The following is a 287,808-nucleotide window of genomic DNA, read 5'->3' as shown; positions in this document are numbered from 1 at the left end:
ATTGACGATCAGGTCGAGTGCGAGAAATGTTTAGCATGGTACCATTTCAAATGTGCCGGAGTAAACGAATCTGTAAAAAATCGCAGTTTCGTTTGTGCTGAGTGCAACTCACAAGTTCCGGTCAGGTCATCGAGTTGTCACTCTGGAAAATCCAACACTTCGAGTTCAAGAGCGCTCCGAATGCAGATTCAGCTTCAACGAATGGAAGAGGAGAAATTGTTACTCGAAAAGTTACTTCGCGAGCGGACGGAGGAAGAAAGGATTATGCAGGAAAAGGAGAATGCGTTACAGGAGAATATTCTTCGGCAGGTAAAAGAAAGGAGAGCGAAGGAAATGCAGGAAAGGCAGAGCATCGAAGCGGAGCACATAGCGAAGCGGTTTGACATTATGCTCAGTCTCGTGGAGGAAGAACATGGGAGCGAAAGCTCAAAAAATTGTGTAACAAGCAGGAGCGGCGTACGCGGTGATACGTCTCCCGCTACATTTGCGAATTATCAAGCACCAATTATAACGCCACTTCCTGTTCCCAACGCTAATAATTTCGATCGTGATATAGCAGAATCATCTCCGCAACAGCTTACAGCCCGTCATGTAGTTTCAGACGCAGAAGTTTTTTGATGAGATTGCAACGCTGCCTCAAAGGAAGTACTAGAGAAGCGGTAAAAAGTTTCCGCCTTCATCCTTCAATGTTACCACATGTGTTGTCCACTCTTTATACTCTGTATGGGCAACCTGAGTTGATCGCAAACATGCTGTTCAAGAAGGTGAGGGCATATCCGGCACCAAAACCTGACAAACTTGAAAACTTAGTTCAGTTTAGTCTATTAGTGCAGAATTTATGTGGACATTTGCAAGCAGTAGGAATGAGTAATTACTTGAACAATCCTACTTTACTCCAAGAGCTGATTCAAAAACTACCAAACAATGTTCGTCTTGGTTGGGCATAACATCAACATCAATTTTCCTCACCAGACTTAACAACATTTGCGAATGTCATGTCGGCTATGGTGTCTGCCGTAAGCAATATAGTTCCAGTCACAGTGACGAAAATACAAAAAGAGTATAGAAGTGAAAAGCAAAAGGATAAGGGCTTCGTTAACAAGCATTCAGCCGAGACGGTGGAAATCGATGTGACTTCTTCAAATGAATCAACGGAAAGATATGTGAGGGATTGTGCAATATGCAAGAAAGCGGGACACAAGGCTAAGGATTGTTTCGTATTTAAGGGGTTAGATGGCAATGCTCGTTGGACAATTGTGAATGAAAATCATCTATGTCGCCGTTGTCTCAATTCACACGGAAGAAGGCCGTGTAAAAGTGATATTTGCGGGATTGATGGTTGTCAATATCGTCATCATAGGCTCCTACACTCGCCCAAATTGCAGACAGTTATTAAGCCAGTCGAATCTGCACAATCGTCGGGGGTTCTCTCATTGCATAGTGAGAATGGGAAATCAACTCTCTTCCGCTTAATTCCCGTAACTATTTATGGACAGCATGTTCATGTCGACACATTCGCTTTCATGGATGATGGATCTGAGTTAACGCTGATGGACGAACGTATCGCAGACCAGCTTGATACTAAAGGGCAGGTTAGCCCTCTCAGTATGCAGTGGACTAGCGACATTACTCGTACAGAATCAGATTCGAGGATCATGCAGATCAAAATATCCGGCCGTAAATCCAACAGGCAGTATCAACTGAAGGACGTTCGCACCGTAACTAATTTGAATCTTCCGTCGCGAACTCTTTCGTTCAGCGAATTGCAGAAGCGTTTTAATCATTTGTGTGGACTTCCGATTGAGAGTTATAGCAACGTGACACCTCAACTTCTAATCGGTCTCAACAATACTCATCTGAGTACTGCTCTGAAATTTAGAGAAGGCACAAGTGGTGAACCAGTGGCTACTAAATCAAGGCTCGGATGGTCGGTTCATGGGAATTTATCAAGTATTCAACGAGTTCAACGCGATCATCATCATGTTCAAGTCTGCAGACAATCGTCTTCGATAACGTCGAATGAAAAATTACACGAAATGGTGCAGAACTTTTTTAACGTTGAAAGTGTGGGAGTTTCTGTAGTTCCTCTTTTGGAATCAGCCAATGATGAACGAGCTCGAAGTATATTAAAGAATACCACTGTTCGAACATCCAGTGGACGTTATGAGACCGGACTTCTTTAGCGCTATGATTTCATCGAATTTCCAGAAAGCTGGCAAATGGCTGAACGTAGACTCCACTGTTTGGAGCGACGACTGAGTGCCAATCCTGAACTGTATGAAAATGTGAAAAAACAAATAAGAGATCAAAGGATATGCGCATAAAGCTACTGAAGAAGAGCTACGCACAGCCGACTTACGTCGCGTGTGGTACCTTCCCTTGGGCGGCGTTATGAACCCTGAAAAACCAGACAAAGTTCGTATCGTGTGGGATGCAGCAGCGAAGGTAGACAACGTTTCCTTTAATAGTATGATGCTCAAGGGACCTGACTTGCTTTCGTCCCCTATTGGTGTGATATTCCGGTATCGTCAACGACAGATCGCCGTAAACGGCGATATTAAAGAAATGTTTCACCAGATACGCATTCTAGAAAACGATAGTCAGTCGCAGCGGTTTTTATGGAGAAGCGATCAGTCACTTCCTATCGACATTTATATTATATTATGAACGTAGCTACGTTTGGATCGACCTGCTCGCCATGTAGTTCACAGTATGTGAAGAACCTCAACGCACAAGAATACGAGAAACAGTATCCACGAGCGTCTTATGCTATCCAGAGGAATCATTATGTGGACGACTACCTGGATAGCTTTGATAGCATTAGCGAAGCAGTAGAGGTTGCGAAGCAAGTGAAACTAGTTCATGCTAAAGCAGGGTTTGAAATGCGAAAATGGCTTTCGAACTCAACAGAAGTGACAGAAAAAGTTGGTGGAATAGTAACGGAATCCTGTAAATCTTTCACTAGTAATGAGAGTGAGCGTGTTTTAGGCCTGGTATGGTATCCAGAAGAGGATATATTCCGCTTTTCTCTGCTAGTTCGCGAAGACTTGGTTGAGATTATTGAAGGGAATGTCATTCCAACCAAACGTGAAACACTACGATTAGTTATTAGTCTTTTTCACCCCCTTGGTCTGATAACAATGATCACTGTGCATGGGAAGGTGATAATCCAAGACATATGGAGGTCTGGTATAGGATGGGATGAAAAATTATCTTCGGAACTATTTTGTCGCTGGAAATGTTGGACAAAAGTGTTATCGAATCTTGAAGAAATCAAAATTCCACGCTGCTATTTCCCTCACTACGATCAGCATAGCTATAGCACACTAGAGTTGCATACTTTCGTCGACGCAAGCGAGTCGGCATACGCATGTGTAGCGTATTTCCGAATAGTACAAAGAGGTGTAGTAAGATACGCATTAGTGTCGTCAAGAAGTAAAGTGGCTCCACTTAGTTCAACATCCATACCAAGACTAGAACTGCAAGCTGCTGTCATTGGAGTACGCTTAGCAAGATCTATTGCCAAGGAACACACGATTAACATAACACGTAGAATATGTTGGACAGATTCCGTCACAGTGTTGTCCTGGATCCACTCCGATCACCGCTGCTACAAGCAATATATAGCCTTCAGAATCAGCGAGATTTTGAGTGAGTCAAGCGTGACAGAATGGAAATGGGTTCCAACGCGGAAGAATGATGCGGATGAAGCAACTAAATGGAATAAAAATAACTTCTACAGCCCAAGCTCGCGATGGTTTACAGCTCCAGAGTTTCTTTATTAGGCGGAAGAAAACTGGCCTCGACAACAACCACTACAAACGCAGACTACCGAAGAAATAAAAGTAATCCACCATCACAGGGAAAGTAAGGGTAATTGTATGATCGCCTTTGAATGTTTTTCGAAGCACGAGCGGCTTGTGAGATCAGTAGCGTATGTTCATCGATTTGTAGAAATAAGTCGTAAAGTGAGGTCGTCAGAGAATAAACCGAATGGACTCACACGAGAGAATCTACGAGAAGCGGAAACTAGAATTTGGAAACTTGTTCAATAAGAATCCTATGCTGTTGAGATTGAAATATTAAAGAAATGTGTGAACGATCCACAAAAGCACATACGTCTGGGGAAGAAGAGTCCTCTCTACAAACTTTCTCCATTTATCGATGATTGCGGAGTCGTTCGTATGGACAGTTGTCTAATTAACGCTCTATGTGTGCCCAGCGAAACTAGAAATCCTATAATCTTGCCGAAAAATCACTACGTAACGAGCCTGTTAGTCCACTCGTATCATCGTCGATTGGGACACAGTTGCAATGAGATTGCGGTTAATGAGCTCCGACAAAAGTTCCTTATTTCTAGCCTTCGTACAGTGGTTCGAAAAGTAGCGAAAAATTGTGCATGGTGTCGCATCTACAAAACCCAGCCGGCTATCCCTCGTATGGCCCCGCTCCCTCTTATTCGTCTTGCACCGTATATACGTCTTTTCACGTTCGTCGGTTTGGACTATTGTGGACCGTTTGTAATACGGGTTGGTCTATCCACCGTTAAGCGATACGTTGCTCTCTTCACGTGCATGACAATAAGGGCAGTACACCTTGAAGTAGCGCATGCTCTCTCCACAGAATCCTGTAAACTCGCTATCAGGCGATTCATAGCCAGACGAGGATCACTGGGACATTCACGAATTCTGTAACTCAATGGCATTTCAATCCACCCGGATGGTGAGATCCGTGAAAACTGCGCTATCAGCTTCGGTTGCCAGAAGCCAGAAGACCAGATGATGAGTCGTTCCTAACAGTATTGACAGAGGCCGAGTCAATTGTAAATTCGCGACCGCTGACATATATTCCTTTAGCCGATTAAAACCAGGAACCACTAACACCCAACCATTTCCTACTGCTGAGTTCCATTGGCGTCGTTCAAACTACAAAGCTGTCTACAGAGGAAAGATCGACATTAAGAAATAACTGGAACTATGTGCAATATGTCTTGGATCAGTTTTGGAAGCGCTGGATAAATGAATACCTTCCAACCATAGCCGACCGGAACAAGTGGTTCGAAGAGGTCACGCCTATCAAAGTTGGTGACCTTGTAGTAGTCGTCGACGAAGCGATTCGAAACAGCTGGATACGGGGACGTGTGGCAAGAGTGTATACTGGAAAGGATGGACGGGTGCGCAGGGCTGTTATCAAGACAAAATCAGGTATACTCCAGATACCGGTGGCAAAAATTGTGGTACTCGATGTATCAACAAGTGGTATGGCTGAACCGCAGAATTCTTCAAGTGGCCAGCAATACGGGGTGGGGGATGTTACCGACAACCACCTTCGAGATGACAACCCGGCTGTAAACTTGTCACAAGGGTAATTTTTAGACACATTAGAACAGGTAGTACAGGGTGGCCATTTAAAGTGGAAGGATTTGTTTTTGCAATAGCAAAGTAAAGAAGTGGAATTTAAAAAAAAATTTTTTGAAATTCATTTATTTTGGTCCAAGGAGATTTGTTCTAACTACTTTTTGATTATGATATCTCGTAAATGACCGCCTCTGGCCTTGACCGCAGTGCGTTACATAAGGGCTTTTGAAAATTCGAAAAATTGCTGAAATGGTGACTACGAGGGTCGTTCAAAAAATAAGTTTCAGTGCTTCAGAAATCGCGGAAAAATAAAGTTAAAACAAGGTGATTTTCGTAGTCTACATTTTATTTTCAATTTTTCTACATAATCGCCGTAACGTTCGAGGCATTTTTCATAGCGTGGCACGAGTTTTTCTAAAGGGTGTGTCACATCAAATTGCATCACGGAAAAACGCTGTAGAAATTCTCCCAGTAGACCGATCCTTTTGAAAATTTTAGACAGTAAAATAAAAACTATTAAACAACTTTTGGCATTTTCTTTTTATTCATACTTCGAGCCCAAGCCCGTATGCTCGCACCTTCCTCTTTACCCCGTCCATAAGGTTCTGTACAACGTCAGGTTGTAGTTTTTTAATAACAGAAATCCATTTTCTCTTGAAGTCCGCCTCCGATTTGACAACTTTTGGGTTCTTCCGGAGGGCCTGCTTCATAATCGCCCAATATTTCTCTATTGGGCGAAGCTCCGGCGCGTTGGGCGGGTTCATTTCCTTTGGCACCAAGGTGACCCCGTTGGCTTCGTACCACTCCAACACGTCCTTTGAATAGTGGCACGAAGCGAGATCCGGCCAGAAGATGGTCGGGCCCTCGTGCTGCTTCAATAGTGGTAGTAAGCGCTTCTGTAGGCACTCCTTAAGGTAAACCTGCCCCTTTACCGTGCCGGTCATCACGAAGGGGGCGCTCCGCGTTCCGCAAGAGCAGATCGCTTGCCACACCATGTACTTTTTGGCAAAATTGGATAGTTTCTGCTTGCGAATCTCCTCCGGAACGCTGAATTTGTCCTCTGCGGAGAAGAACAACAGGCCCGGCAGCTGACGAAAGTCCGCTTTGACGTAGGTTTCGTCGTCCATTACCAGGCAATGCGGCTTCGTCAGCATTTCGGTGTACAGCTTCCGGGCTCGCGTCTTCCCCACCATGTTTTGCCTTTCGTCGCGGTTAGGAGCTTTCTGAACCTTGTATGTACGCAGGCCCACCCGCTGCTTGATCCGCTGGACGAATGAACTTGACAAATTCAGCTTATTGGCGACATCCCGGACCGAACATCTCGGATCACGTCTAAACTGCTTAGCTACGCGCTTGTGATCTTTTTCACTGACGGAGCATCCATTTTTGCCGTTCTTCACCTTCCGGTCGATGGTTAGGTTCTCGAAGTATCGTTTTAGTACTCTGCTGACCGTGGATTGGACGATTCCCAGCATCTTACCGATGTCCCGATGTGACAACTCCGGATTCTCGAAATGAGTGCGCAAGATTAATTCACGACGCTCTTTTTCGTTCGACGACATTTTTCCAAATTTACGAAAAATTGACAGTGAAGCATGGCCAACGTGATCTATACACTCTTATCTGATTATAAGCGAAAGCTGAAGATATAATTCCTAAAAATTAAACTTCTACAGCGTTTTTTCCGTGATGCAATTTGATGTGACACACCCTTTATTCCGAGCGCGAAGTGCGTAGCGTCCAACTTTTTGAAGTACGATGTACCGTTCTGAATCATATTTCGGACAGCTTCATATTCCGAACACTCTTTAAAAATAACTTGAAATGCTTAATTTCTTGATGTAATAACTAAAGGGTTACTTTGAACAATCAATCGTGATAATAATGTTATAGTTCTATCATCATGACATTGAGCATTCCAAGTTATTTATAAAGAGTGTTCTAAATATGAATCTGTCCGAAATATGATTCAGAACGGTAACTGCGTCACAAATTTCTTCAGTGTTATCGACAGGGTTGCCATAATAAAATCTGTGTTTTTGGTCTCAAAAAATCTTTTTATCTGTGTTTTGTTTATGTTTATAGTTTTTTTTGTTTATAGTTTATGCAACAATGTATCAGTTCACACTTTTTCTACACGAATTTTTATGTCTTGTGACCTTACTCACGAACCAAAACGGTGTTACTATGAATAATAGATAACGGTACTCAGTATGAACAAAAGTTGTTCGGGGAAAGGATTAATGGAAAACTCCATGTATTGCGGCACTGTAAGATGTAAAGAGCATTGTTTTGTATGTTCAAACAGAAAGATAAAAGGCGAAAGACGAAAAACTAATTATTTCGGTGATACATGCGACAGATATCACGCGAAAAAGAATTATAACAACTATTTTTTAATCATAAACACAAAAACATTATTTAGTAAATGTTTATCGGAAGTTTATAAAAATAAAGGGATCTTGTTAATCTTACAAAGTTATTCTGCAAAGTCCATCACTGCTTCTTCAAGTAAAAATAATTGCGACCAGTACTACATACATGTCGAAATTTAAGACCACCGCAAAGGATTAAATTTATAAGTTCATTTAGCTGACCCGGCTAACTTTGGCCTGCCCAAAGTTGATTTTTTGATATGAATACTTCTGAACATTCACGTTCTTTCAGAAAGCGAACGCTCGTGGCTTGAATTCTAGAAAGTTAATTGATCAATATTTCAATTGGCATTTGTCACTGCTAGACACGAATGAATTTTAAAGTCTAAAATTCTATAATAGAAAATAAATATCAATCTAAAATTTGCAATTAACTCTGTCAGATTACCAAGCTCGGGAGCAGTTTCAAATTGCTCAGTTTTTTTCCGATTTTATTCCTTTTTCCTTCAAAATTTTCGAAAAAAAAACAATTTTTCTCATCGTTACATTGATCTACGGAGGGATCTCAGCTCAAATCGGACAATCTTTACTCGAATTTGATAACCACATTTTGGCGATTCATTTTCATTTTCAACCTGAAAATCCATTAATATTTACAAAATGGCGAAACATAAATATCAATGTCGTCAAAATTAATTCCAATTGAATAAATTAACTCCAATCGGACAAACTTATCATTGTAGATCAAATGCGTAATAATTTTTTTTCGATTCCACTTTTCACTGCAGTAAAGGGTGTGTCACATCAAATTGCATCACGGAAAAAACGCTGTAGAAATTCGCCCAGTAGACCGATCCTTTTGAAAATTTTAGACAGTAAAATAAAAACTATTAAACAACTTTTGGCATTTTCTTTTTATTCATACTTCGAGCCCAAGCCCGTATGCTCGCACCTTCCTCTTTACCCCGTCCATAAGGTTCTGTACAACGTCAGGTTGTAGTTTTTTTTGAACAGAAATCCATTTTCTCTTGAAGTCCGCCTCCGATGACAACTTTTGGGTTCTTCCGGAGGGCCTGCTTCATAATCGCCCAATATTTCTCTATTGGGCGAAGCTCCGGCGCGTTGGGCGGGTTCATTTCCTTTGGCACGAAGGTGACCCCGTTGGCTTCGTACCACTCCAACACCTCCTTTGAATAGTGGCACGAAGCGAGATCCGGCCAGAAGATGGTCGGGCCCTCGTGCTGCTTCAATAGTGGTAGTAAGCGCTTCTGTAGGCACTCCTTAAGGTAAACCTGCCCGTTTACCGTGCCGGTCATCACGAAGGGGGCGCTCCGCTTTCCGCAAGAGCAGATCGCTTGCCACACCATGTACTTTTTGGCAAACTTGGATAGTTTCTGCTTGCGAATCTCCTCCGGAACGCTGAATTTGTCCTCTGCGGAGAAGAACAACAGGTCCGGCAGCTGACGAAAGTCCGCTTTGACGTAGGTTTCGTCGTCCATTACCAGGCAATGCGGCTTCGTCAGCATTTCGGTGTACAGCTTCCGGGCTCGCGTCTTCCCCACCATGTTTTGCCTTTCGTCGCGGTTAGGAGCCTTCTGAACCTTGTATGTACGCAGGCCCTCCCGCTGCTTGGTCCGCTGGACGAATGAATTTGACAAATTCAGCTTATTGGCGACATCCCGGACCGAACTTCTCGGATCACGTCTAAACTGCTTAACTACGCGCTTGTGATCTTTTTCACTGACGGAGCATCCATTTTTGCCGTTCTTCACCTTCCGGTCGATGGTTAGGTTCTCGAAGTATCGTTTTAGTACTCTGCTGACCGTGGATTGGACGATTCCCAGCATCTTACCGATGTCCCGATGTGACAACTCCGGATTCTCGAAATGAGTGCACAGGATTAATTCACGACGCTCTTTTTCGTTCGACGACATTTTTCCAAATTTACGAAAAATTGACAGTGAAGCATGGAAAAAACTGTAATCTGTATATACAGATTCTTGGTTTCAAAAAGACTGAAAAATCTGTATAAATACAGATTATTCTGTAGATATGGTAACCCTGGTTATCGGATTGTTGACCACCAAACGCCTGTTTCATTACCAGGAATCAGTGATAGTCACTAGGGGCGAGGTCTGGGGAATAAGGAGGATGCTCAAACACAGTCCATTTGAATTTTTTCAATTGCTCTTGAGTTACGCGAGCAGAATGGGACCGCGCATTATCGTGGATGAGGAACACTTCTTTCGTCAATGTACCTGGCCTTTTGTACTTAATCGCGGTTCTTAATCGGTCCAAAACTTCACAATAGTACGGTGATGAAACAGGCGTTCGGCGGTCAACGATTCGATAACACTGAAGAAATTCGTGATGCAGTTACATCGTACTTAAAAAGTTGGACGCTACTCACTTCGCGCTCGGAATAGCTATGAAAAATTCGGTGCGTGGTATTTCGCTTTTCTAATCCGAAAACTCCAATTTTACACAATCCTAATTAATATTCGCATTATTGAAAATGCTGCCATGAAAGAATACTCTGCACTTTTAACATCAGTACATTTAAACCACAAGTGTATCATATATCTTCATCAATTAGGCATGAATCGAGATAGAATGAGTTCATAGTGGGTCCAACTGACACGATGCAGCATCCCGAGTCACCTTGGCACCTTTCTTAAAGTTCCGCTTGACGATTGTCCAATATTTTCCGGTTTGGTAGAATTGGAGCAATTGGGGGATTGAGGTCTTTTTCCAGCCCTTCTGGTTATCTGAAACAAAAAAATCGAAAAGATTCGGAATTAGTGAAGAACCTCGGACAAGTTTTTTGACAAAATGGCGATCATTTGAAGAAAAAAAGCGGTTTAAAATTCTTTCTTACGTTTCCCCATTTTTTTAAGAAGTAAAATAAAAAAATATAATTTTTAGTGGTTCATGCGATAGAGAGATGCATGCAGATGCAATATTTTTCAGTTAGGTAGAATTGGGGCAATTGGGGGATTGAGGTCTTTTTCCAGCCCTTCTGGTTATCTGAAACAAAAAAAAATCGAACAGATTCGGAATCAGTGAAGATACCGCTATCGCATGAACCTCGGACAAGTTTTCTGACAAAAAGGCGACCATTTGAAGAAAAAAATGCGGTTTAAAACGTTCTTTCTTACGTTTCCCCATTTTTTTAAGAAGTAAAATTAAAAAATTATAATTTTTTGTGGTTCATGCGATAGAGAGATGCATGCAGATTGTATTCATATAAATTCGACATGAATCGGTTCAGTAGAACTTGAAATATCGTATATGTCAGTTTGAAAAAAAAAAATAGTTTCGAGAAAAACATGTTAGAAGCTCATTGTTAGGCCGTGCCAGGTTAGATACAGCATCACTAAAAAAGATCTAACTCGGTGAATAATAGAACTTTCGAGAAGTCCTTTATACGGAGTGCCTAAACTTCAGAAATATGAAGAAACAAAAGATTTTTTTTTATTTCTAGACTACAATGGTGCCTTAATAAACGTAAGAAGACGTTTCTGCAGGCACTTTTCCCTATAGATTTTCGAGTACATTGTCTTGTTCGTGACGAGAACCTTGGTTTTCTGTCCACAGCCACAAATCCCTTCACGTACCTGTCGTCATTTATCAGCAAGCATCTTTCGTATTTTGTCAAAACCTTATGCAATTTTCGGGTGCGTCATTTAGTCAGCAGATTTTGCTTAGCGTCCTGTTTGGTGGGTTGCGGGCACGAAAATTACGATAATCTTCTCGCACATAGATTTCCCGGATGTTACGTCGGTTAGAGTTACAGTGTTTTTTAACGATGTCGTGGTTCGAAAGTCCCGGGTTTGTCTTAATTGTTCTCAATATCTTCAACCTCAGCTTCCGACTGTAAGTTTCAATATGACGCGTCCTCTGATTTATCCGAATCACGATTTGTACGTTCACATAAATTTTTCAGCACATCATATACGGTCGATTCAGCCGACCAGTGATTTCACGATTTTAGTACCCGATCACGCCAGATTTTTCATGTGAGTGTCAACAAACAAACTTCTTCTCTAGCCTTCCACAGTTTTTTCAAAACATAACGGATCAACGGAAATTTTTACCGTCGAAAGATACAGGCTTTCCAAACAATTCGCTGTCCAAATCGATATATTTTTACGTTTTCTCGAAAATATTTTTAAGTTCTCCTGACGTGGTTAATGTTCTTCTAAACGTAGGTTTTTTCGTTAAAGATATTTTTGAAGGTGAAGTTACTCTAGGAACATTCGTGCCATCTAAAAAGAAGATGACGCGATTATACGTTTCATCAGTCTGAACTTGCTACATTAAAAAACAACATGCTTTACCCAAAAATCATGTCCGATAAGACGAAAATTATGACCAAAATTAACAGACCACCCTAGAATTATCAGAGAGAATGTAAACAAAAATGGAACATGTGCTCAGTGAGAGGGAAACATGTTTCACCCCATATTTTTGTGCCAAAATTGCTCTCCCAGCGCTTATGAGCAGCACCACCACATAGTATCGAGAAGTACGTTGTTGCAAGAAGGTGACCTAGGATTGTATGTGAAAAAATTATATGAAAGCGATAAAATATTCGGCTTATCCTATGAAATTTCAGTTAAATCAATTACTTGATGACTGTTCGCGATCTTTTTATGCCGTTGTTGTATGTGGAATAAGTGGTTGTGCCTTTCTTGTAATAGAAATAAGTGATTGAAAAATATCCTTGGAATAAGCTGTCAGATTTAGAGTTTTCCAACACGCGCATGTTCTGAGAGAAAGCGAGCATTACTTTTCTTGTTGTACATGATCATTAATCAGCCATATATGTATCTGTGCTTGATTCTTGGTGATAACAAATATCGTTTATCACTCCAAAAGTGTTGGTGCATCAGTGTAACCAGATTGTTACAGGTAAAACTATACGACTGGAGTGTTCATGTTTAAAGTTTGAACCTTAATAGGCTTCGATTAATTATATATCCTTTTTGTCGAAAACTACAAACAGCTGGGATACATTGTTAAACTGGATTGTAATACTAAAATAAACAGATATATAACTTTTGGTTTTTTACGCCATGAGGCTTTATATAGATTGTTGAGTTCAACTGTGATTTTCAAAATCCACGCAAATGTCGAAGGTACTGAAGAATTTGAAAAGGTTTTTCTATTTCGCATTTATTCCCCAGAGGTTCTGATATTCTGATTGTCTAATAAATAAAAAATGAATTTTCGTAAATCCATAATACTCATTAATAAATTTATACAATATTTGAATAATTTTGTGAGGAGTTTATGTCCCAATAATTTTCTTTGGTATTCGCCTATATATGTATATGCTAGAAAACTCATCAGCTTAAGCATCTTTTTCAGAAACTCATGAATTGTACATTAAACAGATAGAAAAACCTTACATTATTCCATTGTAACGATAGGACTTAGATTATGATATCATATGCGTATGAACAGGTCCCGTTTAGATTCTCTGGATTGTTATTGACTTATTGTCTAACTAATCCGAATTCATTTGCAAGATTGGTTTAGTATACCGCGTTATAAACCAATTTCGATTATCACCTCGATTTTGTATTCCGACGGATTTACATTCCGTTTGGAATTGAAATTTCGATCGAGTTAGTTCGAATTTGCCATCCCATACATTTTCAACCGTTTTGCTTGTATGATGTTTGAAAATAAAACAGTCGAACGAAAGATATTCGAATCTAAAAATAACTCGAACGAAACAAAGAATGGGATTTGCCAAGTCGATCGAAATACAGAATAGGGGCGTATATCTTTCAAGATATCGTCGTTTATTTTATACACCGCCCGAGAAACACAATAATTGTTATTTTCTGAACAATCTAATCGGTTTTAATGTTGTAATATGTGAGATACGAAAGTAAGTGATAAACTGTAGACATTATTACCCAAACTTCCAATACCTGACGTTACAGATAATATCTATCATGCAGTAAACAGTAATGACATTAAAATGAGCCTAGACGGAATCAAAAGTAAATCGTTGCAAGACAAACATTATAGAAAAAAATCGGAAGATGCTGGAACATCGAAAGAGGACGATCCTGTGAATGGTTTTATATCCAACTACGAACAAGAAGACGTTAACCCAAATACACATTTGATGAAACAAATAGAAACTGTGAGCGAGGTTTATAACAGCGATAAAGAAAATATCTCTGGGAATGAGAAAGGAAAATCTATTGTGGTAAATTACTCGTCCGGAGAAACACCCAAAAGTGTGATACAGCGGCAAAATGTTGACAATACATCATTCCATTCATGGGTATGGGATACACGAAATAAATATACTAAAATTTGTATTGTGATGAGCTGCATATTGTTGCTATTTATTGGATCAATTATTGGATGTATAATCTCGCCTCTTACAACCAGTACCCACTGCAAGATCTTAGATGGAAATGTTAATGATGCTGCATCGAATCGTAACATCTGCTTATCAGAAGAATGCGTGAGAACAGGTAACTTTTTGACTGGTAATTATTTACAAAAGAGTCTTCCTTACAGATTTTGATAAACTTGATTTTTTACATTTTACAAATTATTCTAATAAAGATTTGAAAAACCTTGGTTTTTTATAATAACTCATCAGCTCTTTTAATTTTTACTATTTTTGAAACAAATATATATTTCGAAAAGAAGAAAAACGAGAAAGAAAACAGAAGGTATCGTCCGAATTCAAATTTATAAATACAGTAGAACCCCGATTATTCGCGAAATAGTCTGGCTAAGTCAACGAGCATAACGAAAATCGCGTATAACGCAATGAAAGAGGAAAAATGAGGTACAAACACGAAAAAAGGTATTTCGGCATGAAAACTATGTTTTATCAATACAGAAATCACTAAACTATCCATCTATAAAGTCGTGAACACTAATGGTCAGATAATGTGAAAGCCATGACCAAAACAAAAAAGAGTCTGTCTCTCACTAGCAGATTCTGTGGAGCCCAATATATTTACTATGGAACACGCTTCCGCGGATCATCCGCTCACGGATAATTGGGGTTCTACTGTATGTCGATAATTATTGGTGTAAAAAAGAAACTATCAATGATAGAAATATATTTTTAACAAATCGTATTCTTACCGTTTTTAACGTAAAATACACATCGGCGATTGATCAAACGACAATACCATTTTAATCCGGCTCGTAGCACAGATATGTGTTCCATTGATGATACAAGGTGATATATAATAAAAACCCAAAACGATTTTAATTCCGAACGAATAAAAAAAATTCTTTTTGTTTCGTATTTTTATAAACTTTATTTGTTAAAAAACATTTAATGTTTGAAAGTTTATGTGAGATTCATAATCTGCGGAAAAAATGTTTTGTAAATAGTTACTTTTTATTTATCCATTAGTGTAGATTGTTTAATTGATTACTTTGGGGTTTCAGCATCATCCCTGTTAGCGGCGATGGACCGTACTGTTGATCCATGCATTGACTTTTTCCAATTTGCTTGTGGGACATGGAATAAAAAGCATGTAATTCCAGAGGATAGGAGTTCTATCAGCACTTTTGAGGTAGATTGAATATTAAAAAATCAAACATATAAATGATACTGTATAACAGTTAGTACCCATTTCTTATTGAGAAAATCTCAATTGGAATAAAATGGGTGATTGAAATGCTCTTATTCAGGTACTCGCTGACCAACAACAGGTGATATTAAAAGGTGTCTTGGAAGAATCTATAGATGCTAACGACAACCAAGCGACCGTTAAGGCAAAAATGTTTTACAAAAGCTGTATGGATCTGCGTAAGTAAGCGATGAATCAATCGAACATATTTTATATCAGAACTTCATTGTAGAACAAATTCGAACTATTGGTATAAACCCATTACGCAAGGTTCTTAAAAATCTCGGTGGTTGGCCTGTAATTGAGCAGAGTTGGAAACCTCCAAATATCAGTGTCGAACAACTTTTGGGAATACTTAGAGGAGTGTATAGTGAACCTGTACTCGTAGAACTTTATGTTGGTGCGGATGATAAGAATTCATCCAGAAATATTTTACAGGTCAGAACTGTTGTTTGTTTTTGCATTTACAGTATCATGATAATAAGATTTCCAGATTGATCAACTAGTGTTAGCACTACCGTCACGCGACTATTATTTGAAACAGAGCAGCGAAGGAGACCTCAAAGCGTATCATCATTACATGACCCAAATTGCGCTACTACTTGGCGGCGATCCTTCAAAGACAGCAACAGAACTTTTGGAAGTGATTAACTTTGAGGTGCGTTTAGCAAACGCATCTCTACCAGAAGCCGATAGACATGATACGAGCGCAATTTATAAAAAAATTACTTTACATCAACTGCAAACCGAAGTTCCACAAATTGATTGGAAGGAATATTTACAGGTACGGCTTTTATAGACAATTAACGGTGAAATAATATAACATGTTACTTTCAGACAACTTTAAATAGTGTGCAATTGGTAGAGAACGAAGCTATTGTTAGCTACGCAATGCCCTATCTAATAGAGATGGGTCGCATACTTAACGAGACCGATAGACGGGTTGTCCATAATTATGCAATCTGGCGATTAGTAATGTCGATAATGACACACATGATAGATGATTATCAAAAAGAAAGAGTCGAGTTTAGAAAAATTTTGTTGGGAATACAATCAGAACGCCACAGATGGTCCCAATGTGTCGAATGGACGAATAAGAAGCTGGGAATGGCAGTTGGGGCTTTATTTATACGAGACAATTTCAACCAAGAAAGCAAAGAAACTGCATTAGAAATGATCCACACAATAAGAGAAGCATTCAACGAACTTCTAGCCGATATTCATTGGATGGATGACGAAACACGAGCTGTTGCAAAGGAAAAAGCCGATGCTATGAATGAGAGGATTGGTTATCCTGAAATATTGACAAGTCCGAGTGAACTAGAAAAAGAATACATCAACGTAAGTCGAAATTTACACAAGATAATTTCTTTCGTACGTATGAACACTTATTGCTTCCGCAGTTAACCATATCAAAAGATAATTTTATCAACAATATCCTGAATATACTGAAGTGGGATGCTGAACGTAATTTACAGTTATTGAGGAAACCAGTTGACAAAGATAAGTGGGCAACAGAGCCTGCAGTGGTGAATGCGTTTTATAATCCCAACAAAAACGATATAGGTATGAGTATCTTAACCATTTTGAACAATTATGTTAACGATGAACCACAGTATTTCCAGCCGGTATATTACAACCATTATTCTACAGTCAGCATTTTCCCAAATCGCTAAATTATGGAGGAATTGGGGTAGTGATAGGTCATGAAATCACGCACGGATTCGATGATAAAGGACGTCAGTTTGATAAAGACGGCAACATGATGCAGTGGTGGAATAATGCCACAATAAGATCCTTTCGCGAAAGAGCACAATGTATAATTGATCAATATTCTCGATATAAAATCAATGAAGTTAATTTATACATGAATGGTAGAATGACTCAAGGTGAAAATATTGCTGATAATGGAGGACTGAAACAATCTTTTCGGGTAAATTCAACATCTGATCTAACTTGATATCAAACTAAAACAAAATTTTCAGGCATATCGGAAATGGGTTGACATACATGGTCCGGAGCTAGAACTTCCAGGGATGAACATGACACACGACCAATTATTTTTTTTAAACTATGCTCAAATATGGTGCGGTTCTATGCGTCCCGAAGATGCACTTACTAAAATAAGATCATCAGTACATTCACCTGGCATCATTCGGGTGATTGGACCACTTTCAAACTCCAAAGATTTCGCCGAGGCGTACAACTGTCCACTTGCATCTCCGATGAATCCACTAAATAAATGCAGCGTTTGGTGAACAGATTAAAAGCACATTTCAGAATAATCACATAATGTGTATATACGTGAATATTATTAAGCTTTTCAACGCTGAGTATTACTGTTCAAATTTTGTACGACGCTTGTATATACCAAGTCACAACTTTTCAAAATGGCATAAAAACTTTATATAATTTTCAGTTTCCATTGAAATATTTAGTTTTTTTTATATTTTTGTAAGTTAATGTGTACAAGAAACCTAACACAAAAAAAAACTGACTACGATTGATGAAGCCTCTTTGGCTTACAAGGGAATATCGATAATGACAAATTTTACTACAATTTTTACACCTGGTGAACAGAGAACAAGTGCATTACATCACGTTTCAAGAACATAGAAAGTATTAGGACTTTGTAAATTGGAAGATATACATATATAAATATATTTATTGTGAGGTATATTAGAGAAATGGATTCCGATGTTTAATTCAAAGCTTGTTATGAAGATTATCATATTTGATTGTTGAATGAAGTACATCCCATAGTTACTACAATTAAAGCATTTTTCTGTCACATTCAAAACACAAAAACCATACATTGAAAATCACCGAAGATGTACAAACGAAGTAATCATTATAGTATTTAACAAAAAAAGGAAATTTTGTGTTACAATATATATTGTTCTCTCCATTCATTCTACATTTTATACCAAAAAAAAAAAAGAATTTGTAATACGTGGGTATTTGGCAAATGTAAACATAATTGCAAAATATATAAATGTAATTTTATAAAGGAATATTGACAATGTTCATTTTCATGTATTCAAATACCAGCCAAGTGCCAAGTCTGTTAGATGCATACGCAAGTGAAAAAAGAAAATAAAAATGATAAAACCAACATGTTTCCAATGCGTTTAAAAATATCGACTTAGAAAGTTTCACCATTCCCTGCGTTATTGAAAAAATGTATATTGGGATCATTACATTTTGGAATGTTAGTCATGATACTTCTAATATCAAAATCTTTAACGTACAATAGATCACACTAGGAATGTCTGGCGGAGTCAAGAATACCAAATATTCCATCTTCTGTTTTCATCGCATAAAATAATTCATTTGAATTAATTGATTATAACAACATTGTTTCGATTTAATGAAACCCACATCAGTCGCGAAATTGTTTCGGCTGGTAGAGAATTAGAATGTGGTAACCCAACCATATTACGTTATCTTATACTCAACATATATATTCGAATGCAAAACTCTTTTAAAAAAAATAATATTCTGATGAATATTCCATGATACATTTATTATCGTTTATTTTCCTTTGCTTGTATCTATGAAATAGATTACATTATTCGTCTAATTATTTGTTATTATCCAATTGATTATGAAAAATGATCTTATTTTGAATTTTAGAATATATTTACATTTCGTGTGTTAATTTATATGATCGTATATCGTTATTTTGTACAGATAGTCTTTAGTTTACCACTCATTCATATAACCTATCTTATGTTTTCCTCATGGGAATCTTGTGCTTGCAATAATTTGGTACAAATTTAGGAATTATAAAACAATACAGTCACATATTCTTAACTTTTACGGTATATCAAATCTATTTGTTGTTCGTTTTAATTTACGGATTTACAAACAAGTTTTCCTCGAATCTTTGGAATTATTGTTCATAGCCTACTGCAAAAGTTAATAAAAAATAATTTTAGTATGCTGGGATATATGGGGTAAGTTTAGATTATAGGAGGGTCGTCTGAATCATTACCTAATACAACATCTTCGTATGCAGGCCGTCTAGCTCGACTTGAAAATAGCATTTGCCGAACCTTTTGCAGCAGTTGCAATTTCTTCGTCAAGACAATTGTCGCGAGAATTACTAATACGGCAAACACTGGTATTAAAATTCCCCCAAGAATGTGATGAGCATCTGGAGATTCCTTAAATACCATATTGAATGTGACCGATTTATTAGCTGTGGGTGTCGCAACCGATGTTTGTTGAATAATGCAGAAGTCTTTACGTTCATGTTCATTAAAAGCAGGATTCTGTTGAAAATGACTCAGACAAATGCACAATCCTTCATCACATGAGGAATTAGGCGGGCATTGATTTAGCATGTCTATCATACATTTGATGGCTACATAAAGAAAAGAAAGATTAATCTTCACAGCGATTTTATAGCAATAGTACTCACTGAAAGCATTATTCTGCACTAAACCCAGAACGAAAGACAGATAACTCGAACAGTAAATAAATACAAAACTATTATGTGGCGTCCAAAACATCTTTTCAAATATTGATATTTTTATACTATTTATCCACCAGTTGGTGTACTCGTTCCGACATCTTTGTCATCCCTACAGATATTGTATTACAATGATACACATTTTTAACAAAGCCTTATATTTTCTTTCTCCTGGTTGAGAATCATGTGCAATCTTCTACATAGAAATATTCTATACCACCGATTAAACATTTAGCGTAATCCAGAAATTGTTTACAAGAAAAGTTAAGTTTGGTTTTTTCTTTATTTCAGCTTAGCTGCTCTGTTATTAATTTACAACAACCCCACACATGTATAGAAAAAATATTCGTCACTTGGATGGACATGCTCAGTAAAAACAGCATTAGATTCAGGGATGCCAGATATTTAAAATCATCACACTACCCAACAAAATCACAAACTCAAAGCTTGACAAATGTTTTAATTCATGATGTTATAAAAAGCATTTTTCAAACGGTTCCCGGAATAAATCGCCACAGAAAACGACTGCAACAGAAACCACCGCTTATAAAATGTGTAGTAGGCTATAAATATTGTGGCGCGGTATTGTATTTCAAAACAAGAATTAACCGGGCAAACGTATCGCCCCAGGCAAACGTAACGCCCCGGGCAGACGTATACCGTCCGACGCTCGCTAGAGCTCGGTCGGACATTGCTAAAGGATCGTATCCTATGTTTCAAACTAACCGGGCAATCAGTGGATCCCAGGTTTGCGTGCGAGACACCGCCGCTTCCGACGGCGGGTCGGCGGTGGACTCGGATTGCGTCATCTTGGCGGCATGGGCCGCCTCGATTCCTTATCCTCGCCAAATGGGGACTTCGTCCCCATTACATTGTCCTCAGAATAAATTTCGAAAAACGAGAACAAGAGAATAAATTTATAATAGAAATGTGAGGCACATGATGTTTTTCCCGCGCCAAATATTTCTAGCCTACTACACTTTTTCTAAGCGGTTGTTTCTGTTGCAGTTGTTTACTGTGGCGATTTATTCCGGTCACCTTTTCAAACGTACCTAGATTTTATATTTTGCGCACGTTACAACGGAATAGAGTCCATAAACCATACACAAGCGTATTATATTTTGTTCACAAACAAAACACAGAAGACTTTCGAGAGCTGTCGTCGAAGAATTGTTTTATTGTTTTGTTACTACTATTCAATATTACTTAGTAGCATACTTTTATATTACAATATAAGGATATAAAAATAGTCACGATATTTTTTTTATTCTTTTACTCAACATATTTATTCAATTAGAATATTTTAGCATTCGTTGCGTGGACACAAATAGCAAATTCGTTTTTAAAACTGATTCAGTACCAAACTGACTCTGTAATAAAAAAAAACGTTTTCAGGTTCACGAATGAGGTGGTTTGTTGGTGTGCGTTATATAGTCTGATTTGTTTATATTTGCGACGACAAATGTACAGTGTCGACGTCTGGTGGCGTTATTAGTGCTTGGGAGGTAAATTATTCTCTATCAGATCAGAAGGGCCAAGTGCAGTGTAAAAATATAAAAGTTTGAATGAAAATTTTACTTCATATTGTTTGATTACCTAACACATGTAGTTCTGACACTTACTTAACCATTTGTCGATGCATTTCCTGTTTGTTCCACAAATAATTACTATTATAATATAAAATCATCATTAGACACAGTTTCATTCAATATGTTTCTGCAATATCGGAAAAAACTCTTATTTCATCACATAAAATAAATATTCAATATGTTAAACTAAATTTTCATTCATAATTTTGAGTTTATTCCACCTGAATATCCATCATTATTTTTGCCTCCCAATGGAAGCACACGTAGCTTAACGCCGTCTACTCGAATATACTCTTCAAAATCAGAATCCGAATTGGATTACGATTCCAATTTTTTTTTATTCCATTTATTTAATTATTAGGCTCATTAGCATTTTATCTGTAACAGAGCCGGGTTTTATCGTGTACATGTACATATGTTTATGTTTCTATAAATTGTAAATTACACAGTAGTAGTAGTAGCCATTTAGGCGTTAGGTTTTTTGTTCCATTCCATTATGGTAAATTACACTGTAGTAGCCATTTAGGCGTAAGGGTATTCTATCTGTTCTTCCATTGTTCAGCAGACCGGACAGCGGAGACAGTTGATATTGATCATTGTTGGGTTATTTATAGAACAGCAGCCCGATGTTTCTTGCAGAGCAGAGCAGTTGTATGGATGAATCGATCTTCGTTCCACCGTGGATCGATCTCCATCGCTGATGATGGTTGCGTGGACGTAATTATTCTATAACAATACAAAGATGGGGGGTCTCCGTAGCCACATTGGTTGCGCGTTCGCTTAGTAAGCGATCGATCGTGAGTTCAAAACTCAGGGCCCTCATTGACCATCTTTGTGTTGTTACAGAATAACTACGTCCACGCAACAATCATCAGCGATGGAGATCGATCCACGGTCGAAATAAGATCGATTCATCCATACAACTGCTCTGCTCTGCAAGACACATCGGGCTGCTGTTCTATACATAACTCAACAATGATCAATCAACTGTCTCCGCTGTCCGGTCTAACTGGATAATGGAAGAACAGAACGAAAACTCTTACGCCTATATGGCAACTGTGTAAATGTGTACCATATGCAATGGTATAGAAGGGAATACTCTAACGCCGAAAACATGGCAACTGTGTAATGTGCTAATTATAGATATGATAAACATGTGACATGTACACGATTGAAATTCGGCTCTGTTACAACTAAAATGCCAATGAGCCTAAAATAAACAAAAGGGATAAAAAAAAAAAATACAAAGATGGTCAATTGAGGGTCCTGAGTTTGAACTAACGATCGATCGCTTAGTAAGCGAACGCGTAACTAAATGGCTCTGAAGACCCCCGTACGATTCCAATAATACAAAAGCAAAAGCAGCAGGTTTTCCATTCTCATAGTCTTTATTTTTAGATTTTCCAAAACAATACTCGGAACTTAACATTCAGTATAGTTGTATTGGTGAACTCGAGTGCCAACCCGTGATACATCTCAGTGCGAAAATAACAGCTTTCGGGGCGAACTAGTGCGACACTGATTGCGAAACTGAGTGAATAAAAAATGTTTTGTAACTTTAATTTTTTTCAACTAAGTAAACGATGAATAGGGTGTTTTGCGCTAAAAATACTGCAAATCCTTCTCGTATCGGCCTCTACATAATCAATGATATAAGCCAATTTGTTATGATATCGATTTCATCGCAATTATCCATAGTATCAATAATACCGGTTATTATCAAACTTAAAATTTTCGAAGATTATCTATGACTTTGGTTAAATGTGTTGAAACCATCGTAAATATACAAAACTCCAACTTTCTTACCATATACTGACGACATTCAATGGCTGAAATGAATCTAAATTAAAATAAAGTAGTAGTAGCCATTTAGGCGTTAGGTTTTATTGTTCCATTCCATTATGGCAAATTACACTGTAGTAGCCATTTAGGCGTAAGGGTATTCTATCTGTTCTTCCATTGTTCAGCAGACCGGACAGCGGAGACAGTTGATATTGATCATTGTTGGGTTATTTATAGAACAGCAGCCCGATGTTTCTTGCAGAGCAGAGCAGTTGTATGGATGAATCGATCTTCGTTCCACCGTGGATCGATCTCCATCGCTGATGATGGTTGCGTGGACGTAATTATTCTATAACAATACAAAGATGGTCAATTGAGGGTCCTGAGTTTGAACTAACGATCGATCGCTTAGTAAGCGAACGGGTAACTAAATGGCTCTGAAGACCCCCGTACGATTCCAATAATACAAAAGCAAAAGCAGCAGGTTTTCCATTCTCATAGTCTTTATTTTTAGATTTTCCAAAACAATACTCGGAACTTAACATTCAGTATAGTTGTATTGGTGAACTCGAGTGCCAACCCGTGATACATCTCAGTGCGAAAATAACAGCTTTCGGGGCGAACTAGTGCGACACTGAGTGCGAAACTGAGTGAATAAAAAATGTTTTGACAGCAGTTAGTGCGGCACTGGGATTGAAACTGAACAAAAACGAATTCGCTAAAAGTAAACAAGGATACAGGTATTTTATTCAAGGATGTTAGGTCGATGTTTGTTATTTTAACGGAATTACAATTCTATTGACGAATTCACGTTGGATTTACAACCAGATGGCGCAGCGAGTAAAATGAGGATGTTTTGTTTTTTTGGTATGAAATTCGTTTAAATTTTCTAGAAAAATCAAAAGTAATCTTCAAATTTCCCAGTTTCATGTAATCTTTCCACGCTGAAAAGGTTAGAAAATCATCATTTTACAATGTGCTATGTGTATTACGAGGAATGGCTTGTTATAAGTATTGTAACTTTAATTTTTTTCAACTAAGTAAACGATGAATAGGGTGTTTTGCGCTAAAAATACTGCAAGTCCTTCTCGTATCGGCCTCTACATAATTAATGATATCAGCCAATTTGTTATGATATCGATTTCATCGCAATTATCCATAGTATCAATAATACCGGTTATTATCAAACTTAAAATTTTCGAAGATTATCTATGACTTTGGTTAAATGTGTTGAAACCATCGCAAATATACAAAACTCCAACTTTCTTACCATATACTGACGACATTCAATGGCTGAAATGAATCTAAATTAAAATAAAATGAATAATCACCACCAAATCTTGCTTTTCAGTGCATAAAATAAACAAACACCCTCACTTTTGTGACTACTCGCCTCAATAATACTCGAGAGAATGAAGTGTTCTATCGAACTTGCGGCAGACATTAGCAAGAGAGGGTATGAGATTCGTAACTTCTCATTTTTTCCCATTCTCACGCTCTAACCGTCAATCAAAGCATAGACCTAATGAAGTGTATTTCTCATACTCACCTCAATAAATTTTCCCTCTCCTTTTAAGGCTAACAGCGCTCTCACATCGCTTTTCATTCATGGAGAGCCCTATGATTCACCATGTACGCTCAATCTAAATTTCGTCAAAGACTAGAGACAGACGGAACACTTATAAAATATAGACCCAATTTGTTCGTTCAATTTAATCGTGTTTATTATTATTTTATTCATATAATTTTTATTTATTTATTTATCTCACTCTCATCTCCCACATTACTCCCTTCCTCTATACTACTGAAAAATATTATAAATGAATCTATCGCCATATCTAGAAGGCTTGCTGATCTCATTTTTTCGGCGTAGAGAATAAAAGTTCTCCTTCAAAACTGAGTTTTCTTCATTCTTCTCATTTTTAGTAAACATAATTGAATCGTCTCCTAAATTATCTGGTAGTAAACCTGGCATAACATCCTGTTCATGAAAGCTCGATTTTCGCCCTACATCAGATACTTCTTCATCTGTGATATCTGGAGCCCTTCTAACATCTTGAACGTTTCGAGTGTATTGAATCCCTCTATCACTCATAACTACAATTTTGGCCCCATCTCTGGCAACAACTCGAAATCTTTCTGTCGTGAACGTTGGATCCCACTTATTTTTCTTTTGTTGATAAACTAGCACTTTATCCCCCGGTTTTATATCGGATTCTTTAGCACCGTGAACCATATCTGAATATTTTTTACTTGCAAGTTTTGCTTCTGCGTCTCTTTCGCGTAAATCAAGGCGATCGATTTCGTTACCGTCCGAATGATCCCATAGACTTGGAAAAGTTCCTCGGAATTTCCACCCAACCAGCAACTCGAATGGTGTTACATTTAAACGGGAATGTGGTACCAACGTATTGTGATTATGCACATATTGCTTAAGAGCCCATCTCCAATTTGAACCATCTATTTTTGAAGAAGCTATTGCTTTCGTAATGCCTTGGTTTTGCCTTTCAACAGCACCGTTACTTTTCGGACTATATGGAATAGCTTTGCGTACTTTGATTCCTTTATTTTCCCAAAATGTTATGAATGCTTCACTCTGAAACGGTGGACCATTGTCACTCTGTAATATTAGAGGGCAACCCCAAGTTTGGAAAATTTCACTTAGTGCGGTGTTAGTATTCTTAGCGTCAATGCTTTTCATTTCTATTACTGTGAGAAAACGTGAATATATATCAACAACAACGAGAAACTCTCCCGTTCCAAATCCGGGAATAGATAAAAAATCTATCTGGAGGATTTCCCATGGACCTTTTGGTAACTCTCTACTAGATAATGGTAAAGGTGGGTTTCTACGTGCCAGCATCGCACAAGTTTCACAGCTTTTTACGAATCGAGTTACTTCTGCAGCCATTCCCGGCCACCAGAAAAATTCACGCATAATTTTTTTCATAGCGGCTTCGCCTACGTGACCCCCATGTGCTGAGGTCATTGCTTTCGTTCGAAGTGAAGAAGGCAAGATCGTCTTATTATCCTTGAAGATGAGATTTCCAAGAGAATGTAGGTCTTTCTTATGAGCTTCGAATTTACGCAACTCATTTGGCCACACGTCTGACGACAGAGCATCATGTAATTTCAGCAGTTCTGTATCATTTTCTGAATTGGTTTCAATTTCATCCCAAGTTATTGTCATATAACCAGCATCTAGTGCGTAAAGATAATGGTTTTCGTCGTCCTCTTCGAAAGGATTGTCCCCTTGTGAATCGATAATCATTCTAGATAATGCATCAGCGATGTTTTGTTTGCCAGGAATTCGTTCAATAACCATGTCGTAAGGCTGGAGGCGTAATGCCCACGCTTCGGCACGGGAAATCGCTCTTCTTCCAATGCGATGTTTAGAATTAAAAATGAATTCATTTGCCTCGGAATCCGTCCGAACGACGAAGGACCGGCTAAGAAGGTAATAAGAAAAGCGTTCCACGCCCCATACAACTGCTAAGGCTTTCTTATGGGTATGTGGATATCGCTGTTCTGCCAGCGTAAGTGCTTTTGAAGCACACGCTATGATTCTTGGGATTTCCTCTGTGTTAAACTGTACTAATACCGCACCTAAACCAACTGGACTGGCATCCACGAACATTTCTGTTTTATCAGTAATACTGTAATAACCCAGTTTTTGGATAGTTTTCAATGCCTCATCTTTTATGTATGTAAATTCTTCTTCTTCAGCTTTCGTCCAATAAAACCTTTCTGCGTTTGCCAAAGATCGTAATCGTTCTGTTTTGGCTGCGCGATGTATGAGGAATTTATCAATGAAAGTTAGCAGTCCAAGGAAGCTTTTCACTTCAGAGCAATTAACTGGTTTGCGAAAATTCTGTATGGCCTTCATTTTTTCATCTTCAATTTTCCATCCACTTGCTGTCAGCTGAAACCCCAAAAATTTAACTATTCTGCTTCCAAATGTACATTTTGTCTCGTTTAGTTTCACATTATGCTGCTGTAGTCCACTCAAAGCTAAAGCTAGGTTGGTATCATGTTCTTCTTTGGTTTTACCAAAAACCAAAATATCATCTAAATAGTTTCTTACTCCAGGACCGTTGCCAAGAATTTGACGTTGTAATATCTCTTGGTGCATTGCAAAGCCCAAAGGGGAGTCTAACACAACGGAACATTCCAAATTCCGTGAAAAAATTCGTTAAATGTCGGCTATTTTCATCCAACTCGATATGAAAAAATGCGTTCGATATATCAATTGTTGAAAACCAACACGATCCATCTAATTCGGCAAGAATTTTTTCCAATGTTGGCATACTAAATGGCGTTCTAAAAATGTAACGATTCGGCCCTCTCAGATCGATTACTAATCTTATATCTTCCTTGCCTTTTGGCACAACAAGCATTGAGGAGCAGAAAGATGAATCCACTTCTTCAGTTACTGGTTCTATAATTCCCGCTGACACTAACTGCTGTAACCTACACTCGACCAATGACTTCATTGCGCACGGGATATTTGTAAATATGTTTCTACACGGTGGTTTCGTTCTATCGTAATTGATCTTAACCGGAGGAATGTTGAACTTGGGGAACAACCCTTCTCGTTTAATTGTTGCGATTTCCCCTGCTTGAAGACGTGATTGTATATCTCTTGAGATCGATGATACATGAACGTTGAGTCCGAGTTGTAGAACACTATATCTGATAGATGTTTGTCTACTCAACAGCGATCTGGATTCTTTTACCACGAAGAATATCTCCAGTAATGAAGGCCTATCATCGGTAATATGCAATACAGCTTCGAATGTAGCTGATACGAATATTTGACCTACCATAAATGAAAATATTTTAGAAACAACAACAGTTAAACGTATCTTTTTTTTTTTCATTATTACCTTTTGAAGCGTACGCTCTCAATGGAAGATCACTTCTATACTGCAAATTATGTATTCCATCAACATATAAATGATCATTCAGCAAATTCTGAAAGTCATCCTCAGTGAATGTGTTGACTTGCACCCCATGCGCCCCAGAGTCAATAAGAAACATGCATTCCATACCGGCAACTTTTGCGGTGATAATTCCATCATTCTCGAAAGCATTTATCGTTGCAATTGTGGACTGGTATTCGCGAAATATTCGATCAGTTTTAGCCTGTTACGAACATATACCAAAATTAGAATCAAATTTGGAGCAAGGCAAACAATTTATGATAAAACAGACCGAATAAATCCGTTGCTTAATACAATGTTATTATATTTATTAAATTATTGATTTTCATATGAAATTCGAACAACAATATGAGAAACAAAAAAAATATTCTGATTTTTCAGCTAATTCACTCACAGATTCGTCAGTATCAGCATTGGTTTCGAGTTTTTCAACGATAGCAATCTTCTTTGGATCCTCTGCGTGTATTGGACCCCGATGATTAAACACGTTCTGAGAAGTGGCAACAGCGACACGACAGGCTCTCTGTATGTGTCCATCCGTGAAGCATCAAACTTGTTAAATTAATTCCGGCTGATGGTACGCCAATTTCCTGCCTGGTTCCTGCCATAAAAATTTCGTTGGTTTGCCCCAGATCCATATCGTTGTTCGCATCTAGATCTTCTCCCTGCATTATCCGACATTGCACGATCAGTTAAAACAGGAGCAACCACTGCTTGTTCTTGTTTCACAGATCTTTGATACACAAATTCTTCGTTCAAACGGATTGCTTCTAATTCACGTACTTTATCCACAAGATCAGTGAAAGTTGCTCCACGATTTAACATTTTTAAAGCAGCTGAACGTACATCTTTACATCTAGCATGTTGTGCTATTGTATTTACGATTTCTTCGAAATCCTTACCATCGTTGAATTCACATAAACGGGCAGTTGCCCCCACTCTTGTGATGTACTTTAGATCAGATTCGTTAAGTTTCTGTTTCATCAATGCCAGTTTACGTCGCTGGAGCATTACATCCGAGCCAGATCCGAAATATGATTTTAATCTATATAATGCGTTCGAGAATGGATTTGTCAAATGATCTGGGGCATCGGTACCAGACTTTGTGTTCCGAAAGATGTCCAACAAACGTTGACCCGCTTTAACTTTGAAGACAATAAACTGAGTAGCTTCATCGTCTATTCCAGCTAGCTTCATAATGTCGAGCAACAAATCTTTCCATGATTCGTAAGTATGTCGGTGAATCTCGTCATCATCTTCCGAAGGCTTGCATTCAGGGATATTTACCGATGAAATAGACAATTGGGTTATCGAAGCCATGAAACGCGTTTCTTCCGGATTTTGCGTGATGTATCTCGTGCTGGACGGTCCTGCATTCTCATCAAAATCATCGGTAATGTTCTCTTGTTGTCTGTCCTCTGCTGCTGACAGCTTTTTTTTTAAAGCAATCTTCCCTTTCTGCACGCGTTTGAGTTTCTGTAGCAAAGAAGCGTTAATTGCTTGTTGCTCAGCCAAATCATCCGATAGAGATTTAATCTGCTCTTTTACATCAGCAGACTTTTTCTGACGTTTATCGCTGCAACGATATAAAATAAATTGCATATTAAATTGTGTACTATCACAATTTGTTAAATCAATAAAATAACGTCCCACATCAGAAAAAAAACATGGCCGACATTGTTTCTTAGAATTTTGCATGGCCAACAGGTGATACCCATTCCACGACTTGCATGGCCGACGAATTCGTTCGCCCCACGATTTAATTCAAATCGCTACATTTTTTTTTGTCCCATGATTACATGGCCGACAATTCACTAATTTAATTGCATGGCCAATAGTTAATAACTATCCCACGACTTTCGCGGCCGTCGAATTTAGATTCGTCCCACGATTTAATTTCGAATAAATTTGTCCCACGATTTTAACATGGCCGACATTTTCTTCAACACAGTGCATGGCCGATAGGAAAAACCCATCCCACGGCTTCCGTGGTCGACGGAAAAGAATTTCTCGTCCCACGATTTGAAACATTCGCTACTTTCCATAAAAAATTGGAATTCTTTTCCCGTTCTAATTAATAGAACTCACACTTTTTTTTTTTTTACTCACCAAGAAAAAATGCCACCGACTGCGCCATTGTCGTGACTCCTCTTTTCCATCGCACTGGTTTCGCACTTTGTGACTACTCGCCTCAATAATACTCGAGAGAATGAAGTGTTCTATCGAACTTGCGGCAGACATTAGCAAGAGAGGGTATGAGATTCGTAACTTCTCATTTTTTCCCATTCTCACGCTCTAACCGTCAATCAAAGCATAGACCTAATGAAGTGTATTTCTCATACTCACCTCAATAAATTTTCCCTCTCCTTTTAAGGCTAACAGCGCTCTCACATCGCTTTTCATTCATGGAGAGCCCTATGATTCACCATGTACGCTCAATATAAATTTCGTCAAAGACTCGAAACAGACGGAACACTTATAAAATATAGACCCAATTTGTTCGTTCAATTTAATCGTGTTTATTATTATTTTATTCATATAATTTTTATTTATTTATTTATCTCACTGAGCTCTAATGTAGATGTCGCATGAGCTGATTCAGCTTTGCGTAAATTCGTCAATTGACGATCTAAAACAAAACGTAAACGATCGGTGTGACATCTGGATTTTGTTTTTGAACTAAGAATATGATGATAATGTAACCTAAAACCAGTGTTTGCCAAATGATCCACTCATTGAAAAAATCGCTTTCGTTCGTTGAAATATGATCTTTCAGGAAACATTTCCCCCAGCGGTACTCTTTTGTTGTTATGTGTTGCAAATCACGACACAAAAGAGAACGAGACAACTCTGCATCGGCTCGCACTTCATTGCACACCAGAATGCAAGCAAAGCTATCATATACGCTTTTGGTCAAAAGCTTATTTTCTTCTTTGCCTCTAACATATGCATATTGACCTCTCCATGCATCATGAAACAACAGGATCGTACGGACCACGCAAAGCGAAAGTTTCATATTCAGCTAATGTAGCAGATCCTGATTTGTAAGTCTCAGAGAGCGCAAACTATATGATTATTTAGCTCGATAGAGGCTAAGGGAGGGTAGTCAGATTATATTTTCCATTTTTAACGCCGCTATCCCTTGAAATATGTATATTCATATAGACCGCATAGTTTTACTAGCAACACCGCTCCAGTGAGAAGCAAAAACTCTCGCGTTTTATCTCTTTTCCCATTCGCTACTCTCCGCAAATGGTGACTGAATGATGACGTAATTTTTCTTGTATCATTTATTGCTTTGCACTTTTCTGTGCAGTGGGTTTCACTAAAGTAAAATGGGACGATATATGCGGTTCAACCTTGTATGCAGGCTTCGAAAATGGTATGCGATGTTTGATACAGATCGGATATGCAATCAACAGTCTTCGTTCCTCTCTTAGTTTAATCACTAAATGTTACACAAGTGATTACTGACATTCATACAAGTATCTGAATGATCCTCTCATATTTGGTTATATGTTCGTGAGAGTTTACTTGCATGACACATTGTGTATCATTCGATTTTGATCGAAATCCAAACACTGCCTAAAGCTCAAAAACAAATCACGTGTACTTTACTTCCGGACTTTCCCAGGTAGTTCTCAAATGCAGGAACCATACATTTTTCAACTTGTTTTGACGTAGGACTACGTCTAACCGGAAGATATAGGGGGTGAAATGGAAATCTAGGCACTGAACAAGTAAGAAAAAATGCAAGATTTGGAACGCTTATAACTCGAGCATTTCTCAATAGATCGCAAAGGTTGTAACCCGCGACGCCGGGAAAGCGTGCGAGTTCGTCGCTACCGGGGGTTTTGCGCAGATAAGCGGTCGGCTTAAGCGCCACTCCCGCGAGGGAGACCGACCGCCGTGTTGTTCCTGAATTGCCCGGCAATGAGACACCCACTGAGGGCGGGTTTGTCCTTTTTCCCTCACAAACCCGGTTGAACCCGCGACTTTTTCTGCGCTCTCTGGAGGACCAGCGACACCGTTTGTCCACGAGACACAAATGCAGACACAAGGGAGTCTGGGTCGATCCCAATGACTACCGCTTATACTGAAGTCTCCTCACTGGACCTACTAAAAATGTTCTCCCTCTCAACTTCAGAGCTCGCTTCGGAGCGTAGGAGTGAGAGTGGAAGTGCAAAAAAAAGGAGTCTCCACTCAGACTCGTGACCTACTCATCCAAGAAAATCATTCGGATCGACGGTACTTAGGCCACACCGCTAGCCAGTAAATAAACAAATTGTCTTACTACAGAAACATTAACTCAATTCAACGATTTTATTATTCTATACTACAACATGCTATGAACTCGTTACTACATCAAGCATCAACTAACCATCGAAAAAACATTGAATATTTATCCACACAAAATCCATTTATCTTTCTAAACTACTTAACCAGCCTCGAACTCATTACCCTAAGCTTGGTATAACAACGCCTCTACTGACTACTCCATCAGTTCAGATAAGAATGATTTTGCTCATATCGGTTGACCTTAAATAAGTGAACGGAGTGAGCTTTCCGATGAATGCATTCGGTGTGTGACTTTTTGTTAGTGGCTATATATAGTGTTTCGCTCAAAACTCTCTTATCCTACATGCGCATGTTAATAAGGACAAAGGTACTCACTACCATGGTTTTATGTGAGGTGATGCGGCGGCGGCTCCTTCTCAAAGCTGGGGGGGACGATGCGCAGCTGTAACTTCCGGTTCGCGTGCCGCTGCTGCAATTTGTCTGAGAACAGCGCTGTTTCCCAAACATGCGAGTTCGATGAGCCCAGGCTTGATTTTTGGGCAAATTCCAACATTGACTCCGTGGGTCAGAAGCGGCACTTCCTAATGACGTCACACGAGAAGCACACCCAAAAAGCCATTTGGATGCACGCTAGATTTTACAATGTAACAATACCATTCTTACCTCTAATTAAGTGTCGCTGGTGCACAGGAGGATAAATTTATATTCGCCTACTACGATTTCTTAACAACTAACGGAAAACAAAAAAAAAGAAAAACACAATTTGAACACTACTAACTAGCGATATGAAAAAGCACAGACTACCTTTCTGAATTTCTTCGCGGTTCAAAAAAACTAACACCACTCCGACCTCTTCTACGGTCCTCGTTGGAATGGACGAACATAATTTTTGGTCCTCAGATCAGCGCACTAATCAATAGGACCGGAACTGCGTAATTATTAACGAAGTTAATAATCACGCCAGTCATGTCTAATTCCCTTGCCCCTACATCGGTCTCATATTAAAACATTCTCGGGCGATCACCTTTAACCTCCCGAGCGCAGTTCAAATCGAGTCGCTTGTCGGATTTTTGAGGTTTCAAGAACAAGAAAACCCCCGCCGCAAGACTCTGCTGTTTGGAGGAAATATCCAAACGACAAAAAGTGAAAAAAAGGAAAGCATGAGTCTTTCGGGTGTATTGGTATGTGGGTGTCTTGGCTAAAACACAGCCGCCGAACCACATCCAGCACCCATTATGGCAAGTTGCTCAAATCTAAAAACAGGAAGTGGGTTATATCTATGGTATAACCGCAAGGGTGACGTAGGACTATCGTTGATTTAGAGATCATTTGTTTGAAGTTGAATCTAAATCCATCCTGAATGAATAAATAAATAAATATTTGGGTGACTTAAAAAACGAGAGTGTTACGTTGGAGACTCAAGGTTTTATGCATCCAATATTGGATACAAAAAACCTTGTTCTGAAGAATAATCTTCAGAAGCTTTCCTGCTAACTGCACTTGATTGACAAATCACAAAACCAAATGTATGTGGTCGCAGTATTATATGGATAGAAAACATTAAAATAAACTCGCTTGAATGTAATTTTCAATTCCAAGGGGAACTGGCAGATTATTTTTCAGCAACGATCATTTCTTTCCAGGTTTCCTCTCGATAACCAGCAAATGAAAAGAGTTGCGCGCGTGTATGTGTGTGGGTGTGGCGGCTGCTTCTATGTCTTCCCGAGGAACCGTATTTCGATGCTGATACTCTCTTGGTCACGAGAGTATCAGCATCGGCTTTTCTGCGCTCCCTCACAGTTAAAACAAACTGATTGCATTTCAGGTCAGGTCAGGCCAGGTAATGAATCCCTCGATCCCTCGCCGTTCAGCTCGTTCAGTAACGATGTTGGATATCATTTCAGTATGCTTTTCGTGCGTGATTGAATCGAGAGAAGGGGTGGTTTACGATGGCAATTTGGAAGGCAAACTAGAGGAGAATGAACTCTCTGAGTATGAAAATTTCGGCGACTGAGCAATAATCGATTGAAAATTATATAATTTTCGCGATACGAAACATTTTCCGTTTTTCATGTTATGCATCCAATATTGGATACGAAAATATCCTACTGATGGGAAAGAATAATCTTCAGAAGCTTTCCAGCTAATTACACTTGATTGAAAAATTACGAAATCAAATGTATTTGGTCGCTGTGTTCGCCATATAATTTGAAAACATTAAAATAAACTCTTTCGCATGGATGTATTCTTCAATTCCCAGGGAACTGGCAGATTATTTTTCAGCAACGATTAGATCTTTCCGGAATTTTCTCGATGCTGTATGGCATCCAAACGAAAATTCTCGTTTTAGTTTGGCCTGTAAAAAACTTTTCTAAACTCTAATCCATCAAATTTGGAGCCCTGAAAAGGGCCGTTGATTATATGCTAAGCTAATATAGCACCCTTTCCTTGGATTCGATGGGCCAGCTGAATGTCCTTGGGCATGATGTGACGCGTTTTGCGTGGATAGCACACAAATTTGTATCTTCGAATAAGCCTCCTGCAGCGTCATAACCGCGGAACTTTGGAAGCGCAAGTCTGTTTTGAAGTCCTGAGCAATTCCACGATCCAAAAGCTGCAAAGGTAGCTTGCGGATCAGCAATTCGGTCGACTTCCGATAGCGATGAATTTCACGCAAAGTTCCCGGTCGATAGCGATGTGGCTTCTTCACCTATCCTGCGGCTGGTGCGCTTATCCGAGCTGCTTTCGTGTGCCTTACCACTGAAAGACTAACTAGCTATCTGCTTGGTCCCAAACAAACGAGTCGTCACGGTGCGAGAGTAGAGTAAGAAATGAACGAAAGCAAAGGAAGCGTCATTTTATAAACCATAAAAGTATAGAATCTAAACCCCACCCTTCGTTGCTTACCCTGAGAGAGAAACGAATAACATCGAAGTAAGTATACAGTAATGTATTTGAATCCGGACACTTTGCGTTACATTTAATACCATACCGCAGCCACAACATTTTCTGCATGTTGAATTAATGCGATTGATTAGTAACTATCAAGAAACTATCAGTAACTATATTAGCAACTATTAATCGCATAAATTCAACATGAAAAAAATGTTATGGCTGTGGTATGATATTGAATGTAATGCAAAGTGTCCGGATTCAAAAGCATTACTGTAAAAAAGAGTTAACTCGACTGAATTTTTTTCGGTTCGGCCTGCAAAAACGAAATTAAGAGCCCCCGCCGACTGCAGACTGACTTGTCGACCGATAGTTCGGTCGGCTTCTTAATCAGTACGGAGAAAAAAAGTCTGTAGTGTACAGCATAATGCATAGACGTAAGTATGAGCTTCCCCATCTCACATTCCAATAAGATTAATGGGTTTCCAAGTGGGCGCGCTACATACGGATACGAATGATTTCAATAACCTGTTTTCGAAGCTATCATTAAGCTATTGAAACAATTTTTCGACTCAATAAATAGCAATCATATAACTCTTGGACATTTTATCTTTTGTATGAAATGATTATCATACTGTTCCGTTGATCCGAAGCAGAATGAATCACGCTTAAAGAAGGAATGGATTTTTTCTTGGAATTTAGTCAGCAGAAATAATGCCCTTTCCCAACAATTAAAAAAGACAAACGGTAAACAGTTTCATCAAAGTGATTTCTTCGATATGGGGATATATTCACTACATCATGTCATATATTTCATATTTTTCATTATGAAATCCATATCCATGGCACCTATCGGTATCGAATTATCATCAACACCACGATTTTCGCTAAATGCTCCTTTCAGTTCGGCCTGTAAAAAACTTTTCTAAACTCTAATCCATCAAATTTGGAGCCCTGAAAAGGGCCGTCATTCGGTGGTAAGGCACACGAAGTCAGCTCGGATAAGCGCACCAGTAGCAGGATAGGTGGAGAAGCCACATCGCTATCGACCGGGAACTTCGCATGAAATTCGTCGCTATCAGATATCGACCGAATTGCTGATCCGCAAGCTACCTTTGCAGCATTTGGTTCGTGGAATTGCTCAGGACTTCAAAACCGACTTGCGCTTCCAAAGTTCCGCGGTTATGACGCTGCAGGAGGCTTATTAGAAGATACCAATTTGTGTGCTATCCATGCAAAACGCGTCACATCATGCCCAAGGACATCCAGCTGGCCCATCGTATCCGAGGAGAGCGTGCTATATTAGCTTAGCATATAATCAACGGCCCTTTTCAGGGCTCCAAATTTGATGGATTAGAGTTTAGAAAAGTTTTTTACAGGCCGAACTGAAAGGAGCATTTAGCGAAAATCGTGGTTTCGATAATAATTCGTTACCGATAGGTGCCATGGATATGGATTTCTTAATGAAGAATATGAAATACATGACATGATGTAGTGAATATATCCGAAGAAATCACTTTGGTGAAACTGCATTATAAAATTATTTGTGTACGAATGCCGCAATCGATAGTCGACTCTAATTTGCGCTGGGTAATTTCCTCGGAGGACTCGATTCCTCCTTTGAGCATTAATAATCTCTTTCTGGCAAAACGATGTGGTATGAATCACATTATTTGAATGATAGAATGAAGAAGTTTTCTGCCAATTTCCTTCAACCTCCAAACGTATCTTTCTCCCGTTTGTCGTTTTCGCGTTCGCTAATCCTTTCTCACAACACCCATTTCTAGTTTGAGAAATTGTTGAGTAAACATTGTTTGCCAGTGCGCGTAGAGCGGGAATTCCTAAATATTCATTGCACCTCTAATAAATTGCCGAAAGACGTGGTCTTACGTTGATCGCACTTGATTGAAAAAATCCAAAACGAAATGTATTTGGTCGCAGCATTATATGAGTAGAAAGCAAATAATCGCTCGAAAATGACTTGATTTTCGCGATGTAAAACATTTTCTGTTTTTCATGTTATGCATCCAACATTGGATACGAAAATTTCCACTGATGGGGAAAAAAATATTCAGAAGCTTTCCTGTTAATTGCGATTGATTGAAAAATAACAAAACCAAATGTATTTGGTTGCAGTGTTATATGGATAGAAAACATTAAAATAAACTATTTCGCATGAATGTATTTTTCAATTCCCAGGGGAACTGGCAGATTATTTTTCAGCAACGATGATAGCAACGAGAATTCCGCGCGTGTATGTGTGTGTGTGTGTGTGGCGGCTGCTCCGATGTTTCAAGCGGAACCGTGGCATCACTCTCCTCCTGATGGATTCCCTTTTGGCCTTAGGTGCACAAACAGGCTCTTGGTGACACCGTTCATCAGCGCTTTCATGATAAACGAAATTAGCTTCACAACAACAGCGACAACATGCTCCAATCGCTGTTCAATCATAACTGAGTGGGTTTACGAGCGGCGCTCGCTTATATACCGATTTTTGATTTCAATAGCCTGTTTTGAAAGCAATTTTAAGACTATTGAAACAAGTTTTTGGATGAAAAAGTAACAAGTATATGACGCGTAGACATTTTGACGTAGGACTACGTCTAACCGGAAGATATAGGGGGTGAAATGGAAATCTAGGCACTGAACAAGTAGGAAAAAATGCAAGATATATCAATAGATCGCAAAGGTTTTTGCATCAATTGATAGGAAATATATCTACGCATCTATCATAACGAATAACATTTCATTTTTCATGAGATAAATAATTGAATAATTGTGAAATATCAAGCATTGTCAAAATGCCCTATGTGCCCATTTTTGATTGGTCCATTTTGTGCTCCTCAAATCGTACCGACCAAAACGGGCAACCAGAGCAGCAGCGGAATACAACGCAGCACGATTGGAAAGGAAAAAGAAAAAAAATGAACGAAACATTGGTCGCAGTCTCACACATGCGTAATTCTCCAGCCAGCCAGTCAGCTTAAAAATCCCCGCTCCGCTGCCGTAACGATCATTCTCATTCAAACCGTACACCACATCGGTTCGCATCACAACACATCAACAAACCAACCCAAGCAGCCATGTCTGGACATGGTAAAGGAGAAAAAGTGAAGGGAAAGGCAAAATCCCGCTCGAACCGTGTTGATCTGGAGTTCCCCGCAAGGGTAGCTAGGCCGAGCGCGTTAGTACCAGTGCACCAGTCCACCTAGCCGGCGTTATATAGTTTCGGCCGCCGAAGTGATCGAGTTAGCTGGCAAAACTGCTCGCGACGATAAGAAAACCCGCATTCGGAACAGAACACATTCGGTTCGGTGGACATCAAGACAACAGGCAGTTGCAGCGAGTGGCGAGTGGCAAACGCAATCGCAAAACGGCATCAGGTAGCAGAAGAAAAAAGTTTGTTCTTTATACAAACTGCTTTGGTGGCAAATCAAGAACAAGGCGGCATCGAGGGCGTTCGAAATGGGTTTTTTCAAAACCACGAGTACTAAGTTTTCTAAATTGGAACCATTCCATAAAACAAGGCGCTTTTCAGGGCCATTAAACCTTCCAAAAAAGAGTTTACGAAATACAGTTCAATGCTTTCTAAAACATTATCCAAAATAATAATAAAACACAAATTGATTTTTTCATAATTTGTTTGCCAGGATCTGATGAGTATGTGAATTTGGCAGTTGTTCTGAGCTTATTGATAGTTGGGGACTTTACTGATTATTCAATTTTCACCAATTCTTAAATTGTTTCCAGATTGAAAGTACAGTAATTTACAATTAGTTCGACATTTAGCTAATTGGACGGACATGGAATGCGACATATTTAGTTGGACATTTTTGTAAACATAGAGATCCAAATTATGACCCCACATTGAAAGTCGACACTGTAACAATGTCATCGCAAATGTTCAATTACAGGTTAAAATCGCCTTCAATGCAATACCTAGTGGTGCTTCGGCACGTCGCATTGAATGTAATTTACTGTACAACATGTCACAAAGCTGGATGGGAAGAAATTTTCCAACTGTGAAAGCTGTGGCGAGTGGCAACAAATCGCTAAACAGGAAGGTTTAGCCGAACAAGATGGGGATATCGAGTGATAACAAAACAATAAACTCTTTAGATTGAAGATAATTTTGTGATCCTGAAAAGGACCCTTTTTAGCCTGCATGTGAATCCAACGAGCGAACAAATCGTAATGAATGTATTTTTTTGCCATCGCTCCCTTTTAACGCTCATTCGTTCGTCTCGTTGGACTCGCCCCTCTGGCTGAGTCTGCCGATTTGTCTCTATCCTGTGAGTGTGTACCGCTAGAGTATAAAACACGCAGACCCCAAAAAAATATCTTATTTTCTTTCAAACCGTAAACCCGTGTGGTTGTACGGCATCGGCATCGTGGACGTAACAAAGGAGGACAAGTTAAGGGAAAGGCAAAGTCTCACTCGAACCGTGCAGGTCTCCAGTTCCCTGTTGGTCGCATTCACTGATTGCTCCGCAAGGGTAACTAGGCCGAACGGATTGGTGCCGGAGCACCAGTATACCTAACAGCGATTATAGAGTTTCGGCCGTCGGAGTGCTCGAGTTGGCTTGCAAAGCTGCTCACGACAATCAGAAAACCCGCATCAAGAACAGAGCTGCTTCGGTTCGGCGCTCATCAAGGCAACATTTAGTTTCAGTGAGTGGCAAAGTGTTTCTCCGGCACGTCGCATTAAATGTAATTTACTGAACAACATGTCACAAGCTGGATGAGAAGAAATTTACCAACTGTGAAAGCTGTGGCGAGTGGCAAACGCAATAGCTAAACAGGAAGGTTTAACCGAACAAGATGGGTATATCGAGTGATAACAAAAACACAACACCAAAGGTTCTTTTCAGAACCATCAATATATTCATAAAGAGTAAACAGTAAACTAATCCATTTTTCAGGTAGATAGGTAGGTATTCACGTAGGAGAAGAAAATAAAACAATATATTTAAAATATATAATTAAAAAAAGCTGTCCCCTTTGTATAGTCCTACGTCACTCCGGTTATGTCCCCGACATTACCCACCCGTCTTTTTTATCTTCCAAATGAAGTGTTTATTATACCATTTCGTTCAGTTGTTTAAGAGCTATTAACGCTCAAAATCTCGGTCTCCGGCGTAACGCTTTCGTTCTCGAAACTTTGGTTTTACACCCCGGTATAGAAATGAAAGACGTAGTCCTACGTCAAAAAGGAGAGGCGCTCGCTCAGCCATTCATCCAAACACATACAGAAGGAGGAGCTCAGATTAACAAAACCGAGTTTGTGTTGAATCTGAACTTCAAAACTAAGGAACGAGGGGCTTCCAAATACTCAAATCTGTACCGTGCTACAAGGTTTTTGCATCAATTGATATGAAATATATCTACGCATCTATCATAACGAATAACATTTCATTTTTCTTGAGATAAATAATTGAATAATTGTGAAATATCAAGCATTGTCCAAATGCACTATGTACCCATTTTTGATTGGTCCATTTTGTGCTCCTCAAATCGTACCGACCAAAACGGGCAACCAGAGCTGCAGCGAAATTGAATTATGCACGATTGGAAAGGAAAAAGAAAAAAATGAACGAAACATTGGTCGCAGTCTCACACATGCGTAATTCTCGAGCCAGCCAGTCAGCTTAAAATCCCCGCTCCGCTGCCGTAACGATCATTCTCATTCAAACCGTACACCACATCGGTTCGCATCACAACACATCAACAAACCAACCCAAGCAGCCACGTCTGGACATGGCAAAAGAGGAAAAGTGAAGGGAAAGGCAAAATCCCGCTCGAACCGTTTTGATCTGGAGTTCCCCGCAAGGGTAGCTAGGCCGAGCGCGTTAGTACCAGTGCATCAGTCCACCTAGTCGGCGTTATATAGTTTCGGCCGCCGAAGTGATCGAGTTAGCTGGCAAAGCTGCTCGCGATGATAAGAAAACCCGCATTCAGAACAGAATACATTCGGTTCGGTGGACATCAAGACAACAGGCAGTAGCAGCGAGTGGCGAGTGGCAAACACAATCGCAAAACGGCATCAGGTAGCAGAAGAAAAAAGTTTGTTCTTTATACAAACTGCTTTGGTGGCAAATCCAGAACAAGGCGGCATCGAGGGCGTTCGAAATGGTTTTTTTCAAAACCACGAGTACTAAGTTTTCTAAATTGGAACCATTCCATAAAACAAGGCGCTTTTCAGGGCCATTAAACCTTCCAAAAAAGAGTTTAGGAAATACAGTTCAATGCTTTCTAAAACATTATCCAAAATAATAATAAAACACAAATTGATTTTTTCATAATTTGTTTGCCAGGATCTGATATATGAATTTGGCAGTTGTTTTGAGCTTATTGATAGTTGGGGACTTTCCTGATTATTCAATTTTCACCAATTCTTAAATTGTTTCCAGATTGAAAGTACAGTAATTTACAATTAGTTCGACATTTAGCTAATTGGACGGACATGTAATGCGACTTATTTAGTTGGACATTTTTGTAAACATAGAGATCCAAATTATGACCCCACATTGAAAGTCGACACTGTACCACTGTCATCGCAAATGTTCAATTACAGGTTAAAATCGCCTCCAATGCGACACTGAGTGGCGCTTCGGCACGTCGCATTGAATGTAATTTACTGTACAACATGTCACAAAGTTGGATGGGAAGAAACTTTCCAACTGTGAAAGCTGTGGCGAGTGGCAACAAATCGCTAAACAGGAAGGTTTAGCCGAACAAAATGGGAATATAGAGTGATAACAAAACAATAAACTCTTTAGATTGAAGATAATTTTGTGATCCTGAAAAGGACCCTTTTTAGCCTGCATGTGAATCCAACGAGCGAACAAATCGTAATGAATGTATTTTTTTGCCATCGCTCCCTTTTAACGCTCATTCGTTCGTCTCGTTGGACTCGCCCCTTTGGCTGAGTCTGCCGATTTGTCTCTATCCTGTGAGTGTGTACCGCTAGAGTATAAAACACGCGGACCCCAAAAAAATGTCTTATTTTCTTTCAAACCGTAAACCCGTGTGGTTGTACGGCATCGGCATCGTGGACGTAACAAAGGAGGACAAGTTAAGGGAAAGGCAAAGTCTCACTCGAACCGTGCAGGTCTCCAGTTCCCTGTTGGTCGCATTCACTGATTGCTTCGCAAGGGTAACTAGGCCGAACGGATTGGTGCCGGAGCACCAATATACCTAACAGCGATTATAGAGTTTCGGCCGTCGGAGTGCTCGAGTTGGCTTGCAAAGCTGCTCATGACAATCAGAAAACCCGCATCAAGAACAGAGCAGCTTCGGTTCGGCGCTCATCAAGGCAACAATTAGTTTCAGTTGGTCGTTGTTAATTTAGAGTGGCAACACTTTGCCAATTAGAGTGGCAAAGTGTTCTCCGGCACGTCGCATTAAATGTAATTTACTGAACAACATGTCACAAGCTGGATGGGAAGAAATTTTCCAACTGTGAAAGCTGTGGCGAGTGGCAAACGCAATAGCTAAACAGGAAGGTTTAACCGAACAAGATAGGAATATCGAGTGATAACAAAAACACAACACCAAAAGTTCTTTTCAGAACCATCAACATATTCATAAAGAGTAAACAGTAAACTAATCCATTTTTCAGGTAGATAGGTAGTCACGTAGGAGAAGAAAATAAAACAATATATTTAAAAAACAGGAAGTGGGTTATATCTATGGTATAACCGCAAGGGTGACGTAGGACTATCGTTGATTTAGAGATCATTTGTTTGAAGTTGAATCTGAATTCATTCTGAATGAATGAATATTTGGAGAACTTCGAAAACGAGAGCGTTACGTTGGAGCCACAAGGTTTTATGCATCCAATATTGGATACGGAAATATCCTACTGATGGGGAAGAATAATCTTCAGAAGCTATCCTGTTAATTGCGATTGATTGAAAAATCACAAAACCAAATGTATTTGGTCACAGTGTTTCTTGGATAGAAAACATTAATATAAACTCTTTCACATGAATGTAATTTTAAATTCCCAGAGGAACTGGCAGATTATTTTCAGTAACGATTAGATATTTCCACATTTTCCTCGATACTGGAAGCCCACCAGTGGTTAATGCTAACTCGATAACCATCTGTTAATAGCACTTGATTGAAACATATTTGGTCACAGTGTTACATGGATAGAAAACATTCAATTAAACTCTTTCACATGAATATATTTTGAAAATTCCCAGAGGAACTGGCAGATTATTTTCAGTAACGATTAGTTATTTCCACATTTTCCTCGATACTGGAAGCCCACCAGTGGTTAATGCCAACTCGATAACCACCTGTTAATAGCACTTGATTGAAACATATTTGGTCACAGTGTAACATGGATAGAAAACATTCAATTAAACTCTTTCACATGAATATATTTTGAAAATTCCCAGAGGAACTGGCAGATTATTTTCCAGCAATGATTAGATCTTTCCGGAACTTTCCCGATGCTGAATGGCATCCTAACGGAAAGAGTTCTGCACGTGTATGTGTCGATCCTTTGCCGTCCACCTCCTCCAGCACGTTAGGCAACGATGTTGTCTTGTCGATGTCCTCACGAAAAATGAATGTGTCTCACCACCAGAATATCGCTTAAGTATGCTTTTTGTGTGTGATTGAATCGAGAGAAGGTGTGGTTTACGATGGCAATTTGGAAGGCAAACTAGAGGGGAATGAACTCTCTGAGCTCGGAACTTTCGGCGACTGAGCAATAATCGCTTGCGGGCGCATACAATATTGGATACGGAAATATCCTACTGATGGGGAAGAATAATCTTCTGAAGCTATCCTGTTAATTGCGATTGATTGAAAAACCACAAAACCAAATGTATTTGGTCACAGTGTTACATGGATAGAAAACATTCAATTAAACTCTTTCACATGAATATATTTTGAAAATTCCCAAAGGAACTGGCAGATTATTTTCAGTAACGATTAGATATTTCCACATTTTCCTCGATACTGGAAGCCCACCAGTGGTTAATGCCAACTCGATAACCACCTGTTAATAGCACTTGATTGAAACATATTTGGTCACAGTGTAACATGGATAGAAAACATTCAATTAAACTCTTTCACATGAATATATTTTGAAAATTCCCAGAGGAACTGGCAGATTATTTTCCAGCAATGATTAGATCTTTCCGGAACTTTCCTGATGCTGAATGGCATCCTAACGGAAAGAGTTCTGCGCGTGTATGTGTCGATCCTTCGCCGTCCACCTCCTCCAGCACGTTAGGCAACGATGTTGTCTTGTCGATGTCCTCACGAAAAATGAATGTGTCTCACCACCAGAATATCGCCTCAGTATGCTTCTTGTGTGTGATTGAATCGAGAGAAGGTGTGGTTTACGATGGCAATTTGGAAGGCAAACTAGAGGGGAATGAACTCTCTGAGCTCGGAACTTTCGGCGACTGAGCAATAATCGATTGCGGGCGCATACAATATTGGATACGGAAATATCCTACTGATGGGGAAGAATAATCTTCTGAAGCTATCCTGTTAATTGCGATTGATTGAAAAACCACAAAACCAAATGTATTTGGTCACAGTGTTACATGGATAGAAAACATTCAATTAAACTCTTTCACATGAATATATTTTGAAAATTCCCAAAGGAACTGGCAGATTATTTTCAGTAACGATTAGATATTTCCACATTTTCCTCGATACTGTGGTTAACCAGTTATACCAGGATACCAGTGGTTAATGCCAACTCGATAACCACCTGTTAATAGCACTTGATTGAAACATATTTGGTCACAGTGTAACATGGATAGAAAACATTCAATTAAACTCTTTCACATGAATATATTTTGAAAATTCCCAGAGGAACTGGCAGATTATTTTCCAGCAATGATTAGATCTTTCCGGAACTTTTCCGATGCTGTATGGCATCCTAACGGAAAGAGTTCTGCGCGTTTATGTGTCGATCCTTCGCCGTCCACCTCCTCCAGCACGTTAGGCAACGATGTTGTCTTGTCGATGTCCTCACGAAAAATGAATGTGTCTCACCACCAGAATATCGCCTCAGTATGCTTCTTGTGTGTGATTGAATCGAGAGAAGGTGTGGTTTACGATGGCAATTTGGAAGGCAAACTAGAGGGGAATGAACTCTCTGAGCTCGGAACTTTCGGCGACTGAGCAATAATCGATTGCGGGCGCATACAATATTGGATACGGAAATATCCTACTGATGGGGAAGAATAATCTTCTGAAGCTATCCTGTTAATTGCGATTGATTGAAAAACCACAAAACCAAATGTATTTGGTCACAGTGTTACATGGATAGAAAACATTCAATTAAACTCTTTCACATGAATATATTTTGAAAATTCCCAAAGGAACTGGCAGATTATTTTCAGTAACGATTAGTTATTTCCACATTTTCCTCGATACTGGAAGCCCACCAGTGGTTAATGCTAACTCGATAACCACCTGTTAATAGCACTTGATTGAAACATATTTGGTCACAGTGTAACATGGATAGAAAACATTCAATTAAACTCTTTCACATGAATATATTTTGAAAATTCCCAAAGGAACTGGCAGATTATATTCAGTAACGATTAGATATTTCCACATTTTCCTCGATACTGGAAGCCCACCAGTGGTTAATGCCAACTCGATAACCACCTGTTAATAGCACTTGATTGAAACATACTTGGTCACAGTGTAACATGGATAGAAAACTTCAATTAAACTCTTTCACATGAATATATTTTGAAAATTCCCAAAGGAACTGCCAGATTATGTTCCAGCAATGATTAGATCTTTCCGGAACTTTCTCGATGCTGAATGGCATCCTAACGGAAAGAGTTCTGCGCGTGTGTGTGTCGATCCTTCGCCGTCCACCTCCTCCAGCACGTTAGGCAACGATGTTGTCTTGTCGATGTCCTCACGAAAAATGAATGTGTCTCACCACCAGAATATCGCTTAAGTATGCTTTTTGTGTGTGATTGAATCGAGAGAAGGTGTGGTTTACGATGGCAATTTGGAAGGCAAACTAGAGGGGAATGAACTCTCTGAGCTTGGAACTTTCGGCGACTGAGCAATAATCGATTGCGGGCGCATACAATATTGGATACGGAAATATCCTACTGATGGGGAAGAATAATCTTCTGAAGCTATCCTGTTAATTGTGATTGATTGAAAAACCACAAAACCAAATGTATTTGGTCACAGTGTTACATGGATAGAAAACATTCAATTAAACTCTTTCACATGAATATATTTTGAAAATTCCCAAAGGAACTGGCAGATTATTTTCAGTAACGATTAGATATTTCCATATTTTCCTCGATACTGGAAGCCCACCAGTGGTTAATGCCAACTCGATAACCACCTGTTAATAGCACTTGATTGAAACATATTTGGTCACAGTGTTACATGGATAGAAAACATTCAATTAAACTCTTTCACATGAATATATTTTGAAAATTCCCAAAGGAACTGGCAAATTATTTTCAGTAACGATTAGATATTTCCACATTTTCCTCGATACTGGAAGCCCACCAGTGGTTAATGCCAACTCGATAACCACCTGTTAATAGCCGCGCGTGTATGTGTGTGTAGCGATGTCTTCCCAGGGAACCGTTTGTGGCATCACTCTCCTCCTGATAGATTCCCTTCTGGCCTAGGGTGCACAAACAGGCTCTTGGTGACACCGTTCATCCGCGCTTTCATGATAAATAAAGAGCTTCACCGCAACAGCGACAACATGCTCCAATCGCTGTTCAATTAGAACTGAGTGGATTTCCGAGCGCCGCTCGCTTATATACCGATTGGTGATTTCAATAGCCTGTTTTGAAAGCAATTTTAAGACTATTGAAACAAGTTTTTGGATCAAAAAGTAACAAGTATATAACGCGTAGACATTTTATCTTTCGAATGAAGTGTTTATCATACCATTTCGTTCAGTTGTTTAGGAGCTATTAACGCTCAAAATCTCGGTCTCCGGCGTAACGCTTTCGTTTTCGAAACTTTGATTTTACACCCCGGTATAGAAATGAAAGACGTAGTCCTACGTCAATATATATTTAACAAAAGCTGTCCCCTTTGTATAGTCCTACGTCACTCGGGTTATGTCCCCGACATTACCCACCCGTCTTTTTGGAGTGCTGTCGAATTTTCTTTTGACGTAGAACTACGTCTTTCATTAAGGGTGCCAAATCAGAAAACAGGTCACGTTTTTCTGAAATAAAGTTAAGGTTAATAACTATTTTTGTCGCGAACGGATTTTGGCGATTTACATACTAAACGAATCGGAAATTCCGTAAGATTTGTGCAATATGCTATACGTTAGAATCTCCTGGTTTGGGGATGGTTAAAACTTATGAAAACTTTAAGCGTTTCCATTTTACCATACATTTGTTCTGTCCATTTGTGTGCTTTCCCGAACAGAGCTATCAATAACAAGCAACTTATCAACGACCAACGGAGGGGAAATCGCAGGAGTTAAAGTCTTCGTGAACAAAGGAAAAGTAGAAGAATGAAGGGGAATACTTGCCTAGAGTATAAGGCTAGGCGCAAATTGAGAAGCGTATAGCGCTTGTAAGCGAACGCGAGTCTACCAACACGACTCATACGTGCCACGAACGTAGCGTGGTGGAGCGCATATTGAGTCGCAGTTTGGTGTAAATAACATGCCACTCGCATACAATGACTGATTAACACAGAGTTGCGCGATATATTTATTTACTAACACAATCACCCTACCAGTACAGCCATACAGTGTCAAACCCACGGCGCTATATGATTGTTCACCAACACAACTACCACAACCGGCATGACCAGCACGAGAAACTGTGGTTCAGCCACAGCGTCGCGCGAGTCGTGACTCACGAGCGCTCCACCATCTCGCGTCATCTGGCCAATTTGCGCCGTTCTATCTGTTTTCATTAGCCACAAAAACAAGCGCTATATCGCGCCAAGTTACTCGCGCTATATGCGTATCAATTTGCGCCTTGCCTAACAGTGGATCTCGCTGAGGCAAACTTTCATTCGGCATCGGACTGTTGAGCAATCCAGTTCAGTTTGCTTTCGCTGCGCTTCGATCTAAGATTGGGCCCCACCAGTGGTAATCCAACTTGGATATCGTCGTTTGGTTTTTCTGTTCGTTTTTCGCGTTATTCGCATCGTGTGTTTTTCTTTCCGTGTCATAAATTGGACGCTTCGTGTAGTGTGTGATGAGGAAGAGGAAGGTTGGCTCGAGCCCTGCAAAAAATGAACGCATTGCCAAAGGCAATAAAATTTCGAGGCAAGCGTCATCTAATGATGCACGCGATGTTGGTGCAGTGAAAAGCGCTCGCACTGAGCCGAGCCTTCGCGAGTGAGACACCGCATCGAACAACAGCGAAGTAGGCGATTTCGGCGCGTCGGTCGAAAATGTAAACGCCGTTACCCAGGTGGTGCAGGAGGTCGCTCTTGACAAACTCATCAGCGTATTCGCGTCGATGGATGTTACAGCAGAGAACAAGCTGTGTGGCGTAATTCACTCTTTTTCCAAGCTGTTAACATTGTTTGTTTTCCGTCATCATAAGGTGCCTTTGAGAATGCATCAATGCATTAGACTGACGTTATGGCGAAGCGGGCGGTAAGGTTGAGCGCCAAAAAATTATTTGGGGAATACCAAGCATCTTGAATGTCTTACTGGAATGTTATAAGTTATTTGAGTTCGCGTGTCAATCGCAAAACTGCCTTTAACTAGAATTGCATTTGCGCTAATATAGATCATAATGAAGCATTGCTACTATTTTCGAGGTTGTTATTAACAAAAAGAGTTTATTTTCGCTTGTTTAGATAAACTGTTATGTCATGAAAGTAAATGTCGTTCTAGAATTTTGTATGTGATTAGGTTTCGCTTGCCAGTAGCAAAATCTCCTCCACTAAGGGTGACAGCTGCGCTTCCCTCTACCATAAGAAAGTAATGCAACTTTTTTCGAGGCCAGTAATATTACCATAAGCGTTTTTTATAATAGCGCAAAATGATGAGATGTGTTTATATTCCTAGTAATTTCAAGCCACCAATGTATGGCGACTTATATAAAATAACAGTGTAGTTCTACGTCAAAAATGCGGTCGTATCTTGGACACAACCTCCTATAATTTTGACGTAGGACTACGTCTAACCGGAAGATATAGGGGGTGAAATGGAAATCCAGGCACTGAACAAGTAGGAAAAAATGCAAGATTTGGAACGCTTATAACTCGAGCATTTCTCAATAGATCGCAAAGGTTTTTGCATCAATTGATAGGAAATATATCTACGCATCTATCATAACGAATAACATTTCATTTTTCTTGAGATAAATAATTGAATAATTGTGAAATATCAAGCATTGTCAAAATGCACTATGTGCCCATTTTTGATTGGTCCATTTTGTGCTCCTCAAATCGTACCGACCAAAACGGGCAACCAGAACAGCAGCGAAATAGAATGAAGCACGATTGGAAAGGAAAAAGAAAAACAGGAAGTGGGTTATATCTATGGTATAACCGCAAGGGTGACGTAGGACTATCGTTGATTTAGAGATCATTTGTATGAAGTTGAATCTGAATTCATTCTGAATGAATGAATATTTGGAGAACTTCGAAAACGAGAGCATTACGATTGGAGGCACAAGGTTTTATGCATCCAATATTGGATACGGAAATATCCTACTGATGGGGAAGAATAATCTTCAGAAGCTATCCTGTTGATTGCGATTGATTGAAAAATCACAAAACCTAATGTATTTGGTCACAGTGTTACATGGATAGAAAACATTAAAATAAACTCTTTCACATGAATATATTTTGAAAATTCCCAAAGGAACTGGCAGATTATTTTCAGTAACGATTAGATATTTCCACATTTTCCTCGATACTGGAAGCCCACCAGTGGTTAATGCCAACTCGATAACCACCTGTTAATAGCACTGGATTGAAACATATTTGGTCACAGTGTAACATGGATAGAAAACATTAAATTAAACTCTTTCACATGAATATATTTTGAAAATTCCCAGAGGAACTGGCAGATTATTTTCAGTAACGATTAGATATTTCCACATTTTCCTCGATACTGGAAGCCCACCAGTGGTTAATGCCAACTCGATAACCACCTGTTAATAGCCGCGCGTGTATGTGTGTGTAGCGATGTCTTCCCAGGCAACCGTTTGTGGCATCACTCTCCTCCTGATAGATTCCCTTCTGGCCTAGGGTGCACAAACAGGCTCTTGGTGACGCCGTTCATCCGCGCTTTCATGATAAATAAAGAGCTTCACCGCAACAGCGACAACATGCTCCAATCGCTGTTCAATTAGAACTGAGTGGATTTCCGAGCGGCGCTCGCTTATATACCGATTGGTGATTTCAATAGCCTGTTTTGAAAGCAGTTTTAAGACTATTGAAACAAGTTTTTGGATCAAAAAGTAACAAGTATATAACGCGTAGACATTTTATCTTTCGAATGAAGTGTTTATCATACCATTTCGTTCAGTTGTTTAGGAGCTATTAACGCTCAAAATCTCGGTCTCCGGCGTAACGCTTTCGTTTTCGAAACTTTGATTTTACACCCCGGTATAGAAATGAAAGACGTAGTCCTACGTCAAAAAATGAACGAAACATTGGTCGCAGCCTCACACATGCGTAATTCTCGAGCCAGCCAGACAGCTTAAAAATCCCCGCTCCGCTGCCGTAACGATCATTCTCATTCAAACCGTACACCACATCGGTTCGCATCACAACACATCGACAAACCAACCCAAGCAGCCATGTCTGGACATGGTTAAGGAGGAAAAGTGAAGGGAAAGGCAAAATCCCGCTCGAACCGTGTTGATCTGGAGTTCCCCGCAAGGGTAGCGCTAGGCCGAGCGCGTTAGTACCAGTGCACCAGTCCACCTAGCCGGCGTTATATAGTTTCGGCCGCCGAAGTGATCGAGTTAGCTGGCAAAACTGCTCGCGACGATAAGAAAAACCGCATTCAGAACAGAACACATCAAGACAACACCAGGCAGTTGCAGCGAGTGGCGAGTGGCAAATGCAATCGCAAAACGGCATCAGGTAGCAGAAGAAAAAAGTTTGTTCTTTATACAAACTGCTTTGGTGGCAAATCCAGAACAAGGCGGCATCGAGGGCGTTCGAAATGGTTTTTTTCAAAACCACGAGTACTAAGTTTTCTAAATTGGAACCATTCCATAAAACACGGCGCTTATCAGGGCCATTAAACCTTTCAAAAAAGAGTTTACGAAATACAGTTCAATGCTTTCTAAAATAATATCCAAAATAATAATAAAACACAAATTGATTTTTTCATAATTTGTTTGCCAGGATCTGATGAGTATGTGAATTTGGCAGTTGTTCTGAGCTTATTGATAGTTGGGGACTTTCCTGATTATTCAATTTTCACCAATTCTTAAATTGTTTCCAGATTGAAAGTACAGTAATTTACAATTAGTTCGACATTTAGCTAATTGGACGGACATGTAATGCGACTTATTTAGTTGGACATTTTTGTAAACATAGAGATCCAAATTATGACCCCAAATTGAAAGTCGACACTGTACCACTGTCATCGTAAATATTCAATTACAGGTTGAAATCGCCTCCAATGCGACACTGAGTGGCGCTTTGGCACGTCGCATTGAATGTAATTTACTGTAAAATATGTCACAAGCTGGATGGGAAGAAATTTTCCAACTGTGAAAGCTGTGGCGAGTGGCAAATGCAATCGCTAAACAGAAAGGTTTAGCCGAACAAGATGGGGATATCGAGTGATAACAAAACAATAAACTCTTTAGATTGAAGATAATTATGTGATCCTGAAAAGGACCCTTTTTAGCCTGCATGTGAATCCAACGAGCGAACAAATCGTAATGAATGTATTTTTTTGCCATCGCTCCCTTTTAACGCTCATTCGTTCGTCTCGTTGGACTCGCCCCTCTGGCTGAGTCTGCCGATTTGTCTCTATCCTGTGAGTGTGTACCGCTAGAGTATAAAACGCGCGGACCCCAAAAAAATATCTTATTTTCTTTCAAACCGTAAACCCGTGAGGTTGTACGGCATCGGCATCGTGGACGTAACAAAGGAGGACAAGTTAAGGGAAAGGCAAAGTCTCACTCGAACCGTGCAGGTCTCCAGTTCCCTGTTGGTCGCATTCACTGATTGCTCCGCAAGGGCAACTAGGCCGAACGGATTGGTGCCGGAGTACCAGTATACCTAACAGCGATTATAGAGTTTCGGCCGTCGGAGTGCTCGAGTTGGCTTGCAAAGCTGCTCACGACAATCAGAAAACCCGCATCAAGAACAGAGCAACTTCGGTTCGGCGCTCATCAAGGCAACAATTAGTTTCAGTGAGTGGCAAAGTGTTTCTCCGGCACGTCGCATTAAATGTAATTTACTGAACCACTTGTCCCAAGCTGGATGGGAAGAAATTTTCCAACTGTGAAAGCTGTGGCGAGTGGCAAACGCAATAACTAAGCAGGAAGGTATAACCAAACAAGATGGGAAATCGAGTGATAACAAAAACACAACACCAAAGGTTCTTTTCAGAACCATCAACATATTCATAAAGAGTAAACAGTAAACTAATCCATTTTTCAGGTAGATAGGTAGGTATTCACGTATTCAAAATAAAACAATATATTTAAAATATATATTTAACAAAAGCTGTCCCCTTTGTATTGTCCTACGTCACTCCGGTTATGTCCCCGACATTACCCACCCGTCTTTTTTTGATTCAAACATTGTCAACATTTATACAGTTTTCACTAGTGAAAGAGGTAAGAAAATAACAAGTTATATATAATATTGCGCAGAATTAAATTTCTTCCAAACTCATCGCAATCAAACAATCTTTTATGATTATAACATTGTTGTTGCTTCCGCAACGAAATGAAACGACTTCCGGAAATTTAACGCGTATATTTGAGAACCGCTCGGGGAACGGTTAAAATTCTCCTAAAATTTACAAAGTTCTGTTTTTTATTCTAAATTATTCATTGAACATTGACTTACGTTTAGTGGGTTTACATGTACTCGCTACCTGGATCTGAATTTTATAAACACCCTTTTTTCTCGGAATCTGCTTTAGGTTTAGAATTCGATTTAAGCCATACTGTGCATTGCCTAAATATCGAAGCATAAGAGAATCGCCCCGAAGCTCACATGTGCAGCTTGCCTGCTGGACGGGCGATTAACGACTGAGTCCTGTGTTCGGCATTACCGACTCGATCGTGTTTCAACCGATGCTGAAGAAGCCGAAACGATGGCACATCGGGCCGTTCATACTGTACGTCATCTGTTGGCAGCGCTGTGGAGGATGTGTTGCAGAATGCATGATTCAGTACTGGCATAAACCAGTTGGATATTCTATTCGAGGGGTCCTGGACCCCCACACATACTACAAATTGCGCTAAATATAAAATAAAATGAAAATACCTGCTTTCGATTCGATATTCGATGGATAGTAATTTCACTATATAATATTTTTTCTTCAAACTTCCAACTATTGTTATATTCACTTAAGACTTCAAAAGACTACCTTTTTCCTCAAATGTCACGTTGTATTGTGAAGTTGGTTGCGATGCGTACCATCGTACATCGTAGTCAATTTCACAACACAACGCGCTGCTGCCTCAATGTTGCTAATAAGTAGGTGCGGCGGTCGACGAATGTTGTACGCAACAGTTGTAATTTATGGAAGGAACTACAAAACTTCCATAAACTCACATGACAAAATTTAAAACCATCATCACTTTCACAGCAGCACCGCCTAGGTATAGATTTGTACGATAGATCGATAATTCAAATGCATCAAATGTTTTCACATTCTTCGGCATAAGCTTCGAGTAACCGGTCGTGTGCTGTGAGCGTCTCCGTTGAAGCATTGTTTTCGGTTACCGTTGGTTGTTATTTTTTTTGTCGCCCGGGTGTGCTTTTTTCGCGCGTTTTCGAACTGTTCGAGATATCGTGGAACGCATTGTGAACTCGGAATTGGTGAGAAAGGCTGAATCGTCAAAGCCTGGCAAGGCCAGCCGGCTTTCAGTTATCGCCGATTTGTCGCCATCGCAATCGAAGTCGGACATCGGTGGTCAGTTGCACGCACACAATACCAGCGCGATTCGCTGCTAACTTACAGCAGTGTGAAGGAGAGCATCACTTCTTAGTGGTGTGTGATAGTGCCGAGCGCTCAAGCGCTCCGATTGAGAAGCAAGCAGCGGTTGCCAGTTCATCAGCACTGGGGTGCATTGTGAATATAAGTACCAATTACAGAATGGCAGAAGGAGGGGGAGGATCTCCAGATATGGAGATCTCTGATGATGACTCCCCTCTGGTTGAAAAAAGTTCTAATAAAGGAACAGCGAAGACACTTAAACGCGTTCCTACATCAGAGGATGTTTCGTCCGGGGACGAGTCTGCTAACTCTAGCAAGCCCCCCTCTAAAAAACCTGCAAATACCTCCTCTCCAACCCCCCTCGCTCCTACCCCAGCTCAGATTTCGCCTCCCCATCCTGTTGTCCCCGATCCCCTTCAATCCTCGTCATCTCCTTCTCCTCCTGTAGTCTTCTCTCCACGTGTCAAGGTCTATCCTGAAGATGCACCTGGAACTGGTCCGTGGGTTGTTTTCTTCAGGCCTAAGCCAAACGGAAAAGCACTTAATGTTATTCAGATCATGAAAGATCTGGCAAGATACTCCTCCGTGACAGAAATTTCGAAGGTTAGACCGACCAAACTGCGTGTTGTCGTAGCTGATCGGAAAGACGCAAACGGTATTGTCGTCGACCAGAGGTTTACCCTGGAATATCGTGTCTACGTGCCTTCCCATGACGTAGAAATCTCGGGGGTGATAACCGAAACGGGTCTGGCGTGCAAATCAATTATGGAAGGAGATGGCAGATTTAAAAAGCTGCCTTTGATTAAGGTTAAAATCTTAGAATGCCGACAACTTGGCAAAGTCTCCCAGGAAGAAAAAGAATCGAAATTTACGCCGTCCGACTCGTTTAGAGTCACTTTAGCTGGCTCCGCCCTCCCTGACTACGTTATGGTGGACAAATTGAGGCTACCGCTGCGACTCTTCGTGCCAAAGCCCATGACTTGCCTGAAATGCAAGTCAGTTGGTCACACAGCAGCTTACTGCGCCAACAAGGAGCGCTGTGCCACTTGCGGAGAGCAACATGTGGACAAATCCTGCAGTGCGATTGAGCAAAAGTGTCCATATTGCGGAGGAACTCCGCACGTGCTCTCGGCTTGTGAAACTTACAAGAGTCGCTGGGAGAAGCAGAAGCGCTCTTTAAAGGAACGCTCGAAGCGCACATTTGCGGAAATTTTAAAGGGCGCTTCTCCATTGGCCCAACAGCAACAACCTTTAACCGCAAACAATGTCTTCGCTTCGCTGCCAGTTGACGAAATGGAAGCGGATACAGCTAACGAGGGCACACCGTACATCTTCCAAGGGAATCCCCGGCGCAAAAATGTGACCACTCCCAAAGTTCAAGGACAAGCCCCTCCGGTTATACCCTCTGTTAGCATGCCTAAAAAATCGAGTGCAGCGGACAAGCAAAATCAGGTTCCTCCTGGCTTCCGTGGGAATAATTCACCTTCGAACGACCCAGTACTCGAAGGAACATCAAAAACCCCAACTGTCCCTATTTTACCGTCAAGTTCAACTTCCCAATCGGGATTTATAAAGTTGACTGACCTTGTGGCTCAAATCTTCACATGCTTTAATGTTTCCGACTCCATCAGAACCATTGTCATATCAATGCTTCCAGTATTAAAGACAATTTTGCAACAATTGATGCAAACATGGCCCCTCCTTGATGATTATCTCTCTTGATGTCTAATTCAAATAGAGAGGTCGGAGATATCACTGTTTTACAGTGGAATTGTCGTAGTCTTATCCCTAAATTGGATACATTCAAATTTTTAATTCATAAGTTCAATTGTGATGTTTTTGCTCTGTCCGACACTTGGCTTTCTTCGCGAGATGATCTCTCTTTCCACGATTTTAATATTATACGCTTGGACCGTGATGACAGATACGGAAGGGTGCTATTGGGGATCAATAAGTGCCACTCATTTTTTCGAATTGACCTTCCACCTATTGGAGGGATTGAAGCTGTTGCTTGTCATGCAAACATCAGAGGAAAAGACCTCTGTATTGTCAGCTTGTATTGGCCTCCGAGAGCTGCGGTTAGACGCAAGCAACTTATTGACATGTGCTCACTCCTTCCTGAGCCACGATTGATCTTGGGAGACTTCAACTCTCACGGAACTGCCTGGGGGGAACAGTACGACGACAATCGTTCACTGTTGATATATGATCTTTGTAACAGCTTCAATATGACCGTTTTGAACACTGGGGAAACAACACGTGTACCTAAACCTCCTGCTAACCCAAGTGCTCTTGACCTCTCGCTTTGCTCGAATTCACTATCGTTAGATTGCAAGTGGAATGTAATCCAGGACCCCAACGGTAGTGATCATTTGCCAATCAAAATTTCCATCACCATTGGGTCGAATTCTCCTGAATCTATAAACATGGCATATGACCTCACAAAACACATTGACTGGAAAAGATATGCGGACGCGATTGCTCTAGCCATCAATTCCAGAGATGGTTTACCTCCATTGGTGGAGTATAACTTCCTTTCTCGTTTGATCTATGACAGCGCGGTTCGCGCTCAAACGAAACCCATCCCAGGCTCCACTATTTGTCGAAGGCCTCCCAATCCATGGTGGGATAGCCAATGTTCCAAGCTTTATCAGGATAAATCGAACGCATTCAAAGCTTTTCGGAAACGTGGAACCATTGAAAATTTTCAATCGTATTTGGATCTTGAAAATCAATTTAAAAACTTGATCAAAGGGAAAAAACGTGCTTATTGGCGAAATTTCGTGGGAGGTTTGTCACGAGAAACGTCAATGAAAAAATTATGGAAAGTGGCTCGAGACATGAGAAATCGCTCTTCAACAAATGAAAGCGAAGAATATTCACATCGATGGATTTTGAATTTTGCACGGAAGGTTTGTCCTGATTCCGCTCCTGTGCAAAAAATTGTTCGAGATATACCACAAGATAGGTGCGATCTTGATTCCGAGTTTTCGATGGTAGAATTCTCTCTTGCTCTCCTTTCATGTAACAATTCTGCTCCGGGATCGGATAGAATTAAGTTCAACTTGCTGAAAAACCTCCCTGATGTGGCGAAACATCGCTTGTTGAATTTGTTCAATCGGTTTCTGGAGCATAATATTGTTCCAGATGATTGGAGACAAGTACGAGTTATAGCTATTCAAAAACCCGGAAAACCCGCGTCCGACTTCAATTCGTACCGCCCAATAGCAATGCTGTCTTTTATACGGAAATTGTTGGAGAAAATGATCTTGTTTCGCCTCGATCGATGGGTTGAAACGAATGGCCTACTCTCAGATACACAATATGGGTTCCGCAGGGGCAAGGGGACGAATGATTGTCTTGCGTTGCTTTCTTCAGAAATTCAAATGGCTTACGCCGGAAAAAACAAATGGCTTCAGTATTCTTGGACATAAAGGGGGCCTTTGATTCTGTTTCAATAGAGGTTTTGTCAGACAAATTACACTCTCGGGGTCTGCCGCCTCTATTGAATAATATGTTATATGACTTGCTTTGTGAGAAGCATTTGAACTTTTCTCACGGAGATTCGGCAGTAAGTCGGGTCTCTTACATGGGCCTCCCCCAGGGCTCATGTTTAAGCCCCCTTTTGTACAACTTCTATGTAAGCGACATCGACAATTGCCTTACACAAAATTGCAGCCTAAGACAACTTGCAGATGATGGAGTGGTCTCTGTCGTAGGATCAACAGAATCCGACCTACAAGAACCCTTACAAGATACTTTGAACAATTTTTCAACCTGGGCCATTGGGCTAGGGATCGAATTCTCCACGGAGAAAACAGAGATGGTGGTTTTTTCTAGGAAGCATAGACCAGCAAAACCGAAGTTTCAACTTTTGGGTAAACCGATCACTCATGCTATGTCATTCAAGTATCTTGGGGTTTGGTTCGACTCCAAATGTACTTGGGGGGCCCATATTAGGTATCTGAGTAAAAAATGTCAACAAAGAATAAACTTTCTCCGTACAATTACCGGCACCTGGTGGGGAGCCCATCCCGAAGATCTTATAATGTTGTATCGAACAACTATTCTCTCAGTGATGGAGTATGGCAGTTTTTGTTTTCAATCAGCTGCCAAAACACACTTAATTAAACTCGAGCGAATTCAGTATCTTTGTCTCCGTATTGCGTTGGGATGTATGCCCTCAACACATACCATGAGCCTCGAGGTTTTGGCAGGCGTACTCCCACTAAAAGATCGCTTCAATTTATTATCTCTTCGGTTCCTCATCCGGTGTAAGGTTATGAACCCATTGGTGATAGGAAATTTTGAGCAGCTGATCGAGCTAAATTCTCACTCTGGATTCATGAGCCCATATCATGAATTCATCTCCATGCAGGTTGATCCTTCTTCGTATATTCCCAACCGTGTTTGTTTTCCTGACTACATCAATTCCTCTGTACATTTTGATCTGTCCATGAAGCAAGATATCCATGAATATTCAGATTATCAACGATCGAGGATCGCTCCAACGATCTTCGATGCAAAGTATGGGAGTATCAATTGTGATAATATGTACTTTACTGATGGGTCCACTATAAACGAGTTCACAGGATTTGGAGTGTTCGACAAAATTTTCAGCACCTCCCATAGTCTTCAGTTTCCTTGCTCAGTGTATATTGCTGAATTGGCAGCGATACACTGGGCGCTGGACAGCGTCGCCTCACGACCTGTTGGACACTATTACATTGTAACGGATAGTTTTAGCTCCGTCGAAGCTATCCGTTCAGTGAGGCCGGAAAAGCACTCGCCGTACTTCCTTGAGAGAATACGAGAAAATATGAGTGCTTTATCCAGACGCTGTTATGTCATTACCTTTGTGTGGGTCCCTTCTCATTGCTCAATTCCGGGTAATGAGAGGGCTGACTCATTAGCAAAGGTAGGTGCGATTGAAGGCGATATTTATCAGCGTCAAATCGCCTTCAATGAATTTTACTCTTTAGTCCGTAAAAATACCATCGCTAACTGGCAACGCAAATGGAACGAAGGTGAATTGGGCCGGTGGCTCCACTCGATTATCCCTAAGGTTAGCCTCAAACCATGGTTCAAAAGTCTGGAATTGAGTCGGGACTTTATTCGCACCTTCTCCCGACTCATGTCCAATCACTGTTCGTTAGACGCGCTACTCTTTCGTTTCAATCTGGCCGGCAGCAATATCTGCGTTTGTGGCCGAGGTTACCACGACATCGAACACGTTGTTTGGTCGTGTGAGGTGTATCTTGTTGCCAGATCGAATTTAGAGAACTCCCTTCGGGCTAGAGGAAGGCAGCCCAATGTGCCGGTGAGAGATTTGTTGGCTCGGTTAGACCTTGATTACATGTCCCAAATATATGTTTTCCTTAAATCTATCGATGTTTGTGTGTGATTATCCTTATATCCTTATACCCTCCATTTCTTCCTTTATGAGTAATTGGTCCGCTTGCTATTAACAGGAGAATGAAATGTAAATTCACAATAGATGTACGAATAGATTTAAGAATTGAGTGTGTGTGATTACCAACATTGTAATAATTTCCTTATATCCCATCCTTTTTCTGAGAAAAAAAGACGGGTGGGTAATGTCGGGGACATAACCGGAGTGACGTAGGACTATACAAAGGGGACAGCTTTTTTTAATTATATATTTTAAATATATTGTTTTATTTTCTTCTCCTACGTGAATACCTACCTATCTACCTGAAAAATGGATTAGTTTACTGTTTACTCTTTATGAATATGTTGATGGTTCTGAAAAGAACCTTTGGTGTTGTGTTTTTGTTATCACTCGATATTCCCATCTTGTTCGGTTAAACCTTCCTGTTTAGCTATTGCGTTTGCCACTCGCCACAGCTTTCACAGTTGGAAAATTTCTTCCCATCCAGCTTGTGACATGTTGTTCAGTAAATTACATTTAATGCGACGTGCCGGAGAAACACTTTGCCACTCACTGAAACTAATTGTTGCCTTGATGAGCGCCGAACCGAAGTTGCTCTGTTCTTGATGCGGGTTTTCTGATTGTCGTGAGCAGCTTTGCAAGCCAACTCGAGCACTCCGACGGCCGAAACTCTATAATCACTGTTAGGTATACTGGTGCTCCGGCACCAATCCGTTCGGCCTAGTTGCCCTTGCGGAGCAATCAGTGAATGCGACCAACAGGGAACTGGAGACCTGCACGGTTCGAGTGAGACTTTGCCTTTCCCTTAACTTGTCCTCCTTTGTTACGTCCACGATGCCGATGCCGTACAACCACACGGGTTTACGGTTTGAAAGAAAATAAGATATTTTTTTGGGGTCCGCGTGTTTTATACTCTAGCGGTACACACTCACAGGATAGAGACAAATCGGCAGACTCAGCCAGAGGGGCGAGTCCAACGAGACGAACGAATGAGCGTTAAAAGGGAGCGATGGCAAAAAAATACATTCATTACGATTTGTTCGCTCGTTGGATTCACATGCAGGCTAAAAAGGGTCCTTTTCAGGATCACAAAATTATCTTCAATCTAAAGAGTTTATTGTTTTGTTATCACTCGATATCCCCATCTTGTTCGGCTAAACCTTTCTGTTTAGCGATTGCATTTGCCACTCGCCACAGCTTTCACAGTTGGAAAATTTCTTCCCTTCCAGCTTGTGACATATTTTACAGTAAATTACATTCAATGGCACGTCGCATTACCACCACTCAGTATTGGATTAGAGGTAATTTTAACCTGTAATTGAACATTCGAGATGACAGTGGTACAGTGTCGACTTTCAATGTGGGGTCATAATTTGGCCCCGAACTCTATGTTTACAAAAATGTCCAACTAAATATGTTGCATTACAGGTCCGTCCAATTAGCTAAATTTCGAGATAAGTGTAAATTACTGTACTTTCAATCTAGAAGCAATTTAAGAATTGGTGAAAATCAATAAGCTCAGAACAACTGCCAAATTCACATACTCATCAGATCCTGGCAAACAAATTATAAAAAAACCAATTGTGTTTTATTATTATTTTGGATAATGTTTTAGAAAGCATTGAACTGTATTTCCTAAACTCTTTTTTGGAAGGTTTAATGGCCCTGAAAAGCGCCTTGTTTTATGGAATGGTTCCAAATCTTGCATTTTTTCCTACTTGTTCAGTGCCTAGATTTCCATTTCACCCCCTATATCTTCCGGTTAGACGTAGTCCTACGACAATATGTCACCCTTCTAATCTCGAGTTCACCGCGAGTAATCGGTTTCCCACATTACTAACCATAGATTTAAGAAAATTGTTCATATATATAGTTTTAAAAATATATTTAAGATTTCGGCTCCTTTAAACTTATGCAACTGAGCCTGTAAAAATAAACGAATTTATAAAAAAAAAAAAAATGTTTTCACAAAATTAAATGTCCTCAGGGCTTCAAATAATGATTATTTGCATATCTGGCAGCCCCGATAAGAGTGATTTTCCGTACGTCTATCAAAGTACGTAGAATAGAAGGTAAGGGATATCTCCTGTGTATACACACGGAGAGCGCATGTGTTACACACACAACGAAGTTAGTAATAACAAATCCTCAATTAGTTCGAAGTACTGAAGTTTTTTCAATATTTCTCGATTTTAAAAGTTCCAAAAATCCTGAAAAGAGACAAAATCGCAAGTCGTGCCGACGGTAAACACGATAATATACCGCTTTTTCAGTGCAAGTTAGTTTTTATGTGGTTTTTTATCGAATTCATACTGAACAGGTTTTGTTTACTTCAGCGAAATGTTGAAGTACCACGTCCCGCGATGCCGGAACAGAATAATTTCGAATGAGATAAACTAATCGGAGACGTTTTCAGTTATCCCATGCATTCGCTCCATGGATCGGGAACGGGAACGACACTGCTTCGATATAACCTCTCAACACATTTGCTTATCGGCATTATTTTTATAGTACAGGTGCGATAATTCTACAGTTTTAAATTTTAAAATAATTAAGTAAACTGCTATTTCATCATTTCGAAACATTTTTGGAGACAGTTCTTGTATTATAATTTGAAAAATTAAAAAAATGTTTAAATTTATATAGATTCGATCGATGGTTTATTACTATTTCTTGCTTTTTTCCTTTGCCTACCACACTTGAACAAAGCAGGGAGTAGACTACCTTCTTATTCCACGTACTTTGTACGTCTATACTAAAAGTAAACTCGAAATTTTCACCTACCTGCAAACGCTCATAATATTCTAGACAGAAAACTCATATTTCAATAAAAGATCTACTCAACATCATATTAGCCATTTATACCGGTACATCAGTTTGAATTTTGGTGTGTGTGTGTGTGTATGTGTGTGTGTAGATTCAATCGGAGTAACAATATATTGGATTTCAGGGATGCCAAATGTGAATTAAAAAAAGACAGCTTTCTTACACTGAGAGAAATAATTAGTAAATATAACGAATTTTTGGGTATATGCTACCAATCTATAGTCAATTTCTACCGTACTAATAAATATGTATGTCAAGCTTACCATGATTCGTAAGCCCAATATCGGCTACATTTTCCTGGTGAAAATGTACATATTAGAATTCTATCAAAACTCCTACCTCCATATTGGCTAATACGCGTTTTCCCATCAATCTTCAGATATGAAAACATTTAATTTTACTTATGTTATCGAGTAAAATTGACTAACTTCTGGTAGGAACGTGGGACAGTTGGCAAAATGTACAAAAAAATGTACGTTCTACTAATGTTTGCATTACCAAAGGAATCTGATAATTTTTTGAATTGTATTGAAAGGAATTGGGTTTTGAGTTTCTACACTGTCAATCTTTTTTTCTAAACTAACGACGACATGTTGGCTTTTTTATGTCGTCTGAAGACATTTGAAAAAACCGTCTGGTATCTCTGGTTATATAGCAATAAAAACAATATTATTTACAATAACCTCAAACTCCCCTAATCATTTTCTAGTATGTATTTTGAAAATATACATCAATTCGTATTTGAGGCCAGGCTTGTATGCAGTCACCATCATTGATATAATTTCCATAACGTTCGCTGTCTTTTGTCACTTATGTTCTTTAATACGAGTTGCTTTGACATTCCTGGCAAACAATATCGTTTGACATACGACATTTGTATTTGAAATTCATTTGATACTTTGGAATTAGATACGTCGTTGTAGTAAAAGAGCACAAACGAATATGGAAACGAAAATGGAAAAGAAACGAAAACCGTTGCCGTTGTCCTTTCCGTTCAAAAATAGAGTTAAGAATTTGGCTCCTTTTAACCTATGTAACTTCTCCTTCAAAAACATTTTTTTTAAACACAACTTTATCATGGTCCTCAAGTTGAAAAAGAAAAAAAAATATCGAGAGAAAATGAAAACTCTCATTCTACCGTTTTTATTTTTCTCTAATACGTTTCACGTATGCAGTGATGGCATTTTCACTGAAATGATACTCCCGCGCGAAAGTTTCATGCCTAAACTGAGGATACAATCATCACTCACCAAAGAGAAACCATGCACTTTTCTCTTTCACCGGTGAATATATAAAGAGCTGGTGTGCGCTGGTTGGAAGAAATCTTGGTGCGAGTGAGTGTAAACATAGAATTAGGAATTTGTCTCCTTTTAACTCATGCAACTGATCCTTTGAAAACAAACATTTTTTCAAATAAACACAAGCTCCTCAAGGTCCTCAAGTTGATAAAAAAATGAAATCGTTCATTCTACCGTTTTTATTCTTCGCTAGTACGCTCCACGTATGTAGTGATGGCATTTTCACTGAAATGATACTCCCGCGCGAAAGTTTCATGCCTAAACTGAGGATACAATCATCACTCACCAAAGAGAAACCATGCACTTTTCTCTTTCACCGGTGAATATATAAAGAGCTGGTGTGCGCTGGTTGGAAGAAATCTTGGTGCGAGTGAGTGTAAACATAGAATTAGGAATTTGTCTCCTTTTAACTCATGCAACTGATCCTTTGAAAACAAACATTTTTTCAAATAAACACAAGCTCCTCAAGGTCCTCAAGTTGATAAAAAAATGAAATCGTTCATTCTACCGTTTTTATTCTTCGCTAGTACGCTCCACGTATGTAGTGATGGCATTTTCACTGAAATGATACTCCCGCGCGAAAGTTTCATGCCTAAACTGAGGATACAACCATCGATCAGCAAAGAGCAACCATGCGCTTTTCCCTTTCACCACCGGGAGGAATCTTGGTGCGAGTGAGTCACACTCTCTTAAGTGCGATTCACATACAACATCCACGTCAGGTTCACGTTCCGTCCCGTCACGTTGCGTCAATTATTCTTCCAAGCAGTTCTTATGCAAACATTCACATACACCGGCAACGGGAACTTTGACTTGCCGTTGCTGGTGTATGTGAATGCTTCAATAGGAATTCAATGGAATAATATTTGACGCAATGTGACGTGACGGAATGTAAAGGTGACGTGGATGTTGTATGTGAATCGCACTTTATACTCTCTTTACTGTTGGGAGTTAGAGTGTGCGAAAACTTTTGTCCAGCACAGAAGCGCGCTGATCCGCACTCTGCCCCGCCAAGGAGTACACTCAAGAGTAAACTGAAGAGTGCAATCTCATTCGACATACAGGGTTTTCCAACTTTAAATTCCGAAAGTAAATTGAAATAAAACACACTTAGAATTCGAATTTCGATGAAACTTTTATTTCAAATTAAAGTTTGGTTTATGCCATTATGTGTGAAATACAACATCATTCAAATGTCCACCAAGGGCTTCCTCGCACACCTTGATCCGGAACAGGTAATTTTCGTTTACTTTTCGGCACATATGAGGTGGTATCTCGGTCATAACTTCACGAATGTTGTCTTTCAAATGTTCAAGAGTTTGCGGAGAGTTGGTATAGACACGGTCTTTCGCATAGTCCCACAAAAAAAAATCTAGCGGGTTCAAATCGCATGATCTGGACGGCCAATTGGCATCACCAAAACGCGAAATTATGCGTCCCTCAAATTTCGTTCTCAATATAGCCATGTTCGGTCGTGTTGTGTGGCACGTGGCGCCGTCCTGCTGAAACCACATGTCATCCGTATCCATATCTTCAATTTGTGGCAAAAAAAAATCGGTTAACATGCAGCCATAGCGCTCACCATTCACAATTACCGTCTCGCCGTCCTCATTTTCAAAGAAATACGGCCCGATGACTCCACCAGACCATGATGCGCACCAAACAGTGACATTTGGCGGATGCAATGGCCTCTCAACAATCACGTGTGGATTTTCTGAGCCATATACGGAAATTTTGGGTGTTCACATAGCCACCGACCTCGAAATGTGCCTCATCGCTGAAGAAAATTTGATGCAAAAATTCAGCATTTAGCTGATGTTGTTCGTTCACCCAATCGACGTATGCCCGACGCATTCCATGGTCACCACGCTCTAATTTTTGTACCAGTTGGACTTTATATGGATGTAGGTGCAAGTCCAAACGCAAAATTCGCCATAATGATGTGTTTGACAAGCCCAATTGCTGAGCACGCCGTGGAATCGAAACATTCGGGTCATCCTCCACACTGGCAGCAACAGCAGCAATATTTTCGGCCGAACGCACATTACGATGATGCACAGGTTTCACAATATCCAGTTTGTTCGAATTTACGCACTACATTAGCGATTGTGTGCTCTGTAGGCCGTCCATGACGACCAAAATCCGTAATGCTCGCAAAACATTTGCCGGTTTTTCATCATTTTTATAGTATAATTTAACAAAATTAACACGTTGTGCGTTGCTAAAACGATCAATATTGTAAAATGGCAGACATTCAACTAACGATATGACGCTTTGGTTGACAGCTATGTCAAACGGTTGTCAGCGCAGGGCTGTATACTTTCGGAAGCCCGAAATGGAAAACCCTGTATAATCCACACGCATATTTCACCTCGGTTCACTTTCTTCAGCGAACCACAGCGCTAAGATAGCTGAATGCCACTTCTGTTCTTTTACTTGTGCGCATCCGCCACAGGTAAACGCTCATCAGAGCGGAGAGTATACTCTAAAGTTTGAAAGTGAATTTCTCCGGAAGAGTTTGTTCGCTCTCTTTCTGCACGACCAAGCGTTGAGTGAAAAAAAACTGATGTCATGTCATGATGGCATATTTCACTTCGGTTCACTTTCTTCAGCGAACCACAGCGCTAAGATAGCTGAATGCCACTCCTGTTCTTTTACTTGTGCGCATCCGCCACAGGTAAACGCTCATCAGAGTGGACCCAGCAAACATTAAGTCGTATGAATAGCTATAATTGGAGGCGATATACATACAACCAAGACACATTTGTATGATATATGATGCAGATAACTAGCATATACACAAAAAAGTGGAGGCGATATACGTATATGCCATATTTTGTACGCATATAAAGCCGTATATAACGATATGCGATGCTTTTTGGACTGATATGCGATTTGATACGACAACGTTACCACTCAATCCATCGATGACATGGAAAATCGTGTTTTTTGCATTTTATGCGATTTTAGATATATATGATCGATATTTTGATTGATATTTTATGCGATTGTGATTTGATACGAAATTATATGTGACTTATCATGTGCAAAGTTATACGATTTAATGTTTGCTGGGGAGAGTATACTCTAAAGTTTGAAAGTGAATTTCTCCTGAAGAGTTTGTTCGCTCTCTTTCTGCACGACCAAGCGTTGAGTGAAAAAAAACTGATGTCATCATTTTGTTACATTGGACGTTTTGACTGACCTGGTTTGTACATTAAACATATTACGCTGCATGATAAAAATTTGAAAATAACTACTAAACAATAATCCAAAAACATATAATTAGTGCGAAAGGCAGATTATTATAGTTGTCATTCATTGAATTGCTCTGCAAACGATAACACCCGAGAGAAACAAAAACTCAAAATGACAGCAGTACGACTTGTTATTGCAATACGTTCAATGATTGAAAACTAATAGTCTGCAACCATTAATTCGATTTATTTTCATTTGCTACAATGAACCTTTTTCAAAGTTACTCGAGAAATTGTTCAGTCTTCCTCACACGGCCCTAGGGCATCCATATACTAATACACTGCACTGTCACTGTCACTTGCGAGAACTGCCAAACTCTCAAGCTGGTGTAAATCAAGGCGCTTCTATATCTATATACTATATATAGGTGAAACAATCATATGAAATGCACTTTCAGCCATATTGGAATTGCTGTCGGTATTATTTACAAACGGCATCAGATCGCTGCCGGCGGCTGTCTACCAACTGCTACGACGCTTATTGGAACGATGCCTACTATGTTCCGCTTTCGCAAATTTTATGAAAAAGAAGGGGTGGTTTTGTAGAATTTCATTCTCATTCCACTACTCTCGCATGTGAAAATGCAAAAATGGCGTATCCTAGCAATAACAAAACAAACAACCCCCGTTCCACAAACCGGAATCCCCTTCTTAATGAAGTGATAATGTTGCTTCACCTGTTATACATTGATATAAGCGCCTTGGTGTAAATAAAGGCTCTTAACATACTACCAGGTGGGTCAAAATGTGAAAACCACTCTACAGCCATGAATTTACAGGATGACATTAACACATTTCTAGAATAAAAAATAATGAATGAAAGCTTACTTTTCTATTTCGAATATGTATTCTATGCAATACAGTATTACGTAATTTGAACTGGAATTGTGTCTGATGATGATTTTATATTATAATGTCAAGTTTTTGTAAATGTTGTGTGTTGTGAAATATATAGCCAAATGGTTAAGAGAGCGTCGTGTTTTAAGTAATCGAATAACTTAAGAATCTCCATTCAAATTTTAAGATTGCAAAACTGCCTTCTTTAAATTTTCCCGAATTTGACGATTGTTTCGAGTTAGGCTAGGCGCAGATTGAGACGTGTATGGCGCGAGTAACTTGGCGCGATATAGCGCCTGTCTTTGTGGCTAATGGAAACAGATGGAACGGCGCATATTGGTCAGATGACGCGAGATGGAGGAGCGCTCGTGAGACACGACTCGCTCGACGCTGTGGCTGAGCCACGGTTTCTCGTGCTGCTCGTGTTGGTTGTGTTGGTGAACAATCATTCAGCGCCGTGAGTCTGATACTGTATGGTTGTACAGGTCGGAAGGTTGTGTTAGTAAATAAATATATCCCACAACTCTGTGTGAATCAGACATTGTATGCCAGTGGCACGACATTTAAACCAAACTGCGACTCGATATGCGCTCCACCACGCACGTATAAGTCGTGTTGATAGTCTCGTGTTCGCTTACGAGCGCTATACGCTTCTCAATTTGCGCCTAGCCTTAAATATGATTCGCGAATGGGCGCACCTTGTTCCATAGATCTGCCTTGAGCTCACCGAGTAATTTGATAGTTTGGCAATGACAGCTAAATTTGCGACACATCTTGACTCGCGGATCATATCCTCTTGGCCGGGGCCTGTCCACACATGTCGAGATTCGAAACACCCTGTTTATTTACTATACAGCGGTTTTATTTACATTTGTCGACGACTGTCAAATTGGAGGTTACGGCTGTGCTTGGACATGATTATGAAATAAACTTTTTTTTACATTTTACCTTGTCTATCAATTGTTCGGTAGTGGTAACATATGGATCTTACGAAATTTAATTTTGTTCATAAAGAATAATTGTACATTAGATTATATAACTGTATAATATTTCAAGAGTATTCAATTGTTAACTAGGAAATATGCATTGAAGCAGGTGTATTAATATCGTTATTAACGTCGTTTATGATTTACCGGCAGCTTGAACAACCAAATTAAACTGGAACATATACAATTGATAAATGTAAAGAATTTAAAATGGGAAAGCTTTTATCGGTCGCGGCACGACAGATAAACCGTTTCAATGTCGAAAATCGCGCTCAAAAAGTGATCTCCCAAGATAAACCAAAGCCGGCGCCAATGTATAGCTCGAACCTGAAAGATTTGCAAAGGGTGTTAGATGGTAAGTGTTTTCACTGGACCGCATTATCATGTCGGATGATGTTGTAATGTGATCTATATAATAAGATATTTATAATTATTCACAGAACATCCTGAATTGTTAAATGAACAACGGAAGAAAAATGAACTACTGGAGCGAAATTTGAAACAAGTTTATGTCACATCAACAGATCCGGTAAATTGCTAGCTATCGATTGTTATAATTGTTGTTCTACACATTATATTGCAGGTGGATATGTCTCAGAAAGATGTAAGTAAGCCGTTACCAGCAAATCGAGTCGCTGCGGAGGAATTTGAATTCGGGCATATGGAGCCTACTGCTGTCACAAAAGGTCACTGCACACTGCGACAGGCAATAGATTTCATAGCCAAGTATAACAGTGATCCAATATTATGGACTGTAGATAAAATAGTAGAAGAATATCGTATGAAGGAATCAGTTGTTCGAGATATATTGGATCATTTCAAAACGTTTGAGTTACACCTTCCAAGTAACAATAGAGAACTAAAATATTTGAAATCTCCTACGAATGAAACAAGACAAATAAAGTAATTTGTTTAAATTATATTTGGTGGACAATCGTATAAATTGACGCATTTGTCTTCAGAAACTGAAATAATCTTCGAACTATCCTGGCTGTACTTCACTCCCCACACTTGATCTTGATGATCATTAAATGTGTGGAGACATTGGCGCTCAGCAACGTTCCACACTTTTACACTTTTATCACTTGATGATGAAACGAAACTTCTGCCATCACCCGAGAATGATACCGATAGTACCCACGATGAGTGTCCGGACAATGTTCCTACCACATCGGAATGCACTACGTCATACAATTTCATGTGACCGTCATCAGAAGCAGTCAATAGCATTTGAGAATCCGGTGAGAAACAAAGGCTTCTTACAGACATAGCGTGACCTTCCAGGGTTTGTGCCACTTTTCCAGCAGCCACATCGAATATATTAATGATGCCATCAATGGCACCACTTGCAATATATTTCCCATCAGGACTCTGAAATGTATATGGTTATTTTCTATCAATAAATCAACATAACATATACATACGTAAGCAATGCTCAATGTAAACTTTCCGTTTTGAGGATCCAGTACATGTTCAGGCTTTCCCGTTTCGACGCTATATAATGAAATTTTTCCTTCGTGAGATCCCGAGATAATGTATTTATCACAAGGAGAGAACGCGACGGTCCATAGGTCAACTGGTCCTAGCGATATTTGATTCAATAATTGACCTGTTTCGGCCTTCCAGATACATAGCCCCGAATCAAGCGAGCTACTCGCAATAACTGTAAAATGTAATTAATTTATAATTTTGTGGAAATGTTTAATTTTCAATTTAGAATTACATACCTTCTCCACTAGTGCTGACATCAACCGAAACAACCCCAAGCGAATGGCCCGTAAATGTATTTCTTAACTTCAATTTATTATTTGAAGTAACATCCCAAACCTTCACCCGATCATCCAATCCGCCGGTTACAACAAAATTTCTATAATCATCCGGTTTAGTTTTGTTGTCAAATGAATCACGAGAGTTGTCATCATCAGCTTTATCAGCATCTTCTTCTGAAGATAACTTTATCCGGCCCCAAGAGCACGACCAGATACTTTCTTCATGTGCTGATTCCTCTTTATGCAACAAGGAGTACTGAAATATGAACAAAATTAAAAAAAAAGCGAATTTACCGATGAAAACATACCATTTTTAATGTGCGGGAAAGACAAACCTATTCAATGATAGCGATATGTAGGATACTAGTTTGTCAAGTAGGGTCCTTTAAATAATTGATTACAGGTAAACATTCGCCTTAAGCCTGAGGTACCTCCAAAAGTTTTATTTTGTAAGGTGGTATGATAATGGCAAACGAGATTGGTTAAAAAGATGGGAAGATTATTGAACATCTGAGTTCGTGACGTATGTTGCATTGGAACTGTTCCGCTATAATCTATCTATCTATCTATCTATCTACCTATCTATCTATCTATATATATATATAAAAATGGAGTGATGTCTGTCTGTCTGTCTGATTCTTATAGACTCGGAAACTGAACCGATCGACATGAAAATTGGTATGTAGGGGTTTTTGGGGCCGGGGAAGGTTTTCGTGATATTTTGAGACCCTCCCACCTCTCTAAGGGGGGGCTGCCATACAAATGAAACACAAATTTCTGCATTACTCGGAAATTAACCAAGCAAACGAAACCAAAGTTGGCATATGAAAGTTTTAGGGTGCAATAAATGTTTCTATGATGGTTAGACAGTCCTTCTCCCACTCAAAGGGGGGGCTGCCATACAAATGAAACACAAATTTCTGCATTACTCGAGAATTAATCAAGCAAATGAAACCAAATTTGGCATGTGGAGGTTTTAGGATGCAATAAATGTTTCTATGGTGTTAAGATACTCCTTCCCCCTCTCTTAGAGGGGGCTGCCGTACAAATGAAACACAAATTTTTGCATTACCCGAGAATTAATGAAGCAAATTAAACCAAATTAGGCATATGGAAACTTTAGGGTGCACTGAATGTTTCTATGGTGGTTAGATACCCCTCCCCCCTCTCTTAGGGGTGGCTGCCATACAAATAAAACACAAATTTCTGCATTACTCGAGAATTAATCAAGTAAATGGGCGGGACGAAGTTTGCCGGGTTAGCTAGTATATATATATATATATATATATATATATATATATATATATATATATATATATATATATATAATAATATATATATATATATATATATATATATATATATATATATATATATATATATATATATATATATATATATATATATATATATATATACTAGCTAACCCGGCAAACTTCGTCCCGCCCATTTACTTGATTAATTCTCGAGTAATGCAGAAATTTGTGTTTCATTTGTATGACAGCCCCCCCTTAGAGAGGGGGGAGGGGTCTCAAAATATCACGAAAACCTTCCCCGGCCCCAAAAACCCCTACATACCAATTTTCATGTCGATCGGTTCAGTAGTTTCCGAGTCTATAAGAATCAGACAGACAGACAGACATCACTCCATTTTTAAATATATAGATATATAGATAGATAGATAGATAGATAGATAGATACTACATCACATCTACTGAGCGGAACGGCATGATTGCAGCGGTTGCTTCTTGTGTTTTTCTGTAAACTATCATTCCATCACTATCACCAGCAGAGAACGGATCGGGTATCAAATTGTGTGAATATGGATAGTTCTAATTAAAGAAAGACAGTGTTTTTCAGCGATTCAACAATTATTTCGTCAACATATATAAGTTATCCGAATAGGTGGACTGCCTATATGATAGCGATTGATTTTACTTGATTTTATTTCACGCGATGTTTTTGAAATTATGCGATGTATTCGAAATTATGCGATTTATCGTTATTTTCTTGAAATTACGTGATTACGATACGCGTTGAAAAGAGAAAGAGGAAAAATGAATTCTGCGAGAGCGAGTGTGGTTGGGACGGGCGCACGCCGGTGATGTTTTTACGCGATTCTCTCTAAATTACGCGATTTCGTGTAAAAAAAGAGTTCAGTGTACAGTAATTTAAATTTAATGCGACGTGCCGAGACACCACTCACTGTCGCATTGGAGGTGATTTTGACCTGTAATTGGACATTTTCGATACGAGTGGTACGGTGTCGTGGCGACTTTCAATGTGGGGCTATTATTTGGGACCTGAACTCGATGTTTACAAAAATGTCCAATAAGAGGTAAAAATGTCCAATTAAACGTGTTGCATTACAGGTCTGTCCAATTAGTAAAATATATAAAATGTAAATGACTGTATATATCTAATAAAATAGATAAACTCATCAACGATGTTCTTTTCAATTTTCTGTTCGCCATGAAAACAAATACAATAAAAGTAGTCGCTGCAATCGGTCGACGAAGTCTCTGTTGTGATCGCAGTAGACATTGCCTAAAATGTAACCAACGAAATGTACTTCTGTTATATATAACGTAGCAACGTAGTTTGTTGATTTGAATAAAATTTTCATTAGTCTTCTAACACCCAACCTGAACGGTCTAGTTTTATATTTTTATCCGCAAAAGGTTATGGGCCCAGGACAGGTCATAGCCGGAAGAAAGAAGATTTTTTTAAAGAAGTAATTAGTCAACCCAAGATGAGCCACGGAGGAGACGGCAATGGAAACGGTGCTGGAGTTCCTGCTGCTGGAGTACAAGCTGCTGGGAGCGGACGAATCAGCGGAGTTTCGTTATCGTTTATCGAGAGGCTCAAGGGACGAGAAAATTACACCACGTGGGCGTTCGCTATGAAGATGATGCTCATCCGCGAGGGATCATGGAACGCTGTGTCGCCGCCGGAAGGACAGCAAGTCGACGCGGAAACGAGTTTACGAGCGATGGCCACGATCTGTTTGAGTCTGGAGACGACCAACTACAGTCTGGTCCAGGACGCGAAGGAAGCCTGGGAGAAGCTGCATAATGCTTTCCAGGACAATGGTCTGACACGGAAAATCGGGTTGCTGAGAAAGCTAACGTCGATTCGGTTGGACGAATGCGGCAGCGTGGAGTCGTACGTCGATGAATTGATGTCCACGGCACACAAACTTGCGGGAATCGGATTCAAGGTCGACGACTCATGGCTGGCTGCGTTGTTGCTGATGGGGCTTCCGGACCATTACGAACCCATGATTATGGGGCTCGAGGCATCCGGCAGTGCGTTTACGTCGGAGGCGGTGAAAGCAAAAATTTTGCAAGATGTGAAGCTGCAGAACGGACTCAAAACCGCCGGTGGAGACGGAGCGTTGTATTCAAGTTCAAGACGGCGTGGAAGCAAAAATGGTGCGTCCAAGAAGGACGTCCACGAATCTCCTTTCGATTAGCAAGATTTGCCAGAAGGGAATGACGGTGGTCTTCGATGCCGAAAGGTGTGAAGTTCGCGAGAGCAATGGCAACGTGATCGCATCTGGTACACAGGTAGGCGGCTTGTATATGCTGAACCAGAAGCACGAGGAAGCTTTGCTGGCACCGAGTAACGGAATTTGGCACAGACGTCTTGGACACCTCAATCGTCGAAGTCTACGAAAGCTTGCGACGATGGCAGACGGCATCGACTTGGAAAATGACGTCATCCCAGAGTGCATCGCTTGTATCAAGGGTAAGCATGCACGTAATCCATTTCCTTCCAGTGAGTCGCGAGCCGAAAGGCTACTGGATTTAGTCCACTCGGACCTGGTTGGACCCATCGAAGTTCCTTCTCTCGGTGGCAGTCGTTACGTGATGACGTTCATCGACGATGCGAGCCGGAAGGTTTTCCTCTATTTCTTGGAACAGAAGAAAGAATCATTTGGAGCTTATGAAAGTTTCAATGCCATGAGTGAGCGCCAAACCGGAAGGAAACTCAAGGTTCTGAGAACGGATAACGGGACCGAATACGTAAATGCATCCTTCAGAAGCAGCATGGTGAACGATGGAGTGCGCCACGAGAAAACTTGTCCGTACACCCCTGAGCAAAACGGTGTAGCGGAAAGAATGAACCGGACACTCATCGAGAAGGCCAGAAGCATGCTGAGTGATTCGCGCCTGCCGAAGGAATTTTGGGCCGAGGCGGTTTCGACAGCAGCGTACCTCGTTAATAGAAGCCCGACGAGGTCCATCGAAACAACACCAGAAGAAGCTTGGACCGGTAAGAAACCCGATTTGCGACACTTGAGGGTTTTCGGATCGTTTGCGCTTGTCCACGTTCCGAAGGAAAGAAGAAAGAAGTTCCACGTGAAATCCCAAAAAGCAGTTTTCGTGGGATATGCTGACGGTACCAAGGGGTATCGATTGTACGATCCGGTCAAGCGTGACATCCGGATCAGCCGCGACGTCGTCATTGTTCAAGAGGGAGAACCGCAACAATTGGTCGAGATAAGCGAGAGTCGGAATGAACCGGACACTCATACAGGCACGGATCAATCAATCAAAGGTTGATCCGTGCCTGTATTTCCGGATCAGCGGTGAGAAAATGATTTTAGTCACTATTTACGTGGACGATTTCATGATCTTTACCAATGATGCCAAGCTGAAGTAAATGTTGAAATCGTTCCTTCACAACCGCTTCAGAATGAAGGATCTTGGTGAAGCTTCTTTCTACCTGGGACTGAGGATCACGCGTGACAGGAAGAACGGCAAACTGTGGGTAGATCAGGAGCACTACATCGACAGTATTTTGCAACGGTTCAACATGGTGAATTGTAACCCAGTTTCGACACCAGCAGAGGCGAGCGTCAAACTGGACAAGTCCATGTCTCCGGCGACACAGGAGAAGATGCGCGAAATGAAAGAGATTCCTTACCAGGAGGCAGTGGGGTGTCTCACCTATCTGGCGCAGGCAACGCGGCCGGACATCAGTTTCGCAGTTAACCAAGTCAGCCAATTCAACGCGAATCCCGGACGTAGCCACTGGAACGCTGTCAAGCGTATCATGAGGTACTTGCGAGGCACGCGCTCGCACCGTCTAACGTATTCGAAGCAGAATAGCACAGGCTTGGTTGGCTTCACAGATGCCGATTGGGGAGGAGAACCGGACTCCAGAAAATCCACCACCGGATACGTCTTTACGTTCATGGGAGGAGCTGTGTCGTGGAACGTCAAACGTCAACCAACAGTCGCATTGTCCTCGTGCGAAGCGGAATATATCGCGCTTTCCCGCACAGTCCAGGAAGCACTTTGGTGGCACCAGTTCCAGTTGCAGATTTTCGGCATGCATCAGATTCCCATCCGATGTGACAACCAATCAGCCATCTGTATCGCTCAGAACCAAGGGTACAATCCACGAACAAAGCATCTAGACATCAGGTATCATTTCGTCCGAGATGTCCTGGATCAAGGAGTAGTGGAGTTGGGATATGTGAACACGAAGCAGCAGCCCGCTGATGGGTTCACAAAGGCCCTGGCAATCCGGAAGCTGGAAGAAAATAAAAGGTTAATTGGATTCGTTGCTTAAGGAGGAGTGTTGTGATCGCAGTAGACATTGCCTAAAATGTAACCAACGAAATGTACTTCTGTTATATATAACGTAGCAACGTAGTTTGTTGATTTGAATAAAATTTTCATTAGTCTTCTAACACCCAACCTGAACGGTCTAGTTTTATATTTTTATCCGCAAAAGTCTCAGGTTGTTACAGTGCTGGCTCGTAATTTCTTGTGAAATACGAACGATAAGTCGTTAGAATCATTGCAAGGTGGCACTACATGGTGTTGGTCTTTGAAACTATATCAGACACAATATTGGCGGCCGAAACGAGATCTGGAGTCTTATACATACGATATGCGTTACGCATAGTGTTACGATACTACAGTAGCATAGTGTTACAATGCTACAGAAGACATTTTCGCCTCTAATTGGAAATTTTTGTAAACATCGATTTTGGAACCCAAATTATGGCCCCAGATTGAAAGTCGTCACCAGACGTCGACACTGTTGGAGTTTTTGCCAATAGAATTCGCGTGAAATGGAAGGGTTAAATCGGTAAAAACGTATAATAACTTTATTCACGTCTTTATTAAAGTGTTGTATAATATGGACTGACTGTTTGACGTTTTGCAATAATAGAACAAGATCTTCTAGACAGTTCTTTAGGGTTGCCAGCGCTGTAGCATCGAAAATACCCAGTGGTAAATAAATACTCCGCTGTACAGCCCAACACTCCTCCTCGATGATCAGCGCTGAGACGATTCTCTTTACTTAAGTCCCAGCATCTCGACGAACTTCCGGACCTTAACCGCTCCCAATGGTTTGGTCATTATATCTGCAACCATGTTCAACAGAATCTCTCCGGACGATGTCAGCTCTTGAGTGTAGTGATATTTCGTATCTATATGCTTAGAACGCCTGTTCTGTTTCTCCAGAGTAGCAAAATCCAAACAGCACTTGTTGTCTTCCCAGATGATTGTTGGATTAAGCTGTTCTTCGTCAAGCTCCGCTAAAAGCCTACGCAGCCAAATTGCTTCTTGTCCCGCTTCTGCAAGAGCTACATATTCGGCTTCCATTGTAGAGGTAGACACACATGTTTGTTTGCGACTCCCCCAGCTCACAGTTACTCCACCGAAACGAAATACAAAACCACTATTTGATTTTCGATCCGCTGTATCACTAGCCCAATCAGCGCCACAAAAACCTTCGAGCTCTCGATTTTTGATCTTGAAATACAATCGGTAATCAGCCGTTCGGCATAAGTATCTCATTGTTCTCTTTAACTCAACCCAGTTCGCCTGTACGGGATTCTTCACTCGTCGACTCAAAATAGAAACAGTTGCTGCTACATCCGGTCTACTATTTGTGGAAATGTACAGCAATGAGCCTATTAAACGGTGATACTCGACATTGTTCGGCAAACTCTCTGAATTTGCCCTATTCTTGTAATTTCCGGTGTCCGTTGGAATATTCAAACGCTTTGCATCCTCTAAGTCGCAACTCTTTGCTATCTTCTTGATAAATGTGCCTTGATTGATCGAATAAATCCCATCTGGTTCTCTGTTCACGCTGATCCCAAGAAAGTGACGTATTTCTCCCAAAGATGTGATTCGAAATTTCTTCCGGAGTTGCTCTTCGACCTTAGCAATCTCCTCCATCCACGTATATTAAGAGATACATCCACTCTCCTTCACCCAGATTCTTTATGAACAGGCAGGCATCTGAATTTGACTGTTTGAAACCAATACTAAGCAGGAAATCTTTAATATTTTGGTTCCAAACTCTCGCAGCTTGCTTAAGACCATATATACTTCGATTTAGCTTGCACACCCAGTCTTCCTTACCAATAACTGCGAAGCCGGGTGGCTGAACCATAAAGATGTCTTCCTACAATTTTCCGTAAAGATGAGCATACTTGACATCTACATGTCTAACCTCCCTCTTCCTGGTACCTGCGATTGCCAGAAGAACTTGAAATGTTTGTTGCATGGCAACCGGTGCAAAAACTTCTTCGAAATCTCGACCAAAACGTTCAGAGTAGCCTTGCGCTACAACTCTGGCCTTGTAACGGATGACCTGACCGTTCTCGTCTTCCTTTCTCTTAAAAAACCATCGGCTACCGATGGCTTGTTGTCCTGTCGGTAGCTTGACTAAAGTCCAGGTATCATTCACTGCCAGAGAGTTATATTCCTCCTTCATCGCCGTTAGCCATTTATTTTTATCTGCAGACGCCATCGCCTGCTCATATGTCGTCGGTTCATCATTGCAGTACACAGCCATACTCATTTCACCAATTACGTAATCATTCAAGCGCTCTGGAAGAACTCCCTGAGTACTTCGTTGAGACTTCCGGGGTCCAGAAGCCGTATCTTCATTATCATCGACTTCCATTGCGCTGGATTCAACAGCATAATCCGGTTCACTATTTGAATCGATCTACGACTCGATCGATTCAAATAGTCGATCGGAATCATTTTATTCTACATTCTCATCCGGAACAATCGCCTCATTCATACCATTAGCATCAACTTCAACATTAACTGCAATCCGGCTGTAATCTAAAACTTCTTTGATTTCTGCTCCCAGCTCTAAAAACTGTGCGTCTCTGCTTTCTGTAACTCGTCGAGTCTCCAAGTCAAGGAATCGATACGCTTTGCTTTCACTACAGTATCCGATAAATATCATCTTCTTAGCCTTATTATCCAGTTTTCCTCTTTTCTCGCTTAGAATGTGCACAAAAGCTTCGCATCCGAATATTTTCAGACCACGCATCACAGGTTTGCGTCCGAACCAACGCTCGAATGGTGTGCACCCAATAGCACGAGAAGGTAATCGATTCTGAAGAAAAGTTGCAGTCGTTACTGCCTCTCCCCAAAACTCCTTTGGTAGGTTGGCATCAATAAGCATGCACAAGGCCATTTCTTGAAGGTAACGGTTTCGTTTTTCTGCCACACCGTTCTGTTGTGGCGAATAGGGTGTAGTGTATTCTACCTTAATGCCCTCCGAAGCGAAAAAATAATGAAGCTCTCTATTTACATATTCATCTCCATTATCTGACCTAATCGTTTTCGGTTTACGGTCGAATTGATTCTTCGACAGATTCACGAACATCTTAATCCTTCCAGGCTCAAGGACTTTCCACTACCTTTGGAAATGCCTTTCTGTGCAATTTGTCTTAAGGCAGCACTCGCACACCAGTCGTATCCCACAGTCGACAACTTTCATTTGTGTACCTAGCTCTTTCTTATTAATCAAATTTACCACATCGTAGTCTCTGTGACCGAAACGTCGGTGCCACGTATGCTGGCAAAATTCGTTGTGTCGAGAAACACCAGCAACCATAGACTTCTCACTGCACTTCAACAAATACATTACACCATGAAGGTCTGCAACGGCCACCGTATGACCATTCGCATCTCGGACACGACATCCATGTGAATCAAACACAACGGAAAAACTTTTAGCGACGAGAGTACTCACAGACAATAGGCTTCCTTCTAACTCTGGAACAAATAAAACATTTTGTATGGTCACTTCTCGTTTCTTACCACCGCTGTCCGTACACAGCAGCTTTCCGTTGCCGACACCTGCAGCAACTGTCTTCTTCCCGTTGGCGAGAGTAACATCGACATGCACATCTTCCACCAGCTCAGTGAAAAACATTCGATTACTTGTCATGTGCTGCGACGCACCACTATCCACGAATCAACAACGCTTTAATTCGCTTGTCGAAAAACACTTCGTTTCATCGTCGGCTGCACTTCCGTCTGCGATTGCTCTAAACAGCATGGGTGCACCGGAATCCTGCACCTGATTCGCTTTTGGTCCTCCAGAACTCTTCTGTGGAGCTTGTTGCTTCGGTTTACCCTCCTCCTCCTTCTGAGAAGCGAGATACTTCCGGCAATTTTTACGGAAATGGCCTGGCTTTCCACAAAAGAAGCTAATTTTCTCCGCAACTTTCGATTTGATGGTAGTTTTCAGCGCTTTACAATCGTCGGAACAACTTCCTCGATCGCATCTTTTCTGGTATTCATCACGAAGTTTTGATTTCACCAATTCCATCATAATATCCTCGTCGGGACGGCTCTCGAGCGCAGCCACCAGTCCACTGTATGTTTCTGGTAAACTTCGCAAAACCATTGCGACTTTCATTTCCTGCTCGAGATCCAAACCAGCAGCTTGGAGTCGATCGAACCAAGGCGCTTATATCAATGTATAACAGGTGAAGCAACATCATCACTTCAATAAGAAGGGGATTACGGTTTGTGGAGCGGGGGTTGTTTGTTTTGTTATTGCTAGGATACGCTATTTTTGCCTTTTTACATGCAAGAGTGTGGAAATGAGAATGAAATACTACAAAATCACCCCTTCTATTTCACATAAATTCGCAAAAGCCGAACATAGTAGGCATCGTTCGAAAAAGCGTCGTAGCAGTTTGTAGAGAACCGCCGGCAGCGTTCTGATGCTGTTTATAAACAATACCGACAGCAATTCCAATATGGCTGAAAGTGCATTTCATATGATTGTTTCACCTGGTACATATAGAGGCGCCTTGGATCGAACAATTCTTCGATGTCCAGTAAGTGCACCTCCATATCACCACCTTCATGCAAATTTTTATTGCATAATTTCTTAAGTAACGATACCCGTGACGTCACTGTTGCTTTCTCATGATGTTTTCTCAGTGCATTCCACATCGCTTTTGCACTCGTTGCATCCTTCAGCAACCCTAGCTGGTTATCCTCGATAGCGAGACCGATGGTAGCTCTAGCCTTCCTATCGTCCCTTGTCCACTGCGCCAGTACATTCGCATCGACGACCTCCGGTTTAGCCTCATCAATGACATGCCACAGCTCCTCCCGAGTTAGTAGCATTTTCATCCGAAATCGCCAAACATTCCAATTGGAATTGGTGAGTCTCGCGAACGAAAAATTTGCAGTGTCCGCCATTTTCCTCCAGCTTAGAAATTTTCACCGCACATGGGAATTTCTCCTCCTGCAGCGGAATCGCGCAAAAACAATCGGAGCAAACTTTTTACTAGCGAGAACTTCGATTTACCGTTTCACTACCTGGGCCCATAACCTGTTGGAGGTTTTGCCAATAGAATTTGCGTGAAATGAAAGGGTTAAATCGGTAAAAACGTATAATAACTTTATTCGCGTCTTTATTAAAGTGTGGTATAATATGGACTGACTGTTTGACGTTTTGCAATAATAGAACAAGCTCTTCTATGGCGGGTTTACATTAGGGAGATCTATAGGTATAGATGGATTTATTCACGTGAAAATAGGTGTAAACGGGTGAGAATAAATATGATACACTTATTCGAGGTATATATAACTTGAATAAATTCAACATATGTAAACGCTGTTGAATTTCTCACTGGTGAGAAATCACTAAAGTGGGATGCAGTTCTACTTCAGGTGAATAAATTCACCGAAGATATGAATATATTCATTATAGAAGTTCACGCTAGTGTAAACGGTTGATGCAATTTTATAAATATCCACATATTTCTTCACATGAATACACTGGAGAAATAGTTTAGTAAAAGCAGCTACCAAATCTTTAGTAGCCAAAACATTGGTAAAATATACATATTTTTTGTAAATATTACCAAAATCGCGTAAAAGTGGTGTCAGGCGCAATGAACGTTCTTACCAAGGATTCGTATATGTTACTTCATACCATTAGTAACCTTGTTTGTTTTGTCATACCTAACATCTGTGAAGCGCGCACTTTGCAATTGCCATTTCTCTTTTGGAGACGAAGATATTCGGAGGTGAGCATTTTGTTGATGTTATGTTTCATTACATGTATACATATTTAATATTATTAACATATGTTTTTCCTTTGTTCATGGGGACACGAGAGAATAAAATACGGATGAAACGTGCTGTGCTACCGACACTCTGTTAATCAGCTATCTCCGTCCCTAAATAATGCAAATCAGAGCGATGCAGCAGGAAGAGGAACGGAAACTTTTGACGTAGGACTACGTCTTTCATTTCTATACCGGGGTGTAAAATCAAAGTTTCGAAAACGAAAGCGTTACACCGGAGACCGAGATTTATAATTCGCGAGATTGACACTCGCGAATTATAAATAACCTCATGGATCTCAACTTGTTGTCAGAAACCCTAGGCCACCTGACAATCTTCAAAAATAGTGATGTGGTAGTTTTGATCCCTTCATTCAGGCCCACTGTGCAACAGGAATACATCCTGTGAATGAGATTTGCAGGAGTGAACACGAATAATGAACATAGGTACAGGTAGAATAAATGATTAGCACATGAATTATAGCCTCGGGCAGAGCAGGTAAAACTAACTTAATTTTCTCACTGGATATAAAAAACGTTACATACAGAGGTTCTTAGTCAGAGCTCAAACTGCAAACATGTTTCCATATTATCTTGGGCTAGACGCAAATTGAGAGGCGTATAGCGCTCGTGAGCTAATACGAGACGGCCAACACGACTCATATGTGCCACGAACGTAGCGTGGCGGAGCGCATATTGAGTCGCAGTATGGTGTAAACAACGTGCCACTCGCATACATTATCTGATTCACACAGAGTTGCGCGATATATTTATTTACTAATACAACCACCCGACCGACACAACCATACAGTGCCAGACTCACGGCGCTATATGATCGTTCACCAACACAACCATCATAGCCGGCACGACAAGTACGAGAAACTGTGGTTCAGCCACAGCGTCACGCGAGTTGTATCTCACGAGCGCTGCGCCATCTCGCGTCTCCTCGTCAATTTGCGCCGTTCTATCTGTTTTCATTAGCCACAAAAACAGGGACTATATCGCGCCAAGTTACTCGAGCTATACGCGTCTCAATTTGCGCCTGGCCTTACAGTGTTTCGAGTTCTCAATTTTGGTCTATGATGATGATGATGATGTCTCGACCCTCTTCTTCATGACTTTTATGTCAAAAATATTGACAGTTGTTTGACAGAATAATGCACGCTAAGACTACTTTCAGATGATAGCGTTGTTTATGTGGAAATTTATACCAAGGCTATTCACAGTGGACATTCCGGGCAGAACGGAATGATTCGACGGTCACGTGTAAGAAAAAAAATTAAACTCAGGAGTAACAGAAAACTACGTGTATATTTATTTGCGTACTGCGGTGGAATGACGATAATTTACATCTCAACTGTTTGTATTTTATTAACGGCGTTTAACGACAATCGCTGTCTACTCGTTCTATTTCTTGCAGTGCTGCCGTTTAGAAGGGAAAAATATCGCCGAACTTCAACACTCCTCCTCGATATTATTATTATTTTTGTCTTTAGTCTGCAATGATCAATCCAACATCCTCCGAAAACTTCCGCAACTTGATGCTTCCAAGTGGCTTTGTCAACATAGCAGCTTTCATTTCTTCTGTGCTGCAATATTTGAGCGAAACAACACCTTTCTCTACTAAGTCCTTCGCGAAATGCATCCTAGTATCTATGTGTTTCGATCTACGCGACAAATGGTCAAGTTGAACAAAGTCAATACAACTTCTGTTGTCTTCGTAGATTGTGGTGGGATCCAATTGATGTTCTTGAAAATCTTCCAACAGGCGACGTAACCAAATTAATTCCTTGCACGACTCCGATAAAGCTACGTATTCCGCTTCCATGCTAGAAAGAACCACGCTCGTCTGTTTGCGGCTCACCCAACACACAGTAGCACCTCCCAGTTGGAACAGATATCCTGAAGTCGATTTTCTATGAGAAATATCACCACTCCAATCAGATTCACAGAAACCTTTTAGCGTAACGGAATCATTCCTGTCAATCATCAGCTTCAATTTATACTTGATTGTATGCAACAAATACCGCAAAATTCTTCTGAGCTCATTCCAGTCCACTTCGTTTGGCTCACTAGTCTGCCGGCTCAGAATAGTAACGCTTGCTATTACATCAGGACGAGTATTAAGTGCTATGTAAAGCAGTGCTCCGACAAGACTGCGGTAGCGATTGTTTTTTGGCAATTTTCTGCTTCCTTCTCGGTTCTTGTAATATCCTATATCGAGTGGATATTTTGAGCCTTTGGCATGCTGCAGTCCGAATTGAACTATCACCTTCCTAATGTAAACTTCTTGATCTAGACTGAAGATACCGTCTTTGTCTCTTGAAACTCTAATTCCCAGAAATTGTTCAATTTCTCCAAGCGATGTTAATTCGATGTTACTTTTAAGAGCTGCTCCCAATCTTTTTATTTCTACTATGTTAGTGCTGGCGACAACCATGTCATCAACGTAAATGACTGTACAGGCAAGAATCAGCTTTTGATTGCATAAACTTCATTACTTCATTAGTAATTCATGAATTGTGTCATTCCAAACACGAGCACTCTGCTTCAGTCCATATAAGCTTCTCTCAAGTTTACATACCTTCTTCTCGTTTCCTCGCTTGACGAAACCCTCAGGTTGCTGCATATAAATTTCTTCAACTAACTTTCCATGTAGATAAGCACATTTTACATCTAGGTGATGCACATGCATTTGCTTGTGTCCGGCTACTGACAATAAGACTCTTAAGGTTGCTTGGCTTGCTACTGGCGAAAACACCTCACTATAATCAATCCCGTACTGTTGAGTGTATCCTTGGGCGACTAGGCGTGCCTTAAAACGAGACACGTTACACTCAATGTCCTCTTTACGTCTATACACCCACTTGCAACCGATTGGCCTACGGCCAGGTGGTAGGTCTACTAATCTCCAGGTTTGATTCTTGATTAAGGATTCGAATTCTTCCTTCATAGCTTCCGTCCATAAGTCACGCTCAGGACCTGTAACTGCCTCACTGTAGCTTGTTGGTTCTGCTTCAACAGCCATCGCAATGTCCACTACATAATCGTTGAATCGTTGTGGTAAATTTCCTCGGGTAGCACGTTTTCCATCAGCATTTCTCAGTTCATCACTTCCTTCGACGTTATCTTCTTCACAGCTATGTAGTTCATCGTCAGATTCACGAAACTCCTCCTGAAGCGGCAGCTGAGCTTCATTGGGATTCATCCGAACTTCACCTTCTAAACTTGTCAATCCAGGCCAATCCAAGCCTCCTGCGGTTGATTCACTCAAGTTGTTCAATGGTGATTCATCTTTCTATTCGATAATCTGAACGTCACGACTGATTGTTATGCTGTCATTCGTCGGATCCAGGAAACGATAGGCTTTCCGATCCTCGCAATAGCCTACGAACACCAACTTTTGACCTTTTGCATCGAATTTCACGCGTTTCACTGCGGGAACATGAACATAAGCCGTTGCTCCAAATACGCGGATATGTTTAAAGTTGGGTATTTGCCCGAACCATTTCTCGTAAGGGGTGACATCTACAGATCGGGATGGAAGACGATTTTGCAAATAAGCTGCTGTCATAACTGCCTCGCCCCAATATTTCTTCTCCAGTTTAGCGTCCAGTAACATACACGACGCCATCTCCTGCAAGGTCCTATTCTTGCGTTCCGAGACACCATTCTGTTGAGGAGAGTATGGGGCCGTTACCTGCGATACAATACCCTCTGAATCATAGAACTCCTTCAATTCACGATTAAGGTATTCTCCGCCTCCATCAGACCGTATTACACAGGGTGCTCTACCAAATCTGGTCTTTACATGAGCGACATATCGTTTAATACAAACCGCAACGTCAGATTTTTGTCGTAGTAAGAAAACTACACAATAACGACTATAATCATCGGTTAATGTCAGAATATACCGGCAGCCTCCGGGAGTAACATTTGCCATAGGCCCACACACGTCAGAGTGTATCAAATCTAATACGTGGTTTGATCTGTGTACCGATACCTTAGGAAAAGACCTTCGTGTTATTTTGCCTTGTAGACATATCTCACATATCTGCCTAATTCCGCAATCCTGAACGACAATTCCTTCCGAAAGTTCCTTAGCACGTTCCAAAACAGCTGGGTCTCGATGCCCCATCCGCCTATGCCAGGTGTGCTGGCAGTCCTTCGAATGCCGCATCACTTTTCCGAGCTTCGCGTGCTCCACCGTACGCAATGCATATAGATTTCCACTAACTTCTCCCATCGCGACGATACATCCAGTATTACTTACTATTTGGCAATTCGTTGCACCAAATTTCACTTCGAACCCTTTCTGCGCTAGTTTACGAACCGAGATCAGTCCACTGTTTAAAGCGGGAATGTATAGTACATCATTGATGGTAATATCGTTCACCTTACCATCTCCATCTACACAACGAACCGTTCCTTCACCGATACCGCTCGCTTTAGTAATCGAACCGTCCGCCAACACGACTTCTGTTTTCACATTTTTGTCCAGCTTCACAAAAAATGTTCTTTCACTCGTCATGTGGCACGAACATCCACTGTCAATATACCACGAACCGTTTTTCAGATTATCATCGACCGTGAAACACACTGGGAGATCTTTTTCGGCAACTTGCTTGGAATCGCGCTTACTGTTCTTCGAATCACCCTCACTTTTCTTATTTTGTTGCTGCTGTTGCTGCTTCAGCAAACGACAGTTCGCCTTAAAATGACCCGGCTTCTGGCAATGAAAACAAACTTTGCTCTTCTTATCCTTGGCCTTCATCACTTTTTCTTTTGACGTAGGACTACGTCTAACCGGAAGATATAGGGGGTGAAATGGAAATCTAGGCACTGAACAAGTAGGAAAAAATGCAAGATTTGGAACGCTTATAACTCGAGCATTTCTCAATAGATCGCAAAGGTTTTTGCATCAATTGATAGGAAATATATCTACGCATCTATCATAACGAATAACATTTCATTTTTCTTGAGATAAATAATTGAATAATTGTGAAATATCAAGCATTGTCCAAATGCACTATGTGCCCATTTTTGATTGGTCCATTTTGTGCTCCTCAAATCGTACCGACCAAAACGGGCAACCAGAGCAGCAGCGAAATAGAATGAAGCACGATTGGAAAGGAAAAAGAAAACAATGAACGAAACATTGGTCGCAGTCTCACACATGCGTAATTCTCGAGCCAGCCAGTCAGCTTAAAAATCCCCGCTCCGCTGCCGTAACGATCATTCTTTGTGTGGACACCGACTGGACAACATCGTTGCTGGACGAGCTGGACGGCGAGGGATCGAGTGCCTTTCTCAAGGCAAGAGGGCAGAGGTGGTAGCGCTGGAGTAGAGTAATAGAGTAGAGTAGAGTTTTCAAAGGGCCTTTCTCAAGGCTAGAGACGAATGAACTGCAAAAGTTTAAAGTCTCTATAATTCAAGACCTTCCTTCCTTCCTTCCGTAACGATCATTCTCATTCAAACCGTACACCACATCGGTTCGCATCACAACACATCAACAAACCAACCCAAGCAGCCATGTCTGGACATGGTAAAGGAGGAAAAGTGAAGGGAAATGGAAAATCCCGCTCGAACCGTGTTGATTTGGAGTTCCCCGCAAGGGTAGCTAGGCCGAGCGCGTTAGTACCAGTGCACCTAGCCGGCGTTGTATAGCTTCGGCCGCCGAAGTGATCGAGTTAGCTGGCAAAGCTGCTCGCGACGATAAGAAAACCTGCATTCGGAACAGAACACATTCGGTTCGGTGGACATCAAGACAACAGGCAGTTGCAGCGAGTGGCGAGTGGCAAACGCAATCGCAAAACGGCTTCAGGTAGCAGAAGAAAAAAGTTTGTTCTTTATACAAACTGCTTTGATGGCAAATCCAGAACAAGGCGGCATCGAGGGCGTTCGAAATGGTTTTTCTCAAAACCACGAGTACTAAGTTTTCTAAATTGGAACCATTCCATAAAACAAGGCGCTTTTCAGGGCCATTAAACACTCCAAAAAAGAGTTTAGGAAATAAAGTTCAATGCTTTCTAAAACATTATCCAAAATAATAATAAAACACAAATTGATGTTTTCATAATTTGTTTGCCAGGATTTGATGAGTATGTGAATTTGGCAGTTGTTCTGAGCTTATTGATAGTTGGGGACTTTCCTGATTATTAAATTTTCACCAATTCTTAAATTGTTTCCAGATTGAAAGTACAGTAATCTACAATTAGTTCGACATTTAGCTAATTGGACGGACATGTAATGCGACTTAATTAGTTGGACATTTTTGTAAACATAGAGATCCAAATTATGACCCCACATTGAAAGTCGACACTGTACCACTGTCATCGCAAATGTTCAATTACAGGTTAAAATCCTCCAATGCGACACTGAGTGGCGCTTCGGCACGTCGCATTGAATGTAATTTACTGTACAACATGTCACAAAGCTGGATGGGAAGAAATTTTGCAACTGTGAAAGCTGTGGCAAGTGGCAAACGCAATAGCTAAACAGGAAGGTTTAACCGAACAAGATGGGAATATCGAGTGATAAGAAAAGCACAACACCAAAGGTTCTTTTCAGAACCATCAACATATTCATAAAGAGTAAACAGTAAACTAATCCATTAGGTAGATAGGTAGGTATTCACGTAGGAGAAGAAAATAAAACAATATATTTAAAATATATATTTAACAAAAGCTGTCCCCTTTGTATAGTCCTACGTCACTCCGGTTATGTCCCCGACATTACCCACCCGTCTTTTTCGCTCTGATCTTCGTTGGAACTCATCCAACAACTTTTGTTTCACAAAATCAATGGGTAAATCTTCGTCTGGACGACTTTCCAGAGCAGTAACCAATCCACTGTACGAGTCAGGTAAACTCCGATGTATCATCGCAATTTTAAGAGAATCTTCTAGCTGCTGCCCTGCACATGTAAGCCGGTCGAAAAGACCTTCCAGCTCTTGTAAATGCTTCTCTAAATCACTGCCCTCACTCATATTCAAACTGCAAATTCGCTTGAGGAGCGACACACGCGACGTCATCGTTGCCCGCTCATGATACGTTCTAAGTGCTTCCCACACCGTACGCGATTCCGCTACATTTTTCACGAGATTCAATTGGTTGTCTTCTATATACAACACAATTGTTGCCACACATTTTTGGTCTGCCTTCTTCCAGGCATCCGTCACAAATGCTGGCTTCGCATCCACCACTACGAACCACAAATCTTCACGCTTCAGGAACATTTCCATCCGTGTTTTCCATGTTTGGTAATTTTGGTTGTTTAACCGTGCAAACAAAAATTTCTCAGCCATTCTGATTCCTATCAAAATACTGTCACTCAGTTTTGTTCCCACACAACCACTTGTTTTGGTTAGTTCCGGCTTCGGTGCACCGACTGTAACGCAAACACAAGCCTCAACGGCAACCGCACACCAATACCAAACAACTTTTGCACCGACGCTGCAACTTTGCACTACAAAGGTGCCACGTGAAACCAAAAAATCGCTCGAAAAAACACTTTTATTGTCTCTTACACTTCACTGGGCCCATAACCTGTGGAAATTTATACCAAGGCTATTCACAGTGGACATTCCGGGCAGAACGGAATGATACGTCGGTCACGTGTAAGAAAAAAAAATAAACTCGGGATTAACAGAAAACTACGTGTATATTTATTTGCGTACTGCGGTGGAATGACGATAATTTACATCTCAACTGTTCGTATTTTATTAACGGCGTTTAACGACTATCGCAGTCTACTCGTTCTATTTCTTGCAGTGCTGCCGTTTAGAAGGGAAAAATATCGCCGAACTTCAACAGTTTACATAAGAGATCTGCTTGTAAAATTCTTTAGAACACTTATCTTTATGGGTAAGGAATCTAGCGTGTTAATTATCGCCGCAAAGAACCGAACTGATAATGTTTACTCAAAAGTCAATTACACCTCTAGCTTTTGACTAGACACTACCCAACTATTGAATCCCAAATACTTTTGGGTCTGTTTTGATTCAAAATGTACTTCGGATAATCCCATTTCGTATTTAAACACAGAAAATGCCAGAAGAGGGTCAACTAGCTTGGTTAGATTTGCGTCACATGGTCGGGGGCTTATCCGGGAGCTCTCATAACGCATTATAAAACAACTATTCTTTTTTTGGCAGACTTATCTCACTTCTTAACTAGGCGAACCTAGCCAGAATTTTCACCTGCCCCCGGGCTTCTGAATGCCAAAGGGGGACTAGGCTCTGCGGAATGCACGTATCTGCATGCTCGTGCTGTTTCAGTCCTGACCGAGAAATTGTCGGACAATCGCACAGGTGCTAAGGATGACCGACTTTTGGATGCCGGCCAATTCCTTCTCCATGTTCAACACCTTTAGCGCTTCCAGAAGTGTCTTCGGGACAATTCCAGTTCCAGAGAGAACGACTGGAACAATTCTTGGGACCTCCCTTAGCCCCCACAGTTCCTTGAGCTCCACGGCCAATGGTCGGTACTTGCAGATTTTGCGACCGTGGGTCTCCTCCAGATTCTGGTTCAGTGGAATAGCGACATCGATGATGGTGACTTTGCGGTTGCTCTTGTCGTAAACCATTATATCTGGGCGGTTGTGGTGGATCGAGAGGTCGGTCAGAACAGTGCGATCCCAGTACAGCTTGAAACGGTCATTTTCCAGGACAGGTGCAGGCAGGTACCGGTAGTTTGGTACGTTGTCTTCCAGTAGAGCACATTGGAGCGCCAGTTGTCGATGAACAATACGGGCCACGTTGTTGTGGCGCTCGGTGTAGGCTGCGTTGGCCAAAACGGGACAGCCTCCCATAATGTGCTCTATGTTTTCACCTGGTTGATGGCACATCCGGCAAATGTCATCAACGTCTTGATGCCAGACGTACCGCCTGCAGTTTCTCGTCGGCATTATCCTGTCCTGGATGGCTATCATGTCGGCTTCTACTACTGAAGAGAGTTCACCACGCGTTAGCCACAGATTAGATGCGGCCTTGTCGACGTGTGGCCGGTCCAGTTGATGGGGGTGGGCACCATGCACTGCCTTTTGCTTCCAAGCTGCAATCTTCTCCTCCACTGTCTGCAGATTGCAGTTGAGTTGGTACTTCGCTTGCGCCAAGTGCAGAGCGCTGTATCCTCTGTCGGCGGCGCAGACAGCCCGATATAGCGCGTTTTGGTTGGCGCGTTCTGCGAAGTACTCGCGCAGTTGTCGTACCTGGGCAACACACAGTGCAGATATGTCGACTATTCCAAGTCCCCCTTCTTTGCGTGGCAGTGAAACTCTCTCCAGTGCCGATTGAGGATGGTGCATTCCGGTCTCTTTGAATGCTTTCCTCATCCTCCTCTCAAGGTCCTCTAGGTCAGTTTTGCTCCATTTGACTACACCAAAACTGAAGGTCAGCAGGGGAACCGCGAATGTGTTGATCGCGCGTACCTTGTTCCCCGCGTTGAGGAAAGTCCTCAGGACACAGTTCACTCGACTCAAGAACTTGTCTCGCAGCTCCGTCTTGATGTCGGAGTGGCGAATCCCGGTGAGCTGTCGGAATCCAAGATATTTATAGGATTCGCCACGAACCATGTCTCTTATGAACTCGCCGTCATAGACCTCGTAACCTCCGGATTCGGTAAGCTGCCCTTTCAGCAGATGGACACAGCGGCACTTGTCGAGGCCGAACTCCATGCAGATGTCCCTGCTTATGTCTTCGACAACCCGGATAGCTACACCTAGACGCTGACGTGAATCAGCGTAGACCTTGAGATCATCCATGTAGAAGGTATGGGTCACTTCTTCGTGGGCGCCGTCGCCATACCTTATTTTATAGCCATGACCGTTTCTATTGTGCGTCCTACTGAGGGGGTTCAGTGCCAGACAAAACCAAAGCGGGCTGAAAGAGTCGCCTTGGAATATCCCCCTCTTTATCTGCAGCGTTCTAGACTGCAACACATTTTCCCCATCACTGAGGTGCAGAGACGTACTCCACTGCCTCATCGCATGCTGCAGGAACCTAACGACGACGGGATCAATTTTGTAGAGCTCCAATACCCGGACGAGAAACGAGTGAGGTATGGAGTCATAAGCCTTCCTGTAATCGATGTAGGCCATACTTAGGTTCCGCTGGTTATATACCGCCTGGCCGACTATGGCTGCGTCGATGATGGCCTGGTCTTTGCAGCCATGCGTATTTTTCCTGCATCCTTTCTGCTCTTCTGCGATGATGTGATGCTGTTCGCAGTGAGCAGAAACTTTGGCGGTAATTATGCTGCTCAGTATTTTGTACAGACTCGATAGGCACGTTATCGGTCTGTACTTTGATGGGTTCAAAGTGTTGCTGTCTTTCGGGAGGAGGAAGGTGACGCCACGGGTGGCGAATTCAGGAAGGTTGTGTGGGTCACGTAGCACCTTGTTGAAGCACTCAGCTATCTTTGGATGTGCGACGGTCAGCTTCTTGTGCCAAAAGTTCTGGACACCATCGGGGCCCGGTGCTGCCCAGTTCCTCAGGTACCGCGAGGCTTCGCGGACATCGTTCTCTCCGACGATGATAGCTGGCATCTCTGCAATTTCACCACAACTCTCCTCCTCCCGTCTTAACCACATTTGCCCTTCGCGATGTTGTACTGGGGTTTCCCAAATACCAGCCCAGAAGTTCGTCACATCGCTAATATCTGGCAAACCTTCGCGGTAGTCGGGCTTCTCGTCGCTAATGTGGTCGTAGAACGCTTTTTCGTTATCTCTGAACATCCGATTTTGTTCCTGGCGCTTTGCAGAGTCAGAGTAACGTTTCAGCCGTTTAGTTAGGACGCTCAATTGCTGTACCAGTGTGTCGAGTTTTTCCGTCAGCTGGTGAGCTCCCAGCTGGCGAAGTTCAGTAGGCCGCACGATCACAGCAACTTGGCGACATAATTTCACCGATCTGCTGCCTCTTTTGTACGCCATCAGTCTTCCAATTGCGGCGCGCTTGTTTAGGATCCGTTGCTCCAATCTCCTTCGCCATGGAGGCTCACGCCTTTCACGGAGATGTTGGAGCAGTCCGCCTCTTGGCCTAATACGGTATCCTAAACTTTTGGCGGTCGCCACAGCAGCACAGTAAACTTTCAGTTGCAGCTCCTCCATGTTCTCAGCATCAACCAAGTGCAGCGGAAGAACGTGCTCGTTCATGAGCTTTACTGCACTTGTCAGCCTGCGGGAATGCTGCAACTTCGGGATCCTGGGGCGCGACAAAGGGTCCGTGTCGCGGAATTGTGAGATCGCCTCGTCGTAATGGAAGACCAGATCGCGTAGTAGTTGTTGATCTGGCTGTGGATCTTCCGGCTCAGGGGGTTGTTGTACTGTGGCCTCCACTGGTGCTGATTCGCGTGCCCCACTCGCGAATGAATTGCTCAGCCGTACTGAACTTCGTCTCGACACATCGCTTGCTCTGTTGTTCCTGGAGCTTATTTTTCTCTGCACCTGCTGCTTGATCTCGTCGATTTGCGTTTGGGAGAGCATGTTGTTGCGTACTATCGCTCTACGCCTCGCGTTCATCGCGTTCTGATCAAGCCTCCCGACGAACTCTGGATACGCTTCCTCGAACATTGTTAGTATTCGAGGGCGACCGCTCATGTCCGTCTCCAAAGCAGTGCAGATGTAATAGGCGCGGATCACGAATTCATTCATTTCGTGTGTCCACATGATCCGGCGCCTAGTGGTACCCACAAGTGTGGACGACTGTCGTCTGGCAGTCGCAACACGTCTCGTAGGCGCAGCGTTTCTTGGGTGATGTCGATGGCTGCTGTTTCCGTGTGGTGGTAGCTCTTCGGGTTGAACCCGGCTGGTGGCCCGCTCTTGCACATCGCCTTCCAGCCGCTGGCCGCTCGCTCTTACGCCCGTTCCAGGACCAGCTCCAGTTCGGGGACCCTCCTCGGGTGATCGCATTCTAATTAATCTTCGTGATCGTAGCTCCATTTTATTGGGTGTATCTCCTTTGCCCGGGAGACAGCGGGTTGGCAAGGCCTCCATGACCCGGGAGGCCTTCCCCGGGAGAGATATAGCGCTCTGACTCGCTCGCACCCCCTCACTTAGCCACTTCCGACACCCGTTCTCGGAGCCAAGACCAGGTGTGTTTCCAGTTCACGCCCGATCTAAAAATGTCGTCATATGATCTTCGTGGAGGCGTGAGATAGGAACATTTGAGACCAACAGGCAGGCTCCTACCCTATGTTGATCCCCATTTGAGAACCATTTTTTTTTTTTTTCTTTTTTCTTTTTTTTCTGTATTATAGTGATTTTCAACACTTTTGGCTGGTTCGTCACTTTTTCTTCCTTTTTTGGAAGAATATCGGGAGTGGGAATTGAACTCGTGATCTTGAGCGTGAGAGGTATGGATGTTACCACTACGCCAGATCGCCTCCACTAACAACTATTCTGTTTATCCTAGACTCCTCCTGATTTCTTTTGGGAGTTAAAATCACATTCTAAAATTGGTACCAACTCAAGCGTATAGCTCTCGGCTGTATTCAGTCAAAATATGAGTCTAAAGATTCACCTTCTCAGCACTGATTATGGGAGCTTTCTCTTAATAATACAAGTGAAGGTGAACGAAAAGTGAGAAAGAACGATTACCTGGGTTCAACTGGGAGAATCGCGGTCATACAAAAGCAGCTTCAAAAGAGAAATCGATGCGATCAAACAGTTCGTTTAGATTGAATAAAGCTCCAAGAGCAATAAAGTAACGACTTTCTCAAAGTAAGTCGTACTTCATCCGCTTCAACCCTCCTATACTCGTGCACTGGTCTCACAAAACCAGAAATCAATGATTCGTAGATTTCTCAGAAAACATCAACACTACTACCAGTGTTGCCACACGTACAGATTCATCTGGAAAGGTACAGATTTTTTCGCTTTTTTTGGTATAGATTCTGTACGGTACAGGGTACAGATTTTCGTCAAAAAGTACAGATTGATACGGATTTTTTCCTCGTGTGAAATTTCTTACATTTGAACAGAGCAACATTAACCCTTTCACTTACAACATCGAGTCTCACTCGATATGAAATAATTGTTCCGAAACGTACAATATCGAGTCTCTCTCGTGGCGCACTTGCATATCACAACGCGCTAAGACGCTCAGCAGAGTAGTGAAATTATTCGATGTGTGACCCATCGAAGCGTTTACATTTGGTCCGCTCTTTTGAAAATTAAAACTTACGGGAAGGGGTTAAGATACATGACGACTTTCACACCGCAGTATCGCTTGGTGCAGCTGATCATAAAAGCATTTACTATGCAATAATTGATCTGTTTCATAAGGATAGAAGTCCTTACAAGGATCGTCTGAAAGGATTAGCGTTGAACGGCGCGACCGTGATGATGAGGATGTCGAATTCCGTAATCAGACTTCTTGCAGAATATTGACTTTAATGACAAAATCTCTGTTGCTTTTTTGGAGTATGTTTTGCTCCAGATCAACAGATTGATTCGTTTGTTCCAGGCTGAAAACTCTGAATTCTCAATGCTAAATGAAGAGCAGAAAGATTTATATCTAACCATTCTCACGAATATCTGCGAGGAATCTTACGCTGTTTCAACATCCAATGTTATTGAATTTGAAGATCATTTGAAAAGCGACAAGAATTTTTAGGTTGGAATGGCAGCAGAAGAAACTATACGAACAATGGACAGCAAAAGACAGATCATTTTTAAGGATGTTTGTTCCATTTTTGACGTAGAACTACGTCTTTCATTAAGGGTGCCAAATCAGAAAACAGGTCACGTTTTTATGAAATAAAGTTAACGTTAATAACTATTTTTGCCGCGAACGGATTTTAGCGATTTACATACTAAACGAATCGGAAATTCCCTAAGATTTGTTTAATATGCTATACATTAGAATCCCCTGGTTTGTGAATGGTTAAAATTCATGAAAACTTTAGGCGTTTCCATTTTTCCATACATTTGTTCTGTCCATTTAGGTGCTTTCCCGAACAGAGCTGTCTATAACGAGCAACTTATCGACGACCAACGAAGGGAAAATCGTAGGATTTGAAGTCGCCGTGAACAAAGGAAAAGTAGAAGAATGAAGGGGAATATTTGTCTTGAGTATAACCAGTGGATCTCGCTGAGGCAAACTTTTATTCGGCATCGGACTGTTGAGCAATCCAGTTCACTTTGCTTTCACTGCGCTTCGATCTAAGATTGGACCCCACCAGTGGTAATCCATATTGGATATCGTCGTTTACTTTTTCTGTTCGTTATTCGTATCGTGCGTTTTTCTTCCCGCTTCATAAATTAAACGTTTCGCGTGGTGTGTGATGAGCAAGAAGAAGAGGGAGGCAGGCTCTAGCCCTGCAAAAAACAGGAAGTGGGTTATATCTATGGTATAACCGCAAGGGTGACGTAGGACTATCGTTGATTTAGAGATCATTTGTATGAAGTTGAATCTGAATTCATTCTGAATGAATGAATATTTGGAGAACTTCGAAAAAGAGAGCGTTACGTTGGAGGCACAAGGTTTTATGCATCCAATATTGGATACGGAAATATCCTACTGATGGGGAAGAATAATCTTCAGAAGCTATCCTGTTGATTGCGATTGATTGAAAAATCACAAAACCTAATGTATTTGGTCACAGTGTTACATGGATAGAAAACATTCAAATAAACTCTTTCACATGAATGTATTTTTAAATTCCTAGAGGAACTGGCAAATTATTTTCCGGATCTTTCTCGATCCAAACGGAAAGAATTCCGTGCGTGTATGTGTGTGTGTGTAGCGGCTGCTTCGAGATCTTCCCGGGGAACCGTTTGTAGCATCACTCTCCTCCTGATGGATTCCCTTCTGGCCTAAGGTGCACAAACAGGCTCTTGGTGACACCGTTCATCCGAGCTTTCATGATAAATGAAGAGCTTCACCACAACAGCGACAACATGCTCCAATCGCTGTTCAATTAGAACTGAGTGGATTTCCGAGCGGCGCTCGCTTATATACCGATTGGTGATTTCAATAGCCTATTTTGAAAGCAAATTTAAGACTATTGAAACAAGTTTTTGGATCAGAAAGTAATAAGTATAGAACGCGTAGACATTTTATCTTTCGAATGAAGTGTTTATCATACCATTTCGTTCAGTTGTTTAGGAGCTATTAACACTCAAAATCTCGGTCTCCGGCGTAACGCTTTCGTTTTCGAAACTTTGATTTTACACCCCGGTATAGAAATGAAAGACGTAGTCCTACGTCAAAACGAACGCATTGCCAGGGGCAATGAAATTTCGAGGCAAGCGTCATCTAATGATGCACGCGATGTTGGTGTAGTGAAAAGCGCGCGCACTGAACCGAGCCTTCGCGAGTGTGACACCACATCGAACAACAGCAAAATAGGCGATTTCGGCGCGTCGGTCGAAAATGTAAACGGCTTCTTTGGTGCCTTTGAGAATGCATCAATGCATTAAACTGAAGTTATGGCGAAGCAGGCGTTAAGGTTATGTTCCAAAAAAATATTTGGGGAATACTAAGCATCTTGAATGTCTTACTGGAATGTTATAAGTTAATTAGGTTCGCGTGCCAGTCGCAAAACTGCCTTCAACTAGGATTGCATTTGCGCTAATATTGATCATAATGAAGCATTGCTACTGTTTTCGAATTTATTTCGCTTGTTGAGTCACCAAGAAAGTAAATGTCGTTCTGGAATTTTGTATGTGATTAGATTTTGCTTACCAGTAGCAAAAATTCCTCCACTAAGGGGGACAGCTGCGCTTCTCTCGAGCATGAGAAAGTTATGCAACTCATCAATCAATTATTCTCAACTGATTTTACAATGAAAAACCATTTCAATGATTATTCTACTAAGCAGTTGTTTCGAAAATTTCACAGCATTATAGAATAATATCCGAAGGTATAAACAAGCGACTTATATAAAATAACAGCGTAGTTCTACGTCAACAATGCGGTCGTATCTTGGATACAACCTCCTATAATTTTTTTCGTGAAACTGATCATGAAGAACAGAAAAAAGATTCCATTTTGATGATTTGACGCTCAAGACTGCGACAATGTTAAATCCCAGAAGCTTTTCCAAATTGACAAGCATTAACGTTGTGCTAGAGGCGTTCTACGATGGGAACATACAATATCTGGAGAATGAATTCCATACCTTAAAGGTTAAATTACTCCGTAAGGAAATCACGGTTTCAGAAGACGAGCATGTGCAGGATTGATGGACAAAAGTCGGATGCCTAAAAAGAATTGACAATTCGCTCGCATTTTCGGCGCTTCGATACCTTGTTTGTAACGTTCTCACTATGCCTCACTCCTCGGAAACTGTCGAGCGATTTTTTTTTGAATATAATCAGAACAAAAATATGCTTCGAAAACAACGAAACGATGAACGCTGTTTTGAGATCAAAACATTTGATTAACCATCGTGGCGGGAGTTGAAAATTTAAATAAATGATAGCATGCAGTCTAGATTTAGAAAAACTATGTATAAGCACGATGATGTGTGTATGTTGTATTTGTAGTAAATAAATGATTTTTTTTCATGCTAATAAAATAGATTTTTCTCTACAACGAATATTTTCGATGGTACAGATTTTTGGAAGAAAAAATACAGGTGAGAAAAAATGTTAACCCCTCTGGTACCGATGAAAATGTGGCAACACTGACTGCGAATTTGGGATTCTCTATAGTTTCCTCATTCGTCGTTCGTCATTGTTTAGCACCGTGACACCGACGAGAGTATAGGAATAACTTTTTTGGATTAGTGGTTTTTTTCAAATTTTAGAATATCGTTCAATTAAATGTATAATTTAATGTTAGTGATATAGAATATTTATTGAGTATAATGCACCACATTATTATAAAACCATTTTTATTTGATTTTAGTCAATTTTGTCACCGGAATGATCGTAAGATTCAAACGTGCAAAAGCAAAATACAAATGTTTCAAATATTTGAGGAAATTGTGACCTGAAATTGGACATTCGCGATGACAGTGGTACCGTGTCGACGTCTGGAGGCGACTTTCAATCTGGGGTCATAGTTTCGGTCCCAAACTCAACGTTTACAAAAATGTCCCATTAGAGGCGAAAATGTCCAATCGTTCAGGATTTACTTATTCCTTATCCCTTATTCTCTCGAATTATACCAAAAGTATCTACCGAGTTTGTTCCGTTCCGATCAAAATCTCATTGAATAATTTCTCCAAAAATACAGCTTTTTCGGATCTGTGAGTTTTCGATGGAGGCCGCACTTGCTGCAATCCACTAGCGATCTATCCATTATTTTGAATGAAATGATCGGTAGAGTGATCGCATTCAACTCTGTCAATTAGAGTGACTTCACGTCGACATGACCATATCTCAACTAATCTATACAGTTTTCAAAAAACGACACTACATTGGTGCGTGTATATTCATTTCAATAGATTTCCAGAAACCATCCTCGGCAGTATCGAGGGGTTTCGATAATGTCCTAAATGGAAGAAATGATGTGTAAAAAGGATCATGTAAAGATCTCCTTGAATATGGATATGAATGAGATACAGACATTGAACGCGAAATGACGGCTCAATGAACTGATAACACGCGACGCGTATGAAACGTGCGTGTCATATGGACGATTCCCATTCGCGCCATAGTAGAGATTAGTTGGATGGAAGGTGAACCATTTTCCAACCGTAATAGATAATGTTCTCTCTGATTGATGTAAATTATGTTGAAATTTTGTTAATACGGGTTTGGTAATATTTTTTTCACGGTGAATTATCATGATGGAGGCGTCTTCAAAAAAACGTCCATCGTTTGGAGATAGACAAGTTAAAATTCATACTGTCGTCATACTTACTAGAGACACAGTTTCACTGTACAACTAACGAAACATTGAAACTTTTTTTGAAAAAAAAATATCTATGATTTACCTTTCTTCTTTTTATTAACCTAACTTTTTGGGGATCTCCGTAGCCACATTGGTTGCGCGTTCACTTAGTAAGCGATCGATCGTGAGTTCAAAACTCAGGGCCCTCATTGACCATCTTTGTGTTGTTACAGAATAGCTACGTCCACGCAACAATCATCAGCGATGGAGATCGATCCACGGTCGAAATAAGATCGATTCATCCATACAACTGCTCTGCTCTGCCAGACACATCGGGCTACTGTTCTATAAATAACTCAACAATGATCAATCAACTGTCTCCGCTGTCCGGTGGTCCAACTGGATAATGGAAGAACAGAAAGAATACTCTTACGCCTAAATGGCTACTGTGTGAATGTACCATATGTAATGGTATAGAAGGAATACTGGCGAATGGCAACTGTGTAATGTGCTAATTATAGATATGGTTATGACATGTACACGATTAAAATTCGGCTCTGTTACAGCTAAAATACTAATGAGCCTTAAATAAATAAATGGGATAAAATAAAACTTAACTTTCATAGAGGAACTTCATCGTATCAACGTAGTTGTCTTGCAAAATTTCAACAAGTGATATTTCTATACCAAACAACGCGCCTTGAATGTATTCTGAGTGGCAAGTTTGGGAATACGGAAAAATTTCTTTGACGAGGAATCCTCCGACCAGAACATGAATTGAACTCGAAACCACCGGTATGATATGCGTGACTCAGCCACGGGAGCCACGATGGTTTACCTCTCCTGGTTAAAAAAGCAAATTCTATACCAAAATGAATGAATGCACATTTCGTTATACTAACACAACTACCGGTAGAGTTTCCCATTTCATTCACAGAGCTCCAGATAATCAGTTGTTTAGCGTTTGTCAGGATAGATGGGTGTTAATTCGGAGAATCGGAAAATTCTTCATATGAAATAATTTCTATATATTATCGGAGATGTTTCAATGAGACCTACAGTTTATACATTTGAAATGTCTATGCATGCACTATAGCATGCAAAAACCTGGATTACAAGTGATGTGAAAAATAGCAGTTCTTTTGATAATCTGTTGATGTATGCGACTGGTTTCACTAAATGGATACAATAAAAATGTGTTGTATATATATCAATTAATGCTATTCGTAGGAAGAAAAGTGACGAACAAGTGAAAAATTTACCGTAAACCAACGTGTTTAGTTTGAGTGTCGTGTATTGTGTATTTTTTCCTGTAGTTGAAGTATACCAGTACACATATTTATTGCATTGAATTCTAAAAGTTCTTGAATAGAGGAAAAGCATGAGAGACAAAATTGTTGATTCAAGTTAAATGAACCGGAAGCTGCTTTATTCCACATTCCGTGCTGCGCTTATATGAAGCTAATATTGTTTCGATCATTTGAACGCTGTTACTTACTACTAAATTGCATATTAGTCATCGATGGTCATCGTTAGAGCCTAGAAATATGTACATTCATGAGCACTTGATAAACGTGCTAGAAATTCATTTGACCGGTTAATTTGTATTAAATGTAATAATTTCCAGTGAATGTATCGGATCATTTTTCAAATTATCCAACGCTTGTGTCAAAAATAGATTTTGTGGATTGCACGAATGAAAAACCAGCCAGTGCTGTTTACAGTCATAATGAATATATTAGGGATTGGCGATTGATCTTAGGTTCCATTTGGAACAAGTGGCAAATACTAGGAATAAGCGAATCATAGGATAAACGTGGAACACCAGACATGTTTGAATCATCTCGAGTATATTTTTGAATGATTATTAATATAGATTTTATACTGTTGTTTGAAATTTGTAAAGAATTCTCCATTATATTCGGAACATAACGTACTGTGCACTGGGTATAAAAAAATGTTGCCCAGTGCACGACACACATACACTTGTGAGGAGAAGGTTTATATTAACCACGCTCCACAAGTTTGTTCCCGTTTTCTATTTGTTGGGCACGATGTTTTACATAAACGACATGTTTTCTGTCTCAGTTCATTAATCGTAGCGTTTCATCGTAGTTATCAAGTAGTTACTTCATTAATCCTTGTGTGATATTATCAGAATACACTTTCAGTGCAATAATATCCTATGGCTTCATGGAATCATAAACTTTTAAAAATCATTAGATACATAAAAAAATGTCGTATGGTTCACACAAAAAAATGAGAACCTGATAAAGATCGCTGAGAGCTAAATCAAACGTAAAAGTTTTAGGGACATGACCACAACCATAGCTAATTTGATCAAACATCAAAATTGATACCAACCTTAATTCATATGCTGCTTTTGTGATGTTGTGTTAGTTTATCAACATGAATTCTAGTGAAAACATACACGGAACACTGCATTGCATTAAACCGGAGTTTTCATATGTTTCTCTTTGTTCGAAGGAGCGCTTTTGAAAAGAGAGATAAAGTATTAAGTTCTACTTCTTGCCATACTTCTTATCTCAGCAAATGGTCGCGAGATTGAGAACAGGTTTGTCCAGTTTTTGCCTAAAAAGAAACGGAGGAAGAGATGAACAAGACAAAAGAGCACAAACTTTTTCTTTTCTACTTTGCTTTCTACACCTGGGAAATGTTTATAATGCATAGCGTTGAATTTACTAGCATCACCGGTACTGTTTATTCTGAATGATGACCAAAACAAATTATAAAAAGCAATCCCAAGAAAGATTCAGCATGGCCGTTGGCACATTTAGTCAAGAGAAATGATAGAAAATATCTCATGGTATCTATAAGCATAGAAAGTAATGGTGTTATTCAGTTTTTCAACAGTTTGTTTTTTTCCAATAATTATTATATGTTCTGTGTTCAAACAATATAATCATCATTCAATCTGATTGAAACGGAGATGTACGGGAAAATAACATGACGGAAATTCGAGTTACATCGAGGAACAAAAATTGCTTACGGTTTTAGAGGTGCTCGAAACATTGCAAGCGGAAAATGTTACTCAGAACGTTGTCGACTCAATCATTACAAAAGCATCATTTACGCATACAAGTGAACCAACAGCTTTGACGAACTGACAATTAAGAGTTGAAGAAGCAGCAGATATCATACAGCCAAGCAGGTGCCAACAAAATGCCTTCTCAGCCTTACGATTTAGTAAAGGATGATCAAGACATTCGAGCTGCTGTATATCCTGAACAGGCGTTTTACGACAATGGAATAACGTTTCAAGCTAGAGTAAGTTTCTTTATAATACCTAACTTTAATAATTAACGATATATTAAGAGGTTAAATGAAATGGTACTATTTCGTAGCTAGCAAAGGCCTCATCTTTTTTCAATTCTATTATGCATCGGAACACAGTGAATTAACAAGACAAAATACAACGCTCAAACAACATTTTCTAAGGTTTTAATTATAAGTGTAGGAACCTTCGTTCTTCAGGTTTTTTTTCTACTGCTGTGTTTTGCTATTTTTTGTAGATGATAGTAGTATTACTTGCATAATTTATAAGATACGTGTGTATTGATGCAAATAGAAAACGACAACGAAAATAGTACACATATTACATTCAATTCAAACATTTTGAAAAAAAATCTACGAGTATGTGCGGTCTACTCTCAGTTGTAGCTGTTTGAAACTAGTTAAAGTCACCAGTCTTTTTCATATTTGGTTGGGGAAAAAGTAATCCATTATTTTTGCGTGAATTACTTTAGCAATAGATTTTTACAATCTTCTCTTGACCTCAATTTTTTATCACTTAGGAAGTTTTGCAATGCGAGAAGAAGGTGGTAAGTGCTTGGTGCTAGGCAGGTATGGGCAAAATCGCATCGAAATTCGTTCAACAACACTCATTCACAGATAAAACTCACCCTTCTATTCTCCGTTTATGCCTTACTTTATTTGAGACAAAACATTCATTCCTCAAAACATTCCAAACAAAACATTCCTCTTCGCAAACTTCGTTCTCGATTAGAACGGAAAAATACTGTCTAGATTCCACTCATCTGTTCTCAGAATTTTTTGCATTCCCTCATTTGCCTCTCGGAATGACGTTAGATGGTGATAGAATCAAACTGGAAACTTTTACTTGAGCCAGCGAGTGTCACTGTAAAATCATTCGTTTTTCACTCAAATAGCAATCATTGAGCCGTTCATCACCGTTCTGAATCATATTTCGGACGCTTAAGGCATATGATGCAGAAAACAGATCTAAACTTTATGCACAGGTATTATTTGGTTGATATTTTTTATAAATTAGTTCAATATGCTTTTAAGCTTTCTACTTTGGTACCTATTTGATTGAAAACATAAAAAAAACATCGAATAAAATGCTTTTCAAATGGAGCGAATAACTATCAAACTTCGGACACTAAATCAAATTTCGGACAGATTGAATTCAAATTTCGGACACTTTATTTTTTGATTTTTTGGACGAAAATTACATTACACTTGATGATATTTTATAGTCAACTGCGAAACACTTACCAAGCAATCACAGTAAACTGTCAACAATGATGAGAACTGATGAAACACGGGAGAAATTTAAATATTTATGAACGGGTAAATTCTACGTGCTCACGCTAAGGAAACGTCAAACGACAAACGATAATGAGTAGTGTTGTAAGATTTCTGCCGATTATGTTATAATTTAAATGTAGTTCTCATATGAAATGATAGTGAAACCAAGGGTTTACTCTAAAGAAGCATTTGCGATATGAATTTTATAGTTATATCATCAGTGCATTAACCATTTCAAGATATTAAAACAAAGTGTCCGAAATATGATGTTGTCTGAAATATGATTCAGAACGGTAGTTGAAATAGAGTTGTTTCCTGTACACTATTGCAATGACATTTTTTTGTTTCTAGTATGAAACGATCTAAGCCAACGCAAAAGACCGTATTAACTCAAGTTATTGGTAAGCGGGAAGGTGGATTCAAGTGCACTTGAATGCTGACAAGGAAAAATAAAATCATAGCTACACGCAGATTCAATCTATTTTGACTCACTCGTTATTTTGTTTCGTGCGATTATTCCAAAGTAGTATTCATTCATTGAATGTTGTTTTCCACTCTTTGTTTTGTTAGGTTCACTATCAGTCCCGAATGAAGATGGTCGGGGAGTGTAAAATGATTCATCGTGAAATCTCACGCTGCATTGTTTTCGCAATGATTATTCCAAGCAGATACAAGAGTGATTTTTAATTAGGTGTGGAGAAATGAGCGAATGAACTTTTCCATACTTGGTGCCAGGTCCTGACTATATGGTGGATGCATTAAAACATCCCAATCAAGTTCCCGGAGTTGTGTGGCCTTGCGTTGTCTTGATCGAATATCATATTTCTTCTTTTGGTCAATTCTGGACGTTTCCGGGATAAAAAAGTTAAAATAAATTAACACATTGGGGACCGCTCACGAGTTTTCTCGTATTTCGCGTTCCATCTGTCACGAAATAACCCGTGTTTTCTACACTTGGAGGTTAAATCCTTGGGTTGCCAAGAATCTAACAGGGGTTATCGATGGCTCGCCTTCATTTCATCCACATCGAAGGAAACGATCTCATTCGTGAAATCCGACAGCGTTCTAGTTTGCCTCAAAACGTGCGGTCCTTAATGTGTTAAAATTTAAAAAATCACAGGTATTTTACTGTTACAGTATCGGCACCATCGGCTCGCATTTTCGCTTTTATAAAAGAAAAGGTGTAACCGAATTATCTCTTTGTTGAATTCCATTGTTAACACCATGTAACTAACAACTGAATGAAACAAACAAAAACACAGCGACATATTTTTTTTAATGTGAAATGTCATCTTTACAACGAGTCTAAACATGAAATTGTATGATCGAAATACGAAATATTAAATCACTCAAGCAGGACATGTCCTAATTTTGAGATCCTCTTAAGGCGTCCTGATTTTTTTTCATGGGCTAGAATTTGTCTTGATTTACAAGGGAAATTCAAATTTGTTGACGACTCATAATTTATGTGTGTATTGTGTGAGACTTCAATTTTGCAAGTGAGTAACCGCTGCATTCTCCTTCTGTTATGTTCTGTTTTGGTTTCACCGGTTTCACCATTACAAGGTGTTTTTAAATGTCTTAACGGAAATGTTATTTTACCAACGAATGATTATGAGGCTAAATGTTGAATATGTTATTCATACGTGTTGGTAGCTAATAGCGGTATGTACATTCTGTCGTTTTGTTGAAACAGAAGTTTGAATTCAACAATGAAGTGTTGCATGTAAATATGATTTGGAGAAGCATATACAAACACCGAAACATTGTAAGAATATGCCGTTTGCATCCATTTCCTATTCCATGCTTAACTACCCTATGATCAGAAAGTACGGGAATTTTTGAATAAAATAAAATAGAGTTAAATTTAGGCCATTTTTTTATCTCCTTCAAAATATGATCCATCTGAAGCAACACACATATGCCACCGCTTGACCCAGTCCTCCATGCATCCCTGGTAAGTGGTTCCCTCGTCGCATTCTCTTTGATCTCTTTGATCGACTGCATTCTCTTTCCACGAAATGGCAACTGCTGGAGCCACGAAGGTGACGTCCAAACTGAACCCCTATTCGCGTTGACGCCGGAATGGTGTCGACATCTGGATACGACATTAGTTTATATGAGACCAACTATTCCCTATGAGATTAGTCGGCCCTAAGACAGTTTTAAATTACTAAATTTTGTATGATTTTTTTTCTTTGCGTTATTTACTTATTAGAAGTTCGTTGTTCTGACCCTAATTTAAACTATTTTCTATGAATTTTCAGATATTTTCACCAAAACTTACCATTATAATATAAAATCATCTCTAGACTCAATTTTTATATGATATTTTTTCACTACTTGCAAGCGAAAGTAATTTTCATTTACATAGAGTACTAATTTGATTTTGGAAAAAAAAATTTCATTCATAATTTTCATTTTAAAAGTATGTTCATTTCTTCTGCAAACCGATATTGTCATGCCTACTCCCCCATTTCGTAATACGAAACTCAATGCCGTCAACGCGGATTGAACTGACAGAAGCCATATCGAAGTTCGAGTTCTGACATTTTCCCTTTGTTTTGTCCCAATGTCCTGGAAAAAAGGTAACGAAGGTGGTCGTTTTTCGAGCGACATAGCATGCGCTGCTATAACTATTTCTCAAATAGTGACGTCAGTCGTTGTGTTTATCTTTGATTGCCTACCACATCCATGTGAAAATGCTATTTTCAGGAAGTGTTTTATCAATTAAAAACGTACATTTTATTAGAGTTCCCGCTGAATATGAAGCTAATGTGACAGCATGCAGTGAATATTTGTCAAATCACGTCGAAAAAGACGGATAGAAGTGACATTTCCATGTGCCATTTTCACTCCCCCTCGTTCATAGAGACAAATGAATTATTTTAACGTTACGAAGTTGATGTTTTGAAGGCTCTCAGTGTCGGTGTGTGTATTGTGAGAAAATAATCGTCAGTTAATAAAAGTTTTACCGAAAATGTTACTGCTTTCGAGAACTAAGTATACAAGTGCTCTTTAGATCTTTTTACTACATAAGTAGTAGTACTTTGAACATTGTTTTGTTTCTTCAATATACGAGGTATGGCTATTAAAAAACGAGACTGGTTACGAAAAAGGTTTATATTTTAAAAATTACGGTACAACGTTATGTTCCCCTTCAACATCCCCCCCTTGGCCTCAACACGGATTTGATCTTGGGGAATGGTCGCATGGGGCTAGATCTGGCGAGTACGAGTCATGTTCGAGCACTGGAATACCCTTATCGGCTGAAAATTGCTCCACCGACAGCGCGTTTGGGCAGGTGCGTTGTTGTTCGTGTTTTTCGTCACAAATGAATTTCCGACGTGCACTACAAACCACGTTCGATTCCAACCACTGCTGCTCGCAAACTATTATAGTGACAAAAACGTGTTTTCGTACGTTTATAGCAGACATTTCAAGCTACCGAACGCACTATTCGTTTATTCCCCCCTCCAGGCGCGCAGTCTCGTTATTTAATAGCCATACCTCGTACATTCCATATTGAATGCAAATAATTACGACAGGATATTTTGCTTGAAAATACAGATATACTTCGCCTACTGCTCCACCTCGATATGTACCTCATTGGTTTTGTCTTGAATTGAGTTCCCCACTGACAGTTGGTCGGTGTTAAGTCAGACCGGACCATGTGACAATTTAAGGTTTCGAGAAAAACGAGCTTGAAGTTTAGGTACATAAGGGGTTTGCGTTGATCATTGAAAATAATTTCAATACGTTATTCCTGTTTTACGCGTGATTTCCCAAATCTGATAAATGTGGTATGTAGTTTACGAAATGCTTAATCTAATACAATCAATAACTCGAAATATTTAATTTTGCGACTTGGTCCACTCTGACCTAACACCGACCAGTTCTGTTTGAGTTCCTCCTAACGAACGGATCGTAAATCGTGTAAATCGTCAATATAATCAAAAGCTTCTCGAATCGTTTTCCAGACATTTTTTTCCAGATTTTGGCGGATTTTTTGATTCCATCCATACCGACATCGTGTAAAATATACAATCCGAAGCTACTCATATTCAAGAGATTTTCTTCTCCATTTTGACAGTCCAGTTGCAGCTCGCGTAAAATGACCAATTCACGTCTATGCCGTCCATCGACACCAGAAGAATATTGATCAAATATGTATTTTCCACGCTTTTCTTCAAAAGCTGCAAGTTGATCTGAACGTCATTTAACGATTTACCACCAATCCAACGCTTCTGAAAGACAAAAGGTATAAAAAAAATTAGTGGGTTATATCTATGATATAACCGCAAGGTTCACGTGGAACTACCTTAGCTTAGCAATCATTCGTTTGTATTGATTAAATTCTTGATTGAATGAAACAGTTTCCAAATTCAATTGAGTTCAATATATTTGCTCTGTGAGTGAAAAAAATGAACAAATGCCGTGTAAAGTCAATTCATTTATTGTGATTGATTGTTCTTCGTTACAAGTAAATTTAATGACGGACCTTTTACGTTTGGTATGATGACTAGAACAAAATATATGTACGGAAGAATTATCAAACGTTTGATGAACCAGCCTAAGGCTGAAAATATTTCCAATAAAGACAAAAAAAAATTATCAAACGATTATTTTATTTTACACTTCTCGAATCTCGAATTTGCTTGAAACTGGGAAGTTCATTCGCTTCTAGTGGCTGCACGATTTTCCCAGGTTCCTATGTTTAGAAGATCATGTTAGGACAGACATATTCCACTCTGCTCAAAGGCAAGCGAGGACAAAAGTACTCGCAGTTTGCATTTATTTGCAGAGCCGATTTCCCCAGAAACCTCGGTTTTGAAGTCTGTGTTAGGGAAACACATTTCAATCGGAACAAAAATACCCCCGATTTGTATGAATTCGCAATGCCGATTTCCCCACGCTTCATGGATTTGAAGTCTGTGTTAGGGAAACACATTCCAGTCGGAACAAAAATACCCCCGACTTGCATGAATTTGAAATACCGATTTCTCCAGGCACCTTGGTTTAGAAATCTCTATTAGGGAACACATTTCGGTGGGAACAAAAGCTCCCCCTACTTTCGTGTGTTCTTTTTCTTCTTTTTGGCTTTAAGAGGGTTTAAACTTTTCAGTTCACTCGCCTCTAGGCTCTTTCGTGTGCTTGCAATGCCGATTTCGCTGCTTGGTTTTAAAGTCTGTGTTAGGGAACATTTTTCGATGAGAACAAAAGTCCCCCTACTTTCATGTATTTGCAATGCCGATTTCCCCAAGGCTGCTTGGTTTTGATGGCTGTGTTAGGGAAACCGTAAATCGGGCCAATCAAAACGATGCAGTTAGGGCGTTTAGATAACGCCTAATATTTTACAGTTATTCAATTGTTTATCTAATGAAAAACAACATTTTGTTAGTTGCGATAGATGCGTAGAAATATTCCCTATCAAGTGATGCAAACATCTCTCCTATCCAGTACGAAATGTTCGAGCTATAAGCATTCGAAATCTTTCAGTTTTTCCTGCATGTTCTGTGTTTAGGTTTTCATTTTACCCTCCATATATTCCGGTTAGACGTAGTCCCACGTCAAAAAAGTTAAAGAATGTGCCCGGACAAAACCGCATACCTAAAACGTTGAGCCGCGAACGAGACTGTGCAATGAACCTTCCGTATGATCCTCGCAGGGACTGACCTATGGTGAACTTTTCTTTGAATCATTTTCTAGGTGGTTATTGTCGTTTCCAGTGCCGACGGTCTCAAAACGAAAAGTAAATGAGACTGAACCAGACGGAAAAATCCGTGTCAGTCTCCATGGACCGACACTGGACTCAACGTGTGAACGTAGGATTACGTCCAAGAGACGAATAAACTCTCATTACGTTGGGATATTTGTTGCATATCGATTTCGAATATCTTTGATGGTCAGAAACTACCTTGCGGTCCGCGCAAATGTATGGGAAATTAGAAGCTCTCATATCAACGATATTCTAGCATATAATCTTTTAAAAATTTCATGATTATCTGTGTTGCAATATATTGTTAGGAAATGTCCAAAGCTTAAAGATCTTATAAGCACTCTAAGTTGGACAATTTTCATGACGAGACCAATATTTAATTTTTCAACAATACAATAATGACCATATTGAAGATTGTGATTTTTGGAAACAAATGATTTTGAATCAAACACAAAATTCATTCTCAAAATTCGAGTTTTTATCCGTTTATCTCCAAATTTTCCGTGACCGGAATAAATCGCAGCAGTAAACAACTGAAACAGAAACAACCACTTAGAAAAAGTGTAGTAGGCTAGAAATATTGTGGCGTGGGGAAAACATCATGTGTATAAATGCCTCACATTTCTATTAGAAATTTATTCTCTCGTTTTCGTTTTTCGAAATTTATTCTGAGGTCAATGTAATGGGGACGAAGTCCCCATTTAGCGAGGATAAGGAATCGAGGCGGCCCAAGCCGCTAAGATCACGCGATCCGAGTCCACAGCCGAACCGCCGTCGGAAGCGGCGGTATCTCGCACGCAAACCTTGGATCCACTGATTGCCCGGTTAGCTTAACCGTTTGAATACTCCTCTTTTTGTATGTGAAAGGTGCGAGGAGTATGATAGCACTCTTCTTGTTCTATGTTATTATTTTTGACTTAGCACCTCTTAAGGTAGGATTTCGTCTTTCGGGGACATTTTTAAAGAGGACTTCACGCGCTTTGTGCAGCAAACCATAATTTTGAATGAAATTGTTTAAAAATTATTTTAAAAAAATAATTTATGTATAGATAAGGGAGTTTATGTTAGTAAATTTTATAAACCTCACTTTTTATGTGTTTTTTTTTTCATATTAATATTAGGCTGTCAAAAAAGTCCTGCGGTATTTCCGCGAGGTGTCGTTGTAAGCGCGTAGTTCTAGTTGTATTCATTGCATCGAGTCATACTATAGCTTGTTGGAAAGGTATTTTTGCGCGCTATAATATAGTCCTTGACAGTGTGTTGTTTGGTTAAGTCGTTCGTGAAAAAAAATAAAGATAAAATCCGACATATTTTACAGTACTACTATGACAAAGGCAAAAATGCATCTCAAGCTGCCAATAAAATTTGTGCAGTTTATGAACCCGATACAGTTTCCATTTCCACCGCACAACGATGGTTTCAACGTTTTCGTTCTGGTGTAGAGGTCGTCGAAGATGCGCCACGCTCCGAAAGGCCTGTCGTCGAAAATTGCGACAAAATCGCTGAATTAGCCGAGAAAGACCGGCATAGTAGCAGCCGTAGCATCGGTCAAGAGCTGGGGATAAGTCATCAAACCGTTATTAACCATTTGAAGAAGCTTGGATTCACAAAGAAGCTCGATGTATGGGTGCCACACACGTTGACGCAAAAAAACATCTTTGACCGTATCGACGCATGTGAATCGCTGCTGAATCGCAACAAAATCGACCCGTTTCTGAAGCGGATGGTGACTGGCGATGAAAAGTGGGTCACTTACGACAACGTGAAGCGCAAACGGTCGTGGTCGAAGCCCGCTGAAGCGGCTCAGACGGTGGCCAAGCCCTCATTAACTGCCAGGAAGGTTCTGCTGTGTGTTTGGTGGGATTGTCAAGAAATAATCTATTATGAGCTGCTTCCCTATGGCCAAACGCTCAATTCGGACCTGTACTGCCAACAACTGGACCGCTTGAAGGTAGCACTCATGAAGAAGAGGCCATCTTTGATAAACAGAGGCCGCGTTGTCTTCCATCAGGACAACGCCAGGCCACACACTTCTTTGGTGACGCGCCAGAAGCTCGGAGCTCGGATGGGAGCTCGGGAGCTCGGATGGGAGGTTCTTTTGCATCCGCCGTATAATCCTGACCTTGCACCAAGTAACTACCACCTTGTTACGAAACCACAGAGCAGTTTCGTCTGACAGTTGAGTGAATTCCGTACAACCCTGTTTTTCATCTCATATGTCAAGTGCAGCATAGCGGATAACTTCACTCCGAAAGTGACGAGCAACAACATAGTCGAAAAAACGTGCTAGTAGCTACAGCTAGGATATTTTCAAATTCAATTTTAGTACATTGCCATTTCTATTAACTCTTTAGTCAAATTAAAGTCTGCAAAAAGGTAAATATGGAACCTCCATCGATGAAATGTTGATCAAGTGAATTCAAGTTAGAATTTATTTCCGTTTAAGACCAGATTTATCGTAGCATACAGGTAGTCAGTAAGGTTTCAGGTAGAACATAAAAAAGTAACACGACGATGTAAGTGTACAGTAATCAGTATAAAAACGTCAAATCAGTACAAATATATTTTCAGCTTTGAAGCTGTGTAAAAGCTGCTGTCAAACGACTTTTCGTCTGCTTGAAAACCTATCCGAACAATCTTCAAAGATTGTCTGCGGTTCTAGTCGAACAAAAAATGAACGACAACACAGCGAAACACTGTACCAAGTGCGATCGACCGGATTCGGCGGACAATCTCGTCGGTTGTGATACCTGCGAGACGCGGGAGTGACGAATTCAATTGCAGATGCTAATCGCAGTTGGAAATGCGATCAATGCTGCATCGAGGATACCATGACCCAGTCTCGAGTGTCAACCGGTCGATCCGGATCCAGTAAATGCTCTTCACGGGTGGAGTTGAGCCTGCAAATGTTGGAGGAGCAGAAAGCCTTGCGGATGAAGAGGATAATGGAGGAGGAAAAGTTTCTAAAGCAGAAATACGAGCTACTTATTGCCGAAGCAGATAACGCGGAAGAAGAAAGCAGTAGAAATACTGAATTGAGTAGTCGAGCGAGTAGAGTAAAGGTTCAATCGTGGCTGAGTAAACACAAAACCGGCACAGTTCAACAAGTCGCAGCTGAGCCGTCCAGTAGCGTGTTGCCATCGATGGCTGAAACAGCTCACCAGTTTAGTTTTTCCAAATCATCTCTTCCCATTGCTGAATCGACAATGAATACTACGATTCTGGCCTCGGATAAGTTAGAACCGATGACGTTACCCTCGATTCAAACCAGTGGTCCATTTGGGATTGGGCGGCGGTGTGCCTGATTCCATTACTGTTCCACCTCCGTTTGTTGTCAATCAAATCAACTCAGTGACTGGTGGTATTTCTGCGTTGCGTATGTCCACTGCAAAACCGATGCAGGAGTCGCAGTATCCGATCTATAGCCAAGGATTAAGCAGGGTGCAGCAACTGATGACAAATCCTACTTCGTCAATTTCAGTTATGCCGGCAGAGAATCAAGTTCCATCTTGGACAAATCGGAACCCCATTTGTTCATCAATCCAGACTCAACCAATTAACAACTTTACCGGTCCAACGAACATCTATCCTTCGGTGTCATCTGGCGTTCAACAGTATAGTGGAAACATGAAGCTGCCGACAGGAATTCCTAGTTTTCCAACGATGCAACCAGTCAGTCAAGCGTTTCATCCGTCGGTGCCGTTGCGAGGTCTTGGTCCGTCAGGTGAGCAACTGGCTGCGAGGCAAGTAATGCCAAGGGAGCTTCCATGCTTTTCTGGAAATCCTCAAGAATGGCCGCTTTTCTATAGCTCATTCTGCAATTCAACGGAGGCATGCGGTTACTCTGATTCCGAAAATTTAGCTAGGTTACAGCGATGTTTAAAGGGAAATGCACTGGAAGCAGTCAAAAGCAGGTTGTTGATGCCGCAGTCGGTACCATCTGTGATAGATACGTTGCGGAGATTGTATGGTAGACCGGAAATACTGATTCATTCGCTCCTTCAAAGGCTGCGTATAGTTCCGTCTCCGAAAGTCGACAATCTCCATTCGTTGATCACATTTGGGCTGGCAGTGCAGAACGTAGTCGATCATATGTGCGTCGCAAATCTCAATGATCATTTGTGGAATCCAACACTGCTTCACGAGCTGGTGGAAAAACTCCCTTACCAGCTTAAAATGGATTGGTCCCGGTTCAAGAGAGGCAGCACAAATGTCAATCTGGCGACATTCAGTGCATTCATGTCCGAACTAGTAGAGATGGCTTCGGATGTGACGCTTCCCATAGATAGTCTAGGAACACAGTCTAAATCCAACAAAGCTGAACAAAAGTTGTATGTACACTCCGAGAAAATGCAGAGTGAGAAAGTTGTCCACGAGAAGAAACAGTCAATAAAACCGGCGAAAAAAACCTGCACGTATTGCGGCAACGAAAATCACGTAATCGTGAATTGTGTCCAGTTTGAGGCGCTGAATATGGATGAAAGATGGGAAGTTATCAGACAGAAAAATTTGTGTAGAAGTTGTCTCATACCGCATCGAAGATGGCCTTGCCGTTCCAACAAGGAATGTGGTGTCGACGGATGCAGAATTCACCATCACAAGTTTCTACATTCAGCGAAGAGTCCTTCGCAGAATAGTATGCTCAGTGCAGTCTACAAATAGTGCCGAGAGTGTCGTGCATCAAAATCTCCACTCTTCTGTCGCATACACTCTATTCCGATATTTACCTGTAACTATTCACGGCAATGGTCAGAAATTCAGCACCTTTGCTCTCTTAGATGACGGGTCAACATCTACCCTACTCGAATCTAATATTGCATCGGCGCTGGGTATTACTGGACCAACAGATGATCTTTGCTTGAACTGGACAGGTAATATATCGAGGGAAGAGAAGGGATCTCAACGAGTTACTGTGGTCATTTCCGGAGATAGAGAGAAGTATAGACTCAACAACGTGCGGACAGTGCAGCAGCCAAAGCCAAATGAGTCGATGAAACAATGTTTGGCTGTCGAGCAATCGAGCGTGACTGTCATGTCGAAAGCTGAAGAAGACGAGCGTGCGCGTGGTGCAGTCTTGTTAATGGTTACCATCGTATCACTAATTATGGAGACGTATGTGCTGTGTCATTAATGAACATCATAACATGAACAGTCAAAGTACCGTCGACCTAAAAATGTCATATGACATTTCGGTTTTTTTCCGTCTTATTCATTAGCTGTTCATCGTCCCGTAATTAAACAACAGTGTTCACGGGGAAAGCTAACCGCTTGAAACGTTCATTCAACACATTCGCACTTGATAGGGGATAGTTTGTCGGTTGCTTTGATCTAGACCAAGGCGCGTAGAAGTATATCCTAAGGTGGGCCAACTTGCTAAAACCACTCTTCAGCCATCTTGGAAGTCTACTGTGTTTTGTTTGTAAACAAAACACAATACGCTTGTGCCCAAGCTCGCTTGTGATCAGTCTGTCTCTTTCACGCTTTAAGGAAATAATTCCCCTTCTGCTTTCTTCCGTACTGTTTTCATATACCGCTCCCCTATCCCACTTAGTGACGAAACGGCCTCACCTAGTACCATAGATCCGTCTTGATCTAGATAATCCGTCTAAATGTCATCCATCGTGTATGGATGTGTGAGTGAGAAGGTGGATGTATGTGAGCAGCTACGCTTGAATGCAGAATAAAGAGAGAAGAAGAATGCATACCACTGCAGTTTTAATGTCACATGACATTAAAACTACAGTCAAAGTAGCCGGAATTAAAGAATGGTTATGAGCACGAATGGTAGAATGGAAATAGCATATTTTCATCGCTCTTCTGGGTACGCTCGACAGAAAGAGAGAATATATAAACGTTCAATTGATTGTTTGCGGCTGTGCGTTCATTCCAGAGGTGACTGTTGGAACCGAGCAATGCTTTCTTGGTCACATTCGCAATACATATTGAGCTGAGACTCTCGCGCAAGAGCAGTATGTGATGATTGAGATAAATGTCGACCGTTTACAACATTGGCGTGGTGCAACAGAAACAACGACTCGTCACGTGAACTTGTCTTCCGAAACGAGATTGGTGAGTAGTGTTCTGACATCCCTAGATCTTCATGTGACGAAACGAGTCCGGCCAACCGTACTGCCTTGTTTGAGATCAGGTAGTCGCAGGTATCTGGATGACTATGTACCATCCAAACTCAACATGGCAGATACCGTTATCAAGTGGAAAAATGGGCGCGGATTCGGCAGTAAGAACCCTTGGTATAACGTATCAGATGGAACACTGGCAACCAAATAAGTTCGAGATAGTCTTCCTATTGCGCGGTACAGTACAGCAAATTGTGATAGACGTTTCCAGATTCACAAACTGGAACCGATTATTGAGAGTAGCTAGCTTTGTCATACAGAGTGTATATTACATGAAGGTTGCTAAGATTCCGAAACCGAAATTGTTGAATCAGAAGGAGTTTGAGTGTGCTGAAGACCTTCTTTGGAGCACCAAGTTGTTTGAACCAACGATGCCGTTCGAACCTGGCCATTTCGTCTTAGTCGTTGATGGAAGAAAATGGAATGAGATGATCAAAGGTCAAGTAGTAGACGTAATCAGCGCAGCTGACGGGCAAATACAGCGTACGGTGGTGCAGACTAAAAGCGGACAAGTGACTGTAAAGCAAGCTCCTCTAGATCTTAAGGTATGTGGGTTCTCCGGAACTACACGGGCGGGGGAATGTTACGAAACCACAGGGCAGTTTCGTCTGACAGTTGAGTGAATTCCGTACAACCCTGTTTTTCATCTCATATGTCAAGTGCAGCATAGCGGATAACTTCACTCCGAAAGTGACAAGCAACAACATAGTCGAAAAAACGTGCTAGTAGCTACAGCTAGGATATTTTCAAATTCAATTTTAGTACATTGCCATTTCTATTAACTCTTTAGTCAAATTAAAGTCTGCAAAAAGGTAAATATGGAACCTCCATCGATGAAATGTTGATCAAGTGTCTTTCACGCTTTAAGGAAATAATTCCCCTTCTGCTTTCTTCCGTACTGTTTTCATATACCGCTCCCCTATCCCACTTAGTGACGAAACGGCCTCACCTAGTACCATAGATCCGTCTTGATCTAGACAATCCGTCTAAATGTCATCCATCGTGTATGGATGTGTGAGTGAGAAGGTGGATGTATGTGAGCAGCTACGCTTGAATGCAGAATAAAGAGAGAAGAAGAATGCATACCACTGCAGTTTTAATGTCACATGACATTAAAACTACAGTCAAAGTAGCCGGAATTAAAGAATGGTTATGAGCACGAATGGTAGAATGGAAATAGCATATTTTCATCGCTCTTCTGGGTACGCTCGACAGAAAGAGAGAATATATAAACGTTCAATTGATTGTTTGCGGCTGTGCGTTCATTTCAGAGGTGACTGTTGGAACCGAGCAATGCTTTCTTGGTCACATTCGCAATACATATTGAGCTGAGACTCTCGCGCAAGAGCAGTATGTGATGGTTGAGAGAAATGTCGACCGTTTACAACATTGGCGTGGTGCAACAGAAACAACGACTCGTCACGTGAACTTGTCTTCCGAAACGGGATTGGTGAGTAGTGTTCTGACATCCCTAGATCTTCATGTGACGAAACGAGTCCGGCCAACCGTACTGCCTTGTTTGAGATCAGGTAGTCGCAGGTATCTGGATGACTATGTACCATCCAAACTCAACATGGCAGATACCGTTATCAAGTGGAAAAATGGGCGCGGATTCGGCAGTAAGAACCCTTGGTATAACGTATCAGATGGAACACTGGCAACCAAATAAGTTCGAGATAGTCTTCCTATTGCGCGGTACAGTACAGCAAATTGTGATAGACGTTTCCAGATTCACAAACTGGAACCGATTATTGAGAGTAGCTAGCTTTGTCATACAGAGTGTATATTACATGAAGGTTGCTAAGATTCCGAAACCGAAATTGTTGAATCAGAAGGAGTTTGAGTGTGCTGAAGACCTTCTTTGGAGCACCAAGTTGTTTGAACCAACGATGCCGTTCGAACCTGGCCATTTCGTCTTAGTCGTTGATGGAAGAAAATGGAATGAGATGATCAAAGGTCAAGTAGTAAACGTAATCAGCGCAGCTGACGGGCAAATACAGCGTACGGTGGTGCAGACTAAAAGCGGACAAGTGACTGTAAAGCAAGCTCCTCTAGATCTTAAGGTATGTGGGTTCTCCGGAACTACACGGGCGGGGGAATGTTACGAAACCACAGGGCAGTTTCGTCTGACAGTTGAGTGAATTCCGTACAACCCTGTTTTTCATCTCATATGTCAAGTGCAGCATAGCGGATAACTTCACTCCGAAAGTGACAAGCAACAACATAGTCGAAAAAACGTGCTAGTAGCTACAGCTAGGATATTTTCAAATTCAATTTTAGTACATTGCCATTTCTATTAACTCTTTAGTCAAATTAAAGTCTGCAAAAAGGTAAATATGGAACCTCCATCGATGAAATGTTGATCAAGTGAATTCAAGTTAGAATTTATTTCCGTTCAAGACCAGATTTATCGTAGCATACAGGTAGTCAGTAAAGTTTCAGGTAGAACATAAAAAAGTAACACGACAATGTAAGTGTACAGTAATCAGTATAAAAACGTCAAATCTGTACAAATATATTTTCAGCTTTGAAGCTGTGTAAAAGCTGCTGTCAAAACGTCTTTTCGTCTGCCTGAAACCCTATCTGTTTTTGTCCATGGCGAACGAACTAGGTAGTCAGAAGTTAGCCACAAAAGAGGCCTGTGAAAATTGGCTACCCGAGATTTTTGCCAATAAGAAAGCGAGCTTCTATAACAGGGGTATTATGAAGTTGGCATCTCGTTGGGAACAAGTCATCGAACAAAACGGCGCATATTTGACTTAAAACAGATGATTGTAACTAATTTTATGAACAAATGAAAATTCAAAAAAAATACCGCAGGACTTTTTTGACAGCCTAATACAACTTTTGTAACCTAATCAGTTATCTAAGCTCTTTATTTTTTTAAAAATATACCCAAACTCATCCGCATTTTTGGCATATGCTAACAAAATTTTCTCCGCACTCAAACGGTTAAGGGGGTATTCTAGTGTAGAGACACGAATTTTTGACGATTTTTCGAGCTCCGTAAAAATAAAACGAAAATTATGTTTACTATCCATTATATCATTATTTGTTCATCTATCTTTTAACAATAAAACAAAAATCGAACGGTGCAAAAATTATTCATAATTAGAATATTTACACGTTGATGAAGTGATTAAAAATAAAAATAAGCTCTTCTGGTTATCTGAAACAGAAAAATCGAATAGATTCTAAATCAGTGAAGATGCCGCTATCGCATGAACATCGAACAAGTCAAAAACATATTTTTTGACAAAATGGCGGCCGTTTGAAAAACAAAATGCGATTTAAAACGTTTTTTCTAACATTTCCCGATTTTTATAAAAAAGTGGAATTTAAAAAAGTATCATTTTTCAGAGGTCCATGCGATAGAGAGATTTTTTTTTTGGCAGACTTATCTCACTTCTTAACTAGGCGAACCTAGCCAGAATTTTCACCTGCCCCCGGGCTTCTGAATGCCAAAGGGGAACTAGGCTCTGCGGAATGCACGTATCTGCATGCTCGTGCTGTTTTAGTCCTGACCGAGGAATTGTCGGACAATCGCGCAGGTGCTAAGGATGACCGACTTTTGGATGCCGGCCAATTCCTTCTCGATGTTCAACACCTTTAGCGCTTCCAGAAGTGTCTTCGGGATAATTCCAGTTCCAGAGAGAACGACTGGAACAATTCTTGGGACCTCCCTTAGCCCCCACAGTTCCTTGAGCTCCACGGCCAATGGTCGGTACTTGCAGATTTTGCGACCGTGGGTCTCCTCCAGATTCTGGTTCAGTGGAATAGCGACATCGATGATGGTGACTTTGCGGTCGCTCTTGTCGTAAACCATTATATCTGGGCGGTTGTGGTGGATCGAGAGGTCGGTCAGAACAGTGCGATCCCAGTACAGCTTGAAACGGTCATTTTCCAGGACAGGTGCAGGCAGATACCGGTAGTTTGGTACGTTGTCTTCCAGCAGAGCACATTGGAGCGCCAGTTGTCGATGAACAATACGGGCCACGTTGTTGTGGCGCTCGGTGTAGGCTGCGTTGGCCAAAACGGGACAGCCTCTCATAATGTGCTCTATGTTTTCACCTGGTTGATGGCACACCCGGCAAATGTCATCAACGTCTTAATGCCAGACGTACCGCCTGCAGTTTCTCGTCGGCATTATCCTGTCCTGGATGGCTATCATGTCGGCTTCTACTACTGAAGAGAGTTCACCACGCGTTAGCCACAGATTAGATGCGGCCTTGTCGACGTGTGGCCGGTCCAGTTGATGGGGGTGGGCACCATGCACTGCCTTCTGCTTCCAAGCTGCAATCTTCTCCTCCACTGTCTGCAGATTGCAGTTGAGTTGGTACTCCGCTTGCGCCAAGTGCAGAGCGCTGTATCCTCTGTCGGCGGCGCAGACAGCCCGGTATAGCGCGTTTTGGTTGGCGCGTTCTGCGAAGTACTCGCGCAGTTGTCGTACCTGGGCAACACACAGTGTAGATATGTCGACTATTCCAAGTCCCCCTTCTTTGCGTGGCAGTGAAACTCTCTCCAGTGCCGATTGAGGATGGTGCATTCCGGCCTCTTTAAATGCTTTCCTCATCCTCCTCTCAAGGTCCTCTAGGTCAGTTTTGCTCCATTTGACTACACCAAAACTGAAGGTCAGCAGGGGAACCGCGAATGTGTTGATCGCGCGTACCTTGTTCCCCGCGTTGAGGAAAGTCCTCAGGACACAGTTCACTCGACTCAAGAACTTGTCTCGCAGCTCCGTCTTGATGTCGGAGTGGCGAATCCCGGTGAGCTGTCGGAATCCAAGATATTTATAGGATTCGCCACGAACCATGTCTCTTATGAACTCGCCGTCATAGACCTCGTAACCTCTGGATTCGGTAAGCTGCCCTTTCAGCAGATGGACACAGCGGCACTTGTCGAGGCCGAACTCCATGCAGATGTCCCTGCTTATGTCTTCGACAACCCGGATAGCTACACCTAGACGCTGACGTGAATCAGCGTAGACCTTGAGATCATCCATGTAGAAGGTATGGGTCACTTCTTCGTGGGCGCCGTCGCCATACCTTATTTTATAGCCATGACCGTTTCTATTGAGCGTCCTACTGAGGGGGTTCAGTGCCAGACAAAACCAAAGCGGGCTGAAAGAGTCGCCTTGGAATATCCCCCTCTTTATCTGCAGCGTTCTAGACTGCAACACATTTTCCCCATCACTGAGGTGCAGAGACGTACTCCACTGCCTCATCGCATGCTGCAGGAACCTAACGACGACGGGATCAATTTTGTAGAGCTCCAATACCCCGTCGAGAAACGAGTGAGGTATGGAGTCATAAGCCTTCCTGTAATCGATGTAGGCCATACTTAAGTTCCGCTGGTTATATACCGCCTAGCCGACTATGGCTGCGTCGATGATGGCCTGGTCTTTGCAGCCATGCGTATTTTTCCTGCATCCTTTCTGCTCTTCTGCGATGATGTGATGCTGTTCGCAGTGAGCAGAAACTTTGGCGGTAATTATGCTGCTCAGTATTTTGTACAGACTCGATAGGCACGTTATCGGTCTGTACTTTGATGGGTTCAAAGTGTTGCTGTCTTTCGGGAGGAGGAAGGTGACGCCACGGGTGGCGAATTCAGGAAGGTTGTGTGGGTCACGTAGCACCTTGTTGAAGCACTCAGCTATCTTTGGATGTGCGACGGTCAGCTTCTTGTGCCAAAAGTTCTGGACACCATCGGGGCCCGGTGCTGCCCAGTTCCTCAGGTACCGCGAGGCTTCGCGGACATCGTTCTCTCCGACGATGATAGCTGGCATCTCTCCAATTTCACCACAACTCTCCTCCTCCCGTCTTAACCACATTTGCCCGTCGCGATGTTCTACTGGGGTCTCCCAAATACCAGCCCAGAAGTTCGTCACATCGCTAATATCTGGCAAACCTTCGTGGTAGTCGGGCTTCTCGTCGCTAATGTGGTCGTAGAACGCTTTCTCGTTATCTCTGAACATCCGATTTTTTTCCTGGCGCTTTGCAGAGTCAGAGTATCGTTTCAGCCGTTTTGTAAGGACGCTCAATTGCTGTACCAGTGTGTCGAGTTTTTCCGTCAGCTGGTGAGCTCCCAGCTGGCGAAGTTCAGTAGGCCGCACGATCACAGCAACTTGGCGACATAATTTCGCCGATCTGCTGCCTCTTTTGTACGCCATCAGTCTTCCAATTGCGGCGCGCTTGTTTAGGATCCGTTGCTCCAATCTCCTTCGCCATGGAGGCTCACGCCTTTCACGGAGATGTTGGAGCAGTCTGCCTCTTGGCCTAATACGGTATCCTAAACTTTTGGCGGTCGCCACAGCAGCGCAGTAAACTTTCAGTTGCAGCTCCTCCATGTTCTCAGCATCAACCAAGTGCAGCGGAAGAACGTGCTTGTTCATGAGCTTTACTGCACTTGTCAGCCTGCGGGAATGCTGCAACTTCGGGATCCTGGGGCGCGACAATGGGTCTGTGTCGCGGAACTGTGAGATCGCCTCGTCGTAGTGGAAGACCAGATCGCGTAGTAGTTGTTGATCTGGCTGTGGGTCTTCCGGCTCAGGGGGTTGTTGTACTGTGGCCTCCACTGGTTCTGATTCGCGTGCCCCACTCGCGAATGAATTGCTCAGCCGTACTGAACTTCGTCTCGACACATCGCTTGCTCTGTTGTTCCTGGAGCTTATTTCTCTCTGCACCTGCTGCTTGATCTCGTCGATTTGCGTTTGGGAGAGCATGTTGTTGCGTACTATCGCTCTACGCCTCGCGTTCATCGCGTTCTGATCAAGCCTCCCGACGAACTCTGGATACGCTTCCTCGAACATTGTTAGTATTCGAGGGCGACCGCTCATGTCCGTCTCCAAAGCAGTGCAGATGTAATAGGCGCGGATCACGAATTCGTTCATTTCGTGTGTCCACACGATCCGGCGCCTAGTGGTACCCACGAGTGTGGACGACTGCCGTCTGGCAGTCACAACACGCCTCGTAGGCGCAGCGTTTCTTGGGTGATGTCGATGGCTGCTGTTTCCGTGTGGCGGTAGCTCTTCGGGTTGAACCCGGCTGGTGGCCCGCTCTTGCACCTCGCCCTCCAGCCGCTGGCCGCTCGCTCTTACTCCCGTTCCAGGACCAGCTCCAGTTCGGGGACCCTCCTCGGGCGATCGCATTCTAAGTATTCTTCGTGAACGTAGCTCCATTTTCTGGGTGTATCTCCTTTGCCCGGGAGACAGCGGGTTGGCAAGGCCTCCATGACCCGGGAGGCCTTCCCCGGGAGAGATATAGCGCTCTGACTCGCTCGCACCCCCTCACTTAGCCACTTTCGACATCCGTTCTCGGAGCCAAGACCAGGTGTGTGTTTCCAGTTCACGCCCGATCTAAAAAAGTCGTCATATGATCTTCGTGGAGGCGTGAGATAGGAACATTTGAGACCAACGGGCAGGCTCCTACCCTAGTGTTGATCCCCATTTGAGAACCATGAGAACCATTTTTTTTTTCTTTATTTCTGAGACTTTCAGCCTCCTGGGCTGGTTCGTCTCAGTGCGATAGAGAGATGCATGCAGATTGTTTTCATATAAATTCGACATGAATCGTTTCAGTAGAACTTGAGATATCGTGTACGCCAATTTGAAAAAAAACTAGTTTCGAGAAAAACGCGTTTGAAGTTCATTGTTAGTGAAGAACGTCTTTTTTGGTTCATTTCACGCCATCCTCTAAAGCTTCGAGATAAAAATTTGAAAAAAATACTGAATGTGCATCTCACTGAGGTGTATCAAGAAAACTTATCTTAAAAATTTTTTTCGTCAAAAATTGAAGTACTAAAAAAATATTGAAATTTTGAATTTTTTTTTTGGATTTAGAGATTCGTTACTACTTTAATTCATATTTAAATGTATTCCGACGGCTGGATTTTTCCAGACTTTTTTCAGTGTTGCGCTGTACAGAAAAATAAATTTTTTATATTTCCAAAGGGACTGGCTGGGTACGGGAGTAAAAAGTGTCCCCAAACCAAATCACCAGCTGATGGAAAATATTGTATGGGGTACTAAATATGAAATTTTGACAGTAGTACCATATATTTCAGTTTTTATATGGTACAGCATAGGATCTATAGTGAAAGATGCAATTTTAATTTATTTTGAACTAGCTGACCAGGCAAACTTCGTCCCGCCCAAAATTTGTTTTTTGTTATCAAAACCTTCAAACGCGTTTTCTTACTATGCGCAGGTTCATGGGTCCAATCGCAGAACTGTTCATTGATTGATCTTCTATCGACCCCGTTGAATATACCTTTTACTATAAAATTCCTAGTACTTCTATCAAAACTCATCATTATAATATCAGATTATTTTCAGACACAATTCCCGTAAAAGATTTTTCAACCACTTAAAAATAACAAATTTCTCCGTTACATGGACTAAATGATTGATACAGAAAATATGATAGAATAAAGACAGCCCTAGATCGGACAATTCCTTCCTCGAATTTTGCTTTTATCAACATATTTGGCGATACATTTTTATTGGAAAAAGATATAGCAGTGCGTTTCTTCACCTGAAATACAATTCCCACTTTCGAACAAAAATCAATTCCGTTAGCGCAAACATCAAATGGACTAACAACGCTTGTCACTATGTAATTTAGAACATATGGGAATTATGGGAAGTTTCCGAATTTTCCCTTTTTGTTTCAGAATTTTCCGAAAATTTTCAATTGTCATGTTTGGTTGGAATATTTTTGGTTGAAATATGTGTAATATTTTAATGGGACCCGCTCTCCATTCCAGAGGAGGGAGGGGTGTCATACCATTATAGAAACTTTTCTCGTACCCAAAAACCCTCAAATCCCAAATTTGGCTCGATTTGCTTGATTAGTTCTCGAGTTATGCAGAAATTTGCGTGCATATTCAGTATTTTTTAAAATTTTTATCTCGATGCTTTTGAGAATGGCATGAAATAAACGAAAAAGTACGTTTTTCACCATAGACCCTATGTTGTACCACATAAGAACTCAAATATATGGTACTACTGTCAAAATTTGATATTTATTACCCTATGCAATATTTTCAATACAGCTTGATTTGGTTTGGGGACACTTTTTACTCTCGTACCCAGCCAGGCCCTTTGGAAATATAAAAAAATATTTTTTTGTACCGCGCAACACTGAAAAAAATCTGAAAAAAATCACACATACTTAGAAAAGCCGTAGGGACACATTTAAATATGAAATAGAGTTGTACTGAATCTCTAAATCCAAAAAAAAAAATTCAAAATTTCAATATTTTTTTTAGTACTTCAATTTTCGATGAATTTTTTTTTGATAAATTTTCTTGATACACCTTAGTGAGATGCACATTCAGTATTTTTTCAAATTTTTATCTCAAAGTTTTTAAGGATGGCGTGAAATAAACGAAAATGTACGTTTTTCACTATAGATCCTATGTTAAGCCACATAGAGGTTCAAAAAATCGCCAAAATTTCTTATTTAATATCCTATACATTATTTGCCATACAGCTAGTAATTTGGTTTGGGGGCACTTTTTACTTCTTTACCCGGCCAGACCCTTTCGGGAAGTTTTATAGAATTACTAGATGACCCGGCAAACTTCGTCCCGCCCACGTTTTCTTACTGGAACCCCCCTCCATTCCAGAGGAGGGAGGGGTGTCATACCATCATAGAAACATTTCTTGTACCCAAGAACCCTGACATCCAAAATTTGGCTCAAATTGTTTGATTATTTCTCCAGTTATGCAGAAGTTTGTGTTTTATTTGTATGGCGGCCACCCCTTAGAGAGAGTCTATAGTGTCTATTCACCATAGAAACATTTCGTGCCCCCTAAAATCTTCACATGCCAAATTTGGCTCCATTTACTTGATTAGTTTTCGAGTTATACAGAAATTTGTGTTTCATTTGTATGGCAGTCCCTCCTTAGAGAGGGGGAGGAGTGTCTAACTCCCATAGAAACATTTATTGTACCCTAAAACCTTCACATGCCAACTTCGGTTTCGTTTGCTTGATTAATTCTACTCGGGAATTTGCAGAAATTTGTGTTTCATTTGTATGGCAGCCCCCCCTTAGAGATGAGGAAGAGTGTCTAACTACCATAGAAACATTTATTGCCCCATAAAACCTCCACATGCGAAATCTGGTTTCGTTTGTTTGATTAATTGCCGAGAAATGCAGAAATTTGTGTTTCATTTGTATGGTAGCCTCCCCTTAGAGGAGGGGAGAGGTCTCGAACTATCATAGGAACCTTTCCCGACCCCAAAAACCCATACATACAAATTTTCATGTCGATCGGTTCAGTCCATAAGAATCAAACAGACAAAAAGACAGACAGACATCACTCCATTTTTATATATAAATTAGGGAACTCACTTTCACGGATAATCCGCACCGCGGATCAACCGCTCGTGGATAATCAAGGTGCTACTGTATATACATCATTTTAAAGCTCAAACCTTCAACATTCGGGTTCGATTCCCGTTCCGGCCGAGGGATTTTTCGTCAAAGAAATTTCCTTCGACTTGCACTGTGGTCACGTGTATTGAAGAGCTTGCCCCTCGGAATACATTCAAGGCGTGTCATTTGGCTTAAAAAATCTCAACCAAGTGTTAGTAAATCACGCTAGTTAATACATACGTTGAAACGGCAAAAGTTCCACAAGGGAACGTTAACGCCATTCAAGAAGAAGAAGCCTCCCCTTAGAGAGGGGGAGAGGACTTGAACCATCATAAGAACCTTCCCCGACCCCAAAAATCCATACATACCAATTTTCATGTTGATCGGTTCAGTAGTTTCCGAGTCCATAAGAATGAGACAGACAGAAAGACAGACAGACATCACTCCATTTTTATATATAGATTTGGGAACTCACTTTTACGGATAATCCGCTCGTGGATAAACAAGGTTCTACTGTATATACATGATTTTAATGCAGCTGTGTAATGCAGAAATTTTTGTATATATATATCTATACACATATATACACATATATATATATATATATATATATATATATATATATATATATATATATATATATATATATATATATATATATATATATATATATATATATATATATATATATATATATATATATATATATATATATATATAAATATATATATATATATATATATATATATATATATATATATATATATATATATATATATATATTATAGATTAGGGAACTCAGTAAACTCTGTCAGTAGTTTCCGAGTCCATAAGAATCAGACAGACAGAAAGACAGACAGACATCACTCCATTATATCGTGGTCAAACTCCTTCGAAACGGCTCGACCGATTTGAATGATATTATACTCAAAAAACTTGGTAGGCATGAGAATAGGTCGTAGACTATATATGATACCGCTAGGATACCTATTATTTTATATTTTTTACCGATTAGGGTGGTCCCATGCCAATAAAATCTGAATAACTTTGTTTTCGTATTTTTTTTTGCATAAATTTGGCTTGAAAAAAAAATTATAACCATATATAACCATTTTTTACCCTCATCTCACTTTTTATCGCGATATATGTATTTTTACCAAATACCAAATAATTGATTCCAACCGCGAGTAATCGGTTACATATTACTAACATACTTATAAGCGAACATTGTCAAAATATTGAACTCCCTGCCCCGACGCCATATGAGCCTTAATAAAAATATTAGGCTGTCAAAAAAGTCCTGCGGTATTTCCGCGAGGTGTCGTTGTAAGCGCGTAGTTCTAGTTGTATTCATTGTATCGAGTCATACTATAGCTTGTTGGAAAGGTATTTTACAGTACTACTATGACAAAGGCAAAAATGCATCTCAAGCTGCCAATAAAATTTGTGCAGTTTATGGACCCGATACAGTTTCCATTTCCACCGCACAACGATGGTTTCAACGTTTTCGTTCTGGTGTAGAGGTCGTCGAAGATGCGCCACGCTCCGGAAGGCCTGTCGTCGAAAATTGCGACAAAATCGCTGAATTAGCCGAGAATGACCGGCATAGTAGCAGCCGTAGCATCGGCCAAGAGCTGGGGATAAGTCATGAAACCGTTATTAACCATTTGAAGAAGCTTGGTTTCCCAGAGAAGCTCGATGTATGGGTGCCACACACGTTGACGCAAAAAAACATCTTTGACCGTATCTACGCATGTGAATCGCTGCTGAATCGCAACAAAATCGACCTGAAGCGGATGGTGACTGGCAATGAAAAGTGGGTCTCTTACGACAACGTGAAGCGCAAACGTGGTCGTGGTCGAAGCCCGCTGAAGCGGCTCAGACGGTGGCCAAACCCTCATTAACTGCCAGGAAGGTTCTGCTGTGTGTTTGGTGGGATTGTCAAGGAATAATCTATTATGAGCTGCTTCCCTATGGCCAAACGCTCAATTCGGACCTGTACTGCCAACAACTGGACCGCTTGAAGGTAGCACTCATGAAGAAGAGGCCATCTTTGATGAACAGAGGCCGCATTGTCTTCCATCAGGACAACGCCAGGCCACACACTTCTTTGGTGACGCGCCAGAAGCTCCGGGAGCTCGGATGGGAGGTTCTTTTGCATCCGCCGTATAGTCCGGACCTTGCACCAAGTGACTACCACCTGTTTTTGTCCATGGCGAACGAGCTAGGTAGTCAGAAGTTAGCCACAAAAGAGGCCTGTGAAAATTGGCTATTCGAGTTTTTTGCCAATAAGGAAGCGAGCTTCTATAACAGGGGTATTATGAAGTTGGCATCTCGTTGGGAACAAGTCATCGAACAAAACGGCGCATATTTGACTTAAAACAAATGATTGTAACTAATTTTATGAACAAATGAACATTCAAAAAAATACCGCAGGACTTTTTTGACATCCTAATATATATTTTGGATAAAAAAAAAATAATTGATTCATTGTTCGTTTTTTAAACAGGAAGAATTTATTTACGTTGTTTAATGCCAGATGGCACTTCGTCCTCTTCATCGAATTTCACCCTACACATACGCAAGTAACCGCAATTCGACTAAAACTAGGAATATCGCCGGCGAGCTGGAAGCCTTTTTGGATGAGCACAATGAATTATTGAAATTATTCTAATCACACCCATGCTCGAAATGCAAAATAACAGTCACACTATTTTCGTCAATCCTGATAAAAACCCGATTGAAGAGCACGTGTGTAGATCCAATGCGCTACAGTTACTTCAATTATTAGGAACATCATTACTCATTTTGAATTAATATTTTAATATTATGTGGTTGGAGGAGACGAAACAAAGAAAAGAGTGCCCTCGATGGATTCTTATGTGTGTCGTTTGATGAATTGGCGCAGTCAGGACAACGTCATTCTAGGATGTCTTGAGCTGTGTCAATAATCCATGGTCAACATATTCGCAAAGGTAGAGAGCGAACGACTGCGATTCCTATGAGACCATCAACAGAAGCGGTTCGAGGAATGATAGCGAGACGCTATCAAGAGTAACACCTACACAGCCTTTGTTCAAACGACAGCACGTGTGTTGCACGAAATGCAGTGTTTAATGGGCTCTATTACAAAATTACACGTTTTCGTCCAACAAGTTGCTGTATGTATACAGGATTTATAGAAGAATCGTTAAGTTCGGATTGTTTTCTAAGTATTTAAACAACATAGAGTAATGATTTTCATCAAAATTTAAGCAATTTTAAATTATTTTCGTGTCTGATAATCTGATACAGATTAAATTGTTTATTTTAAAAGTTTATTTTGCGCCGAGGCAAGGTTGCTACATTTCATAGCACGAATGATCAGATTTCTGAATGCGAAGGACGAATCCTGAGATCCGATCGATCCGGTCCATTTCTCTGTACATCATAGATCTCATCTCCATCTCCACATCACACTCAGGTTCGAGAAGTTCCCACGGTCCAATGCAATACACGGTCAAATCTTCACGTATCTGCTCGATATCCACGTGGAATCTATCCTTCATTGATCATAATCAATTAATTTTATAGATCGTTGAATCATTTGAACACACATGTATAGCAAATTCAATGACCCTGCCAACCAGCTTTCTTTTGGTTCTTATAACGTTCATGTTAGACCTTTCCATACTTTCCATTTGTTTGAATAAAAATTACCCCTTCGCCGGAAGATAGTTTTGAAAACTCAAAAAAATGTACAAGTTTAATTAGTTGCTTTAACGAAAACAAATTTATTTCATTTTTTTGCATCAATTTTTGAAAAGTTTAAAAACAGGGTTTTATAAAATCATCTGTAATTTTGCAAATATTGCAGTAAGTTCTAATGTTAGTTGGAAAATGCTTAGCCTAGTACGTATACATACACATTGCACAACTCACCCACAATATCATGAAAATGAAAGTTTACTTATTTATTCATCATCAAAAACGAAGAGGAAATTGTTCATTCAAATAAAAATATCTCGGTGTTGAAAGATCCCACAGACACGTTACAGGGATCAAATGAAAGCTTGTTGATAAGGTTAAATGGATTTGCTAATTACTTAGTTGGCAAAAAATTGTGTTAAATCACAAAATTTCTGTAATTACAGAAAGGTATCGACTTCTTCTCTTCTCGATATTTTTGTCCACTTTATCTACACACACCAAGATATCAACAAGTTCGTAAAATATTTTGAGAGCTAAAGTTTTACGTTTTAAAATAATGTATATTTTCTTATGTTCATAGAATGTTTCGAAAACTCATTTTCGATGCTGTACATGCAAAAGTGTTGGTAATACACATACACGGCCAAATACGATTTACACACGCATCTTGTACGACAATAGACAATCAAAAAATCGAATAGCGGAAAATGTTCGTGAGGTTATGATTATTTTTATAACCTCACGAACCGCAATTTGTATATATGACAACATTTATGTTTCTTGAAATAGGATTTAGCTAACTTTTAATGGGAGGGGGGGTATAATTATTTAAAAGGAGTGGCGGTGTCGGTTGAGAAAATTTGCTCCGAGAGGATTCGAACTCCGGTTGTTTGGATGATAAGCAACAGCTTTAGCGCACGGCTATCTAGAATATACATAGAATACGAAAAAGATGCAATCGGATACGTCATTCCTGATCGTCTATTGTATTTTAGTGGAAATCTCTTGAAATTTATATAGAAATGGTAAAATGAAGTAAAAATTTTTATTCAAATTTTACCAAATTTTACAAAATTTACTTAAGGCTGCTTAGGGTCTGGTAGAGATTAATTTGCCTCCCTAAATTACCATATCACCACCAGACGTCGACACTGTATATACGACATCGCGGATCTCGATATGTCAAATCCCTAATATGATGTAATATGGCCTCAATTACGATCGAATATGATTTACTGTTAAACGATTTTCCACAATTTTTCGCAGTACTGCATGCGACCCACATGTGACCAACAAACTGCATCAGCTTGATACGCAAGGATGATTTCGTATAGATCAATTTTACGATAGTTTATATCATGAAACCAATGCTTGTTACACCGAATTGAGACTTAATTTGTAGTGATAAGTAAAATCGAAGTTTTCGCATTTTATACGATTTTAGATGTACACAATGTCTCCTTTGATCGACATCATATATGATTTTGATTTGATCACACTTTATATGGAGCTTAGAATATGCCAAGTTATGCGATTAAATGTTTGCTAGGTAGTCAAATTAACAAATGTCTATGTCAGAAGGTCGAAAGTAGTTTTGAAATAGCAGAGATTTCATTATGTCTGGGTGTCTAATTAGTTAGATACCCAGATATCTTTCACACAATTTCGTGTTGCATGTCACATCATTGAATATTATTTTTTAGAGTTTATTCCTTACATTTTCTGTATGTGCTAAGTGATAGGAAATAATTTATCGTTATCGACATATCAAATTAAACCCATTTAGCTAGTCTCTTTAAAAAAATAATATTACATTACCACTTTCAACGAAAATCTGACTATATCGGTTTGACATGGAGTGGCTGTATATAAACAATTATGCTATAATGCAATGTTTTATCATACCTATATAATTATTTTTCTTGTCTACTCACAGTTGATAGGTTGGCAAATAGTATCGCGTCCAAACAGTCGTACTGAAATTGTACAAGCAATGCGTAGAATACGGGTAAGTTATTATGAAATTTATTTTTTTGACTTGCTTCGAACATGATGCTGTATTTCCTCTACAGTATGAGTGTAAAATACAAAACACAAAAAAGAAGAAAATTTCGTTTCATATCTCAGTTGACGGAGTACGAGTATGTTTGAAGCGAAAAAAAGGAAAGGTACGTTTAATCATTTCTTTCGAAACAATATAATACTGTTTTGATATATTTCTTTCCATATTATTATTTTATACGCAAATGAAATCAAAGTACCATTAGTTTGGATTCAATAGAATAATTGTAGTAACTAAACAACGAGCTAAAATGAAGAAATAAAAATCTTAACAGTGGTGTCTTGTCTCAGAATTTGTTGTATTCTTCTGAAATATTTGTTCATATTACATTCATATTTTCCTATACACAGAAAAAACAACACCAATGGAACGATCCTCTAGAGACAGAAGTATTAAGTCATCCAATATATCGAATATTCTACGTATCGCACGATAGCAATGATCTTAAAGTTTTTAGTTATATAGCAAGAGATGGCAGTAGTGATGTGTTCAAATGTTGTGTGTTCAAAACGAACAAAAAGGTAAATACAGATAGATAAACCAGATTGCTTTGTCTCAATTGCTTACATTAGACTTTGGATATAACTTTTATAAATCACCAAACATATGGGACTTCAAAGACTAATATTATCAATTAATTGAGATACTTGCTCGTTGTCATTAATCGCCATAAATTGGTTTGTTCAATTTACTCTCTGTAGATATTTCATGTAAATTCTGTCCGCGACTACACTTGAGGTGATCCACCACCTTTTCGATCATCCCGGCTGATATCTCAGCAGGAAGTAGCGCCGTCTCGTTGAAACCACGTAACGGCTAAATCCAATGCCTGCACCTGGGACAAGAAATTTCGTAATCGTCGATCAATAGTGGATAATAGCCAAGACGGCTATACGACCAAGACGGCTATTTCGAACTTTGAAAAATTTGGACCAATACTTCCGTCGGTCCACAAACAACACCAAACAGTACACTTTTCTGTGGCTGCTCATTACACCCAAATGGCACAATTTAGTTTGTTGACGTATGAATTCATCCAGAAAATAACTTAGTTGCTGAACACGATAAATTTGTGTAAGTTTGTGAAACATGTTCTTCACTAAGTACAAATAAAATTCAATTCAGTTGAAAACGTTACTCGGTTGTACAAACATATGTCACGAATCACACGTTAGCTGTGAAAAAATCAGTGTGTGAGTGTGAAATTTTATAATTCTTACGCATTAAAGAGATACAAATCAAATCACATTTTACTTTCAATATTTAATCATATACTTGTGTGTCGAAGCTAATATTCATCTATACATGTTTGGTTTCGAAAATTGAAGAAGATATTTTGAACGCTTTGTCTTGTCTTTTGATTGGACATTGCAGAAGAATACATTGTAATTATGCCCATTTTTCACCATAAACTATTGAGTGTGCACCATACAATACACAGTTCGCGATCGAGGAAATTTGCCTGAATACGATTCTGCGTTTTCCACAAACACTTGTTATAAATGAAAATGTTCGCTTATGGACATAATATATTAGCGTTTTCCCAGCTCCCAGCAGCTTGCGAGTCAGTGTCCGAATGGTGGAATATCAGTTTACTATTCAATTCTCCCAGCGTCAACTCTCCTGTTTCTCTTTGATTTCCACTTGCGCGGAGAAGAAAGTTCAACTTACTCACACATGTGGTCAAAGAAAAAATAACTTACACGCTGCTGTATACGATGGTTTATGAAGCAGAATTTTAAAATTATAACAAAATTCATAAAACGAAGAAGACGGAGATTTTTCTCAATGTGGTATGCACAGAGTTAGTGCGTACCAAGTATTAAATCAGAATGGTTTGTTGTAGAGAAATGTATACTCTTGATTCGATATTTCACACTCAATTCATGTCGATTCAATACTTTTTATCTTATTTTCTGCTTCCGGAACTCTACCGTAGAATGCGTCAGAATTAATTTGCGGGAATGCCGGGAAATAGTGTAACTGTGCGTAACTTTGTTGCGTTTATTTGATTTACCTTATTTGTTGACTCCTTCGAATAATACACGCATGAAAAAATATTGTGGATATTTGCCGTTCGATGCTGTGTTTGTGTAGGATTACCTGTGAAGATTACAGTGGATTGAAATTGTTATTATATAACAGCCCAACAAGGATTTCGAGACAATGAGAACGGAATGATTGCGGCGAAGATTCTGATTGAATGGGAGAAACAAAAAGTAAAAAAATCATGTGACATTGTGGAATTCTAATGTGATAAATTCAAGCTTGCTCTATAAATAAAGATAAAAGGTGGAAGTGAAAAGCAAATACAGAAAACGTACTCAGTCTCTGGGATATTTTGAATTATAAAATATCCCATGTTATCCGTTTAATTTCCCAACGGTTACAATTGTTAAACAAAGCGTAACCTCAAATGTTAAAATCATCGTGAAATGTGACTACAGTTTACAATAATTGGCATTATATACCAGCATGATTATTGTTATTTGAATTTTCAAAGTGTCCGACGTAACCAAATACGGTCTATACTGTCTCTTTATTTGGCAGTAAAGTGTTTTTAACGATTAGTGTTCTCTGGTGTACGAATCAATGTTATCTATAGTGAAGAATTTACATTTATTTCTGTGCATAAAACAAAATATAGTTACGAATGACATATGGAATCAAAACGCAACAAACAATGATCAATAATTTTCATGGCTCTTTATTTAAATGGATAAAAATAAGTTGTGCAATAGAAAATAAAGCGTCAGTAGGAAATGCTACGGGAGTTACTTTAGCGTATTCTAAATATACACTTCGAATTTGATTTGTCCGCTTAGACGATGCCAATGACGTCGACGTTTATGATTAAATATAATTAGCCCGGAGACAATTAATCGGATAAAATACTGTGGTGACACTTGAAAACAAAAGAACATATTTAGTGCAGGTGTGTGTCATACGATAATTAGCGATTATTCTGGTTCTGGTAAAATAATGAATGATATCAATTAGAGACCTTTACCAAACTATATTATTCATATACCTGCAGTAGTTCGACGACACCCTGCGTGTATAGATGTTCAAAAAAGCAAATCAGTTGTGGTCTTCATGTGACCAACTATACAAATGGAATAAGTTAGCCCAGAAGTGAACAATGAATAAACAAAAATCCGAAGAAATGCAACTCGAGTGTGGCGATTCCTTCACGTCGCCAATGAGTAAACGTAAAAATGAATCAACACTCCGACAGCTACAAAATGATGTGATGGGTAAAGCTCGTTCTACGTTGAGCAGCTTAGGTGATGTGTTGAAAGGAAATAAAAATGTTCCCGGTGGTGCAACTATGTATGAGCAGCAATATAAAAGTTCTTCAAATGATACATTTCCTGAAGATATGGAGCAAACTTTTGCATCGCCTCCCCGTAGCCCGAAAACACCAAAAGACAAGAGCTCTCTCGACTTTTTCTCCTGGTCAAAAAACAAGGCTAAAGAAACCTCCAAAAGTGTAAAGAAAGAAAAACTTATACCACAACAACTACAACTAAGTAATGTTCACAAAGATGAAATTGACAGTAGACAAGAAAATGTATCAACAGTGAACCAAAGAACAAGAACATCAGCGACAGGAACTATAAAAAAGAATTCTTTGCACGATTCCGGCAATACATCATCGCTACGGCAACAACAAAAAGCGAAATATGCGGGTCAATACGTCCAAGATCCGTGCGAAGGTAGACTTGAAAGTGAATTCAGTCGCTCCCTAGAAGATGTGATACAATGTACATCAAGGAATAACGGTCACGGAGGGGATAAATATTATGATAGTCGACCAAAGTCGTATATCGATAAGTACGCTCAAGACTACGATTATATGTACGATTCGCGCGAAAACATGGGATATATACCACAATATGAAGATGAAGTAGTATCAAACCCACAGTACATTCGAAAAACCACAAATGCATCCAGCCCAACACCAAATAAACATATACTTTTCAATGAAGAACATGACATTCTTTACTACAAAGATGACCAGAGGCTGTCTAAAACTAAATCAGTGACTGATCATCATAGTAAAGAAAAGCAGAAGATTCCACACACAAAGCATTCGTCTACCAAAGATAATCGAAGAATGCAAGACACTACCCCATCATTCAATAGAAAAGTATCTCGAGAAGAAAAACTTTCGCCCACGAACTTGCCCAATGCAGCTTTTGGTTATGGAACAACGGAACATACAAAAAACCAGAAGCAATTAGGAAATGCTGAAGATAAAAACAAATTAAATCCAAAGTCTCCGCATGCGAGGCCCGTTTTGTCGCGTGATTTTTCTGTAGATTTCAAGCATCCTGTGAATAATTCGAAAACGGGTTACAACGAACCATTTGAATCTCGAGCGATGCGGCAATACGCAAATGAAGAACATGGCGATAGGAAATATACCAAAAAAATTTGCTTCCAAGAACCTGCTTATGAAGATAAGACAAAATGTGACACACTCCCTCGTAGTCGTGGCCATTTGAGAAAAAACGAGCTTGACAAACATGTGAACGAATATTTCGACACAGATATGTTGAGACCACGAAGTGGCAGTCTCGACTCGGACCTCGAGGTAATTGTAACATATTGAGACAAAGCAACATTCCAATTTGTTAAAAATGAATTTCATATTTCCAGAGTTCTAAAAAATATGCATTATTCTTATTTTACAGTCGCAAGCTATGCGTATAGTTAGAACAGTTGGGCAAGCGTTTGAAGTTTGCCACAAGTTGTCTATACAGGATGGAAATGACAATACGGACGAACGTTCGGAGACATCACACTGTGATTTTTCAGAACAAGATCGAGGCTCTGATAGAATAAGCGACGAAGAGGACGTGAAAAAAGGTAAAGTGACAATTTGGGTGTGTGATAAACTACGAGTATTTATTACCGTTTACATTAAAAAATGGGCTGATATCGGATGACAATGAAAAACAAACTACAAAAGATATTCCAACGGAACAAATTTTCCTTAAATCCTACGTTTATGAAGCCTTCTACCTAAATGCTTCAACGCCCTACCGGCAGATGGTCGGAGCCTTAGTCATGACCAACGAACAGATGGACGTCGGCATGTTCATCAACTTTTTTGGTGGCCTTGGCGATCAGCTGCTTCTCCGTTTTGGTAACGAAATTATGGGAGCAGAGCGTATGCTTAAGGAGCGCGTGAAGAATACGCGCAACGCATACATCAGTTGCTTATGAAAATGGATGTCCTCCTGGCAATATAATGGATGGATATATCTAGACTGATTTTTGAATTGGTCCTATGTGCATTTGTCGATCAAAGATTCGAACTACTTGATTCGCTTACTATCGTGACCATAGCGGTGGATTTGCAATATTGATGAATGCAACCAAAAGTCAAAAGATTCGGGGATTGTAGCAAGTATAGCTACCTATAACATCAATGATGATCTACAAAGCGTTTTTGAGATAATGAAAGAACTTAAGCTTAAAATTGAACCGGAGTGCAACAATTTTTGCGTTAAATCGGATAAAGAACGAATAGAACGAGCAGAGGTGCGAATGTCAGAAACAGCTAGAGAAACCCGCAAATCCAATTTGGGAACAAAAAAGTGACAGGAAGATCAACTTTTAAACATTGAAGGACAGTTTTATAGTCTAGGGATTGCAGACTGAAGATACGATGTGAAGTAAACGAAATAAATGAATCCAAAAATTTTAAACACGCTTTTTTCCTCGAAACCATGTTTTGCGGTCCATCCGATTTTGATGATTTATTGATTTATTACCTCAGATTCTCCACAAAATTTCCTGTAATCGTACGTAGGACGTCAACTCTCCCTTACTCGATGTTCTGTAACTCGATGAATTTCATGGCACCTTTGATTTTACAAGCATTCTTCTTTCCATAACTCGATGCCTCCCTTACTCGATGGGTTTTGATTCTTTTTTCCATGGATTTTTACCTCCCTAACTCGATTGATTTTCGCGTACATGTTTTTGTGCGTTTTTAACTCTGACTTCAATTGCTCTTGAAAGTGAAGACGAAGTGTTCGTGTTATCAAGCAATTTCTTTTCAAGTGTGGAGAACGACGAAAAACTTTTCAAGCGAACAATTAAAACGCGCAACGTTTGCAACCATTGCGCAACGTTTGAGCATCATCGAGCAGGTCGAAATGTATGGAATGAAGGTATCTGAGACTGCAAAAGATTTCAGTATTGCACAAAGTACGGTATCAACACTATTCAAGCTAAAGAAAAAATGGAATCGGGACGGAAAATTGAATCTAGACCAAAAGCATATAAGGTTGGTCGGAGTCGAAAAACTGGAGCGATCAATGGATTTTTTGTCTTATCAAGGTAGAGAGAATAATTTACCTCTCTCAGGTTCTATTCTTCGGGATATGGCTGCCGAATTTGTCCAGAAACTGTGAATTCTCAGCTTTAAAGCACAATCAACATGGACGGAAGCGATACACTACCGTTGCTAGTCTATGGAAAGAGTAAAAACCCACGATGTTTCAAAAAGAAGAATCCATACTTTAACCCTCTAATATCAATAAGACTATTTAGAATGCTCCAGGAAGCCGAATTTTCCTTCAATGATGATGGTGATATTCCGCATAATTAATGCGTCGTGAGCTTGCTGATGTCGACAGTACGGTGCTCGATTACTCAACGTCCTTTAATGATTAGTGCGAAAAGGACCAAAATGTGATTTGCTCTGATCTGATGCCAGATACAGGTATATTGGAAAGTGTTGAAAAAGCTGGAAAAAACGCTGGAGATAGTAGTCCTATCGTGTTGGAGAATATTCAGAAAGGTTCAGATGATTGTGTTGAAATTACTCCTTCGAACGTTAAATCAAACTGAAGAATATGTCCGGAATATTGAAATCAACTGAAAATGTTCCTATGAAACTATTTGAACATTTCTTTGTGATTGAACAGTTCCAGCGTGATCGTTGCAATTTAGTTTGAATAACACACTTGATCAATATTTGCTTTGTTAGCCTTGTTCCCTATGCAGGTCGGACTCGAATATATATGATTCAATTATATAAAATTTAGGGCTCGATTATATACAGTTGAAAAATTTTTTTTTCATAATTCAAATATGAATAATTTCAGGAAAAAAAATTAACCTTTCAACATTTATTGAAATTTAAGTGGCTTTTGTGGCAGGATTTGCTCATATCGATATTGCAGCGAAATTAAGAGAGATAGAAGTTGGGCGTCAAAGAACAAATTGTAGATTGGTTAGATAGCTTTAATTTGATTGATAGAAACAATCAAGTTTAGTACGATTTTTAGGGATAAAATGAATAATTACAAATTAAAAAAATACTAAATTTTAAATTTTCCTCTTCCAAAATGTTCTTTTTATCCACTACTATATCTTGTACTAAATTTTCTCATCTTTCAAATGAAAGCAACAAAATCGGCTTACGTAGCGTTTAATGTAGAGCCAGTTTGAGACAACAGAGTCCGAAACAAAAAAAAGTTCTATTACTTTGTCATCGTTGAAATTCGAACATATGCGTAGAAGGATTTTTTTCGTAAAATACAACCGTCTATCACCTCCTTAGAGATTCTGGAAAAAAATATTTTTTTATGTGAGAAAGGTGTTTTCTCACTTTATGGGAATGAATCAAATATTCAAATTCATACCATAATTGGGAGACTTACCCTAATATATGACAATTTAAAACATAAAAAAAATTTTGAAAAAATGTTCTGTATCTCGATACCTCCCTAACTCGATGGTCCCCTTGGATATCGAGTTAGAGAAAGTTGAGAGTAATTTATTTTCTCATTGAAAAACATCGCGAAAATCTATACTTTTTATGGTCTTCATAGTGTACTACGAGATCAGAAATTATTTATCCGATTTTGTTATATTCCATTCATATAATTTAATGAGTTAATGGATAGCTTTATAAATTAGAGCTTACATTGTAATTCATGTCAAATTGTTGTAATTATAAGTAACGATCAACTGAATACTAATTAAGGCATTTTCATATCAAATATGTTTCTATTTGACATGAATATTGGAAGTTGTCATTCAAAACCATGCATTTATCATTGTTTCGAAAATTCAACTGAACATTCTAGAAAGTACATTGTATTTAAATTTAATTTATTAAGGGTTATTTCCATTCGAGATTAAATATATACCAAAAAAAAAAATATTTATCCGATTTTGTTATATTCCATTCATATAGTTCAATGAGTTAATGGATAGCTTTTTTTTTATCTATATTATAGTGACTTTCAACTGGTTCCTCACTTTTTCTTCCATTTTTGGAAGAATGTCGGGAGTGAGAATTAAACTCGTGACCTTTAACGCATGGATGTTACCACTACGCCAGATCGTCTCCACTGGATAGCTTTATAAATTAGAACCTTGTAATTCATGTCAAATGTTTGGAATTATAAGTAACGATCCACTGAATACTAATTAAGGCAAATGTTAGCCGGCAGGTTTAATTTGTGTTTTTTTTACGAGTTTTGCGAAAGTAAAGCGAAGAGTCTGTTTATCTACTCACAATGTCTGCTCATGCGCAGCATTAGGGTAAAGTAATATAGATCGCCCTTTTTCTCTATTCAATGCCAGTGAACGATGCGTGGTGAAGAATTTTGATAAAAATATCAATTAAGTACAATATGATATGCTGATGAATTTGTGAAAACATTTAGTCTTTTTTCAATAAAATTATATTTTAGTGGGTTTTTAGTATACTGGCACTTCATTTTCTTCATGTTTGAATATCAATAATGAATATCAATATAATAATGAATGGCATGAATGGGATGTCCGATGTAATTTCACAGCTTACAAGTTGAAACTTATTGATTCATGTACTTTTAAGCACATGATTGTAACAAATTCATGAGAATTCTATAAAAACTTCTTTCCACTTGCTTTGGGTTTATTCATTTAGTTGACCATCACATATGTTACATATGTGGGATAAATATGTACCACTCCACCCTAACAGATCTTGCTTTACGCTCTTGAGATTATGTTCAACGGATACATATCTAGATGCACACTATTTGCCTCTAGTTAGGGCGTCGTATGTGATCGTTTCAAACATTGTACGTGAAGTCGTCAAAGATTTCGGTTTCTCAAGGTGTGTAATGACGTCACGAAGAAGACCGTATGCCTCACTTCCACGTGTGATGCTTCTTTGGAAGATAAATAAGGGACGTGTGACATTAACGATAAATAATTTTGTTATTCAGAAAATCGCTGTAGAATAAAAGCAAGTTATTTATACAATGAAATATATAGAATCTGTTTTCACATATTTCAGTCACACTATGATTAAAATTGTTGGTGCTACTAACAGTGTTTTACACTTTTTAGACAATTTGATGACAATCCAAGAGACTCCGCGGCTGATAAGGCCAAACCATCTCGAATTATCACCTCCATCGAATTTAAATTCGATCAAGAAAACCGTGGTAAGGTTACCTTAAATGTAAATTTGCTTCTACACTCCCAACTAATTTATCATTTTTTATTCACTTTCAACAGGAAATGGAAAGCGAAGAAAAGACACCTTTATCTGCATCGAGAGAAATAACGTCGCTAAAAGAGCAGCTCGACCAACAACAACTTCAGACTAGGCAAATACTTGCTCAATTAATGCTTGTACGAGAACAATTAATATCTGAAAAGAATGCTAGAATTGAGGCTCAAGTGAGTAACGGATATTCATATAAAAACAACATTGTAATATTTAGCTGGAACTGTGTATTTGGATGGTTTAAATTTCGGCTTTCAAATGTGAGAAACATGTGCTTAGGGACAGCCAAAATATGCCATGCAAATTGTGTTTATTATTTGCTTTGTACTTTGACTTGAGCTTGGGAAGATAGTGTTTCTACAATCTTCAATCCAATCAAAACGAGGAATATAGCGCGATTTAACCCTTTAACGGGCAGTGAGAACTAGACATGTTATCAACGCAAACTACAATGCAATGACATTTTTACATGCTAAAATACACAAAACAAATAACGCAAAACAATTAAAAACATTGAAAAAATTGCTGGTAACATAGTTGCCACTGCCCGGCTAGCGAGAAAAGTTGGTGGCAATATAGTTGCCACCTGTCCGTCTAGCGGTAAGCACTCGATGGTACAAATGATTTAGTTAATGAAATAAAACTCATCTTCAGACTCAGCAGGTCCTAAAAAGTTTCTATGTATTGAAAACTTCAACAAATTAACTGGTTGTCAGTGAGTTTTCGGAAAATTTGCTCTTGCTGCTCTAAATTGGGAGTTGTTGACACGTAATTGGCTCCAAAATGAATAGTTTTTGATTATTTTCTACATGTTCAGTATTTAGATTTTATTTTAACCCCTATATCTCTCTGTAAGACGTAGTCCTAGGAAAAAAAGTGTATCGAATTACGTTCCTTCTTCTTTTTTTATTTTAAGAGGCTTTAAACTTCTCAGCTCATTCGCCTCTCGTAGAATTACGTTTGGAATGGGATTCTTATCCTGCATGTTTCGATGAGCCTATTCGGTCTATTAACAGCCAACCACCCGAATTGATGAAAATTTGTGTATAATTCGTGAACTTTTTAACTCTGAACGTCTGGCAAGTATTAGATTATTTGGAATGATTCAGGTCATCCCGAGTTCTAAAAGTTACAAGCTTTAGTTTAAGTGAAATCCTCTAAAGTTTGGAATGATTTTTTGTTCAATAATGTCCTCAACTAAACGTCTTCAAACTTCACCGGTTTCTATCCTTTTTGCTGGTCTCACATGTTCCGCATGTGCTTCACACGCAGATCTCGTAGAATAATTGTCTATATATATAAAAATGGATTTCTGTCTGTCTGTCTGTCTGTCTGTCTGTCTGTCTGTCTGATTCTTATGGACTCGGACACTACTGAACCGATCGATATGAAAATTGGTATGTAGGAGTTTTTGGGGCCGGGGAAGGTTTTCGTGATAGTTTGAGACCCCTCTCCCCTCTCTAAGGGGGGGGCTGTCATACAAATGAAACACAAATTTCTGCATTACTCGAGAATTAATCACGCAAATGGAACGAAATGTGGCGTGTGGAGGTTTTAGGGTGTAATAAATGTTTCTATGGTGGTAAGACACTCCCCCCCTCTCTAAGGGTGGGGACTGCCATACAAATAAACACAAATTTCTGCATTACTCGAGAATTAATTACGCAAATGGAACGAAATTTGACATGTGGAGGTTTTAGGGTGTAATAAATGTTTCTATGGTGGTAAGACACTCCACCCCCCTCTCTAAGGGGGGGCTGCCATACAAATGAAACACAAATTTCTGCATTACTTGAGAATTAATCACGCAAATGGAACGAAGTTTGTCATGTGGAGGTTTAAGGGTGCAATAAATGTTTCTATGGTGGTAAGATACTCCACCCCTCTCTCTAAAGGGGGGCTGCCATACAAATGAAACATAAATTTCGGCATTACTCGAGAATTAATCACGCAAATGGAACGAAATTTGGCATGTAGAGGTTTTGAGGTGAAATAAATTTTTCTATGGTGGTGGTAAGACCTCTCTAAGGGGGGGCTGCCATACAAATGAAACACAAATTTCTGCATTACTCGAGAATTAATCAAGCTAATAAAACCAAATAAGGCATTTGGAGGTATTAGGGTGCAATAAATGTTTCTATGGTGGTTAGACACTCCACCCTCTCTCTAAGGGGGGCTGGCATACAAATGAAACACAAATTTCTACATCACTCGAGAATTAATCAAGCAAATGCAACCAAATTATGCATCTAGAGGTTTTAGGGTGCAATAAATGTTTCTATGGTGGTAAGACACTCCACCCCCCTCTCTATGGGGGGCTGCCATACAAATGAAACACAAATTTCTGCATTACTCGAGAATTAATCACGCAAATGGAACGAAATTTGGCATGTGGAAATTTTAGGGTGCAATAAATGATTCTATGGTGGTAAGACACTCCACCCCCCTCTCTAAGGGGGGGCTGCCATACAAATGAAATACAAATTTCACGCAAATGGAACGAAATTTGGCATGTAGAGGTTTTCAGGTGCAATAAATGTTTCTATGGTGGTAAGACACTCCACCACCCTCTCTAAGGGGGGGGGGGGGATTGCTGCCATACAAATGAAACACAAATTTCTGCATTACTCGAGAATTAATCAAGCAAATAAAACCAAATTAGGCATTTGGAGGTATTAGGGTGCAATAAATGTTTCTATGGTGGTTAGACACTCCACCCACTCTCTAGGGGGGGGCTGGCATACAAATGAAACACAAATTTCTACATCACTCGAGAATTAATCAAGCAAATGCAACCAAATTAGGCATCTGGAGGTTTTAGGGTGCAATAAATGTTTCTATGGTGGTAAGACACTCCACCCCCCTCTCTAAGGGGGTGCTGCCATACAAATGAAACACAAATTTCTGCATTACTCGAGAATTAATCAAGCAAATAAAACAAAATTAGGCATTTGGAGGTATTAGGGTGCAATAAATGTTTCCATGGTGGTTAGACACTCCACCCTCTCTCTAAAGGGGGGGGGGGGGCTGGCATACAAATGAAACACAAATTTCTACATTACTCGAGAATTAATCAAGCAAATGCAACCAAATTAGGCATCTGGAGGTATTAGGGTGCAATAAATGTTTCTATGGTGGTTAGACACTCCACCCTCTCTCTAAGGGTGTTAGACACTCCATCCTCTCTCTAACACAAATTTCTACATTACTCGAGAATTAATCAAGCAAATGCAACCAAATTAGGCATCTGGAGGTTTTAGGGTGCAATAAATGTTTCTATGGCGGTTAGACACTCCACCCCCCTCTCTAAGGGGGGGGGGGGGGGCTACCATACAAATGAAACACAAATTTCTGCATTAATTAATGAAGCAAACGAAACCAAATTAGGTACGCGGGAGCAAATAAAACCAAATTAGGCATTTGGAGGTATTAGGATGCAATAAATGTTTCTATGGTGGTTAGACACTCCACCCACTCTCTAAGGGGGGGCTGGCATACAAATGAAACACAAATTTCTACATCACTCGAGAATTAATCAAGCAAATGCAACCAAATTAGGCATCTGGAGGTATTAGGGTGCAATAAATGTTTCTATGGTGGTTAGACACTCCACCCACTCTCTAAGGGGGGGCTGCCACACAAATGAACACAAATTACTGCATTAATTAATGAAGCAAACGAAACCAAATTAGGTACGCGGAGGTTTTAGGGCGCAATAAGTGTTTTCACGGTAGTTAGACACTCCACCCCCTCTCTAAGGGGGGGGGGTCTGCCATACAAATGAAACACAAATTTCTGCATTACTCGAGAATTAATCAAGCAAACAAAACCAAATTAGGCATTTGGAGGTATTAGGATGCAATAAATGTTTCTATGGTGGTTAGACACTCCACCCACTCTCTAAGGAGGGGCTGGCATACAAATGAAACACAAATTTCTACATGACTCGAGAATTAATCAAGCAAATGCAACCAAATTAGGCATCTGGAGGTTTTAGGGTGCAATAAATGTTTCTATGGTGGTAAGACACTCCACCCCCCTCTCTAAGGGGGGGGGGGCTGCCATACAAATGAAACACAAATTTCTGCATTACTCGAGAATTAATCTAGCAAATAAAACAAAATTAGGCATTTGGAGGTATTAGGGTGCAATAAATGTTTCCATGGTGGTTAGACACTCCACCCTCTCTCTATGGGGGGGGGCTGGCATACAAATGAAACACAAATTTCTACATTACTCGAGAATTAATCAAGCAAATGCAACCAAATTAGGCATCTGGAGGTATTAGGGTGCAATAAATGTTTCTATGGTGGTTAGACACTCCACCACCTCTCTAAGGGGGGGGGCGGGTGGTCTGCCATACAAATGAAACACAAATTTCTGCATTACTCGAGAATTAATCAAGCAAATAAAACCAAATTAGGCATTTGGAGGTATTAGGATGCAATAAATGTTTCTATGGAGGTTAGACACTCCATCCTCTCTCTAAGGGGGGGCCTGGCATACAAATGAAACACAAATTTCTACATCACTCGAGAATTAATCAAGCAAATGCAACCAAATTAGGCATCTGGAGGTTTTAGGGTGCAATAAATGTTTCTATGGTGGTTAGACACTCCACCCCTTTCTCTAAGGGGCGGGGGGCGGGGCTACCATAATTAATCACGCAAATGGAACGAAATTTGGCATGTACAGGTTTTAAGGTGCAATAAATGTTTCTATGGTGGTAAGACACTCCACCACCCTCTCTAAGGGGGGGGGGGCTGCCATACAAATGAAACACAAATTTCTGCATTACTCGAGAATTAATCAAGCAAATAAAACCAAATTAGGCATTTGGAGGTATTAGGGTGCAATAAATGTTTCCATTCCATGGTGGTTAGACACTCCATCCTCTCTCTAAGGGGGGACCTGGCATACAAATGAAACACAAATTTCTACATCACTCGAGAATTAATCAAGCAAATGCAACCAAATTAGGCATCTGGAGGTTTTAGGGTGCAATAAATGTTTCTATGGTGGTTAGACACTCCACCCCTTTCTCTAAGGGGCGGGGGGCGGTGCTACCATACAAATAAAACACAAATTTCTGCATTAATTAATGAAGCAAACGAAACCAAATTAGGTATACGGAGGTTTTAGGGCGCAATAAGTGTTGTCACGGTAGTTAGACACTCCACCCCCCTCTCTAAGGGGGGGCTGCCATACAAATGAAACACAAATTTCTGCATTACTTGAGAATTAATCGAGCAAATAAAACCAAATTAGGCATTTGGAGGTATTAGGGTGCAATAAATGTTTCCATGGTGGTTAGACACTCCATCCTCTCTCTAAGTGGGGGCCTGGCATACAAATGAAACACAAATTTCTACATCACTCGAGAATTAATCAAGCAAATGCAACCAAATTAGGCATCTGGAGGTTTTAGGGTGCAATAAATGTTTCTATGGTGGTAAGATACTCCACTCCCCTCTCTAAAGAGGGGCTGCCATACAAATGAAACACAAATTTCTGCATTACTCGAGAATTAATCAAGCAAATAAAACCAAATTAGGCATTTGGAGGTATTAGGGTGCAATAAATGAGTCCATGGTGGTTAGACACTCCATCCTCTCTCTAAGGGGGGCCTGGCATACAAATGAAACACAAATTTCTACATCACTCGAGAATTAATCAAGCAAATGCAACCAAATTAGGCATCTGGAGGTATTAGGGTGCAATAAATGTTTCTATGGTGGTTAGACACTCCACCCCCCTCTCTAAGGGGGGCTACCATACAAATGAAACACAAATTTCTGCATTAACTAATGAAGCAAACGAAACCAAATCAGGTATACGGAGGTTCTAGGGCGCAATAAGTGTTTTCACGGTAGTTAGACACTCCACCCCCCTCTCTAAGGGGGGGCTGCCATACAAATGAAACACAAATTTCTGCATTACTCAAGAATTAATCAATCAAACGAAACCAAATTTGGCATGTGGAGGTTTTAGGGTGCAATAAATGATTCTATGGATTCTTCTCCTCCCTCTCTTAGGGTGGGCTGTCATACAAACAAATTTCTGCATAACTTGAAAACTAATCAAGCAAATGGAGCCAAATTTGGCATGTGAAGATTTTAGGGGGCACGAAACGGTTCTATGGTCAATAGACACTCCTCCCCCCTCTCTAAAGGGGAGAAGAGAGAGGGGTCTGTGTCCAAAAATAATCTGATATTATAATGATGAGTTTTGGTAGAAGTAATATGATTTTGTTAGTAAAAGGTAAATTCAACGGGGTCGATTAGAAGATCAATCAATGAACTGCGATTGGACTTATGAACTTGCGCTTAGTAAGAAAACGTGAATGTTTGAAGGTATTGATAACAAAAAACCAATTTTGGGCGGGACGAAATTTGCCGGGTCAGCTAGTCTTTCATAATTTCATGAATCGAACATTCTCGTTTTCTAATTGCAAAAGAATGACGAATGATGACATCGCGGATTATCGGGGTTCCACTGTATTCTGAAATACTTTTGCTAGCTTTCTACTTTAAATAATTATATTGTTTTCGGTATTTCTCACAATAGGCCCGAATCCAACAACTACTCCAGCAGAACCGCGAGCTTCTAGAGCACATTTCTTCTCTTGGTGGATATCATGAACCAGACCGACCTAACATTTCTGCTGCTATCGGATTAGCCCCACAGGTATGTTTGATTTCAAATGAAAAAAGATGCTTTGTGATCCAATATGTGCGAGTTTGTCTGTTTGAGTTAACCAAGTGTATAGTGTGTATTGCTGTCAAATTAATAACAGTTTATATGGTATCCCCAATTAAACTTCAGTGACGTAAACCTTGTACTAATCAATGTTTTTGCTGTGAATATAATTATGAACTTGTGCAATGAAAGACCAAAGGTGGCTGCATTGAGGTAAGTACAGAATTGCGCCCTATATGCTTTGATTTACTTTGTTGCCTAGATTATTACCAAATCTAACAACACAATAATAAAGGCGAATGGCTTATCAAGTAAAAAATTTTTATTAAAAATAAATAACATTATGAGGTACCTAGATCTCCTCCAGTACTACGAAATTATTGGAGTTTTCGTATAACCAGATACATAGATAATCAATCAACGTTTACTTACTATCCATATTGTTCCCAGTATCCTTTATTCCAGAATCATCAACAACCTCTCAGCGAATTGCTAAATCTTGGAAGTTTGAATCAACATTTTTCATCGATACAGCAACTAAACAGCACACATCAATCAACTTTGCCTCCGATGCAACAAACGTTCAACAATAACAACAACGGAAGTTATTCAACTCTTAACAAACTACATAGCTTAAACACAAATCTTCAAGCACCTGCCAGTGTAATGGGATCACCACTTTCATCACTGACAGCACAGGATCTTTATAAATTGAATCAAAGTATTCTCAATCATATCACAAATTCCAACTTCAATCCATTGTTTTCAACATTTTCGCCAGCTAATTTAGGTTGTAACCAACAACAACATAGCAGTTTTATTTTTGCAAATCAGAATGCTGCAGATTTTAATAAAATCAATACAATGCAAGGTGAAAATAGTTGCAAGCCTTCACCAGCAGAAAATGTGACCTGTCTTCGAGATAATACTATAAGTAAACAATCATGTGAAACTCCAAAAACAATATTCGAAAGAGAATGTGATGATCTTAAACAGGAAGATCAGCTGTCATCGACTGGAAGTACCCAGTTCATTAGACCGTTATCACAAGTAGGAACGCTCACAACTATGGATGCTGATGGAACAGTGAAAGTAATAGTACCTGTGAATACAAGTGAACCAATAGATACGCCAACAATGATCAATCGAAAATCTACTTCGTTCTCGGAGCTTTCCGAAAAATCGAGTATTGAAGATAGCAATAAACACATCTCAATATTGAAGGACTCCAAAGAGAAAAAAACATCCATTCCAAGCCTGGTTACATTGAAGGTAACCGATGAAAGTGGAGCTGTCACAAGGAGATTACCTGCAACCCCAAGTTGCATCACACGTAGTACCAGCGAAAAAGTGCCCAATCGAAGTCAAATAATGAGTCAAGTTCAGCGCACCCAATGGGCCCGACATACCACCAAATAAAAGCAGGACTTGGCAGTCAAACGAAGCGAATTGTAAAAATATTTAAGTTATTTCTAGATTAAGAAGAACAGTACCAAATCAATATGATATATTACAATAATATTACTATGAAACATGTAAATGATGAATCATTGAGAATTTCTGGTTTTATTCTTCTGTTTCACATGCCTATATCGATGGATGAAAAACGACCATATTTTGAATTACAAACCAACTTATTTCAATAGAATTTGACTAATTATAATTACTAAAGTAGTTCGATATGACATAGACCGAGCATTCAATCTGTCATTAACACGTTAAGCCCCGTGTCGGTCCCTAGAAACTGACACTGAATTTTCCGTCTTTTTTGTGCCAATTTCACCGACAGAAGACTTTTCGTTCGGAGAATGTCGGTGTTGGAAATGACAACAACAAAGTTACAAAATGATACAGTAAAACCCCGATTATCCGCGAAATAGTCTGGCAAAGTCACCGCGAATGACGAAAATCGCAGATAACGCGATAATCGACTAAATATGAGGTGTAAACACGAAATAAATATAATTCAGCATTAAAATTATGTTTTATCAATACAGAAATAGTGTGGTAAACTATCCATCTGTAAGGTCATGAACAACAGTAGTCAGATAATGTGGAAGCCATAATCAAAACAAAAAAGCAAGTGCCTGATTTTCACTAAAAAAATTCGGGAAGCTGTGCAAAATTACTATGAAACTCACCTTCGTGGATCATCCGCTCACGGATAAAGCCAGCGCTACACGATGCTACGAACACCCTCGAATGCTGGATGCTCCATGATTCGACGCCTCGTGTAGTCGACTGACGAGCTACGAACCTCCAATGTCGAGCGTCGAATATTCGCGTTGAAAGGTAATCCGTTCGTTGTGGATTACCTTCCAACGCACTCGCGAGTCAAAGAATTTTTGTCATTCGTTGATTCGACACTCGATGACATTCGATACACCGCTACACGATTCGTCCGAATCAAGGCGCCTCTATATATACCAGGTGAAACAATCATATGAAATGCACTTTCAGCCATATTGGAATTGCTGTCGGTATTGTTTACAAACAGCATCAGAACGCTGCCGGCGGCTCTCTACAAACTGCTACGACGCATTTTCGAACGATGCCTACTATGTTCGGCTTTCGCGAATTTATGTGAAAAAGAAGGGATGATTTGGTAGAATTTCATTCTCATTTCCACTACTCTCGCATGTGAAAGTGCAATAATGGCGTATCCTAGCAATAACAAAACAAACAACCCCCGCTCCACAAACCGTAATACCCTTCTTATTGAAATGATGATGTTGCTTCACCTGTTATACATTGATATAAGCGCCTTGGTCCGAATCTATCTTTGACAGATTGGTTTGTTTACAAGTTTTAGATGAAGAAACTATGAAATTGGTTCACAAAATTCAAAATATTCGGCAAAATATTGCTATAATGTTGTATTCAAGCATTTTTAATTTGCAGCCAAGCAAACCATTTGTCATGACAATTGTCATGCGAAAATGCGAAAACAGAATAGAAACTGAGAGAGGTTGGCGTCGACGTCATGCCTCATACCGTATGTTTCTATTCTGTTTTCGCATTTACGCATGACAATTGTCATGACAAATGATTTGCTTGTTTACAGCCCAATATCAGTACAACTGCTACGGCAGCAATTTCTATACTCGCATCGCATCCAGTTTCCTAACGTTTTTGATGGCAAATAAAAACAATGAACATTCGATCCAAATACTCGCCGATTGTTTGAACCGATTGCATTGAATCGAACATTCACTTCACCGTGTAGCAGCACATTCGTCACAACATTTGTCGATTCATCGAGTCTAATGTTTGAGTCCAACATTCGAGTGAAACGTTGGACGAATCGTGTAGCGCCCGCATAATCGGAGTTCTATTGTATTTAGGAAAGTCCGCCACCGATTCGCTGGGATCGACGTGGGCCAAACGGAAAGATCTTTGTCGGTCCTATATTTCGGTCGGGGCTTAACGTGTTAAAGAGCTGTTGTGATATTCTGTAAAAGTATGTCTCTGAAAAAGTTACAATTCTGTCTTCTTCTTCTTCTTCAATGGCACTAACGTTCCTAGAGGAACTTCGCCGTCTCAACGTAGTATTACTTGCGTCATTTTTATTAGTACTTAGTTGAGATTTCTATGCCAAATAACACGCCTTGAATGCATTCTGAGTGGCAAGCTCTAGAATACGCGTGATCACAGTGCAAGTCGGAGGAAATTTCTTTGACGAAAAATTCCCCCGACCAGAACGGGAATCGAACCCGAACACCCGGCATGTTAGTTATGACGCTAACCACTCGGCCAAGGGAGCAAGGGAGCGTTGACAATTCTGTCAACGAAACATAAAAAAATCCTACTGAAATCTAATTACACCATCAAGACAAAATCGAAGTCCAACATGATCTGTGGAAAAGAACAGCCGACGTTACGTTCTATGTGTGATATTAATTTGTAAGTCTAAATATCGTCCTATTGTGACTTTATGATGACAACAATATATCAAGCTGATACCCTGTGTGATATCCGTGTGCCAGTAGTGGGAATTCTTCAAAAGGAAATGGGAATCGATGACATTTGTCTTGAAAGTTTAACAACATCGACAACTAAATAAAACAATAATCTGAAATTTGAATTATAGATTATAAAGTGATGATATCCGTTCCGTGTTTATAAAAAGTGTGAACTGATAAATTATTGCGTAAAGTATAAGATTAGTATAGTTCCTTGCCGTGGTGGCTGAGAGCAGACAAACGACCAGGACGGTAAAAAAGGTATGGTGGCTGTGAGTAGAGATAACTTTCTTTACCGGCACCCAAAACCATATGTTCCGTTTAGGGTTCCGAAAAATAGTCCCAGAGGGTTCTTCTTATGACAAATTTTGATGACAGTAGATCTCGACGTTTCATGCAATTGACATTTGACATCAAAATTTTTTTTTTCGAAAACCTTTACGATTTCCTTTACTCCCCCCTTGCGGGGCTGTAGAGTGTACATTGGGTTTCGTACGGTTTCGGGTTCGATGTTGCTTATCTACTGGACGGTGTCCGACTGGTTACGATGGAGCACTCTTCTAATGTTTGTAAGTGTGTAAGTGTTGTGTCCTAGTTCCGAGTCGCGTCTCGTGAGTGAATAGTGATAAATGTCCTTACGTTAGCACAACCAAAATTAAGTCAAACTTTGACCGCTTTGCGCCACTCTCCCTTAAGTCCGATTGCGTTAATATTTTGCATACGGTGTTTTTTCCAGGTGGTGAACCTTTTTTATGGGGTAATTTTTTGAAATTCGAAATGACCATTTTCATTGGCACCCTGGTGTACATTCAGAAAACTTTAACAACTCTCATTTTGTAGGTGTGTATGTACAAACTGATTCCTATATATATTCATTTTGAAATTGGCTCTCCAGTTCTCAAAATAGTGTCCAAGCAAGAGAAGCAACGCTAGAAAATTTTGCTTGTGCAACGCGAAAATCCACGCTACTTGCGCACGAAATAGGCAAAATCGGACTTTAAGCAGCTTCCGGAACAGGATTAAAAACGGATATGGAATGAAGAAAAGTGGCTGACATCTTGAAACTATCCAAAAATATCTGATTTGGTATGCCACCTGCAGCTACGGCTGGAAAAGCGATATTTTCATCGCCACCGAAACCAATAACCAATACATATACGTCATGGAGTGCCTGAAGAAACTTATTTCGCACCCGGGTCGCTAGCAACCCTATTCGCATCCGGGTCGCTAGCAACCCTATCGCAACCACGTAGGTGACGTCCAAATTAAACCCCTATTGAACTGACAGAACTCAACATGTTGAGCAGGTATGCCAGGTGATTTTTTCGAATGTTTTCAGATGGTACGAAAAAAATGACTTCAAATGTCTTCACAATCATATCGCAGGAAACTAAAATTCATAACATACTTTTGAATAAAGTTTGATAGCTTATTCAATGTTTATTCTAATTGGTATTTTTATTTAGCGCATTTAATTAAACTTACAAGGATGTTTTGAAGTTTATTTCAATAAAAGTGAACAACAAATGTTTTGCGCGAAGTGCGAACTAAATATTGTAAGTTTAGAAATGATAATTGGCTTGGTAAACTATTGAATGGGTGAATATACTGCCCATGATTGCATAGGAGACGTAATCGACAACACCATTAGTGTCGGGAAAACGCATTTTTATTGTTTTTTTGCCTACAAGCATAACCATGTAAATTTCGATGAAATTATCTGTCCAGTTGAAGGATATTATCTGCAAAAAGAGGGCCTAGGAGATTTTTCGGATTAAAACATTTTGTTCCATTTGGAAAACGCTTGCATCTATTTATGCGGACAATCAATCGTTTCAATGAACATTTGTCCGCATAGCTAGACGTAATCACCAGGTTGCTCTGTCTGTAGCGTTAGTATTTACAATTCCGATAATAGTCAAAACGTCTCCGTCGGTAGTTTCATTTATTATCGGATGAAATCAAAAAGGTTTGGAAGAAATTGAGTGAAATGTCAGGAAAAGGTGCTCTTGATTTGTTGCGAGTCTATGATAGTACTTTTTTCCTGAAGAATACTCTGGAACAGCAGGTTCGAGTTTTTTCAATTAATCGAATTGGTAAAGGCAATCTGCAATGTTGGTAATTTTAGCAACATGATTTACCGATATAACGATCAATTGCATAAAGATGGTGGAGTGACTTACTCCAACGGTATGAGTAAATGCTGAGTATATGGAATAATTCAATATTGAATCCGAGGAGTTATAATGCTAAGAACCAATATTATTTTTATTTCACCACTGATCTGATTGTTTCATTATCTACTTGAAGATTCAAATGCAGAAATTTAAGTAATTATAACAATAAAAAACACAATTGCTTCTCTTTATTCATCGTGTACAAAAAAAAGTAATTATATGAGCAGCGTTTCAATGGTTTTTATATGCATCTATTAGGAAACACTAAATAATAAGACACTATCGTGACAGACATGTTTGGACTCTACAAAGAATGTGATTCAAATGTAGATTTAGCTTAAAGCACATAATACTGACAATTGTTGATTTTCGATCGATATATGAAAGCTGTATGGAACTACGTCTGTTATGCGGACAGACAGGGATTTTTCGGAAACGTTTTTTGATAATTTCTCAAATGTATTCAAACAAAAAAATGTTTGTTTGCATATTGAGCAAACTTATTACATTGTGTAGAATGCGAAACAGCGATATAGTCGATTTTGTTCATTTTGTCGTTTATGTATCCTACACAAACATGGGCAGTATAGCCCCAGTTTTCCACATAAACGGAACAGTGATAACTCAATTTGTTTATTTCAGCTTTGAAGTTTCGGTTGTAAATCAAATCATATCCATAAAACTAATTATCGAAACGGTATGTAACCGGAAAACCTTCGATTTGTGAAGTGGTCGTTTGAAAGATCTAGGTCAATCTATTGAATAATAGAAAATTATTTATTTTTATAATTTTATTGTTATTATTGATATTAGTATTTACTTTTAGTTCATTAAGAATATTTATATTTTACTTATTTTTTGAGAGAAGATTAATTCCTACATTATTTTTGATTTTAGGATGAGGTTATCAGCCAGAGCGTTTACAGGCAGGGATTTATTTATCATTTTATACTTTATTAGCTTCTTTACCTTTATTAATTGGAATTTTTTTGTTAAAAATGATTTAAATACCATAAATTTGATTATATTAAAATTTTTAAAATTTTTATATTTATGTATAATTTTTGCTTTTTTAGTAAAAATGCCAATATTTTTAGTTCATTTATGATTACCAAAAGCTCATGTTGAAGCTCCTATTTCTGGTTCTATAATTTTAGCTGGTGTTTTACTAAAATTAGGAGGTTATGGTTTATTACGTGTTTTTTCATTTTTACAAATTTTAGGTATAAAATTTAATTATTGATGAATTAGAATTAGTTTAATAGGGGGTGTGTTAATAAGATTAATTTGTTTACGTCAAATGGATTTAAAGGCATTAATTGCTTATTCTTCTGTAGCTCATATAGGGATTGTTTTAAGAGGTTTAATAACTATAACTTATTGAGGATTAAGAGGATCTTATACTTTAATAATTGCTCATGGTTTATGTTCTTCTGGATTATTTTGTTTAGCAAATATTTCTTATGAACGAATAAATAGACGAAGTTTATTAATTAATAGGGGGATATTAAATTTTATACCTAGAATAGCTTTATGATGATTTTTATTATGTGCTGGGAATATAGCGGCCCCTCCAACATTAAATTTATTAGGGGAAATTAGTTTAATAAATAGAATTGTAAGATGATCTTGATTAACTATAATTGGTTTAAGATTATTATCTTTTTTTAGAGCAGCATATACTCTTTATTTATTTTCATATAGTCAACATGGTAAAATTTATTCTGGGGTTAATTTTTTTTCTTTTGGGACAAGTCGAGAATATTTATTATTAATATTACATTGATTGCCTTTAAATTTTTTAATTTTAAAAAGTGATTTTTGTATATTATGAATTTAATTTAAATAGTTTAAAAAAAAATATTGTTGTGGTGTCAATAATATGAATTTTCATTTTAAATCGTGAATTCTTTAATTAATTATTGTAAGGTTAGATTTTATTTTTTAATTTTTATTAGATTTAGTTTCTTTATATTTAGTTTAAAATTTTTATTAAATGATTTAATTTATTTTATTGAATGAGAAATTATTTCTTTATATTCGATTTCAATTGTTATAACTTTTTTATTGGATTGAATAAGATTGATATTTATATCTTTTGTATTATTAATTTCTTCTTTAGTAATTTTACAATAAACAATAAAAATGCAATGTCACAGTCATTCGAATTCTCTAGCGCAAATGAACTAATGTCTTCTAGAGGCAATGAGACAACATGTATTCAGACCGCTTAAAGTTCTCCCGAATTATAGTAAAATTGGGTTTACCACTGATAGTTCTGTTTGAGATTTTCCTAGTGATGTTAGCCTCAATCATAAAGGGTGTGTCACATCAAATTGCATCACGAAAAAAAAACGCTGTAGAAATTCGCCCAGTAAACCGATCCTTTTGAAAATTTTAGACAGTAAAATAAAAACTATTAAACAACTTTTGGCATTTTCTTTTTATTCATACTTCGAGCCCAAGCCCGTATACTCGCACCTTCCTCTTTACCCCGTCCAAAAGGTTCTGTACAACGTCAGGTTGTAGTTTTTTTTAAACAGAAATCCATTTTCTCTTGAAGTCCGCCTCCGATTTGACAACTTTTGGGTTCTTCCGGAGGGCCTGCTTCATAATCGCCCAATATTTCTCTATTGGGCGAAGCTCCGGCGCGTTGGGCGGATTCATTTCCTTTGGCACGAAGGTGACCCCGTTGGCTTCGTACCACTCCAACACGTCCTTTGAATAGTGGCACGAAGCGAGATCCGGCCAGAAGATGGTCGGGCCCTCGTGCTGCTTCAATAGTGATGGGGAAGGGGGTACAGACTTAATCCACGTGGACAACCCCGTTTGAAGAACAAAAACATCTTTTAAATCTGAGGCGAGCCAGCCCAAGAGGCTGAAAGTCTCAAAAATATAGAATTAAAAAAATCTTTAAAAAACAAATTAAAATAAAACTTCAAAACTCTTCAAAGTTCTTCACCTTCCGGTCGATGGTTAGGTTCTCGAAGTATCGTTTTAGTACTCTGCTGACCGTGGATTGGACGATTCTCAGCATCTTACCGATGTCCCGATGTGACAACTCCAGATTCTCGAAATGAGTGCGCAGGAATAATTCACGACGCTCTTTTTCGTTCGACGACATTTTTCCAAATTTACGAAAAATTGACAGTGATCTATACACTCTTATCTGATTATAAGCGAAAGCTGAAGATATAATTCCTAAAAATTAAATTTCTACAGCGTTTTTTTCCGTGATGCAATTTGATGTGACACACCCTTTAGGACCCGGTTGATCGCAACCAACGAATTGAGCGTAGGCAGCATAAAGCTAGGCTCGCGCTCAGGGCTCACGCATTGATTTCCCCTGTTGGATGTGAACCACTGCGTCCATTATTCTGAACTATTGTGGTATATCCCATTTTTTATAATCCACTTCAAGCTTACCTACTGCTTATTGATGAAGAAGTAGACTGAAAGCTATAGCGAGATAGGTGCCAATCAGGAATACTCTGTTTGATAAATTTTATAATCCTGATCGGCGACGCAGACCAAATTTCCTTGGGCTCCAGAATAGCCTTATCAAGGTATTGAAGTCTGCGTCTAGTTAGAGCTCCACAATTACAGAGCAAATGTTCCGAGGTTTCGCTTTCGGTATTACAAAAACGACAAATATCATCTTGCACTAAACCTATGTTTTTGAGATGGTATTTACTCGGACAGGGTCCTGTTATAAGGCCTTTGATTGTGCCTAAGTCTTTCTTATTAAGACTCAGCAATTGTTGAGTAATTTTAATACTCGGCGTGATAAATTTTTTTGACTGGTTAAGTTGTACCGCCAACCAGTTGGCTAACACTTCCCGGTCTTCCCAGTTCTTCAGCTCACCTTTCAACACACATTCAGAAATTCCACAGAATGGTTCTGGACCAGTGAAAGGTGAGCTTGAGCCGTTCCTGGCAAGTTCATCTGCTCGCTCGTTTCCCTCTATTCCACAATGGCCAGGAATCCAGTACAGTTGTACCGAACTTATCCGACTTAGTTGCCGTAAGAGGAGAATGCATTCCCAGACAATTTTTGAGGAGCATTTAAAACCATTTAAAGCTTCAAGTGCCGCTTGACTGTCTGAGAATATGCAGATGTTAGCATGTCTATATTTTCTTTTAAGGCAGACATTTGAGCATTCTATTATCGCAGCTATTTCTGCTTGAAAAACTGTTGGCCAGTTTCCCATAAAGGGTGTGTCACATCAAATTGCATCACGGAAAAAACGCTGTAGAAATTTAATTTTTAGGAATTATATCTTCTGCTTTCGCTTATAATCAGATAAGAGTGTATAGATCACGTTGGCCATGCTTCACTGTCAATTTTTCGTAAATTTGGAAAAATGTCGTTGAACGAAAAAGAGCGCCGTGAATTAATCCTGTGCACTCATTTCGAGAATCCGGAGTTGTCACATCGGGACATCGGTAAGATGCTGGGAATCGTCCAATCCACGGTCAGCAGAGTACTAAAACGATACTTCGAGAACCTAACCATCAACCGGAAGGTGAAGAACGGCAAAAATGGATGCTCCGTCAGTGAAAAAGATCACAAGCGCGTAGTTAAGCAGTTTAGACGTGATCCGAGAAGTTCGGTCCGGGATGTCGCCAATAAGCTGAATTTGTCAAGTTCATTCGTCCAGCGGACCAAGCAGCGGGAGGGCCTGCGTACATACAAGGTTCAGAAGGCTCCTAACCGCGACGAAAGGCAAAACATGGTGGGGAAGACGCGAGCCCGGAAGCTGTACACCGAAATGCTGACGAAGCCGCATTGCCTGGTAATGGACGACGAAACCTACGTCAAAGCGGACTTTCGTCAGCTGCCGGGCCTGTTGTTCTTCTCCGCAGAGGACAAATTCAGCGTTCCGGAGGAGATTCGCAAGCAGAAACTATCCAAGTTTGCCAAAAAGTACATGGTGTGGCAAGCGATCTGCTCTTGCGGAAATTGGAGCGCCCCCTTCGTGATGACCGGCACGGTAAACGGGCAGGTTTACCTTAAGGAGTGCCTACAGAAGCGCTTACTACCACTATTGAAGCAGCACGAGGGCCCGACCATCTTCTGGCCGGATCTCGCTTCGTGCCACTATTCAAAGGACGTGTTGGAGTGGTACGAAGCCAACGGGGTCACCTTCGTGCCAAAGGAAATGAATCCGCCCAACGCGCCGGAGCTTCGCCCAATAGAGAAATATTGGGCGATTATGAAGCAGGCCCTCCGGAAGAACCCAAAAGTTGTCAAATCGGAGGCGGACTTCAAGAGAAAATGGATTTCTGTTCAAAAAAAACTACAACCTGACGTTGTACAGAACCTTATGGACGGGGTAAAGAGGAAGGTGCGAGCATACGGGCTTGGGCTCGAAGTATGAATAAAAAGAAAATGCCAAAAGTTGTTTAATAGTTTTTATTTTACTGTCTAAAATTTTCAAAAGGATCGGTCTACTGGGCGAATTTCTACAGCGTTTTTTCCGTGATGCAATTTGATGTGACACACCCTTTAGCTACAGAGATTTTTGTTCTGGGACCATACACTCCAGCACCTATTCTGATTCCCATTTTGCTTCGCATTGCTCCAGTAATTGCAATGCATGCTAGTCGTTGGAGTTTGTTTAGCTTTTTTGTAGCTACAGTCTCCTAGGTCTTTGGCCACCAGACTAATGAGGCATAGGTTATCCTAGGCCGCACGATGGCAGTGTAGACCCACATTACCATTTTTGGTTTAAGGCCCCATGTTCTTCCTATCATTTTAGAACATGCCCATAGGGCTGTATTGGCCTTACTGATTATTGCATCTAAGTGCGCATTCCAGTTGAGTTTAGCATCTAGGATAACACCTAGATATTTCACTGAAGCGCTGCATTTTATTTCCAGTCCCCCAAGATATAAAGACTGCAGATGCTGTTTTTTTCTTTTTGGTGAATGGAACAATTGTTGTTTTTGAGGGATTTATGCTCAGACCTTCTGTGGTACACCAAGTTTGTGTAAGGTTTAAGGCCATCTGCATTCTGCTCGATATGACGTCGTCGAACTTGCCTCGTATCATTATGACTAGATCATCGGCGAAGCCCACAATTTCAAAACCTTTTGCCTCTAAACTTGTCAGAAGGTTGTCAACTACTAGTGACCAAAGGAGAGGTGATAGAACACCTCCTTGTGGGCAACCCTTTGTTGCAATCAATAATTAGACGACCCGCCCAGCCCCGAGGTGATTTTTCTGTGTGTGAGCATGCCATGGATCCATTCAACTATATAGTTATCGAAGTGTCTTCTTCTCATTGCCTGTGCCATTGATAGATAAGAAGCATTATCAAAAGCACCTTCGATGTCAAGAAACGCACATAATGCAGTTTCTTCTAACAAGAGAGATTTTTCAATTTTTGTCACAAGCATGTGTAGTGCTGTTATTGTGGATTTGCCTGATTGGTAGGCAAACTGGTATTTGGATAGTGGGTGTTTGGACATGAATACAGACTTGATGTATTCATATAATACTTTTTCCATAGTTTTCAACAGTATTGATGATAAACTAATTGGTCTGAAAGCCTTTGGAAGTGATTTGTCGCGTTTTCCCGCTTTTGGGATGAAAACTACTTTCACAAGTCTCCATATCGAAGGAATGTGCTCTAGTATCAGACTTGCCTTAAAGATCTCGATTAGAAACGGAATTAGTTTTGATTCTCCATTTTGAATCAGGGCTGGAAAAATCCCATCTGCACCTGCAGATTTGTAAGGTAGAAAGGATCTCACCGCGTTTACTACTCTGGCCCTCGTGAAGACTAACCCAGCAACTATGTTAGCGACATCCTTTGTACTTTCGGGTCCTATGAGACGCCTTCGAGAGCATATTGTGTCGCCATTATAGCCAGGATTTGTATCCTAGTGGACAGATGTAGATCCCGGAAAGTGAGTCTTCATCAGTAAGTCTAGTACTTCTGAGGGGGTTTTTGTGAACGAACCGTCATCCTTTTTAAGCGATCCAAGCCCGTTCGAGTGGTCTTTTGCCAAAGTCTTGTTGAGTCTAGCAACGATTGGGGTATTTTCAATGCTTTCGCAGTTATATACCCAGGATTTTCGTTTAGATCGTCTCAGTTCTCTACTGTACTCAGTTAGGGCTCTCTTATATTGAGACCAGTCCGAGGTAATTTTTGCTCTGTTGATCAGTTTACGCGCCGTTTTGCGAAGCCGTTCGAGCCTTTTATTCCACCAAGGAAAGTTTCTTGTCGAAGAAACTTTTCTCAGTGGGCAATTACTGTTGTAGGCAGAGACTATCGTTTCATTTAATTCTTTTGTAGCTGATTCAAGCTGCTGAATCGACCTTATTTTCGAGTTTAGAGTTTTAGACTCGAGTTCAAGTGCATACCGATCCCAATTGGTTTTTTTGGGATCTCGGTATTCTCTATGAACTTCCATGCCACCATTCCATTCAAAAATAATGTGTCTATGATCAGACAAAGACGCCTCTTCGGAAACGTGCCAGTTATGGATATTTTCTTGAATAGCCGGGCTGCACAGCGTTAGATCTAAGACTTCATGTCTGATAGCGTTAATGAAGGTTGGTTCATTCCCTTTGTTAGCAATATCTATGTTGTTTGACGAGAGAAATTCTAAAAGACACTCACCTCGGTAGTTAATATCCGTACTTGCCCACATGGTGTGATGAGCGTTGGCATCACTTCCGATAATGAAGTCCTTGTTAATTTCCCTGCAGTAGTTTACAAACGCCGCTACCTCTCGTGGAGGAACCTCAGGAACGTTGCCTGGAAAGTAAGCCGACGCAATTACGATGTCGGCCCTTCCTTTGGCGGTAGGAACTTCCACTCTGATCGCGACGATGACCCTTTGAATGAACTATGTAATAGGAAAGCATTTAATGTTTGCATTTACTAAGACAGCAGCTCTTGGGGAGTCATACTTGTCATCATAGAACAACTTACATGAACCTGTTTGAATACCTAGTATTCTTCCTTTGTGAACCCAAGGCTCTTGTATAAGAGCTAGATCCACAGCGTCTTTTGTAAACCTCCTAGATAGCACGCTCGACGCTGCTTTGGCGTGGTGGAGGTTTATTTGCAGAACTTTAGTGTTCTGCATTAGGTTGGGTTATCCGATCTGGTGGTTCATTTGGGAGGATCGGATTCCCATCTGTTTTTTTGAAAATCAGGTCAGGTTTTTTGCTTGTTCCAGTTTCCGTATTCGTATTGGATCTGGGATGGGTTTGAAGAAACTCACCTTTTTTACTTGGCATAATCGAGGTTCCTAACCTGTTTGCGATAACTGTTGAGTTTGTACCGCTTGGGCCGGGAATACTCAGAATGCCAAGCTTCTTATTTTTCGGAGAAGCTTCACGAGGGCGCTTTGGTTTGCCAGAAACCCTTCTGACGACTTCTTGAGCATTTTGTGGTTCCACTATTTTGGAGTCACTAGTCTCTGAAGACTTCAGATTTCCTAGGTTTTTGGAATTTTTAGGTTCCCCGTTTTTTGGCCGCAGATCTCCTTTGAATATACCGGAGCTTTTATGGATTATGACTTGGCGCTGCTTTGGATTTGTTTTCCTCAGCTTTGTTTCGCCAAATCGGAAGTTTATATTGAAGTTTGTGCTAGTTAGTTAACGCATTGAAGCTTCGTCGACTGTTAGCGTCCAGTCCGCGTGAATTTCGTTGGGATTGGATCTCTTTAGTATTCGCCATTTATCGGTGGAGATATTTTCATTTTGACTCTCAATGAGGCTTTTGAGTCTCTCGTCACTGAATGTTGCGCTTTGTGGGAAAAAGGCATGGAGAATTTCTGGACGCGGAATATTTTTGGCATCTAGAGCAACCAGTTTGATGTTGTCGTCTAGGATTATCCCGGGAACCACTTTCTTCAACCATTCCGAAGTTTGATGGTCTTTGCACGAAAGGATTAGATAACCTGACTTATACGAGCAATTGAAAAATTTGGGCTAAACCGGCTCGTTTTTTTGTTGCTCTATTGCAATGAGTAGAGCATTTTGGGCCGAATCTAACTGAGCCATAGTGAGATCGGTGTTGGGATAGTTCTCCGGGAGTATTCCAACTTTGATCTGTTCCAAAGCTTCCTTGAATGAGATTCCAGTTTCGACAGAAGTTATTGCGGAGTCTTTGTTTTGAAGAGTGTTTTGGGCATGATGTAAATTTGTTCAGTCATCGTAATGACCTGTAGCCAATTATTCCGTTGGATAATTTCCTTCAGGAAGCTATGTTGGGTATGGGATGGGTGTCCATCCGGAAGGTTTATTTGCCGTTGTGCAATTAAAATCACTGCTGCAAGATCGCAAGGAGCACTTAATTGTTGATATTAGATTATGATTTCCGAAGTTTGATGGTCTTTGCACGAAAGGATTAGATAACCTGACTTATACGAGCAATTGAAAAATTTGGGCTTAACCGGCTCGTTTCTTTGTTGCTCTATTGCAATGAGTAGAGCATTTTGGGCCGAATCTAACTGAGCCGTAGTGAGATCGGTGTTGGGATAGTTCTCCGGGAGTATTCCAACTTTGATCTGTTCCAAAGCTTCCTTGAATGAGATTCCAGTTTCGACAGAAGTTATTGCGGAGTCTTTGTTTTGAAGAGTGTTTTGGGCATGATGTAAATTTGTTCAGTCATCGTAATGACCTGTAGCCAATTATTCCGTTGGATAATTTCCTTCAGGAAGCTATGTTGGGTATGGGATGGGTGTCCATCCGGAAGGTTTATTTGCCGTTGTGCAATTAAAATCACTGCTGCAAGATCGCAAGGAGCACTTAATTGTTGATATTAGATTATGATTTCCGAAGTTTGATGGTCTTTGCACGAAAGGATTAGATAACCTGACTTATACGAGCAATTGAAAAATTTGGGCTTAACCGGCTCGTTTCTTTGTTGCTCTATTGCAATGAGTAGAGCATTTTGGGCCGAATCTAACTGAGCCGTAGTGAGATCGGTGTTGGGATAGTTCTCCGGGAGTATTCCAACTTTGATCTGTTCCAAAGCTTCCTTGAATGAGATTCCAGTTTCGACAGAAGTTATTGCGGAGTCTTTGTTTTGAAGAGTGTTTTGGGCATGATGTAAATTTGTTCAGTCATCGTAATGACCTGTAGCCAATTATTCCGTTGGATAATTTCCTTCAGGAAGCTATGTTGGGTATGGGATGGGTGTCCATCCGGAAGGTTTATTTGCCGTTGTGCAATTAAAATCACTGCTGCAAGATCGCAAGGAGCACTTAATTGTTGATATTAGATTATGATTTCCGAAGTTTGATGGTCTTTGCACGAAAGGATTAGATAACCTGACTTATACGAGCAATTGAAAAATTTGGGCTTAACCGGCTCGTTTCTTTGTTGCTCTATTGCAATGAGTAGAGCATTTTGGGCCGAATCTAACTGAGCCGTAGTGAGATCGGTGTTGGGATAGTTCTCCGGGAGTATTCCAACTTTGATCTGTTCCAAAGCTTCCTTGAATGAGATTCCAGTTTCGACAGAAGTTATTGCGGAGTCTTTGTTTTGAAGAGTGTTTTGGGCATGATGTAAATTTGTTCAGTCATCGTAATGACCTGTAGCCAATTATTCCGTTGGATAATTTCCTTCAGGAAGCTATGTTGGGTATGGGATGGGTGTCCATCCGGAAGGTTTATTTGCCGTTGTGCAATTAAAATCACTGCTGCAAGATCGCAAGGAGCACTTAATTGTTGATATTAGATTATGATTTCCGAAGTTTGATGGTCTTTGCACGAAAGGATTAGATAACCTGACTTATACGAGCAATTGAAAAATTTGGGCTTAACCGGCTCGTTTCTTTGTTGCTCTATTGCAATGAGTAGAGCATTTTGGGCCGAATCTAACTGAGCCGTAGTGAGATCGGTGTTGGGATAGTTCTCCGGGAGTATTCCAACTTTGATCTGTTCCAAAGCTTCCTTGAATGAGATTCCAGTTTCGACAGAAGTTATTGCGGAGTCTTTGTTTTGAAGAGTGTTTTGGGCATGATGTAAATTTGTTCAGTCATCGTAATGACCTGTAGCCAATTATTCCGTTGGATAATTTCCTTCAGGAAGCTATGTTGGGTATGGGATGGGTGTCCATCCGGAAGGTTTATTTGCCGTTGTGCAATTAAAATCACTGCTGCAAGATCGCAAGGAGCACTTAATTGTTGATATTAGATTATGATTTCCGAAGTTTGATGGTCTTTGCACGAAAGGATTAGATAACCTGACTTATACGAGCAATTGAAAAATTTGGGCTTAACCGGCTCGTTTCTTTGTTGCTCTATTGCAATGAGTAGAGCATTTTGGGCCGAATCTAACTGAGCCGTAGTGAGATCGGTGTTGGGATAGTTCTCCGGGAGTATTCCAACTTTGATCTGTTCCAAAGCTTCCTTGAATGAGATTCCAGTTTCGACAGAAGTTATTGCGGAGTCTTTGTTTTGAAGAGTGTTTTGGGCATGATGTAAATTTGTTCAGTCATCGTAATGACCTGTAGCCAATTATTCCGTTGGATAATTTCCTTCAGGAAGCTATGTTGGGTATGGGATGGGTGTCCATCCGGAAGGTTTATTTGCCGTTGTGCAATTAAAATCACTGCTGCAAGATCGCAAGGAGCACTTAATTGTTGATATTAGATTATGATTTCCGAAGTTTGATGGTCTTTGCACGAAAGGATTAGATAACCTGACTTATACGAGCAATTGAAAAATTTGGGCTTAACCGGCTCGTTTCTTTGTTGCTCTATTGCAATGAGTAGAGCATTTTGGGCCGAATCTAACTGAGCCGTAGTGAGATCGGTGTTGGGATAGTTCTCCGGGAGTATTCCAACTTTGATCTGTTCCAAAGCTTCCTTGAATGAGATTCCAGTTTCGACAGAAGTTATTGCGGAGTCTTTGTTTTGAAGAGTGTTTTGGGCATGATGTAAATTTGTTCAGTCATCGTAATGACCTGTAGCCAATTATTCCGTTGGATAATTTCCTTCAGGAAGCTATGTTGGGTATGGGATGGGTGTCCATCCGGAAGGTTTATTTGCCGTTGTGCAATTAAAATCACTGCTGCAAGATCGCAAGGAGCACTTAATTTTTGATATTAGATTATGATTTCGCACCGCACTAGATAGCTTCATCGCACATTAAGCTGACTGCAGATATTGCTTCTCAACAAAACGATGTTCTTGGATGCACATTCAAAAAATCAAATTCAAATTTTGATCGTTCCACTGTTTAATTCGTTCCATGTAGAAGTTCTTTGGCTTATCTGTGAAAAACATTCTCAAGTCATAAACAACAATTTTAATGTCGATCTTTGCCTTTCCATCAAGAGAGTTCTACAGGGTTCGAATTTTGGCAGTCACACGATACAAGGTTCGAGTGCAAGGTATTTCGCTGATGGAAATTCGGTTAATCTTGTTCCTTTGCGTTAATCCATGTGATAGGTGTCATATCTAGTATCTTTGCGTACCTGGCTTTTTTTCAAATGATTCCAAACTGTCACATGTTTCATTCATAGTACATTTATTATCTCCTGACGGCTTGCATGCTGCCTTGCTCGACCAACATTTCATCGACTTTTTAGAGACTGACCGACCAGGACATGGTTTATATTTTACATCAAAAATTCCAGAACGAAATCGAACAAACCACTTCTTCACTTACAGACAAATGTTACCAATTGTTCATGAGTTGAAAAGCTTGGTAAAAGTTATGAATTTTATTCTCCTAAGAAATATATTAAAGTTTATAAACAAAATATAATCACCAATAAATATTCCAAGTTGACTGTCAGTGATCTGAACCACCAAAGATGGATCGAGTAACAGAGTTACCAAAGGCGAAAGGCGGAATTACAGTTGTGGTTAGATGAGATTTGAAGTCGTCTCCTTTTCGGTTATCGACCCGATAGGAGCTAAAATGTTAGAATAAAGCGAGTAACTGCGTTATACCGCATCACTTATTTATTCCTATAATTTTGTTAAACAACAGCCATCATCCAATAAACATTATTCAATTTCACTATAAGCATCTCCTGACGCCATTTTATTTCAATTGCAGCTTTCATCAACCGCTAAGGTTGCCCGGTGGTTTCATCAACTACAATGGACAAATCAACCACAATCTCTTTCAAGACCAGAGAGTGGATTCGTTTCAGGGGACTCGCGTTCGGAGAAGAATCAAAAATCAGAAGCAGATATAACGGATAGTTTTACCAAAGACCATCAGCAGCAGCAGCAGCACCACAACGTAGATTTATGCGATGAATATTTATTAATTGAAGGAAGTAGCAACTTATGGAGCAAATTGAATGTCAAAAAACGTAAAAAGCTTTTAAATATGAAGTTAGGAAAGGTAACCACATTTTGAAAATACAAAGTTTGTTGAATCATCCAGTCGATTGTATCATTCGTTTTTGTGAAGGTTATTTCATTTACAGACAAAAGTAAATGTAATTAAACATTATTGATGCTTGGTTTGATACTTAATGGCATGGCTAGTAAAAGAAGAATTAGTTGTGTTGCGCCATGATATTTTATAGTGACTTTGACGAAGATGTTTGGCAATCGTGCTGAAATGAAGATTTAGAGATAAAAAACAGGCATGATGCTGAAAATAGTTTGTTGCTTATTCTCAATTTCCTTCGAACATTTTCAACTATTACAAATTATAAAAAGTGCTCCACGAAGACATTTAGATCGTGTTAAAATATTATTCAAATAAATTTTTATTTCTTTATTTATATTCTAAGATTCGAATTCTTTTACATATATTGTCCGGAGATAGATATTATTTGTACGTACTATCAAAAAATAATAATTTAGTAACAATATCATTTATCCGTGAAAACTCATTAAAATAAGATTTGTGCTTTGTTTAATATTAGTAAATAAAATCAGTATTTCTTCCAAAATTCAGTCCGGGCAAAATAAAAAAAAAACGGCATTAGATAACTTTAACGAAGGAATATATTTGAAAAGAGTAGATAATTATGACAAATGATTAGAACAATACTTAAGACTGAGGAATAGGTTAATATTATATAGATTTACAACATATCTTTATGAATAAATACGAAATGTTAGAAAAATTATTGAATATTTCAAATTATGATCAGAGAAATCACTTTTGTATACAACATAAGATATTTTTCTGCCAACAGAAAATTTGACAGAGGAAGTTTGTTTCAAATATTGCATTTATTTCAATTTTATAAATTGGATCACATTTTGCGCTCAACAGAAAGTCGAAATAAGATGCTCGATTAAAATAAAAACAAATATAATTTATTCAATTTTTTTTAGGCGAACAGGTGCATGTATTATCATTATTGTTAATTTCAGATCAAAATTATTGAATAAGTACTGTGGTACGATATACAAGAGATATGCAAGAAGTAAATAAATGACAACATAGCTTGTTTATGTCTACATTATTCATCAAGAATGAAAGCTCACTGAAGAAGTAATGCTTCTCCAAAAGGAAATCCTTGTACCTTGAGAATGAAAAGCGGGTCTCATTCTTATATATATCTTATATATATATATATATATATATATATATATATATATATATATATATATATATATATATATATATATATATATATATATACAGGGTGCGGCAGCATAACTTCCTTTTTTCAAAACTCTAAAGTACATGTCTAAAGTTTTTATTTACATTGTTTTGAAGATCAAATCTTTTAGGTGACGTCCCCCATTCTCCATACATTGCGTAAACCGATTTCTGGCGTTTATCATGACTCTTGTTAGCTGAGCAGGCGTTATGTTGGCAATTTCTTCTTGGATTGGTCTTCAAATCTTGTAGGGTTCTTAGACGGTTCACATAAACACGGGATTTCAAAAAACCCCATGGACAAAAATAACAAGGGGACAGATCGGGAGAGCGTGCCGACCATTCCAAATCGCCTCTAATTGAGATAAGGCGCTCTGGAAAGTGTTTCCTCAAAACAGCCATCGATGCTCTTCAAGTGTGTGCTGTTGCACCGTCTTGTTGGAACCAAGTGTCCCCCAAATCCAAATTTTCTGGGAAAAAAATATTGTAGCATGTTCACATACCGGTCCGAATTCGCTGTCACTTTAACCTCATTTTCCTAAAAAAAACCAGGGACCAATAATTCCACCTGAGGAAATTGCACACCACACTGTGACTTTGGGTGAATGCAAAGGCTTTTGATGCAATTCTCGAGGGTTGGTGTCAGCCCAGTAGCGCATGTTTTGTTTGTTAACCGACCCACACAAATGAAAATGGGCTTCATCGCAATAACCGAACATCCGCTTGAAAAGTACACCTCAACGGGAAAGGCACACTCCTCACTATTCCAACGCATGATGGCGACTGAACCGTGTCGGGACAAAACTTTATGTTATGCTGCCTTGTGTGTATATATATATATATATATATATATATATATATATATATATATATATATATATATATATATATATATCAGCACTCTTTCTGTTGATTCACTTTGCAACATCTGAACAGTCCTCTTTATGTTTTGTACAGCGATCTTGTCGACTTTGTTTGAACTGTCTTTCGCATTCCACTGTTTTTGCATTTTCATGCATTTCTGACGAAAATGGCCAGATTGATAAACTAGGTGGTTATGAGAATATCGCCTTCCAATGCAGAGAGCCTGACAAACCAAGTAGTTTTAAGAGAACTTTCATGGTCTTGAAGATGTCCGTCACCATTCTTCTTTTCGTCGCGGTTTGAGACTCCTGTCCGGAAGCTGCTTGAATTCTGATTTTAAGAACGTGTTGTCGTCCATAACGACGCATATTGGCTGTCATGTTCTACCTGTCAAGCCGGAGTTTTCACCTTGTAGGACAACCCGACGCGTTTGTCTACATTTTCGCGTTGCGTGGAGCTTTTGCTCGAACGACGTTTTGTAAACTGAAGAGCATACGTCAAAATCAAAATAGAGGAATTACCTTACACTCACACGCCTAAAAATGAGAAATACGTAAAATTTATTGGGTTTGCAACTAAATTTGTTCCATTTCCACAATATTACTATGATGCTATAGTTAGTCGACGACGCCAGTCATTCACTGAATCGTGTAGAGTCGACATCTATCATCCAGATATTGTTTACAAGTCATACACTATTAATTAACGCTATTTGCAGGAAGTTTTGATTTTCTGTTTCCATTGGAAGAAAAGTGCAACTGAAACGCGTCAAATGCTTGTGAAAGTTTATGGGGACTCTGCACCATCGGATAGATTTTGTAGGGAATGAATGATTCGGACGATTTGAAGGTGGTAAATTTGGTGTTTATTTATTTATTTATTCGTCTTCGGTTTATTCGTACAGACTCGGATTGGGCGATCTTTAATAATAGAAAAGATTGATCTTGTCGAATCGATTTTCCAAACGGCGTGGGGTTCGATCCATGATTAAATCGGTACCAAAGAATCGATCTTTGTCGAATCGATCGTTGCCGAATCGATCTTTGATAAATTAAAAACTTTTTTTTCGTTCATAGCAATTGATCCATTTAAAGCGATATTTTGCCGAAAACGTCCAGATTATACGACGAGTCAATAATATTCTATCATGAATGTGTGCCAATGAGCGTCCGCGGGATGATCGGAGACCGGTGATTGACTGCTGAGAACATGGCGAAAAATGTCCCGAGTACCCAATCAACTTGATCGCTAGACTGACGATGCCCGTGTTGCCAGAGCTCGGCATGCCACATATCTTCTCTATTCTCCGAAGAATTGAACAAAAAAGACGAAAATAACAAATGAATGTAGATTTTGTTTCAGGGTATATTTTTGAACCACATTTCGGATGTATGAGCTAGTTGATGAAGTTTAACTACCAAAATATCGAAACAAGTTCTGTTCTGCTATTGTCTGTATTCGTTCCAAAATATTTACTATTCCGGAGAGATCATCATTGAAGAGAAAAAGGAAACAAGTATGCGATGATATATTGTGCTTATTTTTTGAGTTCATGAAATAAATTTTCAATACATTAACATTTTTTTTTTGTCTCGAGCATTATTTTTTTTGGTCCTGATCCACGTGCTACATACGGTCCCGAGCCGTACTTGTTCTGCGCGATCGTGCCGGTCCGCAAAAAAAAAATCACTTCCAAATTTATTTTTATTATTAAGATTTTTCAAACGGTCGTCCCGATCCACATTTTTTTCATTTTCTTTTGTACCCATACGGTCGTCCCGAGTTGTGCCCGTTTGTGTAGTCGTCCCAAATCATGTCTATCCACTTTCAGTTTATCCAAAATAGTTCTGCTACTTGTTAAAGGGGTAATACCGGGCTGACCATTCATGTCTTCGTCGCAGTAATGGAATACCAGTGCTCGGAATTTCGAATTGTCCCCACAAAAGGTTCTACACATAAAAACTTTAATGAGAAACAAAACTGATTCTTCTAATTTCTGCTTGAAATGTTTTACACACGGTGGGAATCACACAAAATGCACTTTGAAAACTTGCAACTTTTGTGTCACTTAATTCCCACGCAGAGCTCCTGAATATATTTCGGTTCAGGGCGGTGTCCGATTATCCTATTTAATCCTCGCTCCTGGCAGGATCGCCAAAATGTGTGCCCGTAAGCGTCCCTTGGATAATTGGAGACCGCCCGAAGCCGAGAAGTGACTGACTGCTGAGAACATGGCGGAAAATGTTCCGAATACACGGTCAACTTGATCGCTAGACTGACGATACCTGTGTTGCCTGAACTCGACATGCCACACAATGACAACACATAATCTCATGTAGCTGTTCGATTTAAAAAAAATTGGAAAATATCGGATGGGAAATTCTGGTTCACCCGCGTTATAGTCTAGAGTCTAGACTTTGCCTCTTCCGATTACCATTTGGTTACGATCGATGCAGAATGTTTTGTGTGGAATATGCTTTACTTCAGAAAAGGGTATCAAAAACTGGCTGGATTAAGGCTCTGGATACAACTAGGGCCACTCGTACAACATAAACATAACCATCTGTGTATTTCATCTCGCATAATTACCCATTCGTATAAAACAAAGAATTCTAGATTATTCAAGATAATAATTCATTTAGGAAGAATTAAGTATCCTCCAGAATCGATGAGATGTAACTTTGATAAATGTAACAATACTTCCTTTGATTCATTGATAAAAATTCCTTTCACACATCACAGTAAAAACAAGAACGATTGTACGATGTTTGTCTTTCTTTTTTTATTGTGGACAGGAGTGGCAAGTTTTAAAGCTGGGTTGTGGGAAGCGAGTGTTTTTCTTCCATGTATTTAATGGTGTTTTACTGATGCGCGCTTAAATATCCTTACGTGTGTCTGCATTTGAGGATTGGTTCCATCTAATGTGCGAGCAGTCCCACCCTATTTCAATATCGCACCTTTGGTATAGCATGTTCTTGAAAGCGTTAGTATCCTCCGAAGATTGTTGTTCGCGTTCGATATGAAAATATTATGATAATATTTGAAACATCAACAATAACATGAATTATCATTGTGTGTAATCTTCTCTTCTGGCTCACTAGGATTAGGATACGTTTCCAAACTCAATCAAATGGAGACATATTAATTTTATTAATGTGTATTTTGCATTTAAATCATATGCATGTTCATATTTCAGTCATGATAATTCTATTCTTTTTTCACAACGGGTATGATATAATATGTTAACCAGAAAATCATCCTAAAACCTTTAGGAGATTATTCATCAGTATTAGCATAGGAAAAATATATATGTATACATATGAATCAAACATAGATTGTAAATATTTATATATAATGTGAAAGGTGTTCAAAACATATTATAGCTGTACCTTCATTGCTTTTATCATTAACTATTCATCATCGGGTGAGTATAGTCGTATTATTGACAATCAGGATTAACAAATCAGAAAATGAGTGGACCCGAGCAGTCATCTGAGCTGATCCGTAAACCATCGGGGATTTTAAAATCGAACAGATCAAATAATAGTTTTTCTGGAACTTCTATAGACACCAGGATACCAACCGTTTTGGGAGCCGAGGTAAATGTCAAGTTAAAAAATCTGATTTTCACATTAACGCAGCAAGGATACTCGCATAGAAAAAAATGCTGACTAGCGTGACTCTTTATTATAAATATGAATGAAAGAATGTTATAAAAACGCCTATCACTTAAACGTTATCTGGAACACGAATCTAATTATTCAGAAGGGTGCCTCTTTAAGGATAACATTGCAGTGAATAAAGGTGGGAAGCAGATCGACATAATCATATATAAGAAAGAGAAGACCACCCATTCCAGCCAATATTTCGCTACCGCAACCGGAAGACGAATGTTATCGCGGATTAAACATTAATAATTTCGTTCCCCTTTTCTTTCCGTGCCAGAGTGTTTCAAGCTCCTGCGAAGGAGGTATAAAAATTAATTTCGCGCGAACCATTTAATAGGTTCGACAACACATCGGGTGGTCATCTTATGTGGTCAGATCATGATAACTGGAAAATAGTGTTCTCCAGTATAGCGGTGCCATTTGCAGAGTGCTCACAACTATCCACGAGTGTTTAAAAGTTTGAGTCTAAGAAAATGTACGAAACATTCATTACTACTCAATTATCTAAAGCAATATCGTGACAATAGCAGTTCTAGGACGTTTCCTTCGAAAATGTGGAAAAGTTAACCGAATACTGAATCTTTCGAATATAAAAAAAGGGAAAAAACAGATAAAATAAAAGTGAAACAATAACAGTTCGTTTTGCCACTATCAAAAGGAATCATAAAATTTTATATAAGGCAAATAAAAAACTCCTTTAAAAATTGTGAGTATTCTAAGCAGATATCAGCGAAGCCAACGTTATTACCAAATTTGAAAAATCGTTTACGTTATCTGTTATTCTACATGTAATGGAATGGATTTACGGTTCATATATGTACACATAATAAGAACTACAAAACCCATAAATTAGAATAGTTGTAATACAAAATTGAACCTAAGTTCTAAACTAATATAATTGGAAACGAGTTACGAATATATGCGGAATAGTTTAGAAAACAGCAAGTTTTACTTGGACAATACCTTCGAACGAAAAAATATAATGTTTTATTAAAAACTAAGCTTTGTATCACAGTGACAAATCAGTGGTTTTCCATCTTGTCGATTCAAATAGTCTTCACCGCCTTCATCAGTATCACCACAGTTATCAGTGACATGGGCATCAGCACTGAATGAAAACAGGAACGATTTTGAAAAACAGCCATCACCGGATTTTAGTAATGTCGAAAGCTGCAAGAATTTCAAACCCAGCGACATGAACAACTCATGTATTTTCGATTTCTCGAGGTATATAATGTCGTTCCTTAGTCCTGCATACAACAACGAGAAATATTTTTAGTATACAGAATAACAACATTGTACCACAAGAATTGGAATACGAAGACTATTCGGAAAGTCTTAATGCGATCATCAAGAAGAAAGCTAGTGTTAAAAGGAAACGGTCAACAAGAGGCAACCGTCAACCCTCAAGTGCAGCGAGTCAAATTATGGGATCAGGTAGTGCAGATGGACGACGATCAAGTGTATATACAACCAGTTCAGCAGAGTGAGTAATCTATGGTCGTTGTAATCATTTCAAGTACCGTATATGTGCAAACCAAATAGAATTAAAAGCGAACCAGGTGAAATCAAAATGAAATGAAATATGAAGAATTCTGCAATGTATTAATTTCAACCAACTGAAATCATTTTTCATTCCACTGGCAAAGTTGCACTTCGATGTGCTCTTGGATTTTTCGTGTTTCGTAAAACACGATCACAGGTAGCTCGAAATATTAGGTCGTAAAGAAAGTTCTTGTGGTTTCTAACCATTAACTTTAAACAAACATAACTCCGCTTAGAATAAACTTTATTATTCGAAATAAGAACCATTAAAATCAACACATTTCTGCCAACGAGAAATGAGTTTATTTATGCCGCTTGAGTAGAAGTCCGGCTTTTTGGAGGCCACGAAAGCGTTAAAGGCGTTCTTGGCATCGTCTTGGTTTTTGAAGCATTTCTCGCGAATAAAGTTGTCGAGATGCTTGAAAAAATGGTAGTCGGTGGGCGAGAGGTCCAGTAAATATGGTGGTTAAAGTGCGATTCACATACAACATCCACGTCACGTTCGCGTTCCGTCACGTCACGTTGCGTCAATTATTCTTCCTTTCAATTCCTATTGATGCATTCACATACACCAGCAACGGCAAGTCGATGTTGCCGTTGCCGGTGTATGTGAATGTTTGCATAAGAACTGCTTGGAAGAATAATAGACGCAACATAAGCATAAGAACATGCATAAAAACTGCTTGGAAGAATAATAGACGCAACGTGACAGGACGGAATGTGAACGTGACGTGGATGTTGTATGTGAATCGCACTTAAGGCAGAGTCTCGTAGCCCAATTCGTTCGACTTCTTATATTATAAGAAAATTTTATTTCTAAATACATCGTTTACAATATAAGTAACAGAAACCGCAAAAAAATTTTTCACGACCTAATAATACGATCAACGATCTTACACCTAAACTAGCATTGGCAGAAAACATTTGATCTTTGACAGAAAAAAGACGGGTGGGTAATGTCGGGGACATAACCGGAGTGACGTAGGACTATACAAAGGGGACAGCTTTTGTTAAATATATATTTTAAATATATTGTTTTATTTTATTCTCCTACGTGAATACCTACCTATCTACCTGAAAAATGGATTAGTTTACTTTTTACTCTTTATGAATATGTTGATGGTTCTGAAAAGAACCTTTGGTGTTATGTTTTTGTTATCACTCGATATTCCCATCTTGTTCGGTTAAACCTTCCTGTTTAGCTATTGCGTTTGCCACTCGCCACAGCTTTCACAGTTGGAAAATTTCTTCCCATCCAGCTTGTGACATATTGTTCAGTAAATTACATTTAATGCGACGTGCCGGAGAAACACTTTGCCACTCACTGAAACTAATTGTTGCCTTGATGAGCGCCGAACTGAAGCTGCTCTGTTCTTGATGCGGGTTTTCTGATTGTCGTGAGCAGCTTTGCAAGCTAACTCGAGCACTCCGACAGCCGAAACTCTATAATCGCTGTTAGGTATACTGGTGCTCCGGCACCAATCCGTTCGGCCTAGTTACCCTTGTGGAGCAATCAGTGAATGCGACCAACAGGGAACTGGAGACCTGCACGGTTCGAGTGAGACTTTGCCTTTCCCTTAACTTGTCCTCCTTTGTTACGTCCACGATGCCGATGCCGTACAACCACGGGTATACGGTTTGAAAGAAAATAAGATATTTTCGGTAATCGGTAATGAATTAGAGAGACTTTAAACTCTGAGAGTTCATTCGTCTCTGCGAAGATATTTTGTTGGGGTCCGCGTGTTTTATACTCTAGCGGTACACACTCACAGGATAGAGACAAATCGGCAGACTCAGCCAGAGGGGCGAGTCCAACGAGACGAACGAATGAGCGTTAAAAGGGAGCGATGGCAAAAAAATACATTCATTACGATTTGTTCAGGATCACAAAATTATCTTCAATCTAAAGAGTTTATTGTTTTGTTATTACTCGATATCCCCATCTTGTTCGGCTAAACCTTCCTGTTTAGCGATTTGTTGTCACTCGCCACAGCTTTCACAGTTGGAAAATTTCTTCCCATCCAGCTTGTGACATATTTTACAGTAAATTACATTCAATGGCACGTCGCATTACCACCACTCAGTATCGGATTGGAGGTAATTTTAACCTGTAATTGATCATTTGCGATGACAGTGGTACAGTGTCGACTTTCAACGTGGGGTCATAATATGGACCCCGAACTCTATGTTTACAAAAATGTCCAACTAAATATGTCGCATTACAGGTCCGTCCAATTAGCTAAATGTCGAGATAAGTGTAAATTACTGTACTTTCAATCTAGAAACAATTTAAGAATTGGTGAAAATCAATAAGCTCAGAACAACTGCCAAATTCACATACTCATCAGATTATGAAAAAATCAATTTGTGTTTTATTATTATTTTGGATAATGTTTTAGAAAGCATTGAACTGTATTTCCTAAACTCTTTTTTGGAAGGTTTAATGGCCCTGAAAAGCGCCTTGTTTTATGGAATGGTTCCAATTTAGAAAACTTAGTACTCGTTGTTTTAAGAAAAACCATTTCGAACGCCCTCGATGCCGCCTTGTTCTGGTTTTGCCACCAAAGCAGATTGTATAAAGAACAAACTTTTTTCTTCCGCTACCTGCTGTCGTTTTGCGATTGCGTTTGCCACTCGCTGCAACTGCCTGTTGTTGTCTTGATGTCCACCGAACCGAATGTGGTCTGTCCTGAATGCGAGTTTTCTTATCGTCGCGAGCAGCTTTTCCACTTCGGCGGCCGAAACTATATAACGCCGGCTAGGTGGACTGATGCACTGATACTAACGCGCTCGGCCTAGCTACCCTTGCGGGGAACTCCAGATCAACACGGTTCGAGCGGGATTTTGCCTTTCCCTTCACTTTTCCTCCTTTACCATGACCAGACATGGCTGCTTGGGTTGGTTTGTTGATGTGTTGTGATGCGAACCGATGTGGTGTACGGTTTGAATGAGAATTATCGTTACGGCAGCGGAGCGGGGATTTTTAAGCTGACTGGCTGGCTCGAGAATTACGCATGTGTGAGACTGCGACCAATGTTTCTTTCTTTTTTTCCTTTTTCCTTTCCAATCGTGCTTCATTCTATTTCGCTGCTGCTCTGGTTGCCCGTTTTGGTCGGTACGATTTGAGTAGCACAAAATGGACCAATCAAAAATGGGTACATAGTGCATTTTGACAATGCTTGATATTTCACAATTATTCAATTATTTATCTCAAGAAAAATGAAATGTTATTCGTTATGATAGATGCGTAGATATATTTCCTATCAATTGATGCAAAAACCTTTGCGATCTATTGAGAAATGCTCAAGTTATAAGCGTTTCAAATCTTGCATTTTTTCCTACTTGTTCAGTGCCTAGATTTCCATTTCACCCCCTATATCTTCCGGTTAGACGTAGTCCTACGTCAAAATGCATCTTCGTGTGCTTAAGGGTGAAATGAACAAATAGAAGCACCTTTCTCATAAGCTTTACAATGTTTGTATGTATGGGAGCAGACATCTCTTTCTCTCCGACTGAACGTCAGCTTGGGATTGTACCTAAAAAAGAGTCCAAACGACGTCAACGAAGGTCAAACCAAAGCCGGATGGAAAACAAGACTGTTTCACACGACCGTGCTTTTTTTAATGCTGGAGAGTGTTTTTTTTAAAGTAAAAAAGGAGAGCATAAAAGTGAATCTATTTCGGTCTGGGCCGTGTATGTGGCAAAGTATGCGAAAAGTTTTAATAAGCGCTTATTTGCAATGTGTCTCTTGTTTCGCTCGCTTATATTGCTGTAGCATGAATATTGTACAAATGCTATACAAGTATGCAAGAGTAGCACATTTTCTGTTATTTTTAAGCTCATTTAATGTAACAAATCGGAATGCCAAAACATGTGCTAAAAATTAATTTTGGGTGAAATTGCAGTAGGGCGACAGAAGTGTTGAAAATCAATATTGAAGATTAACATGATCAACAAAACAAGCTCTACAAAGGGAAAAAATGACGTAGGATTACGTCTTTCAGGAACATATTTGAACCGAAAGTTTTTTTTTTATCTGAATGTTTTATTTCATAACACATCCATTTAGTTGAACGTCCGAAACTGAAGAGAGCTATATTCTTTTATTTTATTCAAATGAAATCTGTTTAACCTCATTGAAACACCGTATCTTACATTTGACATTATCCATTTGGTCGCAAATAGGTCTCCCTATGTATATGATTTATAAGCACACTATAAATTCAAACCATGCTTATCGAATTTCCCTTACACTAAAGAGAAGCGGAAACTGCATCGTAAGCCCCACGCCTTGGTGATTTATTATCCATCCAGTAATATATAAAAGTGGCGGTCTAGAGGCGAGGAGCATTTATTTATTTTATATTTACGTGAAGCAGTTTATGCCGCCCGATAGAGAAGCAGAATAACAACCATATGAATTATATCAGTAGCAGCAAAGATGTTACAATTTCTTGTCACAACGGATCGGATTGAGCTTTCCGATATGTTCTCCCGTGAGATCGTAGAAAGAGTTGTTAATCCAATTTAAATTTGCGTTGACGCATTAACGTTTTATATATATTTTTCATTATTTTATCCATACAGAACGCAGAACGCTATCTCATCCAGGAGTTTTCAGCAAATATCATTCCACATCTTCTATCGTGATATGCACCATCCAACGACTAATGACCATTATCAGAATCTTAAAATATAATTGTTTGAAATGATGCCTCTATAAGGATACATGCGATAAATTAAATGCTTGCATCTTGACTGTGATTTGTGCAGACATGTTTCTTGTCTCACAAGCGTAGTGCATCTTTCACGATAGAATTGACAGTCCGCATGGATATCAGATAGCAGCACAAGGTTGTTCAAAGAGTATTTATCCATTTTAAAATGTGTTGAAGTGGGGGTTTTCCAACTTTCAAGACTTTTAGGTGAACGAAAAACAGCAGGATGAAAAAGTGGATTTATTTCGAGAATCCTAAGCGTCAAAATCTTAGGAAAGTCCATGGCTAATCACCTTCTTCCGGCTACCACCTATTTGCAACGATGCGACACGCACTTGATGAACAGTGCTTCATCTCTTACGAAAATGCGAGAAACATGATGAAAGGTTTGCTTTGGCATGGCATACCCAAATTGTCAAAGAGATGGGAAAATGTATAGCTAGCGATGGAGAATACATTGAAATAAGTAGCGTTTTCATTTTAATTCAATAAACGTTTATTTTCGTCATAAAAATTTGGTTTGATACTGGAGGAAGTGAGCGCAACAGAATCACTCTTGATTATGAGATGTTCGACTATTTTGTCTACATTTGCTTCACCGGCATGTTTTCTAACATGTTTTTCTTTTTATAATGATTAGATTCATCACCTGAAATTTTAGAAAATCTGCTTATATTACTTTAATAAAAATAAATCCGTCACGGAAGTTTAATAAAGGGCATGAATTGTACGTAACGAAAATTCACCCTGCTCACTTATTTGAGGTCAATTCAAGAGTTTGACTATCATTTTATTCTTATATTAGAAAAAAATTGCAATTATGTAGAAAAATAGGAAATAAAGCGTACATTACGAAAATCACCTTGTTTTTTGTTCTAACTTTATTTTTCCGCGATTTCTGAGGCACTGAAACTTATTTTTTGAACGACCCTCGTATCAAAAAAATTATTTTGGGCGGGACGAAGTTCGCTGGGCCAGCTAGTAAGTAAATAAAGGTAGAACATCACTAAATTTCTCTCTTTTCCTATAAAGTACTGCAATCACATTGGAAGATTCCAGAGATGATCCGTCTCAAGATAAAATATTTGAAAATATTCGTCTTCATAAAGAAGTTCTCCAATCCGTTAAGCTAGAACCATGGAGCATGAAACGAAAACTGAGACTCGTGAAACAGGTAAAATTTTGATAGATTATAAACTTATACTAAGCTTGTCTCATTACAGGCAAAAAGCTACATCGCGCGTCATGAAGGTGTACTGCAGGAACATTTTACATCACGGACAGCTAAAAGTTTACTGACACAGTTCAACATATTTCTTGCTACGGTAAAATTAATTTATATTTTTTTTATCGAAATTGTACAATTCAAAATATTCATAGAAATGGCGACAAGTTCTACGAGAGCTAACAAATCTTTCGACATATTTGATTCCATGGGAGTCCAGAATAAAAGAGATCGAATCACATTTTGGATCTGTTGTGGCATCATACTTTATTTTTTTGAGATGGTTATTTTGGGTTAACATCGTCATTTCGTGTTTGCTAGTCATATTCGTAATGATGCCAGAGGAAATCTACGTCGATTCTGAGAAAGCGAAATGCGACATCAGAAAAACAATGTCGCGACAAGAGCATGAAATTACATCAAATTTTAGCACAATATGGGAATTTGAAGGTCGTTTAAAATATTCTTCACTATTCTATGGGTAATTTTGAAATTGTTTAAAATATGCAAAAACTATTGATTCTGTTGTGTGCACAGTTACTATTCTACATTTTCTGGCGCTATAGCTTGGGGCTATAATTTACCTCTTGCATATTTTTTGACTGGATTGATAGTATACATCTACAGTTTTGTTGCCACATTGAAAAAGTGAGTAAGAATGAGATATCGCTAAACAAATATTTATTCATCAATACGAATTATATACTTTAAGGATGGCACGAAATTCGAGAATGTCAAAGCTTTCATCAAAAGACGACGAGTACGTGTTTTCATGGAAATTATTCACTGGTTGGGACTATATGATAGGTCATACAGAGACCTCCCATAACCGCACGGCTTCAATAATATTGGGTTTCAAAGAAGCATTGCTTGAGGAAGCTGAGAAAAGAAAAGATACACGAAAGTAAAGTTTCGAACAGAGAAAAACCTTTCAATTGAATAATAGTTTGTTCCGTAGTTGGCGAATCATATTGTTACGTATATCGGTAAATTTACTGATACTGGTTTTGCTGGCAATATCAGCATTCGCTGTTATAAGAGTTGTCAAACGTTCTATGGATATAAAGGAATCGGACTCATGGTGGACAAGGAACGAAATTACGGTCGTAATGTCATTGATAACGTTCTTCTTTCCAATGGTATTCGAAGCGCTTGGATTACTGGAATACTACCATCCTAGGAAACAACTGAGGATTCAATTAGCTAGGATAATGGTATTGAATCTTCTTAATTTGTATTCATTAATTTTCGCTCTCTTCGATAAAATCGATCACATGACAGAAGAATTGAGAAAGATGAGGCCTTCCAACTTTAACTCAGCTAATCAATGTTTTATATCCAATGGAATATACACATTCGAAGATCATACAATGTCATCCAGCGCATTGATTGATAACGCAGTTACGCTACCATTATATCAAGATCCATTTTTAAATATCACCGGCGATTGCTACAGAATTATTATAAATTGTAACACAAGAAAAAAGCTTAGTACAGCCGTGTTTACGGCATTACTTTTGACGAATATATCAACCACTATTCAACCTGAGAATGGCAATTCAATCAGTAGTGATTTAGTAACAGATCTAATAACAACTTTATACCAAGTGTTCGAACATAACGGTACTTTTCATGAAACATCAACTGAATTACCTATGAAAAACGCTAACGAAGAGTATGATTTCACTTACGATGAAGACGATGCTGCTTATTATTTGGAACAACGAATGAAGAATTTACCAAATGATCAATTCGATGGAATTCATATAAACAAAAGAGACGTAAATATAACATTCATATATGAACAAATAAATACGACGAATATTCAGTCCACTATTTTTGAGTTGACAACACAACCTCTTCAGACTACGGAATATAATGAAAAAAACCACGAACTTCAGACTGTTTCAAATACTGACAAATATGGAGAGTTGTTAGAATCATATAACGGTCAGAAGGAACGAAATGAAGACAATTCTATCTGCTACAAGTGGATTTGTAAAAACGATAGTTCGTCATCAACAAAATACAGTGATTCAATCGAAGACACCACCACGTCAGCCTCGAAAATATCCAAAGAGACCATCCCTGAAACTTCCACAGAACTCATACGAAATGTTGTTCCGGATAAATCACACAGAGCTGCATCAGAAAGTAAATTCAAAAATGCGGACATTCGAACACTATGTTGGGAAACTATGTTTGGGCAGGAGCTGGCAAAGCTAACCGTTATGGATTTGGTAAGTTTTTTGTCACTATTGAAAAAATTAAAACATGCTTGCTGTTTACTGTTGCAGATCGTGACGATATTTTCTACTATTATTCTTGACTTTATGAGGGCCTTATTCGTTCGATATATGAATAATTATTGGTGTTGGGATCTTGAAAAAAATTATCCTAAGGTGCTAGAATTCAATCGGGTACAGGAATGTTAAGTGTATAATTTTTTATTGCAGTATGGTGATTTCAAGATCGCAGAAAACATTCTTCATTTGGTGAATAATCAAGGGATGGTATGGATGGGCATGTTTTTTTCTCCAGGTCTTGCAGTGGTCAACATCTTCAAGCTGATAATAATTATGTATCTCCGTTCATGGACCGTTCTAACTTGTAATGTGCCACATGAAGTTGTTTTTCGGTATGATAAATATCTTGTCTTTGACTGACATAACAATGTTGAAAAATTCCATTACAGAGCATCACGATCCAACAATTTTTACTATGCTTTACTTCTGATAATGCTGTTCTTGTGTGTCCTTCCGGTCAGTTACGCAATAGTGTTTCTAGAACCGTCTTGGCATTGCGGACCGTTTTCACAATCTAACCGAATTTATCATCTTTTAACCAATGCAACAGATAAAATAATTCCAGATGCTATCACGAAATATATCGTGTCCCCAGCTGCAATTATTCCATTATTAGTGTTACTGATTCTAATAATTTATTATCTCATTTCATTAACTGGATCCCTGCGGGAAGCTAATCAAGATCTGAAGATACAATTAAGAAAAGAACGTACGGAAGAAAGACGCAAAATGTTTAAAATTGCTTCGAATCAACATAGTCAACAGAAGGAAGCAGTTAATGGATTATCTAGCTCCTGGCATAAGGTGCTGAATTCGACACATATGAGAATTAATTCTATTACTAGTGCAACAAGTGAAAATAGTGAGAATTGTAACACGAGTTATAAGCAGAAAGAATTGTTACAGCGAATGATGGAGAAAACATTAAACAAGCAGCAACGCAATGAGAATAAACAGATACCAGATCGAGCAAACATTGACGAAGCACCTCATAAAGAGCATGCAAACATGTATCACGAAACGAAAGAAACTGTGAAAGTCGAACCTGGTTCGAATTTAAGCAAAATCGATGAAAATGACAAAAAAATAGTTTGTGCTCTTAATGAAAATTCGTTTTACGAGAGAACAAATAAACATAACACATCTTATTGGGTGGAAAATATCCCTGTAATCACCATAAGTAAAAGCTCTAGCGATGAATGTGTCATTGACTCAGACATTGATGACTCGAATGAAAATACTACAGCTTGTAATTAACTTACACATATAATCGGGTATCCAATAGTCATCAATGATTCATCACATAAATAGGTTCATGGAACGTCTCATTCGATTTTTGTTCATTAATTTGGTCAACTGACACCATGCATGATTTTTCAAATAAATTAATTTTAATTTGATCGAAATATGTATGAAAAAGATGAAAGTGTATTTCGGAAATTATTTCTCCGTAAAACATATCACCCACCTTTTGTTTATATTCTTGTTGTCTAATCTGCTGTTATCTCGCGAAGTGACATAAGCCCCAAAGTTGAGTTTTTTTTTGTTATAGATCGATAGAGAATACCAAATACTTTCAATAAATTGCGAACTTTTGCAGAAATGTAAAAAAAAGACCCCGTAAAAGCTTGAAACGGAGTGGCGCCATTTCCACTTTAAGGTGGCGTAAACGTTATTCCCAATTATTAGGATTCCGAAAAGCTTGTCATGTTTTAATGAAAAACAATCCATCCCCATGCAATGCTACATTTATAATAACCATATTCTATTAGAGCTGCAAACCATGCATTTAGAAACTCTGTTTAAAAATCTCGTTTAATATTCAAAATCATAAAATTGAAGTCAGCTTAAAGGAATAATTTATCCTAGATTGAAGCGTATTGCTGTTCTTACATATTGCACATAAAAATTGTAACTGAATAGCTGAAACCTTATCTTCTGACATCAAGTGACAAAATTTCGTGACGATGTTTACTTTCCTCACCTGCTCAATTCCTCTTTCGAATAAATTGCTCAATTCCTCTTTCGAATGAATTGAAGCTAAGTGTTGATTGAAGGATAAATGTTGGATTTAGTGAAAAGCTGCTCTCTTCTAAATTCTCCATCGAAATGCATTTTGTAACATAACTGAAAACATCCCCGCGTAAACTGTATCTGTTTTACATCGGACAATTTCGGACTGCATTATCTTGCATGCATGCATTATCGACGCATGCTACAAATTCGAAAAATGTGTAGAGCTCTTCTCCCTGATGCTTCCTCATGTTTTGTTCAACGGCGGCATGTTGGAGAAAATAATTGAAAACAGATCCTCAAAGATTTTGATGGATGTACGCCAATCGGATTCGGAAACAATGATTGAGATTTGCTTTTTCCACAACAAACTGGCGTTGGTAACATAGCTTAAATAAAACTACTTTTTGTTTGACTACTTTTTGCTGACGATCAGTGGGAAGGGATGTCCAAGTCACTGTTTTTTCCTTCGGTGCTTACGGTGAACGGGGGGACATACAGTACGAAGTGCCTATCTGAAGTTGCTGTTTTCATCAAGAAATATCACTGGGGAGATGAATCGGTTGAAAATAAACTCCCAACGTCTCCCAGCTGCGATCGTTAGATAAATGACGTATTTCCTCCAATATTGTCGTACATGTTGTGCTACACACGCCGCGCCGATCCGTTGGCTATTTGGATATGGTCAACATTGCTCGACAAAAAATCCGATTATTTTGGAAAGTGATGCACTCCAATAATCAACAACAATTGAGTGTATCAAGTCGAATAGATGGAATTACGGCTTTGTCCTACCATAAAGCCCAAAGTCTAACAATATTAAACTTCCTAATGCGACCGTCAGATGGCAGATAAATACACAGAATGTTGTCAAGATTATAGAAATATGTTCTAACCCTATTCACTTGCATGCAATTATGCTTACCAACACATCGACGCAACGTTGTATGATCATATGATCCTCATTTCCCCACTGGTAGATATCGGTCTGAATTTATTCAAATGAATGTATGGGTCAGCTTCTCGTTTTCTTGTCTTGTATGAAGCTGAACAGAAAAAGATGGTAAAGTAAAACAGCGAGAACCCACGAGCATTGAGCATACATCTCAAACCAACATTCAGTTGCACTTTAGATTCGGTACTGTTTTGAGGTTCGGTTGTGGAATAAAAGTATGTTTTTCTGTTTTGGAATGTGCCATCTTGTTTTTGGATGATTTTCAAAGTGATCTTTTTCTCAGTATTGCCCGGTCAACCCGCGCAGTTTAGCAACATTGAAAACATATTTTTGAATATGTTAACAATAATAGTGAAACTATAAAACATGCTTAGAACGAGCACGCACACTTTAATAATGAAACTTCGATCGTTTCCAACAATTCAAGAGATCAAGATAACTTCTAGTAAGATTATTTATTATTATTTTTCACTTGGAAATGTGGTGCACGCTTCGTTGTGCCTCGACAATGTGAGATCAAGCGACAACTATCCAATATATGATCAGAATGGATAAATACTGATGACGTAATTGAAAATTAAACAAACCTCCAGTCTAAGCAAAGTCTTATGATATCATTTCCATCCATTTTGTAAGCTAAATTGTTGTAAAATAAATAACGAAGTGAAACACAAGTGAAATATTGCAAAATGCTTAGTTTTCTTGATACATTTCGACGTTAGTGCTTGAAGTGCTTTGAATTCTATTCAATATTCTTTTACAGATAACTACTATAACCCAACTATTATCAATTGCTTTCCAGAGGAACATATCGGCATGTTGTCTTCTGAAAAGGTGCAAAAATTAACATAAATATATTCCTCCTCTTGGTCGAAACACGATAAATTCAACATAATGTTACGATCAATGTACATGTTACCAAAGACAATCTTATGCGTACTGTTAATGTCAACATTTCTAAGCAAACATGCGATTAAAGCCAGTGAAAATACACACTATCTGCCACCACTAGAATGCTACGATCCTTTTGGAAGACCGCAGGTACGTACATCATTCATATTTTCAGCTATGCTCCTTATCAGCATTGAATTAATTAGGTCTTTGATCTATCACACAATTTGGGGCATAACTGATTAGGCATGCTTCAAGAATGTACACATTAGTCATTTTAATTTCCGCTATAATTCCTGAACTGCATGTTTTTACTCGTGGATAATGAAAACTCCACGTTAAAAAAATTACATTCAATAAAACCATGATGATTGTTGATGCGCTTTGCGTGTTCGCACATATAGTGTACAACATGGCAATGAATTCTACTTAGAACCGGAAGCAAAATATCAGTTATTCAAAGCGTTACAGCTGCGATAAGGAGACACATTTTGACTCAGTACTACAATGAACCAAACAAGCGGTTTTAATTACATCTGTGAGAATATAGTGAAGCTAATGTGTATTGTGGGATGTTCTACACTTTCAGCGTTGTATACCGGAGTTCGAAAATGCCGTTTACCAAGTCGAAATTGAAGCCACCAACACATGCGGTGAAGATGGAGACACTCACTTCTGTGTCCAGACTGGATATTCTAATAGGAAAAGTTGTGACGATTGTCGCGCGGGTCAACATTCTCCACATTTTCTTACTGATTTACACGATCCATCAAATCCGACATGGTGGCAATCGGAAACTATGTACGAAGCGGTGCAATATCCAAACCAGGTTAATTTAACTCTAAAGCTTGGGAAATCATTCGATATTACATACATTCGAATAGTATTTTATTCTCCGCGTCCTGAGTCGTTCGCTATATATAAGAGAGTTACACCAAACGGTCCATGGCTACCATATCAGTATTACAGCGCAACTTGCAGAAATACTTATGGACTCCCAGACTCGCTATCTGTCATGAAAGGAGAAGATGAATCTCGTGCACTTTGTACCAGCGAATATAGTGATATTTCGCCGCTACGCGATGGTAATATTGCCTTCTCATCTCTCGAAGGAAGACCGAGCGCTATTAATTTCGACCACAGTCCTGAACTACAGGTAAACTGCCATTTACTAGTTCACTAACAGTAGAATCGTGTCAAAGAAGTATCTCTATTCCAGCAATGGGTAACCGCTACAGATATTCGAATAACACTAGATCGTCTGAACACTTTCGGAGATGAAGTATTCGGTGATGCTCAAGTGCTGAAATCGTATTTCTACGCAATAGCTGACATTGCGGTTGGTGCTAGATGCAAATGTAATGGCCATGCCAGCGAATGTGTTACGAGTACCACTTCAAGCGGACAGCGGGGACGTGTATGCAAGTGCCAACATTTTACCGACGGACCAGATTGTGAAAAGTGTTTGCCGTTCTACAATGATGCTCCCTGGGGACGCGCCACTTCGAAAAATGTTCACGAGTGCAAACGTGAGTAGCAACTGATTGAAGACAGCGAAAAGAATAGTGCAGATACTTGAACCTGAAATGTGTGTTTCCATTTATGAACACTTGCTACAGTTACATTCCTTGTGTTTGTCTTGCGATATTGCGTTTATACAAAAGGAAAGTTTGGCATCCACAAGAGCATATCGATCTTTCATTTGATAGTTTTCCAACAGTTCGCGCATTCAACCGTCGTTATCTTATTGAAGTCAAGTTTATTCCAGTAATTTAACATGAATTGTAAATTATTATTTGTGCTACTAGTAGTGTTACTTTCATATCTTATATCAAATGCTTCATCCTTCGGTTATATGAAACTGAAAAATGTTATCCCGACTTGGTATCTCATAAATTGTATATTAGTGTATAAATAATTCAAAGAAATTAATTTAATACTTCCATTCTCACATTTTAGCATGTAATTGCAATGGTTACTCTAACAAATGCTTTTTCGATCGTCAACTGTATAATTTAACTGGCCACGGAGGACATTGCATTGACTGTGGTGCCAATCGTGATGGGCCTAACTGTGAACGTTGTAAAGAGAACTTCTACATGCGTGAAGACGGTTATTGTATCAACTGCGGATGTGATCCGGTAGGCTCGCGATCGTTGCAGTGCAATGCTGAGGGAAAATGTCAGTGTAAACCTGGAGTCACCGGAAGTAAATGTGATCGTTGTGAAAATAATTTCTACAACTTTGGTCCACACGGTTGTCAGCAGTGCAATTGCGATATCAGAGGATCGCTCGATAATACACCGTCATGTGATCCTGTCAATGGAATCTGTACATGCAAAGAAAACGTTGAGGGTCGTCATTGCCGTGAATGTCGCCCGGGTTATTTCAATCTGGATTTGGAAAATAAATTTGGATGTACGCCATGTTTCTGCTATAGTCACACCAGTGAATGTTCAAGCGCTTCCGGTTACTCGATTGTCTCGACAACTTCCAATTTCAACAAACACAAGGAAAAATGGACAGCTGCTACCGCTGCAGGACATCCAGTTGATGTCAAACATAATTCGAAAAGCCAATCGATTGGCGTTAGTGCAGAGGGATACGAGCTAATCTACTTCTTAGCGCCAGATCGCTTCCTCGGGGATCAGCGAGCTTCCTATAACAGAATTTTGAAGTTCCGTCTCCAGCTTGTAGGACAACCTAGACCAGATGTCAATACATACGACGTGATCCTTCAAGGGGCAAACAGTAGTATTTCATTACCCATTTTCGCCCAGAATCAACCAATGCCTGATGATGAGTTCAAAGAATTTGCCTTCAGACTTCATGAACATCCAGAATATTCCTGGCAACCATCTATGTCTGCGCGAGGGTTCATGTCAATTTTAAGCAACTTAACGGCCATTAAAATACGGGCCATCTACTCTGCCTATGGGGAAGCTTTTCTGGATGATGTCGAACTTCAGACAGCACATCGAGGAGCTGCTGGGCGTCCAGCAACCTGGATTGAACAGTGTACCTGCCCCGAAGGATATTTAGGCCAGTTCTGTGAATCTTGTGCTCCTGGATATAGACACAATCCAGCTCTAGGCGGCCCATTCATGCCTTGCATACCCTGTGATTGTAACAAACATGCCGAAATATGTGATTCAGAGACCGGTAGATGTATTTGTCAACATAACACCGCCGGTGATACATGTGATCAATGCGCCAAAGGATACTACGGAAATGCTTTGGGCGGGACTCCATATGATTGTAAACGATGTCCTTGTCCAAACAATGGGGCTTGTATGCAAATGGCGGACGATTCAGTTATATGTCTAGAGTGCCCTGTAGGATATTTTGGTAGGTTATTTGAAATATCGAAGTGATGTCATTGTTTCATATGTGTAACACGTGCTTTTATAGGTCCTCGCTGTGAGCTCTGCTCTGACGGTTATTATGGTGACCCAACTGGTGTTCATGGAGCTATTAGGATGTGTCAGACATGCGACTGTAATGGGAATGTCGATCCGAACGCTGTTGGTAACTGCAATCGTACCACTGGTGAATGTTTGAAATGTATACACAACACAGCCGGTCTGCACTGTGATCAATGTCTACCAGGTAAGCACCGACTCTATCGTCATCATCAATATTAGTAGATAAGATATACTGATTCAACTAGCGAAACAAATATGACACGTATGACTAGAATCACTTGTTGTTTTATCATTCATTTTTCAACTTTCAACATAATTCAATGCGGTGAGCGCTGATTTTATTCTGTATTAGTAAGTATAATGTATTTTCCATCCTTAATAGGACATTTCGGAGACCCTTTCGCATTACCCCATGGAAATTGCGAAGAATGTAGTTGTTATCCAAGAGGAACAGAGCAAACTGATAAAGGAATCTCGATTTGCGATCCAATAAATGGTGGTTATTTGCTCTGCGATTAATTATTGTAAATGGTGCAAATAAAGTTTGTTCTTCTTTAAAGGAAACTGCCAGTGTAAGCCTAATGTTGTCGGACGCAAATGTAACGAGTGTAAAAATGGCTTCTGGAATATAATTTCTGGAAATGGTTGTGAAAATTGTAATTGTGACCCAATCGGCAGCTATAATTCGTCATGCGATACCTACAGCGGTGAATGTTACTGCAAACCAGGTATTGTTGGCAAAAAATGTGACAAATGTACCGTCGCCCATTATGGATTTTCCCCTGACGGATGTAAATCATGCGACTGTGACCCAAGCGGATCGAAGGGTTCGCAATGCGACCAATATGGGCAATGTCCATGTTACGATAATGTTGAAGGAAGACGCTGCGATCGTTGTAAAGAAAATAAATTCGACCGCCATCAAGGATGTCTTGACTGTCCTGCTTGCTATAATTTAGTACAAGAAGCCGCAAATGAGCATCGGGAAAAATTGGAAAATTTGAACAAAATACTACAAGAAATCCAATCGAAGCCAATTGTCATTGATGACAACGAGTTTGTATCGAAATTAAGAGCTGTACAAGATAAGATAGACATCTTAGTAGAAGACGCGAAAAGTGGTTCTGGAGGTGGAGAGAAAACTCTCAACGAATTGCTACAAGATTTGGAGAAAAGATTGGAAGCAGTTCGCGATTTACTCAATAACGCTGATCAGTCTCAAGAAACAACAAATTTCAAAATACACAAAGGCTCTACAAACTCTACAATAGCCAACAATCAAATACAGGATGCCCGGAGAGAATTGGAAAGCGCAGTGGATTTGTTGCAAACCGATGGCTATGCTGCATTAACCAAGGCTCGTGATATTTCAGGCCATTTGGGTAACCAAACCAATCAAATAAGTGGAACTTCGAGAGAAGCACGACAGCATGCCGATCAATTTAAGAAAGAAGCCGATGAAAACAAAAGGCAGTCGGAAGAAGCTCTAGAAAAAGCAAGCAAGGCTTACAGTATGGCCAAAAACGCAATCAGTGTACAGTCAAATGTTACCGATGAGTTCAGAACAAATATTTCGAATGAAGTGCAACAAGCAAAAGAAAAACTCAACACTGTGGCAAAACTTACCGAACAAGCGCTTACTAAAGCAAATGAAGTATACGATGAAGCACTGTCATCATTTGCAGCAGTTAATAGTTTATCTCCTCCAAGTATCGATATTGATCAAATTAAGAAAGAATCTAACAAGTACACTAAGGAAGCCGACCGTATAAACGCGGATTTAGATAAAACAATTGAAGATCATGCATCTCTGTTGACTGATGTAAGCGAGAATTTAGTTCTGGCCAGTACTATGTTGGAAAGGTGAGCAAAACACTAACAAGAACATGTGGAAGTTACTTGTTCAAACACTAACCAAATGTAATTAACATGAATTTTGAAACATTATTAAATATTTTCCAGAGCCGAATCTCAAAAGGATGATGCAATAAGAGCAGTTGATGAATTGGAGTTTGCCAGAGAACTAGCCGAGAAGGCAGTAGCCGAAGGAGATGGTACACTCAAAAAAGCTAATTTCACTTATCATACTTTATCGGGATTCAAGAATCAAGTTGAAGAATCTAAACAAAGAGCGGCTGATGCTCTGGAATCAGTGCCAAGTATCAAGCGACAAATTGATAATGCAATTGAGTTGATTGCCAACTCTGAAGGAGTATGTAACGATTATTCTTAAAGTCGACACTAAATGACGTGCATTTTTCCAATTTTAGGCTTTACGAAGTGCAAACCATAACGCAGTTGAGGCTAGAAACAATGCTCAAGCAGCACAGAAAAAATATGCCGAAGAAGCATCTAAAGTAAGTTTATTCAAATGGAGAAAATTTATATAAGTTTTATAAGTGTCAATTTCATTTCAATATATTGTAAAGCTTGCGGAAAACATTAAAAAACGAGCGAACACAACTAAAAATACTGCTCGTGATTTGAGACATGAAGCAGACCAGTTGAATGGTCGTCTAGCCAAGACAGAAAATAGTCTCGCAGAACGTGAGACGAACATTCGGAAAGATTTCAATCTAACCAAAGAAGCCAAGGAAAAAGTTGGCCAGGCACAGCTCAACTCAAACGAAGCAAAATCACAAGTGGAAAAAGCTATGAAAGAAGTGAAAGCCATAATTGATGAACTGGCTGATCTGCGAGATATTGACACGGATAGTTTGAATGCTCTAGGTAGAACATTTCAATCGGGAGTTCTTTGTCATTCAATATTTCATGAAAGTTATTCTTATTTCAGATGAACGACTGGCAGCTGCAGAAAAAGAACTGGAAGATGCTCAACTAACGAGCAAACTACATGTGCTCAATGAATCGAAAAATCTACAAACTCAAAATATAAAGAGCTACCAAAGGGAACTTGCAGAACTGGAAAATGAAGTGGCGAACATTAAAATGATTGCAGACTCTCTACCGGAAAGTTGCTATAAAAGAACACGTCTCGAACCATGAAAGAGGCTCTTCTCATAAGTAACTTAAGTTTAATTCATGATGCAATTGATCAAATGACCATATTACTCATTTAGATAAAAAAAACGTCGAGTGTTCAAAATTAAAAGTAGATTTCAATGTTTGCCATTTTTATAACAATAACATGTTTTATACTAATTTTAAAGCATTTTTTCAAACGAGCTTACTCATTTACGAACAATTTGCTATATTTTAAAATAAACGAGCAACTTGTAATTAGTTTTTCTTTCGTTCTTATTACAATCATTTTCATCCAATACATAATACATATAAAAAGGTTGATTAATGGGTATAATTTGGGTATTTGCGTATGAGCACCTTTTAATTGTTTCCTCCCATTCAACTTTTATTCATGCTAATACAGGGTCTTTCAGATCAAACGCCCACGCAAAAAAAATCGAATAGCTCCTAATAACATTTTTTTTCGCTCCGTCGATGGTAACACTGCATTCCCCACATCGGGACGATAATATTCGGCTACTCGTTCAGTCTGATCGGATGGTTTTCAGTGTCAATATGTACAATTTACAAGGACGTGTATTTTTAGTGAAATCGTATTACTCGAGCATGAACCTTTGTCCTCTTATAATAAAAACAGGAAGTGGGTTATATCTATGGTATAACCGCAAGGGTGACGTAGGACTATCGTTGATTTAGAGAACATTTGTATGAAGTTGAATCTGAATTCATTCTGAATGAATGAATATTTGGAGAACTTCGAAAACGAGAGCGTTACGTTGGAGGCACAAGGTTTTATGCATCCAATATTGGATACGGAAATATCCTACTGATGGGGAAGAATAATCTTCAGAAGCTATCCTGTTGATTGCGATTGATTGAAAAATCACAAAACCTAATGTATTTGGTCACAGTGTTACATGGATAAAAAACATTAAAATAAACTCTTTCATATGAATGTAATTTTAAATTCCCAGAGGAACTGGCAGATTACTTTCAGTAACGATTAGATATTTCCACATTTTCCTCGATACTGGAAGCCCACCAGTGGTTAATGCTAACTCGATAACCATCTGTTAATAGCACTTGATTGAAACATATTTGGTCACAGTGTTACATGGATAGAAAACATTCAAATAAACTCTTTCACATGAATGTATTTTTTAAATTCCTAGAGGAACTGGCAGATTATTTCCCGGATCTTTCTCGATCCAAACGGAAAGAATTCCGTGCGTGTATGTGTGTGTGTGTAGCGGCTGCTTCGAGATCTTCCCGGGGAACCGTTTGTAGCATCACTCTCCTCCTGATGGATTCCCTTCTAAGGTGCACAAACAGGCTCTTGGTGACACCGTTCATCCGTGCTTTCATGATAAATGAAGAGCTTCACCACAACAGCGACAACATGCTCCAATCGCTGTTCAATTAGAACTGAGTGGATTTCCGAGCGGCGCTCGCTTATATACCGATTGGTGATTTCAATAGCCTATTTTGAAAGCAAATTTAAGACTATTGAAACAAGTTTTTGGATCAGAAAGTAACAAGTATAGAACGCGTAGACATTTTATCTTTCGAATGAAGTGTTTATCATACCATTTCGTTCAGTTGTTTAGGAGCTATTAACACTAAAAATCTCGGTCTCCGGCGAACGCTTTCGTTTTCGAAACATTGATTTTACACCCCGGAAATGAAAGACGTAGTCCTACGTCAAAAATTCAACATTTCTAGTCGTCGATTACTTCCTCTGGGGGTAGGTGAAGGACCGTTGCTATGTTAATAAGCCACACAATTTGGAGGAACTTAAAGAAGAAATAACTCGGATTTTCAACAGCATCGAAGTCGTAATGTTAGAGTTGTGCATGAAAAAATTGTTCACCGTTTAAAACGCGTTATCGAAAAAAGGGGTGATCACATTGAAAATGTCCAAAAAAATGTGTATACGAGTTCTCCAATTTTTAAATGCATCGGAGCACCATGGCAGCAATGGTGACTCTTATGTTGACCTCAGGTTCATCCAAAATTGCTGGTTTGTTGGTTTCTGAAACTTAGAACATTACCCTTTTTGTGATTCTGTAAAAATGAATATGAACAGTCCTTACAATTTACAATAAGTCAGAGATGGGCACTTTTACAGGGAAAGAGTTTTTCATGTTTTCTCTAAACAACTTTTTCAGGGAGCGTGTTGAAAAGTCTGGGAAATCCTGAAAAATCAGGAAGGTTGGCATCTCTGATTACGAGTAAAACATTATTGTTCCAGGAGTCTCCATACAAAAATGTCATGTATTCCAGACACTATAAAAGACAGAAAGTTGATGTCTTCGACGAATGTTTATATTTTATCAAGACCGAACACTTTGCCGAATACACTATATCACTTTCTTGACTTTAAACAAAATTAGGAATAGTTGCTATTGAAAAAACTTCTTCCCTATAAAAGTGCCTGTTCGATCGCAATCATCCACCGTATGACAGTAAGCCTCCTTGTGACGAACAACCGATGACGACAGCAACGATTACTACGATTACTCCACATAAACGAATTAAAATGAAATGAAATGTAAATTAAAATGAAATGTACACATAATAATACACTACACTACTCACACACGCTAATATAACACGCAACAGCAACACTGGCAACACGTCATGTTGCAACGAACATAGACGTCAAAAACTGCACGAAAACGTACACACTCATACACACACAAAACTGATACTAAAAACCCTAAAAACACACAACACATGTTCACGAAAGGAAGTAGATTTTTTCACTGGCCTTGTGCCAGTTTTTCCTACCAGATTATAAGCGAGTTATAAGTGAAAGAGTGCGGACGTTTTTATTTGCGCTCCCGAAACGTATTTCCACCTTCCACCATCCATCGTAATATTCCGCCAGCCATATCACCTTCATCCACCATCGTCGCCATTTGGGACCCATCGTGGGACGAGGACAACGCCAGATTCGAAGCGTACAGTGCCCATCTTTCAATGTGTGGGCGACTTGTTAGAAATTGTGAGTGGTATTTGAGGTAAGGGAATTTTTTAAAAATACCTTTTTGAGAAAAATGAATTTCTATTTTTTAAATATTTTTTATTCAGTATACAGATTGGACTCGATTATATACAGACTCGATTATATACTGTCTTGATTATATATGATTCAATTATATACAATTTTAGAGCCGATTATATTCAGCTCAAATTTTTTTTATATATTTCAAATACGACTTATTTCAAACGAAAATGAAATATTTCAACGTTTAAGTGAAAGTTAATTGGCTATTATGAGTACAGTGAAGTAAAAATCGTGATTTTAGTACATTTTAGTTGAAGATTTACAAGCATATTTTTTTAAATAAAAAAGATTGGAGATGGGTGTCATAGAACGACTTGTAGAGCGATTAGAGAGCCTTAATTTGGCTGATAGAAACATTCAAGTTTATTATGTATTTTTGTTTTTGGATAAAAATAAAGAATAACACTAACTTTTAAGTTTTTCACTTCTAAATTGTTACTTAAACCCACTAATTTGAAAGTTTCACAACTGTATGTTGTAATAAATGTTTTCATCCTTCAAATGGAAGCAACAGAATTGTCTTACGTAGCGTTATTTTTGAATTAGAGCCAGTTTAAGACAGAGTCCGAAACAGAGAAAAAGTTCCATGACTCATTGTCATTGTTGATATCCGAACAAACGCGTAGAACTGTTATCTGAGATGTTGCTGCCGATGGCCAGTCGTGTTGACATTAAATTCGTCTAAAGCAGAGGTTTTCGAATCGTGCTCCGCGGGAAATTTGTGCTCCGAGAAATTATAGCAAATACTCCCACTTGAAAACCCACCATTCTTTACATTCTTTACTTTAATTTTACTGGGATCACTATATCTTTTTTGTTTACTCCGGATCAGATGTCGTGTAACTGCGATGCGCAACCAAAATAGAGTTGTTCCCAGATGGGTAATGTTAATGCAAATAGGATTTGTTTTATTGATTAAAGATGCAGGTGCTACGTCGAATGTTTTTACTGTAAGAAGTGTTCTGCCATAAAAAAAAGTCTAATGGCGGGTTTACATTAAGGAGATCTATAGCTATAGATGGATTTATTCACATGAAAATAGGTGTAAACGGGTGAGAATAAATATGATACACTTAGTCGATGTATATATAACTTATTCTATTCTTCATTTTATAAAATTATTGAAAAAGCTTTTCCTGTAGGTTTTCCTTTCCCTTTCCTGCTTCCTCAAATCGGCACCACGTCGTGCGTACTCGGATGGGACATCAAAACAGTAATCCTCGATAATGCATGTCGCACGCTCTTCGTTTTCCTTGTTGGTTACGGGTGTCTCATAGAGCCCCCGCAGACTGCAGATTGTTTTACGACCGATACTTAATCAGTATGGAGAGATATGCATATGCGCACATTATACCGATTCAGTTGGGTCGGTTTTTGCACTAACAGTCCAGCTCGTTCAAATTTTCTGCCGATAAAAGTATGCAGTCTGCGGGGGCTCTTATGCGAATACGTTGTCAAATATGACAACCACACAGAATAGCGATACTTCCACAATATAGAATTTGCGTAACAAAGTAGCAAACATTTTAAAAATAATAAAGCATTTACCTATTTTCACTGGAAATTCCAATCGAAACTGACAGCGGAACATCAAATCTGCCGTAAGAAAACTTTGTTATTAACACTCCTATACTCGCGCATTGGTCTGTCAGACCGAGAAATCAATAATTCGTTCATTTCTCAGAAAATATCAACACTACGACTTTGCGTTTCTCTCTAGCTTCGTGATTCGTCGTTCGTCATCGTTTAGCGTATTGGTACAAAGGGGACGTGTGCCACTTTTTTAACACTTTCGGTCTGACACACCGACGCGAGTATAGGAGTAACTTTTTCGGACAAGTGCCTTTTTTCATATTCTAGAATATTGTTGAATAAAATGTATAAATTAATGTTAGTGGCGTGGGATATTTATTGAATATAATGCATAAGATCATTACCGGACTATTCTTATTTGATTTCAGTCCCTTTTTGTAACTGCATTGAACGGATCCATATATTAACTATTCGTCGATATATTCGTCGTTAGATTCATACGCTCAAAAGCAAAATATAAATGTTTGACTTTCGTATAGTTATTCGCTAAATATAATGGTCATACATATACAGACTTTTGAAAGAATTTCACTTGTGGAACAATTGTAAACAGTAAACTAAAAACTAATCGGTGGCTTATGGTAATTTTTAACAGTTACAGTTTCGGGGATATTTTTTTATAATGAAAAATATCAACAAAAAAACAAGAGAAAGAAAAGGAAGTTCCTACAAATCCTTTTATATCATCTTTTTATGCCCTATCTATAAAAAGGTATCAATTCTTAGTTTACCAAGAATACAGAGACAAAGAATTTTAGAAATATGCGAACTTTATATTCCAGAACCTTTATCATCTGGTGATTATCTAGAAGGTCAGTATACATTCTTCTCTCCGATAAAAGACCCGAAAACACCTAACAACTGCATGAAATGAAAAAAAAATTGTTTCGAGCATGCAGTTATGCTATGTTCTGATTCTTACTCCAATGAAACCACAATCAATTAATACGATTTTATATTATTTTATAGCTCTTTATACTTCCATGAATTATATTCAGTTGCTTACTTTCAATTAATAACAGTGAAAAATTCAAATTTCGTTATTTGTGTTGGAGTATATTTTGAGGAGGCTGAATTAGATGACTATTAAAACATAATAAAAACGAAGAAAACATATTTTTTGGGGTTTTTTATTTAATCATACATCATATTTAATCATAATAAATTTTCGGTCTGTGACACCGTGCGCGGGTATACGTGTTATGATTTCGCACGCGAGTACAGGAGGGTTAATAATATTCCAAACATCTTTCACACATCTAACTACACAGAAAAGTCGAAATTTACCTAATGTAGCCACGTTCGTAGCACTGTCAACCGGTTTCGAAACCAGCGCCAAATCTTTTTCATTCTTGCCACTATCGATAGCCTTCGCCGACGGACCTTTCTGCCTATTTCCCTTGGCGGATTGGCTGATTGCCGACGCCTCTGTAGATACCTCGGTGCTTTGTTGTTTCGGGTAGACGTTTAGGAAAACACTTCACAGTTCAATTAAAACAACCTTTTTATTTTATCCGCGTTTAAACACACTCTCTTTACCGTTTCCGTTCTCACACAAATAGATCTTCTTCTTCCTCTTCTTTCTCCCTTGTCATGGGTATTCCTTGTAGGTTGTCTTGCTTAGTTTCACTACCAATATCATATTATAAGAACAGCTAACTAATACCCTATATCCTCATCTTTCTTTAAAAGTGTTACTCAATAAGTAATGTAATCTTTTAGATGCTTCGGTTCTACTCTAGGTCTCCTTAATGTGTCTGCAGTAACAATTTCATCTGGTGTTGAAGCAGCTTCTATTTCACGATTATTCTGATCGAGTAACGAGTGCGGCTCCGACGTAGCTGCACCCTCGATTGGATCAGTCGAATTTAGATTTGCACGGGAAAGTGTTTTCAAATGTGCTGAGCTTCGCCTAAATCGCTTTCCTGTTTCAGTTGATCGAATGATGACATCAGTTCCCGTTTTATGAACAACGTCGGATGTTTCAGGAGCGAAATCAGCACATAGTTTATTTTCTTTCCTGGGACGCTTCGCTAATACGCGATCTCCCACTTGTAAGTCCCTTTCCTTGGCTCCACGCTTCTTGTCCGCATACAATCTCCCTTTTCTTTTTCAATAGCGTCTCGTTCCCTTACAACATCGTACTGCTGCGATTCTGTTAAAACGGATAGTAATTTATTGCCATAATTATTTGAGCTCCGATGGAGACTTTCCTGTCGTGCTATGACTTGCAGCGTGGTACATCAGTAGGTATTGTCTCAGTTCCGTCCGCCAGTCCTTGCCCAATTCCTGCGCTATCCTCAAACGTTTCAGGATAGAGCGGCTCTGGCGCTTCACTTCACCATTCATTTGAGGCCAATAGGGAATACAGTGAATTAATCGAATCCCGTACTCCTCACAAAAGGCGAGGAAATCATCAGAGGTAAATTGTGGCCCATTGTCAGTCTTGAAAAACTCAAGTATTCCAAATCGGGAAAAAATAGTCATCAGTTCAGCGATAGTAGAGACGTTGATATATCACTCATTTCAACAACCTGAAATAGTCGACGCATACAAGAAGATTATCTCCTTCCGGCAGCGGTCCTAGGAAATCAATGGCAATCTGCTCCCAGGCACGTCTAGGCAACTCCTTTCTTACCATAGGCTCCGGAGGACTTGGTGAGGATACTAATGAACAACCACGGCATGCTTTAACATATTTCTCCACGTGTTGGTCCATTTTTGGCCACCAAACATTAGCGCGAAGATGCCCTTTCATTATTCGAGCTCCAGGATGTCCCTAATGAGCCAATTGGAGGACTTGATGTTGTAATTTCTGAGGTATTATGATGCGATCGATTCTTAACAATACATTATTTAACCTACATAACTCAGAAAATATCATTCTGTATTCCAGAGATACCTCGTTAGAATTGAATCAAGGGCTTGGAAAATTTGTTGAATTTGTGTGTCCTCACGACTGGCCTTCTCCAAATCGTCCCATTTTAGAGCAATTGCTTTCACGGCTGAATCAATAAATTCTCGAACCATCAACTCTTCAGCTTCATCGAATGGTTTTGGTGGAACCATTGAAAGTCTAGAAAGCACATCTGCTATGTTCTGCGTTCCGGAAATGTGTAGGATTTTATATTGGAAACTCTGCAGACGTAGAACCCAACGCTCAATTCGAGCGCACGGACGAGATGTAACCGAAAAGAGAAAAGTCAACGCCCTACAATCCGTTAGTAGGTTGAACTCTGCCTATTAAATAATTCTGGAACCGTTCAACACTCCACACTAGCGCAAGAGCCTCTTTCTCCGTCTGACAGTATCGTCTTTCGGTGTCTGTCAGGGACTTGGACGCAAAACATACGACTCGTGATTCTTTCATAGTATTGGTTTGAATTAAAACTGCCCCCAACGCATGAGGACTCGCATCAGCCATAACCGACAGCCATCGTCCGGTTTGAAGAATCCTAAACAACTCGCATTTGAAATGCTGGCTTTTATTTCATTGAAAGCCTTCTCTTCCTTTTCACTCCAAAGAAACTTTGAGCCTTTACGTATGAGATTTCGTAAAGGTTCATCCAAGGTTGCCAAATTTGGTATAAATTTACCCATATAATTGGCAAGCCAAAGAAAACTCCGTACTTCACTATCATTATTCGGTCGTCGAAAAGTAGCCACTGCATTTTGTTTTGTGGTTGAGGGAAGAACGCCATTCGCATTTATCCGGTATCCTAAAAACTCAAACTCAGTTGTCCGAAACTTGCATTTTTCGCGATTCAAAACCACCCCACTTTCTTTTAACCTGTTCAAGACCTAAAAACCAAACGATCATTAAAAAAAGTAACAACATTAGCTCAAAACGTTATTATTTATTATTTAATCCAAGAAGAACAAAAAAAAGAATATATACAACTGTTATACCTTTGTAAGCCGTTTGTCATGCTCCTCGAGAGTGCTTCCCTTTACTCCATCGTCATCTAGATACCAATAAGTCCCCTCGCAATCCGCCAAAATTCCGTCCATGGTTCGCTGGAATATTTCCGGCGCCGAGACCAACCCAAAAGGAAGACGTTTAAACTGGTAGAGGCCTCGGTGCGAAATGAAAGTCATGATACTTCGTGATTCTTCGTCCAGCTCCAATAAAAAAAATGCGTCCTTGATATCCATTGTAAGTCATATACTGGCTCTGCCTATCTTCGCCAGAACATCTTCGATGATCGGCATGGGATGTCGTTCTCTGATCACAGCCCGATTAACGCGGCGTAAGTCTACACACAATCGAATCTCCCCATTAGATTTCTTTGCCACCACTAACGGGGAAACCCATGTAGCCGGTCCCTTCTTGACTTCTATAATGTCTTTCTCGAGAAGCTCGTCCAGTTTCTTATTGACTGCGTCCTCCAACGGGATAGGAACTCTTCTCAGTGGCTGAAAAACAGGAACAATGGTTGGATCCATTTCTATATGGACCTGCACCCCTTTAATCTTCGAAAATCCATGCTTTTCCGATTCACCCTGTACTACATTGACATCAAGTCCTATCTTCAACGCCTTCAGTATTTTATCGCTTCCTTTTATGCACTTTTGAACTTTTATGCACTTGGTCTTCATCATTTCCCATGAGGTTGACGTCCGATCCAGAGTCTATTATCATATCCATCGAAACACCACCAACATCACATTTGAACAAATTTGTCTGGTTACCGGTGTGAAATGTGTAATTTATCTTCTGGTCGTCAACATTTACACGACTTGTCTCCGGAGCAGTGGTGGACGATTCATCATTCACTGCATGAACCTTTTTTCCAATAGTATAATCAGGAAATGTAGATGGCCGCTTGCGGCAAGTTTTCTCGAAATGACCAAAATTTTGACATTTACGGCACTTTTGCTTCTCAAGACCACAGTCAATAAGCTGCTGTCGCAATCGTACCACGTAATGGGAAAATCTTTCGTTTTCGCCTTGCTTCATATTCCTCAATTTATAGCGTTCAAGGACGTCTTTTTGTTATCCCATTTATTTATTTATCAGGCTCATTAGCATTTTATCTGTAACAGAGGGGGGTTTTTATTGTGTACATGTACATATAATTATGTTTCTATAAATTGTAAATTACACAGTAGTAGAGTAGCCATTTAGGCGTTAGGTTTTCTGCTCCATTACATTATGGTAAATTACACAGTAGTAGCCATTTAGGCGTAAGGGTATTCTATCTGTTCTTCCATTGTTCAGCAGACCGGACAGCGGAGACAGTTGAAATCGATCATTGTTGGGTTATTTATAGAACAGCAGCCCGATGTTTCTTACAGAGCAGAGCAGTTGTATGGATGAATCGATCTTTGTTCCACCGTGGATCGATCTCCATAGCTGATGATGGTTGCGTGGACGTAGTGATTCTATAACAACACAAAGATGGTCAATTGAGGGCCCTGAGTTTGAACTCACGATCGATCGCTTATTAAGCGAACGCGTTATCAAGTGGCTACGAAGACCCCCAAGGACGTCTTGTCTACGTGGCTTAAAATAAGCCTCCTGTCGTTCCACCGCGATGTCATACCAAGGCTTTTCAAGCAACACCATCGAGAAATCTTCAGTTCCCTTCAAACTCCTGAACACCTCCCAGATGAAGCATCTTCGATCGCTTTAACTTTTGATCAGTGATCTGGTACGACTCAAAATAACATTCAAGTGACCCTTTCCACTCAAGCCACTACTTGGCCAATTTGCCACTTTCAATTTGTTCACATCTGAACATGGACAGCGGATGACTCTCATCCATCTGAAACGAATATGACCACATGAAAAATTATAAATGATCTCAAATTTACAAACCATTAACCAAAAAAAAAAATGTCTGAAGCAATACATTATTTCCCTTCTTTCTAATAAAGAGAGAAAAAGGCTATTCATGTAACCTTATGCTTCACTCAATTTCATGTTTCCAACCCCCTAGCTGCAGAAACTTTTCATACTTTAGCCTACTAGTCATCCTAATTCACGTTTCCAGCCCGCAGGACTTTTTTGACAGCCTAATATAATTTCTCCGCATCCCCAATTTAAATACAAAACAAGTTTATTATGGGTTCAATTTATTCCAAAATACCTTTGATCACGTATCCCTTATCAATCGTCGCCAGATGTAGATACCTCGGTGCTTTGTTGTTTCGGGTAGACGTTTAGGAAAAACACTTCACAGTTCAATTAAAACAACCTTTTTATTTTATCCGCGTTTAAACACACTCATTCGTCTTCCTAAGCTCGAAGCCGCCGGACGGTTTTATATCGTTATCGTCCATCGTTGAAGTGATACCGTTATTTTCGTGGCTGGTGAAGTGAGTGTTGGACACTAACGGGATTCCCTGTGAATTCATTGAAGCAGACACAACAAGCGAGAGGAAGAAACGCTGCACGCGAGCGCTGAGTGCTGGTGTGTTATCGCCGTAGCACCGTCTTCGACATCATCACCGCGTGGTGCGATACACGGGTTCAGCTGTACCGAACGATCAACACGCAGCACCGTTATAAATAATCCGCACTGGTGTGCATAATAAGTATACTCAAATTAATAGGTTAAGGTTATTAGGTTAAGGAATTATAAAAAAAAATTGCAAAAATTATAAGAAAGTGTACATCTGCCATTTTAAATGGCAGAAGGGGAAGAAAGCGTTGACATGGATATCGAATCCACTGTCTCCCCCTCCCCAGCTACGGGTGCTGGGAAGTCGCTTAAACGCGTTCCCCCCTCAGAAGATGTCTCTTTACAGGAAGAGTTAACTCACCTCAACAAGCCTCCCTCAAGAAAATTTGCAAACCTTTCCTCTTCACCCCCTCATTCTCCCGCTCCCGTTTCCGCTCAACTCCCGAACTTGCCTCCCAGCCCTACTGATCCCGCTCCCGCTCAACAATCGACCTCGACCTCCCCCTCAGTTGCTTCCTCTCCTCGTGTCAAGGTCTATCCAGAAGATTCACCTGGAGCTGGCCCATGGGTTGTTTTTTTCCGGCCCAAACCGAACGGAAAATCCATCAATGTCATTCAGGTTTCGAAAGATCTGGCAAGATATTATTCCTCCGTGGTCGAAATCTATAAGGTTAGACCGAACAAACTGCGTGTTGTCGTGAGTGATCGGAAACACGCAAATGCAGTTGTGATCGACGAGAGATTCTCCCTAGAGTATCGTGTCTACGTGCCGTCCCATGACGTAGAAATCTCGGGGGTGATAACTGAAACGGGTCTGACGTGTGAAATGATAAAGGAAGGAGTTGGTAAATTTAAAAGACTCCCGTTGGTGGGCGTTAAAATTTTGGACAGCCGCCAACTAGGGAAAGTATCCCAAGAAAAGGGAAAAACTAAATTCACGCCGTCAGACTCGTTTCGAGTAACTTTTGCTGGTTCCGCTCTCCCTGACTACGTCATGGTGGGCAAATTAAGACTGCCTGTGCGACTCTTCGTGCCAAAGCCCATGACTTGCCAAAAATGCAAGTCAGTTGGTCACACTTCAGATTATTGTGCCAACAAGGAGCGCTGTGCCACTTGCGGAGAGCAACATGAGGGGAAATCCTGCAGTGCGACTAAGCATAAATGTCCATATTGCGGGGGATCCCCACACGAGCTCTCAGTTTGTGAAACTTACAAGAGTCGCTGGGAGAAACAGAAGCGCTCTTTGAAGGAACGCTCGAAACGCACTTTTGCGGATATTTTAAAGGGCGCTTCTCCACTGGCCCAACAACAACAACCAATCATCACACAAAATGTCTTCGCCACGTTACCCGTTGACGAAATGGAAGCGGACACAGCTAACGGGGGCACACCGTTCATTTTCCAAGGGAATCCCCGGCGCAAAAATGTGACCACTCCCAAAATTCAAGGCCAAGCCCCTCCGGTTATACCTCCTGTTAGCATGCCTAAAAAATCGAGTGCAGCGGACAAGCAAAATCAGGTTCCTCCTGGCTTCCGTGGGAATAGTTCACCTTCGAACGACCCAGCACTCGAGGGGACATCAAAAACCCCAAATGTCCCTATTTTTCCGTCCAGCTCAACTCCCCAATCGGGATTTATAAAGTTGTCTGACCTTTTGGACCAAATCTTCAAGTGTTTTAATGTTTCCGACTCCATCAGAACCATTGTCATTTCAATGCTTCCAGTATTAAAGACAATTTTGCAACAATTGATGCAAACATGGCCCCTCCTTGCAATGATTATCTCTCTTGATGTCTAATTCAAATAGAGAGGTCGGAGATATCACTGTTTTACAGTGGAATTGTCGTAGTCTTATCCCTAAATTGGATACATTCAAATTTCTAATTCATAAACTCAATTGTGATGTTTTTGCTCTGTCCGAAACTTGGCTTTCTTCGCGAGATGATATCTCCTTCCACGATTTTAATATTATACGCTTGGACCGTGATGATAGATACGGAGGGGTACTTTTGGGGATCAATAAGTGCCACTCATTTTTTAGAATTGACCTTCCACCTATTGGAGGGATCGAAGCTGTTGCTTGTCATGCAAACATCAGAGGCAAAGACCTCTGTATTGTCAGCTTGTATTGGCCTCCGAGAGCTGCGGTTAGCCGCAAGCAACTTGTTGACATGTGCTCACTCCTTCCTGAGCCACGATTGATCTTGGGAGACTTCAACTCTCACGGAACTGCCTGGGGGGAACAGTACGACGACAATCGTTCATTGTTGATATATGACCTTTGTAACAGCTTCAATATGACCGTTTTGAACACTGGGGAAACAACACGTGTTCCTAAACCTCCTGCTAACCCAAGTGCTCTTGACCTCTCGCTTTGCTCGAATTCACTATCGTTAGATTGCAAGTGGAATGTAATCCAGGACCCCAACGGTAGTGATCACTTGCCAATCAAAATTTCCATCACCATTGGTTCGAATTCTTCTGAATCTATAAACATGGCATATGACCTCACAAGACACATTGACTGGAAAAAATATGCGGACGCAATTGCTCTAGCCATCAATTCCAGAGATGGTTTGCCTCCATTGGAGGAGTATAACTTCCTTTCTCGTTTGATATATGACAGCGCGGTTCGCGCTCAAACGAAACCCATCCCAGGCTCCACTTTTCGTCAAAGGCCTCCCAATCCATGGTGGGATAGCCAATGTTCCAAGCTTTATCAGGATAAATCGAACGCATTTAAAGCTTTTCGGAAACGTGGAACCATTGAGAATTTTCAAACGTATTTGGACCTTGAAAATCAATTTAAAAACTTGATCAAAGGGAAAAAACGTGCTTATTGGCGAAATTTCGTGGGAGGTTTGTCACGAGAAACGTCAATGAAAAAATTATGGAAAGTGGCTCGAAACATGAGAAATCGCTCTTCATCGAATGAAAGCGAAGAATATTCACATCGATGGATTTTTAATTTTGCACGGAAGGTTTGTCCCGATTCCGTTCCTGTGCAAAAAATTGTTCGAGATATACCACAAGATAGGTGCGATCTTGATTCCGAGTTTTCGATGGTAGAATTCTCTCTTGCTCTCCTTTCATGTAACAATTCGGCTCCAGGAACGGATAGAATTAAGTTCAACTTGTTAAAAAACCTCCCTGATGTGGCGAAACATCGCTTGTTGAATTTATTCAATCGGTTTCTGGAGCATAATATTGTTCCAGATGATTGGAGACAAGTGCGAATTATAGCTATTCAAAAACCCGGAAAACCCGCATCCGACTTCAATTCGTACCGTCCAATAGCAATGCTGTCTTGTATACGGAAATTGTTGGAGAAAATGATCTTGTTTCGCCTTGATCGATGGGTTGAAACGAATGGCCTACTCTCAGATACACAATATGGGTTCCGCAGGGGCAAGGGGACGAATGATTGTCTTGCGTTGCTTTCTTCAGAAATTCAAATGGCTTACGCCGAAAAAAAACAAATGGCTTCAGTATTCTTGGACATAAAGGGGGCCTTTGATTCTGTTTCAATAGAGGTTTTGTCAGACAAATTACACTCTCGGGGTCTGCCGCCTCTGTTGAATAATATGTTATATAACTTGCTTTGTGAGAAACAGTTGAACTTTTCTCACGGGGATTCGACAGTAAATCGGGTCTCCTACATGGGCCTCCCCCAGGGCTCATGTTTAAGCCCCCTTTTGTACAACTTCTATGTAAGCGACATCGACAATTGTCTTACACAAAATTGCAGCCTAAGACAACTTGCAGATGACGGAGTGGTGTCTGTCGTAGGATCAAACGAATCCGACCTGCAAGGACCCTTACAAGATACTTTGAACAATTTTTCAACCTGGGCCATTGGGCTAGGGATCGAATTCTCCACGGAGAAAACAGAGATGGTGGTTTTTTCTAGGAAGCATAGACCAGCAAAACCAAAGCTTCAACTTTTGGGTAAACCGATCACTCATGCTATGTCATTCAAGTATCTTGGGGTCTGGTTCGACTCCAAATGTACTTGGGGGGCCCATATTAGGTATCTGAGTAAAAAATGCCAACAAAGAATAAACTTTCTCCGTACAATTACCGGCACCTGGTGGGGAGCCCATCCCGAAGATCTTATAATGTTGTATCGAACAACTATTCTCTCAGTGATGGAGTATGGCAGTTTCTGTTTTCAATCAGCTGCCAAAACACATCTCATTAAACTCGAGCGAATTCAGTATCTTTGTCTCCGTATTGCGTTGGGATGTATGCCCTCAACGCATACCATGAGTCTCGAGGTTTTGGCAGGCCTACTCCCACTAAAAGATCGCTTCAATTTATTATCGCTTCGGTTCCTCATCCGGTGTAAGGTTATGAACCCATTGGTGATCGGAAATTTTGAGCAGCTTATCGAGCTAAATTTTCATTCAGGATTCATGAGCTCATATCATGAATTCATCTCCATGCAGGTTGATCCTTCTTCGTATACTCCCAACCGTGTTTGTTTTCCTGACTACATCAATTCCTCTGTACATTTTGATCTGTTCATGAAGGAGAAAATCCATGGAATTTTATCATCGATCGGGGATCGTTCCTACGATCTTCAATGCAAAGTATGGGCGTGTCAATTGTGATAATATGTACTTTACTGATGGGTCCTTTACGAATGAGTCCACAGGATTTGGAGTGTTCAACGAAATTTTTAGCACCTCCCACAGTCTTCAGAATCCTTGCTCTGTGTATATTGCTGAATTGGCAGCAATACATTGGGCGCTGGACAGCGTCGCCTCACGACCTGTTGAACACTATTACATTGTAACGGATAGTCTGAGCTCTGTCGAAGCTATCCGTTCAGTGAGGCCGGAAAAGCACTCGCCGTACTTCCTTGAGAGAATACGAGAAAATTTGAGTGCTTTAACCAGACGCTGTTATGTCATTACCTTTGTCTGGGTCCCTTCACATTGCTCAATTCCGGGTAACGAGAGGGCTGACTCATTGGCAAAGGTAGGTGCAATTGAAGGCGATATTTATCAGCGTCAAATCGCCTTCAATGAATTTTATTCTTTAGTCCGTAAAAATACCATCGTTAACTGGCAACGTAAGTGGAACGAAGATGAATTGGGTCGGTGGCTTCACTCGATTATCCCTAAGGTTAGCCTCAAACCATGGTTCAAAAGTCTGGACTTAAGTCGGGACTTTATTCGCACCTTCTCTCGACTCATGTCCAATCACTGTTCGTTAGACGCGCTACTCTTTCGTTTTAATCTTGCCGATGGCAATATCTGTGCTTGTGGCCAAGGTTACCACGACATCGAACACGTTGTTTGGTCGTGCGAGGAGTATCTTGTTGCCAGATCGAATTTAGAAAACTCTCTTCGGGCTAGAGGAAGGCAGCCCAATGTGCCGGTGAGAGATGTGTTGGCTCGGTTAGACCTTGATTACATGTCCCAAATATATGTCTTCCTAAAAGCTATCGATCTTCGTGTGTGATTGTCCTTATATCCTTATATTCTCCTTTTCCTTTTCCTTCGCGAGAAATCAAATCCCTTCTTACTAACAATAGAATAAGGTGAAATGTAAATACATGTTAGATATAAGATAGGCTTAAGAATTGAGTATGATGAATGTGAGTGCGAATGTGAGTGTGAACATTGTCAACATATCCTTATATCCCATCCTTTTCCTGAAACAAAATGTCACCCTTCTAAACTCGAGCAAGCCGCGAGTAATCGGTTCTCTGCCTCATTAACATTAGAATTAATAAAAAATGTTTATGTATACTTGTAACTATACAAATAGGAGTTTGGCTCCTTTAAACTTATGTAACTGAGCCTGTAAAAATAAACGATTTAATAAAAAAAAAAAAAAAAAAAAAAAAACACACTCTCTTTACCGTTTCCGTTCTCACTCAAAAAAGATCTTCTTCTTCCTCTTCTTTCTCCCTTGTCATGGGTATTCTTTGTAGGTTGTCTTGCTTAGTTACACTACCAATATCATATTATAAGAACAGCTAACTAATACCCTACAGCCTCCGCCTCGGTCGAATTATCCGGTTGCGCATCCAATGATATCCTCCGCGCTTCGACCAGAATTAGGAATGTTACTACTTGATGTGGCGCTCCGTATCCGAGCAAAGGCAGCATGTACCGATCCAGCAATGAAGCGCCTTGGAGCAAATTCTCCACACAAACTGACTCTCCCCATTATCCTTGGACACGGTTTTTTGTTGTTGTTGAGCGACCGGACGTGAAGTCGTGATTTGCGAAGGAAATTATATCGCAGATGGGACACATATTTCGCTTTCCCTCCGTCCGAAGTTATGGGCTGCTGTCGGTGGTAATGATTGTGATAGTTTTCGCTGGGTATCGTCGTCAAGTACTGCTGTAGAATCATTGTTGTTGTGACGATGTGTTTAAGATCGTGGAACTTCTGCCGTCGCATACTGTTCATCAGCTAGTGCAGTTTTTACGACTGCGTGAACCCTTGCTATTGTTTTCTATACATAAAAGCTGAAAAGGGAAAATATTTAGTTAAAATGAATCATAACAAAAGCAAAATGTTTACCTCCGAATCATTTCGCTTCCACTAGACAAATGGCGATTGCACACACACAGTTGCTAGGAATGAAAATACTCAAGGTTACTTATGCTATGAAGTAAAATGTACAAATCATTGGTAGGCAAAGTTTTGGTAACATGTACAAAAAATGTGTACATTTTACCAATGTTTCGACTACTAAATATTTGGTAGCTGCGCTTACTAATGTTTTCCTCCAGTGTATCTTCAGTGGGAAGTGATTTAGTGAAAGTGAGTGACTGTGCGACATTCAGACAATGTGTGCCCAGCAAACATTAAATCGCATAACAAGCGTATATATAACATCATATGCCCTAAAATTTGGATAGCATATAATGCGCCTAACTAGCATATGCATGCAAAAGTGGAGGCCATATACATACATGGCAAATGCTTACCGAATTTGTTTGGATGAATATGCAACTTTGACCGGAATTGCGACTTAATTTGATAATGGTATTTAAAATCAAGTTTTTACATTTAATGCGATTTCAAATATACACGATACATACTTTGATATTATATGCGATTATGATTTATTCGGATTTCTTGTAAGACTATACACGTGCAAAATTATACGATTTAATGTTTGCTGGGTGAGAACGCAAAAGAAAAGGATTACTTGCAGGGTCGCCAACTATTATTATCAAAAATCAGGAAGATTGAAAATAAGAATGAGGAAGAAATCAGGATAGCTCATATTACGTTGTCCGGAAAGATCATGTCAATTTTTGGAAAGCATCAATTTCATAGGCAGTCATACATTTAGTCAATTTTATATGCACAGTTTTGTTTTACAATCATTCGCCATCTCCCACGCAGCTAAAAATTATATCCACTCAGAAATTGTTTGCGTTCTCGTCGAAAACTGTTAAGGGTTTTTTTAATACTGGTCATAGAGTCGAAATTGTCATGTCCTAGCCAGACTTCAAAATAAAATAGTTGGGTTGTCAAACAGGCGTGAAGTTTGGCGCAGCCCCGGTTCGAACGTGACGCCTATCATAATTGACTAATTCTGGAAGAATCCTTGGATCGCCGCCTTTAGTTGGCCCAGTTGCAATACTTGTGGGAATTTATCGACAGGTTGCTTGGTAGAAACTCATAATACAGAATTCATTCCGAATCCTACCAAATCCACTCATTTTTGTTGTGTTTATGAAGCGAGTCGCAGATAGAGATGCAATCCATTAAAAAAAATCGGTCAAATTGTTTGGAACCGTCAAATAGTAACGATTTACTTCACCAAGCTTCGCCAGATACCCGTGTAAGGTGGGATTAGATATTTATAGTCGATCTACTCATTCATTTTTATATACCGAGAATTATTCTTGATCAGCATCCCGATTTTTCCGAACAACTTAACTCTTTGCGGTCGTTTGTCTGTTCTCAGCCACCACAGCAAGAAATTATACTAAATACTTTATTCAACCATGTAACAATGAACACTATTTCTAAACAAATTTTTATGTCTAGTGATCCTGTTCACGAACTAATCTGTCGATTTTATAAAAAAAACGGGACTAGGTATAAGAGATTATTAGCATGAGAAGATAAGTCGATCTCTTTCAAGGGAAATTAATTCCGACAGCAAAGGGTTAATATATTTTCTTCGAAAAACAAATGTTCTTAATTCTGAAGGTCTTATACTTGCTGCATTTGTTTGTTTGTATAACGGAACATCTATCTTCTTTATTTAGCTGTACATAATTCTTAATGGTTAATATTTATTTCATTGTTTCCGTTCCCGATTAGTTTCTGATCTTTGTTTTATTATGATCGAATTATGATGCTGACCGATGCTGATGAATGTGGAATAATTATTAAGCATGCTATACTCCAATGTTCTGTTACTCTCAGATGATTCGTCTCGAGATATTTTAATATGATCCAATTAGATGTTTTGTCTGGAGAGAACACCTAAATTTCTTGTGTTTTAAGATGCTCTCATACGAAGTATGTTCCGTATTCTTTTCGCAGTTTTGTTCTTTTCCAAATACTGGTCATAGAGTCGAAATTGTCATGTCCTAGCCAGACTTCAAAATAAAATAGTTGGGTTGTCAAACAGGCGTGAAGTTTGGCGCAGCCCCGGTTCGAACGTGACGCCTATCATAATTGACTAATTCTGGAAGAATCCTTGGATCGCCGCCTTTAGTTGGCCCAGTTGCAATACTTGTGGGAATTTATCGACAGGTTGCTTGGTAGAAACTCATAATACAGAATTCATTCCGAATCCTACCAAATCCACTCATTTTTGTTGTGTTTATGAAGCGAGTCGCAGATAGAGATGCAATCCATTAAAAAAAATCGGTCAAATTGTTTGGAACCGTCAAATAGTAACGATTTACTTCACCAAGCTTCGCCAGATACCCGTGTAAGGTGGGATTAGATATTTATAGTCGATCTACTCATTCATTTTTATATACCGAGAATTATTCTTGATCAGCATCCCGATTTTTCCGAACAACTTAACTCTTTGCGGTCGTTTGTCTGTTCTCAGCCACCACAGCAAGAAATTATACTGAATACTTTATTCAACCATGTAACAATGAACACTATTTCTAAACAAATTTTTATGTCTAGTGATCCTGTTCACGAACTAATCTGTCGATTTTATAAAAAAAAAAAACGGGACTAGGTATAAGAGATTATTAGCATGAGAAGATAAGTCGATCTCTTTCAAGGGAAATTAATTCCGACAGCAAAGGGTTAATATATTTTCTTCGAAAAACAAATGTTCTTAATTCTGAAGGTCTTATACTTGCTGCATTTGTTTGTTTGTATAACGGAACATCTATCTTCTTTATTTAGCTGTACATAATTCTTAATGGTTAATATTTATTTCATTGTTTCCGTTCCCGATTAGTTTCTGATCTTTGTTTTATTATGATCGAATTATGATGCTGACCGATGCTGATGAATGTGGAATAATTATTAAGCATGCTATACTCCAATGTTCTGTTACTCTCAGATGATTCGTCTCGAGATATTTTAAAATGATCCAATTAGATGTTTTGTCTGGAGAGAACACCTAAATTTCTTGTGTTTTAAGATGCTCTCATACGAAGTATGTTCCGTATTCTTTTCGCAGTTTTGTTCTTTTCCAAATACTGGTCATAGAGTCGAAATTGTCATGTCCTAGCCAGACTTCAAAATAAAATAGTTGGGTTGTCAAACAGGCGTGAAGTTTGGCGCAGCCCCGGTTCGAACGTGACGCCTATCATAATTGACTAATTCTGGAAGAATCCTTGGATCGCCGCCTTTAGTTGGCCCAGTTGCAATACTTGTGGGAATTTATCGACAGGTTGCTTGGTAGAAACTCATAATACAGAATTCATTCCGAATCCTACCAAATCCACTCATTTTTGTTGTGTTTATGAAGCGAGTCGCAGATAGAGATGCAATCCATTAAAAAAAATCGGTCAAATTGTTTGGAACCGTCAAATAGTAACGATTTACTTCACCAAGCTTCGCCAGATACCCGTGTAAGGTGGGATTAGATATTTATAGTCGATCTACTCATTCATTTTTATATACCGAGAATTATTCTTGATCAGCATCCCGATTTTTCCGAACAACTTAACTCTTTGCGGTCGTTTGTCTGTTCTCAGCCACCACAGCAAGAAATTATACTGAATACTTTATTCAACCATGTAACAATGAACACTATTTCTAAACAAATTTTTATGTCTAGTGATCCTGTTCACGAACTAATCTGTCGATTTTATAAAAAAAACGGGACTAGGTATAAGAGATTATTAGCATGAGAAGATAAGTCGATCTCTTTCAAGGGAAATTAATTCCGACAGCAAAGGGTTAATATATTTTCTTCGAAAAACAAATGTTCTTAATTCTGAAGGTCTTATACTTGCTGCATTTGTTTGTTTGTATAACGGAACATCTATCTTCTTTATTTAGCTGTACATAATTCTTAATGGTTAATATTTATTTCATTGTTTCCGTTCCCGATTAGTTTCTGATCTTTGTTTTATTATGATCGAATTATGATGCTGACCGATGCTGATGAATGTAGAATAATTATTAAGCATGCTATACTCCAATGTTCTGTTACTCTCAGATGATTCGTCTCGAGATATTTTAATATGATCCAATTAGATGTTTTGTCTGGAGAGAACACCTAAATTTCTAGTGTTTTAAGATGCTCTCATACGAAGTATGTTCCGTATTCTTTTCGCAGTTTTGTTCTTTTCCAAATACTTCCTCGACACATAATTACTCCGAGTATACAAAAGCCCGATGTACATGTAACCATCAAGCCCAACTGTTGTTGAGCCCTCAAGCTAATGAATAATGTGTAGTGAAATAAATGTACCCCCATTCAGACTACCATCCCTGAAGACAGTTTAGTTATTTTGAATCACGCTGAAAATAATTGATTGCTGTCACCCGTAAACATGACTACCACATCAGCAGGCTTTTTAGTCAATTCACCCGGTAAATATGTTTCCATCACATAGGACACATATTCATTACAGAACAGACGATTTTCATTAGAAGCTCAATTTCAGAAACGCACTCTGGTCATACATAAAATCATTTTTCTTCCAATTTTAATACCCTGCATGTCTCGTTGATGCTTTTCCAATCTAAAACTCAAAGCTCAAAGTCTATCAAAATATAATACTCATAAAAGTTATACTATTCAGAATAGCAACTGATATTCAGTTTTTAGTCAACAGTTTAGTCGACATTCGATACAATACTTTTCTTTTATCATAACAGGTGAAAATAACCTCCACCGTTATCAAGTCGATTGCGTTGAAGTGGTTATTGAACACCAAAAAGCTTATCATTATTACTTATTGATCAGTTAGTTATCATCCAACGTTCCCAAGCGAAAAGAAGACGAATTAGTTGACCATAGCAGTGTTTTGTGATCAAAATGCATTGTTATTGTATTGTTTGAAAAATCTTGAAAATGAGAACCTGAATTCAATAACCGAAGCAATACTGTACACGTATAGCCCAAATAATACCGAAATATGTTAAACCACGAGAAGATTAATTCAACCTTGAGCTCTGACAACGATGGTGAAATAAACGATATGGACCAGAACCTAGAAATGGAGGCTGATTACTATGCATTGAAAAAATGGGAATTGGGATTTCTGAGAGTATGTTGGTTCCTTTTAAATGTGTAATTTCTTCTAAAGCTTTTTTTATCAAACAGCAAGAATGTGTGAATTTGGGATTAGAAACATTTTATAACAAATATATGGCACGCGTTCAGCGCAGTTATCTGTCAATATTTGTAGTACTGCAGACTTTTATCAGCGTAACTCATGTGGTGGTAATCGTAACTGGAGAGCAAGTAAGATCATAGGTTAAATAACATACAAAAACAACATACCCTCATATTTGTTATAGCACCCAACCGCTGCCATACATCCTGATCTCATCTGCTACACATTTGGAAGTTTGATAGTTTGGATATCATTGTTTGCTGCCTTTAAGGAAAGATTGATTAAAGCTTATCCATGGGTTCCATATGTTACCTCTTGTGCGGCAGTGTTTACACTCATCATCACGGGTAAAACTACGAACATATGAAAAACATGACACATGAATGAAATAACTTTATAAAACAATTTTATTTCTCCTCAGATTTGACGATACCTTTGTACCATGCAGTTATTACATTCATGAACCCACCACTTAGACCATCGTATGCCAGTCATATTATTTTTGCAATTTATATTTTTCTTCCTCTGAGCGAGAATTTGCATGTGATTATATTGGGTGCAGCAACTACAATCTGCTATTTGATCATAATGACATTGATTTCCTATCGTTTGGAATCCGATATTATTTTGAAAGTTGCAACAGAATTCATCTATTTTCTGTGTTTGAATTTATTTGGCTTGCATTTTCGTTTGATCAACGAAGCTGCGATTCGACGGACTTTTTTGGATCGACGAGAACTTGTTGAAGGGAATTTGCTGTTAAAATTCGCTCGAAACCAGGAGGTATAAGAACCATTTCATTGACACGATATGTAATGTATGTAATTATTTTTAACAGAAAGAATTGCTACTCAGCATATTACCGGAACATACCGCTGAACTGATGGAAAAAGATATTAGGGCTATGATCGAAAAAATGCGCCACGATCATCGCAATACCATAAACACACAGAAGTAATTTAATCTAATAAATTGTTAAATGAATGTAATTTCTAAATTCATTTTACAGCTTCTTCAGAACAGGAACGCAATGGAGATCAATCAAGTGAATATGTTAACAGACAAACAGACAACTATATAAATTTTTATATTATCGTAATAACTGATAACTAACCACAATTCTATGTCTGTTTGGCTGTATTTATATCAATACCAGATGTATTCTGACCATGTTCTCGTTACAGTAAGTTATATGTGCAAAAGCATACAAATGTCACAATCCTTTACGCGGATGTTGTTAATTACACCCAAATAACAACGCAGCTGCCAGTACGTACATTGGTGGATGTTTTGCATGAACTTTTTGTGAAATTTGATGAAGCAGCGAAGGAATTCCATGTGTTGAGGATAAAGTTTCTCGGCGACTGTTACTATTGTGTTTCTGGAGTACCCATCAAGAATAAATATCACGCAAAAAGTTGTGTAGATTTGGGCTTACGCATGATCAAAGATATTCGAGATGTACGCATGTCGAGGGATTTGAATATTGACATGCGAATAGGAATTCATTCCGGAAGCATTATATCCGGTGTGATTGGTGCATGTAAATGGCAATACGATATTTGGTCGCGAGATGTGATAATAGCAAACAGATTGGAATCAACCGGAGAAGCAGGGTAGTTATGTTTTTTAAAATTAATTTTGATATGTATTGAGATCTTGTACGAGTTCTGTCTAGTTTTTCATGAGAACTAATATTTCGTTGCGTGAAAACATATAACTGAAAGTATTGTATATAGCAAGCCACAACTTTCCCAATCTTTTTGATAGTATAAAAACACCACAGCGGAAAAATGATACGTCTTTAGATGTAAGTCGGCTTTGCAATAATATAGAAATATTTTTTTAAGACTCTAATTCAAACAAGGATTGAGTAAATTTGCACGCAAATACATTTTCCAATGAAACCTCACATGTTTTACAATATGCAGCTGTTTAGACTTGAAAAAACACACACTAAATATCAACCGCAAAAAAAACTAAAACTACAGGCAGAAAATTCTCGTAACGTTAACTATTTTAGAACGACGAGAACTTTTTCAATCTCTCAACAACAAATCGTACTGCAACAACTAATTATTCCTCATAATTATAGAAAAGTTCACGTAACCATGCAGACTTTAGAGCTTTTGGACAACGAGTATATCTATGAAGACGGTACCGAGAAAGCAAAAACTGATCCCACACTTATAAAGCATAACATTCAAACATATCTTATTGTCCCACAATTTTATGAAAATAATAACGTAAATTATAATCCGACAATCATCTAGGGTATAGCTTCTGACATTGCTGCTCATTTTAGGATTTTTTAACACCATGCTCAAACAGCCGCTTGTCAGTAGGAGTGAAGAGAAAAACGATCCAAAATAAGGTACCGTAATATTTCATAGCATATTGGAAAATATGTATCGTTTTAATATGTTTTACAGAAAGAACGCAACCTGATAACAAGAAACTTCATGCAGAACTCAATGGAGCAATTTCGTGAAATCATGAAGCAAACAAACGTGGAAATGGCTCAAGAATTGGATCGAATGCCAATTGGAAAATTTCAGTAGGTGTAGATAATATGAAAATCTATTTTATTTCACGAATGTTCCCATTATTTACGAAAAAAATTACCAGGTTCAACAAAATTTTTTCTACTTCTCACCAAACCACAAATGATGTGTCGAACGATCTTCGCCTGGATAATATATCCACTTTCTTCATGCTATTCGAAACGAAACATTGGGAATGGTCCTTCATGAAACAACCTGATTTGATGCTAAAGTATAGTGTGCTCATGAGTTTTGCGGTATTTATTTGCATTTTTTCGATACAAGTTTTCAACAATGCGTACGTATATAAATTGGTACTGACTAAATCCGAATCCGCTCAATTTTAAATACAATTCTCAGGTCCGGATTCTATTTTTGGCTAATGATGTCATTATCTGGAATAATACTGTTTATACTTGTTCCAGTGACGTGGTTCAAAAAGCTTTGGGATGTGTATACACCGTATTCTTCAGACGACTTACTGAGGGTTCGAATACCTCGCTCGAAATTTTTTAGGATGTTGTATGATTTTTCAAACAATATTATGGAGAATTTCTTCATTAGGGCGATTATCTATTTTGTTACAATCCTCATTCTACTGTTATGTTCGTTAATATATCTTGTAAGTATAACACATTTGTTTTTTCGTGTTATTATACAACGGGTTCGATTATAGGTTGAATGCAACTACGAACTCAATAACCAGCTAAGTCAAGAATCATTTTCTGGTAAGAAATTCTGTACAAATTCTTGGGTGAGTTTTAGTTTCAATTACAATTTATTTGTTGTACATACATATATATTCTCAATGTATTGCAGTCGGTCACCCAATGTCTTACGTTAACTATCGGAATGGCTTTTCTTTTTCTGAGAATTCATTTTATACTAAAGGCAATATGCGGACTGGGAATCCTTTCGTTTTACTCCTGGGTTGTTTTCGATGAATTATATTACATTTACAACAACAGTGCCAGCATGAATCCAGGGATGAATCCAAAAGTTGCTCATCTTATGTTAGTAATTTTCACGGTGATTATATTCCACTGGATCGATCGTCAATCGGAATATATTGCAAGAGTTGATTACAAGTATGTATTACTCAAACTGTTCGCTTAAAACATAAAACGTAAATAATAAAAATGCTTTTTAGCTGGAAGCGACAACTCTTGAACCAGAAAGAGGAAGCAGAAGTCACTAAACAAACGAATAAAATATTGGTGGAAAACATCCTTCCTACACATGTTGGTAAGATATATCAATACAGATCGAATTCATTTTACTATAATATAATGCACAACCCTTACTGTGTCAATGTACTGAAAATTTTTTTGAAAATGCTGCAATTATAATTTCTAAGCATAGTAACTCATAAATATTTTATATTTTATATTTTTTTATATTTTTTTCAAATTTATTACGAGAATCTTTCGTACTTTTAAAAACTTTCCGTACATTATATCGGGAAGGTATAGACCCGTTGAATATTCCTTCTAAACGAATGTATCCATATAATTCTAGCTGAAATATATATTAATCGACAGTTGAAGAACGAATTTTATAACGAAGAATACGAGAACGTTGCAGTAATGTTTGCAACAATTAAAAATATGGAAATCAACACAGACATTCCCGTTGAAAATGAAAAAAGTGTTTTGAAAATATTGAATGAAATTATTTGTGATTTTGATGAAAAATTGCAATATTTCGATGGATATTTCAAAGTAGAAAAAATAAAAGTGGCTGGATGGACCTATATGGCAGCTTGTGGCCTGGACCCAGCACGCTGCGATTCGTCATCTTCGCTAGGAACATATCGATCAATGTCAGGAATCACACGTACATCCCTAATGACCAATGGCAGAAGAAGTTTAAATCCCACCACGTCTGATGCAATGAATCTACAATCAAATCACAACAATTCAAATACAAGACAAAGTAATAACGTAACGATAGTGATGGCCGAATTCGCTCTGGAACTAATGAAGGTCCTGAGGGATTTCAGCAACGAAAATTTCAAACAAACTAATCCTGGATTGCTTCGAGTAGGAATTTCAAACGGAAAAGTTATGGCCGGTGTAGTGGGTTCGAGTAAACCATTGTATGATATTTGGGGCAATGCTGTTAATATGGCATCCCGAATGGATTCAACGGGAGTGCCAGGTAGAATTCAGATAACCGAAGAAAGTGCACAGGTTTTACAAAGTTATGGCTATCAGTGCGAATATAGGGGTAGAATATTTGTTAAAGGAAGAGGAAAAATACCCACATACTTTGCAAGCATCAATGAAAATTATGAATTTATAAAAACGGAAATACTTAAAAACCTTTCGACTAAACTATAAAACTGTAAAACTACGAGTTCGAACATTATGGAGCAACATCTAGAAGTGTTCAAAATGGGAAGAGAAATATATAACACTTGAATGACGAACGGATCACTGGTAGCCACACACACACTATTGCATTATCTCAATAACGACACCGCTCAACCTGATGGCACTTGCACGTTACAGTCAACAGCAAACTTCTGCTTCGATGCGTTTTTGAGATTGCAGAACTCGTAGAGAACCAAATAAAATGTCTAAACGATCCAAAAATAAAGTTGAACAAGATAAAATTAATGTACGAGAGAGATTAACTGATAATGTGTTGGATTTAAGCCTGATGAATATATCGATCATCCCTGTAGCCGATATTGTAAGTCTATTTGAAGCATTTGAAGTGATTGTGTTTTTTCTACATGCAATACCTAATTTTAGAAAACCTTAAAACGCGCCACAATACTGGATCTGTCAAACAATATTATTACATCTATAAATGTAAGTAAAATTATGCTAGAAACGGAGGTAACGGAAACATTATTGTTAATGTTGGATTTATATTTCAAGGTGGATTTTACACAACTGGTTCAATTAACAAAACTTGATTTGAGCAAAAATAAGATAAAATTGATAACAGATGAATTCGGAAATCTCGCAAATCTTCGTCATCTGGATTTGTATAATAATCAGATCGAACGTCTTCCGCTAAGTTTTGGTCGGTTAAAAAAGCTGAGGTACCTTGATCTCAAAAACAATCCACTGAATCCAGGATTCTCTAAAATTATTGGAACATGTTCAGATCAAAAGGATTGCATAGAAGCAGCGCGAAAAGCTGTCTCGTTTATGGCCGATATTGAAAAACAGGTTTGATTTTCATATATTTGGTATATAATGTCGATCAAAAATGTATTTTCCAGGTTCTTGAAGAAAGACGCAAAGAACGGGAACTGAAAATATTGGAAATGAATCAACTGCAAGAGAAAATACAGGAGATAGCGCACAATGATAAAGCCCATGTCGACAAAAAACGGAAAAATAAAAAATCTAAAGTTAAAAACAATGAAACAGGTAGTGATAAGGATAATTCGAACCCGAAACAGAAAGGTGTTCACGAAACTACAGACATTCTCAATACTAGTCATGTACTGAAGAAGGAGAAATGTGTAGCTAAAATGAAAATTGTACTGGGATTGTTCTTTGTTGTTGTACTAATTATTGGAATCATATGTGCGATAGAACCGAACATAAAAAACTATTTCAACGAGCCGTATTCGGAGATTCTAGAAGAATATATAAAATAGACAATTATGTACAAAACTATGTGAAAATATACGAATTTTTTTCATAGATAACCAACTTATTTATAACATCCATGTCCATTAACCTCCAACATTTGATAGGGGGTAACTGATTTCGAGTGTTTCTGATTCAAACGGCTTTTTTTCCCTATTTTAAAACCGAATATACAAAGCGGACTCGATCATATACAGTCTCCTGTTTCACTGTGTATAATCGAATTGGATAAAAATAATAAATTATTTAATTTTTATAAAAATTAAATTTCTGTTTCATTTTCTTAAAGTCAGAAACACCTTTACATGTATCCGGAGCTGATAGGGGTAGTGGGGGCAAATTGGTCACTTGGTGGTATAACTATTGACTATAGATGCCGTATCGATAGTCACCTTATGTTTGAAGAATTTAATTACTTTTGAGTCACCCTGTACTTCAGTATAGCTGTCACTCTTGATAGCCATTAGGTCGTTGTTCTGTGCACATGGTATCTAAGGAATTTCTCTCGAAATTTAGATTATTCAATCTGATATACTGGAGAAATTATCAGTTTCATATTCTAAGAGAGGTGAGCAGATGTTTTGTTTGATCTCAGCGATTAATTAGCATAGAAATTACTTTGATGTTTGGGGGCAAAGTGATCATAGATCAATAATAACATACAATGTTCTCTTTTCCAAAGCTGATATACCGCATCACATTCTGCTCTTGAAGAGGTTCCTTTTGTGACTTGACCCAGGATAAACATGCCACTCCAACTAAACCAACCCTCATTATGCGGAACGTTGTGTGTTTTTCTACGTTTTTGTATGCATGAGAAAATTTAAATTGAAACTCTAGGTGAATAGCCAGGCTTATTTCATACATGTACCTACTATATCAAATATGATTTGAACAAATTTGGACGAAACAAACGCATAAATATATCCCACTTAGCTTGATATGTGCGAGTGACCACTATGCGCTCTAAGCAATAAAAAAATGCGATTTTTCACCTTTTTTCTAATGATGAAAAGTGTACTATTTTGAATTTTTCTAGTAAAAGCCGTTTGCTATCTTGGACAACAATGAGCTGAACTATAATATTCTTCGAGAAACGGGTAGGGGCATGGTGGCCACCCTAAGCCACCCGAGAAACGGTATGTGGATGCTGGAAATGGGCATATTCCTTAGGGTGGCCACCATGCCCCTACTTCTCCTATATGATCATATTATTTTGACGAAAAAATCCTTTTACGCATATGGAAATGGGCATATTCCTTAGGGTGGCCACCATGCCCCTACTTCTCCTATATGATCATTTTATTTTGACGAAAAAATCCTTTTACGCATATGAAATGATTTTTTTTTGTTTCGGGCTCTATTTGCCTCAAACCATTCGAAAGACGAGAGAATTTGATACAATACGTGGATGTTGTATTAATTCGCGCGAATTAAAATATCGTGGCAAGAAGTGAACACGCCACGCCCGCTGCAGTGAAAACATGGTCGTACGCTGCAATGAATAAATATATACATTAAGCTGAAATACAATAGTAATAAACTAATTTAGACAAATTTTTAATACCGTCCCATGATATTTGCAAAGCTACACGTCATAGCCTCACTACTATTGATGCACTAGTCAGTCCTAACTACCTTGTCATAAATATACCCTGCTGATTGGTAAATAACAAGGCGCCTAGAAGTATATCCTAAGGTGGGCCAACTTGCTAAAACTACTCTTCAGCCATCTTGGAAGTCTACTGTGTTTTGTTTGTAAAGAAAACACAATACGCTAGTGCCGAAGCTCGATAATGATCAGTCTGTCTCTTTCACACTACACGCAAATAATTCTCCTTCTGCTTTCTTACGTACTGTTTTCATATACTGCTCCCCTTACCAACTTAGTGACGAAACGCCCTCCCCTTAGGATATACTTCTAGGCGACTTGGGTAAATAATATCAGACATTGATTGCGGGCTTTTTTTCTTTCAAACTTTTGTACTGTGTTTTGACGTAGGATTACGTCTTTCGGGAACATATTGGGGTACAAATTGAAAAACGAATATCGATCGCATCGTGAAAAATGTCCAATTTCAAACGCTTATTGCTCAGTCATTTCACGACGGATTGATGAGATTTTTACATCAAAACATTGCGGCACTCTATAACAATTTTTAACCTTGAATAAAATAATATATATCATGTAATTAACTATCGAACAATTGAAAAATCTCAACCCCTATCCAAACGGTACTGATTGGTCGAAATTGACGTCATTTCTTTTTCGCCTGCTTCGCTTCTTTCGTTCCCCGATAAGTCAAATATTTGCATGGCGAGCGAGTGGGGGCGCCTATTTCTTACATACCAACTGATATAAAAGGACGGTAGCATTTTTGGATTTCTCATTCTCGTTCAACGCTCAGATCGGCAAACATCTGGGCTACTAGTGTGCAGCGTTCTACAAATCAACCAACACCATACGGTGCGGCAAAGGAGAGGAAGCCATCGGCAACCAACGATGGATGCGGTGCGGCAAAGGGAGCAAAGAAGAGGAAGCAGCGGAGAGCATCGAATTAAATCTAGTGTGCATTGCTGGTGCGCTCCTCTTCACATCAACAATTGGATGCGGCAAAGGAGGCAGAAGAGCGAAGTGCATTGCATCGCATCGTATCACACCCGCTATCCGTCGTTTAGCTCGTCGTGGTTGTGCCAATCAAACCCTCGCAAATCGACGCACAGAAGCTGATGGCGCCAAAGTCAAGGAAAGCATCAGCGAATCCGTAAAAGCTACCGCTCCCAAAACTGAACTGCTTCATCCGACTGAAACGCAGCATATTCCGTACAACCCATTAAACCATTCCAGTCCTTCTCAGGACTATCAATTTGTTTTGAAACAAAAGAGTTTATTTTACTGTTTTCCACTTACCACAAAAACTATATAAACCGATCAAAAATACTGTTTATTTTTACAAACTTGTTCACTCTTTCTCGACCTACCTTTAGAAAGACATTTTCATTGTCGCTCAGAACTCCTCAGCAAACGAGTCTGCTTTCGGCGGCACGCCATGAGCAATATTCATTTAGGGAGGCAGATTAATCTCCCATCGAACTAGCAGGCCCGAAGGCAGTTTTGAATTGATAAAATTTAAATGTATTTATTTTTGACGTAGGATTACGTCTTTCGGGAATATATTGGGGTACAAATTGAAAATCGGAAATCGAGTACATCGTGAAAATTGTCTAATTTCAAACGCTTATTTCTCAGTAATTCCATGATGGATTGATGAAATTTTTGCGTCAATCGATTTCGGCACTCCATAACATCTTTTTATATTGAAGAAAATAATATATATCATGAAACTAACTATCGAGCAATTGAAAAATCTCAACCCCTATTCTAACAGAAATACCCACTTCTGATTGGTCGAAATTGACGACACATGCGGCGGGTCACTAAGAGAGACATTAAAACCAAGCTCCACGGGGAAATCGGCATAGCAAATACATGAAAGTAGGGGGAGCTTTCGTTCGTTCCTATCGAAATGTGTTCCCTAACAGAGACATCAAAACCAAGCTGCCTGGGAGAAATCAACATTGCAAATACATGTAAGTAGGGGGAACTTTTGTTCCTACCGAAGTGTGTTCCCTAACAGAGGCATCAAAACCAAGCTTCCGGGGGAAATCGGCATTGCAAATACATGAAAGTAGGGAGGACTTTTATTCCCACCGAAATGTGTTCCCTAACAGAGACATCAAAACCAAGCTGCCTAGGGGAAATCGGCAATTCAAAAAAGGAGAAGGGAGAACTTTTATTCCTACCGAAATGTGTTCTCTGTAATGTAATTCTTCAAACATATCCAAAATCAACAGAAAGCCTAACGGAATCCTACGTCAACTATGCGGTCGTGTCTCGGACACAACCCTCCTGTGACTTTTTTTTCTAGCAGGATTGTGTTAGACAGTGTTTGTGAGAGAATTTAGCAACACACCACAATCAGTCGATGCTGCGCAACTTTTTCATTCAAGATTTCATATGAACTCATCGGATAGGTACAATTGCGTCGCTTTAATATGTTGCTCCACACACATACAGATCCAACAGAACAGCGCAATTGTGACATTAGAATGTGAGACATTAGAACCGCTGTGCTACGGTATTTTCGCTTAGCTACATTTTTACTACAAAACGTCCAATAACACGATACATGTGCTCTAGACAAAAGTTGTGATGTTAAAAGCAACACCAGTTGTATTTGTATGTTTGCATCAGCCGGTCGCAGTCAATGTCGTGTGAGACATTGACAGAAGATATTGGATCATAGTGCGGTGCTTGTGTGTTCCTTGTGTGATTTGGAAAAATAGTGGGTTTTCGATTCAAACTATTGATTGATAATTACGTCCGCCACTTGAACACGATAGTGAAAATCTTGGTGCCTTGATTGTGTATCGCATTCTCTCGAAAGTTGTAACAATTTTTGAGATAGTTGCGTCAGACGAAAGTTATCTCGAAACCATAATCAGGTAATTTTGAAGGAATTCATCAATCAAGGATAGTGTGTAGCAATCAATTCAAAGAAAATAATTGAATTTGCTGCATATAGTGCAAGTTCAGTCTACATGAGCATCAGTAGCCACGTGTTTCGTCGTGGATAATGAGAGAACTGTTCGTGAATCCTACAAAGTGAGAAATTCGAGGTACTAATACCAGCTTAGTTACACCGAAAATTGCACACATCCATGGGAAGAGAATGCATTGGGTGAATCAAATTTCAAGCCTTTTCGAAGCAGAAATAATCTATGATTGTGATATCCATTTTCCAATACGTACGGGTAAAGCAATGCTCATTCACTTTCAACGCGGGAAATATCAATAAACTTCAATCGCTGTCCCTCGCGTGTGAATCTACTTATTTTCATATATATTTTATCATACAAAACAGTCGTTTTTGAAGAATGTAATCCGGCAAATGATGCAATAGTTTCTAAAAATTGCCGATTCTAAATTCATGCAAACAATCTTTAATGCTGCAACAATTGCATGAAGCTGGTACATAGAAAAACCTGGTGGCATTGGCCCACTTCTGTGTTAATTTGATAATTAATGCAAAAGTTATTTCAAGATAATGGTGAGCTAAATTTAGATGATAGCTATCATGTTCGGCAGCTCAAAACGCAATGTGGGAAAGAGTGTATTTTGAGATTTACAAATGTCTCGTGACGGTTCAATCCAACAGTTAGCTGATGATACATTATTTTCCAGCATAGACCGAAGAAAAACATATCCGTTACCCTGCATTTATCCAGTCTTCAAGCTGTAGTATAAACGTTTTACCTGTGCGCTAACGTAATGTGGCTTGATAATTAAATGAAGCCCTTTGCGGCGACTGAAAATGTGTACACGATGACCGACATAATTGTAACAAATTTACACACCCGAACAGCGTACTCATTTTTGCTTCGTCATTATTTTTTCAAACAATTTTTCCGAAAACAGAAAAACGATGATCTTTCTGTTTTTTTTTGTGATTACCACTTAGTATTTCATTGTGTTGAACGAGCTATCTTCTGGACACTAGTATTAGGAGACACAAAAGTATATTACACTCTCGCTATAATATATTGCAATTTGTCGTTCCTACGTTCAGTTAGGTGCAATTAGCGTTGAAGTGAGTATAGGAATTGATTGTAGTCGGAGCAGTTGACATGACGAGCTGAAAACTGATGTTCTAAATGCATTTTTCATTATCAAATTACAACAGCATATAGACCATTGTATGGAATGTGACTTCTGCAGTCTGTAAATAAAATATGTGTTTGCTCAGAGCGCTTTCAAACATGTTTAACTGAATTGAAGGACAAGTGATGTAATAGTTGTTCAAAAAAAAACAAAGTTAATTTATCTGTGAAATACGTGGCATTTTATCATTAACAGAAACGGTGATAAGAATGTAACATCAATAGGTTTTGCCGATACCAAGCATGATAGCATCGGATATTGTTTTATTTTTTTGAAAACAACATTCTTTAATCTCCATGTATATTTCGGTTAATTATTGACGATATGTGCGGAATTGCTTGTTGTTACTATGCATTGACTAATAAGAACAAACTTACTGAAGCCGAAGGTTTGTTCTACCCCGATCAACAAAAGTCACATATTATAAGCTTTGATCTCAATACGTTTATTAAAGTTCAAAGCCTGTCGGCCTTATCATGTATTTATATAATTAGATTAATAAGATTGAACTTGATAAGATTTGCCTGTGGAATATGAACCTATGAAAATAAAAAAAAACACCATTTCTCCATAGACTCCCATTGAGTACGCCACTTTGCATGTAAGAGGTAAATGGAACTTACAGAAATCAAAGTCTATAATTCAAACAGTCCGCTTTGTCTCGGGCGTACGCTCCACCCTAGTTAAAACAACGGTCAGATCTTGAAAAGTGATTCCAATAAAATGTGTGAACGGAACAATTTAAAACCCACTGACGTGTTGCATTTCCATTTATCCAAACAGTCTTCCTACGAATGACCATCAGGCTGTACGTTAAACTTAATTATAGTTTGCTTGTTCGACATTCCTTTCAGATCTTCATTGGCGCAACTCAACATAAGCAATTAAATCAATTCGTCTTTCACGATGGTTAATGTAAGTATTGTTTATTGCAGTTTTTTTTTATAGGACTAACGTAGTTCGTCCTTTCCTTAGGAATATACCGGTCCGCCAGCTCAAGAGCTGGAAACATTTTTACCCAAGGATGTGAAAAATGGAACGTCAAAGTGAGTCTATCATGTAGCTTTTAATATGAGGTACAACATCACTGCGTGCCAAATGAAATCGACAAATGACAAAACATGAGAATTTTTGATTCGTATGAAAGTTTGTATTCCATTTGGGTTGGAGGTAATATGAGTTTTCCACAGCAATTGGGAATATTTTGACTCAAGTGTAATTTTTCAATAGGGTGCATCGATTTTAGTAAGAGAAATCTTTGATAATTTATATCTCAAAAATGTCGTATCGAAATAAAGTCTTAGAAAGAGTTATATAGTATTTATGTTTAAACGTGAAAAAAATCACTGAGAAAAAAATAGTACTCTCAATATCTAAAATATGTATTTAAATTTATTATTCATAATTCATAAATTCATTCAAAGTCTATAAGTCGGACATTATGGGTTTAAACATAATTAACCTGTTTACGTTATGCCTAGATTGTACCTCTCAGTCAGGTATCTTCTGCATAGTTTGCCGGATCAGCTAGTATCTCTGTATACTAGCTGACCCGGCAAACTTCGACCAGCTCAAAATTTGTTTTTTTTCCAAAATATATATTTTTATAAAGGCTCATATGGCGTTAGCCTCACGGGGCCGGGAGTTCAATACTTTGACAATTTTTCTTGTTATCTATGTTAGTAATATGTAACCGATTACTCGCGGTTGGCTCGAGGTTAGTATGTGTTTTCGTAATTGGGATGTTGCTGTCTCCAATGCGCTGTACGTGTGCCCGACACGGGATACTTCCTATTGGGATGCAGCTGACCATTAATCAGCAACGCCCCCCTAGTCCGTACCTCATATCTAGCGTGGTGCGTCTTTCTCGACTCGAGGAATCCAGGATAGAATGGTCACTAGCCGGCGCAATCATCAGTTCGTGTAGAGTTGTCATGAGCGGTACAACCTTTGGCTCTTGTTGAATGATCAGTGGACTGCACAACCTTTGGCCCGTGTGTCTGTAAAGAGTGTGTGTATGTATTGCCGCGACTAAGCAAAAGTTTATCGATCGGATAGGAGGGATATGAAACGGGGACACAACGAAGGAAACATCATTAAACGTTGACATCGGCGTTTCTGAGGAACAGGTATAGATGAAGCAGAAGATCAGGATCACGGCTACCTAAGACGGGGATCTCTTTGTTTTTTGTTATCAATACCTTCAAACATTCACGTTTTCTTACTAAGCGCAAGTTCATGGGTCCAATCGCAGAACTGTTCATTGATTGATCTTCTAATCGACCCCGTTGAATTTACCTTTTACTAAAAAAAATCCTAGTATTTCTATCAAAACTCATCATTATAATATCAGATTATTTCAGACACAATTCTCGTTCGAGATTTTTCAACCACTTGCAAATAACATGTTTCTCCGTTACATGGAATAAATGTTTGATACAGAAAATATGATAGACTAAAGACAGCCCTAAATCGGACAATTCCTTCCTCGAGTTCTGCTCGTATCAACACATCCGGCGATCTTTTTTTTTTGAATAAATAGAAGAAGATATAGGAGTGCGATTCATCACATTAAAATACATTTCCAATTTCGACCAAAGATCAATTTCGCTAGCGCAAACATCAAATGGACTAACAGCACTTGTAATTGTAGAACATATGGGAATTTAATTTTCCGAATTTTCCCTTTTTCCTTCAGAGTTTTTCGAAAATTTTCAATTGTCATGTTTGGTTGGAGCATTTTTGGTTGAAATATGTGTAATATTTTTATGGGACCCCCTCTCCATTCCAGAGGAGGGAGGGGTGTCATACCATCATAGAAACATTTCTCATACCCAAAAACCCTCACATCCCAAACTTGGCTCAATTCGCTTGATTAGTTTTCGAATTATGCAGAAGTTTGTGTTTGTGTGCACCCATACATGCAGCGTCAACTCGTTTGGCACCCATACATCCAGCTTTGTTTGGAATCCAATCTTCTGCAAATGGTTCCAAACGGTTTTATGGTCTATACCCAGTTCTTGGCCAATCGAGCGAGTGCTCATATGCCGGTCTACATGGATGATTTCAACGATTTTATCGGTTTCCACGATGATTGGCCTACCAGTACGGGGTGTATCTTCGACAGTCACTACACCAGAACGAAATCGATCAATCGGGTCCATAAACTACACGATTTTTTTCGGCCGACTTCGTTGCAGTTTTACCTCGCAGGTAGTAAAAACGTAAAACATGGTGAATTTCTTGCTTGGTGGACTCCATCTTTGACGCGCTATAACTTAAGACAGAAAAGGACAATCACAACACTGTCAAAATGACACTTTTAGCACAGATTGTCCTCTTTAAATAACCGTATTCGCGTTGACAGTGCGACGGTAGTGCCTCCTAGTGTTGGCAGGTGTTGGCTTCTCATTAGGGGGCAAAACATAAACAAACCGCCATCGAAAATATACAAATTTGATACAGTGATTACTCATTGTAATTCTTTGATTGTGTCGTCTGCTGGTTTTAGGAATCTTTAAACAGCTTTCAAACAGCATATTACGGTGAATAACGAATATTCTGGCCTCGAATATCTGGAGGACTGAGATTTTAGGGTAATTTCTTTAATAAAATTTTGAATGAAACTTGAAAAGAAATGAAGTGCTGTTATATTAAACAGTTCTGTCAATTCATTGTCTTTCATAATAAAGCGAAAAACATTACGATACAATTCATTTGCAGTGCAGTGCTTCGTGGAGAAAATGGCCGAGTGGAAGCAAAGTGAACCTTGCAACGAGCCTTGTGATGAAAATATCGGGATTCAATCTATAACACCGCATTCTAGTAAAGTGGTTTGTATAGTTCCTGGATGTCGTACACGGAATGGCCAAGGATATTCATTCCACAACTTTCCCCCGAAGGCGGATAGAAAACGGTATAAGGTTTGGTTGACAAAATTGCGACTGAATTATGAGCCATCTCTGTCGTCGAAAGCTTGCAGCTTACATTTTAGCATTACAAACTTTGTTGTTCCTAGTAAGTAGTGTTTTTCTGTTGCATTCTAAAATACTAATGTCTAATATTTTATTCTAGCTGCGAGAAGGCTTACTGAACGGATGATTTTAAAAAGAACAGCCATACCAGACATCAACTTACCTAAACCAATTTGTAACACAGTGAGAGAAATAGCAGCTAAAAATCGCGCAGAACGAGCAGCCAGGTGGAATGAATTTAAACCAGATCTGAATCATTATATGGAGGACAGCCAAATGTCGATCTGTGATGATACTGAGGACGCAATAGACATTATTACAGCACCGGACTTTGAGCAAGCAGCTGTTATTACATCACCGGACTTTGTGCAAGCAGCTGTTATTACATCACCGGACTTTGTGGAAGCAGCTGTTCAGGTGGACACGCTTGATTTGGATAAACTTTTTATCGGTCGTCGTAGAACTATGTCTGTCCACTTTAAAACCGATTCGGAGTTGAACTCCTGGACAGGGTTAGCTTCCCTCAAAATGTTGGATACCATCGTTGAGGGCTTATGTTCGTTGGCCGCGTATAAGAAGCGATCGCACTCTACCGTTCCTGTAGAAGAGGAAGTGCTTGTAGTGTTTGTGAAAATGAAAACGAATATATCGTTCTCTTGCATGAGTGCTCTGTTTAACTTACATTACCAGACTATTTCTCAGGTGTTTTACCGGATAGTTCCATTGTTGAAGATGATGTGCACTCCATTAGTACCATGGCCAACACAAGAAGAAGTTAATCGCAATATGCCACACTATTTCCGACCATATTATACTGACGTTATCGCTGTACTCGATTGCACTGAAATGCCAATTAAAAAACCAAAATGTCTCCACTGCAGGATCAACGCATATTCGCATTATAAAGGACGTGAGACTGCGAAGTACTTGATTGCAGTTACTCCAGGAGGAACAATATGCTATATAAGTCATGGATATGGCGGGAAGGCTTCGGATAAGCAAATAGTTACTGCGGAAAAATTGCTCGAAAAATTTAAAATTGGTGAAGCAGTGATGACCGATAAAGGTTCCAGCATAGATACTGAATGTAAAGCCCTCGGAGTGAAGCTTGTGCGACCACCATTTCTAACGGCTCCTCGATATCAGCTGAGTACAATGGATGCTCGTGTAAATGTTTCTATAGCCGCGTCAAGAGTACATGTGGAACGAGCTATACAACGCATAAAAATTTTCGAAATATTCAACAACAAAATCGATACACGTTTTCTTCCTATATTGGATGATTTAATATACATTGCCTGTGGAATTGTCAATATTTCGAAGCCAATTCTGTCAAACGAACGATTTTAGAATTAGAATTTTTTATTAATAATACTTTAGAATACATATATTAAACAGACGAATATAGATATTTCAAAAAAAAAAAACATTAAAATAAACCTCCTTCAGCACTGCTACCATCGTTCTAACATAATCTGGATCGAATTGAACTTCCTGAACATAGCATTTATCATCATATTCTGAATAGATTATAAAATCTGCTACTCTACATTTTGTTATGAACATAGTTAGTTGCAACTGTGCGTAATATTGATGATTTTTTTTCAAAACATTTAATCTTGTAAAATAGGGAAGAAAATCAATTAAATCACTCAATGATTTATTTTCCCTTTCTTTTGGACACTTAATTTCTATTATTCTCCCTTCGTTTATAACAATTCCGTCAGGAGAACATCCCAGCCATGAAATATGTGGGGGTATTACGAAACCACAACTCCAAACGTTTTTTCTGTAGTCTCGCTCATATGCTGTTATGGCTTTTGATTCGCATCGGATCCCATGTACGATTGCTGGTGTTGAAAGATGTTTCGGTGTCACCATACTCAGGATTTTACTTTTCCAATTTTTGTTCTTGTCGGGTTGATTTGTGTAGTATGTATACACAGAGTATGCACTGGATGAAGTGATGCGCCGGCTTCGTTCTTTTTTCCATTGCGATGATACTCTTTGTTCTATAGTTCTTGTACATATTTTCAAAGACTCGTATTCCGATACTTTCACATTAATTTCGAAATGAAGTTGCAGATCCTTTTCTAACGGACCTATAAATTCCATTATTTCACGATCGATCATCGTGAAGTTATCAGGATGAAACGATCTTCTCAGGAAGGATTTAAGTAGACTGCAAGTCATATTTTCTTCAATAGAAATTAACGAATCAATGGATTCTGTAGAATGACTTTGCACATCTATATCGAGAAGTGTATTCAGAACATCAGATTCATCATTTTTGTCAATATTTTTCATTTCTCGTCCTTTCTTTTCGTATGCCAGACCGCTTTCAGGGAATCCTAATAATTAATAATTAAAATTTTATTTTAAAAAATCGATCAATAAATTGGAAGCAAACCTTTCACGAAAAGCTGAAGAATGTTGGTACCCTCATCGTGAGTCAAACCCGCCGGCGAGGCAGCTTCAGTCGTATCTTTTGTATTCGTCATTTTTTTGCAGAATGCGGTCAATGGTGTTGTCTTGTACATATCGTCAGCAACTTTTTCTGCAATTTTACCCCACTTTTGTTGCAAATCTGTTACTGTAAGCAATGGAACTGAAGGGAACCTAAAAATAGAAAAATTGATTTTTGCCATTTGTATTTCCATCCGCACCAGACCTTCCTTTGAAAAGACCACTTTTCAAAGGAAGGTCTGGTGCGGATGGAAATTTTGTGTGGATCAGCTCTAGGTGATGATGACTTCAAACAAGTCGCAAATATGGTAAAGCCGTCCTCGTGCACGGTTTGAACTCCGACAAGAAGCAAGTGGTTAGCTTGAAACACCCGTTCACCTTCGACTATCAACCTGCTTCCTCCTCCGACGTATTGAAAAATATCGGCAAGCTGCAAATTTACCGTCATCATCGAAGAGTTTATCGCATTGGATGCCTGTTTAAGAAAGAAATATTAAAGGTTTTCATTAGCTTTTCATTGCATTAGAAATATTCCGGAACTATTTTTTGTTCAAATCGCACTAAAGTAACTAAAGATTTTTACCACAGATTCAGGAAGAAACCTCGAAACATCGATTTTCATTCATAATTTTGATTCGAAACGAGAGATGAAATTCCACTTCGCAAATCATACTAGTTTTTGAATATTAATTATGGACGAACAATACAAGTACGATTTGCACGAATGGTGAAAAAAGATTATGCATATGGTATATGATATTTTCTTACTCACCATTTTTGCAGAAAGCTATAGAATCTCAAGATAACTTTGAACAAAAATTATAGTTTTTCTCACTGCGTTTGTTTACGTTTCACCCCCTAATTTGAAATGTCAAACTCAATGCCGTCAACGCGGATAGTATGACCCGATGCGATAAGTACAACACAAGATATGTTTAAGTGTTGCCATATATTGACAATATACGACATTTCTTTTTTCCCAACCCAATATATATAGATTAGAGTGCCAATGAAAATTTGGTTTTGGTTTTGATGAAGGAAATTGGGGTTTTCGAAAAAAAAATTGATTCCAAATGTCTTCAAATTGCATGTGATGTCGAGATCTACTGTCATCTCGATTTTTTTTCTCAAAAATCGACACTGGGACAAAACGTATGGTTTAGGGTGCTAATGAAAATCGTCATATCCATTTTTCATACGGAACTCCCTGCGAAATGTTGATTTGCACGATAAAATACTTCATTTTTTCGTAAAAAATCGACTCTTCAGACAAAAAACGACCGATTGCCAAAAAGTCAATTTATGACAAAAAATTTTTTTTCGTGATAACATCAAATTTCGAGGTTCCATGCAATTCATACAATTCATTCATCAATTCATAGACATACTGTTATTCACTTTATAAGGAAGATTGTTCGACTGATGAATGGTGTTTGAATCTGAATAACTTTATATAAGTATACAGAGGTACCTTAAATATACATGACTTCAAGTACAATCCATAACCCATAACGTCCGGTTAAATCAACGAGGTGTATTTGTATTGTTGAGATTTCAATTCTACTTTGAAAACTGTTCGTGTTTTGATTGTGATGTTAAAAGTTTGTATTAACATTTTACGGACCGCTCACGAGTTTTCTCGTTTTCGCGTTCCTTCTTCACGGACTTGTGTGAAATTAGCGGATAAAAGTTTTTGTTGTGTATTAGATATAGGAAATTGCGTAACGGTGGGGGGATGGGGTCCTAAATTCGGATTTTTAGCCTTATTAAATATTTTTGTACCGCATAGTTTTTGATTATATTTCTCGATATATCATAGTAAGATGCACTTTCAGTATTTTTTTCAAATTTTTATCTTGAAGCTATTGAGCCGTGCCAAAAATTGAAAGGTACGTTTTTCATCATAGATCCTATGGTGAATTACATAGGGATTCGAAAAATAGTCAAAATTTCTATACAATATTTTCCACAGAGCTAGTGATTTGGTTTGGGGGCACTTCCTTACCCAGCAAGACCCTTTCTCCCGTACAACTCGTGAATGTTTTGACCAATAACTTTTCTCATACCCTTTTTCGACTAATGAAAAGTTGGCTAACGATAGATAAAAATATTCTCTATCGAATGATTTTTATCTCGAAAATGTGTTTTTGGTCCTTCAAATAACTTTTTTAAATTTTCTTTAAAATAATTAATTTCTCCCATACATCTTGGGCTATAATTTCTCTCAGACCCTTTTCCAACTAATAAAATTTTAGCTAGAAGATAGGTATTTTAAAAATTAAATATTAAATATTAAATATTTCTCTATCGAATAACTTCCATAACTCTATTCGAACAATTTTTTTGATTTTCAAAATTCTGTATATTTTTCTATATTGATCCATGCTCACGTTTCAGTTTATAGCTTTTCTCTGTCACGATCAAGAAAAAAATGAATTATGTGGAAAGCTGAATGATTCAATTCTCTATCTAATGAGCATGATTTTGAAGGTTGTTACTTGATAAACAATCAATTTATTTCAACTGGATTAATTCATTACAGGCAAACCTTTTTTTGTGCGGGGGATAGGGACCGCACCAAAAAAATCGTGCAAAACTTCACCAGTAGCTCTAAGAAATCGTGTTCGGTACAAATTTGAAAAAAAACTTTTGTTTTTGTGCGGTGTATAGGGACCGCATAAAAAAATCCCCAAGAAAATAATTGATATTGATTGAGACTTCGGAAGGGAGTCTCGAAGCGCCGGATTGCGGCAGACCTCGATATTTCTGAATCAGCTATGAGGAAGAGGCTCATATCAGTTAGTGATTTATGATTTGAGTCTTCTATCTTCGTCTATCTCTTCGAATCCCACAACAGGGCAACGAAGCAACAGCGCTGCAAGGCAAAGCGTCGGAATCCTCAGAACCGAATGAAGAAGAAAAATTGCTTTAAAATAATTTAGAATGAATTTCAATTGAAAAATATTTTTTATATTTACCATGCATTCAGTTCAATAACGGTAATCTGGTTTTGTCTTACAGGTTTTTTTTCCGGTCCTTAATATGTTAAGATAAAACAAGATTTTTTAATATCGCTAGGTTTTATACTAATCCAAATATCTTCAAATGTTTTTCAACGTAATTTCTAAACATATACTTTTACCATAATGATGTATTTGGAAACGTTGTTGGAAATTATATGCAAATTCATAAAATTTCATGAACATGACGATGTAACACGATAAACATAATAAAAGGGCCTATTTGCTATAAAAAAGACAATAAATTAGAAATCTTTTTTTTAATATCTAGACAATGGCTGCATTTAGAAGGAGGAACATTCATAAAAATTTGATGTTCCACAAGGTTCGACGAAAATAATTTTACCATCTTGTACTAAGTTTTGAATTTCCTACATGGCTTTAAGTTTTATATGGAAAAAAAGTTAAAAAAATTGAAAAATACATATTTCAGATATTGCAAATTAAAGTTTTTTCGTAAATAAAAAAAATGGGTACTATTTTTTTTCTCAGTGTATATTTTTCCACATTTAAACATCAATACTCTTCTCTGTTTCTAAGACAATATTTCGATACGACTCATAGTTTTCGAGATATAAATTATCGAAGATTTCTCTTACTAAAATCGATACGCCCTTTTCAAAAGCTACGCTTGAGTCAAAACATTCCCAATTGCTGTGGAAAACTCATATTTCCCCAACTCAAACGGAATACAAACTTTCATTCGAATCAAAAATACATGTTTACAAATTCTGCATTCTTAGGACGATTTCATATGAAATTGCTCCAAAAGAATCTGATATCTGATACTGAGCATGTTACCAATATCTTATTCCGCGGAAATACGTTTTTTAGACTTCAGCTTCAATATCGCAGCTGCAAAAGTTTGCACTGGTTTGTATGCAAATGAATCCACAGTTGTATTCTTGAAAAAATAATTTAGTATGTTGAACTCCATTTTCTCTGATTGATTTCCCGCGGTGTGAATAAATCGATAAAAAATGTTTTCTCCTTTAAAAACCATAAGATGTCTGTAACAAAAAAAATGAACAATAAATCCGGATTTTGGAAAGAAGACGAGGAAAGAATGTTAAAAGTTATCACATGAAGGGAAAAACGAATGCGGAGGATAAAATTGCCGCAAGTTTTGCGAAACGGTGCAGTGTAGGGAATAAATCAAAAACATGCCATTGTGCCGAATTTATCCACATCGTGCGTAAATGCATGCTAGTAGTTTTTTAGGGAGAAGCTGTTGGTTGATTCCGTACTTTAAGTGTACAGCATAGCAAATGTGCTTATTATTGGCAATTATGTTTGTATTGTCTCTCCGCACTTCTTGAACATTCAATCTTTACAGGGCATGTTGGGCAAGTTGAATGCTGTTGCAAGAAATTTTTGAAAAGCATTGGAGTCATCATTGTCGAATGATGCAAGTTTTGGTTCTGTATAATCATGTTAGATGTTAGAAAAACGATCAACTTGAATTTCTGCAGCAAGCACAAACGACACATCCAACACATGTTGCATCGATCACATATAGGTGCGTTGGAAAACAAGAAATCGTTTTTCGTTTATGCTCCTTATGTTGCTTCGCACAGGTTAAAATGTATGCATTAAAGTGCAGCATGAATTAGTCCTTTATCACCACTGAAAGCAGTCGGTTGCATTGGCTGCATTACATTGCATTCCAAATCAATTGTGTTTTCCATTTGATCATTGCCGTTCATTTAGTGAAAATAGTGATGGCCAGTGAACACCGGTTTAACAACAACAATTCGGAGAAATGCGACACGAGGTGATTTGAAAGAATTACACTTTGTAGTAATGGATGAAACTTGACCGATAAATAAATTTACATATAGTGAAATAGTATTACTTATTTTTTGTTCTATATAGTCAAAGGTATTGTATAATCACAAAAAATGATTAAATGCAATATTAAATTGAATACATAGAATACACAACTATTGAATTTAGCTGTCTGTTTTCAAACATAACTAACAGTTCATCTAACGAAGTCTATCATGGAAAATGGACTCTTTGAAACATTCAAAGGAAGTTATCAAATCCGAATAAGGATATAAAGCGTGCGAGGTGGTACGACACAGTCCTTTTTAAAAAATGGAAACAAATAAATTGGCGTATATCGACCAGGTTACGGGAGACGGCGCTTTTCTCGTCAGAAGCCACTTGCGTGACGTGATTTCTGAACCACATTGATTCACTTTATTCGCCGTGTAGAACGTGAGGATATGCGCACAACCACGAGACGAATATGACAAATCGTGCATGTCGTTCCGGCCGTTTGTGTCAGCTCACATGCGCTATACATTTCGAAATTCACGCCTAGTTTAAGACATATTCAAAATTTGTGATTGAGTGCGCATTAGGGCTAAAATGGGAACATGTTGTTCCGAAAACAATAAATTAACCGTTTTTACCAAAAAATAAAATTCTTCCAGCAAACTAGTCCGCATGGTTTTCGAAAATCATATTCAGGTTGTTTTTAGATTCTGAGGTTGAGACATGTTTCCATTCGAATCTACACATTCTTTCTTTACCTTCAATAAAATCATAGTAGGCGTTGTTAGTCTGACTGAAATTCGCGTTGATGGCTTGAGCTTTATGCTTCGTTAGTGTAAAGCGAATAAGGTTGGGCGATCTTGGAACGATCTTCAGAAGATCGATTTTTCCATTCAGATCTCCCATTTTTTGGATCGATTCTTTGCACTCGAAAAATCCCGAAAATCGACCGTTTTTCTTTCGATTTTTTCGATCTCAGAAAAACTTTTTGTAAACTCGTTTCTCAGTGTACATCGAAAACCAGCTAACAAAACCAATACCCAAGACCACCTAACAAATATTACAACCTTGACTCAGGTTTGTAAAATTTGTTTGTACATTTGGATCACTTCATGAAGCTTGCTGACTAAATCAGTCCGATTCTTTCACGATTTGCTTCCGTACAAACACTGACAGGATCAGAACTAGTGGCAGTTACTGAGGGCACTGCGATGTACTGCAAGTAGTGGTTTATACAACTGGATGTCAACGTCAGGTTATTTTCTAAAACTGGCACTAAAACCAAGAATCGGCTACGACTAAATTTCAGGGATATGTCAAGGTTGGCTTTTATGGGATCTTTGTTAGCTGAGTTATAGTGAGATATCAGTTGTTTTTTTTTATCTGTATTATATAGTGATTTTCAACTCATTTGGCTGGTTCGTCACTTTTTACTTCCATTTTTGGAAGAATGTCGGGAGTGAGAATTGAACTCGTGACCTTTAGCGTGAGAGGCATGGATGTTACCACTACGCCAGATCGCCTCCCAGATATCAGTTGTTGAATCTCGAACAATGCTTTTTCAATAATTTTTGATGTAGAACTACGTCTTTCATTAAGGGTGCCAAATCAGAAAACATGTCTAGCATTGCAATCATAACATCAATCTGACACCAATCCATTAAGGTTCTGAACTAAACAATTGAATCATCAAACTAGGCTATCATCGGCTCATCACAAAAATAATTGTTGATAAAATAATATCTGAAGTTATTAACAAGCGACTTGAACAAAATAACAGCGTAGTTCTACGTCAACAAAGTGGCCTCCTATAATTTTTATAATCAAATGATTTGATAACGGCACAAGATGATTGCCCTCGAAAATGCTTTTTTATTGAACTACAATATTTTCTGGGCTTTATGCTGAGGAACAAAACATAATGCTTTTGTTGTTGAATAGAAGTAAAAGATTGCTATTCTCTGTTTAAAATACGACAATGATATAGAAAGAGGAAGATAAATTGCAAAAAAGAATTTGATCTTTCCAAGATCGATTCTTTGGTAACGATTTTATCGGTGAATCGATCCCAACGCCGTTTAGGAAATCGATTCATCAAGATGGCTCTATTCATGAAGATCGTAAAATGCTAAAAACGAAAATCGTAATGAATTTTCAAACGGATTTACGCGCTTTGAAAATTTAAAATAAGGAGCTCTTTCGTATCAAGTAAGGCGTCGTGCACAACTAACGTAACGCAAGAAAAGGGAGAGGATCGAAGTTGCGTTACTTTATGTAAAATAGGGGAAGGGGGTACCCGTAATCGTTACTTAACAAAATTCCATTTTTATTCCTAAATCAATTCACGCGCTCCTATATGCTTGAGCAGCTAGCTTCGATTCTGGGAAGGAATGAGATGTGTTTTCTGAGCCAACATGATAAAACACGTGTTGTAATACGTTTAACAGCTACCAGTAAGCAGACACCGATTAATACATCTAGAATATCATGTAAATCTACCGGATCATGATTTTGTCATGGTTGCTAAACAAAAGCTTTTTGTTATCGCAGGAAGCAAAATAAAACAAGGTTACCTTGGTCAATGGTAGCACAATGGTTTAATGTACGTTGCATGTCGTTCAGGAAGGCACTGTTCTCGGACGCATTTTCTCATGGGCTCGATTTTAAAAGGATGAGCGCGCTGCCAGAATTCAGGATTATTCGGCATTAAGGAATAATTCATAATTAATGTGGATGAAGGACCAAACGAGAACCCTCGTTATAAAAAATCCATAGATATTTTGGATTAAATCTCGATACAATATTCGTTGCTACAACTGATCCAGGACGCAGTGCTTTCAACCGAGTTGCACGTTAGATGGCTCCTCTTTCCAAGGAGTTAGCAGGTTCAATACCTAAAACTGGAAATATTTTGAGCTGATGTGTGGAACAACTTAGCGATGAACATCGGGTTATTTTTTTGCCATTTTTGCCATTTTTTTGCCGGATGCTTGGTCAGACACCGTTTTTTTTTGCTCGTCGGTCACGTCTTTTGCCGGGATGGAACTGATATAGCGATCAGTTCTGGAATTTGACACGGGATCGATGGTAAATATGTTCTCGTCGGTGAGCAAGATTACCGGTTTTTTTCGCTTAATGAAGTTCAAGATTTTCTTACATCGCTCGACTTGTAGCTCGTGTCCAATCTTCTTTCACGATCATTCGTGCTGTAAAATCTCTGATCCCGTGTTCCTTCGCCATTTTCCTCGTTGAACGCACTGAATTTGCCCGAATCTTCCTTTTGATAATCATCGGAATCAGAGCTGACCTCGGACGACCTATGACTTTCTATTCTTGGTTAAAGAACCGTTTCATGGTCCACATGGACACTCTCACGGCGATTGAAATATATTTTCGCGTCATATGCGCGGGGGACAAATCATGAATACGCTGCCAATTCGTCAGATGGCACGAGTCACAACATAGAGTGCGATGGTGAATAGTGTGACTCTAGTTATCATTAGACGATATATCAAATAGTATCTTCTTCTGTTATCGATTGAGATGCAAAATAGAAACTGAAAATAAGGTTACTTCCAGAATAAAGTGGGTGTGTTTGTTATCTCACATCTTGCAGAGCAGTATAAGTGGGAATATGTCACCAATCAGAGGATCGAACATTGGTTTACGCAGTCTCAATACTCGAAGATTGACGAATTGCCCTGGACAACGCACCAAAACACCAACGAGAAAATGTGCCTCGAATTCGTGCAAAGAATGAACGAAACAAGAGAAGCAAGAAGCACTTGTAATTTCTGAATTATGAAAATTATGAATTATGAAATTCAAGGGCGAATTCACCATCATGATAACCGCTAACGAACTAGAAACTCATTTGTTTTTTCAAAATATTTTCGTTGGAAATTTGGGGGATTACAAAATTGGAGAATTGCAAAAACTATTTCACATGAACTCAACACTTTGGTTCGGACGTTCGATATGCAGAAATCTACATATACCTTTTGATGATAAGGCAAGGTGTTGATAAACATTTGCTGTAATACCGTCGACTGTTCCAAACATATGCGTTCGAAATGTATGTCAGAATCGACACTGGGTGCCTGAACAACCAGAAAAATTTGCGGTGCAAAGAGTACGTACACTTTAGAGGCGTAATAGGCGTTGGAAGACAAATTTCAACAACATTGGTCGTTTGACAATTTTTCCTTAAAACTTTTACTTAAAACAAAATTCATAATCTACCACGAAGCGTTGAGTTAGTAGTGTTCATTAAAATATATGTGATCGTCCGGAAAAAAGGGGGCTTAGGGTAAATTTTTCGATTTTGAATTTTTTCGCGATTCGGAACCAGAATGAGACCCATCCGAGCTCCCTAAGTTGAAAATTCAGCCCGTGAGATGATTTTTTGTACAAGGTCAATGCAAAAAGTTTATTAAAAAAAGTAACAAAACAATTTATAATTTCGTTTTTCGAACATTCTTCTTCTTGTGCTCACCAAACTAGTGCAACCAACATACCACAGAAGAGATTTCATCCAACACGAAACCTTGAAAACAGATGTTTTCGTAGTGTAAACTTTAAACGCGTTTTTCTCGGAAACTTGATTTTTACCCTAAGCCCCCTTTATTCCCGGACGATCTCATATATTCTTTGCTACACAATCTCTATGAATCATGAACAAAAACATACACTGATGGACATAAATATTCGGCATATGCATGAATCTACCACGAATGTTTTTTCACTAAGCGATATTATTCCAATCCACTTCCGAAGGTTATTCAAGTGAAACAATATAGTCTTATTATAAATTTACTTTATTGGGAAATCAAAACAATGAAAACAATTAGCTTATTTTACAAAAATCATAACTTTATCTTCAAATTCAGCTGGACAAAAGTATTCGGCACTTAGAACATTTCTCCAAAAAAACATTTCTGAACAAATTATCTAGACATTTAATATCTTGTGTTTAATCCTTTCTGTGCAATGACCTCTTTCAATCGATTTGTCATTGAGTGTACCAGCTTCTCGCATACTTTAGGCTCGATCTTATACCATTCTTCACGAAAAATATCTTTCAGCTGCTTTTGTGATGTTACATGATGTTCACGTACACGTCGATCTAGAACATCCCACAAATGCTCTATGGGATTCATATCCGGTGATTGGGGTTGCGTTTTGTTCTGATAGGGTGTATTATATAGCAGCCAGAGGCATACCGCTTCCGCAGTATGTTTAGGGTCGTTGTCTTGTTAGAAGTAGAAATTGCTCTCTATACCCAACTTTTCAGCACTTTTCTTCATATTTTCTTTCAAAATATTTGAATATTGCTCCTTTTTCATGATACCATCTACATATACCAATTCCCCGACAACGGATGCTGCCATACAGCCCCAGACCATGACTGATGCACCTCCTTTTTCACGATAGCTTGAACATTTTTCTTCTGCAGCTCAGTATCCGGTTTTCGCCATACCAATACCCTTCCATCTGATTTGTAAACATTGAATTTGCCCTCATCGGAAAACAACACATTGTTCCAGAAACTAATCGGGTGATTTTGGTAATCTTTCGCAAAGTTCAACCTTTTAGCCTGATTAACCTTGCTAATAAGAGGCTTCTTACGACAAACACGGGCTTTATATTGGGCATTATTCAACACTCTGCGCACCGTTCTGGAAAGAACATCTTGCCCACTGAACTCCAGCAGCTCTCCTCGCACTTTTGACGAAGATGTTTTCAGTTCTTTCTCAATAATTTGTATTATTTTTCGCTTTTCTCTATCCGTAACTTGCAAGGACTTCCCGTCCTAGGTTTTTTTGTCGAAGTTATCGCTGTTCTTATAACGATTGATAATATCCTGTACCGTTGTTCTTGGCCTACCAACACTCCTAGCTATTTCGGAAACTGTGTTATTCATTTTGAACAAATTCAAAACAATTTTCCTTTTCTCCATCGTAGTTTCCTTACCTTTCCAGCCCATTTTGTTACCACGGAATAAAAATTATACGAACGCAGCCGATTTTTATTAAAAATATACAAAAGTGATTAAATGTGTCAGTTTCATTCATTTACAGTGTTTCCAGATCTTTAGGGATCGATGAATTAACATTTTTTTCAACGTGACGAATACTTCTGTCCAATTAAAAATGTGGAACTCGGCCTTTTTCTTTCCTGAAATTTATGAAAGCAGGGTAAATCATTGAAAACTGAGTACACTTCACAGAATCTACTGCACACTTCACAGAATCTACTGCACCTGCACAGTTGAGTTTATATCACAGACTATTTGTGTATGTAATACAAATGCGATAAATTAATTCATGGCGAATACTTATGTCCACCAGTGTACCTGCGAGTGTTTACCCTTGGTTGAACGGACTTGAAATTTGACAGATGATGAATACACGAAGAAGGGAGGAAAATGTAGACTGAATGCACGTAAATAAAATAAAATAATTATATTATTTACGTTGGACAGAATTAGAGATGGGAAAAACATTTCACTATGATGAACGGCTCAGTCACTAACCGTTCTTCTAAGTGAATCAGTTCTTTTGAACCGCTTTTTCGCTTTTTCGTTCATCGGCATTAGAATCAACATAGAATGTTAGCTGGAACCCAAAATCAATAGACTGCTATTCATTGATATCGTTGGATTGGATAGGAGATTTTTTGATTCGTATGGAATTTATATTTTTGAAATTTAGTGGGGAAAGATAAGGTGCTTCTTCTTTAAAAGTCGCAAACTGTATGTGAAAATATGTTTATCGGCAAACAATAGTATATGTAATAATTTGATGCGCACAAAATATGCGATTTTCTTATTTTCTGTTAGTACAACACACAGTCTCCATGTAAGATCATGTTTCATAATGGTTCATTCAGAGAAAAAACCAGCAGCGATGTTTTTCAATTTTTACTAACAATCAATCATACAAACAATCACGATAACACGTACACGCAATAGGCTTCAAAATGGATTGGAAGCAAAGAAAAAACTTTTTGATCAGCTTTCCCTCACTAGAAGATTTTATGATTTTATGTCTAACTCACAAATCCCCTCAGCTTCCCCCAGCTTTTATTCTAATATTCAGGAAGTATATGAATGTTACGCGGAATTAAAAAAATACATGAAATTGAAAATATATAGCTTTGCTTTTAAAACTACGAAAATCTAGTTTGAAGTATACATCAAAAATAAGTATACATCTGAAAAATAGACCTCGCGCTACATGCATTTTGCTCGTAAATGACAGTTTTTATTTTTCTTACAAGCGTTCTCGTTATATTTATACATTCCGTCCAGCGCAAATCAGTTCAGCTGCACTCGTTCGTTCACAAACAATTCACTCTCAGTCACTTCGTCACTTCAAACAGTTCACTCACAAATCGTTCTTTCGGAATCAGTTCGTGGAGAGAACTACCGTTCTTTGAAAAAGAATGACCATTCGTTCACTCTTTTTGTCGAACTAGTTCTTTCGTACCGTTCGTAAACGGTTTGCCCATCTCTAGACAGAATGAGCAGTCGTGAATTCGGGTTAGAACTGGAAAATGATTGAGAAATAGTTGCGGTAAACGCTACAGAATTGACCTGACATGTGATTCGTTCAAACTCTTTCAATTCAATTCAATTCAAAACGTGTTTCATCCAATCATTAATTCTAGATCAACATGTCAAAAGGGTCTATCTTCTTTGATCGATTCTCTTCACCGTTTTTCTCTTTCGATAACCACGGCCTTTCAGACAGATTTTGCTCCAGTTTTGCCATGTAGTTTGATAAACTAGGTCCCCTTTCACACTCCTTGTCGTCGAACACATCAGAAAATCCTGTTACTGCTGAGTTAATAATGAAAGAGAATGTCGATGAAGAGAATCGATCAAAGAAGATAGACCCTTTTGACATGTTGATCTAGAATTGATGGGCTTAGAATGCAATGGGTGTAAGTGACTTGATCGATTTCTCTTCATCAACTTTTTCTTTAGTTAATCAGCCATATTCTGTACTCCGATCGATTCGAAATATTTCGAACGATTTGATTAAATTCCATTCTGTATTCCGTTCGAATTGTTTTTGCATTTCGTTCAATCTGTTTCTCTTCAAACATTAAATGGGCAAAACGTTCGAAATAGAGAAAGCGAAATTATAACTCGAACGAAATAATGGTTTCGAACGAAATGCAAATCCGGCGGAATGCTGAATAGGGGTGAATAACACAACTGAAAAATGTTCCAATCTAAGTTTGCTATATAATCCGACAGTTGAGGTTCTGATCTATCTTCCACATTGTCAAATACAGCTGAGAATGTATTTGCAGCTAAGTTATGGCCAAAAGAGAGAGTCTATGTAGCGAAATCTATCAAATCACTTAAACCTCTTTCATTCACTCAATTGTTATCAATCGCGCGAATGTTCGGCCAAAAACAATTTCGGAAGGAAACGGGAATTTTAAAAATTTCAGTAGAACCTCGATTATCCGCGAAATAGTTTGGCAAGGTCGCTTCGGATAACAAATATCGCGGATAATAAAGGGTGTGTCACATCAAATTGCATCACGGAAAAAACGCTGTAGAAATTTAATTTTTAGGAATTATATCTTCAGCTTTCGCTTATAATCAGATAAGAGTGTATAGATCACGTTGGCCATGCTTCACTGTCAATTTTTCGTAAATTTGGAAAAATGTCGTCGAACGAAAAAGAGCGTCGTGAATTAATCCTGTGCACTCATTTCGAGAATCCGGAATTGTCACATCGGGACATCGGTAAGATGCTGGGAATCGTCCAATCCACGGTCAGAAGAGTACTAAAACGATACTTCGAGAACCTAACCATCGACCGGAAGGTGAAGAACGACAAAAATGGATGCTCCGTTAGTGAAAAAGATCACAAGCGCGTAGTTAAGCAGTTTAGACGTGATCCGAGAAGTTCGGTCCGGGATGTCGCCAATAAGCTGAATTTGTCAAGTTCATTCATCCAGCGGACCAAGCAGCGGGAGGGCCTGCGTACATACAAGGTTCAGAAGGCTCCTAACCGCGACGAAAGGCAAAACATGGTGGGGAAGACGCGAGCCCGGAAGCTGTACACCGAAATGCTGACGAAGCCGCATTGCCTGGTAATGGACGACGAAACCTACGTCAAAGCGGACTTTCGTCAGCTGCCGGGCCTGTTGTTCTTCTCCGCAGAGGACAAATTCAGCGTTCCGGAGGAAATTCGCAAGCAGAAACTATCCAAGTTTGCCAAAAAGTACATGGTGTGGCAAGCGATCTGCTCTTGCGGAAAGCGGAGCGCCCTTCGTGATGACCGGCACGGTAAACAGGCAGGTTTACCTTAAGGAGTACCTACAGAAGCGCTTACTACCACTATTGAAGCAGCACGAGGGCCCGACCATCTTCTGGCCGGATCTCGCTTCGTGCCACTATTCAAAGGACGTGTTGGAGTGGTACGAAGCCAACGGGGTCACCTTCGTGCCAAAGGAAATGAACCCGCCCAACGCGCCGGAGCTTCGCCCATTAGAGAAATATTGGGCGATTATGAAGCAGGTCCTCCGGAAGAACCCAAAAGTTGTCAAATCGGAGGCGGACTTCAAGAGAAAATGGATTTCTGTTAAAAAAAAACTACAACCTGACGTTGTACAGAACCTTATGGACGGGGTAAAGAGGAAGGTGCGAGCATACGGGCTTGGGCTCGAAGTATGAATAAAAAGAAAATGCCAAAAGTTGTTTAATAGTTTTTATTTTACTGTCTAAAATTTTCAAAAGGATCGGTCTACTGGGTGAATTTCTACAGCGTTTTTCCCGTGATGCAATTTGATGTGACACACCCTTTACCATGGACAGACATACAACTGTACTAGCGCTGTACGTGTACAGCGTTGTACAGGTACCACGATAGCATGACACACATACTTTGGTTGTACATTGTACCGCATGTCAGACGGACAATCAGAAGTTTGAATTTATTGCATTGTATTTTCACCAATATTTCAATGAAAAAGGTTTTTATTTAGCGTCTAATACTTATGACAGACATACAGCTGTACTTGCGTTGTACTTCGAAAATTGTATGTCTGTCACCATGTACAGCGCTAGAACCATGCAAGCAACTCGGTACAATCGCTGTACCTGTACCGACCTGTTTTACCGCTGTACATGGCTACAGTTGTACTGTGCGCAGCGCCATAGACGGTTAGTGGTGGATAGCATGAACAAGCAGAATCAAATCACTTGATAAACGTTCTTTTCATTGACTTTCTTTTAAGTTAATAACTCAGATTGGAAACTTTTTTGTTGTGTTTGATAGTTTAGACACTAAATAAAAACCTTTTTCATTGAAATATGTGGTGGAAATTGGAAAAATATCTGATTGTCAGTTTGACATACGGTACAATGTACAACCAAAGTATGTCTGTCATGGTACGATGGTACCTGTACAACGCTGTACACGTACAACGCAACTACAGCTGTATGTCTGTCCCTGGTATAAACTATCGAACACAACATGTTGCGGGAGAAGACCGCAGGGCAGAACACAGCCACATCATTAACTAAGGACTGTAACAGTGACGTTGCCAAAGCTGTCACGAATGTCAACAATGATAAAAACATCCGGAATAGAAGCCATCATTAAAAAGCAAGTAAACAGGAGTGCGAGCAAAAATTTATTAAAAAATTGTTTTTGTTAAATCACGGAGAAAATTGAATTTAAAACCAAGAAGGAACGAAAAATGTAAATATTTAATAATTATTAAAATAATGAATTCGTAAAATGAAATATATTTACAGCTTAAAGCGATATAAACGCCAAATAAAAGCGTTTGCTTTTGAGATCGTCCGAAACACACTTCGTGAGCTTACAAATCTTTAAGATTTTTCCTTTGCACACATCGTTTTGACACTCTCAGCCGTGGGAAACAGAAGATATGTCCACGCATAAAATGAAGCTGGGAGCATATCCGAAAACGAAGAAGGATAACCAACCTAATCTGGAATCGACACCGAGAAATTGCAACTCATGTTCGCACCCAGACTCTATGGAAGATATGGTGGAATGCGAAAAGTGTCTCAAGTGGTATCACTACTCATGCGCTGGCGTAGATGATTCCGTGAAAACGAGTAACTTTGTCTGCAAACTGTGTCCCGCTTTGACCTCGAAAGCTTCTATTTCCGGTAGAACTTCGTCATCCAGTAAACGAGCGGCGACTGTGCAAATCGAGCTACAGCAGTTGGAAGAGGAAAAGAGGTTACGTGAAAGATTACTTAAGGAGGAAAGTCAACAGGAGAAGGAGCTGCAAGAGAAGGAAAATGCACTCAAGGAACGAGCCATTCAGAAGGAAAGGGAGCGGAAGGAGAAGGAGAGGAAAGAAAAGAAGCAAATGGAGGAGGAGTTTATATCCAAAAAGTTCAGCATGATGCAGAGTTTATTGGATGACAGTGATTGCGGAAGCGTGAAATCAGCAAGGAGTGGTACCGGTAAGGTGCAACAGTGGTTACAAGTTCAGCAAATAAAGACATCGGAAACAGTCTCCGGAAATACAATCATCCCGACTGTTGTCCCGTCGCAAGCAGACAAACCGATAACTGACGTCACAACGTATCCAGCTACCGAACAAACAACTAAATTAACTCCGTCCAAAGGGAATCAGCTACTTCTCCCTCAGCAAACGCAATTAGCAGGATTGCAGAGTCACCATGCAACGTCATCAGAACCGTATCGTCAGCGTGAATATCCAACTCACTCGCAGCAAGGAGCGGCATCGTCCGCAAATGTACAGAGAGTTCCCGTACAGTCGGAGGAGATTTGTCAGGCGTGGCAAATACAGAAGCAGACACCGCGCGGGGTATACATCGATGCAGTTCAGCAGTCAGCGATGCAGCCCATATCATCTTTATGTTACTCTACACAACCTACTATAGCACATCCCCCGAACCCAACCGACGTACAAGCGTCAATAAGGAATGAGGTAAGCCTACCGCGTCCATTGTTTGGAGCATGCCTGACATCCAGTGTTCAGCCACCAGCAGGTCAGTGTACAGAAAATGTTCAATCGAATTCTATGTATCCGCAATCACACTCAATGCAAACAATAAATTGCCATCCATTGACTTATACAACACCTCGAGCGTATCATAATCACCAACACCCGTCCTCCGTTGCACCCAATCCTATGCATAGTGCAGCGATTTGTGATCATAACGGAACGCCATCTATGACTATTTTAAATAATCAACCACCTATTATTTCCACATCGTTAGCCGCAAGTACACCTATTAATGTCAATGTTGGACCGAGCACCCATCAACTTACCGCACGCCAAGTTGTTCCAAAGGAGTTACCGATATTTAGTGGAGACCCTTCCGATTGGCCAATCTTCATCACCAGCTACAACAACTCTACGCAAATATGTGGATATTCAGATTCGGAGAACCTTATGAGGCTGCAACGAAGCATTAAGGGCTGTGCTCTCGATGCCGTAAAGTGTTTTCTTTTACATCCGTCAACTGTCCCAAATGTTCTCTCCACCCTATACACGCTCTATGGGAGACCCGAAATAATTGCAAACAATCTTCTAAATAAAATACGATCGACCCCATCGCCAAAGGCGGACAAATTGGAGACGTTGCTGAATTTCGGACTCATAGTCCAGAATTTATGTGCTCATCTCAATGCAGTGAGAATGGAAAATTTCTTGAAAAATCCCATGCTGCTGAATGAGTTAGTAGGTAAACTGCCGACAAATATACGGTTAGATTGGGCACTATATCAACGCCAATTCGAATCACCAGATCTAGCCACGTTTGGGGAGTTTATGTCTACGATTGTCACAGCAGTCAGCCACATAGTTCCGCCCGTATTTCAAAGTTCCCACAAAAATGAACAGCAAAAAGAGAAAAGGTTCATCAACGCGCATGTCATCGAAGAAAACAGCAATGTATTCAATAATTCTGACAACCAACAAAAACCTTGTCCTGTATGTCAGAGGATTGGACATAAAGTAAAAGATTGTTTCGAATTCAAAAAACTTGATGTCGACAGTCGTTGGAAAGCAGTGCAGCAGAACCATTTGTGTCGACGTTGTTTAGTGCCACATGGAAAGCGACCTTGTAAGAGCTTTGTGTGCGGCATAGATGGCTGTGAATACAGGCATCACAGACTTCTCCACTCAACAAAATTGCGCGAAAAAACCAAACCGGCAACAACGTCTGGAACAGTCACCCTACATCATGAGAAAGGAAAATGCGTTCTCTTTAGAATAGTCCCCGTCACAATATATGGAAGAAATATTTCCGTCGACACCTTCGCATTTTTAGACGATGGATCGGAGCTGACACTAATAGAAAAGCAGCTTGCTGATCAGCTTGGAATGGAGGGTCAGGCCGATCCTCTCTGTCTACAGTGGACCGGCAATGTGACTCGTAGAGAAGCCGATTCGTGTGTTCTTCAATTAACAATATCTGGTCGTGAAGTCAATAAAAAGTTCCCGTTGAGAGATGTCCATACCGTGACTAATTTAAAACTTCCGAAACAAACGTTGCGGTTCAGCGATATGCAAACTCAATTCCAGCATTTGCGCGGACTTCCAGTAGAAGATTATTGTAACGTTTTTCCGTCTATACTAATCGGCTTGAACAACACTCACCTCATCACCAATTTGAAAATACGAGAAGGGAAATCAAATGAACCAGTGGCAGCGAAGACCAGACTAGGGTGGTCTATTCACGGAAGCATACGAGATGGTGATGATCCACACGACCATCGTCATGTGCACGTATGCACGCGATCACACGACGAAGATCTGCACAACCTTGTACAAAATTTCTTCAATATTGAGGGGGCAGGAGTATCCGCTGTCCGTACGTTGGAATCTGCGGATGATCAACGCGCTCGTGTCATTTTGGAGCAAACCACATCGCGCACAGAAACAGGCCGTTTCGAGACGGGGATACTTTGGCGATACGACTATTTGGAGTTCCCAGACAGTCGTCCGACCGCTGAACGCAGGTTATTCTGTTTGGAGAGTAGACTGAATAAGCATCCACAGCTATATGAGAAGGTGAGGCTGCAAATAGCAGAATATCTGCAAAAAGGATATGCGCACAAGATTACAGTAGAGGAACAAAATTTATCAGATCCCCGACGAGTTTGGTTTCTGCCATTGAATATAGTAGTGAATCCAAAAAAGCCAGAAAAGCTACGCCTGGTATGGGACGCAGCAGCGAAGACAGAACAAATTTCATTCAACAGTATGGTTCTCAAAGGACCAGATTTTCTGGTATCATTACCTGGTGTCCTGTTTCGTTTTCGTCAGCGACAAATAGCAGTTACTGGCGACATTCAGGAAATGTTCCACCAAGTCCTGATTCGCAGTTCTGATCGCCAACCGCAAAGATTTCTTTGGAGGAATGATTCCTCGTTTCCCATCGATGTGTATGAGATGAACGTAGCGACATTCGGTTCGACGTGTTCCCCTTGCAGTTCACAATTCGTGAAAAACTTGAACGCTAAAGAATTCGAACAACAATACCCGAGAGCATCCAAGGCCATCCTAGAAGATCATTATATGGATGATTATCTGAGCAGCTTTGATAGTGTGGACGAAGCAGTGGAAGTGTCGACGCAAGTGAGAACTATCCACGAAAAGGCAGGATTTCGTATGCGAAACTGGTTGTCGAACTCCAAGAAGTTAATGGAAGTGATGGGAGAAAATGCGACAGACAAATGCAAGCAATTTACTGTCGATAAAACAAGTGAATGCGGGCGAGTCCTTGGTCTACAGTGGATTATGGAAGAAGATGCTTTTCAATTTACCTTCGGCGATCGCAATGTAGTTCAGACTCTTTTCGAGCGCGATTCTCCGCCTACTAAACGGGAAATTCTTCGCTTCGTTATGAGCTTCTTTGACCCTCTTGGTTTAATATCAATGTTGGTAATACAAGGGAAAATTATCCTGCAAGATGTATGGAAATGTGGTTTAGATTGGGATGAAGCAGTGCCACACGAAATATATATTCGGTGGAAACGCTGGCTAGTCTCTTTACGATGTTTAGAGTTGATCACGATTCCACGTTGTTACTTTCCCATGTACGATCGATGTAACTACAATGATATGGAGCTCCACGTCTTCGTAGATGCAAGCGAGGAAGCTTATTCAAGCGCAGCATATTTTCGAATTGTGGAACGAGGGGAAGTCAGATGTGTCTTGGTATCGTCAAAAACCAAAGTTGCTCCTGTGAAATCCCTTTCCGTTCCCCGTCTCGAACTGCAGGCTGCTATAATCGGAGTCCGTTTGGCGAAGATGATCACAGATTCTCACACCCTGGAAATTAAGCGTCGTACATTCTGGACAGATTCTAGCACTGTTCTGTCCTGGATTTGCTCGGACCATCGCCGTTATAAACAGTACGTTGCCGTCCGAGTAGGAGAAATCCTGAGCGAGTCAACCATGGCCGAATGGAGGTGGGTCCCATCACAGATGAATGTAGCTGATGAGGCTACAAAATGGAACCAGAACTCCGTGTCCAGTTCCGAGTCTCGTTGGTTCAAAGCACCTGAATTCCTGTACGACGATGAAGAAAGCTGGCCTCGTTCGAAACACGTTGTGACAGAAACAAAGGAGGAAATCCGTATGGGTCGCGTACATCAACACGAGAGAGTTGAATCTCTTATCACCTTCGAACGTTTCTCCAAATACGAACGATTGATCAGAGCAGTGGCGTTCGTCTTCTTCTTCGCACGCACCTGTAAAAAATCGACGTCGATAAGCCATCCTCAAGGATTGTTGCAAGAGGATTTGAAAAAAGCAGAGACTTATGTTTACAGACAAGTTCAAGCAGAAGGATTTTCCATGGAATTGACAAAATTCCAAAGAAATGGGTCGCAGAAATGGAGCCAGTTGAATAAAAATAGTGTACTATACAAACTCTCACCGTACCTGGACGAAGACGGAATCATTAGATCTGATAGCCGCATCAGCGAGGCTTTATGTGTGCCTTACGAAGTAAGAAAGCCTGTTATCCTACCGAAGGACCACTATGTTACAAGGCTGCTAGTCAACTATTATCATCGTAAATTCGGACACAATAACAAAGAAACAATAGTGAACGAATTGCGACAGAACTTCTATATTTGTAAAATGCGAGTGGTCGTTCGCAAAGTGGCGAAAGAATGCATGTGGTGTCGCGTATATAAATCTACCCCGAAAATTCCACGAATGGCACCACTACCAGCAGCCCGTTTGACACCATACGTTAGGCCATTTACGTTTGTAGGCCTAGATTATTGCGGGCCATTCCTGATTCGGCTCGGTAGATCAAATACCAAACGATGGATAGCGTTATTCACCTGTATGACTGTGAGGGCAATTCATCTAGAAATAACAGGCTCTCTCTCTACAGAATCCTGCAAGTTTGCAATCCGTCGGTTTATAGCCAGAAGAGGTTCTCCACAGGAAATATATAGTGACCAAGGAACAAATTTTCGCGGCGCAAGTAATGAATTGATCAAAGAAATACGGGGTATTAACGAAAAACTCGCTGATACATTTACTAACACCGCTACCCAATGGCATTTCAACCCTCCTGCTTCCCCCCACATGGGTGGGGCATGGGAACGCATGGTGAAAACTGTGAAAATAGCATTGACTTCTCTTTCATTGCCAAAAAAACCGGATGACGAAATATTTTCCACTGTGGTCACTGAGGTGGAAGCGATGGTTAACTCGAGGCCGCTTACGTATATTCCGATTGATCCATGTAATGGGGAATCCCTAACACCAAACCATTTTTTGCTGCTCAGTTCGTCAGGAGTCGTGCAACCAACAAAACCACCAACCGACGAACGTATTGCTCTTAAAAATAATTGGAATCTTGTGCAGGTTCTACTCGACCAGTTCTGGAGACGCTGGACCAAGGAATATCTTCCAACGATAGCTAATCGCAGTAAATGGCTAGAAGAGGTGAAGGCACTATTGGTGGGAGATTTAGTCTTGATAGTAGATGAAGCAACGAGGAATAGTTGGACGAGAGGACGGGTGATTAGGGTGTATCCTGGAAAGGATGGTCGCATTCGTAGAGCGGATATACAGACTAAAAGCGGTATTCTACAGAGGCCAGTTACTAAATTGGCGGTCCTTGAAATTGAGGATAACGGTATGGCTGGGTCAAATCACCAGCAATACGGGGCGGGGGATGTTGCGGGAGAAGACCGCAGGGCAGAACACAGCCACATCATTAACTAAGGACTGTAACAGTGACGTTGCCAAAGCTGTCACGAATGTCAACAATGATAAAAACATCCGGAATAGAAGCCATCATTAAAAAGCAAGTAAACAGGAGTGCGAGCAAAAATTTATTAAAAAATTGTTTTTGTTAAATCACGGAGAAAATTGAATTTAAAACCAAGAAGGAACGAAAAATGTAAATATTTAATAATTATTAAAATAATGAATTCGTAAAATGAAATATATTTACAGCTTAAAGCGATATAAACGCCAAATAAAAGCGTTTGCTTTTGAGATCGTCCGAAACACACTTCGTGAGCTTACACAACAAATATGTTTCCAATCTGAGTTATTAACTCAAGAGAAAGTCAATGAAAATATTGTATACCAAATGTTTTGATTCGTTTTGTTCATGCTACCCACCACTAATCGTCTATGGCGCTGCGCACAGTACAACTGTAGCCATGTACAGCGGTAAAATAGGTCGGTACAGGTACAGCGATTGTACCGAGTTGCTTGCATGGTTCTAGCGCTGTACATGGTGACAGACATACAATTTTCGAAGTACAACGCAAGTACAGCTGTATGTCTGTCATAAGTATAACGTAATAAATGATTAAAAATGAAGGTCAAACAAAAAAAAAAAAAATTGCAGAAGTTTTCATTGTAACTGAATGGTAAACCAAACCTCGAGTCACCCGCGAGTGATCGGTTATTTATTACTAACAAAGTTTATAAGTTCAACTATTAAAACATTGAATTTTCGGCCCCATCGCGTCAAAAGAACCAAAAGAGAAGGAATCTTTGGGTCACCTTCAATATCGCAGAAAGAAAATTAATCAAACAGCAGCAAATAATATTGGAATAATGATTGCCATTCCAGATACAAGATCACGCCGGCCAAAACTGATGTGGAAACAGCCTCAGGTTCATTCGATCCGTTCAAGGAGAGAAATTGTGAACATCCCACTACGTAAGAGAGACCAAGGTTTCGGGTGAACAATTTTCGTTTCTCACTTATCAGCTATTTTCAGCGATGGCGAAACTTTGACCCATCTTTTGAAAGCCTCACTGGGAACGGGGATTCTGGCTATGCCCATAGCCTTCAGCTACGCTGGCCTTGTGGGTGGAATTCTCGCTACGGTCCTGACTGCACTTATTTGTACCCACTGCGCATATGTTTTGGTGAGTAATAAAATTGTTTCCAATTCCTGAATAATCGATCGAAGGTCCAAAAATTCCTTTTATAGGTTAAATGCGCACATACTTTATATCATAGAACAAAAAGCACGGCGATGACATTCGCTGAAGTAGCTGAAGTCGCATTGGACAACGGTCCTCAATGGGGACGTGGTTGGGGCAAATTTGTTAGTAAATGCATTACCTATGGTCTATTCGTGACATATTTCGGAACGTGTGCTGTCTACACGGTCATAATTGCTACAAACTTCCAACAAGTAATCGAGCACTACACGGGAACGGAAATGAACCTGCGAATGACGATAGCGCTACTGTTGGTTCCCCTGATTCTACTGTCTTGGATACCAAATTTGAAATACTTAGCTCCTGTTTCGATGATTGCCAACGTATTTATGTGCGTTGGGTTGGGTATCACATTCTACTATTTGGTAACTGATATGCCTCCTCTGACAGAGAGACCGTTATTCATTTCGGTGTTAAATTGGCCTTCGTTTTTTGCTATCGTCATTTTTGCAATGGAAGCCATAGGCGTGGTTATGCCTTTGGAAAATCAAATGAAAACACCTCAAAACTTCATCGGAATCTGTGGCGTTTTGAATCAAGGAATGGCTGGTGTCACTCTTATCTACATATTTCTTGGATTCTTGGGATACGTTCGGTACGGTGATCAAGCCTTGGGAAGCATCACTTTGAATCTGCCAGTCGAGGAAATGTAAGTTTATTGATTTGAGTTGTATCTGAGGTGTCACTTGATGTCGTTACATATTGCAGTCCGGCGCAAGCAGTGAAGATACTTATTGCCCTAGCTGTTTACTGTACATTTGGTCTGCAATTCTACGTTTGTTTGGATATTGTATGGATTGGAATTCGTAATAAATTCAGAAAGAGGCCCACACTGGTAAATTATACCATGAGGTAAATTGGTAACAATTCACATAAGAGCTAAATATAAATTTAAAACGACTTTTATTTTATAGAACTGTTCTTGTAACGGCTGCTGTCCTACTGGCTGTCGCAGTTCCTACTATTGGACCATTTATTGGATTAATCGGAGCTTTCTGTTTTTCAATTCTTGGCCTTCTCATCCCAATTCTCATCGAAATGGTAACATACTGGGATCAAGGGTTCGGCAAATTCAACTGGATTATATGGAAGAATGTTCTCGTTAGCATCTTTGGCATTATTGCTCTAGTCTTCGGATCCAAGACCTCAATCGAAGATATCATAAAACTATATACCAATTAATAGACTGAAGGGTACATTTCATTCACAAAAATTGATTTCATTCTTGTTATGCTATATAACTTTTAATGAAAGCGCATGGCACAAAATGCGTTCGGTCGCAACCATATTCAATGCTCATTTATTCGATCAGAAATCATGATAACTGTATCTTTTTATCAGACAAGTGCTTGACGAAAGTGAAACTTATCAGGGACATGTTTTCGCTATCAACGTACGAATACTATACTGAATTATATGTAGTAACGAACATCAAGTGCCTAATTTGATTCATTTGTACTAGTTTGTATGAAGCGAGGAATAAAATGATATGCAATAGTTTGAAAAAAAATTATCGGAAACAGTTTTTGGAAAGGAATGATAATAAACATACGTACTATTATCAAACCGTTCATGAACTGCAATGAATTCATGGTTAACAAATGACATTTTCTAGCAAGTTTACAACAATTCGATTATTGATAAGACCATTTGTATTCAATAACCGATTCTTTTTATAAAAGAAACCACTAAATTCATGCAGCAATGATTAAAGTTATTGTAAGCCAATAAAGTTATTGGGTAGCGTGTAATACATTTTTTTCATGAATTAGTAGTGTATTTATTTATTATAATAGCAGCACGTTTGCTTGTGCGACCGATTAGACTAATTGAAATGAAAAGCATACAAATTCTAAATAAAACAGTTAGTTTAATAAATAACATGGTTGTTTTCAATAGAAATTCCAAATTCGATGTGTTCATTTCATCAAAAATGATAATATATTTAAGCATAAAATCTATTTGATAATAATATCACATGCCTTTGTAATAGCCTCAAAATACAAATATTCAATATAACTAAAAACAGAGCATGAAGCCATTAACTTCATTGCTTCTATTTCGAACCATTTTTTCTCGGATGATGAATCCGAGGACGAATTGGATTTCGACAGCGGTTCGGAGAAAAGTAAAGAAACGAAGAAGAGTAGAATCACGAAGAACGCCGGCTGATTGAGACAACATGAGCAGGGGCAGGTACAAGCCGAACCCATCAAAACACAGTTGGCAGCGAGAAGTTGAGTGAGTGAAAAGTTACTCATGTTCTGAGGAAAACCAAGAGAATGGTGGTTATTTTACGGAATGTACCAAGCATTCATTGAAGCATGTGGATTAGGGTGCCAATGAAATGTATGGAAAAAAAATGGACCCAAAAAATTCAAGTTACCATGCGAAATGTTTACCACCTCAAAAAAAAACACACTATGCAAAATTTCAGTTCAATCGAAAAAATACCCGAGGGAGAAGTAAAGGAAATCGAGGTTTTCATTTTTTTTTATTTATGCCAAATTTCTTAAAATTGCATAAAACGTTAAGGTTTACTGTCATCTCGAAAAAAAATATTTTTTTTTGTCAAAAATTAACATTTTTTCGGAATACGAGGCAATATATATGGTGTGGTATGTATGGCAATAAAAATAGTTATCTCGAGTTACCATTCGGAACTTGCTGCGGAATATTGATTTGCATATACCCAATGCAAAATATAGGCTCAATCGTACTTCATTTAATAGTGTTGCAGACGTTAAAATTTGAGTTTGATTTGAGAAAACCGAAAAATCACAGGAAATCGAGGTTTTCAAAAAAAAAGTTTATGATGCCAAATGTCCAAATGTTTTTGGATTTTCAAAAAACTCAAACTTTGATCGTTTTGCGCCACTCCCCCTTAAGTCTGATTGAGCTGATATTTTGCATTTTTTTTTTCTTCGAGGTGGTGAACATTTTTTATGGGATAACTTTTTGAAATTCGAGATGACCATTTTCATTGGCACCCTAATGTGGATATTCTGACATCGAAAATCTTGAGGCTTTAAGAATGCCTAAAGGACCAAGACCTTAATGATGGTTCGTGGACAGTTTCTTCTACCGAAATCAGTACCGAGAGTTATAGAAAAACATTACCAGTTGTACGTTCGTTCGGAGCAACTGCTGCAGAGTCATCTGGAGAAGGTTCATAGGTTGGAACCACCGAAGACTGGTAAGACACTCATCCTTTTCGGAAGGAAGAAAAAGGTTAATAAAAAAACAATCTCGGAGGCCTGCGTCAATATGAACCCTACCTCTGTAGCTGAACGGGAAAAGTCCAATGTAAAACGAAAGAAAAGGGATAAGCATGTATTCAATCATAGTCAAGCTCAAGCTGGTGGATATCAGAGAAATTTTAAGCCAGTGTACAGATCATTGGTTTCGATATTGCCAAGATTTCAAAGGATTAAGATTCTACGTAGACCGGATGAAAGTTTTGAATCATTGGAAGCTGTGTGTCTGAACGAAAACAGATCGGCGCAGTGTAAGTTTAAACTGCGGTGCAACGTCGGAGAATGCAGACAGCGACACAATTATTTTCTCCATCCGATCAATGGTGCAGTTGGTACCAACGTGCATATTTGAACGAGCAACATAACTCTATTCCGAATGATCCCGGATTGTCTCCACTATAAGAGGAAGTCTACCAAGATCTTGGCTTTCTTCAATGAAGATGCTTCGGTAACCCTGATAGAAAAGAAAAGTTTGGGAGATCGCTTTGGAGTTGTTACGCCTCTCAGACTAAGCGCACTTTAACATACAAATGCATCCTCGAACCTCGTTCAGACTCTGACCAGGTTTAGGTTTAATGGATGAAAAGAGTGGAAAAAAGGAAACCATAGCATCCACTGTTTAACCCTTTCGCTACAAGTGTCGTCTATAGACGATATGCTTACTTTACGGCGCAGTTCTCCGTTCAGCAATAGCGATCCGACGGAACACACTGCCGTAGTGAAAGAAGGCGAGATATAGTTGGATAGAATAAGCAAGTGTGCAGTTCGGAGAAAATAAAAGATAAAATTAAAGGAAGATAATAGCAAGGAAGTTAGCCAAATTGTACAAAAAGGGCTTAGCTAGAAAGCAAATTGAATACCTGAGGTGGCTTCCTGACAAGCAGGCAACAGGAGTCACTAAAAACGTAAGACAATAATACTCTAAACGCTTCTTTGTAATTAAACTGAATTTTTATTGAAGAAAATTTTAATCAACCCAAAAAACACAGTGGTGATTTGTTTTTCGGAAACCGCAGTTGTAGGAGCACACGAGAAGTTCACCATGAAGTGGAAGGCTGACATTGCTAGCGAAGAGAAGAATTCAAAGTGAATGAATCCTAGAATCTGGAGACGATCTGGTGTAGTGATAACATCCATACTTCTCACGCACAAGGTTCAATTCTCACTCCCGACATTCTTCCGAAATGTGGATGTTACGAACCAGCCAAAAGTGTTGGAAGTCACTATAATACAGAAAAAAAATCCTTGGATCTCAGCGGTTGGTTCAGACGAAAAACTGCTTTTGAAGACAGTCCCGGAAATGTTAATCGGGCTGGTGAATCTATGGCATTTCACCATGAAGTGTGCAATGAAGAGCTACATAAACTGCTGAAGACTCACTGCACGTTGGAAAAATCTATGTATTTCAACTAGCCTTTTACTGGCAATCACCTAACATGCAACAACCGGTCCGCCCAATTTGCCTTGTAAACAAAGACTGTCCGAATGGAGGCATCATTCGATCATTATAATCCCGAACCCAAATGATGTATAACAACCAGCGTTGCCATTGTTCTAGTTTAAACGGGATTCTTCCAGTTTTTTCCTTGATCCAGTCAAACTGTTAAATCTTTCAATAATCCAATACAACAATTTTAAATTGCAATGCCCTCTTTCAAATCAGCAGGCCTAGAATCAGTTCTAAATTTTGAAAAACTCAATGAGAATCATTGAATTCTCGCGTAACTTTTGAAAAGGTCCAATGTAACATTTTCGTCAACTCGAGAAAAACGAAGTTGAAGACCCAAACATTATTCCGCGAATTGTCTTAAAAGCTTTCGATCTTTATCGCTACTTTCACCACTAGCAGTCAAGAATAACTCTGAAAAACCAATCGTAACTGTTGTTCCGTGATTTGAGATTAAAGTTGAAGACTAGGAGCGAAAAATGTTACATTGGACGTTTTGACTACCCGCATTTGCACATTGGACATCCCAGCAAACATTAAATCGTATAACTTTGCACATGATAAGTCACATATAATCTCGTATCAAATCACAATCGCATAAAATATCAATCAAAATATCGATCATATATATCTAAAATCGCATAAAATGCAAAAACACGATTTTCCATGTCATCGATGGATTGAGTGGTAACGTTGTCGTATCAAATCGCATATCAGTCCAAAAAGCATCGCATATCGTTATATACGACTTTATATGCGTACAAAATATGGCATATACGTATATCGCCTCCACTTTTGTGTGTATATGCTAGTTATCTGCATCATATATCATACAAATGTGTCTTGGTTGTATGTATATCGCCTCCAATTATAGCTATTCATACGACTTAATGTTTGCTGGGATATTACGTTGCACGATAAGGATTTGAAACTAACTACTAAACAACAATCCAAATAACAGCATATCATTCTAAAGGCAGATTATTATTGTTATCACTCGTTGAATTGCACTGAAATCGGTAACAACACCTGTAAGAAACAAAAACTCGAAACGAAGTACGACTTCGTATTGTTTTGACTGCTTTGTTACTTCGGAAGTTTCGGGCGTCGGAGGAAGGAAGCGTCCGAAGTAACAACCGGGCGCTTAAAATCCGAATCTGTACATTGGATATTTTTTGTATCGGCGATAAAATGATGAAGAAGATAGATACGTGAACGATTGTTTTTGTAATACATTCAATGATTGAAAACTAATAGCGTGCATCCATTCACTCGATTTGTTTACATTTGTTACATAGGACCTTTTCAAAAGTTACGCGAGAATTCTTTCAACTAGTCGCGAATGATTTTCACAAGATGCTGAACTATAGGTGTTTCGTTCTTGACACTTTCAGGACATGACGTGAGACGAGCAGCGAGACGTAACTTTCAGAATTATTTACTTTTTGTTTGGGTGTGTGGTTATGATTTCAATGTCAACTCGCTAAGGAAAATAATTGAAGGAAAAAATAAACAAATATATATTCGTGGAATATAGTGCACAACCTCCTTTTGCCCTAGCCAATTACTTGTAACGGCCCTTTCCGGATCTCCTTCCCGGTATATGCACAGCATTCTCCTCCTCCCTGAACGAAATCAGTGGAGCCACAATCAGCGTTATTTTTTGTCACCAACGCCGTAAGCTGATAGTACTCTTTTCCCCGCCGATGGGAGCCAAACAGAAGTACATTTTGCTTGGAAAGAAAGGCGAAAAGATATACTAAAACATCCTTCTGCACTGTTATGATTCGACAATAAAGCGCGAGCAGCTATTTTGCCAACGAATGCATTTGTCACCAAAAGATACGACTTGTTTTGTAAACAAATTTGTTTTTTCACGAGCAATGGCCGAACAGCAATTTTGACATTGCGGTCCACCTATAGTACAACGCCTTGGATTTTCACTCCGAAATTTGGAGCTAAGAGATATGTTGACATAAAAAGTACAGTAAGTTTCTTATAAAGCGATATGCGGAAGCACCACTCAGTGTCGCATTGGAGTCGGTTTTGACCAGTAATTAGACATTTGCGACTGGTGGCGACTTTCAATGTGGGGCCATAATTTGGGCCCCGAACTCAATGTTTACAAAAATGTCCAACTAGAGGTAAAAATGTCTAATTAAACGTGTTGCATCACAGATCTGTTCAATTAGCTTAATGTCGATGTAGATGTAAATTACTGTACAACCAAATCAAAACAAAAGCCAAGAAACAAAGCCCAGACAAAAACCAAACGAGCCGTCCGTCTCCGTCAATTATTCTTTCCTACAAACCCTGCCGGTCGTTTTCGTTGAACGTATGCTGACGGGTCGTTACGTTGCTGGTGTATGTGAATGTTTTCATGAGAATTGCATAGTAGAATCATTGACGTATCGTGACGTGACGGGACGTGAACGTGACGTGTATGTTGTATGTGAATCGCACTTACACATTTTATAATACACTAGCTGACCCGGCAAACTTCGTCCCGCCCAAAATTTATTTTTCGTTATCACATCCAAGTCTTCTTACTATGCGCACGTTCATGGGTCCAATCGCAGAACTGTTCATTGATTGATCTGCTAATCTACCCTTTAAAATTATTTTTACTATAAAATGTCAGTACTTCTACCAAAACTCGACATTATAATATCATCCATTTTCCATTTTTATTTATTTAGATAGAAGACGATATAGTAAAGTGACCAGATCGTCAAAGGTCTAACGCGGGACACATAAAAACAAAACGTTATGTATATACGTTATGTGAACATAAACCATAGTTTAGCGAGTCTAAACTGATCAGTATTATTTCTTTCTGAGTATCGGCACTCAGTTGTGATTTTTCGGTGGTTTAGATTTTGTTTACGCCCGAAAATTACTCGCTCAATCAGAGCATTTACGTCTGGCAAGCACGATTCAAATTCTACAATTTTCTTCAAATTACCGAATGGTAAAAAAAAATTCGAAAATTTCAATTCATTTTTCATCCATTTTAGTGATAACTTTTGCAATCAAAAAAATGGACTAATTTCGGATGGCGATGAAATATAATTTATAGGAACAAATTTTCTTTAAATCTTACGTTTATTAAGTCTACAACAAAAATGATTCATGGATGTTGATTCGCAGCAGCATCACTGTCAAGCAACATTCTGAGGCACTTTGTGTCCGCCAGATATAGCCGATCTGGTATTTACAATATCATCTATTTGCCGCTCCTTAAGCCGGGAGATCGAAGCAACCGTCCAAACGGTGGAGAAGAATCTGGCCAAAATGGACATTTTCATACGGAAACGTCAGACGAGACCGGCAGTATCTGAGCAGCAGGCAATCACCCAGAAGGAGGTGCTGGTGAAAAACTTCTTTCCGGTGAAAGAAGTGAAAAACATCTTTTCGTACTCATCATGAAAGACGAGACGTACTTGATGCTAGAATTCAACGAATGACAGGGGACCGGGTACCTTAAGTTCCTCAGGTAAGCGATGACGTCGAATATATAATTCACATCAAGTTCTCGAAGAAGGTCCTTCTCTGACAGACGTGAAGGGAATGTCCAAGCCGCTCTTCTTTCGAGTCATATGGTAAACGGGGAGATATATAGTACGAAGTGCTTTTCGGAGTTGGGAAGGTGATGTGGTCTTAATGCCGAACCTGGGATCAGCCCATTATGCCAAAAGATCACTGGAGGATGGATCGGCTGGAGATAAACATTGTCTCGAAGACCACCAACCTTCCCAACATTCCCCAGCTGCGCCCGATAAAAAAACTTTTGGGCGAATGGCCAAAATAGAGAGACATACGACCACCAAAGCAACGAAAAGGTAAAATAACACACCGATATACATCTTTTCATCGACCATGGTTCAGGTTCCGGCCAACTTCCGTAAGACCGCCCAGCGCTTCATTTACGATACTTCATCAAACAACTCTGCCTCTTCTTGTCGAGTATATACTAGTTTTTCCGGTTTATTCAAAACGTTAAGCCCGTTATATATATATATATATATATATATATATATATATATATATATATATATATATATATATATATATATATAGATAAATATTATCCCTCCTTCACCCTTCCTATTCATTGACCAGTTTTATTTTTGATATTTTTAGTTCGTACCTAAATACATTTTGGATCGATTTTTCTTTTTTCACACACCCTCAGTGTTAATTGTCTCCTGCTTACACTTCCAACACGGATGGCGTGCAGTGCGAGTGGTGCCTCAGTGCGAAATTGTCTCTGAATATATAGAAAACTTATATGTTCTAGTTCCTCCGAAACATTTTGAAGTTCAGACCAATTGATCTACCATATCAACCACGACTTGTGCAATGTTCATAGGAAGAAATCTTACCCAAAATGGTTCATACAGGCCGCGTGCTATGCTGGCAAATCATTCTAAAGTTTAGAAGATCATAGAGTCAATGTACTTCATTGAACTTAATTGGTATGAATAGAAAACCTAAGTAGCTTTGCTTCCGTTTACATCAATCGGCTGTTCGTCGAAATGAAGATCCGAAAATCTCATGTGTCACAACATGCGGCAAATGTTATCTTTAGGTATCCTGAAATGGGAAACCTGTATAATTAATTGAAATTATTTATCGCACTTTTTCAATCGATATTCAATTGCGACAGCGGAGAGTTATTTTTCTTTACCTAATAGCCATGAATAACAGCTTACAACCATCCTCCTTTTAGGGGCTTTGGACCCTCTGCTCTGATTCTCAATAGATTCAAGTTCTTTTTCGGACACGCTACTATAGAGATCCGTCATTAGCAAGAGGAGTTTGTTTTATTCCATATTTTTCGTGAGCGCGAAAAAGATAGCAACGAAGATGGTCAAAAGAAACACTACAAAAATGTCAAAATTCACGTTAGAAGGAAAAGAACATTCGGTTTGATGCAGTGATCTATAACCAGAGACCGTGCCCCATAAACCTAAATTAACCATATTGTCGCGCAATAATTACGAGATTTTTCAAGTTTTACCCAAATAAAACCGTATTTTCTAGAGGTTCTAGAAGAAGAGATCCTCAAATATTATTTCACAGTAATGTTCGAATGGTGGGAAACGTTTTGATCAATATTTTATGAACTACATATAAATATTACACAAAGCTTAGAAGTCAATTCTATTTCTCAAGCATTGGAATCATTGGTGGTACAAAAAACCATTTTAGATAAATTAAAGCCAAACTGCTAAAAATAAAACGATTTTTTAGGATCCAGTTTTTAACAACAATCTTCCAGTTTTTAGAAAAATATTAACACGTTGAGTGCCACGCGGTTTTATAGCGACTTTCCCGTCAGAGCGCGCGCGTGTACAGCAAATGCGAAGCGCAATATTGGCAAATTAGAATTTACTCGATGGAAATATAAATAAAAAATATGTTTATTGGCAATTGGTGAAAAAATCTACAACTGGGTGGCGCTACAGTGAAAGTGATGATGGTTTTAATGGTAAATGGTAATCATGATAAAAACTCACATTACAAGAGTTTATAGAAGGTTTGTAGTTTTTTCCATAAATAACAATGTTATAATCATAAAAAAAACTATTGGATTGCGATGACTGACATGGCACTCAACGTGTTAATATAAATCATTAAAGTTTTCTGGAAAAAAATCAATTTTTACCTTTATTATCATATTTTATACTGTCAGTCACCAATGACTGACAAGACTTGAACGGAAAGCTCGGTGTCAGTCACGACCTGAATGGAAAGCTCGGTGTAAGCCATCGATCTGAACGAAAGGCTCCGTGACAGTCACCGATGACTGATATAGCACTCAACGTGTTAATAAAAATCATTAGATTTTTACAAAATGCTTTAAATAAAACGATTTTATAGGATCCAGTTTTTAAGAGCAATCTTCCAGTTTTTAAAAAAATATTAACACGTTGAGTGCCACGCGGTTTTATAGCGACTTTCCCGTCAGGCCGCGCGCGCTGCAGTGTACAGCAAATGCGAAGCGCAATATTGGCAAATTAGAATTTACTCGATGGAAATATAAATAAAAAATATGTTTATTGGCGTTTATTGGTGTAAAAATCTGCAAAAACTAGGTGGCGCTATAGTGAAAGTGATGATGGTTTTAATGGTAAATGGTAAAAATGATAAAAACTCACATTACAAGAGTTTATAGAAGGTTTGTAGTTTTTTCATAAATAACAATGTTATAATCATAAAAAAAACTATTGGATTGCGATGACTGACATGGCACTCAACGTGTTAATAAAAATCATTAAAGTTTTCTGGAAAAAAAATTATATTTTTACCTTTATTATCATATTTTATACTGTCAGTCACCAATGACTGACACGACTTGAACGGAAAGCTCGGTGTCAGTCACGACCGGGACGGATAGCTCGGTGTCAGTCATCGATCTGAACGAAAGGCTCCGTGTCAGTCACCGATGACTGACATGGCACTCAACGTGTTAATAAAAATCATTAAAGTTTTCTGGAAAAAAAATTCTATTTTTACGTTTATTATAATATTTTATACTGTCAGTCACCAGTGACTGACACGGCCTGAACGGAAAGCTAGGTGTCAGTCACCGATGACTGACATGGCAATCAACGTGTTAATGGCAACCCTGCACTTAAGAAATAGTTTAGTAAAAGTAGCCAAAACATTGGTAAAATATACATATTTTTTGTAAATATTACCAAAATCGCGTAAAAGTGGTGTCAGACGCAATGAACGTTCTTACCAAGGATTCGTATATGTTACTTCATACCATTAGTAACCTTGTTTGTTTTGTCATACCTAACATCTGTGAAGCGCGCATTTTGCAATTGCCATTTCTCTTTTGGAGACGAAGATATTCGGAGGTGAGCATTTTGTTGATGTTATGTTTCATTACATGTATACATATTTAATATTATTAACATATGTTTTTCCTTTGTTCATGGGGACACGAGAGAACAAAATACGGATGAAACGCAGTGCTACCGACACTTTGTTAATCAGCTATCTCCGTCCCTAAATAATGCAAATCAGAGCGATGCAGCAGGAAGAGGAACGGAAACTTTTTCGAGTACTCGAGACTTTGGAAATGCATATGAAATTGATGTGGTTGAGGCTGCGATAGTAATTTTCCCCTTGTACGCTGCTCATAGAATAATTGATGTTATTAAGTACTGTTATTATTATTCACAATGATAATTTTTATATTGTAGAATAATTGATACTGTTTATAGAATAAGTTATATGTTATTAGTATAATGTATTCTAAGTATGTGGAGTTAAATGTAATCAAATACATTTTTTGAATTAAAAATAATTATTAAAAAATTTTCATAATTCCTGATAGGTATTCATCACAAATGAGAAGCAACATTTTCACTGATATTCAACCAATGTTGGACCAACAAATCGCAGATTGTTTGACATTTTTTCCTACCATTTTTCTTTCGTAACATGTACCAATGATTAGTAGGGTAGAAAATGACTAGAGAATTGGTAGCATGTACCAAAAAATTCGTCATATTTACTAAATTTTCCTCTCAGTGTGATAGCAATAGGGCTCTTGCTACACATACATGCAGAGCATCTGTTGGGCAAACATCATTTGTTTACATTCGTAGCTTCTAGGCGACAGAAGCGGATTCATTATCAATCGACGTTCTTGTACATGATTTAGGCGGCTCGCACACCGCAGCAATAAGCAACTAGCAAACTGCAATACGCAATATACAACAGGCAACATATTTTGTTGTTCTTCACATACCAGAGCAACAAAAACCCCTGACATTATGCAAACAATCGGCTTAATGTACGAAACTTGTCAAAATATGGGCGATAAGTTGCTCTTCAACCGACACGTCGTGTTGCTAGCGACATGTGTTGCTTTGTAAAGGCGACAGCGATATCGTATTGCATCGGTGCGAGATCAACAAAAATTAAATGAAAAAATCCATTAGCGATAATATTACTTATTGCATGTTAACAGTTGCTAGTTGCTTAATGCTCCGGTGTGCGAGCCGCCTTAAATAGAGCTGCGATCTTTCTATTAGCGCGAAATATTCCATAGAACTAACATGAACTATGTGGAACAGTTAGGCAAGCTATTCACCGAACAAGAACTTTTGTGTGACGCATATTGCTTAACTTACTAGCACCTATTTCGCGATGTTCATCTGTTTTTTTTTTGGCGAAACCAACTACAGATTAAAGATATCTGCACACGAATATTCATTATAGTTTACTTCTTCACCAGCATTTCAGGGCAAAAAGCACAAAGCCTAAATGGGATCACACTTCACCTAATCCGGCTATACAATCGTAATGTGCAATTTGCATTGTATCTGTGAAACTTTTTGAATAATCAATCTGCTTCCATTGATATGAATCATAGCCATAACAGAAATTTCTATTTTTCTCCGTGGATATGGCTTTGACGCTAAAAGTGAATATTTTTATGTAAAGAGACATATATTCGCATGTTATTAATATAGTGTAGCGCGTAATTTCTATAACTATTTCGCTAAAATAGTTTTTTAAACAAAGTTCGATCTTGTCGATCCATATAAATTCTATGCAGCGATCTCTTTTGCCTGCCCAACAGATCATGCTGCAAGCGCCCTATGGAGCAAACTTGCTCATGCGAAAATGTGAATGTGAATTTTTATAATTACTTTCGAATGACCCTCACAGCAAATCTTCAAACCAAAAATGGCGTCAGTTGTTCACGAAATTCTGCTTTTTAACTGGTCCAAAGACTAGTTAACGTTCGCGTAGTTAAAAAGCAGTCCAGTTCAACCTGGTTCAGTTATCGAATGATTACTGTATTCCGTTAGAGTCTCCTGAGGACAAGCGAGTTCACGAAATCCTCGAGGAGAAAACGAATCGTTGACCGTTTTGAGAAAGGATTAGTTTGGATGACAGATGATCCACGGTGTGCTCCCGTGGCCGAGTGGTTGGCGTTCCACATTATCTTCCGGGGGTCGGGTTCAATTCCCGTCCTGGCCGAAGGATTTTTCGTCAAAGAAATTTCTTCCGTCTGTGCTCACGTGTGTTCTAGAGCATGCCACTCCAGAATACATACAAGGCGTGTTATCCGCAAGTAATACAACGTAGGCAAAAGTTCCACTGGGAACCATCAGTGCCATCCAAGCAGAAGATGATCCACTTTTTCCGGATTGCTATCCAATAGCTATACGCAGAATGAAGTAGCTTACAGCCCTATTCTGTCTTCCGACGGATTTCTATTTCGTTAGGGTTTTTATTTCGCATTCTCTATTTCGAACGTTTTGTCAAGTTAATGTTCGAAGAGAAATAGATCGAACAACATGCAAAAACAACTCGAACGAAATACAGAATGGAATTTTATCAAGTCATTCGGAATATTTTGAATTGATCGAAATACAGAAAAGGGGTGTTGGAACAGAATCCCGAGCTCTATGCATATGTTTGCAAACAAATCGGTGAGTACCAGGAGAAAGGGAATGCCCATATTGCTACCCCGAAAGAACTTGACGCAATTGTCCCCAATAAGGTTATTTGGCAACAAAAGGTTCGTTCCTTTATTGTATAACCTGAAATAAAAAAGGGAATTAATTAACGATTGAAATTATGTAGAGCAGCAAAAGCCGCCGAGTAGTGAAGAAATTCGTTGACTGTATAAAACGGTTGAGACGGCGCAAGAGGGTAAAGTGAACTACATCTTTTTGAGCTGTCACAAATCACGGGCTGCTACAGAAAAAATAGTTCCATATCTGAACAACTGTACATAATAATGAAACCCAAATTTAGCGCAATAGAAACAAAAAGTAACATGTAAACTTTATTTCGGACAGTTAATAAAATATATCAATAAAATCAAGCTCAGATATACAGGATCTAAAAATTAAATAAAACGGACACTGGTCTAAGACACAAGTGTGTTATTCAAATGATGTTCTAATGCTTGAGAAGCATTGCCGTTTAATGAAACCGATTCATGATATTCGTTCTCAAGAGCCTGATTTTGTTCTGCGGATTCCATTTTCTGATTTTTCATCCTCAATTCAAAAACCTGTGAGATAGCTTCTCTGAAGCATAGGAAATTATAATCGATAACTCCCTGCCGGGAGAAATTCTCTTCCCGAATTATACTAACAAGTGCGAGGAATTTATTTACTTCCCTCAAATATAACACCGTACTATTATTCATTTTAATCAGGCTAGAACTTTGATTGTCGAATGCAGGAACGTCTGGATCATCTTTTGAGCTACAAAAATAATTAACCTATTATAAAGAGATAATAACTAAATATACTTTTACTCACCCATAGATACAAGATAAATCTATTACAACATCGATCATATCACAACATAACTCGTAGCTTTGCATGTCCACAGGTGAGCAGTCAGTCGCAATGTAGATTTTAGAAACGACGTCAAACAGAAAAGCTTTTTCAATTCCAGAGTTCTGAAAATTAATCATAACATGGTAGCATCGGGATTTATAATATAATATAGAGCTCATATTTACCGATATGAAAATATTCAGCAAATTCTCTAGCGTTGGAAGTTGAGGAATTAATTTTTGAACCACTTTTGAGAACGCCTCAAAGATCGAATGATCATAAATAGACGTCAAATGAAAACTTAAATGTACTCCTTCCAGACCAGAGTCTGCTAAATCATCAGTTGCTCTCGAATGAATATCTCGCTGTGATTCCATTTTGAAGTCGTCGCTAACTCCATCAACTTTATGTATAAGAACTTCAAATTTTATTCTAGGATTGACTTTATGAGCCTTCGTCACGGTTTGATTGAGTTTCGCCAGCGCTTCGATGTAATCATCTTGCGCATCAATAACGAACACGAGTGCACCACATCCACCGAAAATCATATCAGAATCAAATGTGGGATCGAAAAAATCAATCTGTCCGGGAAAATCCCAAATTTGAAATTGAACAAAGCTGCTGTTATTTATATCATCTTTGACAATCTTGTTGGTTGACTCTAGGAAAAGCGTTTCATTTGGAGACATTTTATGAAAAACCACTTTCTGTATAGAGCTTTTCCCCGATCTACGAAGTCCCATCAGCAATATTCTAGGTTTATCATCGCTAGAGCGCGATGTGCCGTCATCGTGATCAAAGTTTCCATACCCAAAATCCTTAGGAAACGAACCAACCTGATAGCCTATTTGCTCTTCTTCGTCTTGATAACTCTGGAATAACAGAATATAAAATTACTTCCCGGCATGTCTATTATGACTACTAACCATATTATAATTGATTGGAAGATCCGCAATTTTAATTTTTAAAACTAATTCAAGATGTTTTCCTTGGTTTATAGGTGTGATGATAATATCCAACAGTGAAAGCAAAACACACGAAACTGACATAACATGTTGTCAAATGCAAGAAGCTCTAGTAAGGTGATACTTTGTATAAAAATTCTCGCTTAAGTTTTGAAAAGGTCCTATGTAACAAATGTAATCAAATCGAGTTAATGGATGCACGCTATTAGTTTTCAATCATTGAATGCATTACAAAAACAATCGTTCACGTATCTATCTTCTTCATCTTTTTATCGCCGATACAAAAAATATCCAATGTACAAATTCGGATTTTAAGCACTCGGAGTAACGGATGCCACTTTCCTCCGACGCTCGAAAAGTCCGAAGTAACAAAGCAGTGAAAACAACACGAAGTCGTACTTCGGTCGTTTTGAGTTTTTGTTTCTTTCAGGTGTTGTAATCGATTTCAGTGCAACTCAACGAGTGATATCGTGCAACGTAATACAGTAGAACCCTGATTATCCGCGGAATAGTCTGGCTAGCTCACCGCGAATAACGCAATAAGGGCTGAAAATGAGTTCTAAAATGGAAAACAAAAATATTTCAGCATGAGAACTGTGTTTTATCAATACAGAAATCATTAAACTCTCAATCTACAATGTCGTGTACACTAATGGTCAGATAATATGGAAGCCATGTCCAAAACAAAATTGCATGAGGCTATCACTCACTGACTAATTCCGGGTCCATGGATTTACTATGGCGACAGTCAAAACGTCCAATGTAACATTTTTCGCTCCGAGGCTTCAACTTTAAGCCCAAATCACGGAACAACAGTTACGATTGGTTTTTCAAAGTTATCATTGACTGCTAGGGGTGGAAATAGTGAAAGTAAGTGGAAGTTTTAAAGTTACGCGAGAATTTCTGTTCAGTTGTTCATAGAATGAACAAAATTGTGAACAAATACTTTTAATTTGTCAGGTAGTATTTTGATCCATTATTATAATAATATACCAATAATTATTGATATTCACAATTTGGTAACAGTAAGAGCCCCCGCAGACTGCAGACTGATTTTTCGGCCGATAGTTTGGTCATTTCAGTCAAATTTTTTGTATTTTCGATAATTGAAGTGTGGCAAACAAAATGGCAAGTGGCCGATGAAACTGCCAAAAGGGATGACAGATTTGTTTTATTATAATTTTTTTTCATTCATTTTGAAATCAGTGAAAATCTATGTAATATGCATTTTATATTTTAATTGTTCAGCCGAGTTTGTCATTCTTTTTATATCATCAACCTCATTAAAATTATCAATGAATTTTAGACCTGAGACGCATTGAAAAAAAAAGCAACACGCATCAATTTGTGCACCTGGCATTCATGCCCGAAAGTAAATGTTATTAAACATTCCACAATATGGCCGAAAGGTAAGTTTATGATTTCCTATATAAGATAATTTTTCTATTTAATATTAATTTCTAGGTTTCATCGTAAATGCATCATTCCGCTGTTGATGATTGAGTTCAAGGAAGTCGACGATAATCAGCTGAAGGTTTTGAAGCCAAATCTTTTGGCAGTCGCACATGATAACGCCGCCTTGCACGACGTCCGGGTCAAGTGCTGTATGGCTTTAGGTTTATTAAATTTCCTTCAATTTCCAAAGGTTCGGATGATATTGGAGATTTGCTGCCACTGATGCAGAGCTTCGACGGAATCTTCTCCGGTAGCTATCTCAAAGGAAACATCACAATGGGCAGCGTCAACGCCGATGCTGCTGCACTTCACAGTTCCGCTCTAAGCGCTTCGATCCTACTGCTCACGCTTGTTCCCTCGGGGGATTTGGTTTCCTTTGTAAACAGTAATTCCATCGATCCAAAAACTCGTCAGAATGTTACGGAGTCCACATCTTGACGTCAGAAATGCTGTCGGAGAAACTATCGCAATCATCTTGGTGAGTGGCCGCTCTCACGAGGACGGTTTATTTGATAAGAAAATTTCCGATTTTATCGAAGCCACCAAGAAGCTGACCTACGATGCCCACATGTATCGCGCCAAACGTAACCACCACAAGGAGCAGCGTGCAACCTTCCGCGACGTCAACCGCTATCTGGAGGAAGAAATCTCACCGGAGATTTGCATCAAGTTCGGCAAGAAAGCTTTGCTGCTGGACACGTCGTCTCTCCACCATCAGTTAATCTGCCTCCGGAACGCGCTGGATTTCGAAATGTACGTGCATCTGTCGGAGAACGGCTTTCTGTGGAATGGGCTGCAGCTGGCCGCCCGATTGGACGACGTCCGGGGCAACGCCAAGATGACCAAGACGGAAAAGGAGTTCATCAATGTTCGGCTGTTATCAATAAAACATATTTGTACATAGGTGTGCGATAGTTTTGTTATAAGAAAAATCATTTCTTCACACATTGAATAAATTTATTCGTAAATTTATATGACATTTTATATTCATTTATATTCATATGACGTCTTCAGTGGTAGTAGCCATTTTCATTCATAAATATTTTTCCTTTGAAAAATGACAGCGGGTGCACACGAAATATATCCGACACGACAAACAGTTTACTATGTGAAAACCGTGTTTGGCATTCACTCCAAATAGCTGTATTTGGACAAATAGTTTTTTGACAAACTTTTGACAAAAAACAAATATGTAGGTGTAATTATGGTTGTAAAATATTTTTGTCAAACATGAAATTTGTACTAAATTTTTACCAAACTTTTTCTGTCAAAAACTATCAAATATTTGACCTTCGGTCAAACAGTGTACGGCCATTTTTAGCAATCAACGTGTTTATTTGAAAGAGCAATGTAGGTCTCACCTTTATAAGGCTAGACGCAAATTGGGAAGCGTATAGCGCTCGTAAGCGAACACGAGACTACCAACACGACTCATACGTGCCACAAACGTAGTGTGGTGGAGCGCATATTGAGTCGCAGTTTGGTGTAAATAACGTGCCACTCGTCTACAATATCTAAAGCCGGGTTCAGACGGTGCGAGTAAACATACGAGTCGGTCTAGTCAGTTACTGCAGTGCAGCTACTCACACCGTGTGAACACATCATGCCAGCTAGTGTCATGTGTGATTCGGTGTGCGAGCTACTTCAAAGTTTTTTGAATTTACTCGCACTCGCATCCCTCAAAACGTCAAAAACAGATTTTAGCGCTCGAATCAGGGATGCCAAATCTTGACATTGTCTTTACATTTCTCTATTTTTAAGATATTTGAAAATATGCGAAGATATTTATAGACTTGAAAATTATTGGAAGAACAAATTAAACCCTCATAGTTTCTAAACGGAATCGTTATTATTTAGTTTTGCACGCTGACGGGGCACGTTTTTTAAAAATAGTTTTCTTGGGGATCTAAATATAAAATCATTATCGGGCACGATTTTAATTCAAAATTCACTCAAAACTTGCAAAAAAGTATTGTTCTAAGAAACAGAATACATATTCGATTTAGAAAAAGTAGATTTTCATTCATTATTTTAGTTTTTGAGGCGTATTAATTGCTCCTGCAAATCTACTAACATTTTTATTTCACAAATTGGTACACGAAGCTGCTGTCAAGGCGAAATAAATCAAATTTTGAAAAATCTTTTAGACTGCCATTTGGAGCACCACATACTTTCGGAATTATTTTAGCTATGGATGCTTTCGAGATTTTAAAAAATTTCGACAATAATCTGAACGATATTCCAGAAGAAAGGCACATCATTTCTAGTTTCACTCTTGTAGGTTTAGCATCCTTCATGAGTGTATCTTGGCGTTATATTTGTGGAGCAATTAAATCCAACAGTTTTCTCACTTTTTCAGGTGTTATTCTCAACACTGCTCTGTACTCTCGGAGATCATCATTGTAGAGTTACTTCAATATTGTATTTGTTGCTTCTTTTCTTTGCATCCAATTTCTGGCCCGAATCCTTTTTTCTTTCTGCTTTTTTCGGATAGTACCTTCAGTATAAAATAAATTCAGCACAAAGTATTTTTAAACACGGCCAGCGTGTGTTTCGCTATAAAATTGTGTAATGATAAATTCAACTGAAAACCTAAGATGAAAACTGCCAATAAAGAAGCCGATTTCGGATCAATCATCTGACAAATTCGGACCTGATTGCTGTTTCTGACTATTTGATGGACATTTGAAAAATCGCCTGGCATCTCTGGTAAACCCGTGTCGTGGTATCTGGTTTCTTGTCAGCAGCTCACATTGTGTGAACGGACAAGGCGAGTCAACCATTTGTCAAGCGAGTTCACCGGGTCAGTAGCTGCTCATTGTGAAGTCAGCTACTAGCAACGTATAAATGGGCCTTAATTCACACAGAGTTGCGCGATATATTTATTTACTAATACAACCACCCGACCGGTTTATGATTGTTCACCAACACAACCACCACTACTGGCACGACCAGCACGAGAAACTGTGGTTCAGCCACAGCGTCACGCGAATCGTGTCTCACGAGCGCTCTACCACCTCGCGTCATCTGGCCAATTTGCGCCGTTCTATCTATTTTCATTAGCCACAAAAACAGGCGCTAGATCGCGCCTAGATGCTCGCGCTATACGCGTCTCAATTTGCGCCTTGCCTAATACTTATGACAGACATACAGCTGTACTACCGTTGTACTTCGAAAATTGTATGTCTGTCACCATGTACAGCGCTAGAACCATGCAAGCAACTCGGTACAATCGCTGTACCTGTACCGACCTATTTTACCGCTGTACATGGCTACAGCTGTATTGTGCGCAGCGCCATAGACGGTTAGTGGTGGGTAGCATGAACAAACCGATCAAAACACTTGGTAAACGTTCTTTTCATTGACTTTCTCTTGAGTTATTAACTTATATTTTAAACTTGTTTGTTATGTTTGATAGTTTGAACGCTAAATAAAAACCTTTTTCATTGAAATATGTGGCGAAAATCGGAAAAAAATCTGATTGTCAGTTTGACATGCGGTACAATGTACAACCAAAGTATGTCTGTCATGGTACGATGGTACCTGTACAACTCTGTACACGTACAACGTTAGTACAGCTGTATGTCTGTCCATGATATAATACTTATGACAGACATACAGCTGTACTACCGTTGTACTTCCAAAATTGTATGTCTGTCACCATGTACAGCGCTAGAACCATGCAAGCAACTCGGTACAATCGCTGTACCTGTACCGACCTATTTTACCGCTGTACATGGCTACAGTTGTACTGTGCGCAGCGCCACAAATGGTTAGTGGTGGGTAGCATGAACAAACTGAATCAAAACACTTGGTAAATATTCTTTTCATTGACTTTCTCTTGAGTTAATAACTCAGATTGGAAACTTGTTTGTTGTGTTTGATAGTTTAGACACTAAATAAAAACCTTTTTCATTGAAATATGTGGTGAAAATTGGAAAAATTTCTGATTGTCAGTTTGACATACGGTACAATGTACAACCAAAGTATGTCTGTCATGGTACGATAGTACCTGTACAACGCTGTACTCTTACAGCGCAAGTACAGCTGTATGTCTGTCCCTGGTATAATACTCAACAAAACTAACGTTACAATTCTCGCGTAATTTTTGAAAAGGTCCTATGTAACATTCACATCAACTCGACAAAAACGAAGTTGAAGATCGGAACATTGTTCCACGAATTGTTTCAAAAGGAATCGATCTTCATCACTACTTTTACCACTAGCAGTCAATAATAACTCCGCAAAACCAATCGTAACTGTTGTTATGTGATTTTAGCTTGATATTGAAACCTCCGAGCGAAAAATGTTATATTGGACGTTTTGACTGACCGCTTCGTACATTGAACAAATTACATTGTACGATGATAATTTGCAAAACACTACTGAACAACGCTTTAAATACTTGCATTTCGTGCTAAAAGCAGATCATTATTGTTATAACTCGTTGAATTGCACTAAAAACGATATCAACACCCGAAAATAACAAAAACTCAAAATGTCCGAAGTGCGACTTCGTGTTGTTTTGATTGCTTTGTTACTTCGGAAGTATCGAGCGTCAGAGGAAAGTGGCGTCCGAAGTAATAGTCGAGTGCTTAAAATTCGAATCTGTACATTGGACATTTTTTGTATCGGTAATAAAAAGGTGAAAAGGATAGATACTTGAACGGTTGTTTTCGCATTGCATTCAATGATTGAGCACTAATAGTATGCATCCATTAACTCGATTTGTTTACTTTTGTTACTTAGGACATTTTCAAAAGTTACGCGAGAATTCCTCTTTTATTATTTCTTTCAGTGTTTCATGCTTCAATTTTTCCCGTGATTATTTGACATTACTTTTTTGTTTTCCTATACTTTATCGAATACTGTCATCGCATAATCACAGAAAAATAGTTAACAGCAGGCTAGTTTCTTGAATCTTAAAATTGTTTTTCCTAGTCTATATCTATATTTACATCGTCTTTCAGGTTTGGATTGGAAAATTTGGCTCACGTCGTTTCAGGATGGGCAATTACATGTCTCTGTATTTAACCAATCCGGAAGCTACTCCCAAACCACTTACGACATCTTCCTTTGATCCAAACTTTGGCTTTGCTAATGGGCGCAAAGAAAGAGGTACATTCCGTCTAGATACAAAATATTTCTAATCCAAACAGGAATTGGTTGCTTCTGTACTATTCATTATTGCTCTCAGGGAAAAAATTGCGTGAAATCGCCACTACACTTGCGGTTGTTTTGATTGGAAATTACGTAATGAATATGGTTCAGAACAAATAAACACAAACTCTCCCGATAAAAACAAACACCATTAAGGTTATACTTATGATCCTTTTTAGTTATGATCGCTACTGAGGAAGAAATGAATGCTGCTAAAGTTCCATTGAAAGATCGGGATTATTGTGCTCACAAGTTGATCGCCTATATGGCTTGTCGTGCCGATGTATGGCCATGGGCGTATAAGTGTGCTCATGATAAACACGAATATCTGAACTGTCAATACGAGGAGTAAGTAAAGATTTATTTTTAGTTTAAAATTATTAACTCGCAGGAAAACAGAAGCCTGTAACTACTATTCCATCATAGTATTTTCTTGCACTTCTAAAATCATGTATTATCTATCAACAATGACTTTATCATTCCTCTGAATAGAGTTTTACACAATTGAATAACCACGCATTAAATATTCCAGCTATATCTACCGAATGAAGGAATATGAGCGAGAGAAGCGACTTTTGCTCAGGAAGCAAAGAATTGAGAAGAAACAGGCTCAAGAACTTCACGCCTAACACTATGAATTTTCTTTGAATTTGATCTTTCTGTATAGTTTCAAATAAATTACGTTAGACGTGACATTTATCAATGGTAAATTAATTTCAGCAAACAAGCAGTTTGTCATCAAAATTGAATATCCGTTCAAAACCAGTCGTTCTTACAAAATAGTTTATTAATACAATTATAACTCATATTTATTCTTCCTTTTTGCTTCGTCCTTGAAATCGTTTCCGTATGCCATCATTGTGCCCCTCTCGGTTTCTCGAAATCTCAATCGCCCAAAATTGGATTCTCACTACCAATATAGCATTTTCTGGTTGAAATTCTTCCGCAGCGTTTGCTCTTATTAAAGTACCATAGCTGTAGTTTTCTAGCCGATTAAATTTTTCCATATAGGATCGCCATTTGGCTTTCCCGTCAGCGCTCTTCAGTTCATTCTCGTTCACCATGGCCACATCCATATCTGGGAATTGTTTTCTAAACTCTTCATAGATTTCGTTATCATAAGGAGTAAGGTGCAGCATCCGTGGGTCAACGCTACACAACAGGTTGAAGTGGATTTCGGCATGTTCAACCGCTTTCATGGCCCATAGCTCCTCCACACTACCATCATTTACAAACTCCTCTGCTGGCCGCGAAAGCACTTCCATTCTTTCTTATATTCGATGTAACTTTGATCTCAATCCAATTATTAAATCGCTTTCCTTCAGATTTACAAAAACCATGCCTCGTTTCGATAAGTTGTTGAAATAAATTTAATAGAATGATCTGTCATGCCCGGAGGCGAGGGATAAGACTCTATGGCATAGCAGCAGAGATGCCAGATGCGACAACATGATTTCATATTGAATATTGATTTGATTTACTGTGAAGAGATCTAATTGACGAATTTACGTTGGATTTACAACCAGATGGCGCAGCGAGTAAAATGAGGATGTTTTGTTTTTTTGGTATGAAATTCGTTCAAATTGTATAGACAAATTAGAATTTATCTTCAAATCTCCCGGTTTCATGTATTCTTTCCACGCTTAAAAGGTTAGAAAATCATCATTTTACAATGTGCTATGTATATTACGAGGAATGGCTTGTTATAAGTATTGTAACTTTAATTTTTTTCAACTAAGTAAACGATGAATAGAGTGTTTTGTGCTAAAAATACTGCAAATCTTTCTCGTATCGACCCCTACATAATCAATGATATCAGCCAATTTGATAAGATATCGATTTCATCGCAATTATCCATAGTATTAATAACCGGTATGCATTATCAAACTTAAAATTTTAGAAGATTATTTATGAAAACTTTCTTACCATATACTGACGACATTCAATGGCTGAAATGAATCTAGATTGAAATAAAATGAATAATTACCACCGAATCTTGCTTTTCAGTGCGTAAAATAAACAAACACCCTCACTTTTGTGGTTCTGAGTTCTAATGTAGATGTCGCATGAGCTGATTCAGCTTTGCGTAAATTCGTCAATAGCGAATTCTTTTTAAAACTGAGTCAGTTCCAAACTGACTCTGTAAAAAAAAAACGTTTTCAGTTTCGAGAACGCGGCGGTTTGTTGGTGTGCGTTATATAGTCTAATAATAAGTATTAATAACCGGTATGCATTATCAAACTTAAAATTTTAGAAGATTATTTATGAAAACTTTCTTACCATATACTGACGACATTCAATGGCTGAAATGAATCTAGATTGAAATAAAATGAATAATTACCACCGAATCTTGCTTTTCAGTGCGTAAAATAAACAAACACCCTCACTTTTGTGGTTCTGAGTTCTAATGTAGATGTCGCATGAGCTGATTCAGCTTTGCGTAAATTCGTCAATGGCGAATTCTTTTTAAAACTGAGTCAGTTCCAAACTGACTCTGTAATAAAAAAAAACGTTTTCAGTTTCGAGAACGCGGCGGTTTGTTGGTGTGCGTTATATAGTCTAATAATAAGTATTAATAACCGGTATGCATTATCAAACTTAAAATTTTAGAAGATTATTTATGAAAACTTTCTTACCATATACTGACGACATTCAATGGCTGAAATGAATCTAGATTGAAATAAAATGAATAATTACCACCGAATCTTGCTTTTCAGTGCGTAAAATAAACAAACACCCTCACTTTTGTGGTTCTGAGTTCTAATGTAGATGTCGCATGAGCTGATTCAGCTTTGCGTAAATTCGTCAATGGCGAATTCTTTTTAAAACTGAGTCAGTTCCAAACTGACTCTGTAATAAAAAAAAAAAACGTTTTCAGTTTCGAGAACGCGGCGGTTTGTTGGTGTGCGTTATATAGTCTGATTTGTTTATATTTGCGATGAAAAATGTACAGTGTTGACGTCTGGTGGCGATATTAGTGCTTGGGAGGTAAATTTTTCTCTATCGGACAGAAGGGCCAAGTACAGTGTAAAAATATAAAAGTTTGAATTGAAAAATTTCTACTTCATATTGTATGATTACCTAACACATGTAGTCCTGACACTCACTTAACCATTTGTCAATGCATTTCCTGTTTGTTCCACAAATAATTACTATTATAATATAAAATCATCATCAGACACATTTTTTGTTCAATATGTTATTGCAAATTCGGAAAAACCCTCTTATTTCATCACATAAATTAAAAAAAAACGATACGTTAAAGTTAATTTTCATCCATAATTTTGATTTTCAAAGCATGTTTATTCCACCTGAAATTCCATCATTATTTTCGCCTCCCAATGAAAGCACTCGAAGCTTAATGCCATCTACGCGAATATACTCTTCAAAATCAGAATCCGAATTGGATCACGATTCCAATAATAAAAAAGCAAAAGCAGCAAGTTTTCCATTTTCATAGTCTTTATTCTTAGATTTTCCAAAACAATACTCGGAACTTGACAGTTCAGTATAACTGTATTGGCGAACCTGAGTACGAACCCGTGAAACTAACAGTTTTCGGGGAGACTAGGTTGAAACTGAGGGAATTAAAAAACGTTTTGACAGCAGTTAGTTTGGCACTAGGGTTAAAATAAACAAAAACGAATTCGCTATAATTTTGTGAACTGTTTAGAACATTTTAGAACAAAAAACTTTAAAATACGTGGAAATTCATAGAATTTTCTAAATTATATGAAAAATGTATAGAAGTTGTTTATGATGATTATGTGGCATTTTGTTATTGTAAGCTCGGAATCGAGTTAAGATTCGTTCACACTATGTGGGAAATCGTAAAATTTCCAGATATATGAATGTGAAAAATTCAAGAAGCTAAGTTTTCCTTCAAATTGAACTTAGTAAATTGTTAATTGTTATCATCAGTGTCACTTACAGTTTTATCAGCATCATCTCCTTTCTTCTCCTTTTGAGGCGTATTCAGGATGGACGACGAGCAGGAAAGTATATCGTCATCCGATATACTCTGCATATTTCCCTCTTCTATATCCATAATTTTGTTGTATTCAACCTGTTCACAAAATAGCCAAATCTATTAAATCACTTTAGCAGGAAACCAATAGCAATGACAAGCAGAGCAGTTGTTTACTATTATCTACACACCCACATACACCGTTGATATGTGCGAGATATGATAGTAGTACCAAAAGGCCTTTTGCGATTTATCGAGCAGATCCACTAACAATGGGCATAGAGCAAACGGTAGATGGTACCAGCCCCACCTCCCCCGTTTATTGCTCTATTGTATCACAACTTTTCGTGCAGTATCAACTTATGATCGTAAATTTAATCAATCACTCAACTGATCTTCACCTGCTTGCACAATTCCCGTGACCTGTAGCACTTTTTCTTCCTTTCCGAATATCACGCGCGAATAGTATATTTCAATTGACACGGTTATTCGGTTAGTTGAAGCGAGCTCATATAGTCACGTTGTTATCGACTCGCAGTGATGCTAGTGTTTGGGTTGTGAAATTCGGGTTATTTCTATTCCCAAAGCTAATAAAAAAGATAAAAAAAGTCCAAAATCGTTTAGGCCTATTAGTCTTTCATCATTTATGCTGAAATTAATGGAGAAACTAATTGATGACTATATCAAATCGCAATACTTGAAATCGACACCACTCAGTAAACTTCAATTTGCATACCAGCCAGGAAAATCAACAGTAACAGCACTTCATACACTAGTAACGAAAATTGAAAGAACACTTGAAGTCAAAGAGTTGCTACTAGCCGCGTTCTTAGATATTGAAGGAGCGTTTGACAATGCATCCCACAATTCAATGAGAAATGCAATGATACAGCGTAATTTCGATGAAACTGTTGTAGAATGGATATTTCAAATGCTACAAAAAAGAGAAATAACGTGTAATCAGGGAGGGGCCACAGTTACAATAAGAACTGTGAAAGGATGCCCACAAGGAGGGGTTCTTTCACCTCTGTTATGGTCATTGGTAGTAGATAACCTACTGGCACTCCTTAAAAGGATAGGATTTGAAATCATAGGCTTTGCAGATAATATTGTAATTGTAGTTCGTGGGAAATATGAGCATGTAATCAGAGACAGATTGCAATATGCTCTAAACTTAACTATAGCATGGTGTAAAGATGAGGGTTTATCTATAAATCCTCATAAAACTTCTGCTCAATTGGAACTCGCATTTAGATAAAATAATACATAAGGCTACAAATGCATTATGGATTAGTAAAAGAACATTCGGTAACAAACTTAGGTAAAATGATCTACTGGATCTACACTGCTATAGTGAGACCTAGAATAACATATGCGTCATTAGTTTGGTGGCCAAAAACAAAATCCAAGCATGCTCAGGAAAAGCTAGGAAAATTACAAAGGTTAGCTACAATTTCCATCACAGGAGCATTTCGTAATACGCCATCTAAACCACTAGATGCAATGTTAAATCTACTTCCCTTATATCTATTCGTTCAATTGGAGGCGGAAAAAACGCACTAAGGTTGAAAAGAACAAAACAGTTCTTTGATGGAGACCTTAGGGGTCATTTAAGTATTCTAAAGGAATTCAAACTTAATCCAATACTAACTCGGGAGGACTGGATGAACAGGCAATACAACTTTGAACGACTATTCAATGTGACTGAGCCAAGCCGCACTGAATGGGAGTCAGGGGGACCTGATATTCACCCAGGATCTATAATTTTCTATACTGATGGTTCCAGATTAAACGAAAGAGCCGGGACTGGAATAACCGGCCCTGGAGTGAACATATCAATTTCAATGAGCAAGTGGCCAACTGTGCAGGCAGAAGTGCAGGCAATTATTGAATGTGCAACAATTTGTCTAAGGCGCAATTATAGACATGCAAACATATGCATTTTTTCTGACAGTCAAGCTGCATTGAAAGCATTGAAGTCAGTTACCTGTACTTCTAAATTAGTTTGGGAGTGTATTCAATTTCTTCAAGAGGTAGCTAAAAAAAGTGCAGTGAACCTATTCTGGGTTCCAGGGCACTGTGGAGTTGAAGGTAATGAAAAAGCAGATTTGTTAGCTAGATGTGGATCATCGAAACCATTCCTAGGACCAGAACCATTTTGTGGGGCCCCTGAATGTACCCTCAAAATGGAATTAAAGAACTGGGAAAAATCAAAGATTAATGGCATTTGGACACATAGTACAGTAGCTCGACAGGCTAAATCATTTATATCACCAAGTGAAAAAGTAACTGAAAGACTTCTCAGCCTAACAAAACAAGACCTATGCACTTTCAGTGGCCTAGTGACAGGACATTGTCCAAGCAAATACCACCTAAAGAAACTAGGTAAATTAGAAGAAGATACCTGTCGTTTCTGTAACCTAGAAAGTGAAAGCTCGGAACATTTATTATGTAATTGCAAAGCACTTTTTCATAGAAGGCGCAATTTCTTTGATAAAGGTTTAATGTAACCTGCAGATGTTTGGATAGCTTCCCCCAATAAGGCAATAAAGTTCATTCGTGCTATAATACCTTTTTGGGATCATGCCTACAATCAGCAAGTGGAAATCACTCCAACTAATAGCGATACGACACCCTGATAAGGCTTACAACAAATAGGGGCCCGCCACAATAGATCAAATAACTGGTCGTAGTGGAAAATGTACCCAACAGGAAAAAAAA

At 39.1% G+C, this 287,808-nt stretch overlaps 14 protein-coding genes, 2 long non-coding RNA genes and 1 pseudogene across 36 annotated transcripts; 11 read left to right on the top strand and 6 right to left on the bottom strand.

The window, feature by feature from the left end:
• The first annotated feature begins 12,238 nt into the window (after positions 1–12,238).
• LOC129769301 (neprilysin-1-like) lies at positions 12,239–18,052 on the top strand. 3 transcript variants are annotated; one of them, XM_055771454.1, is made up of 10 exons: positions 12,239–12,646; positions 13,690–14,235; positions 15,176–15,303; positions 15,422–15,539; positions 15,593–15,798; positions 15,854–16,144; positions 16,198–16,701; positions 16,764–16,926; positions 16,977–17,293; positions 17,346–18,052. In XM_055771454.1, exons 2-10 carry the CDS (start codon positions 13,728–13,730, stop codon positions 17,616–17,618), a joined length of 2,508 nt encoding a protein of 835 aa, XP_055627429.1. In that variant the 5' UTR covers positions 12,239–12,646; positions 13,690–13,727; the 3' UTR covers positions 17,619–18,052. The 3 variants fall into 3 exon arrangements, with proteins under 3 accessions (XP_055627429.1, XP_055627430.1, XP_055627431.1); XM_055771455.1 differs by having other exon boundaries at positions 12,267–12,291; XM_055771456.1 differs by lacking the exon at positions 12,239–12,646 and adding an exon at positions 12,677–13,634.
• Positions 18,053–18,859: 807 nt separating this feature from the next.
• LOC129769302 (uncharacterized) lies at positions 18,860–20,285 on the bottom strand. Its single transcript, XM_055771457.1, has 3 exons — positions 19,787–20,285; positions 19,358–19,729; positions 18,860–19,272 (listed from the first exon to the last, which is right to left on the bottom strand). The coding sequence occupies exons 1-3, from the start codon at positions 19,875–19,877 to the stop codon at positions 19,256–19,258; spliced, it is 480 nt and encodes a 159-aa protein (XP_055627432.1). The 5' UTR covers positions 19,878–20,285; the 3' UTR covers positions 18,860–19,255.
• A 48,651-nt stretch (positions 20,286–68,936) lies between these two features.
• Positions 68,937–70,360, top strand: LOC129771409 (protein NDUFAF4 homolog). Of its 2 annotated transcripts, none has more exons than XM_055775021.1 (5): positions 68,937–69,051; positions 69,224–69,425; positions 69,511–69,599; positions 69,654–69,973; positions 70,033–70,359. In XM_055775021.1, the coding sequence occupies exons 2-5, from the start codon at positions 69,281–69,283 to the stop codon at positions 70,037–70,039; spliced, it is 561 nt and encodes a 186-aa protein (XP_055630996.1). In that variant the 5' UTR covers positions 68,937–69,051; positions 69,224–69,280; the 3' UTR covers positions 70,040–70,359. The 2 variants fall into 2 exon arrangements, with proteins under 2 accessions (XP_055630996.1, XP_055630995.1); XM_055775020.1 differs by having other exon boundaries at positions 68,968–69,105; positions 70,033–70,360.
• On the bottom strand, positions 69,970–71,271 carry LOC129771408 (SKI8 subunit of superkiller complex protein). The gene is made up of 4 exons (XM_055775019.1): positions 71,148–71,271; positions 70,798–71,095; positions 70,495–70,733; positions 69,970–70,441 (listed from the first exon to the last, which is right to left on the bottom strand). Exons 1-4 carry the CDS (start codon positions 71,148–71,150, stop codon positions 69,983–69,985), a joined length of 999 nt encoding a protein of 332 aa, XP_055630994.1. The 5' UTR covers positions 71,151–71,271; the 3' UTR covers positions 69,970–69,982.
• Positions 71,272–100,923: 29,652 nt separating this feature from the next.
• Positions 100,924–169,311, top strand: LOC129771407 (capon-like protein). Of its 10 annotated transcripts, none has more exons than XM_055775015.1 (10): positions 100,924–101,153; positions 102,859–103,283; positions 132,430–132,501; positions 132,566–132,661; positions 132,906–133,076; positions 137,256–137,430; positions 141,928–142,025; positions 142,099–142,263; positions 148,658–148,777; positions 149,240–150,340. In XM_055775015.1, the coding sequence occupies exons 2-10, from the start codon at positions 103,179–103,181 to the stop codon at positions 150,206–150,208; spliced, it is 1,971 nt and encodes a 656-aa protein (XP_055630990.1). In that variant the 5' UTR covers positions 100,924–101,153; positions 102,859–103,178; the 3' UTR covers positions 150,209–150,340. The 10 variants fall into 10 exon arrangements, with proteins under 10 accessions (XP_055630990.1, XP_055630991.1, XP_055630992.1 ...); XM_055775016.1 differs by having other exon boundaries at positions 100,924–101,258; XM_055775017.1 differs by having other exon boundaries at positions 100,924–101,316; positions 102,946–103,283.
• A 5,306-nt stretch (positions 169,312–174,617) lies between these two features.
• Positions 174,618–185,119, top strand: LOC129768202 (transmembrane channel-like protein). Its single transcript, XM_055769681.1, has 12 exons — positions 174,618–174,718; positions 175,067–175,239; positions 175,292–175,498; positions 181,308–181,449; positions 181,499–181,600; positions 181,656–181,981; positions 182,038–182,148; positions 182,213–182,404; positions 182,459–183,740; positions 183,798–183,902; positions 183,957–184,138; positions 184,196–185,119. The coding sequence occupies exons 2-12, from the start codon at positions 175,208–175,210 to the stop codon at positions 185,061–185,063; spliced, it is 3,549 nt and encodes a 1,182-aa protein (XP_055625656.1). The 5' UTR covers positions 174,618–174,718; positions 175,067–175,207; the 3' UTR covers positions 185,064–185,119.
• Positions 185,120–186,893: 1,774 nt separating this feature from the next.
• Positions 186,894–194,334, top strand: LOC129769213 (laminin subunit gamma-1). Of its 2 annotated transcripts, none has more exons than XM_055771319.1 (12): positions 186,894–186,989; positions 187,577–187,815; positions 188,255–188,821; positions 188,885–189,194; positions 189,625–191,013; positions 191,077–191,274; positions 191,473–191,586; positions 191,651–192,953; positions 193,053–193,302; positions 193,361–193,447; positions 193,520–193,820; positions 193,885–194,334. In XM_055771319.1, exons 2-12 carry the CDS (start codon positions 187,669–187,671, stop codon positions 194,094–194,096), a joined length of 4,878 nt encoding a protein of 1,625 aa, XP_055627294.1. In that variant the 5' UTR covers positions 186,894–186,989; positions 187,577–187,668; the 3' UTR covers positions 194,097–194,334. The 2 variants fall into 2 exon arrangements, with proteins under 2 accessions (XP_055627294.1, XP_055627295.1); XM_055771320.1 differs by lacking the exon at positions 186,894–186,989 and adding an exon at positions 187,018–187,219.
• Positions 194,335–196,978: 2,644 nt separating this feature from the next.
• LOC129769941 (adenylyl cyclase X E) lies at positions 196,979–221,795 on the top strand. Of its 2 annotated transcripts, XM_055772479.1 has the most exons (17): positions 196,979–197,098; positions 216,441–216,832; positions 216,889–217,029; positions 217,086–217,248; positions 217,323–217,684; positions 217,740–217,855; positions 217,911–217,946; positions 218,086–218,517; positions 218,997–219,147; positions 219,207–219,275; positions 219,334–219,458; positions 219,530–219,742; positions 219,805–220,066; positions 220,121–220,198; positions 220,264–220,532; positions 220,595–220,689; positions 220,963–221,795. In XM_055772479.1, exons 2-17 carry the CDS (start codon positions 216,701–216,703, stop codon positions 221,784–221,786), a joined length of 3,468 nt encoding a protein of 1,155 aa, XP_055628454.1. In that variant the 5' UTR covers positions 196,979–197,098; positions 216,441–216,700; the 3' UTR covers positions 221,787–221,795. The 2 variants fall into 2 exon arrangements, with proteins under 2 accessions (XP_055628454.1, XP_055628453.1); XM_055772478.1 differs by lacking the exon at positions 196,979–197,098 and having other exon boundaries at positions 216,387–216,832.
• On the bottom strand, positions 211,007–211,984 carry LOC129769943 (uncharacterized). The gene is made up of 3 exons (XR_008742000.1): positions 211,885–211,984; positions 211,689–211,741; positions 211,007–211,633 (listed from the first exon to the last, which is right to left on the bottom strand). It is a non-coding gene; the product is annotated as an uncharacterized LOC129769943 (long non-coding RNA).
• A 76-nt stretch (positions 221,796–221,871) lies between the features above and the next one.
• On the top strand, positions 221,872–223,117 carry LOC129769942 (leucine-rich repeat-containing protein 59). Its single transcript, XM_055772480.1, has 4 exons — positions 221,872–222,141; positions 222,204–222,263; positions 222,333–222,629; positions 222,683–223,117. Exons 1-4 carry the CDS (start codon positions 222,022–222,024, stop codon positions 223,064–223,066), a joined length of 861 nt encoding a protein of 286 aa, XP_055628455.1. The 5' UTR covers positions 221,872–222,021; the 3' UTR covers positions 223,067–223,117.
• A 4,111-nt stretch (positions 223,118–227,228) lies between these two features.
• Positions 227,229–260,386, top strand: LOC129765238 (proton-coupled amino acid transporter-like protein pathetic). Of its 6 annotated transcripts, none has more exons than XM_055765331.1 (8): positions 227,229–227,564; positions 229,610–229,695; positions 229,756–229,826; positions 258,126–258,215; positions 258,277–258,427; positions 258,493–259,154; positions 259,214–259,357; positions 259,420–260,386. In XM_055765331.1, the coding sequence occupies exons 2-8, from the start codon at positions 229,687–229,689 to the stop codon at positions 259,685–259,687; spliced, it is 1,395 nt and encodes a 464-aa protein (XP_055621306.1). In that variant the 5' UTR covers positions 227,229–227,564; positions 229,610–229,686; the 3' UTR covers positions 259,688–260,386. The 6 variants fall into 6 exon arrangements, with proteins under 6 accessions (XP_055621306.1, XP_055621302.1, XP_055621304.1 ...); XM_055765327.1 differs by having other exon boundaries at positions 227,230–227,564; positions 229,635–229,695; XM_055765329.1 differs by lacking the exon at positions 227,229–227,564 and adding an exon at positions 227,642–227,738 and having other exon boundaries at positions 229,635–229,695.
• On the top strand, positions 229,823–235,363 carry LOC129765237 (uncharacterized). 2 transcript variants are annotated; one of them, XM_055765326.1, is made up of 3 exons: positions 229,823–229,950; positions 230,011–232,797; positions 232,855–235,363. In XM_055765326.1, the coding sequence occupies exons 2-3, from the start codon at positions 232,524–232,526 to the stop codon at positions 234,102–234,104; spliced, it is 1,524 nt and encodes a 507-aa protein (XP_055621301.1). In that variant the 5' UTR covers positions 229,823–229,950; positions 230,011–232,523; the 3' UTR covers positions 234,105–235,363. The 2 variants fall into 2 exon arrangements, with proteins under 2 accessions (XP_055621301.1, XP_055621300.1); XM_055765325.1 differs by having other exon boundaries at positions 229,833–232,797.
• LOC129765240 (uncharacterized) lies at positions 235,005–236,135 on the bottom strand. Its single transcript, XR_008741408.1, has 3 exons — positions 235,993–236,135; positions 235,599–235,695; positions 235,005–235,373 (listed from the first exon to the last, which is right to left on the bottom strand). It is a non-coding gene; the product is annotated as an uncharacterized LOC129765240 (long non-coding RNA).
• Positions 260,387–272,999: 12,613 nt separating the features above from the next.
• Positions 273,000–274,607, bottom strand: LOC129770330 (ras-related GTP-binding protein C). The gene is made up of 4 exons (XM_055773070.1): positions 274,467–274,607; positions 273,726–274,412; positions 273,520–273,662; positions 273,000–273,462 (listed from the first exon to the last, which is right to left on the bottom strand). The coding sequence occupies exons 1-4, from the start codon at positions 274,587–274,589 to the stop codon at positions 273,120–273,122; spliced, it is 1,296 nt and encodes a 431-aa protein (XP_055629045.1). The 5' UTR covers positions 274,590–274,607; the 3' UTR covers positions 273,000–273,119.
• Positions 274,608–275,795: 1,188 nt separating this feature from the next.
• On the top strand, positions 275,796–276,864 carry LOC129767179 (uncharacterized; annotated as a pseudogene).
• Positions 276,865–280,756: 3,892 nt separating this feature from the next.
• Positions 280,757–281,819, top strand: LOC129770332 (NADH dehydrogenase [ubiquinone] 1 beta subcomplex subunit 7). Its single transcript, XM_055773072.1, has 4 exons — positions 280,757–280,866; positions 280,931–281,078; positions 281,300–281,468; positions 281,653–281,819. The coding sequence occupies exons 2-4, from the start codon at positions 280,967–280,969 to the stop codon at positions 281,747–281,749; spliced, it is 378 nt and encodes a 125-aa protein (XP_055629047.1). The 5' UTR covers positions 280,757–280,866; positions 280,931–280,966; the 3' UTR covers positions 281,750–281,819.
• Positions 281,820–281,889: 70 nt separating this feature from the next.
• On the bottom strand, positions 281,890–282,504 carry LOC129770331 (protein PBDC1). Its single transcript, XM_055773071.1, has one exon. The coding sequence runs from the start codon at positions 282,383–282,385 to the stop codon at positions 281,930–281,932; it is 456 nt and encodes a 151-aa protein (XP_055629046.1). The 5' UTR covers positions 282,386–282,504; the 3' UTR covers positions 281,890–281,929.
• Between the last annotated feature and the right edge of the window lie 5,304 nt (positions 282,505–287,808).

The sequence above is a fragment of the Toxorhynchites rutilus genome, chromosome 2 (genome assembly GCF_029784135.1).
Source record: "Toxorhynchites rutilus septentrionalis strain SRP chromosome 2, ASM2978413v1, whole genome shotgun sequence".
In the NCBI taxonomy this organism is placed as follows: domain Eukaryota; kingdom Metazoa; phylum Arthropoda; class Insecta; order Diptera; family Culicidae; genus Toxorhynchites; species Toxorhynchites rutilus.
This window is presented reverse-complemented; position numbering and strand designations above follow the sequence as displayed.

What these genes read in the sequence shown, in the direction of transcription:
- LOC129770331 (XM_055773071.1), bottom strand. Translation starts at nt 282,385, where the DNA reads ATGGAAGTGCTTTCGCGGCCAGCAGAGGAGTTTGTAAATGATGGTAGT.
- LOC129769213 (XM_055771319.1), top strand. Translation starts at nt 187,669, where the DNA reads ATGTTACGATCAATGTACATGTTACCAAAGACAATCTTATGCGTACTG. An exon ending in ACCACAGTCCTGAACTACAG is followed by an intron (nt 188,822 to 188,884) that starts GTAAACTGCCAT and finishes TCTCTATTCCAG; the next exon opens with CAATGGGTAACCGCTACAGA. An exon ending in GGATAGTTTGAATGCTCTAG is followed by an intron (nt 193,821 to 193,884) that starts GTAGAACATTTC and finishes TTCTTATTTCAG; the next exon opens with ATGAACGACTGGCAGCTGCA.
- LOC129770332 (XM_055773072.1), top strand. Translation starts at nt 280,967, where the DNA reads ATGGGCAATTACATGTCTCTGTATTTAACCAATCCGGAAGCTACTCCC. An exon ending in TAATGGGCGCAAAGAAAGAG is followed by an intron (nt 281,079 to 281,299) that starts GTACATTCCGTC and finishes GATCCTTTTTAG; the next exon opens with TTATGATCGCTACTGAGGAA. An exon ending in CTGAACTGTCAATACGAGGA is followed by an intron (nt 281,469 to 281,652) that starts GTAAGTAAAGAT and finishes TAAATATTCCAG; the next exon opens with CTATATCTACCGAATGAAGG.
- LOC129771408 (XM_055775019.1), bottom strand. An exon ending in TGTCAGCACTAGTGGAGAAG is followed by an intron (nt 70,734 to 70,797) that starts GTATGTAATTCT and finishes TACATTTTACAG; the next exon opens with TTATTGCGAGTAGCTCGCTT. An exon ending in TTACATTGAGCATTGCTTAC is followed by an intron (nt 70,442 to 70,494) that starts GTATGTATATGT and finishes TATACATTTCAG; the next exon opens with AGTCCTGATGGGAAATATAT.
- LOC129769942 (XM_055772480.1), top strand. Translation starts at nt 222,022, where the DNA reads ATGTCTAAACGATCCAAAAATAAAGTTGAACAAGATAAAATTAATGTA. An exon ending in TCATCCCTGTAGCCGATATT is followed by an intron (nt 222,142 to 222,203) that starts GTAAGTCTATTT and finishes ACCTAATTTTAG; the next exon opens with AAAACCTTAAAACGCGCCAC. An exon ending in ATATTATTACATCTATAAAT is followed by an intron (nt 222,264 to 222,332) that starts GTAAGTAAAATT and finishes TTATATTTCAAG; the next exon opens with GTGGATTTTACACAACTGGT.
- LOC129765237 (XM_055765326.1), top strand. Translation starts at nt 232,524, where the DNA reads ATGGCCGAGTGGAAGCAAAGTGAACCTTGCAACGAGCCTTGTGATGAA. An exon ending in TACAAACTTTGTTGTTCCTA is followed by an intron (nt 232,798 to 232,854) that starts GTAAGTAGTGTT and finishes ATTTTATTCTAG; the next exon opens with CTGCGAGAAGGCTTACTGAA.
- LOC129765238 (XM_055765331.1), top strand. An exon ending in CCCACTGCGCATATGTTTTG is followed by an intron (nt 258,428 to 258,492) that starts GTGAGTAATAAA and finishes TTCCTTTTATAG; the next exon opens with GTTAAATGCGCACATACTTT. An exon ending in AATCTGCCAGTCGAGGAAAT is followed by an intron (nt 259,155 to 259,213) that starts GTAAGTTTATTG and finishes TACATATTGCAG; the next exon opens with TCCGGCGCAAGCAGTGAAGA.
- LOC129768202 (XM_055769681.1), top strand. Translation starts at nt 175,208, where the DNA reads ATGAACAACTCATGTATTTTCGATTTCTCGAG. An exon ending in TATTCTTCACTATTCTATGG is followed by an intron (nt 181,982 to 182,037) that starts GTAATTTTGAAA and finishes TTGTGTGCACAG; the next exon opens with TTACTATTCTACATTTTCTG. An exon ending in CCACATGAAGTTGTTTTTCG is followed by an intron (nt 184,139 to 184,195) that starts GTATGATAAATA and finishes ATTCCATTACAG; the next exon opens with AGCATCACGATCCAACAATT.
- LOC129771409 (XM_055775020.1), top strand. Translation starts at nt 69,281, where the DNA reads ATGGGAAAGCTTTTATCGGTCGCGGCACGACAGATAAACCGTTTCAAT. An exon ending in TTTGCAAAGGGTGTTAGATG is followed by an intron (nt 69,426 to 69,510) that starts GTAAGTGTTTTC and finishes AATTATTCACAG; the next exon opens with AACATCCTGAATTGTTAAAT. An exon ending in ATGTCACATCAACAGATCCG is followed by an intron (nt 69,600 to 69,653) that starts GTAAATTGCTAG and finishes ATTATATTGCAG; the next exon opens with GTGGATATGTCTCAGAAAGA.
- LOC129769941 (XM_055772479.1), top strand. Translation starts at nt 216,701, where the DNA reads ATGTTAAACCACGAGAAGATTAATTCAACCTTGAGCTCTGACAACGAT. An exon ending in AATTCGCTCGAAACCAGGAG is followed by an intron (nt 217,685 to 217,739) that starts GTATAAGAACCA and finishes TATTTTTAACAG; the next exon opens with AAAGAATTGCTACTCAGCAT. An exon ending in GAATCAACCGGAGAAGCAGG is followed by an intron (nt 218,518 to 218,996) that starts GTAGTTATGTTT and finishes TCATAATTATAG; the next exon opens with AAAAGTTCACGTAACCATGC.
- LOC129769302 (XM_055771457.1), bottom strand. Translation starts at nt 19,877, where the DNA reads ATGTTTTGGACGCCACATAATAGTTTTGTATTTATTTACTGTTCGAGT. An exon ending in AGTGCAGAATAATGCTTTCA is followed by an intron (nt 19,730 to 19,786) that starts GTGAGTACTATT and finishes TTCTTTATGTAG; the next exon opens with CCATCAAATGTATGATAGAC.
- LOC129771407 (XM_055775008.1), top strand. Translation starts at nt 135,698, where the DNA reads ATGAATAAACAAAAATCCGAAGAAATGCAACTCGAGTGTGGCGATTCC. An exon ending in GTCTCGACTCGGACCTCGAG is followed by an intron (nt 137,156 to 137,255) that starts GTAATTGTAACA and finishes CTTATTTTACAG; the next exon opens with TCGCAAGCTATGCGTATAGT. An exon ending in ATTCGATCAAGAAAACCGTG is followed by an intron (nt 142,026 to 142,098) that starts GTAAGGTTACCT and finishes CACTTTCAACAG; the next exon opens with GAAATGGAAAGCGAAGAAAA.
- LOC129769301 (XM_055771454.1), top strand. Translation starts at nt 13,728, where the DNA reads ATGAGCCTAGACGGAATCAAAAGTAAATCGTTGCAAGACAAACATTAT. An exon ending in CAAAAGCTGTATGGATCTGC is followed by an intron (nt 15,540 to 15,592) that starts GTAAGTAAGCGA and finishes ACTTCATTGTAG; the next exon opens with AACAAATTCGAACTATTGGT. An exon ending in TCCCAACAAAAACGATATAG is followed by an intron (nt 16,927 to 16,976) that starts GTATGAGTATCT and finishes GATGAACCACAG; the next exon opens with TATTTCCAGCCGGTATATTA.
- LOC129770330 (XM_055773070.1), bottom strand. Translation starts at nt 274,589, where the DNA reads ATGTCAGTTTCGTGTGTTTTGCTTTCACTGTTGGATATTATCATCACA. An exon ending in TGCTGAATATTTTCATATCG is followed by an intron (nt 273,663 to 273,725) that starts GTAAATATGAGC and finishes ATTAATTTTCAG; the next exon opens with AACTCTGGAATTGAAAAAGC. An exon ending in GATTTATCTTGTATCTATGG is followed by an intron (nt 273,463 to 273,519) that starts GTGAGTAAAAGT and finishes TTATTTTTGTAG; the next exon opens with CTCAAAAGATGATCCAGACG.